The sequence below is a fragment of the Archocentrus centrarchus genome, chromosome 20 (assembly GCF_007364275.1).
Source record: "Archocentrus centrarchus isolate MPI-CPG fArcCen1 chromosome 20, fArcCen1, whole genome shotgun sequence".
Taxonomy (NCBI): Eukaryota; Metazoa; Chordata; class Actinopteri; order Cichliformes; family Cichlidae; genus Archocentrus; species Archocentrus centrarchus.
In genome coordinates this window covers 16,883,032-17,146,025 of record NC_044365.1, presented here as the reverse complement: position 1 = coordinate 17,146,025, position 262,994 = coordinate 16,883,032, and the positions used below count along the sequence as shown (strand labels likewise).

Here is a 262,994-nt window from a genome sequence, read left to right as displayed (position 1 = left end):
AAGGAGAAGAAGGCCATTTTTTCGTCTCTCTCTCTGCCCTCTTTCAATTTGTCATGTCATTTTTTTTCCTCTCCCTCTCTCTGTAACTTTTATAACAGGCAGATTAGCATGCCGCTGTGCTCATGTCCACTAGCTGCTTGGAACTCAGAAAAAAAAATGTCCAGATGAATATACAGCATCACAGGAGGATTTATTAATAGGGGCAGTCTAAGTCCATGTGTAGTTGAGCTCAGGACTAATCCTTTCCCTCAGCTGAATGAGACTGTACAAATTCCCCATGATGGCCCACGTCAACAGCTGCTGGAGTGGGTGGGGAGAATGAGAAGTGAAAGGAATAGGAAAGGAAAGCATCCAAGGCCTCCTCCCACTGTCCACACTCCCTGGAGTCATCTTAACCAAAGCCGAAACCCAGGCTGGCCATGTTTGTTGTGAGCACTAAGCTTGGAGACTTCCACTTTCAGGATAAAGATGATTTCGACCAGCCCTTCTCCAAACCCACACACCAAGGCTGACATAGATTCTTTTTTTGGCAAACTCTCACTGTCTGCCTTTTCTTTCCACTTCCTCTTTCTCACTCTTAGAGGACTTTCATGTTCTGTGTCTCTCCGAGTTAAAACACGGGGAAGACTTCCTCCCAGAGTACATTTGTGCGTTTCAACCACGCTTAATCTCGTGCACTCGGGAATCATGTGCTGTTTTTTTGCCCACACTTTATCAACTTTATCATCAAAATGCCGCAAAGTTACAGTATTGTAACTCACCCCACCCACCCAGACATCAACGCTGATAGAAAAAGGAGACGGCGAGCAGCAGACATGTTTTCGCCGTTCCACTTCTTTCTTCAGACACAGCCAGGGGACTTGGGAGGAGGGATGATGGTAGCTTTCAACCTGCCCTCGCAGCACAATTGGGCTGCCTGCCATGAGCCCCATGATTTATGATGCCGTCAAAATGTACACAGTTTTTTCTGTTGCTTCACCAAGGGTCACCGTGTTGTCTTAGATGCCTCTATCTCCCGGTGTGCTGCGACGCTCTCACTTCCAAAAAGAACAACTAATCTCCAGCAGTCAGTGTCCATTTATCTGCTGTCTCTGAGTATAATGTTAAAATGCTAATGCTGCATTTTCATATTCTTTTTCATTCCCCGATGCTGTGATAGAATTTATTCTCTGTTGTCGTTGCTGTAAAGGAGCTATATCTTCAATGCTATATACCTACACAGTCTTCAGATGTTAGCACCAATTACCAGAGAAACCTGCAGAGCTGCATATATGCATAGCGGAGACTATTAGGCTTTGAATATCACCTTAAATTGTGAACTGCAAAATTTATACCTCTACATATGCATGAAGCTATGCTGCTAAAACCTCTGCAGAGATGGAGAAAGAACTCCCACACACCTTGCAAAATTCTGAAAGTAGCAAAATTATCATCATTTGATGGGAAACTTGTTCCTGCCAATTCTGGAAGAGTGATTGTGACACAACAAATGCTGAGCCATACCTCCTACCCCCTCTGGAGTCAGAGCACCACAAGTTCATCTGCAGCAGCGCTCCAACAGGGAGGAGGATTTCTCCCCGTCAAAGGACATGGCTCAGCTTGGCTGATTAGCTACGCTCACTGAGCGTGCCCGGATGCCAAGGCCCGCCGTTAAAAGTGGTGGAAAGGATTCAGTTGCGGGAGGGGAGGTGGGGGGGTGGGTTAAGGGGGTGTAAGGCTGGTGGGGAGGTGGAGTTACCGATCCAAAAATGCAAAAGCTGAGGTTGCATGCTAATAAACAAGAGTGTCCCAGTGTCATGCAAATATGAACTCCTCTTGGCAATTTCACTGCATGTTTGATACAGTCCCTGTGTGCCATTTTCCCTCACTATTGTTAAGGTGGCCTCAAGTACGGTTTCAAATTCTGCTTTTTAGTTTCCGCAGAGCATGAGTCCTCAAATCCAGGTCCAATGCCATTCAAAATCCTTTTCAATGCTTCACTGGATTTATTTAACAGCATAACTGAATTGCCTCAAAGTGCCAGCCCCCTTTAAGACTGGCACTCCTGGTGTGCTTTAGTTGCAGAGAGACTGTGAAAACTTCTGAGGCGCAGAGTCAAGCATTTTTTATGCTTTTCTATTAGCTTTTCAGTAAACATGACAATTGAGACCAGATGATTTGCCTCAGTGAATTACTCATCTCACAAGAAAAGTCACGTCTTTGCAATAGGAATATATGTATATGGCAGTAAAGAGTTCATGATGTGGGATAAATTAGTCTTTTGGCCCTCTGAGCTGCAGTGAAGCCTTTAAAATATTCCCATTGACTAATTTGCTGATCAGCATTAGGTGTGGCTGCTTTTCCGTCAGCAAAGAATTATGTTGATTATTGCACAATGTCAGAAAATCTGCAGTGAGTTGGAGGGGGTAGTTCCAGAGAAACAGTTATGCTCTGCTTTCCTCCGCATAACACCAATCTCTAACTCAGTGGAGAGTAATCAGAATATTTTGGTGTGGGAATTGAAAAGAGATGGCTAAAGACAGATCATAATCCCCCTGCTCTGTGAGTTTTTTTTCTCTTAGGGAAAAATTGCAACACTAATAATTTCCTGCCGAAGCTGAAAAGGGTATTTTGGAAACTGGAAAAGGTCATCTCATTATTGGGAATTACCAGAGGAAGCTATATCGTCATGTTCAGTATGTACACATAGAGGCCAAACAGAGGAGCAAAGACCTTATCAGGTTTCCAAATTAGTAATATGTGCAAAGAGGAAATAGCACTAAGTCTCTCTCTGTGTTAGCATTCAGACTCACACTTTAATTGGCTTCAGTGTATGGTTAGGTGCCCATGCCAGGGTGCTATTAAAACATGTTAACCACTTTATATGTGGAGGCACTGTACCATGCTATGAGTTAAACAACAACTCCTTGGTCATTATAAAAAGTGGATCATTTGGAAGTTGCTAAACAAAATACCATAATTTGAACTTGGCCTCAGCACTGTACATCTGTTTGATCTTAGCAGGATGTTACACATAGCCAGAAACTGTGTGTAATGTAAGTAGTATGAAAAATATGTTGTGTTGCAAGTATTTTTATTTCCTACTTAGATATTGCAACCAGCTCACCTTACATTTTCTTTCCATGGTTAGCTCTTTGGCTTTCTTGAACAACTCGAGCAATGTAGCTGTTGGCATGTTGAAGGGAGAAAGATGGAAGCCATTGGCCATATTTAGGCTTATTTCTGTAAACGTTTCCCAAATTTTACATTTTTTCCAATACCTTTCGGGCTGGTATTCAAATTTGTTTTGACCAAATGGCAACCGGTGGGCCTAAAAAAACAAAGGAGATGAGGAAGTGCCAAAAACTGCAGTTCCTCATGTGACCACTTGAGGCTGGCCCCAAAATGAGTTAATCCCCATAGACTCCCATGTTAAAATGCCAAACTTCAGTGCTGAATTAAATCTAGTAACCGACTGGTAATATGAATGGTATTCATATTTATTGCTAATTTCCAGCTGTACAGGCATTCCTTTTTGCTTATAAAGATGTTATTAAGGCTGGCCCTTTAATCATGTTGGTGGCGTCGGTGCCTTTTGGTGCATTTTGATCCATTTGTGGGAATAGTAAGTGAAAAGCTGGTATTTTATTTGCATGTCATTTCATGCTCATTAGCAGATAACTGTTTGTGCAGTGCATCCATTCAGTCTATAGATTAGTTCAGTCTACCAATTAGTTTTGCTAAGGTTAGCTTCAAATGTAAATCAATCACTGGTCGCTTGTTGGGTTCACCCTGCTACAGATTCAACAAGGTGTCAGAAATGTTCCTCAGAGCTTTTGGTGCATATTGACATGATAGCATCACAGTGCAGATTTGTTGGCTGCACATCCATGACATGAATCTGCTGTTCCACCACATCCCAAAGGTGTCCTACTGGATTGAGATCTGGTGACTGTGGAGGTCATTTGAGTGCAGTGAACTCATTGGCATGTTCAAGAAATGAAACCAATCCAGTGTTCCATCCATCCATCCATTTTCTTCCACTTATCCGGGGCCGGGTCGCGGGGGCAGAAGCCTAAGCAGAGAAGCCCAGGTTTCCCTCTCCCCAGCCACCTCCTCCAGCTCATCCGGAGGGACCCCAAGGCCTTGGGGTCCCAGGCCAGCCGAGATACATAATCTCTCCAGCGTGTCCTGGGTCTACCATGGGGCCTCTTCCCGGTGGGACATGCCCGGAACACCTCACCCAGGAGGCGGCCAGGAGGCATCCTAATCAGATGCCCGAGCCACCTCAACTGGCTCCTTTCGATGTGGAGGAGCAGCGGCTCTACTCTGAGCCCCTCCTGGATGGCCGCACTCCTCACCTTATCTCTAAGGGAGAGGCCAGCCATCCTTCGAAGGAAACTCATTTCTGCCGCTTGTATTCGCGATCTTATTCTTTCGGTCACTACCCAAAGCTCGTGACCATAGGTGAGGGTAGGAACGTAGATCGACCGGTAAATCGAGAGCTTCGCTTTTACGCTAAGCTCCCTCTTCACCACGACGGACCGGTGCAGCGTCCGCATCACTGCAGAAGCAGCCCCGATCCGCCTGTCGATCTCCCGTTCCCTTCTCCATCACTCGTGAACAAGACCCCGAGATACTTAAACTCCTCCACTTGAGGCAAGAACTCGTTCCTGAGCCGGAGATGGCACTCCACCCTTTTCCGGCTGAGGACCATGGCCTCAGATTTAGAGGTGCTGATTCTCATGCCAGCCGCTTCACACTTGGTTGCGAACCGTTCCACTGCGAGCTGGAGGCCCCCCCCTGATGAAGCCAACAGAACCGCATCCTCTGCAAAAAGCAGAGATGAGACTCTGAGGCTACCAAGGAAGAAGCCTTCCGCCACCTGGCTACGCCTAGAAATTCTGTCCATAAAAATTATGAACAGAATCGGTGACAAAGGGCAGCCCTGACGGAGTCCAACACCCACAGGAAACGAATCCGACTTATTACCGGCTATACGGACCAAGCTCTCACTGTGGTTGTACAAGGACTGAATGGCCCGCAACAATGGCCAGACACCCCATACTCCCGCAGAAACCTCCCAAAGGACACCCGAGGGACACGGTCGAATGCCTTCTCCAAGTCCACAAAGCACATGTAGACTGGTTGGGCAAACTCCCACGCACACTCGAATATCCTTGAGAGGATAAGAGCTGGTCCAGCGTTCCACGACCAGGACGAAAACCGCATTGTTCCTCCTGAATCCGAGGTTCGACTAACGGACGCACCCTCCTTTCCAGCACCCTGGCATAGAGGCTGAGTAGTGTGATCCCCCGAAAGTTGGAGCACACCCTCCGGTCTCCCTTCTTAAAGATGGGGACCACCACCCCGGTCTGCCAATCCAATGGCACTGCCCCAGATCTCCACGCGATGTTGCAGAGGCGTGTCAACCAAGACAGCCCTACAACATCCAGAGCCTTCAGGAACTCAGGGCGAATCTCGTCCACCCCAGGGGCTCTGCCACCAAGGAGTTGTTTAACTACCTCAGTGACCTCACCCCCAGTGATGGTCAAGTCATCCCCCTCATCCCCAGACTCTGCTTCCACTACAGAAGGCGTGTCAGTGGGATTCAGAAGGTCCTCGAAGTATTCCTTCCACCGTCCGACTATAGCCTCAGTTGAAGTCAGCAGCACCCCCCCCACCCCCCCCCCCCCCACCCCCCCCCCCCCCCCCCCCCCCCCCCCCCCCCCCCGCACTATAAACAGTGTGAGTGAAGCACTGCTTTCCCCTCCTGAGTCGCCTGACGGTTTTCCAGAATCGCTTCGATGCCGTCCGAAAGTCTTTTTCCATAGCCTCACCGAACTCCTCCCACACCCGAGTTTTGCTTCGGCCACTACCCGAGCTGCATTCCGCTTGGCCTGTCGATACCTGTCAGCTGCCTCCGGAGTCCCACAGGCTAACCAAGCCCGATAGGATCTTTCTTCAGCTTGATGGCTTCCCTTCACCTCCGGTGACCACCATCTGGTTCGGGGGGTTACCACCACGACAGGCACCAACCACCTTGCAGCCACAGCTCTGAGCAGCAGCCTCAACAATGGAGGTGCGGAACATGGTCCATTCGGACTCAATGTCCTCAGCCTCCCTCGGAATGCTGTCGAAGTTCTGCCGGAGGTGGGAGTTGAAGATCTCCCGGACTGGGGCTTCTGCCAGGCGTTCCCAGCTCACCCTCACAATACGTTTAGGTGTGCCAGGTCTGTCCAGCATCTTCCCCCGCCACCTGATCCAACTCACCACCAGTTGGTGATCAGTTGACAGCTCAGCTCCTCTCTTCACCCGAGTGTCCAGAACATACGGCCGCAGATCTGATGATACGATTACAAAATCGATCATCGACCTGCGACCTAGGGTGTCCTGGTGCCATGTGCACTTATGAACATCCTTGTGTTCGAACACGGTGTTTGTTATGGACAAACTGTGGTTTGCACAGAAGTCCAATAACAAAACACCATTCGGGTTCAGATCGGGCAGGCCGTTCCTCCCAATCACGCCCCTCCAGGTCTCACTGTCATTGCCCACGTGAGCGTTGAAGTCTCCCAGCAAGACTATGGAGTCACCAGATGGAGCACTCTCCAGCACCCCGCCCAGCAACTCCAAAAAGGGTGGGTACCCTGAACTGTCATTCGGCGCATAAGCGCAAACAACAGTCAGGACCCGTTCCCCAGCCCGAAGGCGCAGGGAAACTACCCTCTCGTCCACCGGTGAAAACTCCGACGTACAGGCAGCAAGCCGGGGGGATACAAGAATACCCACCCCAGCTCGCCGCCTCTCACCGAGGGCAACTCCAGACTGGAACAGAGTCCAGCCCTTCTCCAGGAGACTGGTTCCAGAGCCCAGGCCATGCGTTGAGGTGAGCCCAACTATATCTAGCCCCCATAGGATGCGTGAGGCAATCCAGTGTTCTATTGTCCAATTTTGGTGACCCCGTGCAAACTCTGTCCTCAGTTTCCTGTTCTTAGCTGTCAGGAGTGGTCTTCTGCTGCTGGGGCCCATCTGCTTCAAGGTTTGATGTGTGTTTAGAGATGCTGTTCTGCAAATATCAGGTCTAATGAGTGGTTATTTGAGTTAATGTTGCCTTCCTATCAGCTTGAAGCAATCTGGTCATTCTCCTCTGACCTCAACAAGACATTTTCTCCCAAAAGCCATTCTCTATAAACCCTAGAGATGATTGTGTGGGAAAATCAGCAAATTCTGAAATACTCAGACCAGCAAAGAGTCACACAAACATCCAAGCCACATTCACAGGCACCTTTCTTCCACATTTCTGACGCTTGGTTTAAACTTCAGCAGGTCATCTTAACCATGTCTACATGCTTAAATGCATTAGCTAGCTGCCATCTGACTGGCTGATAAGGTACTTGTGCTAACAAGTGGGTGTATATAGAGTTTCTGATTTTGACTGACTACTGAGATCACAGCTGCTGTCTTTCACAACAACTCTGGTGAAAATCTCTTCAACAGCAGTGCACTGAAGTGCTTGTGAAGTGAACTTTTTTCATGTGAAAGAGTTCTCCTTTCAGAAGTTACATAGTCTCGCTTTAAGCAATACTCAGGGAGTCAAAAGCTTTTAAAAACATCTCTTTATCATGTGGATGTTTGCTGACCATGGTTTATCTCGGGAAGCTTTTGAAACCTTTAACACTGACTATTTCCCTGCAACCAAATGTTATCAGCAGAGTGTCATTATTGCTATAGTACACTCTGTCCTCGCCCAGATCAGCTCTATTGCAGAATTCTAAATGAAGGGATACACACTATGTATGAGCTCTTAATTGCACTCTATGGAGAGTTATGCAGAGCTCCTCACAGCAGTTCTCCTCATCCTGCTGCATGTACTAAAGCTAATGCCCCATGTTCCACAGTCATTAGAGGAGCAGAGAGACATTCTTAGTGTGAACAGCCCTCTGACATTTAGCTCAGGCATAATTGCATTGGCTAGAAAAGGTGGGTTGACTTTTTCAAAAACTCTTTTGGTGGTTTCTGAGAGAGAAAAGAATACTTTATGGCTTCATTTTGATCTGCTTTAGTTTATCTTGCCTTAATCGACCATTTAGTGCAGCGTTTGCCTTCTCAGTGCTTGCAAAATTAAAGCATTTCCGTCTTGCCTGTCCGATTAGCCTACCTCACTTTTTTTTCATGCACAGGAGCACTTCCACAGAAAGGCAGCTTGGTCAGCAGTCAAAGGAAATGTGCATCATGAAGGCATGTCAAACTGATATTAAGGTCGAACCCCTAAGCATCAGAGGAAACAATCTGCCGTGCAATGGAAAACTTGTGACCATCAGCTGTTTTAAGTGTGATTTGCTCGAAACAATGCACCGATTTAAGAAATGCCCCTCAAGATAATTTTTGCAACGCACTGTATATGTGCTGTAAACAAGCCTGTGACCAGGATGCTTCCTTGTGTTAAGTGTTGCTTTATCTCAGCTGAAAATGACAGAAGAAATACGGCCGACTTCAGGCAGAGTTCCAGCTTTTGCACGAGGCACAGCATTATTTGCGACATAGTGAATATGCCACGAAGTCCTTCAAGTTGAAAGAGCCAAACATTCTGCTGTTTTTATTTCTTTCTGGAGTTGGGAAACTATGTTGATAAAAACTTATCTTAGCCTCACAGAACAACATGGTATCTGATATTCTTTAAAGAAGACTATGATATCTGTGATATGAGGTGCTCGGGCGCCTGACTCCTCTGTGCTCCCTTGTTCAGTTTCCTGTAGCGTATCGATCTTTTTCTGGGATTGTTTATAGGACTCTGTGTGTCTAAAAGGAGACCTATTGATTTCCTTTTCTAGGGTTCTGCCACAGCAGAGCTCAAAGTCTCACCCTTCAAATAAACATAAACTAAGCATAATAAAATTAGTCAGCTTAATCATACAGAATGAGTCCCCATGTGAATAAAACAAATATATGATAGTAATCTGTAACATGTGTAACATTGTTTTCTTATGAAAGTTATTTCTGGGCTGAACTTTCTTCAGCTGTGGTAGCCATCACCGCTCATGCTAACTAGCTCTCAGGTCTTCTTTTCTTCTTTCAGTCCAGAGAAACCTCCATTATTGCTCTGTTAATACAGATTACATAATGTAAACACACAAACATAAGGCAACAAACTGTACAGGAGACAAGTGATGAGCTGTGTCCATGCTGTAATATCAAAGACTGTTAATTACTGGCCTGTTTTAGCTTCTAAACTTCATGTCTCTTTAAAAGAGATCACAGAGGTTTGGTTGAATCCTTCTTATTTTCAGACCACTTGGATTTTTTGAGTCCTTCTGATTTAAAATGAAGAGTTGATTGAATGAAGAGTAGAGAGTTTAGCTCAGTCATTCAATTAAGTTTATAAGCAATAAAACAAACTGGCATATTAGCAGATATCCAATGATGCAAACTCTTTTTTTATAGTCTTTTAGTCTTTGTAGCAATTCTCAACCTAATGAAGGTAATTCAGTCAATACTGATGAGGTCCATAAAGGTTAAAGACGTTTGCTTAGATGTTTAAGAGGCAACACTGTAAGTTAAAATTAGTTAACCTTCCTAAGAGAAAGCATGCAAACTGATAGCCTTGAAAATAAACCAGTAAAGTGGAATCGGAAATGTATGTTGTATGTGAGAGTTCCTGCAACCTATGATTGCTTAGTTGCGTTTTCTTAAATGAAATTCTCATTTACCTGCTTAAACCATGACCCTCAGAAATTCATAAATAAAAAATGGTTTTTATTCTTCTAAAATGTAGTTGTTATCCATCCACTTGAGTCCAGTAACTGAGGGAGGCTAATTATTCATTCCTAAAGATGAACAAAGTCAACTGTGATTTGGAGCTTCCCCACTTCCTCTTGGACAAATCCTCCCTGGTGTGTTCCTCCATCTTCTCCTGGTGAAAACCCTGAAGTGCTTTACAAGACAAAAAAAAAACACCCACTATCTGCTTTCATGTTGAACTCATATCTGTATATTCAACATCTATCTCTCAATAAAATACCAACACCAACTCCAAAGCAAACTTCCACACAGCTCTGTGTGCTCCTTTAAGATGCAGCAGGGGCGGTTCTAGGGGCGGGGCCACAGGGGCATTGGCCCCATCTGAAATCTGATTGGCCCCCTGAAGTGCCCCTGTCCTGTCACTCATCTGTCCTTTGTCCGAGAGCAAGGATCAAATTATAGGTGGATGCAATTCCATGCCGAAACACCAGTAGCACTAATTAGCCAAATAGGAATGTCCAGCGTGAATAAAGCTTACAGAAGAAAAAGATTTGAACGATTTCGCAGAGAAAGTTTTTTAACTGACAACCGATGCCAGTCTACATTTTGAGGATCTTGTTGGTAATAATAAGTCATAAATCCCTTTTTACTCACAGTTCTCACATAGCGTAAGTCTGATAAACATTAAATTAAGAAGCAAAGTTTGTTAAGAGTAATGTTAACTGAGGCCCTACTTGTGTTTGGACATGAATGTTAGTATTTCACTAATTCATGTAATACTAATTCATGTACTGTAATTTGCATTTGTGTGTTAACATTAACTATAATGTTTGGCAGTAATAGAGAAGAATATGAAAAGAAAGGGTCAGTCTCAGGCGGGAATTCAGCAGTTTTTGAGCAAAAGACTGAGTCTGCCAGCTGAAAATGAGCAGGGTGAGAGGAGGGAGAGAGCAGCAGGACACAGCAGACCAGAGGCTGGTCAAGAGCAGAGCACTTCCAGTCCCTTTTCATCAGGTCAGAAATCATTTAAGGAGAGCAACAACAGTTAATGCTGTAATCTATGAAATGTCTCATATTGTTATTTAGTGAAATGGCACATAAGTTTACTGAATTCTGAAATCCGTACATCTACCACAAATATTTGGCCCCTCTATGAATACTGTGGCCCCTTGATGGCCCCTTACTCAGAAAAATCCTAGATCCGCCACTGAGATGCAGCTATGAAAACTTACCAGTCTGGGGGTCATCACAGCAGAACAGGGAGGTCTTGCAGTACAAGGGTGCGCATTCCTGTCACATCTGGTTTGTAGAACAGAACAATAAACAAACAGAGCACAAAGCTGTGACACATTCAAAACCTGTAGCACACACAAGCTTTCAAGACAATAAAAATACCACTGAGTTTGATTATACAGCTAACAGTTACTGACTGGAGAAGGGAAAATCCATCGGTATATTGTTATCACCAGCAATGGACCACAACTCCTCCATCCCAGGATGGACATGGGCTGTGTGGCTAGCTGCCCTTTCCTCCTCCTGCCCATCACTAATACATCCAACCACAGCAGAATCATCAGTGTGGCATGACCCGAAGTTGTACTGAAAGTCTGAGGTGTAAGAGGTGAATAGGAATGGAGACAGCACCGTCCCCCGTAGAGCTCCTGTACTGCACATCACTAAATCAGACAGCGCAAATCTTAATATCATTAGCAGAAGAAGAACCTGCTTTCAGCTGCTCCTTTGCCAACTTATTAGCCACTGCACCAAATCTGAGTGTCATTAGAAAAAAAAAAAAATTTTATTATTTTTGGAAAAGTAAACAATTATTGAAATTCCCATTTAAAAACTTCAGCAGCGACAGGTACTGCTGTCATATTGGTCCAATGAGTGATCCCACATGCTCTACCATGCCATACATGAGTGTGATGAAGAGGTAGTAAAGCCTCAGATACCACAGACAGAGAAGTATTTAAAAAAATAACATTCACATTACAAACTGCTTAAGGTATTGCTTAAAAATACATCAGATTTAAGCCTTTTCATTATAGTTCAAAACTCTGTAATTCAGATTTCTCTTTATTTATTTATTTTTATTGAGCAATAGCTAGCTAGTTGAGTAATAGCTGGAGCAATGGTCGGCTCATTGCAAAAGCCCCGAGGGACTGTTAAACCAAAGCAAGAACAGAGGCAGCTATTGGACACCGGCTGCAGAGCTCCACGCTGCTGGCGCAGCCTCACTGCCTCAGCTGGACCTGCAGTGGGACTACATTGGCATGCAGTGGCCCAACATGCAGCTGCACTCCGCTGAACTGGGACTCCCGTACAGCCAATGGACTGCAGCAGGGCCTGTTCAGTTAATTAATTTAAGTTTGTGAAAAGCTTGTTTCACAACTCATATATAATCTATGGCTATTAATACAGTATGGCACTGGATTTGTATTCATAACCATCCACAAGCTATGCGTAAGGTAAGACAGCTCCACCCGCTGTATGTCATCCTCGAGCAGTAAATGTCCACCACATATTTATGGCTCTGGTACTAAAATTAGTCCCCGACATACAGTTCTCATCCTGTTTTAACTACAACTGCACTAGTTTAAACTACAATTCCCAGTTGTTGTTTTTCCTTGGGATTTTTTTTAAGGATCTGTGTCTTTGTTAGGGGCTGCTGGACACACTGCAGATTTCATTCTTTTAATTATCTGGGTTGTTTCTTCACTTTTTTTTTACAAATCTGAATCCACTGCTAACCCTTCAACAGCTCAGATGTGTAAATGAATACACAGAAGGCTTAAAATCTAACCAACAACCAAACAACCACAGCCAGCCAAATCACCAACTGTAATGAGTTTACAAAAACAAGATAAGAATTCACGCTGTAAGGAGGAGGGGGGAGCCCGCGCTGGCGTGACGGCCTGGAGGACGGAGGATGGATTGGTTCATTGCTCGCAGATTGGCGGTATAACCATAGCTCACTGTGTCCTCCTTTTTTTCTGTCGTTTTCAGACAGACCCTGGCAAAGCCAGACACAGATTAATGAAGTATGGGTGTCTATAAACACAGAAGCAAAGAGTCCTGACAAATTTTTCTTTTCCTGACCAATTCTAAAGTATCTCTGCTGTCAGGTATAATAGGAGCACAAATTTCTACCGAGGCTGTCCTCCACATTCCTTGTCTCACTCCATGCCCTATAAATGTCATTGTCTTGTAAAATAACATGCAAGGATGAATATGTAGGCTTTCTATTGAAATCTATTTCAATTTCAGCAGCAGCTCATGGAATTTTTTTTTTTTTTTTTACAGCAGTGTGTTGTGTATTTGCTCATTTATAAAAGATACAAGGAGCATGAACACAAAGCGGCCAAGCACATTTCCACATTTTAATATAACAAGTAGATGATTTGTCAGAATTGGTGTTTGCAGCTTTTTACTGTTGTGATATGTTTATGGGGGCAGGCTGTTAAATAATCTGCACAAAATACAGAGGCAACGGTGCAGTCAAGGGCAGCGGTTATTCATCTCAGGCTGATCTCTTGATAGAACATGATGCCAAATGCAGACATCCCTTTGGCTCACTGCATTTTGCGCTATAGGCAAGAGTTTGATGTTTGGTTGAGAGGACAGGACAGCAGCAAAGTGGATGCTTGGAGCGCTTCCAGGGATTAAACTCATGAATCCAGCAGCAGCCAGTGGTCATCGTGACACAAACACTGCATGGGTGGTAACGTGTGCACAGTGTGGAGTCTTTGGTTTGGATATTAAAAAAAGAAAAAATCTGAAACCGCAAAACCATAAATGCCTGCAGACTTTTCTCCCATCTTCACATTTTTATTAGAGATGACATATGCTTTGTGGCGCTTGTCTCGCTAAAGCTTTGTTAAGTGTTCTGAAAATTATGAGACACAAATGATAAATAAAAGAACAGCCTGCGCCTCTCTGGGCTCTCTTCTTGATGCATTTTCACCACTTGAAGCCTCGTTTGCAAAGTCTTATAAAATGTCTTCAATATATCCCCTAATTTTTCCTTTACTCCCGTTATCTCATAACATCATAACTTAATTATCCTGTTATGTCAAGAAATCCTACTTTGTTTACTTGTGACTCTGATTTCATTATCTTATCATCATAAAACTGCTTTCATGACTTCACAACTTAATTATGGGACTGATTATGGTTACAGCGCCTGCCTTTGTTGCACCTTGATAAGAATGAAATCTTCCACAAATATTCAAATTCACCACTTTATTTCACGGGAATGTCTGCACGCTGATTGGACTGCATTTTTTCTTGAAGGTAAACACCAGCTGAAGGGTTGTACAGAGTATCGGTTACGCCATAATGAGATTGTGATTACTTCTGTTTTATTTTTGGTTTGCTTTTATTCCATTCAGTGCACATAGCAGCATTTTACATCTACCTCAAAGCCTTTGGAACACCTTTGGCCAATATAACATTTTCTTTACAGCACCAGCCTTTGCATTGCCATGGGGGTCATTCTTATTGAGGTTTTGCAGACACATGACCACTAACCATGTGACCACTAACCACATGACAACTTAGACTCCTCCTAGATGACTGGTTCAGTCTTGATGAAACATACCCTAAAAAGTACCTATGGTACCAGGATTTACTTCAAATAAAAAGTATTGTTTCTTTTTATGCATATTTCCATACAGAAACTGTATGATTGAAGCTGGTTCATGAGTGTATGCTGTTTTTAATGCACATAAATTGAACAAAATGTTTGTACGCTCATATGCATGTTACATGTACGTTTAAGAAAGCCACACAAAAGCCAACAAATCTCTGCCATTTTGTATCACAAAATTATTTATGCAAGTATGTAGGGCAGGTTTTTTCTAATGGTGATAATGTAGGATGGAGCAAATAAGGCCCCAGTCACACTGGACTTGAGACTGGTTTGCCAACCATCTGGTAACCAGTAGTTGTGAGAGAAACATAAGTTGTGAGTGTCTGTGTAGATTCTCAGTCATCCAGGTCATAGTAGTCTCTGGAGCTTGAAAAAGGCGACTGGACTTCTTTTTTGTTTCTTGAAGACGTTTCACCTCTCATCCGAAAGGCTTCTTCAGTTCTCAACCAAATGGTGGAGAGACCCAGGTATTTAAACCCCTGTGGGCGTAGTCCCATGGAGGTGGTTATGACCCTCTATTGATCATGTGCGTGAACACATGTGCCCAGGTGTGAAGAGGGCGTGGGTCATATTTAATCAGTGGTTTCAGTTGAAACCAATTTAGGACTCCGCTCCATTGTTTCCTGTGGCCTATTGAGGTCACTGGAACAAAGGTGTGAATGGGGGTTGAGACGTCTGGGAAGGGAGCTCAGGACAGCACTGTAAGCGGGGGAAAGTTGGTGACGTAATCCACCTCCTCTGTTCAATGATGGTTGTTCACAGTGGACATAGATGGCTTCTTTCACTCCTCTTTCAAACCATCTGTTTTCCCTGTCCAAAATGTGGACATTGGCATCCTCAAAAGAGTGCCCTTTTTCCTTCAGATGCAGATGTACTGCTGAATCTTGTCCTGTCGAGGTGGCTCTTCTATGTTGTGCCATTCGTTTGTGAAGAGGCTGTTTGGTTTCACCAATGTAGAGGTCCGAGCACTCTTCACTGCACTGAACAGCATACACTACATCGCTGATCTTGTGTTTGGCGGGTTTGTCCTTGGGATGAACCAGTTTTTGTCTTAGGGTGTGACTTGGTTTGAAGTATACTGGGATGTCATGCTTGGAGAAAATTCTTCTGAGTTTCTCTGACAAGCCTGACACATATGGGATGACAATGTTTTTCTTCTTGTCCTTCCTATTCTCTGTAGTTTGTGTTTGGCCTTCATTCCTGTGCATCTTAGCTGATTTGATGAAGGCCCAGTCGGGGTAACCGCATGTTTTGAGGGCTTTCTTAATGTGTGTGTGTTCCTTATGCTTCCCTTCTGCCTTAGAGGGAACACTTTCCGCACGGTGTTGTAGGGTCCTGATCACCCCAAGTTTGTGTTCCAGAGGGTGGTGGGAGTCAAAGAGGAGATACTGGTCTGTGTGTGTGGGCTTCCGGTAAACTTCAATGTTGAGGCTTCCATCTTCCTCGATAAGCACTGCACAGTCCAGGAATGGTAACTTGTTATCTCTGGTGTCCTCCCTGGTAAAACGTATGTATTTATCCACTGAGTTAATGTGACGAGTGAAGGCTTCTACTTCTTGGGTTTTGATTTTGACCCAGGTGTCATCTACATATCTGTACCAGTGGCTAGGTGCCATCCCTTTGAAAGAACCAAGAGCTTTACTTTCCACTTCCTCCCTGTAAAGGTTGGCTACAATGGGAGACACTGGGGAGCCCATGGCACATCCATGCTTCTGTCTGTAGAATCCATCATTGTATTTAAAATATGTTGTGGTAAGGCAGAGATCTAAAAGTGCACAAATCTGATCTGGGGTGAAGCTGGTTCTGTTCAGTAGGGAATCGTCTTCCTGTAGTCGTCTTCTGACGGTCTCCACTGCCTCAGTTGTGGGTATGCAAGTGAAAAGTGAAACCACATCAAAGGACACCATGGTTTCATCTGGATCCAGTACAAGATTCTGGACCTTGTTAGTAAAATCTGTAGAGTTTTCAATGTGGTGGGGTGTGATGCCAACAAGCGGTGATAAGATGGTGGCGAGGTGTTTGGAAATGTTGTAGGTGACCGAGTTTATACTGCTGATAATGGGTCGAAGTGGGACTCCTTCTTTGTGGATCTTTGGGAGTCCATAAATGCATGGAGTGGCTTCTCCAGGGTACAGGCGGTAGTAAGTGGGGCGGTCAATGGCTTTTTCCTTTTCAAGTTGTTGCAGGCAGCAAACAACTTTTTTCTTGTAGTTGCTTGTGGGATCACGTCTCAAGACCTCATAAGTATTGTTGTCACTGAGGAGTGTAGTAATTTTGTTGTGGTAATCCGATGAATTCAGCACAACCGTGCACCTCCCCTTGTCGGCTGGCAGTATGGTGATGTTTTGATCCTTGCTTAGGGCTGTGATGGCCTTCTTCTCCTGAATGGTGAGGTTGGATGGAGGAAGTCTTGCACTGGAGAGAGTGGCTGAAACTTTCATCCTGATCTGTTCTGCTACAGATGCACTCCAGAACAAAATCCACCAGACTCAGCAGAAACTCTCATCACTCTTACCTCACACCATCGCAGAAGAAGTTTTTACATTTGTGGACAAAGCCCAGCTCGCACAACACATCAAAGGCAAGGAAAGACAACTACGTAAATTTCAAACTCTGCAAACCAAGGCATACCATTCATCTGTTAACAAACAGGACGACACGATAAGCAATGGAAACCAAGGAAAGTGGGTGAAGAACCTATCAGACAGGGTCCTCACCAAACCAGAAGAAAATGTGCTAGCCAAAGGACTCAACTTTGCCATAGCCCCACAACAGCTTCCTATAGTAGACCTCATCACAGCAACAGAAACCGCTATAAGAAATAACAAACTTTCTCATCCTGTAGCAGAACAGATCAGGATGAAAGTTTCAGCCACTCTCTCCAGTGCAAGACTTCCTCCATCCAACCTCACCATTCAGGAGAAGAAGGCCATCACAGCCCTAAGCAAGGATCAAAACATCACCATACTGCCAGCCGACAAGGGGAGGTGCACGGTTGTGCTGAATTCATCGGATTACCACAACAAAATTACTACACTCCTCAGTGACAACAATACTTATGAGGTCTTGAGACGTGATCCCACAAGCAACTACAAGAAAAAAGTTGTTTGCTGCCTGCAACAACTTGAAAAGGAAAAAGCCATTGACCGCCCCACTTACTACCGCCTGTACCCTGGAGAAGCCACTCCATGCATTTATGGACTCCCAAAGATCCACAAAGAAGGAGTCCCACTTCGACCCATTATCAGCAGTATAAACTCGGTCACCTACAACATTTCCAAACACCTCGCCACCATCTTATCACCGCTTGTTGGCATCACACCCCACCACATTGAAAACTCTACAGATTTTACTAACAAGGTCCAGAATCTTGTACTGGATCCAGATGAAACCATGGTGTCCTTTGATGTGGTTTCACTTTTCACTTGCATACCCACAACTGAGGCAGTGGAGACCGTCAGAAGACGACTACAGGAAGACGATTCCCTACTGAACAGAACCAGCTTCACCCCAGATCAGATTTGTGCACTTTTAGATCTCTGCCTTACCACAACATATTTTAAATACAATGATGGATTCTACAGACAGAAGCATGGATGTGCCATGGGCTCCCCAGTGTCTCCCATTGTAGCCAACCTTTACATGGAGGAAGTGGAAAGTAAAGCTCTTGGTTCTTTCAAAGGGATGGCACCTAGCCACTGGTACAGATATGTAGATGACACCTGGGTCAAAATCAAAACCCAAGAAGTAGAAGCCTTCACTCGTCACATTAACTCAGTGGATAAATACATACGTTTTACCAGGGAGGACACCAGAGATAACAAGTTACCATTCCTGGACTGTGCAGTGCTTATCGAGGAAGATGGAAGCCTCAACATTGAAGTTTACCGGAAGCCCACACACACAGACCAGTATCTCCTCTTTGACTCCCACCACCCTCTGGAACACAAACTTGGGGTGATCAGGACCCTACAACACCGTGCGGAAAGTGTTCCCTCTAAGGCAGAAGGGAAGCATAAGGAACACACACACATTAAGAAAGCCCTCAAAACATGCGGTTACCCCGACTGGGCCTTCATCAAATCAGCTAAGATGCACAGGAATGAAGGCCAAACACAAACTACAGAGAATAGGAAGGACAAGAAGAAAAACATTGTCATCCCATATGTGTCAGGCTTGTCAGAGAAACTCAGAAGAATTTTCTCCAAGCATGACATCCCAGTATACTTCAAACCAAGTCACACCCTAAGACAAAAACTGGTTCATCCCAAGGACAAACCCGCCAAACACAAGATCAGCGATGTAGTGTATGCTGTTCAGTGCAGTGAAGAGTGCTCGGACCTCTACATTGGTGAAACCAAACAGCCTCTTCACAAACGAATGGCACAACATAGAAGAGCCACCTCGCCAGGACAAGATTCAGCAGTACATCTGCATCTGAAGGAAAAAGGGCACTCTTTTGAGGATGCCAATGTCCACATTTTGGACAGGGAAAACAGATGGTTTGAAAGAGGAGTGAAAGAAGCCATCTATGTCCACTGTGAACAACCATCATTGAACAGAGGAGGTGGATTACGTCACCAACTTTCCCCCGCTTACAGTGCTGTCCTGAGCTCCCTTCCCAGACGTCTCAACCCCCATTCACACCTTTGTTCCAGTGACCTCAATAGGCCACAGGAAACAATGGAGCGGAGTCCTAAATTGGTTTCAACTGAAACCACTGATTAAATATGACCCACGCCCTCTTCACACCTGGGCACATGTGTTCACGCACATGATCAATAGAGGGTCATAACCACCTCCATGGGACTACGCCCACAGGGGTTTAAATACCTGGGTCTCTCCACCATTTGGTTGAGAACTGAAGAAGCCTTTCGGATGAGAGGTGAAACGTCTTCAAGAAACAAAAAAGAAGTCCAGTCGCCTTTTTCAAGCTCCATAAGTTGTGAGTGGTTTCAAGTTGGTGACAGTCACAAGATAAATGACTGCTTAAGTCTCAGTCGTGCAGGTGGACAGACTGGTATCGTTTGGCAAAAAATTTCCTTGTGATTGTTTTGGTTGCTGACAGATTGCTGTAGTTGCAGTTTGAATGGAAGTGCCAGACAAACCTGTCTGCAAACAATTTCTGAGTGGTTTAACTAGCTAACTGCAGGCAACCGTAGCAACCTGCTTGCAACCAAAGCAATCACTGGGAGGTTTTTGGTGGAGCAATTTCTTTGCAACCTTGAAAACTTCCAGGAACCATTGCCAACTAGCTAGGGGGAAACACATTTCCATAGCAACCAGTGGTTTTACCATGTCAAATGTGGTGGACAGCTCTTGAGCAATGTGTGCATGACATCACACGAGAAACCTTAATAGACAGCATAACAGATGAAAGCCTACCAGTCTGAAAATTAAATTCTAAATTCTTTGTAATTGCCACCAGGGGGCAATATGTGTAGTTACAAGAAGACTTCCGGAAACTTTAGGGCCCAGTTTCCTGTACAGGGATTATGTCTAATCCTAGACTAAATACTTTTTCCTATTTTGGTCTTCATTGACTTTTTCCTTTTAGTCTAGGACCATGCTTAATCCATGACTGTGAAACCGGCTGAATAAGTCTACAGGTAAGCGGTGCTCGTGCCCTTTTCTTTTGTGTCATTTTTAACTTATTGTGCTGCTGTACTTAACTTACTACTCTTCTTTATTGCTATTTTGCTATCGACTGTGTTTAATATTTCTGGCTGATGTAACATAGGACCCGCCCCAACTGTTGGTATAAAAATATCTTATTTATCTTTATCTTATCGTACACTGGTCAACCTAAGGAAGTGAAAGCTAGCCAATGGTTCAGGTTAGCCAAGGGGGGCGCCATAAATGTTTACATCCTGTCACGCTCTCCTGAGCACGAGCCACTCCTCACGAGGAGCTGCGCAGTGATAAGATTGACGCGTGCAGGTGGAAAGAAAATAGTTCCTAAAAGAAAGTGCTCACTGCATGATTTGTGGATGTTTTGGAGTAAAGGGTCATGATTTTTTTTAAATGTATGTCTTTTTTTTTTTTTTTTTACGCTTTGGGCACCACAAGGTGAGTGTCATTTACTTCCATTATATTCAAGAGAAGGCAGACATCTCTTCATTGGAAATCTCTAAAATTTGGCAGCCCATGCCAAAACAGTCTAAATCAATAAATAGCGCTACAGGCCAGGGGGGATTGATTTGATAAATGCATTTATTTATTTCTGTAATTTTTTTTTTTGTAGTGAAGTGGCCTTAGAAAAACGCCTTAATGGAAAACTGTACTTCCTGCAAAGTTGTTTTCTCAAGGAAATTGTATTTCTTTTTTTCTTTTGAGAATCTATTGAGCTGCAAGCTCAGTTTAACCAATTTTTCTATTGCAATCACGCTCTTCTGATTGAGCACTTTCCACTTGATGGTGCTCTCAACTGTGATATATTTAGAAATGCTAAAATCATGACTTGGCCGGTGAACAGATAAACCTCTCCAAGTATAAGTCTGACATGATTAGCAGCAGATCAGTGGACCATGCAGATTAAGTTTTCCTCTGCAAGGTAGGGGAGGCTCTCATAATGTTAGTGCCCACGAGCAACACAGTTACTCAAAGAAAGTTTAGTCCCCCCCCCCAACCCAAAAAAAAAGACCACTGAGTTGAACTAAAAAAAAAAAATGAAAATAACCTTTATAAAGGTAGGGTTCATAGCAAGGGTGCTGTATTAGAAGCTACGACTAATAATAAGAATAATAGTAGTCCTGCAGTAGCATTTAATCGTGAGGTATTAGGGGTAGAAAGCAGTTTGTAATCGAAGCAGTAATACCAGGCTGCTATTAACAGAAGTGCCTTCATAGTAAGAGCATGGTGATTGTTGCAGCAGCATTATTCAGTTCATGGAGTTGATTCATAGCCATGGTTTAAGTACATTTACATTTGCAGCTCTGTTGGACGCACAACAGAAAATACATACATATAAATGGATTTATCATAAGCATAGTAGCTGTAGGCTTAATAGGGACATATTAAGACACATGCTAATTTGCCCTGGCATGACACTTGAGTTCACACACTTACTCACATTTAATTAGCTATTGTAATCAGCAGTGATCTATGGTTTTACACGGTTTTAACGGAAGCAGCGCGCCTAACTGGATGCTTTCACAAATATAAAGATTTATTGATTGATTCCCAACCCACAGTAAACCTATGACTTTGCAGCTGTTAATCAGGGGATTATGCAGATGCACAAAAAACATCAGGCTTATTAATAAACTTGAACGCGCTCGCCCCACTGGAGCTCCTAATCTCCCCTTTCTACCATCTTCCTTTTGTCTTTGTCGGAGTGAGGCACTGTTTTTTTTTTTCTTTCTTTCTCTTTCTTTCGCTTTCTTTCTTTCTTTCCACCCCTTCTCCCTTTCTGTTGGGGACTTGTGAATGGCAGCCAATAGGAGGGTTGAGTCCCCTCAGCCTCTCAGCCTCCCTGACATCCACAGCGAGAAGTGATGCAGCGCGACTGAGACGCGCAGTTGAGGTGGAACAACGGGCAACAAAAAAGCTGCAGCGAACGGATACACTTGGCTCCGACGTGCGCCTTCACCACCCCGGGAACATTTCCTCCCCAGAATAAACTTCATTATCAGGTGAGCTTTGCATGTAACTTCTCTCCGCCGTGGAAAATTGTCTCATTTGTGGCTCATTCGCTGCTCGAGCAGTTACTTCTTCTTTCTGCGGCGCGCTGTATTGTCCGAGCCGGGTTTTTTTTTTTCTGGGTCGCTCTCATATTAGAAAATGACCAAAGCGAATTAGTTGTGTCGCCTTTATAAGAGGGCTTCCTCTTCTATGAATTCTCATGAAATCGCAAGTGGGGCAAAAAAAAAAAAAAAAAAAAAAAAAAAAATCCATATTTGCAGTAGACTAATTAGTGGGATAACTTCGGGCTTTGAATTGGAAATGAGTTTGAATCGAAGTTATTTGTATGCGCGTCCACAGCCTGCTCATTCAACTTATAGCGGGGGGTCAATCGGTGGCCAGTGGGTTCTTTAACTTTTCTCTTTTGTGCGCAATTCTCATGTATTTTATCGCTGTAGAAGGGAAGCGTGCCCCTCCTGGTACAGAGTTCCTCCACGACGCTTTTTTTTTTTTTTTATCCCCTGTGATGCGATCATGCAGGCCCGGGCTCTAAACGCATCTTTGCCTTTTATCTGTCGCTTGTGAAACTTCAGGCCCCCCTAACGCTCGTTTGAATCTATCTGTGAAGATTTTTTTTTGTCCGCCCCTCTTCACCGACGATCTCGCTGAAGCCAGTGGCAAATCTACGGGTTGCGAATCGATGCAGGTGGGACAGCATGCTCTGATAAAGGCGGATGACTGTCTATCTGTGGCCGCCTGCAGTCGCACTGTGATGCTCTGCTGCCTTTTTTGTACTGCTGTTAGAGATCAGCTCAAAGGCCTTGCTTTCTTTTCCTCTTTCTGGGGAGGGCACTCCTGGAGTTGACTCAAGTTTTCTAAAACAACATGTCCTCCAGCGTTATTGACAACAAGATGATATCAGTGATGTGGCTGTGAATATTTAATGGCCTCGCTGAATAATGCAGGCAGGCTATAAAGGGATTAACTTGGCTGTTTTACTCAAAACTTGCAGGTATCGACAAGGTGATGGGGTAAAGGTGTGGTGAATCCAGCAGCCCCTGTGCAATCCTGAAAATTGAATTCTGTGCTTGGAAAAGTTTCGCAGTCCTTCCTGTTTGCCTGCAGATTGCTCCATGTTAGTTATTGCTCTGGCTTAAAGTAAGCCCGAGGTAATATGCCTGAAGGCAGCCAAGAAGTTGTTTGGGGGAGTTGTCAAACTACCCGGGGAATATTCTGCAATAAGCACGCCTCTTCACACATGCTTTTAAAATTACAAACAAGAGCTCGCTCTTATCTGAGGCTCTGGAAAAAAAAAAAAAAAAAAAAAAAGGCTTACATTTGAAAAGAGTGGGTTAACTTCATTGCTTGTCTTTTTACTGGAACAACTTCCCACTTGTTTCTATATGGCAAGAAGCAGGTTGGTGAAAGGAGATTGTCTTAACCAGAATAGCTTTTGTGGTCCTGGTTTTTCATTCGCTGGTTTGAAGTTTTGAGATGAAAGGGACAGAGTCGAATCTGTGGCTGATCAAAGTCAAACAGAAAACATGGCAGGTGCTGAATATTTAAAGGCTCTGCAAACAGTCACTGCGTGTGCACGCGTGTGGGGATCATACAGTACACCATGTATGTGTTTATCACGCTGGCTGTGCGGGAGCTTCGCATGAAGACATTTTAAGTGATATTGCTGAACCGGTTTGACAGGCAGGGGGGATAGACATATTCCAGCCATCAGCATTTTCTAAAGCAGAGCTCAGATTACAACAGACAGCCCCTCACATTTCATCTCCCTCTTCTCCCAAATATCTTCTCACTGTGGGGCATGTGCAGCAGCTTAGGGGCTATTCTCCGGTCTCAGTGTGCCGGCCGGCTCCAGCCTGTCCCTGTGAGCGCTGACGTCACCGGATGGTGGGTTTACCCGACGGCCAGACGATGATGACCGGTGACCCGAGCTGATTACATTATTTGTGCTCCAGATGGGCAGCATCATTTTGATGTGTCCTGCTCGTAATATTGAACGGTTCTAGCCCCTCTCTCTGCAGTGGCATCTGGAGCTAATAAAATCACATCCCAGTGGTCTGTGCTAAAGCACCCTCCGATCCCCTATGGTGATCTCTGCGGTCCTCTTTTCCTCTCCTCTGAGCGTGTTTGGATACTTGTGGGCATTTGTTGAGCCTGCGTGCACGGCGAGTGGCTCTAATGTGTGTGCGCCTCACTTATGAATGTTTGAAGTCAGAGGCAGAGAGCACCCCTGGGCATTGTAGTTCAGTAGATGCACCTTGATTGTTTGAGTGCATTAGTCACGGTCTGTATGATGTGATAATAAATCATGACGTTGTTTGTTCGGCGAGTGCTCCGGGATTCCTCCTAAGATTTTCCTGTGCCAAATATTTATCTGGAGTTGCTTCTGTTAGTGCCAGCCAACTGGGTCTCTGTGTTTTTCTTCTCTTTTTCTTTCAAATCTGAAGTTTCCCCCACTAAACATGTGACGCTGTCTTTTATTCCTCCAGGCTTCTTGTGACCATTAGAGCAAATTTTCTGCTGCCACAATGGCGACTTCTTAACTTGCTCCTTTACTAATGAGACAGATTCCCTTCAGAGATGCCTATTTATGGAGCCGTCAGAACCATAATTGCACGGAAACCAAAATGAGGCGAGACGCGTGTTTCTCACCCAACGACTCACAGAGGAGGCAGGAACTTGTGACGTCCGCTTCAAGTTTGATTGCTATCGTCAGGGGCCGCCCTCACCTCGCCTCTGAAGGTCAACCTGAGTCCCAGGGTGAATTTGATATGGCTAAAAAAGACACAAGAATTAGACGGGATACAGTTAAGCCACGGTGAGGCTGCTTCTCGACAGGTTTCAGCTGAAGGGATTTGAGAGCTGGATGGTGGCCAGGAAGGTTGAACATCGCTATAGAGTCTGTATAAATCCCCCCAAAAAGGCCTATCCTCCTCTCTGTGTGCGGAGAAGCTAAATCCACATGGATCTGACAATTTATACCTCACTTAACAATGACTAATTATCACTTCCTGCTTTATGTAGGAGAACACCAATTACACAGAAATATACTCCTAAATCTGTTTTCAAAGTGGTTGGACAGGGATGTGGTGTGTGTGTGTGTGTGTGTGTGTGTGTGTGTGTGTGTGTGTGTGTGTGTGTGTGTGTGTGTGTGTGTGTGTGTGTGTGTGTTGTGTAATGTACATTGCTGGATGAAGCTGATAGTAAAGAGTGCATGAACTGGTGATAAAAGACGAGTGCAGCTTTTTACAGTATGGCACAGTAGGACGGATGTGACTATGAAATCACTTAGATTCATGTCTTTGGGGTGGGAGACGGACTAAATCGCTGCCAATGTTGAATAATGCAGTCTGCCAACAGTTTTTCTTCTTTTTTTTTGTCCCTCTTCCCCCTCAAACTGTGGCTTGGTTCCACAGCTTTTTCTAATTATGAAGTGGCTGAGAGATAGCTTCACAGCTCCGGCACTATGTGGTGGTGGAGCTAACCGAATGGCAATCTAACTGAATTACCAACAAAGCCTCACAGACTTGTGGAGTTTAGTGAACGTATTTGCAAAAGTAACATCCCCACCTTCCTGTTCAGCCACGAAATGTAGACACAGATGCACGGGTGCGGGCTCACACACGTACCGAAGGAGGCGGGCGCGCGCACACGCAGGCACAACTGCGAGCAAACAAACACAGTACAAAGAGCGAAGGTGTACAGTTCTCCGCACGCTTCTCAGCACAATTTAACAAGATATATTAGTCACCCAGGAGGCAGCAGAAAGCCCGGCATCCACAGTGTGCAGCAGACTGCAGTCTGACAGTGGGAGATAGTGATTTACAACAAAGCCCTGTAGACCATGGCACAATTTCAGAGTTGCGGAAATGACACTGGTAAAGCAGGGGCATGAAAGTCTATCCACCAGCCACGTCTCATTTCTTACACCATTTGCCCTGGGATGGGGAGGGTGGAGAACGAAGGGGCAGATGACAAATCCACTATTGTAGCTACCACACAATGAGTCGAGCCCAGGAGTTGAATTCTTTTCTGGATGTCATCGAAAATATGAGCAGAAACCGGACGGAGCCCACCTTCAAGGACACTGAGCATTCCTTCGTTCTTAAATTCGAGGTGAAATCGATTTTTTGACCCAGCGAGCGTACCGTTAAGACTGTGGATTGGATTTGGAATTAAATCTCTATGTCCAATATGTGGGGTGGGGGAGGTGGAAAACAATAATCATCTAATAGTGGAAATCACAGATCTAGATCACTATCAAAATCTAATCAACCCATCTGGGGCTTGAGGCTGATCTTGCTGGCAAATTTCATGGAAATTTGTTCCTGGGGTTTCAGACACCATGCTGACATACAGATTAAGTGTCACTTCCTAGAGAGGTGAAAATGTACCCACAAACCTCAAAATGAAGGCCATTTTGTCAAAATTATAACTTTACAGCATCTTGCTGTCTGTAATTAGTAAAAGTTTTATAATTGTTCCTGAATTAATTCTTGGATTTTGTAATCCAGCTGCTTTGCTTCGTTGTGTTTACCAGTATTTAAGTTAAGCAAAGCCATCGTGGAGGTAACGCCTCGTGTGATGTGTGTGTGCTTCAGCGCTGCCTTTGAGGTACTTGGTTCAGTAGCAAGAGGGTGAGTGAGTGCAGTAGACAAATCGTGTCCACAGGTCCTGCCTTTCCCCTCTAGTTGGATTCCTGTCTGTGCAAAGCCCAGAGGCTTAACTCTGACTGCAGTAAGAGGACTGAGGAACGCTAAACACTGTCTGGGGGAAGGCTGCTGAACATGACAGCCAGTTAATAAGTGTATGGAAGACGAGCTCGGAGGGTTGGAAGGGGTGGGCGGAGAGGGGAAAAATTGTCTGTCTGACTTTTGAGACTTTTGTAAAAGCAAAAGGGAGGAAGGGGGGAGGATTGGTCAGGAGGTGGGTGGTGTGGGGGTAATATTGACTGTTGGATGACGAGAGGGTAATAGGAGATCAGAGAGTCCAGCCACAGGACAAGGAGCATTAGCGCCTGACTGCAGTACAATGAAGACAGAGAAGGCAGTGAAGGGAAAGGGTCGAGTGGTGGATAAAAGAAGGGAGACTTTTAAAGGAGGGAAGTAGAGAGAGGTATGGCGAGAGAAGGCGATAATGATGCTTACTTTACTCCTGCAAGGCAGCCGCAGCGAGAGCTGTCAGCTTCAGGCAACGCTGGCTGGTGGGACGCTGTTGGGATGCCTTGGTATGTTAACCCCCCAGACACCACTGACAGTACGTGATAGATCGCGAGTGTGTAATTACACGTATGTGTCTGTTTGCGAGATGCTGAGGTTGTTTGCGGGCCTTTGTGCGTGAGTGTGCATATTGAGGTGTGTCTTTGTATGACTTTTAGCGTGTCAATTTTTCTTGGCAGCAGTGAAAGCAGAATGATGTGATTTTCCCCTCTAACAGCCTCCAGGAGTAATGATCCAGGTTATTGCAGATGACGTGTAACACCTTAACCCAGCGGGCATTGGCGCAGTAAAAACCTGTCCTTATAGGTTAGGCTTCAGGGAGGCTGTTGTCTTGGTGGCAGCACTGAGCGCACAATTCCTCTGTCTCCCAAACCTGTCACCTTCACACGGGCCCCTCCTTCTGGGGATAATGGTCTCCTGTCTATGTTGTGAATGATATCTGGACTCCATTGTGCGCCTGTTTCCTTCGCTGTGCTATTGTCCTATAGAATGCCTTTGTGAGTTTTTTCCCTTCTTTTTCTTCCCGGAGAGGTACAATGTGCAGACTGTATTCCGAGGTGCTGTAAATGAACCGGCAAACGCATCAGCAAAGGTCCTATTTACTTTCAGTCTCAGGAGTGAAAAAGAGAGGTTTCTGCCATTGTTCTGCTACCTCTCAAAACATTAGGATGGTTCATTGTGAACGAGAGAAATAGAAAGACCTTCGCACAAGCTACCTGTCGAATCAAAGTGTGTGTGCCGCTGTGGGACTGTATATTCCTCAGGGAAGGACACAATATGAGCTTTCAGCTGCAACATGGGGCACACGGCAATAACAGAACACTGCTGTTTCAGGCTAAATAATACCCAGGGCATCTCTCAGACAGAAGGGGAAACCTGTCCCCTTTGAGAAAAGGTCATTGTTTAAGACCCCCAGCAGCTGAACACTGTGCTCTGACATGAATAACTGACAAACTGATGTGTATAGGTCTCACAGGCCCCCAATTACTGTTTGACGCCGCTGTCCGTCAAAGACAAATGGGCCAGGACCTGCCGGAGGACTTTCACGTTGCTGGAGCAGGCAGCCTTAGAGTCCAGCCTTGTGCTGGAAGAGCTTTAAGCGCTCTGCAGTAATTGAGTTTGATCTAATGAAGGCAATGCCAAACGTGGGTTATTGTTTGCCTGAGGACAATGCAAGAGAGTTGAATTCATTGTTGGGAAAGATGCCGGGGGAATTTCTTTGAAATGGAAAAATAGCATTAAACATTCCATTTGTATTAATTATATTGTGCCTCTCATTAACATTGGCACTGTTAGGAGCAGGAGCAGCAGAACTGCCGGTGGTATTGGGCTTAAAGCGGCACTCCAAGCAATAATATTAGAGGCAACCATCCATGCCTCAGGCACCCTGGAGCTGACTGTGATGTCACTGAATGAATGAATATAGCTTTACTCTGAAGCATTGTGTCTGGACCTTTGGTCCTTCGAGACATCAGTCACTCAAGTTACTCACCACTAGATTCAATTAATCATAGCCTTAATTCAATCCGATGGTCGGGCCTCCCAGCTGTAAGCCTTTAAGTGGGTTTTAAGAGAGTTGGAGCCTGCTGGTGTACGGCCCTCCATGCTTGGATTGAAGGGCTGCCTGCCTGCCAGGGATATAGTGACACTCCAGGGGTCAAAGGTTAGACTCACAAAGGCAGGTGGAGTGGTTACTTAGGTCTGGCGTTCACTGGAGTAAATGTGCAAACACAAGTACCTAAGCACACACTGGTGTATTTGAGCTAATGTGCGCAAAAGTGGATGTGTACCTTGAGCTACCGGTTCATCAGCCTTTACACACAAACACGAGGCAGCCGGTGCGCACACGCGTGCACACACACACACACACACACACACGCGTTCACACAGTACAATGTCAGAACTCGACCTACAGTAGCAGAAGCAGACACTTGTGAAATGCAGTGTGGATCTCCTCAGTCTCATAAATAATGGACGTTGGTGAAGCATCTGTCAACTTTTCTGTCAACCCTGTTCCAGATGGGAGTCAGACAGGCCAGGCCTGAGCAGCGTGTTACATACACAGAACAAACCTCCATCCAGGGTGCCTCCTGCACTGGTGCCCTGTTTACATCAGCACGCTGACACCTGCGCTCACCTACACGCCTCAGCCTATCTGCTGATTATTTAGGTCCTGCACCCGGCTTCCTTCACCATTTCTTCCTGGACACACACACAAATTCAATCATGGCGAGAAAAAGAGCAATTGTGCTCTGAAGACCTCCCCTTGGTTCAATAAATAAAAGTTTTTTTAAAAAAAAAAAAAAGCCACTCTGCTCTCTATCTAAATATACACATATCTCCCGAAGGCTCTTCAAGTAAACGCATCAGTAGCACCTCCTCACTTGGTGGCAGAGAAGCAGTAAACACACGCCTCCAATGTCCAACGTGTTTGTTGACTTAAATATGGCAGCGCTCACGTAACGTTAAACACTCGCTGTGAGTTCCTTCCAGACGTAGCCACGGAGCTTTGCACTCGCTAAGTCACACTTTCTTGGCATCTGGCTGGGAGATATCGGGGTGTGTTGTCCACGGGCAAGCAGCCAGGAAGGGGACAAGCGAGCAAGCTCGGGATTTGCGCACTGGAACAAGTTTCAGCAGTGACTTCGGCTCTGCCTCGCTTCCCTTCCCCTTGGCAGCTGGGGTGGTAGGATGAGTGGGTCGGGTGCTGCCGGGTGGCGGTTACTGTACGGTTGCTTTATGGACTAAAGCACTGTCTTCCCGGCCTTGTCGTAATAGAGGATTCAGCTCATAAAGCAGCATCATGATTTGCAATAAGCAGAGTTAGGGGAGAGTAATGAAGGTGTAAATCAACTGAGCTGTGTTTTTTTTTTTTTTTTTTTTCTTCTTCTTCTTCTTCTTCTTTTAATCTGACGTTGGCAGTCTCTCTCTCTCTCTTCATTCTGTTCTGCCCGGTCCCTCCTCTGCTTCTTCCTCCTTTTCTCTCGCTCCCTTTGCAGTAATGGAAAGCCTGGCACTCTGTAATAAAGCAGAGTGAGCAGCAGTATTAGTAAACAGTCGCCGCACTCATTCAGCCAAGTCCAACTCCTTTATTTTGTGTGTGCGAAGTATTTCATAGCCCCGTATGGTGTTAAGGTTGTGGGCGTGGGGGCTTAATGAATGAGGATGGAATGAAGAGTATTTAATTCCACTCTGGGAGAGGGAGGGACTATTAAGGCCTCCTCATAAGAAAGCCTTTGTTTTCATTTTTTTTCACAGAAGTTCTGGACCAAAAAAGCCTTCTTTTTTCAGTTGCATTGGGAATGTAGATGCAAATTTGCCGCATACAAGCTTTGCAAAGAGGAAGAGGACCACACAGCCATCAGCAAGGCGCCAGGGCTTGCCTCGCTCGCTGCCTTTTTCCCCCAAATAAAGACGTCATCAGAATTTTGAAATGGAAGTTGGATTGGAAGCAATCATCAAAAGAGAGGGTCCAGTACTCCCTGAGTTAAAATGCCTGGCTTGGAATCATGTTAAAATTTCCATTCCTCGCTCCAAATCGATCGTATGGGTCCCTGCTCTCCAATATCCATGGTCACCTTTGCTATAAAGTAGGGTATTACTTCTTTAATGCAGTGGAGTTTTATTCTGTGACCAGTGAGGAGAGGAAGGAAAAGAAATGTATCCAGTGACCTCAAACACAAAGAAATGATGGCTAGGGATAATGAAAGAAAGTAGCTTGAGTTTTATATACACTGTATGCGAGTATATACGAGCAATGCTTGAAGTCCACGAGACACCGGGTTGAGTTATTTTCCTCGTCTGCCTGTTTAACTCTGGCTAGCCTCCGCGGACACGTTAATGCAGTATTGATTGTTTATCTGTAATAACACCGTGCTGTTGCTGCTTGGGTGACAACAGACGAGGAAGAGGGGGGGGGGTGCCGCGGGTGGTAAGGTGGTGATAGATAACGCACTATACCCTCTTTTGACTGGTGGCCAGTGATTGTGAATCTGGGGTAAAACGAGGTGGCTGAACATATCCTATCTGGCAATAGTCCAGGTGTGAAATGGGAAATAGAAACTGGGGTGAAAACGTCAGTGCAATGTGGCCGCTGCTCGATAAGGCTGTCTCCTGTCTCTGAATAATTCAATCTCCTGCTCCGACCATTCTGGTAACTTCCCGGTGCCAATGCCGGCCGTCCACCCACTCTCTGCCCCTAGGCCCCGGAGCCCATATGGCCAGCTACAGTGTCTCTCCCTGACCTATGGCCGGGCCTGTTGTTGAGCCAATCCCCCACCCCGCCCGAGGAGCTTGGTAATTACAAATAAGCTGGAAGTCACACCAGCCACGAGAAGAGGTGAGTGTGATTAAACGTGTGTACAGCAAAGTTCGAGGGGCGCTCCTCTGGCATGCCAGCATATTGAAGCATGGGCCTTGGCAGTGCCAGGGAATCAAACGCTAACTCGGATCAATCGGGCTCCTTTGTTCATTAGAATCATCCATTCCCAGGAGCGGTAATAAAAAAAAAACATCTCAGCGCTCGTTTCAGTGATAAGGCCGCTGTCCCTCAGGGGTAACGAGCAAAGGTAAATAAACATGAGTCACAGTTAAGGTCAGAGGAGATCACGGCCGTCTGCTCTTCATCTGAGACGATGCCCGAATCCTTTCTGACGTGATTGGATTGAGAACTGTGCAGAAAGGCCCTTATTTACCAGCTGGATCTGTTCAAAAATGAGAAGGCAGCAAATACCTCCTTTCATTTCTTAAGGAGCATTGCTACCAAAATATGTATTTATATGCACCATTTAAATTCAGAAGCCTTCACAAAGTCTGCGGCTTATTCTTGAGTGGTATTCATACAATTTATACTGTTTTCATTTGTGCTTCGTTTTTCTATCCCAAGGCTAGGCTGATACCCTTGCAGAAGTCTTGCCCGTGACAAATGGCTTTCTTGACACTCGACTGCCTCGCTGGTTTTAGTTGGGTGCGGTTTGAAGGGAGTTTTGTCCAATTTACGAAGAGTCAGAAGCCATGTATGTCTCTAGCTTGTGAACCTGTGTAAAGCCTCAATTGTTAATAATGTAAAAACAGGTGCTCCTAACTCTCGCTGTGTGATTTTTATGGTGGGCTTCTGGGGAAGGTCATTACTCTTAGTCTGGGGTGGGGACACATTTTCTCTGTGCAGCCTTTTATTGGGGTCATATTTTAGGCGGGTGATGTCTTTGTTTTAGCTCCATGTATTATTTAGGGTTTTGTGACAATTGTGTTTGTAGCTGCCTTGCTGCTGACCTGCTGTTACAGTCAATACACGCCTGAATGGAAATGTGCTTCCACGTCACTCCCTTTCGTGTAATTGTCACAACAGGGAGGCTGAGACAAACGTGGGAACACAACTCCTCCGCTGATTTTCAATTCACTGCGCCGAGTTTGACCTTTGTGTAGCCCGATCAATGCAGCTGCTTCATGAGACGCATCGTCATTTAAAAACAATGGTTCTATCTTAATCTAATATCCTGGAAAGGCTGCATTACAAAGAGGAAAACAGCATTATTGATACTGAAATAACAGCTTTTTAATTGCCTGGTTTATTGTGAATATTGCCCCTGCACCTATGCATGTACTCTGCCCTTTTGCTCCAGAGTGTGCAAGGCTAAATGTACAGAAAACCTCATGCTTGCGCTCGACTTCACATGAGACACTCAAACACTTGGGAAGCAAACACTGATTTGCATAGAGACGGAGGCTCCCATAACCACCAGTGTATTACCACAAAGGCCACAGTGGGAAATGCAGGAAGCAAGCAGACCCTCCATTGAGCCTCTTCCCTCCTCCCATACCCACCCCCCCTCAGCCATTGTCAGTCCCTCAGAAGAGGGCCGTGTTAGACCACACGGCTGCTGGTGACAAAGCATGTGCTCTGGTGAACACACAGGAAAGCAAACAACTCAGGATGTGTCATCTGCTAACGTGTCACAGGATGAATGCCATTAAGCTATTATTTCTTAGCTCTTTATGCGCGAGGACATCTCGTGCCCATTTGTTCTGCCATCGAGCAGAGGACGACCACATCTGTTTGCCACCAGGGTACTAGACACTATTAATCTCTTCACGAGGACATTTAGCAAAATCAGGCCTTCATTTATTAGCCCCTAGCACAGGACTGAAAAACTGGCGCGGGGAGATAATGATTTTAAGCTCCCATTTAGTCAATTAAATCTCGGATGTGGAATCAGAAGCCGCTTGCTCAAATGTGAGAGTCTGTTGTTGATGTTGTCATAGTTCAAACCCGTTTTTTTTTCAGGGTTAAAAGTAATTATTTGGCTCTAGAGCTGTCACAAAGTAATACCACCTTAATGCAGTAATTCCCAAGTAGAGTTGCTGTTGGGGGTAAGCAGTGAAGGCAGACTAAATGTAGGTAATGGGCAGTAAGTGAAGCTCACTGAAAGTATAGATAAGAGCTGAACAGCTTTTAGCTGATGATATGGAAACTGTTTGCTAAAGGAAAGCAAAAAATATTTTAGGTAAATACAAAATAAAATTTTGCAGCTAAACATAACTGTAGAAATAGCTTGTAGAAACATAAATAAATGCTTGAAATTCTCAGCTGAAAGTTTGGCTTGCACTTCAAAATGTTTGCTAAAAATGTGAAAAAAAAGCAGGCAATAAAAAAAAGTCAGAGATAACTTCCAGGTCGGAAACCAACGCATAAAAAGATGCTTTTCATTTAATGGCCACCAGGGGGCGATATCTGCAGTTGCAAAAAGACTTCCAGTCGTGTGTGTAGAAGTTGGGGAAATGACCCTCCACCCTGACCTCTGTAAACAGATTCCCGATGAGTTTATGAGCTCCGACACTCATTTTGGGTCATATTGAATTAAATGTTTTGTTTGCTAAAAAAACAATCGTAGCTGAACTGTTAAGGTAGCACGTAAAAGCAGGAAATGAATGGTTGCGATCGTGAGGCAGTAGTTATGAGTAAACGGTCATGACAACTAACTGTAACTAATCAAAGGATAAGATGAATTTAATCACTGTGAGTAAATAGTTGAGAGTAATCCAGTTTAAAATGAACTTGAACCTGAGGGGAGAATGAAAAGGTTCTTGCACCTGACTGCACTCTGTGGGAATCAGTGCCTTAATACACCAAGAGAAGTAAACGAGAGGCTTCTCTTCTGCTGCTCTGTCACTTGCCATAAACACTGTTGCAGGTTCATAGGTGCTCATCTTTGTTTTCGTGACGACAGGGAGAAGGAAAAAGGAGTGAGCTGAAAGACAGAGTGGTGCGTGGAGAGCTGGCAACCCACAATTTAGTCCAGACTGAGGAGACATATAAAATCAAGTGTGTTAGAGGAATGGTTACTTCAGGAGCCCTCTGTGGGTTTTAAACTGGGCCACTCCAGCATTGGTTGTGAGAGCCTCGGTCTGAGTGATGCGGGCTCGGCTGAATGATGGCACAGTGGAAATAACTAGAAAAACAGGCAAAATAGCTCCCATTGACTTGGCCCAGATTGTATGATTTATATGGGTTATTTGGTATGCATTTGGGCAGCGAGGCAAGGTAATGTGTTTGCAGTGAGCTCTGGAGCAGTGCACTGGGATGAATGTTGTGGTCTCTCCCTCTGTCTGTGTGTGTGTGTGTGTGTGTGTGTGTGTGTGTGTGTGTGTGACAGGGATAGTATGAGCTAATTTGTTTGGATTACTGTCGTCCATTCAAAGGCACAACCTCACATCCCTGACACGTATGATCCGGAAATTGGTTAATCACACAGTCTACAATTTGTGGGTTTCACACTCAAAGCCTCACATTTCTTTCTCAGTATTTCCTCAGATATGTTATTAGTCTGCGGATAAACATCTAATAACATCCTTTCCCTCAGAATATATCGGTAGCGGTAATTGTTGGTAACACGTCTTTGCAGAAAACTTAATGTGCTATTTAGAAGCAGATAGGGGACTTGCAGCAAGTTTAACTAAATCTTGCTGCTATTCCAGTGTTGCAGGTTGAATCCTAATTTGGACTAGAGGACTCTGGTGTTTTGCAGACGCTCAGTGAGGAATTTCAGCTCAGCTTTGCATTCCAATTTAACTGGGGATTTTCAGCTGTTTATTCAGCAGCGTTTTATGATGATGATTTTTGCCCTCCTCAATCTGTGGAGATTGTTTTTTATATATTTTCTTTTGTGGTAATATCCTCCATCTGTCTGAAATCTCCTTTTAGTGATCAGTTTCCTTGCCTTAATCTGAGAGGCAGCGGGCACGGCTGTACATCAAATGGGAGTGGGGTGAAGTTATTTTCAAGACAATGTGACAGTGTCTAGACTGAGTTTCTCAACTAAACAAAAGATCGATATGTATTGACAGAGTTGTGAAGACATTGGTTTCTTCTTTTTTTGTCCTTGTTTCCATTTTGCCGCAAAGACAAGGGAACAGAAAAGGGAGCAAAAGTTCATCCAGATGCTCAGTTTTTCATAATTGGCCTCGGGGAAGTTGGTTGTGAACCAGTAACCCACATGGGCAATAAGACAAATGGAGAGTCCCACATTTGGGTCAAGTGTTTCCCTGTTCACGCTTGGGATTTAGCTGTAGATTTCTCCAGCAAGCAGCGCAACATGGATTGTGACACCTACTCTGAGTTGGACTTAACAAACCGAATCTGAGATGAAGCGAAGAAGAGGAAGCAGGGAGGCCAAAGAGAACAACCTGCTGCTGACGCCTCCTCACATTAGCAGCCTTATAAGGGCCTCCTCTGTGGATTGTAACATGACCAGGTTACCTGTGGCACCAGTTCCCAACCCTCCTCCTCCTTCCCGTCTCCCTCGCTCACCCCCCTCGGCTGACATTCTCCTCTCTCACTTTTAATTGCACCCCCGGGGGTTTCTCTGGGTTGCTGTGGAAGTCTTCGGCTCAACGGGCGCGATAGGGTGCTTTGCCGTGTCGCTCATATCCCTCGTTAGGGAAGAAGAAAAAAAAAACAAGAAGAGAAGCAGAAGAAGAGGAGTAATCTAGTCTAGATTATTCTAAAATGCCACCCAGGCCCAGTGTTTGCAACAGCCCATGTTCACAGAAAAGGCCATTAGCTGGCCAGATCCAATATGTATTGATGAATGCATTTGTGCAGCTCACGTTGTCCCTGTCTCTATCCTCATGGTCCTGTGTTCGATAAAACCAATAGATGCATTTAATAACTAATTGCTCTGATTCAAAATGTTATCCCAGGCATTTCTTTGAGCGTAGAATCATGGGGCATTCTAAAATTGGCAGCAGACACATTAATCTTGCTTACCCAGCACCCACCACAAAGCACAAGTCTTATTGCTCTATGGTGACTCCACACAATCTGTGACAGGCAATTTAAAGCAATTTACTTTTTTCATCAAGCATTTTTTTTAATGCAATTAAACGGCACATGATATGAAGTGAAGACGGGGCAGGCGAGGGAGCCAGCGAGTGTGTGTGTGTGTGTGTGTGTGTGTGTGTGTGTGCGCTTGTGTAAGGAGGGAGAAAATAAAGGCAGCCTTGTGCTTGTTGTAAACACTGCCTCTTAACTGGGAGAATATAATTATGGTGTCATGTTCTATTACACACCTTCATTATGACGATGGTGCTCCCTGAGAAAGCGAACAGGGAAAGATGAGACCTGTGGCTCTGTTTCAAAATTCACCTACAGCAACGGGCATTCGAGGAAGATGGCTCGAACAAGAGCACAGTCATTTTCATTCTTTGGTTACACATTTTTGCTCCAGTTCTTCTTTCTTTAACAGAAAATGAGGGTTAATTACAGCTTGTGTTTAGCCTCTAGTTCCACAAATTGAAGAATCGGCTTCAGGAAACCCAAAGTTATGACATGAATATGTATTTGTAAGGACACAAGTTGATAATAGACAGGTTTTATCAGCCTAGAAGGAGGGATGCATCAATATTACTTGGATCAAATATAAGTGAAGTTTTTTTTTTTTTTTTTTCCAATTTTATGCATTGGCTTCATTTTTTGCCTCAGAGCTAGAAAACCTCTTGGTTAAAATTATTTTTTATATGAGCCCAAAGTGATTGGAAAAATTTAAATTGGCAAAGCTTTCCAAATATGTTCTATAATTGTTTATATTTTACAAAATGATGTCCAAATATTCAATTCAATTTCAACCTTCTTCCCATAGCATCATGCTAGATTAGGTGGTCAAGAAAGTCAAATAGCTAACCATAAAAGCAGCAAGCACTGTTTGCGTTCTGCAGTATTTAAGCAAGAATTAAAGCTATCTGTAACAAAAAATCTAAAATTCCCACCCTCTTTTTCATACTGCTTACAATAATATAGGATAGTTTGGCAGTTTTTGGTTACGCATAATGTATTTTCTTACACCACTGACCTTTTTAAAGTAGAGTAAAATGTGTTCCCTGACTGGTTGGCACGCGGTTCCTGACAGTCGCAATGTGAAATTGGTTGCAAAGAGACTGCACCAAAACCCTCCTTGCGATTGCTTTGATAACCAGCGGCCTGCCACTATTGTCCATAGTTGGCACAAAGGACACCAATGTGTCTCCAAACTGAAAGTGTGAAAAATGAGTAAAAGTTGCACTTTTTAAAATGTTTTGGTTGCAGTGATAAGGCACAACATTTACTTTCAAGATGACCATTTTCCATTTTGCATTGCACTTTTTCAAGTTTCATTACCATTCTGCAAGTAGTTGGCAAGTGGTTGCATGGAAGACACCAACTTGTCTGCAAACTGTCTGCAACCACAGCTATCTATGAGCAACCAGAGCAATCTTTAGTAGGTTTTTGATGCTACACCCATTGTTCCAACTGATTCAGCAGCTCTCTGGGTTTTAAACCAGTCATATAACACACATTTTTTCCCCAGCAACCTGTTTTTCCCCACGGGGTCTCCGGCTAGTCTCTAGGCCTGTGTGACTGAGGCCTGAGGTAAAAATACAAAGTGAGCACACCCAAGTTTTAATAATCCATAAGATAATACAGTCTGAATACTGTGATGGATGCTTACAGTAAACAACTTGTGTGGTATTTTTTCTCTTCTTTGTCTTCTCTGCAAAATAATTTTGAGCTAAATTGGGTTCAGACTTCTTTGTAGCAATGCAAATAGAAATTATGCTCAGTACTATAATAAGATCCAAGTTGTAAGAAACCAGAAATCCCCTTAGATTTCCTTCCTTTCTTTCAACGGCAGTCTCGCGGAGTAGAAATGTAAAGAGGCAAGCATTTTTGTCGTAGCCACTGGGCTCCATGTGGCACCGCAGCATTCTTAACCAGCCATGACATTTTTTGACGTAGCAAAAATCAAGCTTTAGCTGACTTACTCCTGGTCGTGGTCCCTTGTCAGGAGAATTATCAGGGCAGGGGGCTGTACAATATGGCTTCTAGGGTATGACAAATGTGGTCAAGGGGCGAGTGCCCCTTAGAGACAGTGGAGCCCTCTATACAGTGAAAGCATTAGCTTTCCACAGTGACATTATGAAGAAATCCATTGAAAAGGCTGGCTTCCCTGTGCTGAGGGACTGGAGGTAGAAAGCTTCATGAGTCCACCCCAGAGACTGACTGGTATTTCCAACCACGCTGAAGCCTACAGCAAATCAATAACTCAAAGTCCCACATGCTCCTCTCCAGCGTCAATTAAGTAAATTCATAAAGTCGAGAGTGCAGGCAGTTGGGGGAGGGAAATGAAAAAGGGAAAAATCTAGAGAGCAAGCAGGGGGGAAAAAATCATCCAGTCATCTTACAAATTTGGATAGGAAACAGAGCGTCTGCCCGTGAGTTGTGGTTTATAGAAAGTGGAGGGTAGTGGTCTGAGAGACTATTTCTCTATGGGCATTATTAAGAAGCCTGACAGTCCATCTCACTTTCACCTGCCTCCATCAGCACACGCACTGTTGACCTGGGAGTGCACCCCCCCCACACACACACACACACCCTCCCACCCCCACCTTCCCGTGCTGAGCCAGGCAGAGGACACATGCAAAGTGACTGGCTTTCAGCGAAAAAGCCCAGCGATAATGCATATCAGCTCAGGCCTATGCAAGCAAAGTAGGCATATGCAGGGGGATGGGGATGAAGGTCTGTGTGTGTGTGTGTGTGTGTGTGTGTGTGTGTGTGGGAGGGGTGCTATAAACTGCAGTGCATGAAGGAAAAGAGAAAGAGGGGACCTAACCCCCAGCTTCAATTTGCCTCATAAGGGGAAAACAGGGCATGCCTTGGCTGCCTTGAGAAGACAGGTAGCGTAATGGATGAGCCAGTCTCCTAGCCTGACTGCTGACGCTGCTCTGACAGGACGTTTCTACCTCTCCTTCACTCCCTCCCTCGCCCCGTTTGCCCCTTAGTGTTGTCACAGTAAGTACACCTGATATCTAACTTTAGGCATGTGTGTCCTGTATGCAGACGTTCAGCATCTCATCTAGGCGGCATAAACAAACACTCGGTCTGACATTTGTTTAACAGATCACAGAATCTGGTTTGCTCTGAAGTCGTGCCACAATGCAGTGCACAGACACACCATCATTCACTCTTATGAATACAAAGAAAAAAGTAAACAGGAGCAGCTCTACTGATATTTTTCTTTTGTCACAAACAACTTAACACTTGTGAAACTGAAGAGTTAGTTTTAAGACCAGTATTACCATTCCTTGGCTGGGAAATTCTACAAAAGCCAATTTAATCCTGAAGGAAACAGTGAAAACACGTCGACAATTGTTTTGATAATCAGTTACCTGATGAAGGCTATAGTATATATCAAGGTACATATGGATATTTCCAGTTTCTCAAATGCCAGAATTTTTGGTATTCTCCAGGCTTTCTAAAGATATTTCAGAGTTTTCATTCATTGGCTGCTTCTTAACTCATTTTCAGTCCAGTCCTTGTAAATGACCATTTACAGTGGATTTTTGTTTAAGTCAATTAGCACTGATCCATGGTGTGCAGCATGTCCTTAAAAAAATCTGAGGATACTGGATAAGTGATAAGTGGCAGGCCTAAAAACCTTATCTGCAGACAAACAGCATCTGAAAGTGATGTTCTTAATAAATAGGAAAACATCCAGCAAAGGCCTGATACCAGACCTTCTGACCCTTCAGTTGATCCAGCTGCTGTTTGCTGAAGCCTCATCAGAAATGGTCTCAGTGGAAGGGTAACAGTCAAGAAGCCATTCCTAAGGAGGAGAAAAGGCTTAAAATTACACAAGAACCGGACTAAAAATCAGTGGCAGTAGGTCTGATTTGTTTCAAATCATTGTCAGTATGTATGTGGGAAGTCAGGACAGAGATATAACAGAGAGTGTCTACAGCCATCTGTAAAACATAGTAGAGGCTCTGCCATGGTTTGGGGCTGCATTTCAGCCAGTGGTGTTGAGGATCTTGTCAAAACTGATGGAATCATGAATGCAGAAAAGTACTGTCAGAATTTGATCCACCGTGCAACACCATCTGGAAAGTGTCTGATTGGCATCAGCTTCATTTTTCAGCACAACAGTGAACCCAAACACACTGCCGATGCAATAAAAGCATACCTGGATAGAAAACACACAATGGAACACTGAGTCATGGACTGGCTTCCCCAGAGCCCGGACCTCAACATTACTGAAGGAGTGTGGGATCATCTTGACAGAAAACAGAACAAGAGGCAGCCAGCATCCAACGAAGAGTCATTCAGGAAGCCTGGAGAATTATTGCCAAAGACTGCTTAAAGAAATTACAAGAAATCTTGCCAAATACATACAATATACCAAATACTGACTTGCAAGCTTGTTAGAACTGTGCAAACTCTGTGTTTGCCTTATGTGTTGCATTTCCTCTGTGGTATCATATAAAATTGTGTGTCGTTTCAATAAATTACTGCCGCTATTTCTCTTTTTCCCATCAAAATGGGACATAACCCTAAATTGCCTTAACGCTAACCCCAGCCTATAATGATGAGGGATGAACAAGACTTTTACACACTACAGTACTACTCTGCAAAAATGTTGCGCACCTACACATATGTGCAGAAATCGTGGTCATATGGTCTTCTGGTTTGAGAAGTTTTACATAAAATATAATACAGTTTGGATGCTGTATAATTAGTTTCCAATCATTTTTAACTATGTATTTCATTAAAAACAAAGACAATATTTAACTAATGAACAACAACAGTAAAATAATTGGGTATAAAATCAGCATCCCATTGGGGGCTCACCACTGTGAAAGACTGTGTGGCGAATCTGGGGAAATTATCATCTATGCTGCATAATATTAAGAGATTTGGAGAATTTCGAAGATCTCTCCATGCAAAAAAACAAGTTCAGAAATAATCACTGAATCGCTGTGATTTTTGGGTGCTGAGGCATTAGCCCATCACTGGTAACCCCCAGTACTAACCCTAACCCTTTGACCCTAACCCTAACTCTAATCCTAGGCAATTAGAAAAGGTGTTTTTTGTTTTTATTAAAGTGTTCTCCCAAGTCTTGACAACCAGGAGACAAAGAAAAATAATCATACCCACAGATCTCACACATTAGAATTTCTGTTTTTTCCCAAAAATAAAAAATAAGCCAGGTACTTAGGCCTCTGAAACTTTAAATGCTGTCATGTAAAGCAAAAAAATAAATAAATAAAGGAAAAAAATTGAAAAAAATCTACATATATGCCTCTCTTATATATATATATATTTTTTTTTTTTTGGTGATTTAAAATGTATGGTTTAAATCAATTTCTAGTCAGCATCCCAGCTGATATTTTACATTTTGCACGGCATCCCAACTTTTGTCAAAACAAGCTTGCAAATAAAGTTTGTGGTGATCTCCAGCTCACCAGGAGACTCCTCTCTTTTCACCGGGTGTGTAAGGAAGGCAAACAAAAGCACGCCGCAGCATTGTTAATAAAAACAGATCGCTGTCGAGAAGCATCTTTACATGACGTTAGAGCCTGTGCCCTGGGTGATCTCTGGGATCGGCTTGTAGGAGTGAAAGTAAACAAGACATTCAAACTGCCTTCGTGAACCTCTGCCAATATAGCAGACAATGCCAAATAAGCTGAAAGCACACAATTGTATCAAACTCTCCATTATGTTTTGAACCAAATCTTTCTTCGCCACAAACAGCTTGACAGACTGGCACAGTGGAGAAATGTGCAGCCACTACAAAGACGCCCAACCAACATCAAAATCCCTGCACAAAAGTTGCTGCAAAGCCGTCCCAGTCGGTGTAGTGAGGCATCTGTTTTGTGTGAATCTCAGGGGTTGTTTGATGTTTTGTTTTTTTTTTTTTCTTTATTTCTATGGTATCAGATTTTAAGCTACTAAACTTAGCTGTGGTATCGAAGCAAAAACTATGGTATTGTAAAGGCACTGCGGGCTCTACTCCTCTCCGCTGACACCTTTCCTCTCACCACTCTTCTCTTGCTCCATTTCCCTCACTCCCTTCAGTCTGTCTGGCTACACTTCTGCATGCAGGTCAGGGTACTTAATTCATGTCCAAAGACATCGTTTTCTCATTCCCTGATACACTCTGCGAAGGAAGCTGACCAAACCTGCCATATACTGGGGCTACACTGCAACCTCCCCTCTCCCCAGCCTCCCCCATCCCTCTGCACCCACCTTCTGAGAGCACGCGATATGGAGGAACGTTGCAGACGCTCCCCAGCGGACCCTCTGATAACCCTTCTGCCAAACCCCAGCTGAGGAACACTGGCGGCCTGGATATCGCCCAGCCGCTGAGGAATAATGAGAACAAAAGCATAATACATGGCCTTCTTTCTCTTTTTACCTTCCGCTCCTCCTCCACCTCCATCCTGTTGCTGTTCCTCTTGTTCTGTTTCGCTCTTACATTTGCCAGTGTTCACTGGCCTTTGGAGGACAGCGAGCAGAAAAAGAGAACGGGTGGGAGAAATGACTGAGCGCAGATATTCTGCAGCCCACATAAGGTCCATCCTCTATGGTTTGCAAACAGTCATTTTGTTCAGTATCTTTACCCTGATCTTAAGGTAATAAACGGGGCTCGACATTGCCCAGGGTCTCCATTGGCATTCTGCTGGGTCTGATAAAGTGTGCCGAAGCAGATTGCTTAAAAAGATAGAACGGGCCGCTCCACATACAGCCGTGTACTCTATTAGATGTTGATTCAGGGGGCTTAATTCTGATAAAGCTCTACACATGCTGTACAAGATGTAAGCCTATACATTGATGTGCAAACGTTCTAATCTTATATTTATCACGTTAGGCGGCGCTCAGGCTGCCCATCAATCAGATGACTGACATTCAGCACACAGTACGCGTGTCCACATTAATGTACATCAAGGCTCGCGCGGAGGAAATGTGAGAGCGTCTGCTCTTCACATTCCTGTTATCATTTTGGTCTCGTGCCGGGCTTTTCCTGTATTTGATGGGAATACAAATTTTTTTAATGATCAAATTGCAGCTTTTTCTGGGTCACCTGTTTTAAAAATATTTTTAAAAAATAGGTAAATAAATCCCATGGTTATGTGTTTAAATTGCTTCAGTTTTGTTATACACAGAATGTAAAAAATGATGAAATTATAATGATATACAGTGTTTCCTAAACAGTGCCCGGGGCCTTTATTTATTTAAGCTGCACGAGGCAGCATTGCTATATTTGAAGCAGGCTTGTATTCGAGGCCAGTGCCTCTGTTTGATTAGAATAAGTGATCATGTTAAGTCAACAAAGCCTTGCCCTGAAATGTTTACATTTGCTCCTAATGAGTTAGTGCCTTTATGAAGCCGTTACAAATGCATTTGATGGGTTTGTGAGATGATTTTCATTGTTATTATAATTATTATTATTAAATTCTTTTCTACTAACACAGCCACTGCACTCATGGTGTCAGCTTCACTAATTTAATATGAAAACAAAGCTCTGCTTTACTGCAACTTTGTGCAGTGAACTTGTGATCTGGTGTGCAGTCGGGTCTGTGACCACTCGCAGTCGGTCGCCATCTTCAAAGCTTTCAGATGGCAATAAAACGGCAACAACAGTCTGTCAGTCTGTGATCGAAAGATTAAAGTTGATATTTTTACTCAAATGTGACCGACCCAGACGTGAACAAGCATGCAGCATGTTTTGCTAACATTTATTTTCTCCTGCAAATGTGGAACTTACTGAACACCTGACTCGTGCAGCTGTTTTAAGTATTAAAAAGCGTTGGAGCATCTCCAAAACAGAAAGACTTGATCTGTTACTTGGAAACTCTTGCAGCCATTTATTTATTTCTGTCTTATATCTGGAATACAGCTTGTATTTGTTCATGTCAGCCATGCCCCTGGCCATTAACCACTGAGAGACTGCGGAGTTTTTATTTTTAGGGAATATGGTAATATACAGAGGAGCTGCAAATCTTCACATTTGAGAAGCTGAAACCTGGTGAAAGTTTGGCACATCACAAAATCGGCAACCAATTAATTTGAGTTCACCTGCGAAAGCAAGTGAAAACTTTGAGCAGCAGCTTTTTCCTGATCAGTTCCATCTGGAGGGAAAGTGAAAGATCACTTACCACGGATTTGGATGGAAGTACCTTTGTGAAATGAAAGCTTTGTATGTATACGATTAATTCCATGTATTCCTTAGATTTAAGATTTTAGGTCTTGTGGCTATGAATTGACTCCACAGATCTTCATCTTAGTAGATTGTTAAGAAGTGCTTTAAGCATGTTGGAAAGAAATGTTGAGGGGGGGGGGGTCTGTTTGTTACTGTGCATCCGGGACTAAGCTGGTCTTAACTACAGGTTATGAAACAAAACGAGAGCTTGTGCAGTAACAAATTGCTGCCTCTCCTCCCAGTATTGACACTCTGCTTTGTCTGTGTAAATGTTGTAGGTGCTGGTTGCCGCCCTATGTGAGCCTGAGGAGCCTTTCCTGCGTTGGTAGATTACAGCATGAGAACTGATCCGATACTCTGACCAAAAGAAAAAAGCCACTGGACACAGACCACTGAGGAGGGGAGAAGACAGAAGGTTGTGGTGGTGTGGCCATGGATAGAAGGAAGGTTTGCATATTTATGGTGCTATGGGCCATGGCCCACCTCAGCTCTCCAGGTCATGGGCTCAGGGCCTTGAGAAGGACTACAGGGGGGCGGAGGGGGGCGGGACTGACAGGACAGGATGCCAACGGAGTGCCGCTGAGACGCTCTAAACGAGGTTGGATGTGGAACCAGTTCTTTTTGTTGGAGGAGTACACCGGGACAGATCTGCAGTACGTCGGAAAGGTAGTACAAGACTCGACTTCCTTTTCTCCTTCTTTATCAGACACAGCAGAGCGTCCGCACTACGGGCAGATGCAGACTGCAGCTGCTCTCTTATCCCGAAACCTGCTGCTGATGAAACACAGCAGCTTCATGTCATGACTAAAGATGAGCCCACATCCGACCATGCACTCACGCACAAGTATTACACACAGGCTAAACAAAACAACATGTGATAATAAAAAAAGCAATGATTAGGTTTTTTTTTTTCTTTTTTTTCCCAGCTTTGTCTGGGAAGCAGCTTTAAGTGCATGCACAGACACCTGAGTATGCCCTGCAGATGAGTTTTCAGAGCTTTTTCAGTGAGTGCATATAAATCAGATACATCAATGGAAATAAAACAAAATGGCCACAATATAATATGCTAATTAAGGCAGGAAATTGAACCTGAAAACTCTTTTGTGCCCACTGAAATGTATCCATTGCATACTGAAAGCATATCAGGCATAAAAACCACTAAGTGACAAAAGTAGGTGCTAAATGCCTGCTCAGATTTACTGTCTCGACTTGCTAATTCAAATTCAGATTGTGCTGGTGTTCAACTATTAAAGTAAGTTCCTGCAGAGTTGCTGTTGGTATTTAACATTTATGAAGTTAGGACGCTTTAAGGAGGAATCTGAAGAAAAGATTTAGAAAAACACCAGAGTGCGCTCCTCTTGGGGTGCTTTGACTTAGATGCCAGAGGTCAGACTAGTGTCAGTTGTAGCTGATTTGCTCACATTTGAAAGATTTAACGTGCGTAATGAATAACAAGGTGCAAAATAAAGCAGGTTTATAGTGAAACCTGTATAAAACTGTCAGAAGTTTGACGTTATATAGTATAATTACTGATATCAACAACAAGCCAGGCAAGTTTTCTTGGTTTTGTGCACATACTGCTCTCAGTTTGGGCTCAGGTGTCTTTTGGTGCAGCATAAACTTGACCCATGTCCTCAAAAATCCATCCATCAGTTTGTTCACAGGGGGATGAAAGGACATAGATGGTAAGAGCAGCCATAACAGCATTATAGTTGAAAAGGACAAGAAAATAGCAGCACATACAGAAACTCAAACATCATCACAAAAACTGCCTGGAGTGTAAAATTGATAAGTGGTCACCAGCGCCAACAGTAATGACTGCTTTAGTATTGAAGACTTTTGAAGCAAAGTAGTGTCTGCTGATTGGGTGAATATATCTTTATATCTTGAGTTCATTTAGGACAGAAAGGTTAAAAAAAATAAATAAAAGCATTGATAAATGTTCTCCTAAACTTGAAATGCTTTCAATGCACAGCATGGTTTACTTCTTAAGCATTTCCAGGCAACGACTTTAAGAGCAATTAAGAGCAAGCTTTTTGTTGTTACACCTGATCTTCCTGCATCTTTTTTTAGGCATGAGCAACAGCTATTAGCCTGCTGTTATCTATGACACTTTTTATATATGCTGCTCAAAAAAAATTAAAGGAACACTCTGAAAACACTTCAGATCTCAGTGGGGAAAACAATCTTGCTGGATATCTATACTGATATGGACTGGGTGATGTGGTAGGAACGAAAGGATGCTAAATCTTTTTGATGGAAATGAAAATTGTCAACTTGCAGAGGGCTCAATTTGAAGACACCTCGAAAATCAAAGTGAAAAAGTCTGAGATGCAACTTGGCACAGAGGGGTTCTGTTGGATTTAGGTCAGGCAAGATTGGAGGCCGTCAATGGTATCAGTTCCTTCTTCCTCCACGAGCTGCCTGCATACTCTCGCCACATGAGACCGGGCATTGTTGTGCACCAGGAGGAACCCAGCTCCCACTGTACCAGCGTGGTCTCTCACAGTGGGTCCAAGGAGTTCATCCTGATACCTGATGGCAGTCAGGATGCCATTGCCTAACCTGCAGATGTCTGTGTCTCCCTCCATGGATATGCCTCCCCAGACCATCACTGACCCATCACTAAAGCGGTCATGTTGAAGACTATTACAGGCAACATAAGATTCTCCACAGCTTCTCCAGACCCTGTCATGTCTGTCACCTATGTTTAGCATGAACCTGCTCTCACCTGTGAAAAGCACAGGGCTCCAGTGTTTGACATTCCAATTCTGGTATTCAATGGCAAATGCCAACTGGGCTCCATGGTGCTGGGTAGTGACCACAGAGCCCACTAAAGGGTACTGGGCCCTCAGACCCCCCTCGTGAAGTCTGTTTCTGATTATTTGGTCAGAGACATTCACACCAGTGGCTGCTGGAGGTCATTTTGTAGCTCCTGCAGTGCTTATCCCGTTCCTCCTGCACAAAGAAACAGATAGCGGTCCTGCTGATGGGTTAAAGACCTTCTATGGCCCTGTGCAGCTTTTTTAAAGTAACTGCTTGTCTCATGGAATCTCCTCCATGCTCTGAGACTGTGCTGGGAGACAGAGCAATCCTTCTCACAATGGCACATATTGATGTGCCATGATGTAGCCTCTGTAGGGTCCAGGTATGGCCTCATGCTACCAACAGTGACACTGACCGTAGCCAAATGCAGAACTAGTGAAAAACAGTCAGAAATATCAGAAAAATGTGACTGTCTTCCACCTGTAAAGCCATTAATGTTTTCAGGGTTGTTGCCCCTCTAGTGCACCTGTTGGTAATTTCATTAACACCAAAGCAGCTGAAACTTATTAACAACCCCCTCTGATACTTACCTGACCACATCAATATCCCAGAAGTTTAACTGACTTGATGCCGAACTCTGATTAAAAAGCGTCCCTTTAATTTTTTTTTTTTTGAGCCGTGTGTATAAAAATGTTAGTTGAAGCAGAAGCCATGGGTTTAATGACATCGATGTATTGTGTGACCTGAATGTTTAAAGCAGATGTCTTTGTGAGTTGACTTAAAAACACAAAGAAAGGGCTTAAAAAGCCACATTTGAATCTTTTACCCATCTCCAGGCTCCCCATGACTTTGACAAACAACTGGATGAGTATGAACAACTGCCAAGGCTAGTGGCCCACCAGTGTCCTTGATCTGCAGCTGGACTTTGGTCAAAATTAAACATATTTAGTTTTTCATTTTTACCATTTTCAGAGTAGACTATTTTTAATTAGATTCAATTGCACAAACACAGGTCGGACTGCTGTATTAAGTAGGCCTACATATGGTAGTAAATATGTTTTTGACAGTTTTTATTATTTTGCCTCTTTAGTTTATTCCACGCAATAAAAACATGATATTAATGTCATGAATGAATGAATACCTTTATTAGTCCCACAATGGGGAAATTACATTAAAATGTAAAAGCTAAAATGCCAGATAAGTAGCAGAGTAGGAGTGTGGTAGTAACATGCTGTAAAAGATTTAAATTTGCATCTATTAGTACAGTAATGTCAATAGAGACTGATCTGTACTTACGCGGTTGTGTCACCTTCATTGTAAGATTTAAGTATGTTTTGCAGATCTTTGCATATTTTGGAGGGCAACAGTTGTTAAAAAAAAAAAATTGGTTTTATTTAATCAGCTGATGGACCAATGAGCTCACACCATTGTAAGGCATCACCCATCTGTCCCTCCGCAGTTGACAACAATTACTACTGTTCCTATATTAAGGGTCAGAAGTGGGGAAAAAATGCACACAGTGATGACCTATGAGGTCTTCACCCATATTGTGCAAGGTCACCTGCATAACAATAATAACCTATGAGCCAAATGATGCCACTGAGTTTTTTTTTTTTTAATTTTTGTCCTTTCTTGTCATTCAGCGAACAAAGAAAACCCCACTTACTAAACACTCTGATCATTTTAAATGACACACATAAAAAATATGTTACTGTTTTTGCAAAAAAAACTTTTTTTTGCCCTTCTCCAAAATATAGAAAAATATTTACTCTCTGAAATCATCATCGGTGACGACTCTAACCCGAACTCTGTGTTTTTGGAGAAAAGAAGAAAAGACTTTTAAAGGAAATGTTTGGATTCCTCTGAGAAACCAAAATAATCTCTAAAAGGTTATTTTACTAGCTCTTCCATGATGGTGTTTGCTGTAAGTAAAATGATGGGATTGGGGCATTCCCCGCACGTTGCCAGTCATCATTTGTTGGACAGACATTGAACAGATGGAAAATCTAAACATATACAACAGTGCAAAGGAAGAAAAACCAATGACGCATGCAGTGCTCTCATTCTCTTCCATGTTCATTGTCTTGATGCTTATTAGCTGTTTACCTTTCTAGAACTTCTTTCAGTTCGCATGAAGACACCATTCACGCAACACAACATGAGCTTTCAGTACTGCTAATTTTGTTCATCTAAAAATGCCTTGTTATTTGCTGTCTTGTCAATATATATTTATGAAGATGGAGATCTGTTATTTATATCTATCTTCCACATCTATCGGTCCAAATTAATTAATTCATTTACATGTTATAGTCACACACAAAAAAAGATTTTGATGATTTTATGATACAGCAATTTGGGAAATTGATTTCCTATAATAGCATTGATAGGCAGAAACTAACTGCCTGTCGTGCCTGTTCTCAGTAGTGTACTAACATTTCTATATAATTGTCCTCTGCAAACTACTCTCAGTGGAAATGATCACTTCTTAATGACATCTTTCACAGCAAATAAAGTCCTGTATATGAATGTATCATTCTGTCCCTGCGAATACGAGAATCAACCCGTCATCTATTAGTCAACATGACGTGATACTCCGATTGGGTAATGCTCACATATCGGACTTCTATCCATCTATCCCCAGGCTTTGTTTCCTGTCGGCTGTCCAATATATTTTGTGCTTACTGTCAGCGCTGTGGCTGCTTGCACAATGTCCATTCCACTCACATCAAACCATCCTAAAGCGGCTGTCTTGCCCTACAGTGAAATATGACTTCCTCCGAAGGTATTATTTGTTCAACAAAATGAAAACACAGTGTCGACCCAGATAACATTGGGAGGGGGTGCACGAGAAGATGGGCCAAATAATGCTTGCTTTACATGCAGCAAAGCGGAAGTCAAGATATCAGTCCCCTCTTCCAACCTACTGTAATTGAGGAGATGGTGAAGCGTTGTGGCAAGGTCAGGATGACTGAGGAGGAAGAAAGGCTGTTTTGTGCGAGGGGTTGAATGGGGCTAGTGCTTTGCATTCCTATCGTGCGTCCACGGAGGATAGAGTCATCCAAACAAATGAGATCCTGCAACATACGTCCTCCCCGAGTGAGGGTTGACTTTCAGTCCCGGCCTAAAAGGATTACAACATTTGCGGGCGAGCAAATACGAGAAAGAACAAAAAAAAAAAAAAAAGAAGTTGAAAAGAAGACAGAAACCCCCCAGAATGAGTGAAGATCAAAAGTAAATACAGAGCTTGATCAAACCACTTTGTCTTTGGAGAGTGGTGATTGATGTCCCACTTGTCCTTTTAGCTTGTAAAGGGACTAATAGCATAAGAAGAATGGATTATCTGAGTGAGGTATACACTTAGAGAGTAGGAGGCCACGACCTAAGAGCCCATATTCCGAAGACACCATTAAAGCATCAACCTTCGAGCGGCGCACTTAATCATGACTCTGAGCACTTGTTGTTTCCCCTCCTAAGTACATGCAGCTGGGTGCTTTTTTCATTGTCAGCTCACTAGCCAGTTGTCACATAGGATTGCAGTATGTAGATCTTATCTGATTGCAATTACTGTTTGGTAATTGCCAGATAAAGTACAAGTGATGAATGAAGCCCTAAAGGGAATGAATAGCTTTTGAGTTGAACACATGGCTCAACATAGAGCACAACCATCTGCATCTGTATCCTCAGGTGGAGGATGTTTTTTTTTTTTCCCCTTTTTGCCATGTAGAGGCTCAGAATGGGTTAAAAAAAAAAAAAAAAAACTACAAGAAACACAAAAGAGAAGGCTTTTGTCGCTCCGAATGACATCGTGGCAGCTGGAGAACACAGCATGGAACAAAACTGCTTTTGTTTGTGATGGGAAAAAAACAACTGGAAATAACACAATGACAGGTTATTATAAACAAGGGAGCAGCGCTTGACACACAGTAAAAGATAGAATGATGAAACTGCACTTGAATTACAACAACCCGTCTGCAGTTATTTGGTAAACTCAATCTCCCTTGGCTTAGTTTTTTAAATTTATTTATTTTTGCTCTTTACAACAGCTTTATCGAGTTGCGAAGTGCTAACAAATGAAATTGCAATCTTTCCTGAGCAAGCATAACAAAAGCAGTTGGAAGAGGAAGAAATTAAGAGGAGCGATCGAGATGTGATGGAAAAGACTCTGGCAGTGTCTTGTTGGGGAGCTGGTTGGCTGCTAGTCTTGCTGTGTTGGCCAATGATTTTCTTTTTCCTGCAGAAAGGGAAGCTTACACTGCCTCTCATTAGCAGGCGAGCTGCATACAGGCCTCAGAGGGCCCGGGCTGTCACTGGGGGAAGAGAATGTTTGTTTATTTCATTATTTCTTACTTTACCAAAGGGCACATATCCACTGAAAATGGTTAATGGCCTGTGGTTGAGGAGTGTTTGTGCTGCACTATCATATCTCATAAAGTATTTACAGCTCCTGATAGGCCCCAGTGGTTCTGGGCCTGGTGGGTAGAGTCTTCAACGCAGTGAACAAACACCCCAGCATGCATGCAAACACACACACGCACCTGCAAATACTAGCCTCCAGTAATGGGCTAGAACTCACAGAAAAGACAAAAAAGGCTGATGAATACAGACATAATATGCTCCACAGCCCTGTGTGACTCAGCGGTTGAGGCAACCTGGGGAAAGGACTCGAGAGTCTTATGGCAGTGGAAAGGTGCAGGGATTCGTGTGTTTTGTTTGTGGAGGAGTGGGGGTTGGTCTCATGCTCCCCCATCACCAGCTGCTCACCTTGGCACAGAGGCAAGGAGTTTGCAATATGGCACAGACCTGGCTGTACTCGAGTCATGGCAGCCCATCCAGGTCTCCAGTGGCGACCTGGAGCATGCATTGGCAGTGTTTATTGATTGGGCGATAAGTTCCCCGTTGTGTTCTGGGAAGTGTGGGCGCGAGGGGGGGGCGACTTCAGTTACGCTCCTCTTTTGTGCGGCAGCAGCGGTGGAAGCGGGTGTGATGAGGTCTTGTGGCGACGAGACCCAGCAAACATCTGTCTGACAACATTGCAGGGGTGAAGTGATGTCTGAGAGAGATACGCCAACATGTCTAGGGCACCTGCAATTATCTCCACGCTATCACCTGCCTACCAGTGTTTAAAAACACCCACTGGTTTTGTCAGATTAATTAATCTTCTATCATCAACATCACAAGTATTTATTTGGCCCGGCATTATTCAGCTGAACAGAAGCAGGCCCACCTGCTCAAGAAATTTTGACACAAAAGAACCATAGCTGTCAACTTATTAAATCATTTAACTGAGCCAAATGATGGTTTAAATGAGGACTCAAAGCCTTTAGAAACTCATTTTTATGTCATTTAATTTTTTATTTATTTTGCCTACACTCTAAAAGAAATCTTAACATTGCAGAATAGTTTGATGCCAAAATGGAGCTTTTTTTCCCTCAAAATAAACCAAAAATCTTTCAGTTTAGAAATATATAGTACAGAGTATTACAACTTGTCCCCCGTGGAAAGAATTTAAACAATGCTGTTTGCTTTAATAGTAGAACTGCCAACTTATTAAAGGCTCCTATGAGGCTGAGAGAGTGGCATCTGCAATCAAAAAAATATCATCTATTGAAGCAGTCCATTTTCCATTTTCATCTTTTTTTTTTTTTTTTTTTAAAACACATGACAAAAGGACCATTTAACATTTAATGTATTGGGTTTGTTTTGAAATTTGCTGACTGAGGCTACCACAGACAACATAATAAATAAGACCCTACAGCATTAGAAAGAAAACCCCAGCAGTCAGATGAGCTTCTATGGGCAAGAGCTTGAAGACGGTGGGGAGGAAGAATTCCCTTTTAATAGGAAGAGACCTCTAGAAGAACCAGGCTCAGGTGCAGACGGCATAAATCACAAGCTACCGGAGAGACAAAGGGTAATGAGATGCATAGAAATGAATGCATCATGGGAAGTCCCCCAGCAGCATGAGCCTATAGCATCATGACTGAGAGATGGTTCGGGGTCACCTGATCCAACCATCACTGTAAGCTTTATGAAAAAGAAAAGCTTGAAGCCTAATCTTAAAAAGCCTGCAGTCTGAGAGTGAAGTGCTGTATTTGTGATAATATGAAACAATGAGCTCTTTAAGATATGATGGGCGCTGATCTTTGGAACTTGGTAAGGATTTTAAATTTTGGGTATAACTAGGAAACAATGAACAGACGCTAATATAGGAGCAATGCAATCTCTTTTTTTTCAGTCTCTGTCTTTGCTTTCTTCGCCTCTCTTTTTCCTGTTTTCTTCTTTTTACTTAACTGGTGAGAATTTCCTACTCAAATTCTTCCACCATTTCACCCACCTGGGGAAGGTTACCAGTAGCTACCGCTTTGTTTTGGTTGCACTGTTGAGCCTTCATCTTCAGGGAGATTTTATACCTGAAGGCGGAGAGAACTGGTTGGTGAAAGCAGGGTTTGCAGGCAGCCAGTCTAAATACAGATGGTGTCAATATTCATTCACTTTAATTTTATAAGCAGGTTGCATTAGGCTTTCTGCTCAGACATGGTTTAATTAAAGAGAAAAACAACACTTGTTAGTAATATTATACAGTGTAGAAATATCTAAATTTCAAGCTTCTGTGTTACTGAGAGTAAAAAAACACTACATGCTGTTTGTGACTGTTTAGTAGCTGCAGCGGTACAGAAAAGTTAATGCAAACTGTTGACAACTGCCTGTAATTAAAATACAACTTGCTGGAAATTATGCACAAAACAAAATATGTCATATGTGAGGAATGTAAGCTAAGTGACATTTCACCTTCAAGTCTCAGCAGCTCTCACTGCATATCTCAAGTTTACACATCAACAGACATTTGATAGGCTATTTTTGTACACAGTCTGAGGCTACCATCTGGCTACATAGGAGGCAGCCAGTTCTCGACAGGCCAGGACACAAGGCCTTAAAGGCTAACTGGCTAATTGCCCTAAGCAGCCTGTTTCCAGTGCCATCTTTCTGGCCTAACTCAAGTGAAGCACAAATGGCGACCAGATCGAGTCAGAGCTAACATTTGCTGCACTTGAAGCTGATTAATTTCACAAACAAAGACGGCTTGCTTATAAGTTCTCGCGCACAGATGTCTGATGAGTGCCACTTCACCTCTCAGCCCACTTCAAACTGCAAGATGAAGCATGTAGGAACAGAAATTTGTTCTTTTTTTATTATTGGGAAAAATTACAAGCTATTACAAATATTATGGTATCACTTAACAAAGTGGGCTAATTGAGTGAAGGGTTTTTGAAATATGTATCAGTAAAGGCTTTATAGTTTGCTTCACAGCTGATTCATAAGGAAATCTTCCTCACATTTTTCTCTGCGATTGAGTCCTCGATCTCCTAGTTTGTTAAAAAGTGAGAACATTTCAACTTGATTATAATGAAAATCAACTCCATCCATCCATTCGCCTATCCATCCATCCATCTTCTTCTACTTATCCAATTCGGGGTCCAGGGGTATGACTGTGATTGTCTCTGTGTTCGCAAATCAAGTCCTTTCAAATATTCTCTGAAATCAGGTGTAATTTTTTTTCTTGATGAGTGTAACAACTCTCCACATTCTTTCATTATTGCTTCGTCTCAAGACACAAAGTAATGACATTTCAGTCTTGTTTGCAAAGTTTAATAACTGCACAATTTTTGTTAATTAATATTCCTGTTAAGTAATTGAGATTACAAAATTAAAGGTACAAGACTTACCAGAATAATCATAACTGTTAGTTTCAGCTGTTAGTTTTTACATTTGTGCTGATTTGCTTGTTTTCAGTTCATATCTGCGTGATGAATAAGCTGCTTAATTTGCTGGTTAGCTTAACATAAAGCTAATATTTCTGAAAGTAACAATGTGTGCTTATCAGCACATCTACAACTCACTAGCCTTTTGTATTTCATTTATTTAAATGAACAATAACTTCATGCTGTGCTAAGCTAATCAGTTGCTAGCTTTAGGCTGTTTCATAAATTGCATACTTCTATGCTTGCATTTGCTAATTTAAGTGCGCAAGTACCATGATAGTGCACTCATAATGGTCTAAAAAGTAAATTGTGGCACCCTAAAAGGCTAAAGGAGGGACCGTCAGACAGTTTTTAGCTAGCAGGAGTCTGGGTTATTTTAGCTGACAAAAACTAAAGTAAAAGTTAAACCATTTTGTGAACTGGAATAAAATTAAAACTAGAATAGAAACAATAAATAAATCACTACAAATAAACTTTGTTGTAAATTACCAAAAATAAATAAAAAAATACAGCACAGCTGTCTGTAGTATTTATTTATTTTGTCAGTTTGCTCAAATTTGTCATCACAACCAACCTGAAGAACCTGTAGTTTGTTTACTGACGCTGCGCTGTTTACTCGACAGATATTTATATTGCTGAATTTCATAATTGTACAGCTCTGATTTAAAAAAAAAACTACAGTCAAGTCAGTGTTATTTGTAATTGCATCAAAGTTAATGTTTAAAGTGCTTCACAGTTATGAAAAAGTTCAACTCAAACTAAAGCTAAACATTTTTACAGACTTAAACAAAATTGAAACAATTGAAACTCACAGTAAACTCATTAAATATAATAATAATTAAAAAAAACCCAGAATAACTCTGGTGGGAGGAATATAGATGTCAGTCAGTTGTGAGTGCTAGCTTCCTAGCTAAAAATAGGTAAATTGTTACCAGGTGCATAGACAGCACAAAACATGGATGTGGCCAGCTTGGAAAAAGTGTGAAATAAACTGGAAACGGGGACTTTCAAAGTAAAAGCTGTGCCTTACTGCTGCAACCAACACATTTGAAAAGGTGTAACCTTTTATTTGAAGGCAAAATGTTTGCAAACAGGTCAGCATCTTCCATGCAATCTACAGGCAACCTGCTAGGAACCAAAGCAATCACAAGGGGATTTTCAGTGCAGCTTGGTCTGTTGAAATTAAAAGGCACTGTTTGCAGAAGGACTTCACCCATGATTTCATGCCAGCTGATAGTTAAAGGATGGCAACCCTGGCACGCAGTGCAAATGCTGAGAGAAATGAGAGACAGTGTTATGTGAGCATGATATTAAACTTGTAACTCTTATAATGGAAGGAAATATACACGTTTCCCTAAATGTCAAACTCTTCCTTTAAGAAAGTAAGGGCTCTGTTGTGGACTTGATAACATGGAGACTTTCTTCTGTTCTTTAAAAGACCAAGAGTCCGAGTGTTAATGGATATAGCATCATGCTCTCTGCCTTTTTTACGATTTGGTGCCATAGGAGGGCAGAGGAGAAAAGGCGAGCTATTGATGTGCCAGGACTTCTTGGTGACCAAACTGAATGCACATGTGGCTTTCTTTTCTCCCCCTGTGACAGTTTAATTGTATTTTCAATATAAATTGATCAAAGGGCCATTGTGAATGCACGTTGGGCTGCCACATTGATTTCCGGGAGAGTCTCTTTTTTTTTTTTTTTTTCTTTTTTACCCCCCCCCCCCCCCCCCCCCCCCCCCCCCCCCCCCCCCCCCCCCCCCCCCCCCCCCCCCCCTCTTAATTTGAGTGGAAGGGCAGCAGTAAATTTTCCTCACCAGCAAGGTGGGCAACTGGGAGGGACGGGGTCGCTGCGGCAAGAGCTGGAGTTCGATACTCCGAGTTTTCTTGTAATAGCCTTCAGTGCAGCAAGGAGGAACTCTTCAAAACCACAAGAGCTCTCTGTTTCCATAGAAATGACAGTCGACACAGCATATGTCACACTGTCTATCTCACATCTCAGCCGAAAGAGAGGACTCAACAGTTATTAACTGAATTGTCGTGCCGGCAGAGATAGGCAGCTTGATAGACAATCATGGAGAAGGACATTGCAGCTATAACAGCGGGGGAAAGATAATAATGTTGAAGTGGATTGTTTTCAGCCAACTGAGTCTCTGTTTGGGAGCACGTACTGTAAAGCAGAACAGAAAACAAATACAATTCTGCAGAATATTCTCCTGGCTTGGTTAGGCAGAGAAAAAACCCCCCAAAAAAACAAAACAGGAAAGTTGTTTTGACCAGAATTCAAAGTGGATGAATGAAACAGTGCACCACTCGAGATCCTAATCCGAGGATAGTCAAAATTTTGCAACACACTTGACTGGCTTGGTTAGACAGACAGAGAAAGGAATGAGAACAGTCTTTTTTTTTTTTTTTTTTTTACACCAGCATTCAAGCAGTCGAACAAAACAGTGTTAAAGATGCTAATCCACAAAGCTGTTCGTCTCACATGTGCCAGCTTTGCTCTGATAAAACTGCATGAATTAGTAAAGCTTCCGAGCACCTGCGATGAAAAGCTTTTTAATATATGATGAGAAGGGAGAGTTTGCAATGTGGTCCCACGTGACCCAGCTGCGACGCACAATATCCCCCCCTCAGTCTGTCCACCGGCTGAGCCAAAAACCTTTATAGACACAACAGAAACTCCCGACTCAAAAGAGGAAGAGGAAAAAAAAAAAAAGCATTCAAGCTGGGAAAATCAAACGTGCCGGCTCACTTGAGTTAATGAGGTGTCAATAACGGACCTCGGAATTACATCCCGGCATCCACTTATGCGGGTAAACATTCAGATGGCGTTTGCCTCAGTTTATACTTGACATGTTTGCCCATGTCTGCAAACATGTGCCCTCCTTTTGCCCTCTACCTCCTCCCCACCACCCCACCCTGCAATTATTACCGTGTCCTTGGTTATTAAAAAAGGGGGAAAGGGAAGTAGGAAGAGAAGCAGTGGGAGGGGAGAAAAGACTGGACAAGCTTTTGATGAGTTCTCAGAGATAAATATGTTGTGTGTGTGTGTGTGTGTGTGTGTGTGTGTGTGTATTTGGTGGTGGTTGGGTTGGGGGGGATTTGGTTGTGGAATTAAAATGTCAGAGCATGCTAAGCTGCTGTTCATGCAGAAAAAAATTAAACAGGAGATAGGGAGGAACGGAGCAAATAATAATAACGAGGAGCTCCACAGACGAGTGGGCTCTCGTGGTCTTCTGGCATGTTGGTCCCGCCGCCGATCCATCAGGGACTGGCAGGCGGCGGCGGGGTGCTCGCTCATGCTGGTAGCTCCACAGACGTGCCCCCTCCCGCCACCCCGCTTTTCGGCGAAAAGTAAAAAATGTAACAGTAGCAGTAAATGCGACATTTTACACGCTCTGGCTGTTTGCTTTCTTCTTGGCAGGACGCGAGCTTCACAGAGGCGAGGTGAATGTGTACCGTCACAACACGATGACAGTTTACTAAAGATGATATGAATCTGTTAAATAACACCAAACACACTTATCAAAAGCTGTCAGCGTTTATTTGCCAGGGCCCAGATTGGTCAGATCACCGATGTGCGCGCTAGTCGATCAGAAATGCTGTGATTCTGCTTTGAAATTTGATTTTGCTGACATGTTTGCTGCAAAGCGTTCATTGCTGGGATGTGTTTTTGCAGCCGTCACTCAAACTGTGCAGCTCGGACTGCAGCAGATGAAGATTTTGTTCATTTCGCCGTTTCTGCTCAGGCTAACAAGCAGATTTTCTTTGTAATCTGGAAAAGGGTAGCTGACACTCGTAAGAGCAAATTAAGCAAATGTGAAAGCTTTCATAAAGCCGAGTTTGAATCTCTGTTGTGCTATAACAATTAGCAGTAGGAAGCAGCAAAATGGAAATTCATTAAAGTGAAAATGCCACAAACTGTTGCTTGAAATGGATGTTTTGTGGTGTAGCAGAGGATCCAAATAATCATATTTTTCTCTTTTTTTTTTCCCCAACCACCCTTCTTTCCACACAGCTTCACTCGGATGGTGACAGGGGAGATGGCAGCGTGAAGTATGTCCTGACAGGGGAAGGAGCCGGGACCCTCTTCAAGATAGATGAAAAGTCAGGAGACATCCATGCCACCAAGAGGCTGGACAGGGAGGAGAAGGCCTACTACATCCTCCATGCCAAAGCTGTCAACCGCTTCACCAATGAGGCGCTTGAAGGCGAGTCCGAGTTCATCATCAAGATCCATGACATCAATGACAACGAGCCGCGCTTCACCAAGGACCCGTACACTGCCAGAGTCCCTGAAATGTCTGACATTGGTACGTTCCAGCCATAAATATTACACTCTTAAAAACTTAATTATTAATCAGGCATCAGACAATTAAATGTTTACACAAATAAAGGTTTGCGCCTGTGTGCTTAAGAGGAGCCGAATTAAAAGGATTATGATTCAAACAGGATAGAGATGTTGTAAAATGCCGGCCTTACTGGATCAATGGGACTTTATCAATCATAATAATGATGCCGACTCAACAAAGAAGGCCCGACTAATTAAATGAGAAAGACTAGGAGCTGTTTTATGACCGGAGAATAAACAAGGTAAAGCGTCTCTACAGCGCCGGTGCAGATAATCTTTTAAATACAGTATTGTATCTTATTAAAACGGCATTTAATTTAATTACCAGCATTGTCAGCTGTGTCATCGCAGTGAATAATTGTGGCTTCTGCACCGCCACTTCCTTAGACAGCACGCAGCACCGTTTGCTGCTTTCATGTAATAGTTTCTTCTTGCTATTCAAGCAACAAATGAAATAATTCGCGGTGCACTTTGGCTTCAGACTAAAAGCACACACCTGTCTCATGAATATAGATAAACAATATAAAAAGTAATCAATACGTGCACGCAGACACGGGGTGAGCTATCTGTTCTGCTGCTGCTGCTGCCGTGCTTCTGGGACTGAGGGACATTGGTCTTGCAGCCCAGACATGTGACAGAGTTGTCACTTGGTTCAGCAACCCCAAGAGAGAGAGGCCGGCATTTATCTAAGGGCAGCACGGGTGCCCATGGCAACAACCGAGGTGTGATGTCACCGCTTGGCAGAGCATGTGTTCACGAGCGACTGCCTTGAGACACTGCCCCTTTAAATGTGACACTTTGAGTTTTATTATAGTCTCACAGCTCTGACATCCTTCGCTCGGACGCTCAAGACTCTGACATGCTCCTCCCTTTGACAAGTGAATGATTGCAGTTGGGGGGTAATTTACTCCCCGTGCACAAGAGCTGTGATTATTCCTGAGTTGTTTGTCAGAAAATTCTTGTCTCAAAAGCATAAAGTTGGCAATGAGATGGCTGATGTGGATCAGTGATATTTTCTAAAAGCCGCAATGTCAGAAAAGCCTCTTTGAGTCTAATTCCCTAGTTAAAGGTATTAGCGATCAAGGTTCGGTGAACTTGCTCAAGAATCCTCCCGAACTGTCACTTACAGCAAATCAGACAGCCGTGGTCTTTCTCTGTCTGCCTTTTGGTCTGCCTGTCTTTTTTTTTTTTTCTTCTACAACATCCTTCATCCATACAAATCACATGGGTTTTAAAGGAGGGAAACTCTCGTCTCACCCCACACAGATCTCCGCTGACATCAAATTAGAGAAGTTTCATGAGGTCGTTATCCCATTGTATTGCACAATTCTATATTTATACCACTTTGCCATTAAATATTTCTACTCAATTAATTTTCTTCTGCATTTAATGAGGCAACACTTGGCCCCGCAAGGCGCCATTTGGGAGGTAGCACTTGGCTAACCGTTTCCCTTTGTTCTACTGAAATAGGGCCTCAGCCTTTCTGGAAGAGAAAATGGATCACAGTCGTTCGCCTGCTATCAGATATTTGGCTTCCCAGACACTCCAGATCTGTGGATACGCTAATAGGCTTCTTGGGGCTTGCAGAGAGCCAGTATAGGTGCTGCTGGCATGCTCCGAGAGATATACTTAGAAAAATACATTAGGAGTTATTGATTACCTGCAAAAATCAATCATGCATAAGGGTATAAGTGGCCGAGGAATAAAGATTGGTTTGGGTAACGCAAAGGGACAGAAATGATCCGTCACATTCTGCACGGGCATGATTAGAAGAGGATCCGACACCTCATCAGAAGGTGCATCAGCTTAACCAATTATCCAGCAGGCAATTTTCAGCAGTATTGAAGAGTTGATCTAAATCATTGTCATGAATCTTCCTACCCACAGGCACCTCTGTAATTCAGGTGACAGCCACAGACGCCGATGACGCCACGTACGGGAACAGCGCCAAGGTGGTGTACAGCATCCTGGAGGGCCAGCCGTACTTCTCCGTGGACCCAGAAACTGGTCAGTGTTCAGTAAAATGCAAAAAAAAAAAAAAAAAAAAAATGCCACCGATATATAGACATTATTACATCCAGTTCACAGCACACCAGTCAGATCATTACAAGTAATTAGACAAACTGAAATCTAAAAGAGGAGGGACATTCTGACAGGATGGCATTAATATTTAAACATATATTTCAATGACCAGCAGGGGGCGACTCCTGTGGCTTCTTAAAGATAAATATGTAACATTTTAGAGAAAAAAATGTTGTAATACCCACTGGAAAACTGCCCACTGCAGCTTCGCTCTGTGACAGCTTATGCTCACAGCTCACACGTCACCCTGCACTTGTGTTTTCAAGACGCTAACAATATGATGGCGGAGATGCTGCGCTTGAGGTTTATCAAATGCACAAAAACTAACTAGTAGGTGGCTCTGTCTGTTTTTAGACTTTCCTGTGCATCCAGACAGTTTTTTTTTCTTTTTTTAGATTTACTTTGGGCCTTTTTGCCTTTATTTTTTGACAGGATAGCAGAGTAGACAGGAAAGCAGGAAGTGGTCCGGGTCAGAGCCAGACTCACGCCCCTGCAGTAGCCCTTTGGCACACGGGTCGCCTGCTCAATCTAGCGAGCTCCACTGGCGCCCTAGCCAGTTATTTTTATCCCAGCTGATGCCAGATAGTTCATAAATCGACTAGCCACACCGCTGTGCTTATTCATTGCATATTGGTCTTTATTTAAGCACACACACTCTAACCACATCATACAATCACAGAGTGGCCAAATTGTACCAAACGCTCCTTCTCCACTGCAACGCGGACTCCCAGTGCTGAGTCATTTCAAGTTTTTAATTAGCTTTATGTCACATAACCTTTTCAAAATGTTACTGCCTTGTCACAGCTGACCCTGAGAGCTGACCATGGTGACCCTGAACCTATAGACTGATGGATCAGTGCTAGGTAGCTAGCTAATATTAGCTAATTAACTCTCACCTTTGCTTTGACAGGGAAGAATTTCTCGTCCTTCACCTCTGAAAATCCAGCCTTTTTATACTTTTACCTAAAAAATGAGATTCAACACTGTCACTGACTCACGAACAGCAGGGACGACTGCAAGGATTTTATTTAATATTTTATTATTTTTATTAGTCTTGTTTGCAGTGTTGAGATTTAGGGTGTTGATCCAGCTGCAACAGTAGGGAGGAACATTGATCTTGATGCCAATTTAATTCAGGTTTAGCATCAATTCACAACAACAGCAGTTGTCTCAAGGTTCTTTATACTGTAAGGGAAAGACCCTGGAGTATTCTGTCAAATGGAAAATGGTGCCAATGATTTTGCCTGACATCCATCGCCACAATATCATCATGAATTTATTTGACCTTGATATCTATGCAGTGAAAGTTTGATATGGATAGAGGTAGCTCTGTGGTGAGATGAGTCCAGTTTAGATATACGGTTTGCTTAAATATTGGTGAAACATATTTTTCTTTAGCATTTTTAGTGCAAATATTTATCACTATTGGCCCAAAAAGAAACAAAAAAACAAACAAAATAGGATGCTGGCTGTAAAAATGCCAGCACTGGGGGTTTAAGACATGCCCATCTTCAGACTGCCTATGAAAGACAAACTTAAACCCAGAGTAATGTCACCTTTTGGTTTGTGAAGCCAAGATTTTAGAATTTAGCTCATCGTTGTGACATGGTGTATTATCCTGCTGGAACAGCCATCAGAAGATGGGCACAGTGTGTTCATAAAGAGATGGAGATGATAGGCAACAATACTCTAGTGTTTAAATGATGGAACCATCCTGCTACAAGGCCGAATGTCACAGCGGAAATCGAGACTTATCAGTCCAGGGAACGTTTTCCAGTCTCCTATTGTGTCCAGTTTCGGTGAGTCTGCGTGAATTTTAGTATCAGTTTTCTGTTCTCAGCTGACAGGAGCAGCGCTCGTTGTGGTCTTCTGCTGCTGTGGCCCGTCTGCTTCAAGGTTCAGCGTGTTGCGCATTCAGTTTATTTCAGTTACTGTTGCCTTCCTGTCCGCTCGACACAATCTGGCCATAGTTCTCTGACCTCCAGCATTTGCACCCAGAGAACTACCGCTCGCTCACTGGATATTTTCTCTTTCAGACCATTGTCTCTAAACCCTGGAGATGGCTGTGTGGGAAAATCCCAGTAGATCTTGAATTAAAGTTTGGCTTTGATCCAAGCTTTCCTTGAGGAGAGAAGAGAGGAGAAAGTGTAACTGGAATAAAATAAAATCAACTTTAAAATTTAGATGAAATAAAACTTCTTCATAGTTAAAAGCAAAAGTGTAGCTGAATATCTCTTCTTTTTAAAAATAAAAATTTAGTAGATTTTGAAGGAGAAATCCGTCACACAAAAGGCAAATTTCTCCTCAGCGAGAGCAGCTTTAGCAGACCGGCGCTGCACAGCAGCCTTGAAGGATGCTGCTTTTTGACTGATGTGCACAGCGCCTCGCTCTTTCTTGAGCAGAAACGCTCTCATCCTGCTGCTTTAACAATGCTACAGCCACTGCACTCTCCACCTACGTGTGTAACCCACGGCTTAGCGTAACAAGTTCACACCTTTTGTTCTGGGGGTGGCCATTGTGGGAAACATAACAAATCGCTAACGAAACAGTAACAGAGGAGGCATGCCGAGGGAAAGCTGCTTTAGCCGGAAAGTGAATAAAAAACAATTTATCAGAGGATAACTCCTGTGATAAATGCAGTGAATTTCCCTTTAACCAAACCAAAACAGCCTTCCCTTCGCAGGCTGATGGGTGGGGAGGGATTTGTAGCAGAGAGAATGGCAAATAACCAACCTCTAAAATCTAGCCGCTTGCTACTTTTAATCATTAATGTGCGCTTTGGAACTCGTCCCGCTCGTGTCCCTTTTTTTTTTTTTTTTTTTTTTTTTTTTGTGCCTAAACAAAAGGAGAATGACAAAAAAAAAAGCCATTTGCAGATTAGCAGGAGGATTAACAGTAATATGGTTTATCCCACATGTGGTATGTAAGCTGACATCCCCTCTTACACAAAGACATGCCTGGACATCACATTATAAGCAGGATTTGTTTCTGCTCTCCTCCTCTTCGTGTGCATTGTAGTCATTAAGCAATGACAAAGGTAGACGAGAGACGCCGAGCGAGCGTGATGCTGTTTCTAAAGATGCTATACATTTGCCTCCTTCCCTGCAGCAGCATTGCCTAGCGATCGTTGATCCCTTGCCTTTGAGATAAATAGCACATTATTTGGGGGGGGGGGGGGGGGGGGGGGGGGTGGGGGGGGGGGGGGGGGGGGGGGGGGGGGGGGGGGTGGGGGGGGGGGGGGGGGGGGGGGGGGGGGGGTAGTAAAGTTATTGTATGGGAGGAACAAAAAGAGCAAGTTGGAGGGCCTTCTGAGCAGCGTAGGCCAGTCTGATCTGAGTGTGAGTGAGGCGCCACGTCAGCTGCTCCGACTTTCTTATTGTTTGATATGCAGTGAATCATCTGCTCAGTGCTGAAGTTTGTCAGAGCAGTTTATTTAGGGTGAAATTTATTTTTTCATCTTTATTCTCCCCTTCCACTATGTCTGTCTGTGTCTACCCCCCCCTCCGCCCGCCCCGCCTCTCCCTTCACCTGCTCCTCTTTTATGATGCTTCAAATTCAAACGTGTAATAGCAGACAGGATTTAAGACCGACTCTGATGGGAGATGGAGCGCACCTTTTGAATATGCTGCCAATTACGGCTTCACTCGCTCTCTGTCCTGACTCCAAACTAGAGATCTAAGGTGTCAGAGCGGAGAAGTAAGCAACTGCAGGGCACTTGAAAGGCTGAACATTAACAGAGTGTTAATTCAGGGGGAAAAAAAAAATAAAAAAAGAGCAGATAAATGACGGCGAATGCATTTGGAGGCAAAAGCTACACTTAGGAAATTAAAGGAATACGCTGTGGTTTTGGTATTTTGGCTCTTTGGTCCACTTACTGGTTAAATCATGAGAACACAGACACTAAAATGTGCTCCTGGGTGGCCGCTGAGCTCCATGCTGCAGAGCAGGAGCGCTGACCTTTGAGCAATAAAATGTTCTTAGTGGTTTAAGTATCTGACCTGTAGATGCATGAATCTAAGCAATGAAATATCATTAATTCAATACAGCCGATACAGGCAGTTATTTTTAGAAATGTTTTATGTGAGAACTGTATTTTTTTTTTTCTTAGATATATATTTATAGATTTACTCATTTCACCTGTGGAAGCATCATTTTTCTGTTGTGTAGCAGATTGATTTGATAAAGGACAGCAAATGCACTCCTTAGAAACGACACTGTTCATGCTATTACTGATTATAGTACATTTACTACATTTAAATCACACTGAGTTATTTAAAAGGCCAAAGGCACCCGGGACAAATGAGTTTTTAAGTCTGTTCATCCTGCTTTTTGGCATAATTTATCTGCAGCCAGGCTGGAGCAAATTAGACAACAGTTGGCTAGGATCAGCCAGGATTGACTGGGTCTTCTTCAAAGTCCTAATAGATGAGGAAGGTCAAAATGTCTGTTTTTTTGTTTTTTACCTCCAGCCTAAGTATTTGTCAGCCTCTGTAAGGGCTCAAAATAAGAAAAACTGGAGTTCCTCAAGTGGCCACTTGAGACGGGCTACAAAATGAGCCATTCTCCATAAACGTTAATATTAAAATGCCCGACTTTACAGTGTTAAAAGCATTTTTATAGCTTCGATTTGGCTTCTATGGGAAATTTACGCCTTCATAACAACTGTACAGGGGTGATTTATTTTATAAGTCACTGGTTGAAACTTCACTGAAGCATAAAGTTTGCATATTTAGAGTTGTGGGTGCTTTGGCTGCAGGTGGATGTTGTCTGCAAGGCATCCACTAATTCAAGTCATAGAACAAGAACTCTAGATGGTGTTTGGGGAGTTCTTCTTCTTCTTTTTCTTTCAGCTTGCTAATCTTTAGGGGTCTCTATAGCAAATCATCTGCCTCCATCTCACCCTATCCCTAGCATCCTCTTTCAATTTACCCCCAAGCATCCCTTTGCATTTCCTCCTTCACTACACATTTATCTGTCACTGCTGGCTCGGCAAAACCAACAATGTAGCTGCCAAAATGCTAACACTGAGGCGTCAAGACGTGGCCGTGTTCTGATTGGTTTGAAGAGCCTCAATTTTTGCCAGAAGTTACCACATCCGGATGAGATGATGGAGTTCCAACCGTGGCAAGCTTGGTTAATTAGGTGCTCCCATAGACTTTATGGGTAGGGTACACAGAGCTAAAATACTAAAGTTTCTTCTTGTCATATTATTTGGCAGGTAAATATGTTAAAATTCAAAAAGGCTCCGACTCCTCAATCAAGATGAGGCGGTCCAGTTCTAAGACTTGACCTGATGTAAAGTCTTAATAAAATGGAAATGGGTGAGATATAAAATAAATAAATAAATAATCTAATAGTAAACTTGTCACAAAGCCTGCTACAAAAATAGGTTTTTGTAAACATGATTATTTTTGCTGTAAAGTGCATTTTAACACATGGATATTGACTCACTTTTGGAGGCAGCCTCAAGTGGCCATTAAAGGAACTGCAGTTTGCAGCACATGAGCGCCTCAAAGATATTCTGTTTATACTAAAAATATTAATCACAAGAGAGGAGCTGCAGTTGTTGATTTTGGGATATTTTACCTTTGTCCAAATAAAGTTATTGATCAGTTTTATCTTGGTTGATTAACCAATATCTTTACTTATTGTTTCTTATTTTATTTTGGTGTTCGTATCACAGTCCATGCATGCTTTTCTCTTTACATTCATACTTATTTTCTTTTCTCACTGAGCCTGTGTGTGTGAGGATACACATTTTCACACAGAAAATTCCCGTCATCAAATAGGAGCAGGTTCAAACTGGTGTTCACTCTGATTTTATGTTCCCACTCAGTCAAAAGTTTGTCGTAAAAGCTGTAAAAGTGAGTAGTGACCGCGGTTGAAAGGTGAACGAGGTTACAGGGTCCTCTTGTGCCGCGCGCGCCTCAGAAAATGCTTTCAGTTATAGACAGTGAAGAGGAAAATGGGCAAATGAGCTGCTGATTATGCAGCGGCTCGTTTTTCTCTAAGCAAATAAACATAAGTGGGTAAACTTTTCAGAGTTTTGAGCATTTTTAAAACTCTGATTTTCATCCAGGTTTTTGTTTTGTTATTGTCTTCCTGATTTTTTATTTTTTTTTAATCAAAGCTGGACTGATTTTAATGTCATAAAATAACAGATAATCAGAGGAAAACAGAAAATAATGAGTTGGATGAAGCTACAGATTGCCTGCTCTGATCAAGTGCGTGCTATTCTCTTCATTTTTTTTTTCTTTCTCTCTTCAGGCCTGATCAAGACAGCCCTGCCTGGCATGGACAGGGAAGTCAAAGAAAACTATCAGGTTGTGATCCAGGCTAAAGACATGGCTGGACAGATGGGCGGGCTCTCGGGAACCACAACGGTCAGCATCACCCTCTCAGACGTGAACGACAACCCACCACGCTTCACCAAGAGTGAGTACAGCCCTTCTGGTGGACACACACACACACACACACACACACACACACACACACACACACACACACACAGACAGAGTGACCAATCCTCAGCTCATGAAAACCAAGTGTCAGTGTGAGCCGATGCCAGGCAGGCAGCCCCCATCTGGTGTCAGTTTCAAAATGAATTTGGATTATTGCAGGGAGCTCTGGGTTTTGTGCGACTAAGGCGGGCCTCTTAAAGGCAGCGAATAATTAAATATAGAGCCATATGACAGAGCGAAGGGTCCTGCAAAGTGCATCAGATCAGCCCTGTAATCCCTATTAAATGAAGAGAGTACATTCACTGGGTTTTTATCTCCCCTGCTCTTCCTCTCTCTTTGTCTATCTCCTGCTATTAAGTCTTTCTTCTGCTGCTTTTTTACTCCATAAAACCACTGTTCTCAATTTAGTGCTCAAACTGTCCTTGGTGCATTTTTCTCCTCTTTTTTGTTACACTCGTGCTCATCAATCATCACTTGCTCCTTTTTACTCCTTACCTACTCTCTTTGGCATACTCTCTGCCATTCTTCCTCTCACTCCCCCGCCTCTTTCTTTCCTCTCGTTGCATCTGGCAAATAAATGGCGAAGGCAGCCAGATCAGATTGACAGATTACCGGTGTCTTCGCACCCCCCACCACACACACACACACACACACTGTACGGTGGGCGATGCATGTTCACAGCCGCGAAACACAAGGCAAAGACGTGGCTGCAGAACACCCACCAGCTCTGGGGGTGGTGGCGGCGGCGGCGGTGGGGTGGCAGATGCTGTCATCTCAAACCCCTCCACCAATGAACAGTGAGAGGAGGGATGGACGGAGGGAGGGAGATGGATACGACAGGGATGTTGAAGGTGACGGGGGTGGGGTGGGGGGGGTGGGTGAGGCGGACAGCAGAAAGACAGCCTGTGATAGAGGCGGGAGGTGGGGGGTCAGGGGTAGATTGAAAGAGGCAGAAAGAGGAAGAGATATTGTAATGGGACACCCAGAGGAGGTAGAGTGTCAGGAAGCGATATCATTGTTGTCTGCCGGAGTGATGCCTCTTCTTTTCCACCCAATGCTAAATACCTGTTAGCCTAGGGAAACCTTCTAGTGGTGCAGCGTGTGTGTGTGTGTGTGTGTGTTTGGAGGCAAGTGTCAGCGTCACTGAGACCTGCCGACTCAGGCGTTGCCAAAACACTGTCAGCATGTTTTATTAGTGTGTCGCTGCTGTTTGTCTCCGCAGGCTGTGTGTATATCACCCTCGCTCCCCTCCCGCAGTCCAGCTATTTATTTAAGCATACGAGATGCAGCTGAGGCCGCCGCGGCCGACAGGCAGCCATCAATTTATCCCCCCTCAAACCGAGAAATCATCTCACAAAATAAGTTGGGGGGGGGGGGGAGAAGAAGAAGGAGCAATTAATTTATGTTGAGCAAATTGGCCCAGAATTTATGCTACATCCTAAACTTGAAGTGGTGAGTCGATACGGCTTGTAGCAACCTGTGTGAAAGGCCAAACGTCTGTTTTGGAGCTGAAATATGTTTCAGAGCGTATGAGATGTCTTTCCACAGCTAATCTACAAATGTAGCAGCACTAAATCCAACACTGCTTCTGACACGCTCTCCCTCCTCGGCCGGCTCTCACACTGCTGCTCTCTGATTGGCTCTGACTCACTTTCTCCCTGACCTGCTCTCTTGTATTCCTGCTCTCTGACTCACCCACTTACGCTCTCTCTTTTTTTGTTTTTTTTTTCCACTAACAAGGCCGTAAAAAAATGGTCACGTTATGACGGTCATCGGCCCTTCAGGGGTGGCGCTTGCTTCTTTTGTGTCCGGTGCAATGCGTGTGTGTGTGTGTGTGTGTGTGTGTGTGTGTTTAAATCGATCCTGAGGTGCGTTTTAGGGGTGTTGTAATTGCTTTTTGATTACACTTGAGGAGATCTTAGAAAAGAGGTTCTAATTTACCACTTGCATGAATTGTATCTTTGTGTGGGGAAAAATTGAAATCTGGCATGAAAAGAAACACCAAGGGCACGGCCTTGGTTTTCTGGTCCTACACACACACACACACACACACACACACACACACACACTCTCTCACTCTCTCTCTCTCTCTCTCTCTCTCTCTCTCTCTAACACATGTGCCTTTTCTATTTCTAGCTTTTTTTTTTCCTGAACAGCTTCAGTGTTGCCCTGATTGACCAGTTCTTCTTTGTCTGCAGCCCTCTATGAGTTCAGGGTACCCGAGTCCATCGAGGTTGGGTCCGTGGTGGGAGTGATCCGAGCCATGGACGCGGACATCGGCCAGAATGCAGAGATGGACTACCGGATTATTGGGAGCGATGGGCCCGGGATGTTTGAGGTCACGGCCAATAGGAGCACACAGGACGGCATCATTTTGCTGAGGAAGGTGAGGCACTCGCTGGGGGGTGGGGTGGGGGGGTCATATTGATTTACTCGCTAAAAAAAATTCTAAACTCTGTCCTCTGACATGGTTATTACATTATGGCTTTTAGAACAGCAAGAATCATAAGCAACAGTTGGTGCTTTATCTTTTCGCCCTGGGTTGCGCCTGTCAGGCCACAATAATGCTGCGATTGGTGGAGAACTATCTGAGCCTCGGGCTTCCTCTGAGGCAGCCCCGCAGGCACAAACCCGGAAAAAATACAGGAAACATTTATGTCTTCCACTTAAAACAAATCCTTTAATATACATGTTTATTTACAGTAAAAGCTTGTAGACACGAGAGATGTGCAGGCACAGGCTGCACAACTTCACTATACAGGACTTCATGTATACACAAGACTACAGAAGCTTCATCTCCGCCAACATGCAGTTGTGACTGCGCATGATGTGCAAAACAGCATGTAAGTGTTCTCCTAAAAGTGCCCTAAAACTAACAGAAGATAAGATATTAGTAGACTTCGACTTATAACCCTTCATGCTTCATCTTTTGTAAGGCATTATATAAATACGACAGGCAATTCAAACAAAAATAAGAAATAAAACAGTAATATACATACTGATTATGACAGAAGTCACCTCATAAAAAGCCTTAAGACGAATGTTCTGGTGAAGTGCAGCTATAGAAATAAAATTTAAATTAAAAGTACAACTGAACAGAATTAGTTTCTCAAAATCTAACACCTTACATGAAAAAATATGACTTTTGTTACACATTTCAGAACCTTGACATTTTTACAATATTATTTAATTTTTTGGAGCTTTTTTTTAAGTAACTTTTTTTTTTTTTTTTTAACAGAGCAATCAAATGAGCTCAGAGTTTTTAATTCCTTTATTTTATGAACTTTATTAGAAAAAAAGATTTCTACATAAAACTGGTTGAAAAGTTTTAAGAATTTCTTAATATTATTTTCTAATTCTAGAATTTACTTTGAAGCCCAGAAAGAAAAAAAGTATTTTCTTTATTTTTTTAAAGAACAAGCACGCTGAATGCCGAGAATATTCAAGTAAATTAAATGTGAGAAATTCATAAAACACTTAGAAAACTGCACCCAGACCCAAATCCCCACCCCTGAATTAGACATGTGGTAAGCAGTGGGATGGACGGTTGGATGGTTGGATGGATGGATGGATGGATGGATGGATGAGCAGTGCTTGCACCGGGAACCTTCTTTCCTTGAAAACTAGCATCTGTGTGCTCGTACAGAAGGTGATTACATCTGAGTTTCCTCTGTCACAGCCGACATGCAGCGATTCGCAGTTTGTTTATAACTTCCTGTCACAGAGAGAGGCATGCTGGTTAGTCGCAGGTGGTTGCAACAACATCTAAGAACCGACTGTTAACTGGTGTTGTACATAAATATGAATAATTACTTTTATTGACTAGTATCTCTGTTACCGGCTCGCGAGGACAGCAGAGGTTAAATATCCAGTCGACTAATTGGAGGTGGCTGCGTTTCCTGTGATAGGCTCACAGGATAAAGCCAGTTAGGTGCTTTTAATATGACGCAGGGAAGAATCAGGCTGATTGCCAGTGAGATAAAATTACAAACAGTAACGCTGGATTGAATGCTGTCTTGAAAAAATAAATGCAGTATACTGAATGCAGCTTTAAAGTGGACCTGTTATAGTTTTCCTTATTTTCTGTTAGATGCTGTTACAGTGGTGGCTGTTCATATTAGATATAGGGGAAGGTCAAGTAATGATCTCATATGAAGCAGACATCCTAAATATGGTGATCTCAGGCATATCGCTCTTGCAGTGTGTGCAGAAGTCCGGCCCACCTGCTGTTCAAACGTTCAGCCAATCAGGAGAAATTCATCCCAAAGGGGGGGGAGCTAAAACAGCTTGTTTCAGGCTGAGGATGAACTGAGGGCATGCACCGAGGCCCCAATGTAAGATAAATATGAATTATTTTGAACTGTGAATCATGCAAAGCTCCTCTAGCAGTGTCCAAGAATAAAGTGATGGAGCTGGAAATGATCATAATAGGTAAGAATCACGTCGTTTCAGGCCTTTCACTGCATGCAGGATTCACTCCCTCAGCGTAACCGAAAGGAGAGACCGCACAATAAGCAGCGCTCGATAAAGAAAAAAAAAGTTTTTATTTCCATGCACAGCCAGAAGACGGACAGCGGAGTTATTAGATTTCAGCTTCCACTTCCCCACACTTCCACTACATATGTTTTGAATGAGATTCATTCTTCCTCTCAGCTGAGACCAAAGCAGAAATATTGATGCTGGGTATGGATTGCAGCATTCAGCTTGTGGCGTGTTTGATGTATTCAACAGTATCTGGCAGTTGCCTTATCAAGCGCCCTCTCTGCAGCCTTCGATCGATCGCTTCCATCATGCCATCATTAAGTGCTGGATGACATAATTGCCCTTTGTAGTGGATGTGGTGTGTGGGCACGGTGTGTGTGTGTGTGTGTGGGGGGGGACTGAGCATGCCCTAATTCTGAACATACTAATTAAATGGGCTTGTCATCCCATCTCTGATTGTAGTGGCCCTTCAAAGTAACATATTCCTCCAGTGGACATGCGGTCCCCCTCTCTGGCTCAGCACCAAACAGTGAAAATCAATGATTCATAATATGTTACTATTCACAGTTTCAGAAAACAGCTCGTTCCATCTGGACTTTTTTTCAAGCTTTCACTGGCTGTTTCCAACAATCGCGGAGCCGCCGTGCTTTTATATGTACAGTAGGCAGCCGGCGAGGGAGCTCACTCTGATCCAGCTGCTCCAGCTCAGCACTGGGCGCACATTCATTAAAATGCACCGCTCCCCAATTATTTCCATCAATGAGGGGATACCTTCACTGGCTACAACTTCAAAAATAAAAAGTTCAGACAGGGAACCTTAAAGGGAAAGCTAACAGTGGAAAAAAATACAACAAAAAACATTAGAACCGTAGAGGAATCAGGCTCCTAATCATCATGCATAGTCTATCAATTATAGGCTGCAACAGCAGTGTACAGTAGATGCAAGAAGATCAGGGATCACACATAAAAGCAACTAAGCTGTGTTCTTTTATGTGTACAAATAGATAAAAATGAAAGTATGACAACAGGAATAAAAAGAGCTAGTGTGAGTATAGGAGAGGAAAAAGCTGCAACCACAAACTGAAGCTTAGCAGCCGTGTTCAGCAGAATGGCCATCATGAAAGGACTTCTCGCCCCTGTTTTAGTTCATTTTAATCTTTTTATAATCGTCCCTATTAACCTTTCAACCTCAACACTCCCTCATAAAGTCTGGAATTAAAGGAGGGGGAAACGGACGTGCTTGAAATTTGACATTAAGCAGAATATTTTTGACAATCTACTGATATATTTTTATTTTTTTTGGCTTCATTTTTTGGCTACATATCTCAGATGGAGTGATACTGATAATATCCCATTTTGAGATTATTTTCAGTAATCACACCAACAGCAGTGTTACTGAAGCTTTGTTGCCTTACATTACCTTATTACCTTCAAATCACCGAGTGGCTGCCAGCTTCCTTGTTGAGACTTTTTGATAAAGGTCCTCCTCCTTGTCCTTTATTTCTCTTCCTCCACGGTTATCAACCCGCCTGCACGCTCAAGGCTCCAGATAAGAGTGGGAGATGCTGTGCCACTAACATTAAGTGAATTCATATTTACATATGAGAGTTAATTTAAAAAATAAATAAATAAATAAAGACCGGAGGTATTGTCACTTTCATAAAAGGTTGTAGTGGGTTTTCAAAATGCTTTTTAGCTGGAGGAGAAATGTTTGAGTTCTAAATATTGAGGCGTTTTTTTTTTTTTGTTGGTATGTGAGGCTGAAAACATCAAGAAAAATGGAGTGCTAAGTAATAGCAGCTAATGATAGCTAGCTTGATTAGTAAACTATGGCTTAATAATTCATTTAATTCAATCAGTTTTATTTATATAGCGCCAAATCAACACACAGTCGCCTCAAGGTAAAGATCCACAATAATTACAGAGAAATCCAACAGTCCAAATGACCCCTAGTGAGCAAACATTTGGTGACAGTGGGAAGGAAAAACTCCCTTTTAACAGGAAGAAACCTCCAGCAGAACCAGGCTCAGGGAGGGGCAGTCATCTGCTGTGATTGGTTGTGGCTGAGGGGAGAGAGACAGGACAAAAGACATTGAAGAAAGAGTCCAAGTCTGAGGTAAACATTGCTATTCAAGTCCAAACACAGCTTCTAAATCCTTAAAGAATATTCAGCGTGTCTTTGAAACTCGTGACACTGCTGGTCTTTAAATGGCACATAGAGCATAATAAGCCTACTGTTGTCAAACAGTGCCGCATTAGTCCAGAAGATCACAGCGATGATATGAAACCAACCAGCCAAACAACCGCAATACAGCTTTTTCAAGGTGGCACTGTCACGCCATCATTAAGCTGACACATTGTCGGCACAGGCGCCTTCAAACTAATGTATTAATACTATATTCTAACCCTAAACGTGACCCTGTACATTGGAAAAGATGATTTTTCTCTGCATTTTATAATAAAGACCACCAAATTCCAACCATTCACTGTCACCGTAATAATCTGGTATTTTGATGTGAAAAACAACACCAAAATGAACAGATGTCACCCAGCAAAGATCTGTGCACCGCTTTGATTGATTGTTTCACAGATCCGCAGTGTGCTGAGCATCAGGAAATCAAACTGAAAAGCGAAGCGCAAACATGTAAGAAGTTGATAAAAAATAAATAAATCCTCGTTCTTTGTTCTTGTTTGTGTTATAAGGCAGACTGTAATCAGATTTCCAGCCTTAAAACATGAATCCTGTCATTAGCCCGGCCGTGTTGTTGTCATGTTTGTTTTCCACTGAAATGCCACATCAGTCACATTATTCAGCAGCACTTAGGCAGACGTCCGTGAGAGCGTGGCTGTGATGTGTGCAGCAGCCCGTGTGTGTCCATCAACAGTCTTGTTAGTGTCCCTGAATGTGACACTAAGACCCTTCACATGCCCTCATTAGATGCTCTGGAAAAGTTTTTTTTTATTCATTAAACTGAGAATCTGACCTAAAATCAAATGCGACATATTGCAGAATGTGCTGATGCACAGATGTAAAGTAAATATTAGCACTATAAGCTGTAATTAGTGGAACTGGAGCGTCTTCTTCAGGCCTCTTCTGTCTCTGTTTGGCAGCCGTTGGACTATGAAAGGAAGCGGCAGTACAGTCTCCGCGTTCAGGTGGAAAACGTCCACATCAACCCTCGCTTCTACTCAAAGGGCCCCTTCAGGGACGAGGCCACCATCAAGATCGTCGTGGACGACGTGGATGAGCCGCCCGTGTTTGAGCGCGCCAGCTACGTAATGGAGGTGAAAGAAGATGCGCCCAAGAACACCGCCGTCGGCTCGGTCAGCGCGTCTGATCCCGACGACAAAAACAGCCTCGTCAGGTAAACGAACCGAGCTGCATCTAAAGTCGTTTTCTTACTTCACAGCTTACTTCTTTGCTAATTTGTTGCTGTTTGATCTTTCTGAATACACTTCAAGGCAGCTATTGATTTCTATTCAAAATCCAATAAAAGGACTGAGCATGATAGTTCATTCAAGCACCACTTAATAGCTACTGCTGAAGGTTTCAGCAGCATCTGAGCACGCCTGCATCAGTTTTGGTTAACATTACAGCCACCGGGGGTTGTTTAAGATTCAGTTTGGGGTTGTATTAGTTTTAAAAATCATTTTGAGTGTTTTATTAAGGACTGTAAATGTAAAATATGTTTTAGAATATACTAACAAACAAAGGGTAAAACAGTATGTCTGTGTAGATTCTCAGTCATCCAGGTCATAGTAGTCTCTGGAGCTTGAAAAAGGCGACTGGACTTCTTTTTGTTTCTTGAAGACGTTTCACCTCTCATCCGAAAGGCTTCTTCAGTTCTCAACCAAATGGTGGAGAGACCCAGGTATTTAAACCCCTGTGGGCGTAGTCCCCTGGAGGTGGTTATGACCCTCTATTGATCATGTGCGTGAACACATGTGCCCAGGTGTGAAGGGGGCGTGGGTCATATTTAATCAGTGGTTTCAGTTGAAACCAATTTAGGACTCCGCTCCATTGTTTCCTGTGGCCTATTGAGGTCACTGGAACAAAGGTGTGAATGGGGGTTGAGACGTCTGGGAAGGGAGCTCAGGACAGCACTGTAAGCAGGGGAAAGTTGGTGACCTAATCCACCTCCTCTGTTCAATGATGGTTGTTCACAGTGGACATAGATGGCTTCTTTCACTCCTCTTTCAAACCATCTGTTTTCCCTGTCCAAAATGTGAACATTGGCATCCTCAAAAGAGTGCCCTTTTTCCTTCAGATGCAGATGTACTGCCGAATCTTGTCCTGTCGAGGTGGCTCTTCTATGTTGTGCCATTCGTTTGCGAAGAGGCTGTTTGGTTTCACCAATGTAGAGGTCCGAGCACTCTTCACTGCACTGAACAGCATACACTACATCGCTGATCTTGTGTTTGGCGGGTTTGTCCTTGGGATGAACCAGTTTTTGTCTTAGGGTGTGACTTGGTTTGAAGTATACTGAGATGTCATGCTTGGAGAAAATTCTTCTGAGTTTCTCTGACAAGCCTGACACATATGGGATGACAATGTTGTTCCTCTTGTCCTTCCTATTCTCTGTAGTTTGTGTTTGGCCTTCATTCCTGTGCATCTTAGCTGATTTGATGAAGGCCCAGTTGGGGTAACCGCATGTTTTGAGGGCTTTCTTAATGTGTGTGTGTTCCTTATGCTTCCCTTCTGCCTTAGAGGGAACACTTTCCGCACGGTGTTGTAGGGTCCTGATCACCCCAAGTTTGTGTTCCAGAGGGTGGTGGGAGTCAAAGAGGAGATACTGGTCTGTGTGTGTGGGCTTCCGGTAAACTTCAATGTTGAGGCTTCCATCTTCCTCGATAAGCACCGCACAGTCCAGGAATGGTAACTTGTTATCTCTGGTGTCCTCCCTGGTAAAACGTATGTATTTATCCACTGAGTTAATGTGACGAGTGAAGGCTTCTACTTCTTGGGTTTTGATTTTGACCCAGGTGTCATCTACATATCTGTACCAGTGGCTAGGTGCAATTAACCCATCTAAATCATTTAATTACATTCCAATCATCACACCTTCCACCCTACCTCCTCTTTACCAAACCTGCAGCCCTTCACCTCCTCAGCTCTTGACTTGCTCAGATTAGTTTGTCGTGGTCCAGTTCTCCATAACTCCATCACCTGCTCTGCTCCACTCAGCTCAGTATCCCGTCCCCAGCCCATTCAGCTCCATGATCATTATTCATCTTTTTATTTACCTCCCATCCCCTAATATATATGTCCTTCACTCTCCTATAGCTAGCTCTGGCTGTGTGCAAACAATACATGTTGCTAACTTTTTACATTGATTTCTGTGGGGGGGTGGGGTGGGGGGTGTTAACATGACTTTTAATTCACTGTACAATCAATAAAACCATTTTAGGAGATGACATGAAACAAGCGATCGTAGTCTTTTATTTTAACGATGTTAAACTAAAAATGATTTGTTTCAAACCTAATTTTAATTTTTAGTTTATTTTAAAATAACTGTAATAAACTTATTGGATAAGTTTATATATAAGTTTAAGTATAAGGTTCCCCTCATTCCCCAACCGGTCGTGGCAGATGACTGCTTCTCCCTGAGCCTCTGCTGAGGTTTCTTCCTGTTTAAAAGGGAGTTTTTCCTCCCGGCCGTTGCAAGGTGCTTGCTCATAGAAGGGTAGGGTCTTTACCTGTTTTCTGTGCACTAAATAAATAAACCTGAAATTATTTGAATTGATGTCATTTCTGTTTGTGGAAACATGAATGAAAGTTGAGGGCATCCAAAAACCTGAAACACAATATGCGCGGGCTCTAAAAGGGATGATTGCAACTGTAAGAAGTAAAATTTGTTGTGTTGTTGAATTTGTCATTAAAGTTAATACTGCTTTTACTTTGCCAAAAAAAAAAAAAAAAGTCATATCCCCTCAGATTGTTTTTTTTGTTTTTTTTAGGTCCCAGTTATCTTTAAGACTGTTTGGAGAATCAATAAACACAATTTATTTAACAAACTTGGATACCGCAGCGATTAGATCGCAGCTTCAATTTGTGGTTCGAATAAACATACATTTACTGTGATATTGACCAGTTCTCCCACTTAACGTTATAAACCATCAGTCACTGCCAAGTCACGCAGTGTAAAATCCCCTATAAAAATCTGACTACAGAGGTCCACACTCTGTCATAACATATTCTGACCTTTTAGCTGTTTGAGGAGTTTCGCACAGCCACAGGATTTATCTGAAAACTCAAGTAGAAGCTACCATGAGTTAAGCATATCTCAATGATTTCTATACGGAGTCAATATTAGGAGCTCCCATTAAGTGAATTATTTATCTTTAATATGAGATGTTGTTTAATGTTGTGAAGGTTTGAAACGCATCTTTGTCCCCTTGTTTTCTTCGCCATTAACATAAACAGCATTAAAAAAAATGAGCAGGAAGATGCTTTGTGATGCTGCTAAATAATAAAAAGTGCCAAAAGTTCGCTTACACAACTTAGCTCATGGAGGTACAAAATTATGCGAGCATTGTATTAAATGGGAATAATGGCAGTGGGGTGTGAGGCTGCGCCTCGACTCCGCTTCAGACTTTTTCATTTTTATGATGCACTAAGGGAGTTGGCTCTCAAGGTTGAAGTTCCACCACTTTATTGCAGGTGTCAAATATGATATCATTCTCTTTTATCGCCCATCATCAAGGAGGTAGCTACCCTGTGGCATTTAAAGCTGTGCAGAGGAGGAGGAGGAGGAGGAAGGAGGGTTGGGAAGCCTGGGGGCTGCCTGGCATGAGGGAGTCACTGAGACGGTTATCTTTATTAGCTCGCTGTGACTTGCAGACGCGTGCACATGAAGGCCAGGATGCATACACAAATTCTTAAATAATCCATAAGCACAGTATTTAGACTCATGCACCACACGGCCTGTTTCATCCTCCAGGCTGGTCAGTCAGTGGCTGCGTTTACATGTACACATTTTTTCTTTCTGATTGAAGATTTCAGGTCAGCTGTTTACACGAGCTGTGATTTACTGCTGCCTGCTGCTTACGTGCTTTTATACAGAACAACCTGCCCTGAACAAATATGAATATGATGAACATGTCATGCATTCCCCTTCCTGAATGGCTCTTTGGCAAGTGTGTCACTGGCTCTGTGAACATGGAGAGCTGTTGTGTTTTCAGTGCTGTAGTGTCCATCCTTGGTGCCCTCAATTCATTAAGAGTTTATATTGCAGCCAAACTCTCTGCAGAAGGAGAGTTCTGCTTGGATGCTGACATTTTTAGAGCAGTGTACGTACATACACTCACAGCCACTTTAACCTCTTTTACTGCTCATTTATACTAATATGTAACCAGCTAATCACACGGCAGCAACTCAGTGCATTCAGGCATGTAGACATGGTCAAGATGACTTACTGAACTTCAAACTGAGCATCAGAATGGGGGGAGAAAGGTGATTTAAGTGACTCTGAACATGGCATGCTTGTTGGTGTCGGGCCATGCTGGTCTTAGTATTTCAGAAACTGCTGATCTTCTGGGATTTTCCTACACAACCATCTCTGGGGTTTACACTGAATGTCCCATAAAAGAGAAAATCGGGTGAGCGGCAGCTCTCTGGGAGACAATGCCTTGTTGATGTCAGACTACTTTGAGCTGATAGGAAGGCAACAGCAATAACCACTCGTGAAAACCAAGGTATGAGAAAGAGTATCTCTGAACACACAACACATCGAACCTTGAAGCAGATGGGCTACAGCAGCAGAAGACCACACTGGGTGGTGAGCATCATTTAAACACCACAGCCTACCTGAGAATTGTGGCTGACCATGTCCATCCCTTTATGACCACAGTGAACCCATCTTTTGGTGGCTGCTTGCAGCAGGATAACAACTCATGTCACAAAACTCAAATAATCTCAAACTGGTTACTTGTACATGAGAATGCGTTCACTTCACTCAAATGGCCTCAAACTCACCAGATCTCAATCCAGTAGAGCACCTTTGGGATGTGGTGGAATGGGAGATTCTCATTATGGACACACAAACTGTGTGATGCCATCATGTCAATATGGACCAAAAATCTCTGAGGAATGTTTCCAGCAGCTTGTTGAATCTGTGCCATGAAGAATTAAGGCAGCTCTCACGGAGAAAAGGGGTCCAACCCAGTTACTAGCAAGGTGTACCTAATAAAGTATGTTAAGACAGACAGCTTATTCTTCAGATGGGCTTAGGAAAAGGTTTATTCCACTCCTCATGTTGGTATTTATGTGGAAGCATTTTTATTCTGTTTTATTACAGCAGGACTGCGATACAGCCAGTGTATGTAGCTGGTGGCAGTCCATGTCACTGTGAGGGGAACTCTTTAGTGATGTTCAGACCTTTAAAAACGTGAACAATATTCAAGGTTATTAGAGAATATTTCAGTTAACCGGGGTTCAGATTTGCTATTGTGGAGCTTTCTAACACTTTTCATTAGCAGTCTATGTTGGCCAGCTTGGATGAGAAGCCCTCAAAGACCAAAGTGGCTATTTGAACATTTAAATGTGAATGTGAACTGTGATGTTCATCTGGGCTGAATATGGTTAGAGAGTGAGCCTTTTTTTAGTCTTTTAGGTGCCGTATAACAGCATTTCAGTCACTGCGTGTCTCAGTGTAGGTAGCACTGCTTTGCATGGGGATGTAGCTGAGTTGATACTTGATACCATGGATAGATGATCTCTCCTTTACTGATTTCCAAAAAAATAGTAGGCCAAAGAGTTCAAGATCAACTCTAGTACGTTTTTCCCCCAAATATATCAATTTAAATGATGCTGAAAGAAAAACTTGACTTTGATTTTACTTTTTGACCTGATAAGCCCTTGTGCTGAAGAACATTCTGAAAATACTGTGTCAACTCAGCCAGTCACTTCTGTAGGGAGGAAAGAGGCAATAATGTATGTCCCATCCCCCCCGATCACTAACATTTCTGTAACCCTCCTCGTCCTTCTGCCTGGCCTTCCATCCAGCCAGCTGTGTGCCTGCTGAGAGCAGCACTTTGGTTGTCCGGTCAGGATGAGGAGCGCCGTTATCTCTGCGCCATTAATCAGTGGAAGGGTTAGGCCCAGGCAGCTGAATTATTGGGAATATTAGAAAAGCAATTAGTAAAGCCCACGGCTGACGCACATCTAACAAGGTTAGAGTTCCTGTTGGGCCTGCGAGGTGGTAGGAGAGTAGGTGGGAGTGTTTAGATAAAGACACCATAATGTTTGATGCGGAGGAAGCGGAAGCAGCGAGGAGGGGCTGAGGAGGCAGGGGTGATACCCGTGGGGGGGGGGGGGGGGGTCGGTGGAGAGAGGAGAAGGATGCGGCGATGCATTGAGAGCCCCGGTTCATAGTCTCCCCTCGGGGGTCTCCTTCCTCTCACGCCGGCCCTCCTGATGCCTGCTACTCCATTAATCACACTGATGCATCACAGAGTAGTCTGGGAGGCAGAGAAAAACAACACAACTGGATAACCTGTTGGCTTTAATGTGTGCATCAACACAGGGCAGACTACTCAAGACTGCTAGTGCCAGAGAAGTCAGTTTATTATTATATGTCAAAGGTTCAGTTCCCCAAATAACCAAAAATATATCATATTATTAAACTCCTGGTAGATGTATCTGGTCCACCAGCTGGGTTTACGTTTATGCTCCCAGGCTCCAGGTCTCTCACTGATTTCTCTGTGAATGCAGCTCAGGTCCACCCAGTGCATGCACCTAACCTATAATGTTTTAGTTCTGGCAAATGTGTGAGGGTGCAGTCCGACAGCTCTGTGACTCCACCTATAAAAAGCAAAAACCACCATGTAAATGTGACCCACACCCCCTTCAAGGTTGCTTCTTTGTCCAACTCTGGACTGTATTGAGTGAGGCTACTATTTTTAGATCACTCCCATCTTTGCGCACATGCATATTTGTGATTTTTTTCTAAGAACCCCAGACAGCAAACATCTACATCAAACTGATCCAACAAAGATGGTTTATCACAGGAGAATGACCAGGAGCTGAATGATGTTACATATATACACTACACTGCACTCTAAGATTTTGTTGGGCTGCCTTTAGCTTTGATGATGATGCTGTTCACTGTGGCATTGTGTCGATAAGCTTATGCAATGTTGCATTTATTTCCATCCAGAGTTGTATTAATTTTTTGGAGATCTACCAGGGAGAGTCTGATGGCTAAAATCTTCTCCAGCACATTCCAAGGATTGTGCTGCTCTTTCAAAATTTGAGTGTGATAATTTCTGGCATTGCCATCTTGGAATATGCCCATGCTATTGGGGAAGGAAAAAATCTATTAATGGAAAAATCTGGTCATTTAATATATTCAGATAGTCAGCTGACCTCAATGGAAAGCTCTCAGCTATACTGTCACCAGCTGGTTACTTTCTTGGATGGATAGTGTATATTTTAAGGCATAAATAGGCGTAAAGTACCTTGTTTTTTAATTAAGTACTATTAAAATATTCAGCAGTCATGTCAATCCCTTGGTTTTATGCCATAAATTTGTTCTCCAGGGTCAGACTAACAATGCTGCAGCATCCTAACTGAAGAATATTCAGCATTAATGATCTAAATGTAGCTTATGCCATGCTACTGTGTGCGCCCACTTTTTTGGCCACACAAACACAGTCTTCACTCACCATTTGCCAGATTTGGCTCCCTACAACTTTATCCTCTTCCACAAAAAAAAGAAAATTAAAGTGAAAGGCTCTCTGTTTTGATACAGTGGAGGAGATCTAGCCTAATTTGCAGATGGTCAAATCTAAGTGGTCTGAAACGGACTTTCAGGAAGTGATTTTAAAAGTAGACGCAGGCCTGGAAGTGATCCAGAGAGCAGCCGAAATTAAATCAGTATGTTTTTTGCTTTTTTGATGGCAGAGTCATGGAACTTCTCGGTTTGCTCAGATAACACAGAAATAAACAGGAAAAAAAAAACCCTTTTTTTAAATTCAAATTGACTCATATTTTTTGGCTTATTTGTGCAGATAAAAAAACAAACAAGTTAATTGTGTTTCTTCCAGCAAAGTTGGCCTTTTCTTCTTCACTGTCTCCACCACACAGAATGTCAATTTGTCCGAGACACACCTGAGACGCTCTGTGGATGTGACTGTACCCTGTGTCTGTCGCCCAGGGAAAACAACACATTTCCACTCAGCATGAGCGCACAAGTTTACACGCCAATCGTTGTCTGTGTGTTTTGTGCAGGTACACTATTGATCGGCGCACAGACATGGACAGAGTGTTCAACATCCATGCAGGCAACGGGTCAGTGTTCATCCTCAGGGAGCTGGACAGAGAGGAAAACGCTTGGCACAACATCTCCGTCATCGCCACGGAGTTCAGTAAGTGCAGCAGCCGGACCAGAAAGAGACATTTCGGTTCACGTACTTCCTCCAATTCTGTCAGCCAAATTGGATTTTTGGGACTGAAGTATTGGCTTGTAGCTGATGTTTGTTTCCCCACCCCACACTTTAAATTCTCCAAAAGTAGCACGGGTGCCCATTTACCTATTTCCCCACGAATATAAAACCAGCAAACTTTTTTGTTTTCTAATCAGCTGTTAGTTCAGTGCTGCTGCAAACTGAAATCTTCCTTCATCTTTGCCAGCTGTTTTTAAAAATTCCTAATAATTTCCACATCCAAAGATCTTATTTTTTACTTTTTTTTCAGTGAAAATTAGAACTTTGTGCGGAGAATTTACCACAAAACAACTATGAAAAAAAAAAAATCAGCAAAAGCTGGAGCATCTGATTTATTGTCGTGCATTTAAGTGTTTTCACCAGCTTTTATTTATTTACATGCATAATACTGTAATGAGCTTGCTTGGAAACTAAAGCAAAGCTGCTCTTGTGAAAATTAATAATTACTCATGTAAATTTCACTGTGTCCACCTTTGTGTTTCCCAGCCAACCCGCGACAGATCAGCCGGGTGCCTGTATACATCAGAGTGCTGGACGTCAACGACAACGCACCAACATTCGCCACCAATTATGAGACGTTTGTGTGCGAGAACGCTAAGGCTAATCAGGTTGGTTATTACTGAACACAAAGCCGTAGTCATGGTTTCATCTTGACTTCCCCGTTTAGGATTATGCACCCGCTCCCAGCCCAGCATGTAATTAGAGGGCCTCTGAGAGAATTTATAAATCTGTCACGTGTTTTAAGCTACTAGATAGCGGGAGTGCTTCTAGGGACCAGATTTTTCACATCTCAGGTTGATAAAGAGAAGTTTTCTTCTTCCTCAAAATAGATTAAAGAGCAGTCGAGAACAGTGAGACACAGTGAAACGAGATGTCTAGAGGTTCTGAAAAGACAGAGCTGCATTGTAGACCTTTTAATGAAAGACTCTCACAGCTGGGTTTGGGTTTGCAGCTCTCCCAGAGTTAAAAAATCCTCAATCTGTGATACCTCAGAGATACATGTGGACAGTGAGTCTTCAGTTTTAGGATCACTAGTAAAGTTCAGATAATGCTGCTTTACTAACTAAATGTGGTTATGTTCCAAGCTGCAGCTTGCAAGACTTCTTTGTAGCCTTCACAGATAATAAGTCCATTCACAATATTAGGCTTTGATAATGTCGATGCTTTTCTTCTGGCCTGTAGTGTTGCTTTATTTATCCCTCTAGATCAGGGGTTCTCAAGGTTTTTAAGACTGAGTGCTAGCATATGACTGAAGGGGGAAAATGCACACACTAAAAAAAAAAAAATAGTTTTTATAATATGTCTGATCAGAGGATGTTGTTTGTATTGCTAAGTGTCATATTTGTGCTTTTTTGTGTGGTTTATAGTTTCTTTTAACCATGAGTGATGTGGCTGTTATATTTATTGCCACAGCCATATATGTTGACACACTTTATATAAAATTTGGCCATAGTGACGTCACTCAGTGGTTTTGGACCTGGCCTTTTGAAGCCTCAGTGTTAACATGTTTTGTTTTTTTTTAATCGGATTGAAAGTTGCAGTTGAAGGCGAATGCTCCCCTTGTGTTGTATTTTTGAATACATAGTACAGCGTGGACTTTTTAACTGATTGATGAAAGGTACAGATGGGCGGTCTTTCCTTATTGCATTGGTGGTGTCCTGTTTTGGAGATATCGGCTGTAAAGATATCTTCCTTTGTTTGATTATAATGGAACCAGATGGTGCTGCTATTCTGGTGCCCAAAAAAAGAAAGAAAGAAAATAATAAAATCTCTAGCAGGAATGTGTCTTTTCAGAAATCATGACCTTGTTACTCCAAAAAAAAAAAAAACAAAATCCTCAAACCATGTTGTCAACAGCATCGTGTTGGAACCATTTCCTTTCTACCAAACTACATCCCGCCAACAAAGAAGTGTGCAGCTAACATTACGGCTCCATCAGTGTTTACATGTGAAAAAGAGTTTTTACAGATCTCTATGCAATTCTGTGAAAAATACTGAACCATGCATACCACACGGGGCAGCACGGTGGTGTGGTGGTTAGCCTCACAGCTAGAAGGTTTGGATTCGAATCCACCTTGACCCGGGCCTTTTTCTGTGTTTGCATGGGTTAACTCTGTGACCTGTACAGGGTGTACTCCGCCTCTCGCCTTGTGACAACTGGGATAGGCTCCAGCCCCCCCACAACCCTGAACAGGATTAGCAGAAGAGGATGGATGGCGTACCACATGGTTCAGTAGCTTGTAGAGGTTCACTGGGGGTTCAATGAGGTTTGCACGCATTCATTTATGCACAGCTCTCTGGACATTGATCCGTTTCTTTTTTAGCCATTCTGATGTAGATTTGCTGGGATCACTGTCCTGTTCCATGCACCAGTTTTGTCCAGACTTTATCTGTTGGACAGATGGCCTCACATTTGACTCTATAATAGTCAATCTTTCGTATATGGAGGTGTTTACAGCTTAATGACTGCAAGGTGCCCAGGTCCTGTGGCTGCAAAACAAGCCCAGATCATCACCTCCTCACTGCTGTGCTTTGACATTTGGAGGCTTTTCTGCTGATATGCTGTGTTTGGTTTTCTCCATTTTGGTCTCGTCTGTCCAAAGGATATTGTTCCAGTTATCACCCCTCATCCCACCCCCCACCCCCAAATGCTCCAGTCCAGCAAACTGCCAAAGCTTTATCAGCGCCTGGCTGCTTTTTACCCTCTTAATTCCTATAGATGCAATAAGGACAAATGTAGGGTTTTTTCCCATGAGGCACTCTTCCTTGTGCATGATAATATCATTTCCAGGTATCATTCACTAGAGAGGTAAGAGAGAAGGCAGGCAAGGCAGACATCAACTCATCAACTAATCCCTCTAAAACTGAACTTACACTTAAATGATCTAGTTGAGTAAATAGTACTACGAACCAGAAGATAAATACGTGGATTTGATTTTGGCACGAACTGTGCCTTAAATACAGCATCACTGTATTAAAAACACACTGTGTTTCAAGTAGAACAAAATGATCATTTATGCAGAATCAGCCTGGTGCCTTCATGTTGCATCGGATACAGATGAGGCTGCTTTAAACTACTTTGTATCCTGCTAGGTGGCTTAATTCAATGTGACACTTTGCTGATGATATCCTTGCACACATTTACCATCAGAAAACCTCTGGAGGTTTATTCCTTGTTTGCTCGCCCTTAACTATTTGTCTTTATGAATTCCCCAAAGAATGAACCATCCCTTTAATCTTAATAAACAGCTTGGTTATTCATCACAGCAGCTGATGTTAACATGCAGCTACCAGACGCTAACGAGCACGTAGTGAAGGTATCTTTAATTAGACGGTTTACAGCTAGAGAGACTACATCACAAAAGCATGTGTGAATTAGATTTGCTGGTTGTTTGATTCTTTGTTTGGAATTTAATTGCTGTGCTCTTGCTGGAAATTATAGCTCAGTTTCCACTTCCTGTTTATAGCTCTGCCAAACCATTAGCTAGCTCAAATACTAGCACCCTCAGAAGCATCAGTTTGTGTGTGGTTAAATTACCCATGGCGAGTCCAGAACACGTAGAGTTGTTGTGTTACTCACCTGTGAGTTTCTCACTCCAGGTGATTCAAACAGTGAGCGCCGCAGATCCCGATGCGCCGCTCGGAGGACACCGGTTCTTCTTTAATCTTGCTCAGGAGGCTGCTGGAAAGGCAAACTTCTCTGTTCGTGACAACAAAGGTAACACACTCTATATACCGACACATCCATTAGGAACGTATACCTGTTGCTAATGTACTGTATGTGTGATTGATTGGTTGATGGTCTACAGTAAATAATTGGATTTTCTCTCATCAGACAACACAGCATCGATCCTCACACGGAGGAACAGCTACAGCAGCCTGCACAAGAGCATCTACCATGTGCCTGTGGTCATCTCTGACGGCGAGTTCCCAATGCAGAGCAGCACCAACACGCTGACCATCAGAGTCTGCACCTGCGACCGCGAGGGCAACATGAAGGCGTGCAACGCAGAGGCGCTCACAGCGAGGGCGGGGCTCAGCACCGGAGCCCTGGTGGCCATTTTGCTTTGCGTCATCATCCTGCTCAGTGAGTACAGGCTGAAGAAGGAGCATGTTTGTTTTTTTTTCTTACATAAATCTTTTCGTGGCTTTTCACTGCAGAGCTTCTCCAGCAAAGCGATCCATAGGAGGTGTTAAAGAGTCGGTTTCCTATTTCACTACTTAATTTGATTCATCACTTCCTGTGGGCGGATAATTCTCCCAGTGACCGCAGCTGTCATCTTAATTAGATTTTAACCACAAAGCAGCAAAGATCTACAGCATCTCGACTAACTTGAACAGGATGCTTTTCTTCATTGCATTAGGATGGTGAGCTAGGAGCGTTTTTATGGAAAACTACAGCCTGGTGAAGCTTTCAGCAGCCATGTAATTATTGCTTCATTACCTTGAATCACCTTTACTTCCCCATGTATCAGTCCCAACTCAGTAAGCACAAAAACCTCAGCTGTAGTATTCATGCCTCTCATGCAGTATGACCGATTTCCTGGAACTTGTGAACTCCAATCACATCAATCAGAACATTAAGAATATCTGTCAGATGTAAAAAGGTTTAAAGAATACACCAAGGCACACCGAAACTGCCTGATGGGATTTAACAATTGCATAAGTAATGAGTTCCATATTATTTTTGACTTAAAGTAAAAAAGACTAGGGGTATCTGCACACTTATGTTACAGTTTTCACATAATGTCTGAGTCAGGAAACATAAGCATGTGGATGCTGTCACTGGACACCAAGTTATCCTTACATCCAGCCTCACTGGCCTGTGATCCAGCAGGAGCTAATGATGTGGTAGCAGCAGACCTCGGTGGCATATTGTTTCAAACAACAGCACATCTGTACTCTCTACGCTCCCTTTGTTTTTTGCCTCTTCCCCTCACCCCAAACAAGTTATGGTACAGTAGATGACTCTGGCCTCACTGAGCCTTCTTTTGTAGCTCGGTGTCTTCCTGAGTTCCTCTTCCCCACCATCGCCAAGTGCTGTTCGTAGGGGGTTGTCTGATTGTTTGGGTTTTCTTTCTAATATTGTACAGTCTTTACCTTTTTAAATATTAAAGTAATTTTAATTTAGTAATTTATTAATTGTAATTTATGCATCAGAAGCCATTCAATAAGCTACATTTTTCCGGAGACAGTTCTGAGAGAGTAGACAGTGAAGTTAAGATAACAAACATTGGAAATTGTAGGACGTCCGGTTGTTCATTATTTTGCTGTTTCTGTGCACAGCTGGGATTTGTAGCCTGTTTTTTTTTGGGTCTTTCTAATCTTGCTAGCCTCATCTTCCCTTTACCATCTACAGTTTGTTATAACCATAGACGTTATAAAAGATGGACACAACATGCAGGTGTGCAAGGCGAAAACTTCATGGCCTTAAATTTGCATTACTTTTAATGGCAACCAGGCAAAGATATCTGTGGTTGCCCCCCCAAAAAATCCCAAAAAGAGTGTATAGTTATGGTGTATGTAACACTTTACAGGAATGCAAGATAAACCAAGGAAAAAATATTAATAAAAATCTAGTATTAGGCTATGTCTCAGTTACAAGTGACTTGTTGAAATTTGACTTTTTCAAGAATAAAACTTTCACCCTAAATTGTTTAAATCTCAAGGATCCAACATAACCCTGTCTCATATCATCCCTTGAATGTCATAATGCTTCTTAATGGTACAGAGGTTGCAATTGTAGTGCATAATGTATTCTGCTATGTTCTTAAAGTGGGTTCCTTTATGTTCTTAAGCAGCAGCGGCCCTGAGGAGTGAGAGATGCATAATGCATCCTTGTGGTAGCAGAGCCTGCTCTACAAAGTCAGACAAAGTCCCTGAACATCAGTGCACACTCACGCAACACCAACAATTCCCCCTGGACAGTCGCTGGCCTTCAGAACAAGGAGAGAGAGCAAAGAAACAACAGCAAAAGTCACCAAACTCTCATATTTGTTCTCTTTGTTTTTGTTCTCCCTGCAGTGATCGTGGTCCTGTTTGCTGCCCTGAGGAGGCAGAGGAAGAAGGAGCCTCTGATCATCTCCAAAGAGGATGTCAGGGACAACGTCGTCAGCTACAATGACGAAGGGGGCGGAGAGGAGGACACTCAGGCCTTTGATATCGGCACACTGCGCAACCCGGAGGCCATCGAGGAGAGCAAACAGAGGAGGGACATCGTCCCCGAGGCCTTCTACCCTCCGATCCGACGGCCTGTGCTGCCCCCAACTCGGGACAATAATGGGGACGTGAGAGACTTCATCAACCAGAGGCTCCAGGACAACGACAGCGACCCGACGGCGCCGCCTTACGATTCCCTGGCCACCTACGCCTATGAGGGCAACGGCTCTGTCGCGGAGTCCCTCAGCTCACTCGAGTCAGCGACCACAGAGAGTGACCAGGACTACAACTACCTGAGCGAGTGGGGACCCCGGTTTAAGAAACTAGCGGACTTGTACGGGGGCGACGACAGCGACAGGGATTCCTAACAAGAACCTGGCACACAGACGGGGAGAGCAAAAAATTCTCAAACACATGTTAAAAAGATCCGGATGGTTCTGGTGCACGTGCGGCGAGTGAAACGTCGAAAGGACAGAGAAAGGAGCACCGTCTGTCCGGGTGCTCTTTCACCGCCTTCGATCACCATTCAGTTGTCCCTCTGGTGACCAGACGTAGGCTTTGTGTGTCCAGTCAGTGTTAGTTGCGTTTTTGCGAGGGCGCAGTAAAAACAAACTTTGTGTCAAGACTTTTTTTTGTTTTCTTTTTTTGTGTGTATATGGGGTGTACATGAGGCCCAAATATATCTATACCAACTCTTTTTGGTTTTTTTGTTTCTTTTTTTCTCCAAAGCTGCCTGTGATGGGACACTTCAACAAGCAGTTTTGCAAACCAACAGATATGCCTATGTATTTTTCAGTGTTTCTGGGACAAAAACATGCTGCATATTGTGAGTTCTATCTTAGCTTGTGTATGTACGGTAATATGATACAATACGCTGTACAGTTGTTTTGTTTTTCCAGGGATTTCTATCTTCCAAACAATCCCCTCTGCCTCACTTTAAACACTTAGCTGCAGTTTTGAGTTTGAGCCACAACAAAATGAAAAATATGGTCCCACACGAGGTGGGGGGGGAGGTACACAGCATCAGATTTTGAGTTAGTTGTGGCAGGTGTTGAAAAGTGGCAGTTGTTCTTTAATGCTTATATAAAGCAGTGGTAAAGGACTGCTACTACAAACACCTAGTTTATCATTTTTACAGTATTTGATTTTCATCACCACACGGCTCAACGCATTTGCTGTGAGGTGGGCTCAAATACCAAATATTTCCTTATTGAGCTGAATGTCGTCAGCCACTTTTTCTCTGCAGGGTGAAATATGAAGTGCACAGGATGGTGTTATTCTCTATGCTGCAGTGAAAATCCGCCAGTCTAACATGTCGGGCTCAGTTAAGAGGAAAATAACTGGTCTTGTATTGGACCTTTCTGCTCACTTCAGAAAGACATAAAGTTGGAAGATGCTGAGAGGATGCCACTGAGCCTGAAACTACAGCGTCAAATTAGATTAGCTTAAACATCTCGTGGACAGTTACCATTAAAATTCATTATGCAATTTTATTTTCTTCCCCTAAATGGCTCATTTTACCTGTTCAAGCGATGAAGCGAGAGGAAAGGTAGCACATGAATCAATTGAAGGAGCAAAAACAGTGGACATATATCGACTGGAATCTGAAGACATGAGTCCGCCCAGATGTGAAGCTTTACATCTTCACGCAAAGCGTCAAAGTCCATGAAATGAATGAAGGGAGTTGCCTTAAATTAAAACAAACAAATCAGCAGACCCCACACTTCATGCTCTTCTCACTTCTCACAGCAATTATTCTAAATCAGTGGTTCCCAACCGTTTTCAGTCTGGTGTCTGTTACAGAGAACTGTGTCAGCAGTTGAAAGATAAGTAATTATATACTGTTAGCTAACAATTTGTGAGGCAGCGGTGCTAACCACCATGCCACTGTGCTGCCCCAACTTTGCTATTACATTTTAATTTTAAAATGAAAACAAACTACGCTCTATTCATAATTTCAACTAACTGCATTTTTGTAATTGTTTATTCTGTTTAGCTAATAACTGTTTATTGCTAACAACTGTCAGCTCTGCTCTTTATTGAGACTTTTAGTAACAATTTAACTGGCATTTATAATTTTAGCTCATTTATAACTATGTTAACTTTGGTAATTGCATTTGATTTGGAAAAAATCAAATGCAGTCAACCACAAAAGCAGCAGGCTAATACTACACACACAAACACTACACAAGCAACAGAATATATTCAAAATTATTAACGTACAATGATAAAAAAAAAATTTAAATTTGAGAATGTATTCCAATTTTCCTGTTTTTAATTTATCCTCTTTTTAGATTTTGCTCCAAAAAAATCTATTTATGGTCGTGATTCACCTCATAGCTGGCTGCCTTGCTTCAAGGCTGCTCACTTGCTCACACATGTATTTTTTATTTTTTTTTTATTTTGAAACATCAATGGAGAAAATGAACGGGAAATTCACTTGCGGAACGGGAGCTCTTAAAAAAGCGGGCGCTCACTGTCGCGCTCTTTTGCAAAAGGTATATTTGTTTGGGAACCACTGATCCAAATGTATCACATGACCTACCTTAAAAGCTAATTTTAGGATTGCTTCCACTCATGTTTGGTTAGGATATTGTGTCCTGAGAAGGGCTCCGTCCTACACTGTAGAATGTATAATAATGTAACATAGCAGTACAGTAACAGAAATGTGCCAAAAAGCAAAGAACACCAGTATTTTCCCTCCCATTATTTCAGGCTGTTCCTCTGCCCTTCATTACATGTACTGTATGTAGTGCTGAACATGAAGCTGGTCCAAATGTTCAGGCTTTACCCAACTGATTTCCTGTGAGACTAACAGCCCTTTCCATAAACATGCTTATCAAGGGGCACCTGACCTTTGAGTGGTGTGGAATTAGGTTCTTAAGCCCAGAGGTGTGTCCTCGGCTCAGAGAGAAGGTCAAGACATTATCCTGCAGCGAAATCGCAAAGGTTTAATTTTTCAAAAGTGGGAGGAAACTTGTGAAAATGATCCCTACATCAAAATTGTGAAATTACGTTAAGACCTGCTAACTACAAACACACAGCTGTGAAACAGAGAAAAATGTCTGAACCAAGAGGGCAGAATGATATCAACAGGAAAGAAAAAAAACAGGCCAACTAAAACAAGCTCTGCCCTCACTTTAGCAAAAGGCCAACCAGTGAAGAGGCTGACATTTATCAGACATTTGAAACAGTAATAACAAAACACAATGGCATAATTGCCGTAGTGCTACTTTTTTCTCTATCATGAGGCAGCTGATTACACAGTGGTTGGAAAATTCTTTCTATCATATCCATGCATTCTCTCGTTCTGTTTATTAGCTTGTTGCTGGAGCTCCTATTGTGTAAGTGGCCGTTTCAGACTGTGGAAATGTTGCCAAGACAAGCATTTAATGGGTTTAAAGACCCTTCACTCTAAGAAAACTGCTTCTCTGCCTCAAGGTGGAATGCGAGGTCTCAACTGGAAGTCAACATGACAGCAGCGCTCACCAAAACCATTTCTTTTTTCTTCCCTTCGATCGTCACAATTTTCTGTCTTTGTACAGGATGTCAGGATGTCGCCATTACTTGTGTTTTCCTGCGGAGAGGATAATTGCCTCCAAGCATCGGCACCAGGCTCAGTTAAGATAGTAGAACATGTTACATGTCCTAAAACATCATGCCACCACATCTGTGTTTTTGTTTGGTTTTTTTAGGGTGGGGGTGTATGGGGTGGATGTGGGGGGAGGGAAGGTTCCTTCAAGCTAAGGCAACTAGATGGTGACACTGATGTCCTCTTTCTCCAGATAAAATAGATCCGTGGTTGTTGATGTGTAGACATGATCGCTCTCGGGGCTCAGCTCAGCTCTGCTACGCTATGTTATGTTGGTGACAATGTGATTGAGCAGTCCTGTCAATGTAGAAACAATCGGAGAGGTCGTGGTACTTGTAAGGGGCCCTGCATCACTGGCCATTCATCAATCTGCTTTGTAAACCGTGATATTTTGTACTGAATATTTATATGACACAATTAAATATCTTTAAAATCAGCCACTCTACTCTCTCTGTGAGGTTTTCTTCCAGAGTATTTCACAGATTCGTATGCCTCAAATTGCAATGTGAGGTATTCCTTTAATCCGAGGCAACCTTGCTTTTATGAAGGAATATAACCAAATTACAACCGGTTGGCTACCAGTGGAGTTGAGTCCCCTACTGCAAAGAGACACGTCACAGACGAGTTATTGGAGCAGATCTACTCAAATTGACTGCAGCGTGTTTGCAATTTGTCAGCGTTTATAAATGATTATTGCACAGTAACTGCGCTCGGACCAAGTCAGACCGTGACTGTTTGCCTCCCACCAGGCGACCTGTGCAAACTGCCTTCCAACTGAAAGTGGTCGCCCCGGAGGTTGAGGCTGCTCAACCTCTAAAATTGCTGGACAGTCACCTATTTTTTCCTAATCCCAAGGATGTAGCTGTCCTGTTTTCCATTACTCTGCTTGCACATGCTCAGTGGAAAGCATGCAGTTACTTCACCTCTGTGTAAATTCTCAAGGGCAAAGCCAAGCAAATATTGGACATCCAGTATTTTTCACAGTTTAGATGACTGTGAATTTCAGCACCTGGGTAGCTTAGTGGTGAAACCGGCAGCCACATACACATGCTGCGCTGCAGTGCGGGCGGCGCAGGTTCGCGTTCCGGCCCGTCAATTTGCCGGCGTGTCTTCCCCTGTATCTTTCCCCATTTCCTGTCTTTCTCCACTGTCAATAAAAGCCACTGTGGCCAAAAATGCAAAAAAAAAGATGACTGAATTTCAGTTTTCATCAACTTTATCTGTAGGTTAAAAATGAGCATCAATAAGAAATTTTAATATAGCTGCTGTAGCTAGCATAGTTTTATGTGTTAAAACAACATTTGCTTGCTTGCTTGCATGGATGGATAGCAAGAAGCTGGATGGTGTAGTGGCAACATTACCCTCTTTGGAACAGGAGGTTGGGTATTCGAATCCCAGCCAAGGTATACATCCAGTAAGGCTAGACACCCCCCCGCCCGCCAACCTGCCTGGATCAACAAGGTCCACCTAGAGATTTATGAGGTACAACACAAGTGCTATGGCAAGGGGGAGCCAGGACGACTGGTCGGGGGGGGGGGTTTATCATCCCCACATTCCCCAATAATAACAGGAAGGTAGAGGCTAGGTAGAGGTATATCTTAAGTCACTAACTAAAAATCAAGGTTCAACAACAGTTCTTAACACTGTTTGTTTCTCCTTCTCAGAAGAGAAACCTCAAAAGAGACAGACAGGGGACCACTTCCATCTCTTTTTTTTTTGTTTCTAGTTATAAAGAAAAATGTAACTTTTATCTGAAATGTGACAGCAGCCACAGGCTGGTAAGCTAGACAGCTACCACCACCCTCACAGGTATGTATTTATTATCTACAATAAATCTCAGTATAAAAGACCCGATTCTACACGTCAGATAGTTATTAATATGACGGCTGTTGCTAAATAGCTGGATCCAGAGGCTACTGAGCTGAGGAAATTGTTAATTAGACAATCTATAATTAAGATCTGTTAGACAGCCAATCGGCTTTAGCGAGAGGTTAAAAAGAGAATGAGAGGAGGGGGAAGAAAAAAAAAAAAAAAAATCACATTTTGACTATTAGAGGATGAGTGGCAGATGTGAGACAGATGGTGACAGTGTAGTGAGGGAGCATAACTGACTCGTCCTTTTTTTTTTTTTTTTAAAGTGGTTTAGGCCTCTTAGCAGAACACAGAGTGGGTGAAAATCACAATTAACGCAAGAAACAAAAACAAAAAAAATCCCCCACATTTTTCTGAACCACAACCTGAAACTTTATTTATAATATATGCGCTGTTGGTTTATTTAACAAGTCATAATCCATCAGAAAAAAAAAAAACAAATACATTTTTTTTTGGCATGTGTCAGTAACACTGTGAGCTCCTGCTGTGATTTTGCTTTAAGACAACAAAAAGCCACCTTTGACAGAGTGATAAACGGCATAAAACATGACCGCATCACGCTTCATTTCTAATTCTCTTTGCCTTTTGTCCAGCTTTTACTTTGAAAATCACATCCACAAAGCAGATTTCACTCTAGATATTTGGGTTAAGAGTTGCTTCAACACAAATAATCCCCACCTAAAACCAACCTATCTTCCTCCACAATCAACTATCTTGCTAACTCTTGCCTGGACAGCCGCAAAACCTGCGGATGAGGGTCCTTAATGTGTGCACCTGGGCCCTGATTGGCTCCCCCAAAGAAGGCACTGTCACTTCCTGTACTCCTCCGAGTCTTCGGTCTCCTTCTCCTGCCGCTCCCGCTCTCGTCTCATCTCCTTCAGCTCCTGCCTGTATTTCCGCTCGATGAAGCGCTTCTGATGAGCCATCTGTGGGAAGTTATCTGGTACAGGGAGAGGCAGAGCGGGAAACAGAGAAGTCGACCAAGGAGAACAGATAAAGAGAGAGAGAGACACACAGAAGAAGAGGTGTGAAGAGACAAGGTCAGTTTCCAACTGGGTGAGGACAGCAATTTAGGACTCAAATTGCACTGACTATGGTTTTCATAGCATGTGTCATGCTGTCACTTGGGTCAAATGAGCGAAAATGTTGCAGGCAGCATTGAGATTAAATTGCCCTCATGTTGTTATTTCATTAATAATGATGAAGTAACAAGAAATTAGACAGGCCTTGTTTGGTCTCAGCACAATGACTATGAGATCTGATAACATAATTACCAGAGAACATTTAGAAAATGAGATCCGTAATAAGATGGCGTAGTGTGACAGCAGGAAAAAAGAAAGAAACAAAAACAGATACAAGCTTAAAGAACGTTAGAATATACGCACTAGACAAAAGAAATAAAGTTTTTTAATTGTGTCCATTCGAAAACTTTCATATTAAACTGCTCGTTTAGAAACCTCCTTTAAAGCTGCTACTACTTGGCGTTCAACCAGCAAACTGCAGCTTTGGCTACATCAGCCATTAGTTTCTAAAGAGAAGTTCTGAGGCCTCGATTTGAGTCTTCTGCTTGCTGCCAACTTGGCTCGAGCCATTTCCAAATGTGGTGAAACACACAGGGAGCCCGGGCTGAGGAAGTGGGAACCAAAACAACTGAACTGCTCAGGACTCGTGTCAATCAGACAGACACACACTCTGAACCGCACTCTCTGAAAGTCTCCACCAAGACTCAAATTGGTTTCTGTTTCAGGATTTCCACATTTAAGTGTCACATGTTTTCATTAAGTGCTGTAAAATGCGGGGGAGGCGCACTCAAGAGAATGTGCTTAAAAGGCTAACGGCAGCAAATGTGGGTTTACAGATATATCTGGCCCAACTGGCAGATACACAAAGGATTATTTTATTTATCTATTGTGCTGTTTGCCAAGACTAAATGTTCACTTTTCTTTTTATTTAAACATTTTTAACCTTTATTTAAGAGGGGAAAAAAATACACAAGATTAAAAATCGAATTTGCAAGAGTTTACACAGCAGTAAGTTTTTAGACAAAGACTTTTGTTTTTGCTCCTTTGCATCTGTAAACCACCACAGTGGATTTTAAATGAAGCAATCAAGCTGTCATTCAAGTGCAGATTTTCAGCTTTAATTTAAGGGCTTGAACAAAAAAACACTGAATGAACTGTTTAGGAATTACAGCTATTGTACGCATCATCCTCCATTCTCAAAGGTTCAGAAGTGATTGGGGATAAATGACAAGCACTTTCCTGGCCAGGTGAGGCCTGATCCCTTATTTCATGATAAATGATGAAGATAAGAGCCCTGCTGTTGGTTCTAAGTGATGACCTTAGTAGCTGCTTAATGGAACTCTAATCTGAGGTCCAAAAAGCTGCCAATACAGAGCATCTTAATGGAAAAAACACAGATGAAAGCCTCCTCTCTCTAAAAAGAACATGGCAGTATGGCTTAGTTTTACAAAGCTGCATCTGAACAAACCACAAGACTTCTGGAACGATGTCCTTTGGACATATGAGACACTAAAGTGGAGGTGTTTGGCTTTAATGCACAGCACCACGTTTGGTGAAAACCAAACACAGCAGGTCAGCACCTCATACCAACCGTCAAACACGGTGGTGGGGGAGTAATGATTTGGACCTGGACACCATAAACCATAAAGTCCTCTGCATACTAAAGAATTATACAGTCAAATATGAGGTCATCTGTCTGACGGCTGAAGGCCAGTGATCCCAGGCACAGCAGCAAGTCTACAACAGAACGGCTGAAATAAGGAAAAGAATCACGGCGGTGAAATACCCCAAAGTCCAGACCTCAACCCAACTGTGGTGGGACCTTAAGAGAGCTGTGCATCAGCAAATGCCCACAAACCTCAATAAACAAAGTTGTAAAGAAGAACAGCTAAAAATTCTTCCACATCAATGTGAGAAATTGATAAATTCATACAGAAAATGATTACTTCAAATCACTGCTGCTAAAGGTAATTTGAGAGGCTTACTCAATCGCGGGCTGTACTTAACTTCTTGGACATATATTTTGACTTAGTTTTTGTTAAATATCCAAGGACACAGTGTAATATGTTGTTGTTCACCTGAGGCTGTGTTTACATCATTTTGGAACCAAGACCAGACTTTTTATAACCTGATACCTAAAATGTGAGAACTGAAAGGGGCTGCACTTTTTTCACATGCCTGTAAGTTGGTAAGAAAGCTGGGAGCACGCCAAGAATTGTGTTGCATGTTAAATGAGAATTTACCACTAACTGAGTCTATATAAGGACAAAGCAGGTCACAGAACCCAGGCAGAAATCAGGCGATGGTGGCTAACTGCTTTACGGTTTGTAGTGAAGGCTGTGCAAGTAATGCAAAGATGGATGTATATAAATATGAAATAAATAGTATTAAATAATAAGCAACAAGTTTTTCTTACTTCAAAGGATCTTAAAACCACCTTAGACTTATTTATTTTCACCCAGTGCTGAAAATGAGTTGTAAAAGAGTCAAAATTGATTAAAATTCCTACATATCTGCAATCTCAGAGCCTTGGACTGTTACAATAGATGAAAAGTTGTGGGATAAACAACTGAAACATCAATTCGTTTTGATGAAGAACGTTTCTTTGTGTTTGTTGGAATTTGACAACAGATGAAACTCTAGCAGCAAAAATAAGAATCGAATAAAGATGAAAATGAAGTAATTCAAAGGTAGGAAGGCCAATGTTGAGCAACTGAAGCAAAGACCCCCTGAAAGTGTTGCATCAAAAAGGTCAACTGTTAATGAACAGAAGGAAAACATTCCTGTTTTAAGCTACTTATTTGAGATTTGCAGTTTTCAGATAGTCAAGTAGCTTTTTCAAAGGTGACAGAAAAAAAGCAAAAAATGCCAGTTAAAATTCCACAAAATGGCAGCTGACAGTTTGTTTTGTCTGCTCAAGAGAGGTAATTAACTTCTTCTCAGAGGACGAACAAAAACTCACACTGGACAAATTGGAATGAGATCATACCGGCATGCTTAGTGGAGACAATTTTACTTATTGTTAATACATTTTTCCTCGAATTATGATGATTCCAGCACATAATAGAGCTCTGACTCTAAAAAAATTTAAAACCCCAGATTTGGTGAATCAGTTTCCACTTGAAAGTAGTAACTTCCTTCAGTTTTCATGCCGAGCGGCACCGTTTGTAATTTTTATATTCACTGCTCAGGTAATTTTCCATTAAGTGTTTACATTACTGTGCCTGCCCACTGCAAACTTCAATTTAAAACAGCATGCATGACAGCTGCCCGGTGGTTTGTGTCTACTCGCTGAGACGTACATTTGACTGTGCAGTTTTTCCAGTCACTGATCATGACCATGCAAACTCAGGCAAATTAGGCTTTCAATACCTTTTCCCTCAAACGTTTTAAACAGAGCATGTGAGGGAAACAGAGAGGAGCAGAAGTAAGGTCCTCTTTGTGTTTTGTACTGTTCTGTGCACTTTAGAAGTATCAGGTCAATACATTTTTCATTATATTGGCTTCATAGATGGATGGCAAATTAAAGGGAAAAGTATCATCAAAATTGCTTCACTGCAGCACTGATTTTCCAAATCTCTGGAATGCTGCTGCAGGGATGGACAGACTGTTGTCATCCCCAAAGCTTTAAATAATGCTGTTTCTTCAAAGCCTCTGGCGTAACTCATTTACGCACAGTGGTGTAGCTTGATGTACTGGGTAATGGCATTAGTGAGATGGGTCTGTCACTCCCAACCTATCATTTTTTCAGGGTGCAGGGTTATTGAAGGAGCATATCGTAACCCAAACCATAATCTTTTCCTAATGACATCCTCCCTCCAACCTCCCTTTGTAGGTCTCTAAAAAGGAACCATCACCACTCGAAGCCAAAGCAGGAAGACACTGGTGGAATCTGTCAAATCAGCATTATATTATGCCCGAGGATGAAAACAATGAAGGTTCCAAATCATCCATTGGTGTTAAACTGGTCTGAGACCTATAACTATGAAGGTCACAGCATTTGATTCACATCATCTTCATAATCCTCAAACCGTGCAGTGAACCCTTCATCCCAAGGAGCAACCTCCAGTGTTGAAACTGAAGCTAACATGTAGCCAACAGTAACAAAAACTGCAATTTCTCAAAGTGCCAGTTGAGGCTGCCTAGTAAAGCGAGTCAGTCCATTAGAGAGTATAAAAGATTAACATAACCACTGACCTCACACTATGACTTTGGACTCTTGGAAGCTTCAAGTAAGGTTTTTGGCAGCTGCCATGCTGGTGCTTAGGAGCCAGAAGTTACTTTTTATGGATGAACATGCTAGCTAGCATTAGCTAATAACTCTTTCATCCAAATATAGTGACTTCTGTCTCAAAAACCCCCAACGTGCTGCTTCAAAATTCAGAATCCAAAATCAAAAGGTGACATCATGGTAGCTGTGTCCATCTTTTATGCTGTTTGTGCTCATACCCCATAAATGGAAGCACCCTGGAAGAAAAGACCACTCCCAACAGGACAGACATGCTTCATCATGTACTGAAGGAGCTCACTTAGGATGACTTGGTATTGAGTTGCATCGACCTACCTGCTAGAGGTGGACCTGAACCATGACCACCCACAACAACTAGATCCTCTCAGTGTAGGAGTCAAGGGTTACGGTTTTTACTTTCATGTAAGGCCATGCTTTTTTCCCCCTCCATTTTTCCAGCTAGGATTGAAAGAATTTCTACAGTTCAAGGTCCAGCTATATAAAAGTTTTAATAAACTTGTTTTTGATACAGTGTTCAGTTTAAGCATACCTAGGTCTGCAAGGTCATCCAGGCTAGATCATGCTACCTGTCAGGACAAGTGATGCTGCACATAAAAACACATTTGAACTGACAGAAAAGAAGAAGGTCAGAGTTTCATTTTAAGGCCAAACTAAATTGCGTGTTTGATAAGTAACAGCCTCTCTAATGTAAAACCTGAACACAAGATAGAAGCATTAGATTACTAACACAATGAACAGAACAAGAGTTTGAAGATTGAAGTATGCTTAGTGAAACCCCATTAAATAAATGCAGACTCATTCACCTTTCCATTTCTAGGGAACAACTTGTATAATATCATTTCTAAATGCTTTCTACAGACTTTTGAGAACTCATGAATAAGATCTGGTATTTACACTGACACATTTAAGTCATGATAAACTTGAGCTGAAGGTTAACGTAGAAGGTTCAGGTTCCTTTATTCATCAGCCATTTGTACATCTGCATGTTAGAAATAAAGAGTTAATGTAGAAAAACTTTTATCTATTATAAATATGAAAAAAGAAGATGTGTATATAGAAGCTATTGATGGTGATAAGCAGCTTTCTGGTAAAACTCTTATAGTTCTTTAGATGTATCTTGACTCCTGTCCAGTCTTGTTGTGCATCAGATCAAATGCGAAGTTTCATCTCATGGGTTTATGGACCATTTTTAAAGCCGCTATTATTAGTCCCTAGCAGCCAATGGAAGAACTACTTCCTTCCAAAGTGTGATCAATAGTTGGAAGCCATTCACAGGAACATATTTCCAGAACTTATAAGTCCTACAGTTTGGGTTTCTTTACTTCAAGTCCTCTATTCTTTTTGCAGAGTTGAAACATACACCTCCAGCTTCCTTCAAATATAACAATAAGCTTGTCCACCATGTGGTCTCAGGAAAATCCACAATCGACAGGAGAATCTCAGCTGATGCGCTACTGTGACACTGAAGGTGAATATACTGAACTCAGCAGATGCATATTCACATCAATTTGTGTCCTTGCATAGAAAACTTTGCTCTGCTTCAGGTCTAAACAAACCATTAAGCTTTCAGCTGTCCAAATTCTCAATGCTGGGTCTCCAATAGCAAGGAGAGCTCTCTATAAAATAACAGTCTCTGAGCCTGTTAGTCCAGCACAGACGTAAACAATCTTCATAGCTTCAAGCAGCAATTTACCACTTTTACACAGTTCCTACAGCTTAAGAAAAGTCAAATTTAAGACGTTTTAAAATAACTACAGTATGAAATTTCAAGACCAGCTTTAGAATAACCAAAACTGAAGCAAAAAAACAAACAAAAAAAAACCACATCAATTTCTTGATGTTTTACTTAGTTTAGGACACAGTTTGAGGCCCTTGTCTGACATTAAAATGACCTGTCCTTAATGGTCCTTAATCTTGCTGATAAGGGTTACTCTGGCAGAACTGCATGCAAACAAAATGCCTTATATACTTTAACATACTGGTTTCTGCCAGCGATGCAAACTCTGGATTTAATAGCTAATTTTCTTTGAATTTGCATGCTTGCTAGCAGGGAGTACATCTGCTCTGAACATCTCGGCCACAAAGCGAGTGTTTTGATTCTGCGGTTGGAATTTGCATAATCAAGGTGCAAGAGGGATTCAAAAACATAATGTCTTTGAAGGCTTTCTAAGGATCTACAGGACTCTTGTTTTACCTCACACTGTTAGTTCAAACCCACTGTGCTTCAGTACAGAGCTAAACAACAGAAAATGTGGCAGTGTCTTAAATACTTAGCTGAGCTGTATCATGACCAGATAGTGTACATTATCCCCCAATAAATGGGAAAATTTAATTATTTCTATTGTCCAGACTGTGAACTCACAGCTGATAATATGGTGCCTTAGGGTTTTAGACAACTGCTCAACTATCTGGTGTGGATTTGTGTTTTCTGGAAACAGCTGCTGTCCTACTGCTGCGGACCCATGACCACGGCCGGAAAGATAAGCCAGCCACAGGAGCACAAGTGAAAATGTTTCTCACATGTCGCAGCAATGCATTAACCATCTGGGTTATGTTTAACCTCTGCTCCTGTGCTGATAATCAGTGATTTGAAAACCATGAAAAGGTTTTATTTTAAAGAATGACCTTTCTATTATCTAGAAACAGCATTATAAATGCAGATGTTTAAAAGCGTTTCCAGCCTCCAACATGCGAGGCTTAGGTTGCGTTTCATTTTAATTTAAATTCTTGGAAGGGTTGTTTAGGTATATGAAATATTTTAAAGATGTCTGTTCTTAAGTGGTTTTCCTCCTACCTGAGCAATAGAACCTTTTCCATGTTTGCAAATAATAATGTCCAAAGTCATTCCCTTTCTGCATGGCGTTCCTCAAGGTTCAGTCCTAGGTCCCATTTTGTTCCTGTTATACATCAGCCCCCTTGGTAAGATTATCAGTAGCTTTAATAAGGTGTCTTACCATTTGTATGCTGATGATATCCAACTGTACTGTTCCTTCAATGATTCAGAACTACGCATGCTTGATGACTTACGTAATTGTGTCTCTTGTATTAAGAACTGGCTAGCTATCAACTGCCTTCAGTTAAATTCTTGTAAGACTGAAACCCTGATCATTGCGCCGGAACAAAAAGTCTTTTTGATCAAACAACACCTTGGTTCTCTGGGCTCCTCCGCCCAGCCCAGCCTCAGAAACCTTGGTGTTCTGTTTGACCAGTCAATGTCTCTGGACAGACATTCAAGACATCTGGTAAACAGTTGCTTCTATCATTTGAGGAATATTTCTAAGCTGAGGTCAATTTTATCCAAATCTGACCTAGAGATGATTATTCACGCTTTTATTTCCTCTCGTTTAGATTACTGTAACTCTCTTTTTACCTGTTTTAATAAATCTGCTGTAACTCGTCTGCAGCTGGTCCAGAATGCTGCAGCGAGGCTTTTGACAGGAACCAACAGAAGGGCACACACCACACCTGTTTTATCCTCTCTACATTGGCTACCCGTAAAATTTAGAATTGATTTTAAAATTTTAGTCTTGACTTTCAGAGCTTTTAATGGACAGGCCCCCCAATACATCACCGAATTGTTGACTGCTTTTTCTTCAGGCCGCAACCTTCGGTCCTCAAGCCAGAACCTACTGAGGGTCCCTAAGACCCGGTTTAAAACCCGGGGTGACCGGTCCTTTCAGGTAGTAGCCCCTAGGCTGTGGAATGCCCTGCCGCTGTCTCTCCGTATGGCCGAATCTGTTGATTCTTTTAAAAAGCAGCTTAAGACACTTTTATTCAGACAAGCTTTTAGTTAAATGTTTTACTTTTTATCAGCTATTGTTATTTATTTTACTTGCACATTGTAAAGCACTTTGTGATTTTATCTGTGAAGGGTGCTATATAAATAAAGTTTTACTTACTTACTTACTTTACTTTGACCTCTAGAAAGCTGTGAGGTATTTTTCTTTTTTCCATCAGTTTATGAAAAAAGCATAATTGGCCTTAGCCTGGGCTTAAAAACAGCAAATTCTACAACTGATTGCCAGGAGAAATTGGCCATGAGTAAAGGCCACGTAGTGCTTTTGTTGTCGTCTACTAGTTCTTGTAATCAAAATTCAAGAACCTACTATGGCAAATGAACCACTGCCAAAAAACTGCAATTTCCATATAATATGTGTCCGACGTGTGAATGGAAAAGGATAATGTATTCTTCCCCTTGCAACACTATAATTTGTCATTATGGCAACAGAGGGGAAAAGCGCGTGATAACGGCAATATCCTATTAAAAAAAGAGAAGGATCAAATGAAAGAATCCTGAAGAGAGAACACACTGAGCAAAAAAAAAAAAAAAAAAAAAAAAAAAAAAAAAAAGACAAAAAAGAAACACACACATGCATGGACACACTGAAACACAGTCTATTTCAATATGCTTTCGGTGAGTAAGCAACACTTGGTGAGCCTCGGAGAGAAAACTACATATTGCAGTTAAAATATGGAAATCAGCAGCATTTTTCCCAAGGAGATGACTTGAGAATAACCCACTCGAGAGGAAAAAAAAAAATTTGGCCATTTACATTGTTTAACATGCAGCACAAGAGCAATCGTCAAAGAATATGGTTGCTAAGGATACACAAACCTTTTCATTTCGGCCTGAGTTTGGGCATCACAAAGGCATATTGTGAATTCTCAGCCGTCCGGTGTTCTGCAGAAAAGCACCTTTGAGAAACAGTGCACTCTGCATGCTAATTAGCTTTGGTTAAAGCGTTAACACACTTAGCTCGGCGCAGGTTTTTTGTTAATTGACAACACAGTAATTTCTCTCAAGGATGGAGGTTTGCAGTCTTGATATTCTGGTGCAGAACTGGCAGTCGGGGGGCCTGCGCAACAACGCGCTCTGTTGTGCCCACCAGCAGCAGTGCTGAGATGAGCAGCTGGACGTGGAATCTGTGATGAGAGATCGGCTCCTGTTTTTTGTCCTTTTACTATTCAGCCAAAGTTTACAATAGACAAAGCTGACTATCTGTCTATCACCTGTACCATTATTGGATGTAATTTTAGCAGGTATTTGGGTACCTCAGAATACCACCCCTACTTTTTGCAGATGATGCAGTTCTGTTGGCTTCATCGACCTTCAGCAGTTTGTCGCAGAGTCTGAAACGGCCAAGATGAGAGTCAGCTATGCAAGCTTTGGTTCTTTCTGTGCTTTCTCTGGTTTTGGAGCAAGAGAGGATTCCTCATGCGATTGTGGGATCTTTTAAAGAGTGATATATATATAAGGTTCCAAATGAGTTTCCTCTTGAGTTACCGTGCTCAACCTGCTAAAGGTGGCATCTGATGCCACCTGGGCGCCTCCATTGGAGGATTTCCAGACACGCCCAGTCATAAGACAACCCTGGGGTAGCCCCAGAACCTGATGGAGCAATTATATATCTTGTCTAGTCCGGGAATATCCTGGGATCTCAGGAAGAGCTGGAAAGTGTTGCTGGGGAGAAGGACATCTGGAGTACCCTGCCATGGTTGGACAGATGCATGTCTGAGGCGACTGTTTGTTGTGATTTGGCGCTATATAAATAAATTGAATTGAATTGAATTGAATGTTTGCAGCAGCACTGATGTACCAAGGATTTCTAAAGGAAATCTTACATAAAAAAGTCAAACGAAAACCTTTGAAAATTTAGTTTAGGTCTCAGTCTCATCAGGAATGTGTTTACATCGGTGTTGAGGGCAGTATAGACTTCCACAGAACTGAACATCTTTTCACAAACAGAGGAGTCACCCCCTGCTGGCTATCAGAAAGAACGCAGGTTCAAGGCACTTCTGAACCATCTTCACTTTTTAATATAAAAGCAGTGCTGAAATGAATGGCTGGAGGTGGACTCTATGAGGAGAGATCAGCTCCCCGTTTAAGAGCTCAAGAACGCACAATGTCCTTTCACTTAGGCATTCACTATTCAGCCAAAGCTCAGACACAATGAACTGAGTCCATCACCTATAGCTCACACGCACCACATCAGTCAACAAGCCAATACGGTGATGATGAAGGGATTTTCCTGCCGTGCCAAAGGCCAAACAAAAGATTCAAGCTAGTGAATGGAGATCTTGCATACTGTACTGTACTTTGCCTCTTTTCATCCAGTGCTTTTATCCAGAGATTAAGGGTTTTAGAGAAAGCTGAAGAAAGACTGTAGCTCCCTTCCAGCTACTAGGCAGATCGAGGCTCCTTCTCTTATTTAACAGACACTGTATTGTTTGAGAAACAAGCAGCTGTGAGGAAGCTGGAAAAAAAGGGCAAAGGGAGGGGGCTGAGTCACAGAGAGATGGGAAGCTTTAAACAGGCACAGTACTATCTGTAATGATGAATGATAAATGCTTAAGCCGTTTCCATGTATATTTGATGTCGCCTTAGACCTAACGGTGCACGGTGCACAGAGCCCAAGGGTCTCAGAAACACTGCACTACCGACTCCTTCTTTCTTTCCTTCCTTACGTCGATTTCGTTCACCTACCTGGCTGCTCTCAGCTCGATTTGTTTGCACTCATGTTTCTCCCAGTCTGGGCCTTGGTTAACCCCTTAACTGGCAGCAAAAAAATCACCTGACAAAAACTACATAACGCCTTCTGGTCATTATTGGCTCTGAACAACCCATTTCATAGCCTATTAATCGGCTGCGTCTGGTCCGCGGGCCGAATGAAGTGCATTTATATGGCAGGCTAGACCCGCCCATTTTGACTGACACCTCATTCGGCCAATCATGTTAAGAAATGGGTTTCCCAGAGCCAATAATACTCAGAGGGCGTCACGTAGCTTTGTCAGGTGATTTGGTGCAGCCAGTTACATGATTGGCCGAATGACGTGTCAATAAAAATGGGAGGGTCTAGCCTGCCATATAAAAGGGACTACAAACGGCCCGTCACCGGGCCCTTGCCAGTTAAGGGGCTACCATTTAATTCTGCCTTGACAGACACAGGCAGGAGACTGTCAAAACGTGGGCCATCAAATAATGAAATGTGAATCAGCTGAGCCACCAGCGGATCAGCTGCAGACAGTACACACACCAAATATTGGGGCCCGGTCTCTTTAATGAGCTCTGAGCTGTCTGACTGAACACAGCCATGTCTCTCACCTCTCTGACACCGCTGGAGCCGCGGATTCTGTCAGGCAGGGAAAGCTCTGCAGCAGAAACAAAAAGTTCAATCCTGCTCAAAGTGCTGCTGATACTCGAGGAGGCTTTAAATAAAACATGGAAATGAATCCTGACACGTTGCGTTGAGTTGTTTTCGATCTGCGAGTAACACAAGGTAGGGCTGTTGTACACGAGGAGTAATGGTGTAAGCCAGTACTGCACTGAGGGCCAATAAGACAATCAATGACGAATTACATGACACCGGGGCTAATGTCCTTGATTAGTCTTGCTATGTGAACAAATGAAGCGAGGCTCTTGACAATCACATGAGAGACAATGAGGCTCCAATAGGAATTGATGCGTCAGGCGGTTCTGCAGCAGATGAGCTCAAGTCTCATTATACAAGCCTGTGGTTAGGAGATGCACAAATCCTTCAAAGTGTATTTGAACCCTGCTGACCGACCTTGAATATTTATCTTAACAAAAAGCTGTTCGACAATGGAATTAATGAATTTTCAATATGATTTCCAGTACCAAAGCGATTAATTTAGGCCTGAACACTGAGTTAGGAATAATAAAGAATGATCAGCAGACTATATTTCATTTAAAACAAATGACCTTTAAATAATGAGGCTTATCTGTGAAAGATGGAACAGACTGGACCAAAAACAGTTTTTACAGACAGCTGCAACTGCAAGCGTCGTCACAGTTATTAGTCTTTTGAATTAGTTAGATCAACAGCCGGTCTTGGAACTATTATCTACAGTACTGTGCACAAGTCTCGAGCCACCCCTCATTTCTTTATATTTTGCCTCCGAGGAGTCAGACTCCCTTGTAATTTGTTGAAGTGGTCTTGAGCAATAGTTCTCCAAGCTTTCTGAAGGTCAAAGTTTTCAGTCTAGTCCTTGTACCTGACCATTTGTTTGTTAAGCCCTTGAACATTGACCTATGAATCATTCAAGCATTAAAAAAGCTCCTAATTCAAGGGATGAAACAGTGCTGTGTCCACACATAACAGCCTCCTTAGCAAAGAACCAATTTGAAATTGTATCTTTAGGCACTTTGTTACTAGCAGCCTGTCACAAAACACATCACTTAAGTTGAATCTATGAAAAATACCAAAGATAACACAGTTTGACAGGCATAAAATTGTATTTTTGTACCAACAAGGTGATCCCCAAAGAGCTATTAGCCGAAATCTCAGCATGGTGTGCAGGGTGTCCTTAAAAAAAAAAAAAATTTGGAACCTTGACAAGTGGAGGACAAAAGAAGAAGTGGCAGGCATAAAAACCTATCTACAACAGATGAACAATATCTGAAAGTCATGTCCTTCAGAAATAAGAAAAATTTCAGAATGGCTGTCAAAAAGTCATTCCTAAGGAAGGAGAAGGGAAAACAGACTGAGGTGGGCCAAATTACACAAGAACTGGGCTGAAAATCAGTGGCAGTAGGTCTTATGGAGTGATTAATCCAAACTGGAAAATTTTGGTTGAGCTAATCAACAGTCTACACAGAGAAGGTCAGGACAGAGAAGTGGTCTCAAACTCCTGGCCCCTGGGCCACTTCCAGCCCGTGCCCTCCCTGCTTCCGGTCTGTGAATTGATGTCAAAAGTATAATACAATTTGGCCCTTTAAATTATTTTTTATTTCATTTTTTTTCCCACCAATTAAGACAAGCATTCCCTGTGTAATATAAATAAAATGATAAAAACCAATTTTTTAAAAAAACATTTATTTTTTAAAAGAAAAATAAGGGCCGATAACACAAAGAAGCAGCACAAGAAAAAGGCGTATTAGCAGCAGCAGAAGAAGAAACAGCAGAAAATGTTTCTTTCCACACATAAAATAAAAGCAGATGACAACACAGACAATTTCAACAATTTTTTTTTAGTTTGCTGGAAATCGATCTGCCTTATATGTAAGAAGAAACGTGCTGTTCTGAAGGAATTTAATCTCAAGTGTCAGTATGCAACTAAACACAGAGCATCATGAGAAGAACGAGGGAGATGAGCTGAGCAGCTACAAAGAGGACCGCTATCCCAGCAACAACTTTTCCACAAAGCCAGTGAGGACAGTGATGCTGCAGCTGGAGCAGGTTACGTGGTCAGTGAATCACCACTTAATCGTCAAAGCGGGAAAGCCATTCGCTGAAGGACTGCATGTTGAGAGTTGCTGATATCCTGTCCCAAAAAGAAGAGTTTATTCGATAACGTTGCTCTGTCAACAAACACTGTGACCGAGCAGATTGCCGACAGAGCAACGTTGTCGAATAAACTCTTAAAAACACACACAACTCAACAATCAAGTGGCCCTCCAATGAGATGACAGTGCCAACAGTGGTGCCCAGGTCATTTGAGTTTGAGACCCCTGGTCTACAGCAATCTGTAAAACACAATGGAGGCTCTGTCGTGGTTTTGGGCTACATTTTAGCCAGTGGTGTTGGAGACCTTGTCAAAACTGATGGAATTATGAATACACAAAAGGACCATCAGATTTTGATCCACTGTGCAATACCATCCAGAAAGGATCTGATTAGCAATGGCTTCATTTTTCAGCACGGCTATGATGCCAAGCACACTGCCAATGCTGTAAAATCATACCTAGATAGAAAAATGCACAATGGAACACTATCAATCAATGACTGGCCTCTCCACAGCCCGGACCTCAATATTTCTGAAGCAGTGTGGGATCATCTTGACAGAGAATGGAACAAAAGGCAGCCAACATCCAAAGAAGAGCTTTGAATGTCCTTCAGGAAGCCTGGAGAACTACTTAAAGAAATGACAAGAAAGCTGCTTCAGAGAGTTCAGGTTGTCTCCAAGAATAAAAGTGGTCCATACCAAATAATGACTTTCCAGCTCATTAGAATTCTAGAAACTTTTTGCCTTATATAGTATTTCCATGCACGCTTGCATATGTTTCAATAACCCGCTGCACCTATTTTGCATTTTCCTAACAAAATATAAAGAAACGAGGGGTGGCTCGAGACCTCTGCACGGGATTGTAAGTACTCTTAAAAACGGCTCAGAATCACACAGACAGGTCGGGTGTGAGTAGAGAGTACATCAAGCTGACGGCTGACTTGTAAATTAGTGGGTTTAAATGAAGTGACAGCGCAAAGTCAAACAAAGCTCTTGAACTAGAAGCTTTTTTTTTGCGCCAAAGGAAGGAAGACTCGAAGAGAGGACTTTAAATTACCTGACCTTTTAAAAGGCATTGCTAATCTAGTCACATGAAACAGCAATTTATGAGGGGGGAAATGTTCATTTACTAGGAATGAGCATCTATCAATCATGGTGACAGAGGTGTACACTCGGGAGAGGAAACGGGTGGAATTAAGGTAGGGAGGAAGACACAGGAGAGAGAGTGTGTGCTCTGAACTACGCCCCCTGATAAGGAGGGAGGGAGGCGAGGGAAAGAGGGAGCCAGAAACAGAGGGAGAGAGGGAGACCGAGGCAGCGGCTTTAAATAATAACATACTAATGCTAATGTTTCATAAAAAGCGAAAGCCTGGGTGCGCAAACAGTATCAATCACAAGTGGCTGGAGGCCTCATTTAGAAGCCAAATGAAATCAAAGTTTGACCTTCGTGCCCTCTGCAAATTCTACAGGCCTGTTCCAACAAAGCCATTTGTGTTCACCTCCAGCTAATTAGTTGAGTAAAGAACAAATTGTACATTTGATTAATGCGGTCACACAGATAGCAAGTGAACCTGGTCCAAAAAATTACAACCAAACTCTTTATACTCTCACAGTAATGGAGGTTATTATGCCCACGTACATATGCAGAGTATAGGAAAGCAAATTGGAGGTGATGGAAGTGGCTCGTGGATGTGTTTCTGAGAGCTCTGTAATTGTATTTTTTACTTAGCAGTGAATGTGACGTTACCTATTTTCCTTAAGTGGTGTTTGATGAAAAGACAATGACAAGATGGAAAACAGCCAAGGAGCGAAGCAGCACGTAGGGGGACGCGTCAGCTGCACTCCTTCAAATCTGAAGAGGAGCGCTGAGCATAAGAGAGTGGAGCAGAGTGCAGCCTCGCTCTCGTGGTCTCCAAAAAGGGCTTGAAAACAAAATTTAAAAAAAAAAAAAAACAAACTTTGCATGGCTCTCGAAACAAACTTCCCGCGGTCCCCCGGGGATGATCGACATGGTCGAGGATGCTTAGCTTCCCCCGTCCTTGTTTTATTGCTTCTCCATCTCTGGCGAGGCCCCATGCCTGTGCTCTGGGCTAGCACTTCAAACAGCCTAATGTCCTATATGTTGCAGCCAACCGGCTGGTCAGGCCACAGCTCTCTGCCAGCCATCTTGCTTACTGTACAGCCAAAGCTAATATTCAACACTGAGGCAAAGCATGTGAAAGGCTTAAAGTGTGAAAATGTGTGTGTGGCAAGGAGAGGAGAGGAGAGGAGAGGAGAGGAGAGGAGGAGAGGCCTTTGTTGCTGAACAACTCACATTTTTCCAGCGCATCCATCGCAGCTCCCATTTCTGCCTGTTGGATGCTAGATTAGAAATATTTTTTTTAAAAGAAAAGGAGACAGAGGGAGAAAAAGGTTTTTAGCATATTTAAAATGTCCTTTTTTGAATTCCTGTCAAAAAAAGAAGAAAAAAAAACAGCCAATATTGAGAGGATTATCAAAAGTGCATTATATTTGTTTTGAAAGCGCCCTTTTCACTAACAATCTCAGGTAACACAGTGCACACATTTCAAAAAGGTAAGCCTATTGGCGGCTCTGCGCTGGGCACTGTTTACTCCTGCAATTCACCGTCCCCTCCGTATATATTATGTGGTGTGTGATCATAGCCCAGCAGCGGAGGTGGCTGGGAGCTTAAGTCATGTAAATACAAAAACAGTAAGCTGCCAAAGATTCTGTGGAAGGGACAAACTTATCGCCAGCTTAGAGCAAGAGAGAGCGCTTTCAAGTAGGGGGTCGTGGAGGGGATTTTCACATGTGGAGGTTTTTTTTTTTTTTTTTTTTTTTGGAGGGGGGGGGGGGAGATGTTTGATGGATTTAGGTTTCATTTCTCGCAGGCTCAGCTGCAGCTTTATCGTCAACCCCTCCAACCCCGAAAAGGCCTTCGCACAGAGATTCACTTTCTTTACTTTACAAAAGCATGAATATGTGAGCGCACACAAAAGGTGTGCGATCCAACACGGGAAAAAAAATACATAAATAAATAAATAATACACACTTCTGTCCTAATGTGAGCACAATAGCTCAGGTAGACCTAAACACAGCCTCAGCTGCAGCGTCGCCTCGTCAAATACTCCTCGGCACAAAGAGATGTTTCCATAACAGAATTTACGTCGGATCAATAATGAATCGATTCATTTTCATTCTGCATAATGTCTCCCCCAATAAAATAGGCCAACTACAGCTTAATTGCTATAATAAACACCATCAATAAAGTGCAGCCATTATTCTCGAGCCCATTAGCAGTGCACTGAGAAGGAGAACGCCTGGTCTTGTTTGTGTCTTATTACATTGTACCGTCTCACTCACCTTGGGCCTTTGCCACAGCCGATTCGCTCCCCTTTGAAATACACGGCGACGGTGTAAATGCGGGCGTGCGACGGCCCCACCGTCTGCAGGGTCCTGCAAATTTAACAGAGGAAGGAGGGCAGAGTTTAGAAAGGATAAGAAAAAGAGAGGCGTACAGGCAGTCAGGGGCATTGTCCTTCAGAGAAATAAAAAATAAAAGTTTTCAATTGGAACAAATATAATTCAACTAAAGAGCCCTCTTTGAGAAGGCGCAGAATCCGTCTGAGGGACATAAACAATTTTTAAAGCCTCCCAAACTCCCCACTCTCATCTTCTGATGCCTGGATCTGTGCTTGGTAAAAAATAAATAAATAAATGACACGCAGAGAGAAGAACTGAAATAAAAGAGTGACAACAGTCTTTGAGAGACCTGCAAGTCTTTGGTGCTCGAAGGGTAAACAATGAAAAAGCTAAAGAGGGAGCAATGACGAGAGACTATCACTCAAGTAATTTACAGATGCACCTCATTCAAAAAAAAAAAAAAGACAAAGAAAAAAAGAAGCAGCAGCCAGATGTTGACTTTGTTTTATTTCTGCAGGGACATGTGTACAAGACAGTTGTTTGAAATGTTAACATTAGCATAAACATCTCAGACCCAAGCTGTGAGTCACCTAAATTATTCACAGACAATTTACTTATTTCAGGAGAGCAAATCCATTTTTAATGCAATGTGGTCACTTATGACACTTTATCAATAATTCAGCCCCCTTTCTCACTTACAAATGAAGAAGCACATAGCATGTGCTGAGCTAATAAGACTCCTGCGTGCGCTGTTTTAGCCAAATCTCAACGGGGAGAGCGTGTCACTTGGAATTATCGCGGTGCTAAAATAACACAAAAGGAGACGGAATAAAAGGGGAAATCCGCGGGGCTGTCGGGAAGTCGGCAGCTCTGCTGTGCCGCGCTCGCGTTAAAAGCAGCTACTTGCAGACTCGAGCCACTTTCTGTACAATGAGGAATGGGTGTATATGCGTGCTCCCTGGTGTGTCTAGATGTACAGGAAAGTGATAGAGCGCAGGGCCGAGGTGTCGATCTGTCATCAGCCAGGCACATTCACCGGGGAACCTTTAGCAGGGGGCTTGGTACATTAACTCCTTTCCCTTTTTTTTTTTTTTCCTGTGTCCTTCCCTGCCTCCCTTGGTCATTTAGTCTCTTCCTTTCTAACTCACACTCTAGTCTCACTCCGTGTTTCTCTACCCTTGACACTTGTAAACAAATCCCACAGACTTCTAAGACAGCAAGACAGATTCAACCCCGAACAACTGCTCTATGAAACACTATAAAAGTTGTATGAATCTGGCTTATCGACCAACAGGGGTCAGGTCATCTCATGAGGAGGTCAAGGGAGTGCTCAATATTACTGGCTGCTACTGTGTATACATCAAACGAGAACAAAGAAAGAAATAATTACGCTGAGGGACGGAGGAAAAGCCTTCATTCATCAGTGGCTGGGTTTTATGTAAGCTTGTGTCTCCTGTACATGTGGGGCTGTGTGAATTGTTGAAATTCAGGTCACCCAGGAGCTCTATTTGTTTCTCCTTCACGTTCTTGTGGGCAGTGGAGTTGGGGAGGGAAGTGTTGATTGCGGTGTCAGAACTGTGCTGTGTCAAAAATCGCCATGAGCCGGGCAGATAGACAGAATAATAAACATGGGGTGGGGGGGTGGGGGGGGGGAGATGTTCAAATAAATACAAGGGAAGAGAGACAGGGAGGAAAGGAGGACAGATTAGATGCAGAATTGTGGAGCTCATTGTACGCCGAACCGCTCCATCTCCAGCCACCCATGGGCCTCAAGTTGACCCCCCCTATTTTTTCTTTTGCTCTGAGAAAACTGTGTTTGCCAGTTTCCAGTGGTGACAAACACACTGCATCATGGCAGCTCTCAAAAGCATTCTGTCAAATGACACTTGCTCCTTGACTTTTGTCAAATAAGAGGTCTCTTTGGGCATGTTATTTTTTTTTTCATCACAACAACAAAAGACCTTTACACAGTTGTTCAAAAATGTTCAGGGCTCGATGACAAGTAGGCCTGTAAATTATGTTTGTGCCATTTCATTTCTCTGATTGTTGGTTGCAGCCCACATGATGCTTGAACCGTGCAGAGTTTGGCTCACACAAAAGAGACTGATCAGTGTATGGTGCACCCATGTGTATACACACTTAGATTAGGTGGCACACAAATCTCAAAAAACAGAATTTCTTATAACTAACAGGATGGCACATGCAACTTGAAACATTTTAAGCATAAAACACATACTAAGTGAGGAGCACCACCTTAAAAATGTCTTTAGACTGCTTAAAAAATATAATGTCTAAATTATTGAAATATGTTGCTACAAAGCTAAAAAGCTTCAACATTACATAAAGACATAAAAAAACTAGAAACAGTTAACAATAAATTGTGAAATGGCTTTTAATTAGACCAGAGTTAAAGATATAGACACTTGCACTCGTGTGCAAATGTGTGTACCCACACTGGTAGGTACAACAACGCAACGCCCCAAACAGGACTTGTATAAATTGAAGGAAATAAAGAAAATTAAAAATTACAGAGAAAGTTTACCCCTGTTGCAGTGCATTCTGATAGTTGTGCAGAAATCACCAGTTAGAGGTAAACCATTTCTGTGTGCCAATTTTAATTTGGCAGGCTACCCAGCCTGTCCACTCAGTATTCTGTGAGCACTAACGTTTATTAGCAGCCAAGCTAAACTAAATAACATTGTCTAATAAAGCAATTTCAAAATTAAGAACTACCTTCTGAGCCAAATGGGAATTTAGCTGAATTAGCAGATACTGTGCTAAGTTAGGTCGCTGTCTTTTCTTAGTCTCTTGATCTTTAATGTTAGCTTGCCCGCTAACTGAGCTGAATGCTAGCAACCTAGCTTAGCCAGATGTTGAGTGGATGAAATGCTAGCTACTTTCTTATTCAGGAGGAGTCGCCACAGCAGGTAACTCCGCATATTTGATTTGGCAGATTTATACCTGATGCCTTTCCAGATCACAAGGGATTGTCTCCTCCCAGAATCAAACCGAGGGATGTTTCAAATGTGTAAACCTTTTTGACTGGCCAGTTAAGCCAATTCAAATCCCAGGGCTTATCTAGGTAGGAAATCAGCATCCATCCATCACAGGGGGGCTGGAGCCTATTTGTTCATTATTTTAAGAGCTAAAGTTACAAAGTAGCCAATGTGAAATTCATGGCCCAAACTAAGTTTTAGATATCTGTTTAACTTTAGCTTGGTTTCTCATTATAGTTTTCACTATCAAAATACTGTCAAAGCCAGGACAGTTTTTTTTTTTCTTGTTTTTGTGACTTATAACAAGCTAGGTCATCAGGAAAATATTTACTGATGTCACATAGCTTTCTATACCACCAGAAGTCTTTTTGCAGCTACAAGGGTCGCCCCCTGCTGGCCATTAGTAAGACTGGAGGTTTAGGGAACTTCAGCATTGGCTTTACTTTCAGGATTGCGAAGCTATGTCCATTTTTTCTACAGTCTTTATGTTTTCCATGACATTAAGAGCCTTTAAAATTAATGGCTAGGGGCGCCCGGGTGGCTTAGTGGTGGAGCCGGTGACCACATACATATGCCGCGCTGCGGCACGGGTTTGAGTCCCGGCCTGTTGCCAATTTGCCTGCGTCTTCCACTGTATCTTCCCCCATTTCCTGTCTCCCTCCACTGCCGATAAAAGCCGCTGTGGCCAAAAATGTGAAGAAAAAAAATTAATGGCTAAAGAGGTTTTTGTTTGTTTGGTTTTTAAACTAAAGCAGTTATTATATGGTTTATGTCAATTAAGAGTGTGGCTGTCAGGTATGAAACTTGCCTTACTTTTTTCTAGTTTGCATTTTTATATAAAGTTAGCACTAAAGACAATTACCAACCTCCAATCACACACTGGTACATCTAGATAATGTTGAAGGAAATATATGCAAGCCTCGGTAATATGGGATCTTACTTGTAGAGTGGGATATCGGGCTCCTTGCCTTCGGTTCTCAGGGTCAAACAGCACTGCTGCAGCTGAGACTTGGGGTCATTCCAGTCCTGGTTCAGGATGAACTCCTGCAACACACAAACCAAAGCGAACACATGTGACCAAACTAGCTCTCTTCACCCATTTATTTCAAAGAATCAGAAACACAGGAAAAAAAAAAAAAAAAAAAAATCATCTGCAGTTACAACTATTCTCCTTCAGTCGCTCATGCTTTTATTTCATTCCTGCCATCTCTAGGCTTTTACCCCCTTTTGGACTTATTTGCGCTCTCTCTGACTGGCTCTCCATCTATGTCTTGGCGGTGAGCACAAATCACAGGCTACTTAAGACAAAAGCCAATCCCAGGCCAGAAATAAAGAGCGTCTGGGAGTCTCCCAGGTGTGCAGCTCTGATACATTTCTCTTATCCAAGGGGGACTTCTAAAAGCCCTTCCATTAACAGGGAAGCAGCCTTGTCATAAAAAGGCAGACTTTGAATCCAGAACTGTCTGCTCCTATTAATTTTCTACAAAGAGTGCTTCTGTTGCTCATGCTACCCTACTCTCTCGCTTTACAGCCCCCTCCCAGCCCTCCATCTCTACTGTTCTTGCTTCCGTGCTTTGCTTCCCCTTTTTCCTCCTTCCCGGTTTCCCTCTCTCTGGGGGGCATCCACACTCCTTTAGCTGAAGGCTGAGAAATTTGGCTGTAGCTTATAGCCTACCTCTTGTACATTTCAAATTCGGTGATGCATTTATACTCATTCAAACACCTTAACATGCATAATGGAAACGGGGGAAAAAAAAAAAAAACAGTAACATAAGGAAAGGAGCATTTATGTTCCTGGTTTTGCTTCTTTATTTCCATCTAAATTGGATGAAGCAGCACAGTTTGCAACACTGTGGTTTCCAGAGGGCTATGTAAGGAGACGTGCTGGATGTTTCACAACTTTTCTCTTGGAAGTGGAAATGAGGTGCTCTCTTGCAGCGACCATGACGCAAAGCTCAGCTCCTCTAGAGCTAGGGATTCTCCCTGGAGAGGCACACCAAGACAGCAATTAGCATGGCATATCAGACCGCTACAGCAGCTTCACACAGAGAGGTCCACGCTGTGTGGGAAACTTGTATACGAGCACGTGTATGTGTATGGATGCCCGTTTAGGTTTGTGCCTTTTCACTGCAGCAGCTGTAACAAGGGGAAAACAGAAAGCTTAGGGCTCTTCTATCTAAACTTAGACTTGGGCACTTAAGGATATAATGCCTGTCCTTCCTAACGCGCAAGTTGCCATTGAAGTTAGTGGCTGAAGCACTTATTCAGCTCCTGCAACACTCCAGAAGTGGATGCCGTCAGCAACTTCAAGCACTTCTCGGATCAATAGAAAAACACAGATGAGTAACATTAACAAGCCAATGCATGCATCCCATGTGATTCCCATTAAAGATGACTAAAATAGGCACCCAAGCCGCCATTGTGAGAGGCATTCAAAAGCCAAGCACCACTTCAGGCCTCACGTCGATGCTAGTGCCATTAGGGCCCTGCCATTAGCTCTCCCTCCTCATCATCTCCCTGGTTCTTTCTCTATTAGGTGCTTGGCTCAGCAGCTCATTGATCAGGTGCGAGCGGTGAATGGCTATCAATAGGGACTCACCTTCAGTCGAGGGAAAAAGCAGACGTTCATAAAGGTGTGCACGTACTCTAGGTCTTTATCAATGTAGAGAGCTGCGATGAAAGCTGCGAAAAAAAAAAAAAGAAAGCACTTCTTTTTAAACAAGAAAAAAAGGGGGTTGCTTTGTTTAACAATCAGCTCTATTCCTGCTTCTGTAGTAAATAAAACATTAACAAAGACCAGAAGAGAGACCTTAGCAGCGGCCTCCCTCAGTGAGGGACGTGATGTTAATGTTAACAATTGGAAAAGATGGCTCTGTAGCCGCCTGTCCTTCTCTATCACACAGGAAATTGGAACTGCAAGGGCCACACAGAGTTCACAGAAACATGTCATATATAAGATAAAATTGTATGTCAAGCTGAATAAATAACTGGCAGCCTAAGTGCACTGAAAAAAGATATGAAATGTAAGCAGAAGGTGCTGGGTGTCATCTTCATCTCATGCCTGTCCCTTTGTTTTCCCCTTCCATTAGATGCCACTGCATTCACTCATCCCTGTGACTAAGACAGTGGGACATGAGAGAGAAATAATAGGTAATATATTTCAGGAGGCCGGTGAGGGCCTGCTGTGGCTGCAGGGCACAACTGTTCATATACAGAAGAGCTGCACTCATCTCCAGCGCTGCCCCTCGTCCTCTTCCCGTGTCATCAACTCTGCTCCGCTGCAAACTTTGAGGGATGATTTGAAAGGCAAATGATATGAAGCTCTGTGTTGTTTTGTGATTCATGCATTAAGGTCTGTCTATTGAATGCTAGCCTGAAAAACATTAGTGATTTTTAGGGTCCCCCCCCCCTCACTTAATCTACCAAACAGCAACGGTTCATTTCTGATTCCCTTTGTACCACATTTCCTGTCCCTGCCTGCTCCCCCTGTTGGCCTAATGTGGACCGTGAAGGGTCTCTTCCAATTCACAGGAGGTCTACTTCCATTCTCACTCTGCATGCAAATTCCTCTGCTCACAAATTCCTGTTCAGTCTTGCTATAGTTACCTTACACTTCATTTTCACTGTGGGCTTGAAATCAAGGAAATGTTGTTTCTAGCCTGATTTATTTGATTTCACGTATACCTATGTGCATGAGGATTGAGAAACAATCATATTTGATAAGTAGGCTATAAAATAAAACTCATGGTCTGACAACAGAAACTGTTTAAGGGCCCAAATCATCAGCTTATAACTGTTCTATTTAAGCTTTCAGCTAACTAAGGTTGTGTGATTGATCAACTCAAAACAAAGTGAATCGGCCTCACTACAGTTTCATTTCGCATCTTCACTTATAACAGACGCTTGCGACACAGGCGTTCATATTTCTGACTGTTGGCTTGATTTTTAAATGAGAGCTTAATGCGACTGCACTTGCAGAGGCCTTTGTTTAGTTCATCTTCTTAACCCCCCCACAGGGTGTTTCTGTGGGTGGAAAATTCTGCTGTGTGCGCGAAGATCACGATGCAGGAAGACAAGAATGAACTATTTTAAACATATAACAAAAACAGACTGGCTGAATTAGTGGAACTACAGGGAAAAAAGTCAAGAGCTGTGGAAATGCTGTGACTTTATCCTGGTTCATCTGCTTGGGCTGGCATCTTATGTTAACTAATTGCAGTAAAGCCGAATCATTTACTGCTGTACGGTACGTCAACATGTAAGCATCTCCTCGTGCTGAAAGTGAGAGTCACCTGCATGCTGTTGAGTTTTTTTTGGTTTGGGCCACACACTGTACATTATGGAGGGTGACCTCCAACAACCGGGGTGACTGAGAACCTACAGAGACGTTATGGAGTGCAGACAGCGCTACTCTAATGGGTGCATGTTAACCTCCTCTGCCTCCCACACTGGGAGTGCCATCGGTCATCGGTGAACACGCAGAGGGGGCAACAGGATCATCGGACCATCCCAGGGGTCATCGACGCCTGCTCCGCTCTTGCTGCTAGCTGTCCATGTACGCATGTGGAGGTCTCGAAAACACACCGTACCACCAAATATAAGTTGCAAAAGATTGAATAACAACGCTATTTTAACAGCAGTGGCCCTGACCGACCTGACATTTAAAAACAATCCTTTTACGGTTAATGATATGCGCTCGTGAAAAATGAATCTGTCAGTGTGATCCAGTGGACAGAAAATATTGAACACAACAGACAATCCTCAAGTACATTTTTCCCATACAGTTATGGCATATTTCCGATAAGTTAGCACCGGCTGATTTATTTGTCTAGATGTTTTTTGGCCGTTATGACAGAGCGTGGCCTAGAAACAAACCACAGATTTCTAACTCACATGTCTGAAAAGGCTTCCCACCCACAAACTCAGAGATGAGTTTGACAGAACAGAAGTGCCGCACTGGTGGACTGAAGTCACCTCACTGCGGGTGCCCCCCCTGTTTACACCTTAAATAGATGGTCAAATTAACATAGGTCCTCATCACTAAATTGGACAAATATGAAGAAAATCATGAAAAACAGGTGGCCCAACACTAATTATACTGTGCTCGTAGTTATAATTTATACATACTAAAATAGATTTGAATGACAGTGGCAGGTGCAGCCTACTCACTGCCACTGCCATGGGGCACATTATTTTTCACTTCTTTGTTATTTCTATTTTTCTATTTAGCTAATGATTAAAAACAAACTCACTCTGTGCAAACAGGAGTGAGACAAAAGCACAAACTCACCACTTCTAGAGCATGTGTTTTGGCTGTATTTACAGCTTTTTAAGCCATAGTTATGAGACACACTATCAGATGTGGTGTCAGAACTCTCACTCCTGGTCACTTCAGCACAGACTCAACTAGCAAATCTTTGGAGCTAACTGCTCACTGCCATTGACAATAACCAGAAAGCCTAAAAAAAACAAAAAACAAACAGACAGTGCTTTTGATCGTCCCCTAAACATTACAGACAGCACAAAAATAACCATAATAGCCATGTTTGGAAAACTCATTGTCCATAATATCATGTGAGTACTGTGGCTTGTTGTGGATATGTCTGAAAGAAGTTGTGATCCACATCTAAGAGGCAGAAAGCTGCCACTTTAAGAGACTGAAGAATACAATGAAATGTCTGAAAAGACCTTTATATTGGTGGAGACACGCCGCTTCAGACATCTTACAGTTGCTGCGGCCTCTGCAAGCCACTTTGCATCCCACCTCCACTCCAGCAGCAGCTGCCCAGCAACACTTTGTTCTCCCCCAGGGCCTCCCAAGACCTTTGCAGGCCAGATGAGATATATAATCTTTCCAGCGGGTTTTGGGTCTACCTTCTTCTTCCAGTTGGGTGCACCCAGAAACCCTCCCAAGGGGCGTCAAGCCACCACAGCTGGCTCCTTTCAACACAAAGGCGGAGCGGCTCTACTGCGACCTCCGTGTGGAAGTCCAAGCCCCCCCTCCAAAAAAAAAGAGGAAACTACCTTAGGGTGCTGTATTCATGACCTTCCTCTTTTAGTCATTCCCCAGATCTGACAACAGGTGAGGTTAGGAATGGACAGATAACTCAAGTGCTTTGCCTTTCAACTTAGCTCTCCTTCTCCTTCTACTCCACTCCACCTTCCCATCACTCGTGAGTAAGATCCCAGGATACTTTGTGCCAAAGATGACGACATAGCTCTAACTTTGATTATACAAGGACCAGATGGTCCATAATGTACTGCCACAGTGTACCCCACAGGTAACCCCGGGGGTCGTAAGCCTTCTCCAAGTCCACACGTGGTCAAACTCCCATGGCTGCTCCAGACTACAGTCCTGATGAGCAATCCTGCATATGCCATGTCTGAAAAGGGCTTTATCATACTGTAATTAGAATTCTTTGGAAGTCTTGTACTGGTAAATAATAAAACTCTATTAAGCTGGTAGAATACCACAAGCTAATTAATAGCTTATTAATTATGAGAGATCCTAGCAGCTGTAGCTGGTAGATTAAAAAAGAAGAAAATAAAAACTACAGCAGCACACAGGGAGCATTTTCCAGCCTCTTAGGCAGAGAAGTGACTTTGTTTGACATCCACCACAGAGGGAACAAAGAAATCAATAATGTTACACCATGCTGCCATCTTAAACTGCACATTCTGGAGAGACATACAAGAAAAGGAGTAGGGGTCTATAAAAGTCTATAAAGATAGTCTTTCTAGTCATTTTAAATTTGTGGAGATGAATCAAAGAGGAGCGAACATACACTCCAGCAAGTCGGCCAGAGTCTTGGTCCGCAGTGCGACTGGGCGTTTGGTTTTGTCGTTGGTGATGGCATACTCCTGCATTCCCAGCTCCTCTGCCACTTTGGCCTGTGTGCGGTTGTTTACCAGGGAGCTGCGGAGGAGCTGCAGATGAGGAAAAAAAAACCCAGAAGGATCGCATTTTAATGTCCGCCTGTCAGAACAGTGAAAACACCAGCCAAAGATCCACACTGCAGAAATACACAGAAAAATCAAAATGGAAGAGAAACATGAAATAATTCATCAAAGACAGACATGGTTATGCTGAATAAATGTTTCAGGGTGATTGCACGTTAGTCTGTTAAATATTGCATTGTGACTCGGAGCTGAGCGCCTTTACAACATGTTAGACTGGTTGAAGTACATTTAAGTCCCTAAAAGGAAAAACAAAAACACTTTAAATATAGCTACGAGATGTGGAAAAGAGCAAATGGAATGCAATATGACTGAATGTGTCTTGCTGTGATATGCCCTCCTTAACAGTACACACGCAATCACAATTGGAGCCACAGAAACGCACACTAGTTGAATGAGCACTTTTTCTTCCTCCCGATTTGAAATCCATTTCAGATGTGCCCCCATCTTGACTCTTGGGCATTGCTGGAGCTTTCATTCTCTAAACCAAAGCTTGCTGGATGCTTTTATAAAAATTACGTCATGAAATATCCATAAAAAAATATCTAACTGCAGAGGTTCTTGTTCGGTTTTTAGACCACCTGAATCCCTGCAGCCTCCAGCAGTCGGTCCTGTGAAGAGAAGTGCTGATGCTCGAGTAAAAAGACGGAGCTGCGATGCTGTTTGACGCCGTCAGAAAATGGACTTGCATGTTCAAAGTGTGATCATTTGCTTTGTACCTGTGGTACAAGCCGTGCAGGTTCGCGCACACGCGACTTTATTTTTCAGACACTTGACAGCTTCTGCAAAAAATGTGCCAACAAAGATGTGTTGCTGAAAACCACTGAACAGTTCCGTCTCATGACAATACCCATCACGAGGAGTACAGTAAACATACAGGCACAGTGTGAAGGGGATGAGTGGTGGAGAGTTACTTTGTGGAAACAAACAAAAAAAAAAAAAAAAGAAAGAGGAAGAGTCACAGATTGATGCGAAGAGAAGGAGGTGGGGGAAGAAAAATCACCCCTCAAATGATGCAGAAGGCAGGAGACGGTGGAATAAAGACCAAACACGGGTATAAAGATGAAGATGTGAATGGTGCGTGCCTGCAGGTGGAAAAAGCCTAAGGGGAGTGTTTTAAGTGATTTGATCTTACTGTTAAATGTCCTTCATGGTGGTCAGGAAAGTGGATGAAGAGATATTCTGTGGCTACCAGCTGCATGATAGAGTCTCCCAGGAACTCCATCCTCTGATTGTGGCCCCTGGATAAGAAAAATAAAGAAACAGGGAGTGAGGTAAACAGAGGAAAGAGATGGAAAGGAAAAACGCAAGGTTACAGAAGGATAAAGCGGGAAATGAAACAGTACATGGATGGGAGGAGGGAGGGGAAGGGGGGGGGGGGGGGGGGTGGGAACAGGGAACGTTTCACATGAGGTCATTCAGCTACACATCAATGGGGCATGAAAGGCATCATGCTCTCTCGACAAATCTACCAAGCTTTTAGTCTTTCAACAGAAACGGTGAAGTCGGCTGATGTACATTTCATGGGTGGCCTCTGGGAACAGCTGCACTGACAGGCTGTGTGACAATTCGGAAGCAGTCTGAAGTAGCAGGCCTTTATGGAGAAATCCTTCAGCTTTGATTGCAATTCAAATTTAAAGGCAAGAAGAAAGAAAAATGCTTTTAAAAAAAATCTCTGGTGCACCTGCAGGAGTGCCTGGTAAAATCCTAAGCCCACAAAGGCAGCAACTGTGCGCACAGCTTTAGAGAACATCTTTTAACCCTCCAACAATTCCTAGAAAAAGCTCACAGCACAACTGTGATACTGTACATCAGCTTCCTGCCTTTCTCCCCATCAGTGAAAGGCAGGGCGCACACTCTAACTCCCTGCACAGTGCTAGACAGGGCAGGATGAGGGGGGGAGGGGGGGACACAACTGCTGTTGCTGCTGTAATGGTCATTAATTAAACAGAATTATAGATTAGCATTGCAGATGTGGGCTGGTGCCATGCCAGGCAGGCAGGCAGGAAGCGCCGGGTAGGGTGGGCGTGAGCGAGCGCCGTGCGAGCAGGGAGGTATATTCAGCAGCAGCGGAGCACATATCCATCTACAGCTAAGAGCTCCTTGCAGGAGGGGAAGTCCGAAGACGAGAAGGGAAGATGCAGAGGAAGAAAATGAGGAGGAGGTTGACATCAAAGAGAAAAAAGGCCAAAGTTTATTGTCCAATTTTTAGCGCCTCTGCCTTTTATGAGCCGCAGCCAAAGAGATCCGAGGTTAAAACTGAGTGAAACTGCAGTTACAGCATATTAAGCAGAGATGCATCTGTCTAGATTTTTGATTACGCTTCTGTTTTTGTTTCCTTTGACCAATTGTTTATCTCAGGGCGGCTGTGATTCAGGAGGCAGAGCTGGCCGTCTGCCAACCAGAAGGTCGGTGGCTCAATCCTCAGCTCCTCCAGTACATATATCAAAGTGTTCCTGGGCAAGATGGTGGGTCTGAGTGTGTGCAAGACAGTTAGAAAGCACTCAAAGGCATAGAATAAAGTGATGTGTGTGAATGGGTGAATTTGGCTTTGAGTGCCCAGGAAGAGTAAAAGTGCACTATATAAGTAACAGGGCATTTACCATGAAAAATATACACTACAACTGCTGAACTAGACCAACAATTCATAAACTCAATGATTCACCATGTAAAAGAGTTTATTCATAACAGTATTATCACATTTCCCCTTTTGAAATACTCATCATTAACTTGTGAGTCTGCGATATGTGCGGAATCTTCTGCGATGACTCGTCATGAGTTCGCGGTGCAGAATCGCGTGAATGTCAAACAAAATAGCGAGCGTGCTCGTGGCTGCACCGCAGACTTCACGCACTTCCTCTGAGCCCGCTGAAAGCTGCTGTTTGGCCTCAGAGCTGTAGCTGGATTCGTACGTCCCAACACAAGCGATGACCCTCAGTGTTTGACACACACAAGCTGATGTTTGAGGCCTTTGGTCAAATGCAAGTGTAAGTACGTTACTTTCACGAATCAAATTAATACTGGCTGCCATGTTGGAAGCACTCTTGAGGTAAGCGGGGAGATGAAACTGATTATCGGCCCCGGGCTCTGGATTAGTCTCCCATCCCTCATAAAAACCTGTCCAAGAACTGACAATCAGTTTTAAAACTGAGTGCTTTTAGTCAAAGCTTAGTTCACTTTTTTCTTACTGCTCCTTTATTTAAACTGTTATTGCTATGTATATATTTATTTGTATGTATTTTTGACTTTATGATGGTAGAAAAAGGCAGAAGATGAGGGAGAACTTAAACTACAATACCAGCCAAAGCCCTGGTGTCACGGTGCTGTCCTCAGATTGATCGGTTTTCCCCAACACTTTTTAATATAATTTCACTTGTCGCTCAAATTCCTTTAAATGTATAAATGTTTAATACAAGAAAGAAGGAACTGATTTTAATTGCTATGAACCCGAAGATCACAGAAGAGTTAATGCAGGGAGAACTTGGAACAGCTCCTTTTTTTTGTTTCGCTGTGTCTTTGAGGCCCAGGACAGAGCTTCATTAGGAGTGAAGGGACACTGCCTGATGCAGACTCCACATTAAAAATAATCACAGAGCTTCTTAATGAACAGGCTCTGCCACAGCTCATGAGAGCGTGAAGAGCTGAGGTGGGAAAGGAGGGGGTTAGAAGAAGGGAACAAAGGCCAGAGATCACTCAGTTTTCATCCTGTACCTCAGTAAAGGCCCAAAATCTATCATATATACCGTTTGATAGCTGGGTAAAGCAGGGGGATGCCAGGAAGAATATGCTGGGTAGGAAAAGATTGAAAAGGTGTAGCCTGAGCTAATTTCACCTCCAATAGGAGGCAGAGTGGGAAGCCAAAGAGGGGAGTGACAGTGAGAGATGAAACGAAAAAAGGCAAGAGATGGAGGGAAAAAGAAGAGATAGAGTAGGTCAAAGAGGAATTCGTCGCTGTGTGAAGCGGCACAAAGAGCCATCCCTTATTCACTTCAACAGCAGAGGCACAATGCTCCAGTAAGGTGGGGGAAATTGAAGTAAAGTGTGGAGCGGAGGTCTTTATTCGCCTTTGACTTTGATCTAAAATACCTTTAACAGGCCCTCTGAAGAGGCGTCGACAGGCTGCCCGCTCCAAAAGGGGCAAGCACACCATTTTTTAAACCCATTTTTCTGCTTCTTAGGGAAATAATGTTCTTGTTTCATATGTGCGTGCTTGTGTAAACTTCAAATGTGTAATTGGCAACTACTTCTGACAAAGTGGGGGGACAAGTGGTGTGGTCACTTTGGACCCCAACATGCAGAGTCGGAGTCATTTTAGGCAAACCAGAAAAGGGTATGGGATGAAAATCATTTGCACCACATGAAAAGATCGGTTTTAATTTAAAATGGAACTCTGACAGAAATCTCAGGGTCCCTTCGAGCGAAATTGGACTGAAAAAAGAAATGAATCAAGGAAAAGTGTTGTTCAAAATTTGAAAATAGAATTAGAGTGATATAAAAGCTTAATTTACAAACTATTTAATAAACTATGGGGTGAAAGGTGGGAAAGTTTGCATTATTTGAGCTCTCTATGGTTAGGCAATTTTTTAAAAGTAGACCGTGCAAGTGGAATTTCATTTGATTAAAGTCGTCATTGCTAAATATTATTTTCAAACTAAAATAAATTGAAAATCACATTTGCATTTTTTAAAAAATGTCTAAAGCCGAGAGGTTAAAACCACATCAACATACAATGAGATGTGCAGCTTTAATGCAGTGGGTTGAATGAAAAAATTGTAGAAATTACAGACAATTTTAGACACAGTCACTTATTTTTAAAGGCAACAAAGTAACTGGACACTTTGCTGACAAGCAGTTTTGTGGCCACGTGAGGCCTGTTCAGTGTTTTTCTATGAAAATTTAAGCAGGTGGTGTTGATTCCAGGTGGTGAATTTGCATTTGGTAGGTTTTCACCATGAGGTCCAAAGAGAGTGTACGTGAAAGAGGATCAGTGAGACGGCCAAAACAACAGGCGTGGTCAAATCAACAATCTGACCAGCTTAGCAACTCCACAAGGCTCAAAAGACCACACAAGACAATGAAAGTGGATGAGGACAGAATTATTTCCGTGGTTACTCCTTCACAAGTTCTTACAAAATCAAGAACACCGTTTACAATCTAAAGACGCCTTCATGAATGAATCAGAGGGTTTAGAACAAGGTGCAAACCACCGGTTGCACTCAAGAACAGGAAGTCCAGATTAAACTTTGCCAGAAGACAGCTAAAATAGCCTGCACAGTTAAAAAAAAAAACTAAAATCAAGATAAACGCGTACCAGAAGTTAATCTTGGTAGGAAGAGAAAAGTGTGAAGGAGAGAAACAACTCATGATCTGAAGCATAACACATTATCTGTCACATATGGTGGAGGCAATGTTTTAGCATGTATGGCTGCAGGTGGAACATGCCGGTGGTTATTGATGATGTGACTGCTGATAGAAGCAGGATGAATTCTGGAGTGTGCAGGGCTGTAATCTCTGCTCAGATTCAGACTGGACGACACAACACAGCCTGACAAAAACTAAAGGCAGAGAGAACCGCAAACAAGCCACTGAAACCACTGAAGTCAGATTGTAAATTAGCTTGTGCTGTAACTCAGACTATGATTACACACCGTAGATTAACACACTATAACTGGATTATGTAAACACGTGTACTCCTCTTAAAAATTGTTAGATAACCTGCAATGATTAAAGGTTTGAGAATAAAGCCCATTGGTGCTTTATACTTTACTGTGCTTTTCACAGCGGTCTGCACCACAAATATTTCATTCACTAATTTCCTTTAACATTCAATGTGAACATAAATCTGCTGTATAATATATAAATGCACATAATGTTTCAAATATCTTCTTTCAAAGCTGGATGGTGAAATGTACTTTCATTGAACAAACCCTGAACACAAAGAGAGAAACGGACACCCGTTTCATCCTTTTTCACTAACGGTGAGATTCTTGCAACACTCGGCTCTTCCGTTGTGAGAGGAGACAGGAAGCTCATCGCCTGGGGGGGGCTGCAGCTCCCCATTACTACTGTCTGACTGTAGCCTCCGGTCTCTGCCGCGTCAAGACACCATCAGCTCCCGCCCCTGCCTCTTGTACTATCTTCTTCTAGGTCAGCTTGTCCTAGGTCAGTCCCGTCTCCTCATCTGAGGCCTACCTTTTTGTGTGACCCTCCTTTCCGTTTTCTGACCTTGTTCTTCGCTCTATCGCGACAGCCTGACCCACTTTGGTATAACCTTTGGTCCTTATGGGCAGCCATTGCTCAGTTCCAGCTTTCAAGTCAGTCGGCTCTATTTAGGTCAACATGCCTTTGGCAACTAATGAGCTACTGAACATAAATTACCCGGAAAATATATTAATTTGTTCGTTTTTGCTCCAGGAAAAGCAACAATAAAATTATAGGAAATAAAAAAATACATTAATTTAAACTTCCAGCCCTGCAGTGTTAAACCGTGACATCACCAGGTTGGAAAACTATCACTGGCATCAACCTTGACTTGGAAAGTCCTTAAAGTGAAGCTCAGTAGGAGACGAACCTCTGGACCTCTAATCAACTTTACTGACCCTGAGTGGGGAGAGATTTGACATTTAAGTGATGGATTAGAACATGCAGAGCAATGTGTGTGTGAATGTAACACACGCACACACACACACACACACACACACACACACACACACACACACACACACACACACACACACACACACACACACACACACACACACACACAAACAGCAATGTCCTAGTCTAAATCTAAGCAAGCAATTACAGAGAGCAGCCTGCCAATAAGATATCAGAGGTGTGCTGCCAAGGCTAATTTGCTTTAGCTGTCAAACTCACTATTGTGTTGTTTTGTGGAGCTCAGAAGTGAGTTAAGCTTTAGTTGCAAATAACCCTCTCATAGTCGGAATCAGAAACACCTCAAATTGGAGTGAACGGTCTTATTAGCGGAAACATTTTGGTACGAAAATTGCAATCTTTTCAGCCTTTCATTTGACGAGTAAACGAGCAGAGGTTACACTGTAGCTACACAATAACAACGTGTTTGTTTCGGGCAGACCCGGCCGCTCTCTTCCTGATCAATTTTAAGTCGTCCTTATAGAAGTTTGTAACTTTACTGACTATTGAACAAATGTCAAAACAGGGGAGGGGAAAAAAACATTTCCAGTGTTCCAAATGTGAGAGTTAAATCACAGCAGCACTGCGGTGAAACACTGCAATTAATGAGGGAAAAAAAAACAGAGCAAACTCATACCTGAGTTACTATAAGTTGTATGTATGGGCTTTAATGCTCATCTCCACCTATATATTTTATTCTTGGGCACCACTGCATTCACTGATTAAAATAATCCTAATTTACCTTATAGTGGACCTTAGTGCAGCCCTGCAGTTAATCCTCTGACTGAATCAAGCCATTTTAATTTCTGTCCCTTCAGGGCAACTTTCTTCTGATTGGCTGAAGGTTTGAACTGCAGGTGGGTGGGACTGCGTGCCTGAGACATGGGGTACGGTCGAATAGTCCAGAAATGACCTCCTATCTCCTTTCCCTTATGTCAAAGGAAAATGTCATACGGTTAAGGAAAGGTGATGAGAGAAACTTGGTTATCAGAGAATCCGACTGCTCTTACACTAATCCCCTTAACAACGTGTCCAGAAGACAGACTACAAAGTAATATGCTCTCATTCTTTCTGGCTGGAGAGATGATCCAGTCTAACTTGTTTCCTCCTCCTTGTTTAGGATTTTTATGACTGAAGTAAAATTCCCTCCATCCATAACTTATCCAAGTGAATTCACCCAGCTTTAAACTGCCACGCAGATATTTCTGGCTCACTTCCAAAGCAAAATTGACGATTTGATGGCAAAGCCAAATCAGAAGTGTGCCTTAAGCCTGCATTCTTTGAACCTGATCTCCACCTGCAACAGATTCTGTTAACTGGTTCACAGTGGAGAGCACAGAGGAGGAGGAGGACTACTGATGCCAGCTGCAGTCCTCGAGTTGGAGCGCATCCAACCGTGGGACGAGATCCTCTCTAAGGAAGCAGCTGAATGATTTAGAAGACCGCTACAATAACAACCTGGCAAACGACCCAGCCAATAAGATGCTGGTTCTCAAACTGTGGGGCGGGCCACATTGGTGGAGCACTACCAGTGGGCCATGGATGACCAGTCGAGAGTTTGTCAATCTCCATGAGCAGTCTACATATGGCAGACACTGGTACGAGCTAAGGCTGCTCAAAAAAAACTATAATCATGATTATTTTGGTCAATATTGTAATCTTGGAACTGGAAAGCAACAGTTTGAGCTCTTAAAGGAGAGGCGGAAATGCACCACTGTCCAGGAACTTTGTAGCGATTTTGCAGTAAAAATAAATAGATAATATGTTTTTCTCAGATTATTTTGTTTTTAATATTGGAAGCCACAATTATGATTAAAATCTAATTGCTCAGCCCAAGAATGAGCATAAAGTGCCCCTTGGTTTCTCAGATTCACTCATTTGTATTTTGGTTTCAAAAATGGTTGAGTAAAGGCTTAAGATGACCTTCTAAAATGAGACTTTTGTATACCAATGGGGGATCTGTTATATAGAGCCTATGACTTGAAATGACTATATTAAGAACCCTCTCTATGACATAAAGATCCAAGAGTAGGAAAAAATAAAAACTGTTGGAAACTGAACAATAAGAGTATCCTGAAGCCTGAGTATTTTCACAGGGATTTCCTGCATAAACGGTGGCATCAGTTCTTGAAATCTGGGCCACATGTAAAATGAGCATCCGCGACTGTAACAGTATACGACAGAAAATAAGGAAAAGAAAAACCGATCCACTTTAAATGAGAATCCAAGAGTTCACAGGGTGGACAGTGAAATAAGAGATGAATCAAACCCCCCCTTTTCCCATGTGACAGCAGGGTTGTGGCCTCGCAGGTACCACAGACTACAAATACAAGGACTTCACAGTCCCTTAGGCCTCTCTCTCTCTCGGCTGTGGAACCCCCTGGATTAGGGCTTTGTGCCAACAATAAAATAGGCCATCTTTCACTAAGGAACTTTGAACATGACATTCAAGACATCATTTCTTATAGAGGCAGCTTTAGTGATGGCAAGAACATGTATAAGCTGCAGGGGGTAAACATAATGATGATGTGGGAGGAGGCAGCTGCCGCATTCATAACAGATACAACAATTTTAAATGCTCACCATATAAAACTCCCAGCATTTCAGATTATAGTATACATTATAATGCATCATGCCTCATCACCTCTGAAGGGAGCGGCAGATAAAGTCTGGCTATTTCTACAGCATCCCTGCAAATTACATCTGGCCAGTGAGCGCTACACTTTGCATTTTAATTGGCTGTAACTCTATTATCCACAAACAAGCAGTGAAGGCACTTACAGGGTGAGGTGGTTAAAGCCCACGGTCCTTAAGGTGAAGGCTCTGGCCAGCAGGCGAACATGTGTGAACAAAACGCCGATAGACTCCTCAAATCTGGTCAGTTTTTGGAGGACTGGAGACGTCTCAATCAGCTGCCTGTCTGTCTGTGGCTCCTGTACCTGGACAAGGACGAAGACAGCATGAAGGAGGTTCGGTGAAGAGATCTAGGCCTTCAACAGGTCTGGTCATTATAGACAGAAAGAAAACAGAATGTCAACGCTCACTGATTATCTGTAGTTTCTGCTTAGGATGACTGAGGCAACAATAAACAATACATCTATTTATCAGTGAATGCCAGCACTTGGTCTGCTTTGACCCTTCCCAGGCTACGTAAGTCTGCAGGATCGCTGTTCAATATTTGTAGTTGAACACACTCCAAGTCATCTTTTATAGATTTGAGACTAGCCAGAGTCAACATTTAGTGAGTAGCAATTTTTCAGTGTTTACTTTTTTGGCAAGTCCTTAGTCCAGGTGAAGAGAGGGCTTAGTGTTACAGCACACAGTGATTATGTTAAATTATAGACTGCTTCCAATGTGCTAACAGTTTAGGAAAGACCCTCCTTTGCTTCTGCATAACAGTATGTTCAAACACAAAGCCACAGCTCATGTTTTGTTTTGGTTTTCCCAGTGTTTTGTTTGGAGAGGAAGAACCTGACTCCCCTGCACAGAGTCCTGACCTAAACTCTGTCCAGCACATCTGGAATAAACTACAATGAAAGGTCCAACATCAGTGCTGCAACCTCACTAATGTTCAACCACTAATGTTCTTGTGGGTGGGCCCATTGCGTTAATCTCCCATTATATTTTTATTCCTGAACCAACGGCAACTACTAGAGTAGCTTTGCATGATTCACAATTCAGAATCATCTTTATTCATCTTAAACTGGGCCTTCGTTCAGCCCCTCAATTCATCTATGCCCGAAACAAGCTGTTTTGGCCCCCTCTTTATTTTGTGATTAAATTTTATACATAGCTACAAATAGTTTCCTTATATTTGAAGCACCTAATTGCTTTAGCTGTTAAATGTACTTTTTTATCTTTGCATATACAGCTTTATATGTCAGAGTCCTGAACGTGTATTCAGCAACACCGAGCACGACCACTTCAGGGATCCTTGACTAACAAACCAAAGAGAAACTTGCTCGGTGAAGTCATCCTGCATAAGAGTGTCAGATAAATTCCGTAAATGAGATGAACCTCTGCAGTATGTGCTGCTTCAGGGCCTGTTTAGAGTGTGTGTTTTTCCTCTGCCTCAAAACAAACTCAGATGATCTGCAGCAGATGGAATCTCTTAGTCATTAAGTTTTAAGTCAAACAGCTCCTTTTTTTCCCCCCACACTCTCTAAATCTGATGATTCCCGCAGTCAATTAATATCTCTGGTGATTCAGTCGTACTGTAAATGCGCTGGCTTGTTATTTCAGACTCCTTGTGACTGTGATCAGACTTGAAAGAATAGTTTTCAGTTGTGTAAATCGCTGTAGATTATACGTTTAGCATTAGCTCCAGGGCTTGGCGAGTTCAGAGGTAGATGGGTTCAGCAAATACATGCGGTTCTCTTTAGCTACAGTGTTTCCTTTTGTCTGTGCTCATTAGAAAAAGAAATAATATGTTAAGAAAATATGTGCATTCATGTTTGTTAAATCAAGAGATATCCTTATGGGTGCATTAATTAGGCTGCTAGAGTCATCTAATTGGTCTCTGCGTGGTGCAACTGTTAGCTTGACCAAGGCATCTTTTCCACAGAAAATAGAAACATTGAGACACGTAATTTCATGTGGACATTCAAAGGGAACACAAGCACATTCAATTGACCTTGTTAGCTCGCTCTATTTTGCTGTAAAATATGAAGTACCCTGAAAATAAGAATAAAGATTACACGCAAGGCTCTTCGAGGAGAGATAGCCACTTTCTTCATTTTCCAGCACTTTCTTTTGTCTGCATTTTTGTGATAGAATGACAAGTAAACAGATCGCTCAAAGTCTCCCATGTCGAACTTTTGCACAGAGCAGAGATGTATTTTTAAACTCAGTATTTTAATTGGAGTGCTGCCGGTAATGTCATGGTTCCATCTTCCAGTGTGTCCTAAGAAACATTTCACTCCTGCCTTTTTTGCTCCTTCTGTTAATTAACGAAAGGCGTGTAAATGTCATGCATCGCAACTAACGACATCTGACGAGTTCGGCACTTGGAGGCGCAAGCTTATCCTTCAGGGGAAATGGCCGGCAGCAAGGCTTCAAACGAAGTGAAGAGGAGAAAAAAAAAAGAAAGAATCAACAGCAGTTTTGAAAAAAAGAGGAAAAAAAAACATGTTTGAAATGGCTTCAAAGCATCACTTTTAGCTCAGTCCAGACAGAAAGCAGAATCAGAGCCCAGGTCTTCTGAGGCCAAATAAAAATCCAGACTCTCATGTATCTCCTCAATAAACTAAAGGAGAAATTTGGTAATCCAGACTCAGTGTAAATGATGTCCTGGTAAATTATTCTGAACAGCTGGGGGTGACGATGTGCTATTGCATATCAAGCAAAAACAAAAGACCACAGACCAATCCGCAGAATTCTGTAGGGTACGTTGTTGCGAAGCTAATGCATGCATCTATGCCAGAGATTTATGTACACACAATTACACACGCCACAGCGAGCTGTCATCACATCCCCTCAAACCTCATTAAGGTAGCTCCACTCATCTCTGCCCTGTCATCCTCCTCTTGATCAGGAGGGGACGAGGGGACACACTTTGTAACCTTTCAGCAGCAGTTTAGGGCAGAACAGCCTAATTTAGAAACAGAGCGCACAAACATGTCTGTGTAGATACTCAGTCATTCAAGTCATGGTGAAGTGAAGTGCTTAAGTCAAAAGAAGCCGGACTTCTTTTAGTTTCTTGAAGACATTTCACCTCTCATCCAGGAGGTTTCTTCAGTTCTAAAAGCTGATGGAGAGTCCAAGTTAATTTAACCTCTAGTGGGGTTGTCACCTTGGAGGTGCTCCTAATATGCCCAGACATGTTCTAAGGTGGTGGCCAAAACACCAACCATCAGCCACCTATGACACAGACCTGAGAGCCCTTCCCAGGCAATTTAACCGCCAATCACACTTCAACCCGTGTGACCCAACAACTCACACCAATCCTGACAGGTCCAGGTGTGCCAGGACCACCTCAAACATTAGCTTTTAGAAGACGCTCAAATGTTCATGAAATATCTTTATGAACCTATAAATCTCCCTAAACCGTGTGTGCAAACAAATGGCCAAGGCCAAGCTGTCCTCAAAAGTTTAAACTCATCTTAAGATTGAAATTGAAACCTAATATTACTATAATAATTATTGTCTTCCTTGTGGTTACATGGAAGTTACATGTAAAAAAAAAATTAATTAAATGAATAGGTTTGGACTTTACCTTACCTTTTTTATGAAACATACTCCCATTCGCTGCTAAATTACCATTACAAACCGTTGATTCAGCCTAAGGAGATGGCAGCATTGGTATATTCTTATTTATAAAGCCATACTGGGTAGACTCTATCTGAGCAAGCTCTTATCACTTATAAACAGCTGCTCTTCAGCATTTTTTCTGATCTCGGTGGAGTAGCATTGTCTTATTTTGGAATAATCTTCAGAGCCCACTAAAGTTTGAAGACCTTATAAAACATTTTGTAATTTCTGTTATGTTTCTTGCTAGTTCTGATTTGCTTTATTTTTGTCCCATGTCCGATCATGTTATGTTATATTTGATTTTATAATTTTCGTAACTTTCCAAAGGTGTACTTTTTTGGCCAGATCTCCCTTAAAATTAGATTTTCATCTCAAGGCACTTCCTGACCAAAAAGAAAAAAGTACATAAAAGTTCCAGAAATTGTATTAAACTTTAATTTCTTGGCAATACCTCACCTACGCATTTTTCCCCCCCTGTAATTGCTGTGAATTTCTCATCGCAGGCTGTCAGATCAAGTGGTGCTTGCCATCAACCTGCTTCCTCCTTCTTCTTATGGTCTTCATTTAAATATTCTTCAGTTAAGCTGATATCTTATTTTCTTCTTCTTCTTTTTTTTTTCTTAACCTAAGCCATAGTCTACATCTCAGGGTAAACAACATTCCCCACCACAGTTATTTTAGCCAGATGCTTGAGCACGGTGGCTCAGTGGTTAGGACAGTGTTCTCACAACAAAAGGTTCCTGTGTTCAATTCTTGGTTAGAGACTTTCTGTTTAGAGTTTGCATGTTCTCCAGTTCCTTCCAATACTAACAAAAAAATCAAGCCTGGCTAATGCTCCTGATGTCAGCACAGGTCACTCTTGCAAAAGAGATTCTTAATCTCAAGATGTACCTTTTCTTCAGCTTCCTCTTTTGACACTATTCTTTCAGTTTCTTCTGATGCAATTTCTACTTTCTTGTTTAGTTAGTGGTGTTAGTGGTGCAGGCTTCTCTCTCAGAACGTCACCAGTTTCTACATGATCCATTTTGAGGTCTAGAGACCAGTCAGAAACCCCCTGGCAATTTCAGGTTGCTGGGGAAAAAAAGTATATTCCGCAACTGGTTGGTGAGTGGTCGGTTGAAGCTGCTGGCTGTCACTAGGTGAAATCAGTCGCAAAGAGGTTGCTGCACCAAAAAACTCCTTGCAATTGCTTTGGTTGCTAGCAGACTGCCACGGTCACCTGTAGTTTGCATGGAAGATGCAGACTTGTCTGCGAATACTTGCTCGCTACAAGCCGAGTAGTTGCAAAACCTGAAAGTACAAGTTGTGCCTTACTGCTCTTTCATGCAAGCTATGGGTGACAGCAGGAATCTACTAGTAACCAAATCAATGGCAAGGTTTTTGGTGCAGCGCCATATCTCTCTTCTCATCTAGCAACTGCCAGCAACCACTCCCCAACTGGTAGGGGTAGACACATTTTTCTCTAGTGACTGGTGGTTGCCAGGGGGTTTCTGACTGGTCTCTAGGCCTGCGTGACTGGAGCTTTACATGCATATGGTGGTATAAAGAAAATTTAATGGTAATTTTCCATGTGCGCTCATTTTTTTGCAAAGGCTGATAACTTTTCTATGCACATATTTGTGAATGAGGGTTAATGTTCCCACTCCAAGCTTCATAAATTAAAGATTATACAACTAAATAAACAATTAAGAGATAAATAAAGATTAGACTGCATCAGATCACATAACCCAAAGGGTCAGGGTGCTATAAAGATGCTGACACAATTTAGTAGGTGTTGTCCCACTAGCACCCAGGACCACCCAGAGGAAAACTCTGCAATGCACAGTGTGTGGTAATGAGGCTGTATGACTACTCATGCAGCACACTCTGGAGGTACCAACTGAACCACAGAGCCATAGCAGGACTGACCCCGGAGCTCCACCCTGTCCACTGTACCCACAACCGCCGCCTGTGCAGCTCACTAGGAAAACAGGCTGCTGGGTGCACAGTGGGTTTAGTCTGAGCACTGAACAAGCTCAACAAAAACATTCAGACTCTCTGTGGATCTTGGGGATAACAAATACAGGGGTGACAAGGCTAAAATATAAAAAAAAACAAAAAAAACAAACAAACATATGTTGTAGGTAAACAGAAAAGCACAATGTTATTTTTTGGGGCAAAAGCGGGATGTGTAAAAATGTACATACGCAAGAGAATAAAGCGCTTAAAGATGACTCTCGGCATACGCACAAAGAAACACTTTCTCCTCGTAAACACATCAGAGAGAAGGATGCCTGACGGTCCCTGGAGGCCCCATGTGATTCGGGACTGTAATCCTGTTATGGCATCTTTGATCTCTTCTTCCAAATCCTAATTTCAAACAAACACTGTTGACATGTTCAGTGTTTCTGGGCAGATCATGCAAAGAAAAAAGCAGCAGAACAGAGAGAGACTGAAGAGATGGATGATGGAGAAAGGACGGGGGGGATGATGTGGCAAAGAGAAAAGCCGAGAAGGGAGCAATGGCAAAGAGGAAGAGAGACTGAGTAAGTGAAAAAGCGGATTAGGGTCTCGACCAAAATGGAGAGCATCGAGACAACGGAACAGAACAATAGAAACTAGTGGAAGGCTACTGGGAGCCTTGTGACAGCCATAAAGAGCTCAGTCAGCCTCAGGCAAAATACCTAACAGCTTGCCCACCTCTGTTAGCAACACACACAAGAAGAAGAAAAATAACACGTACACGTTGACTGGAAAACTTCAAAGATTCGAGAATGCTTTTGTGTCTTGGGGGTGAGGTGAGTTTTAATGAGAGGTACCAGACAAAATAAACATCAATAATAAAACATATCTCTCCTAACCTGCAGGGGGTGTGGTGGGTAGTTGAGCCAGACCTCCCGCAGATCCTGTGAAGACAGAAACAGAGAGGGGAACAGAGATGAAGAGTCAGGGGGGAAGAAATTAGTGCATTTCCCCTTGGCATGAGGGTCATCACGTTAATGAATATAATTCATTAACACTACAAATAAACATAGTAAATCATTAAAAGTAGCAAAAAAGAAAAAAAAAAAGAAATGAATATTCAAAAATATCCCATTCTTTATAGATAAAGGGTTATTTCTGAATCAGATTGATGGGATTTTAGCATTACAAAAGCTCCCCAGGCACAAAATACAACCTCTAACACTAGAATCTTCACTGTGAATAGGGTCCCAGCCTTCAAACTATTCTCCTGCAACTACTTCTCTTGTTAAATTTTACCTTGCACTTTCTGTGATGTAGCACTTGAACTTGAATATTTTAAGCCTATGTGTGTATGTGTATGTACTGAATGGTTTTAGCTTATTAAAAGCAGCAGACACATGCAAGCCAGCTGATTTTTGAATAGATATGCAGAAAATAATCCAGAGTGTGTGTTCAGTTCAGTTCATTTCAATTCAATTTTATTTATATAGCACCAAATCACAACAAACAGTCACCTCAAGGTGCTTTATATTGTAGGTAAAGACCCTACAATAATTACAAAAAACCCAACAGTCAAAACGACCCCCTATGAGCAGCACTTGGTGACAGTGGGAAGGAAAAACTCCCTTTTAACAGGAAGAAACCTCCAGCAGAATCAGGCTCAGGGAGGGGCAGTCATCTGCTGTGATTGGTTGGGGCTGAGGGGAGAGAGACAGTAAAAGACACTGTGGAAGAGAGCCAGAGATTAATAAAAACTAGTGATTAAATGCAGAGTGGGGTATGAACTACAATGGCATGTTTCAGAATCACTTACATTACTGGACCACAATCGTTGTATTAATTGTGTATGTCACTTTAATGATGCAACTGAAGAAGAGTTTAATTACTTTTAACTACACTGCTGTGTAGTTTTATCTCTTAATAACACAGCATGGCAGATTATTAGTGCTTTATTTTAAATTTAATGGAGTGCAACCTAAAGACACCCGCATCCAAAATATAGTGGAGTTGAAATAGGAAGTAGTGCCACACAGAAATACCGAAATAAAGTACATTATAATTCGACTTCAGTAAGGTGAGTGAGTAAATGTACCCAGATACATTCCTACCGAGCCTGCCAACGCTCTCATTCAGTGGGTATTATAAGATTAACAACACTAGGGTGCCAGCGGGGCCCAATCATGTTTCAAGTGGGCAGGTGCCACCCCAGGTGCCCTGCGTTGCATCGTGCCAGATGCCCCTGATTTCCATCAAGCAGCTTACGTCTCACCTTTGTGCAAATATGGAATTAACAAGATAATGTGTACAAATGACAAGTTTCTGAAAATATACTGTGCACCCTTCTCTTTTAGCCGTGACAGCTCAGTCTTTACTGATATCAAAGACTGCAGTTTAGTTTCTCAACAATAAAATTAAATGTAACACTCGATGATGAAGCTTTGACATTAATGATTCTAAGCAGGGCGGGGGCTGTAGTAGTGCACCGCACATGGCTCTATGTAGGGAATTCCTTGTCCAAGTGCTTTCAGGTGCCATCAATGAGGGATGGTGAAAGAAAATAGTTCAAAATAGTTCTGCATATCCAATTTACGTAGTCAGGTAAGGTGGTGTTGGTAAAGAGGTGGGTCGTGATGTGGATTTGAGCGTAAGGTGAGGGGTGTTTGAGGGCGGAGTATTGGTGGGATTTAGTTTTCAGAGGAGCGTTGTCTCTGGAGACACACACTAGCAGTGCTGGACTTTTGCCTGCCCTGCCTGCGGTGAGAAATATGTGCAAGATCAACATGTTTCCTCTGTGCTCTAAGGTAACGACACAAGATCGAATAGTAGAAAGACCAAGGCTGAAATATACACGCTACACACATTCACAGAGAGAGAGAGAATAAGTTGTGGCTCTCAAGTTGTTGCCAAGGACAACAGCAGCCAGAGGCAGTTTTGGGCCTAGAGTCTAATGTTGGGTGAGTCATAGTGGTGATAGAGATGTGGAGAGGGCCTCTAAAGTACAGTATCACTCAGGTGTTTAAAAGGTTCAAGGAGATAAACCTTTAAAATGCGGCGCTAGCCCACGGGGGGTGTGTGTGTGTGTGGTCAGCAGCATCGAATGGGCGCCTCATCTTCTCAACCCACCCAGCTGGCAACCCATCGCCTTGAGCAGCCAATGAAAAATTCATGAAAAGTGGTCAATACGTTTCAGTAAATGCTTCCTTTTGGTTGCTTGTCTCTTAACCTAGGAGTGGGGTGGAGAAGCACTAAGTACATAGCGGGTATCAAGTCAACATTGAGCTCGCTTGCGAATACACGGGTCATCGGTTGTTAAGAGTGTCAATAATGCTGGCTAATGGATTGATTGGTTTCACAGTTATTTTGCAGCTGCACAACTTGCTTTAAAATCCACAAAAGTGATTCACCGAGACCGATGCATGCAAAGAGGCATAGGGAATATGAGAATGAAAAGGACAAGAAGGGAGAACATGACACTTGGGAAACAAAAAAAACAAAAAAAAAAACAATAAAGAGAGAAGTGAAGTGCACATGAGTTGCTCCGGCTTGAGATCGAGGCTTATGATTAAAATCCATCCACAAGGCGCTCGCGATCCACCCACATGCTGTATATAGACCCGGACAGCTAATGTTTCAATTACAGCCATTCCAAAGACAAGTCAGACAATGATTAAGCCAGCATTGAGTGGGGATTTAAGAATAACAACAGCCCCCCCCCCCCCCCCCCCCCCCCCCCCCCCCCCACACACACACACACACACACACACACTCTCTCTTCCAGTGTATGGAAGGTATAATTACTGGAAGCACAAATCATCATGTATAGCAGCTGAATCACAACCATTTGGAGGATATAACTGCTGCTACAAATGGTGGGACATGCAAACATGTTTATTCTAATGTCAGTGACCTGCACTTAGTGACGTGAAAAAAAAGCAAAATAAAGGGTAACACGGTGAAACTGCCTCTGATCTCCATTTTGATGGCCTTTAATCAGCCTTGACCCAGTTATCCTAAACTGTGGTAACCCACGGGATACTACTAAATTATAATTTAGGAATTTCCTGGACCTGGGTTCTAATGTAAAGAAAATGCCCCCAAAATGGGACAAAATGTGGTTTAAAGAGTTCAAGAAAGTAGGGTTGAAACCAATAAACAAAACTGTCAATCAAACGGGATAAACATTAATGAAAAGTAGAAAATTACTAGGTTTGCATATGGCTATCAGTCTAAATAGTAAGCTAAAACTATGGCTAATTTAATTATGAATTATTAGCTAAATAAACTGAGTAAACCTTTTTTTAAAAAATAATAGGACAGAAAATTATTAACTTAAATGAAAATTGCTAGCTAATAATGTGGAAATACAAATGCATTTATAAAGTATTGGCCTAATGCACTGCCTGGCCATATCCCCCTGATATATCCTTTATGTGAATTTCCGTTCGGTGTGAATTTCTGTGTAGATAGCAACACATTTGCAACAGAGAGCAACAAACTACAACATATAATTGCCAGTTTTACCCCATTCAATCTCAGTTTTGATGCATCAAAAATACTTTGAAGACAGCAACTGGTTGTGAGTGGTTGCAGACCTGGTTCCTGTTTTTGAACCAACCAATTCAAGGTATTGAAACTTTAAGCACACAGTCACAATAACTTTGGTTGTGCCATGCTCTCCAACCACTTTTTTTCCCCTAGTGTGACTGTAGCATATCTGATAAATGGTAAACTGAATTTAATTGCTATAGAGTAAATGGCAAGCTCAAAGTAGTTCAGATGCAGTCTAAAATGAGTTCAACTGAACACCATGAGTGGTGGTCTGATGAAGGGGCTTTTGAAACCATCTCTCGGGGCTTTGGGGGTATGTCAAATGAAATTGGGAACCAATGCTTTAACCCACAGGGGAGTCAAGGCACAACCTCATTCTTACACATACTCCAGCCTCTCAAGCCAACCGTGAACGCTCAACACCACATCCCCTCTACCCACATACACACACACACCCACAACTCCTGGGATTGTTGGCCATCCATGATTGGGACATAATGGTGCTCTTCTTTGACAGGGTCCAATGCTCGCTGACAAATTGGTCTCTAGCTACGGGCTGCCAATCAATCCATCAAAAGTAGTAGTGCAGCAGAGAGATCAATAAGAGATAGCGCTGCTGATCAATACTGACATAAAAGCAGCCCGAAGTCCAGAACAAAGGCTTCTGTCAGCGAGTGGTCAAGGTGATCTTCTAAATATGTGAAAAATAACATCGATTCTTTGGTGAAGTGTACCACACAATTTATATTTGAGGTTAAGAGCACACCTTTTACAGTTTCTGTGAGTGTAGGCAGAATAGTGTATATGAATGGAAAATGGCCAGTGAATGAATGAATGCATTCATTCTCCAAGCTATTAGCAAAGCAAGGACACAGCATAGAGGAGCATGCACATTCTCATTCAAACACTGGCAATATTATGCTTAACTGGACAAAGGGTTCAAATTGCACAAAGAATGGAGAGAACACTGGAGTGTCAAACAGGTAAAGAGCACCTGAGTGGAAAGATAAATGAAGTGCACACTTCTGGTTCATATACCCTTTGTGTTCTTTCTTTTAAAAAGAAAAAAAAATAGCTTGAATTTACAGATATAAGGGAACGGTTACTGTAAGTCAGTGAGGTGGCCTTAACTTGGAGGAAGTTGGTCAGCCAGCCTATCACCTGTGTGACCATGTAAGCCTAGCACACTCTACTGGTACACAAAGAGACCAAATAAAAACCAACAAAATCTCGAAATGAGTCACATTTAAAAATGCAATAATAAACCTGATTTATGTTTTGCAAAAACACTCGGTTTGGAATGCATGCCAACAAAGTGGGGGGAAAGGCTTGAAAAATTCAAACTGTTTTCCATCACTGCCTGAGTGTGTTGAAATCGAGCTGCTCTAAAACCCTTTTTGGCACTGCACCCAGAAACGAGAAAGGTAGGAAGGCTGCGGCAATGCCACATCACCGCAAGTTATTAATCTCTGCGCCACCGTGGCTGTCTTTGTTGTCACAGCAACCTTTTCTCAAATTTGGCCTTTAAGTGTGTGCGTGCGTGTGTGATTGTGTGGTGGTGTTAATAAAATCCAACAGATTAGCCAATGGGCAACTTGTGAGATCGTTTTTGACAAATTTTCCTGAAAAATGATTGGCTGAAGCAGCCAATTAAGTATTATTAGATTAAGGCATGGCTGACAGCTCAAATTATTGTTTTAAAATATAGGCAAGTAAATAAAACTGTTAGCTGAAAATAATGTCTAGACAATTAAAATTAATTAAAAAATTAACAAGGCTGGACCTCCTTTTGCCTTCAGAACTGCCATCATTCAGATTCAACAAGGTGCTGAAAACATGCCTCAGAGATTTTAGTCCATATTGGCATGATAGCATCACACAGTCGCTATAGATTTGTCAGCTGCTTCTCTGTGATGAGAATCTCACCTTCTAACACGTCCCAAAGGTGCTCGGTTGGATTGAGATGTGGTGACTGCGGAGGCCATTTGAGGACACTGAACTCTGTCATGTTCAAGAAACCAGTTTGAGACAATCTGAACTTTATGACATGGTGCGCTATCCTGCTGGAAGCAGCCATCTGAATATGGGTACACTGTGGTGATAAAGGAATGGGTATGGTCAGCGATAATAGGCAGGCTGTGACATTTAAGCAATGCACAGTTGGTACTAAGGGGTCAATGTGGGCCAAGAAAATATCCCCCGTACCATTATACCACCACCGCCAAACTGAACCGCTGATACAAGGCAAGATGGATCCATACTTACATGCAGTAGTCCAGATCCAGTCTAAAAGGAGTTCAAATGAACACTTTGAACATGATCTGAAAATAAGTCACGTTTTTTAAAAAAAACAAACAGTAATACACCTGATTTCATGTTTCTTTGCTATTTTTCCACTGCTAATATTAAAGAGTGAGAAAGAGTTGAAATATTCAAACTGTTTTCCATCACTGCCTGAGTGTGCTGAAGTCGAGCTGCTCTAAAACGTTTCTCGGCACTGCATCCAGAAATGAGAACAGAAAGAAGGTGGTGGCAATGCCATATCACCAAAAGTTATTATCTCTGTGCCACGGTGGCCGTCTTTGTTGTCACAGCAACCTTTTCTTAAATTTGGCCTTTGAGTGTGTGTGTGTGTGTGTGTATGCTTGTGTGGTGGTGTTAATAAAAGCCAACAGATTAGCCGATGGGCAACTAGTGAGATCATTATGGTGATTGCTCCTCAAAAGAGGTACTTCCCTCAGGACAGCAGAGTGGCATCAACATCTTTTCCCAGCAATATTGCACTGCTGTTGAGTCCAGGTTGGGAACAATCGAGCAGCTCCCCCTGAAGAAGACGCTTCCTGCCTCTCTGCTGATGCTTTAATAACCTCCACAGTAATGTCATTAGCAAATTAGCATCTATTGTTTCCTCCGGGCTTCTATGTGCAATGAAGCTAGATTCCATCGTCGGCAAGAGCCCCGTTGTTTAGGAACCAGAGCCAGCAAAGGTGACGTGTTGAGAGAAAAACAAGGAGACGGAAATAACTGTTGCGCTCCAGCCATGAATGCCATACCAATTAGGGAATAACAGAGAGGGGGAAAAAAAAAACGGAGGACACTGTTTGTCTGACTAGGTCTTGAGGTGGAAATTACATGCATGCTTTGTTTTAGGTAGTCAGCTCTGAATTTTACCTCCGGAATTGTGGAGCTTTTGTTTTGACTTGTCATAAGAGTGCGGGGAAACATCTGTGGGGGTAATGACATCCTGGGGTATTAGCGGGGGGGGGAGAAAGGAAAGGAAAGAGAGAAAATAAGAGGGAGCGAAAGAGAGTCACCAGGCAGCATCCTTTTGTTACACAGGGAGTCCATGTGACTGATCACCCATGTGTGAATGGAATACAACACCAGCAAAAAGGGTGCGATAGAGAAAAATGTCGTTTTTCTGGTTTGTACCGCATCTCTTACTTTAGTAATATAACATGCGAAGGCCCATTTTGACGTGTTAAGCTAGAATTACAGAAAGATTCGAGTGGTTCTGCAGACCTGCTGCCTGTCCATCTCTGTGGTCTGCCCCTCCAACTCCCCGCCCCCATCATACCACCCGGCTGGTGTTTGGCTTTCTGGTCTGTGTCCATCTGTCTCCTCTCAGCTTTGTATAACAGAGCTGCCATCAGGAGGATTCATTCGGGAATGGGGGGGGCAAGCCATACTATTTCGATCCTCAGTCTGCATGTCTCAAAACTTTCAAACCAAAGCTGAACTTCACTCAACTTCTACTGGGAATTTCAGTCACGTGCAACCTACCCAGTGTGTTTGCATTACTGCTGTTCATGGATGTGAATTGTCGTGTTTTTTTTTTTTTGTTTGTTTGTTTTTTTTCTTTCTGGTGACAGTCGGCATGAACTTTCAAGTACTGTGCTTCCACATGAAGCATGTTTCGTGTCTGCAGCATGTATTTTGGACCGACAAAGCGAGGACATATCACCATGGAAACCAAAAAAACAGAGCTTTAAAAGAAGTGGTGGCAACAGTTGTAATTTAACCGAAAGGATGACGATGCGGCTATTTGGTGAACTGCCAGGACAGAGAAATGGGTTTCATCTCACAGAGATTACGTTATCGATTGCATTTAATTGCATTCATATTATTGGCTGTAATATCATGTAAAGATTTCAACTTGGATTTCACAAAATATCTTCACATCTAACATTAAACCCTCATGGGGAATATGTTTGTGACCTGAAACCTGGTACTTTTAGCAGCTGGCACAGCATGAATTACAGGGTTTTCTTTCACCTGGTGAATCTGCATGTGCGTCCTCTCAGGTTTTTGATTGAACAAATATATCTTCTATTGGTAATTGGCAGAGTCCATCACTGGTTGTATTTTTGAGGCTAATTTTTCCCCTATTTCGTTTACAAAGAACAGGATTTTACTCATTTGTGGGCATACACATGGACAAGTAGTCCATCAGATGATACATTTTCATGTACGGGTTGAAGGATACATGGATAGTTGCTGCACTGCAATATTACAGACGAGTCCAGAGCCATTGCATAAAATCGGCATGTATGTGGACATCTACATGGATCTGAGCAGGGTTTTCCAGATCCCCTGCTAGATCCCCAAGCGGTACTAGGCCAGATAAGGCATATAATCTCTCCAGCGAGGTCAGAGTCTACCCTGAGGTCCCATCCATGATGATCATCTAGGCTGGCTTCGTTCAACGTAAAGAAGCAGCAACCCTACTCCAGATGTCTGAGTTCCTTGCCCCAAATTTCAGAGCCAACAAGCGATTCACTAATCCCATGCTAGGCAAGCTAGCTGTTAGTGGCTTTGCTTAGCTTGCTGATATTGCCAACAACCATCTAAAATAAGGTCACACAACTTTACAGATGTATAGTAATGATTAAAAAAAAAAGCTGAGTATAAAGATGGATGTGGTCCAAGAACTCATTGGCGTAACAGCTGGTAAAATCACACTGAAAGATAATCCATAAATTAAATTGTCCCTGGTCATCATTCAGGGTAATAGTGTCTCTGTTCTTTCAGTTTTGTCTCATGTGCAGAGGTGTCCAGATGCCATTAAAAGTTTATCTTTAAAGTTTATCTGAAAATGACAGATGTTTTTTCCCCATTGAACGTTGAAGGTCATGCACAAAGGGTAAGGAAATCATCTTTGTGCACTTCAAACAAGAAGAAAGTGACTACGACTTTATTATTCTTGTACTGACCACTTTCATTCCCTTTTTGCTCGTCTCCAGCAGAGTCAACAGAACAAAGAATATAAACAGAACAAAGAATATAGATCACACATCCCAATTTGGCCACCCTTATACTCTCCTGTTAGAGTTTAGAATGGATTTTAAGATCTTGCTCATTAGTGAAGTGTTGAATGGTTTAGCTCCTGTAGTCCTTTCTGCCTCTCTGAGCTTAAAATGTCCTTATTCCTCCATTAATCTTAGAATCTCTGATACAGTTCTTGTAGTTTTTATCTTTATTAATGAGATCAAATGCAGAATATAGATAGACCACAATTTAAACTGTAACTATTCTGCACCTCATGTCATAATCACTGTCCACTTGGGTTGTTTTTTATCATAAAATTGATCATTTCACAAGCACAGTCAACTTTTCTTCTCAGCTATTGTCTCCCTAAATGATACAACAAATACCATACACAGTGTATTAGGCCTCAGTCACAAAACCTACTTGTGATTGCTTTGGTTGCTAGCAGATTTGACAACTTGTCTGCAACCACATGCCAACTACTGCCTAAGCAGGAGTGAAACTTGGAAAAAGTGCAACGCATCACCTTCAAAGTCAAAATAGCAACTTACTAATGTAACCAATACGTTTAAAAATGTACAAGGCAGACAGTTTCTGATTTGTGCTGCCCTTATCTGTTTCACTACCACTCTGCAAGCAATTGGCAAGTTTTTGAAGACATGTTGTCATTTTCCATGCAAACTGCAGGGGACCGCAGCAATCTGTTGGGGCCAAAGCGCTCATAAGAGGTTTTAGGTTCAGCTTTATATACTTTTATCAGCTGATTTCACCCAGTGGCTGCCAGAAACTTCCAGCAACCACTCGCCAACCGGTTGGGTAATACACATTTTTCTGATTCAGGTGTGTTGGATCAGGGGCACATCTAAAACCTGCAGGACACCGGCACTCGAGGCCTGGAGTTTGCCACTCATGGTGTAAATGTATCTCTTTGTGTTTTTAAAATTAGCCTTTATGTCTAATATACCATATCTTCAGCCCACTCTAACAAATATTGGATTGCTCTTCACACTAAGGTGAAGAGCAATGCAAAATCTGTTCGGTAGCCTCAGAAATATGCTTTTTTTTTACATGGGAGTGTCTCATTCTTACAAATAAAAACCTCTACATCAAGACAGCTGAAAAGCTTGATAAATCCTGTTGATTTTCATGGCCACAGGACCACAGCGAAACAGAACCAAGGACATTTTCAGCTTTACTTGTAGAAACAAATACTCAATAGATGGCCTTACAATGGAAGAGGGTAACTGTAAAATATGGCCAACTGTGAGGATTTAAAAAAAAAAAAAAAAAATCCAAGGCCAGGTGTTCAATCAATTAAAGTGAAAACAAAAATTTGGAGTAAAAAGGTAAAGTTGGGCAGGGAATGCTGAATAATTGATCTTGAACCCTAAAGACAATTATGATATGTATTTACCTGATGATAATCTCCTCTGGTTACTTTTGTGGTGGACTACTGGACATGTTTGATAGACTTCTTTCTGCCATGCAGTGTGTGGGAGTCACCGGCTGATTCTCAGCAAATAACCTTAATAGCCAATTAGAAGTAAGCCTGCTGCTACATACTAGACATGCCGCAAGTTATTTGATTGATTCATAACATTTCTAGCTAAGATGAATGCAATATTGTGATTCATTCATTAATTATTCATGCCTGCTGATCTCACACACACACACACACACACACACACACACACACACACACACACACACACACACACACACACACACACACACATAAACAATAGCAGGTGTCCTGCGGTGGAGATCCGCAATATTCAACATCCTTAAGTTAATGGTTCAATGTATATGAACTTTGCTGCTATGGATTAATCCAGATCTCAGTTTTTCTGAGTTATATTGTTTCATCTTTGTGCGTATCAGCGTGCACACAAAAAGAAGCTAGTCAAAATACTGCAGGATAAAGCAAGATTTTGTGAGATCTCAGGTTCTGGTGCTGGCAAGGCCTCAATAATGTGCAGTGTGTGGTATGTTGCCAAAACATGCTGTGTGTGGGTTTGAGAGAATAAAAGAGACGTCTTACACAGATCGAAATAGGAAAATCTAATCTGCAGCTCAGCTCTGTGACTGAAAGAGAGACGTGCATACCCTCGCAAACACGCTTCCTGTGCAGAAAACTACAGTGTGGCAAAGGGCAGACACCAAATCAGAGTTGGTTACCTCAGAGTTGAAAAGCAGCCTCCCAAAGAGGTGCCGGGCCTCTTCCAAGCCTCCTTCCAAATACACAGCCCCTGAAATGAAACACAGGAAACAAGAAACTCACTTTATTTAGTGTGTGTGCAAACAATGTGGGTGTGCTGCAAATTGTGAATCATGCTTTGTACAAAATGTGAAATGTTAAAGCAGCTACCCAACGCAGATTTAATGTTACTGTGAAAAAGCATGTCATTCCACCAGTGCATTATGAGTGTAAAAAATTTCTAGCAAATCTGAGGCAATATCAGCGTTCTCTGCTAATGGAAAACTTAAAATTAATTGAACTCGGCAATGAGTTATAATTGCTTTATTAAAAGTAGGAGTGCATTTTTATTGCTTTTTGACAGTGAAATGACCTCGGGGTTCCAGTGCAGATCCACCTCCCCCTTGTCAGAAAGCAGGAGGAAAGGAGGAGGAGGAGGTAGGCAGAGGTGGTTGCATCACCACTCTGAGATGTAACTGGCTAAGGTCACACAAACCTTGAATTTTGTCATGCTGTACCTTTCTCACATGCTCAGGCATGAATATGGACAGCATATAAAAAATGGACTTGATGGTTTATGGTCTTCTGTTTTTAGGGCTCAAGTTGAGAATTCTGGATCTTGTTTTTGTAAAACAATACGTGAAAAGCAAGAAATCTGCAAAATGGTCAAATATGCCTCAAAGTATGTTCTGCTTTATTGTCAGTTTTACTCTACGCGTGACCATAAATGACAAAATAAACACCATGTTGTATTAAATAAGACTTCAGACTAGTGACTGAGACCATGAACTCATTAAGGTCTCAGTCACAGAGGCCTAGAGACTTGTCAACAACCCTCTTGCAGCCACTGGTGGCTAGTGACAAATGTACATTCCCCAAGTCGTTGGCAAGTGGTTGCTGGAAGTTGGTAGGTGAAACTGGTTGCAAAGAGGTATACAGTGTTGCACCTGAAACCTCCTGTGATTGCTTTGGCCCCAACAGAGAGTTTTGCTTGCCTGTAATTTGCATGGAATATGTTGACTTGTCTGCAAACACTCACCAAGTACTCGCCGAGCTGCAGTGAAACTGAAAAGTGCGTCACAAGCCAGAAACAGGGACGGCCTTCAAAAGAAAGCCTTTTGAAACACGTTGGTTGCAGAAGTAATTGCATTGCATTAACATTCAGCAAATAGTTGGCAAGTGTTTGCAGACAAGTTGGTATCTTCCATGTAAACTACAGGCAACTGTGGCAACCTGCTAGCAATCAAAGCAATCAAAACAAGGTTTTCTACCTAGCAACAGCCTGCAGCCTCCACCGACCACTCACCAGAAATGATGATTTAATCAACATTCACAAACCTTGTTTGAGCAGTTTCATGTAAGATGATTTTTATTTTCCCCCAACCAAAATACATTTGCAAGACCAAATCCAAACAGTGCAGAAGGAAATATGCATCGATTCATGGCTGGAGGCCCACAGATGTGACAGGATGTAAACATTAATGGCGTCCCCCTCAGCTGAGCTGCAATGTAACGGCACTAAACCCCAAATTGCATCCATGCATAATGTGCTCATATATAAGAGTAGAGGTGCTTTGAGTGCTCAGAAAGAGTACATATTGTATACAAATACCAGCCCATTTGCCATTTACTTCCGTAAACTTCAGAAAGTAATGTGAAACTGCTCTTTGTTTGTGGGGTTTTTTTTGGGGGGAATGGCTGAGCCATTATTCCTGAAAAGAGACATTCCTGCTGAGTTTTTCAAATTTATTTTAGGTGGTTTAAGCACTACAAGGTGGGTGCCATTTAGTTTCATTATATTCAATATAAGGCAGACAGACGATATCTTCAAAACTGGGCAACTCACACCAAAAAAATGAAAGAATGAATAGCACTGTGTGCCAAAAGAGAAATATGTTAATGTGATTTCAGAGCGAACACTCCCTCTAAGGTAATGCTGCGTACTTCTGCGGCTGTGAATAGGCCCGAGACACATACAGACATCCTCGAACCCTCCCATGGACAATGTGGACAAAAGTATAATATTTTCTTTGTTACTCGCCTACAATCTTGGACATGAGTGTTGGTGCAGATGTCCACTGAATCAAATCTGAATTGTGAGGGGGTGGGGGATGGGAATTGGGTGGGGTGGGGTGGGGGGTTAAAAAAAAACATTTTGTACATGTGCATTCACCGACACACCAAAGGAACAGGACAAAGGAAGAAATCTGGTTGAAGATTGGTCCCAAAATGAGGAGATCTGCTGTCACAGCAAGCAAAGAACAAGTATTCCAAATTTCTCCCTCTATGGGAATGATATGCAGTTTCTTCATCTTATTCTGTTGCAGCAGTCAGCTCCTTTTCACAAGTCAACTCCCCTTTGTTGTTTTGCTCCTCTACAGTTTCTACTAAAATCAGTGGAACTATCATGGTGCCTTTAAGCTGCATACAACTTCAAACCATCACACTTAGGGTGGCTCATTCAATTTAGAAAGCAATAACCACCTGGCAAATTGGGTATACAATCGTGCAGCGGTTTTTATTATGTGCATAAATGAGCCAGTGGAAATGGGGCGCGGTGCGGTCGCAAGACTAAATGCGCAAACTGCTTTCATGGACGACATCAAAAACATATGAGGGATTCATCATCTGGGGAGGGAAACTGCTTTCAGATGGCTAACAGGCCATTTACACACATACACACACAAACAGTGAAGATGCAGCCTACATAACCAAACCATAAAGAAATACAAACAAACCACCTAGCACAGAGACAAACACAAATGCACTCCCACTCTATGTGCTTTTCATGCCCTTTACTTCTAAACAGAATGGGAAATTACTACCAGCCATTGCCCAAATGTTTGTAAAATTTGATTAAGCCTGCCAACTTTGTCTCACCCAGCAGCCACTTTGGCAAGTAAAACACTCAATCATTTAGACACTCTTTACTAATACAAAAATCTAGTTGAGTGCTAAAGTAATGAAAAGAGCTTGTGAATTCTGGAAGGCAGCAGCCACTGTGGCTATTAGGCAAAAAGTCATTTCTTGCCATGCTTATGACCATCTAAAATCCGAAACACAATAAGCCTATAAATCAATATCTATAAATCTATGTTCCTTTTAAAGTCAGCACAGCAAACCACTAAACCCCTTGCAGATGTGTATCACTGGGAAAGCCCTCTGTAATCTTGGCATGACGGAGGCGAGCGTCTCACTGAGGCCGACCGCAGGAGGCTCTAGAGACAGGAGCGGTTCTTCTACAGGATGTTTTCAACTAAGCAGCAGCACTGAGACTTGTGGTTTTACCATAATGCGGACCTCAGTTCTAGATGCTCCTACAAAGCAGATGTTACCTCTGGAGAGCAGCTGTGGGAGGGTAAGAACGCCCTCCCAAGTCCAACTTCTGAACGTCTTTCAACTATCACTCCTAACACATTCATGTCTGTGAACACTGAGGCTAGGGAAGAGTGGGTGTGGCCGGGAGGCAGCTTTCTTCATGTTCTGATGACACTGCAGATTTGTAAAGTTCCCCAAATGGAGGCTTTAAAGTTGTTGAAATTCAAAGTTTTTTTGCTTCTTATTAGGTTTTCAAAACTTTTTCCAAGTGGAAGGAGAATGTAGGGGTAAGTGGTGAGAAACCAGGAGAGCCTCGAGAGATTTAAAAAGGTATTAAAAATCTCAAAGCAACACCTTTGGTGTCAATCAAAGGGCCCTGTGGATGAAGAAACCAAGATATGCAGTTAAGTCTAGCAAGAACACACTTGACAAGGAGGCTGTCCGTGCAAAAAGTGTGCCCCAAAGCAATCCAATCAAACGAACAACTTGCCGCAATCATTAAACGCAGCTCTGTGCTTCTCGGTCCACCCCATCAGCCTGCAAAGTTGCAGCTGACGCCCTGAATACACACAGCCCACAAAAACGCCCACAACTAAATGCTAGCATCTCTCCACAGCTCATCTTGCAGTAACATCATGCCCTGGCCAAATCACTCTGCAGCCTCAGAGCTCCGGTACATTCAACACTCTAAGTTGTCAACCCTGAATGGGAAGTCAGCATAAAATTCACAAGGGCTACAACTGTAAAACACCTCACAATATCCATGAAAATCACAGCGAGCGTGCATAAATGCCATTATGATTCACTAAGTTTCACAATACCTAATAACAGACCGAAGACCAAAGTTCAGCAGCATTTTCCATGAATCTGAATAGAGTATGAAAGTCTGATTTCCTCCAAATCCCTTGTTAAACGTATTGAGTTTAAGCCTGCAATTTTAGATAACCACCCTGAGAAATGACTCACTACTTAAAAACCTCAAAGTTCAGTGCATTAAATCTGCTTTCTTTCCCCCCCAAGACAGATCACCTATTTGCTATTTTGATAAATTACTTCATAATTTATTCATTGCACTTTATAGCCTGTGTCTTGATTTGTTAGACAGGTTTAATTAATGTGGGTATTGCCTAAACATGACCCAAAACTGGAACTCCCTGTACTGAATTTTATGATGCAATCTGCACTACCCTACCCACACTGTAAAAAAGGCAATAACAAACAAACAATAAGATAAATAATAAATAAATAAATCTTGATTCTTTTACTGAACAAATTAAATACTTAAATGTCGCTTTTAAAGTGAAAATTTAGTTTAGTTTTTTTTTTTTTTATTTAAGTAATGTGCTCTCACTTCAAAAACCTTGTGAAAAATTATTAAAAGAAAAAGAGACAAAACATACAAAAACATTCCAAATACATTCATCCATCTATTCATCTTCTATAAGATGAAGCAAGCTCTTCCAGGACAACACTGACGTGTTCACAAGCAAGCCAAAATACTTTGTCCAGCATGTCGTGGATCTGCCCCAGGGTCTCCTGCTGGTGGGACATGCCTGAAACACCTCACCTTGGAGGAGTCCAGGAAGACTGCCATCTAAACTTGCTCCTTTGCAGAAAACTGGCATATTTACTCAGAGCTCCTCCTGAATGCCCGAGCTCTCTATCCTATCTCTGAGCGAGAGCCCCAGACAGCTTTCGGAGGAAGCTCATTTCTGCTGCTTGAATCTGTGATCTCATTCTTTCAGTTACTAGCCACAGTTTGTGGCCATAGGTGAGGGCAGGACAGGAGTCTGACCAGTAAATCAACAGCTTCACCTTCACACTGCTCAGCTCTCTTTTTAAACACAACAGTCCACTACAACGTCTACAGCACCAATCCCCCTGGCAATCTCCCACTCCACTCTTTCCCCACCCGTGAACCTTGATACGGGATACTTGAACTCCTCCACTTGGACCTGTAACTCCTCCCCGGCCCAGAGAAGGCAATCAAATCTTTTCTGGGTGAGAACCATGACCTCACCCTGTGTGAATTCTCATCCCAGCAGCTTCGCACTCAGCTGTAAATTGCCTCAGTGCGAGCTGGAGGTCACCTCTCAATGCAGCAATAATGACTACATCATCAGTGAAAAGCACAGGCATGATTCTAGGACCACCAAACAGGAAACCTTCCACCCCTTGGCTCTGCCAAGAAATTCTGTCCATAAAAGAACAGAATTTGTGACAAAGGATGAAGTCCAGTGCCCATTGGGAACAAGTCTGACTTACTGCTGGTAATGTTAGCTAAGCTCTTACAGTGCATGTGAAGAGAACAAATAACTTGTAAGGTCATCCTCCCCCAGGACCACAAAACACATGCAGACTGACTGGGCAAAGTCCTACATATCCTCAAGGATCCTTGAGAGAGTAAAACTACCCCAGTGTTCAAGAACCAGGATGAAGGTGCCTCCTGAACTCGAGATACTCTTCTTTGCGGTACAGAGTATAATCCCCCTGAAACTGAAGGAAAAAAAGGGGAAACAACACCCTATTTTCCCAATCCAGAGGCACCATCCCCATCCTCCATGCATTATTGCAAAGGAATGCCAACCAGGACAGTCCCACGACATGCAGAGCCATGATGAACCTCAGCTTTGTGTCTGCAAAATTAAACACTCCTATATCTAATCTTGTGTCACAAACACCTGAATGCATCGACTGATACCTTAAAAAAATATTTGCCCATTTTTTAAAAGGACCAAAACTCAGTTTGTCTTCATAAAAACTGAATTTTTCTGCCCTTTATTTCATGTATCAGGCTTTAAAGGGCTAACCAAGCTTTAATCCAGTGCTGTGCAGAAGATATCAGTCATGGCCAGAGAAGGCCAGCGTCTAATGAATCTCCACATTGTCACAAGTCTAATTCAGACAGCCGTGCCGACTGTATAGCGTTATGTTTAGGAATGAAATTCCAATGTCTGTGGGCTTTCAGTGACCAATAAAAACCCAGAGTCAGGGGCATATGAAACACCAGCGGCTGACAGACACATTAATAACCTAGAATGAATTATTCAAAAACGCTCAGGCTCTAATCCATCAAATAATATATTAAGCTCCCTCTCAGCTCAATGGGGGATGAAGCAGCAGACGGACAGGGAGAGCAACACATTAAAGGCAAAAATAATAAAATAAATAAACAAAACCAAAACATAAAAATAGAATTTTTCACCGCAGCGGTGACAAAAGCAGTCGGAGTGCATTATAACATCAGTCTCAAAAATGAGGCTCAGAGCGAGGGGTGAGATGGAGAAACAAAAGAGGGCACGCATGAAACCAACTCCACCACTGCTACCATCACAGCAATTAACAAAAGGAGCAGTTCTCACTCAATGAATACACCGGGCACATTGTGTATGAATCTGATATTCAGCAAGTGAGAGATAATCCTTTCTCTGCATTCTTTTAATAGGAAGAGCTTAGAGAGGGGCCTCACAAAGGTTCACCATCTGTATCCCCCATGGCTGCTGGCAGCGTATAATCCACAGATCAACTGTACAAGGAAATTAGGGCCATAAAACAGAGTGGGGCCTCTTTTCTTCTTCTCTCAATTCTTTTCAAACAGTTTGGTAGGAAGGAAGCGACGAGGCTTATCAGCGAAGAGGACCTGAGAGGAAAACGGGAGGGCAACAGGCGTGCAGAGTTTCTATGAATAAGCAGTGGGAGAAAGTGGTTTCTAAAGACGAAGAGGTAAAGTGGGCAAGAGTAAAAGTACAGAAGGAGAGGGTGAGAGCGAGCGATTGGGGGGAGGCGGTGGTACAGAATAGGAGGTGCGCAGGCCAAAAGAGCCCAAATGAGAATGGCCCACTCCGGCAGAAGTTAATGACGAGGGATCAGAAAAGCAAGATTTCCATTCAACACTTTGAATTATTCAGGGTTGCAGGGCACCTATTTGCATTGCAGATGCCTTTGCTTTCCATTCCTCTACTGCTCTCCCTCCATTCGTCCTCTCTCCAGCTCTCTCCCTTCCTTTCTCTCTCTGTCTCGAGCAAGAGAATGGCCCTGCCTCAGGGTTAGGAGATAGACACATTCTCAGCTCCACGGAGAGAAAGCTTTGCCCATGCAAAGCAGGAGATTATCTGGCATTTCCCACACAGCCCAGGTTCAGTGGTCACTGTGGCAGAGAAACAAATAAAACAAAGGTCAGAAAACATGCATAGTAAGCCATTAAAGCTATCTGCCAGGGCCTTGGAAATATTATGAGCATGTCATATTCCATCATGGCTTTCAAAAGGAGAGCGCATGGAAAGAGGCCCATTTGAATTCGACACATGAGTATGCCGAAGGGAGAAAAAAAAAAAGATGTTAAAAAGAGGGAAGGAAAAAAGAAAATCAAAAAAAAATTACGGTAACTTCAGACAACAAGGCAGCGACACATCTGCAAGTGCATGTCTGTTGATGTGGCGCCTGCTGCTTTTGCAAAAGTGGTGGTTTGACGTCTCTGTCAGAGGGAGCGGTGTGCGTGAGGATGAAATGATAGCGCTCGCGTGCGCCTCGTACCATCCTACGGCACGTGCGAGCAATCCCAGTTTGTCTTGTGAAGAGAAAGAAGTGCTCTGTTCGAGAGAGAGAGAGAGAGAGAGAGAGGGAGAGAGGGAGAGAGAGAGAGAGAGAGGGAGAGGGAGAGAGGGAGAGAGAGAGAGTGTGCTGTGGGGCTGCAGGGTGAGGATGAGAAAGGAGGAGGAGGAGGAGACGAGATGACAGAGTGACAGCATGACTCATCATCTTCGTGGCACATCTTTCACCTAATAACACCCAAACTCTAGATCACAGAGGGGGGGGAACAGAGAAAGATGGAGGAACGCAAAGGGATATAAAGAGTAAGTCAGAGACAAGGGAGGGTGGAGACAGATCGACGGCTCGACAACAAGGTCTTAAAGGAGGCGTTTGAGTTAAAAAAAAAAAAAAAACTGAAATGAAGATGACAAAAGGCTCGGTGAAAGTAGAGGAGCAACATCAGACAGCATTCTCGATGCAAGCGACTTTGAATGCCTTGGATTTTTGTGTACGTGTGCATGTTGCGCCCCTCGGCGTGCGTGTCTGCGGTGAGCGGGAAGAGGAGAGAGGGGTGGGCGATATTTTTTGAGTTAGCAATCCAAAACCCATCACCACAGGGTGCTCTCTGACAGCAAGTTTTCTCACAGGTTCCTTTATAACAGGAACCCTGTTTATTCATCACTTTTCTAAAGATGAAATCTGAGATAAAAGGTGGTGGGGGGGGGCAGAGACGAGAGGCATCCAGTGCCGCGGCCCTGCTGCCTTGCTCGGATGTGTGCAGCAATGAGGCGGCGACAGCCACGGGACAGAATAGATTATAACTTTGTCTCTGCCGATAATGAACCCGCTACAAGTATGAGGCCGCAGGGCCAACAGGGGGCCACGATGCCAGTCAGCACTTTCCCCTGCCGCTCTGCTGTTTTCATTGAGAGGGAGGGAGGCGAAGAAGATCTCTTTAAAGTCACCCACTTTCTGTATCTATCATCAGGGGAGCGCAGAGATGGCTGAACTGGTTCAATCAAGATGGTGATAAGATGGGGAAAGCTGCCGACTCTGCAGCTCTCCAGGAGTGAGGCTTAGCTTAGCGCTGCCCATGGGGTTGGATGAAGAGAGGGAGACGGTCCCCACCAAGAGATTTTTGCGTGTAATGTGTGTGGTTTCCAGCACAGGGTCTTAATCACTGCACAAACCCTATAACTGAGCTGCTGGAGAGATGAATAGCGAGCTTGTGTGTGTTTTTGGTGCGGGCGAAGGAGAGCAGCTCTCTGGGGATTGCATGTCCAGTCAGAGGTCAAACCGCATCTCCTGAGATCAATAAAAGCTGTGTAATGTTCCAAGAGCCTAATGGGAGATCCGCTGCTGCTATTTACACGGCTTAACACGCACCAAAAAAAAATGAAATGCATTATGAAAAGGTTCAGTTTCATTCAAAGCATGTGAATTAAACACATTTATGCATTAAAGCGTTTTCAGTATGTGCTGATGCAAAGTCCACTAAAACTCGACTATTAAACCCCCCTACAAATATGTGTGCTGTGTTTACACAAGCGAAGAGAAAGTATTTGTTTTCAGTATATGTAAATCTACCCTTTTAGGAATAGATTTACATATTTAGTTCGCTCAAAATGCATTCCTCTGTTTTGTTCTCCTGCCCGATCATCATCCCGGCTTCTCAGGGGAATCTCACCCATCAGAGCCTCAAAGCAGTTGGCCATGGCGTGCCGCAAGTCCGATTCCCGGCACAGATCCGGTCCGTGAGCGTAGAGCATGAAGCGATCCAGCTCCAGTTTCTGCAAATGAACAAATGCATTCACATGAGTTTGTTGCCACCAACACCTCGCTAATACCCACTAAAAATGATGACTTTTTTTTTTTTTTTTGGATTCCACACTTTCATAGGCTTTTATATAAGAGTCCAAAAAACTCAGGGGAAATGAAAAAGATTGCCTGCCCTTGCTGGAAAAGGTTCTACTTCATGGCACTGACAGATGTGCTCATGTGCTGTCCAGCTGTGGCATGAAGCACTAAGCCGGCACAGGAGGAGAATGTTCACACATGTGCATACACGCACACACGCTCACGGGCACGCTAGATAATCCCAAGATAAAACGTGAAATAACACTGTGGTGACCTTCATTCAGTCTGCAAAGTAGTTCTTTTACTAGGAGCTACTTTCTTTAAAACAGCATGCATCAGTACAGCAAACCTAGCAAAGAGAAATGGACTTTGAGCAGCAGCTCAAAATGTCATACTTTACTTTAAACATATCATTGTGCTTTATAGAGCTATCTGGATAACGTGTCCATGTCCTGATTGTTTAATAGGATATTGATGCATGCGAGGTGCAGCATGCAGCAAAGTGGCCAGTGAGAAAGTGCCAAAAGCTGCAGTTCCCCTAATGGCCACTGGAGGCTTTAAAAGCGAGCCAATCCTCATAGATTGAAACCAATTCAAGTTCTGGTTTTAACCACAATAAGCGCCACATTTGCATTTCATTATAAGAGCAATGTAATGCTTTTTATTATTGGAGTGTTGTATTATAATAGTTATGAAGTTTAGCACTCACTAAGAGACCTGATGTTTGTGGATCTGAACATTTCCATGATAACAACGACCTCAACCAATCAGAGTTTCACTTTAGGATCGTGGGTAGAATGGTTCACTTCTGTGACAATGCAAACAACATGCATTTTTCCTAAAACATCAGATAATTACACAGACTTGCACATGCCTTTATTTCACAATGTCATACCTTGCAGTTAGTCTGCTTTGGATGGTTACAATATTATGACTCAATCAAAATCATTATGGAGAATATGAATGGGATTTTAACAACCAGAACTTCGCTGCAGGCACAGTAGCAATTCTTGGGAATCGTGTATGGTCGGATGGATGCTTCACCGTGGCATTAGCTCGTGGGTCTTTTGGCTGAATGAGCTAAAAACAGCATTTATCAGTCAGGCTCTACATGCCAACACTAATTAATGTGGAAGAGCCCAACACTAGGTCAACAATAGTCCATGGCTGCACCTTGATAACCAAGCTTGCTAGCATTAGCTGTTAACTTCAGCACTGGGGAAAAAAAAAAAAAATGCACGATGGCCACTAAAGTGCTAAACTTGATCCTTCAGACTAGAACTGCAGTAACCGGTGGACTAAATGCAGTAATAAGATTAAAGTGCTCCAAGCTTACATCACTGATGCAGGCCTTTAAATACTAAATGTCTACACAGTAAAACTAAGTTTTTTGGTGTGATAAAACTGTGTGGCAATACAGCACGTCGCAAATAATAATCTGCATAGGTTGCATATAATGTGACTGGGCGCTGTGATGTGAGAGACTGTGGGTCAGGCAAACTTTCTGCAACTGTTTCTCTGAGCCAAGTCGAAAGTAGCCCAACTTGACTTTACTGGCAGTGCACTACAGACAACAAAAAACAGTCAGGGTGCTATTTAATTATGGCTGATAACTGTTGGTGGTATCCCACCCCCGGTGATTGCACACACAAATTAAATCACAATTCATAAATACTCCAACTCAGAGGGAACCCGTTCTGACTTTTAAGCCTTCCAAGTGAAGTGGCGGATTGTGCCGTTGCTCACTCAAGATATTTTTTGAAAGATAATTGCGAGTGTTCTTGAGCAGACGGCTTTAGAGGAGCCTGGTAAACAACTTGGCAACGTTGAACACTGTATCACACTCACTTTACCGCGAGCGGCAAATTGAAACAAGCCAAACTGCTACACAGCACTAATGCAGATTCGGGCGGCTGCATCTTTGTATTCAGCAGGGAGCAACATGAAAGATTGAAGTTTTTAATTGCTTTCTCCACATCACGGGACGATTATTGTTGTGTTCTTTACAAACATGCCAGTGAGTACAGCTTGGCTCTACAACGCTGCCAGCAAGAGAGAGAAGGAGGGAAGCAAGGGGGCCTAGCGATAACAGGAACTGGAGAGTGTTTCAGGAAGACCTCTGGGGGCCCATAGGGACCCCAGCCGCACTCGTCTAGTCCTCCAAAACAAGAACCTTTTAACTCCAATTACAAACCTGAGGGGGCAAAAACGGGGTAGTAATGGCAGCAAGACAAAATTACTCTTTTCCCCTGTGCCTGCTTAGAAAGGAGCAAAGTCATAACAGCAAGACAGAAAACAATAAGACTGTCTCCAGCATGCTCTCCTGTCAAATCTGACACCTTACACCATTTTGACCCGCGGAGGAAGGACTTGTAATGAGTTGGAGGAGGTCGAGGGGAGGTTTACCTTGGCTAGCATGGCCAAGTGCTGGTTCTGCACGATGGCTGTTCTGTAGGTGGCCAGGCCGCCCTCCTCTAAACTGGGAAAAAGGTAGTACAGGTGAACACTGCGAAAAGAGAAAATCAAACACAGAACAGTTCGAGTCAGTTCAGTCTCCGACATCACGATTTTTAGTGCACACTTAAAAATTTCTCATCTGAAAAATGATAAATATGATCTACTGAAAGTTACTGCTCAGACCAACAAACATGTGCAATGAAGAAAAGTCAGCCTACAACTGTCCAAATCAGCGATGACAAACAGACAGTCCACCTGCCAGCACCAGCCCACCAAAAGATCTAATTCAGTCCAATGGATGGCTTTGCAGAGGAGGGCGTCATTTTGGACTGCAGTTTGTGTTGCAGGTTGTTATAAATACCAGAAACCAGCGTCACCGTGCTGTATTTTTCTTTCAAGGATGCACTGTCCAATGGTCCAAGTACCAGCGTTTGTTGAAGTTGCCTCTGTTCTTCAGCACAATTGCTTTTTATGACATAGTCATGAAAAAGCAATCTATTTCCATTTTTTTGTGTGTGTGTCAGTGAGCACGAATTCATGAGTAATACATTTCAATAGGAAGTATTTGTCACTTCTGCAGTATGTATTTTATTTTAGCTGATCATGGCAATGAAACAAACAAAGCTTTAAAAGACCTGACAACAACCTAACCTGCAGGTTTTTAATGCCTAAACCTCACAAACTAACTGAACGTAACCGAGCAACATATTTTGAATTAATAACATGTTTAAAAATGATTCAAATGACATATAAAAATAAAAAAAAAAAAACTGTGTATGACTCAAACTGGAGTGAGCAGCGAAATGACACTCCACTCTCAATATGCACCCCTTTTTTTTTTTTTTTTTGCCTTTTAAAAGTTGAAAATATTCATTTCGTGCACACGGACACGAACGAGCACATGTGAGGATGGACGCAAAAACAATGCTGGATGTAAGAAAATGTCTTAATCAATAGATTAAAAGGATGCGACTGCTTCACAAACTGCCGTGAGACTGTACTGTTTGTCTGTTGGCATAACAAGATAACGCTTACATCTTGTAGTGCCTGATGTTTCTTGTTGTGTCGTATTAATTTTGCATTAGTGACGTGTTTAAAGACTTTAAAAGGTGAAATAAATAATTAAATGATGCTGATGACTGCTGCATCCCTAAATCCCTTTCAAATGCTACTTCCTCTCTCCTGGCTCTGCACAAACCCAATTCGGAAAAGGTCGGGACGCTGAGTGAAAATCTGCTTCGTTGTGTTTTTAATCTGTATTTTGTTGCATCACCCATAACCTCACGCAGGTGAGTTCATTTGATTTTGGTTTTATGCTACGTCTTTGTTGCTGTTTTGTGTTTAACTTTCTTTTTGATTTGATTTGACCATTTTATTGATTAGTATCTGCCTATTAGCAAATCAGATCATACTTACAGCTTGCAGTAACTTGTTACTTGTTTCAGTAAGTCTGCATTAGCAAGGTGTTTAAAGATGGTTTGATGGGGGAAATAAAAGTCTTTAAAAAGGTGGAATAACCAATGACATAATGCAAACTAAATACAATAACCTATATTTTCTACTGGCCAAACTGATACTGAGCCACAATTTTAATGAACGCTCCCTGTCTAATTCATTTTAAATGTTATTTCTTCTGGATTTTCTTTAATTTGGTTCATTTTTATACCCCTTTTTCTTCCCAAGCCAGAGGTCTGAATCATCACCAGTTTTGCATATTTGTTCCTGACAAAGAAACGTGCAAGGCCCCAAAAATGAATTGGTTAAGTTGAGAAGCCATTTTTGACTGATGAAAGCAAACTGCCTATTTTCCCCCTTAAAATGCTCATCAGGGGCACCTGGGTGGATTAGTGGTGAAGCCGGTGACCACGTACACACGCCGTGTTGCGCTGCGGGCGGCGCGGGTTCGCGTCCCGGCCTGTCGCCAATTTGCCCGCGTGTCTTCCCCTGTATGTTTCCCCCATTTCCTGTCTCTCTCATCAGCTGTTTTGAAAATGAAGGATTTGACAAATGTGACATTGTCAGGATGTACTTATACTTGTTCAGACTAAAACAGTGGATTTTTAAAAAAAAAAACTTGTCATACAGGACTTGAAATCAAATTGTGCTGCACGTGGCCTCTGAGCTAAAATGAGTTTGACAGCCCTGGTCGGTCTGAAAAGTTTAATGCGCTTTCACGCTGCCTCATCCTGCCTTTTCCAAACTCTTCAAGACCAACTAATTAATTTTCCCAAGATATCCAGCCTTTCCAGGTCTGTGCTGGAACCCAGAAATGGCGGCGGACGCTTCAGTAGTTCCACAGCTGGGTTCCGCGTGAGCAGGTTCCATTTTCATTATGGTCCGGCGTCTCCCTAACTGCGGCGTGTCATTTGATTTCATTTGAATTAAAACAGGCCATTTAATTCAGTCATTTCTAATCAATGCAAAGCCAGGAAAGCAGGTGGCGTTCTGTTTTTCCAAATTCACGAGAGGTCCATTTGTCAGGGTATTGTGATCTTAGTGTGGAAACAAAACACTTGGAATTAATAAAACCCACTTAGTGTAATGGAAAATAATGAGACCAGAGACTCTTAGTTTGCTAGGCGAAGTGTCAGTCACACAAACTGAAGGACTGGACTCCGCAGCAATCTTCAGGTAGGAAAACATACTATATCTATATCTCTGTTTATTAATTGCCTCCACCAACTGTGGCTCTTTCCAGACGTGGACTCTGAAGCTCATCTACAGTCTGTTCCTAATGTGCTCTTTCTTACATGTTCTGCAGTACTTTCTGGCCCAAAAATAAAGAAACTGAATCAATGCGTCCACCCGTGCCTTGGTTTTCTTAACACAGTTCCAAACATGACTTTCCAAGCATTCATCTTTAATAATTCTTACTAATTTAAAACACCTGGACTTAAATAGCTCCTTATGATGAAATATTTACTCACAAATATTGCACGTGGGCTTATTTTCTTTACATCATCTGCTTACCCTTGTAAAAAATATATATATATATATATATATATATTCTCGCGGCTCCCCTCTGCCCAACACTGACTCCCAGCACTGGAGCTATTCAAATGTGCAAAATATTCTGTTGGCTGGACAGCAGAGACACAGATAGCCTCCAAGGGCAGTGCACGCTGGAGGTGCACGAGGCAGTTGGCCGAATCTGCTGTACCCATTTAACTGGACAAGAGGCTGATAAATAATTCAGAGGGCCAGAGCGTAGGCCAAGCATGTCTCGTCAGACACTAACAATCAAAGAAGGAAGGCAGAGGAGGGGGGGGCGGGGGAGTAGCAAAACATGCCCGGAGATACCGAGAGAAACGGAGGCTAACCACCTTCTTTGTAACACAGTTCCTGGTGCATAAGGAGCTCCAGCAGTATCCTTTGTAACTCAGTGTCAGCTCCTATTAAGGTTTAATCCTGTTCCTGGATGTTATGGAAGTGCTAGCATCGAGGGTTACAAATTAAATTCTGGTAGCAGAAGTTATGCTGCTGGGCAAATGGAAATCTGATAAAAATCTATTCTTCCTTTCTATGTGCATGTATGCGTGTGAAGGCTACACCTCGCGGAGAGAGAAAAGCCCTCTTCTTGTATGTTACAGCATTTACGCTCAGAGACGGAGGAGGAGGAGAAGGAAGTGATGTAACAGTGAGAAAGGACATTTTGTTGCATCGGTATTTGGACAACTTTGCCTCTGTGCACCACCGCAGCGGAGTTTAAAATCAAGCCAACAAAATGTGACTGAAGTCCAAATTTTCAGCTTTAATTCAAGGGGTTTAACAAAAGCGCAAATTAACAAGATTTATATTATTTTTATCCTAATAATATAAATATAATTTCAGTTTCTTTGGCAAAAGAAACTCTTGATTTGCTTCTGCAGTACACTTTGGGTCATTATCCATTTACACTGTGAAGTGCTGTCCAATCAATTTTGCAGCATTTGGCTCAATCTAAGCAGAGGGTGTCGCCCTGAAATCATCATCAGATGCCGTAACGCTTCAGAGAATGTGGTATGCTTCGGATCACGAGCTGTTCCTCTGCTCCTCCACACTTTTCTCGTCATTCCGGTACAAGTTCATCCTGGTTTCTGTCAAAAGAACCTTTTTCAGCCTAATGACAGCCCTCCCTCACTTGCACTGACATCTCTTTGTACCTCATATTAAGAGCTCCAATAAAAACCTACCAGATGCAAGTTCAACACCTGGAATCAACCCCAGACCTTAATCTGCTTATTTTGTCAAGAAATAACAAGGGAACATGCCTCAGTTGCGTCAAACTACTTCTGAGCCTCTGATTCAAAGGATTCATTAGCTGCCATTTTTATACATAGTTCCCTGGTTTCAAAGCTTAAAGTCTGCACTTCAATCACATCTTGATCGTTTGATTTTAAACACTGTCGTGGTGTTGAAAGTCAAAATTACAAAAGAAAATGTGTCACTGTCCAAAAACTTGTGATCTAACTGTAGCTATTACTAATCGCTGCCCTTTTCTTACATGTTGTAGTATTTCCGCTCAGAGGTGGAGGAGGAGGAGGAGGAGGAAGTGGCAGAACAGCGAGGAGGTAGGTGGGCAGCTACCTTGAGATTAGTAGCAGCTATATATAATGAGCAGTCTGCACTGTGCTTAGGTAAGTACTGGACAGCAGCGTCCGCACTTGCCTGGCAGTCAATAACACAGTCAGCATTCCAGACAGCAATTCCAGACAGCTAATTGCAAGTTGTCATGGAGAATTTCAGGCTGTTAAAATAGGTTGAGGGCAGCGTGAGGGGTAAGGTGGAGGAGGTGGGAGGGGTGGGGTTTACATCCCAGTTCCAATTACCAGTAAATCACTGTCTTCAATGGGTTGAAAGTATGGAGAAGAGCGTGGCTGTGACAGACGAGGATAGATGTAGACAACGAGAAAGAGGGAGAAATGGAGTGAGAAGGTGAAAAAGGAAAAAGGAGACAAAGGCCGATAGTGTTCTCGTCTGCTTCAATTAGCGCGGGCGTCTATCAAAGACTCGCGTGCGCTTTCTCACCTGGTGAGGAATTCGACAACAGCATCACCGAGGAACTCCAGTCTCTCGTTGTGATTGATCCTACGGATGGGGAGGAGATGAAGGAAGGACAGGTGGAGATGTTAGGATATTTGAAGAGGTAGCCGGAGAGATAGACTTCTCGCACAGGCATACGCACTCTCTCTCTCTCTCTCTCTCTCTCTCTCTCACACACGCGCACGCACGCACACACACGCACGCACGCATGCACACACACACACACACACACACACACACACACACACACACACACACACACACACACACACACACACACACACACTCCTGCTCACCTTCTAAATCCCTTGCTTTCACAGTTAAAGTTAATTTTCTTGTCAGCAGGCCTGCCAGGTATATTAATCACAAGAATCGTCCCTTTGATTGCTCCTGTGGTCAGTGATAGTATGAACAGATATGTGCCCGCGGGCAGCCTACCTGGAAGGGGAGGGGTCATCCTGTCCCAGACGAGACATGATGTTAATCAATGTGTTAATTCCTAGAAAAGAATTAAAAAGTCCCCGGGTTGTAGGGTTAGAGATGCCTGATAGCAATGAGTGGTCATTTTACAGTGAGAAACATTTGGGAAGCACACCTTTTTTCCTCATGTACATGTGGTGGACCTTTCTGTCTCCATATTTAGGTTGGCGGATGCCGCAGTTGGACAGAGAGTTGCGGGCGTGGTCGGGATTCATGCCAAAGTTAAGGTGATGACTGGGGTGGGTTAAGGCCAGCTAAAGGAGAGGAAAGATCAGCAAAGATTAAAAAGGGTGTATATTTTAACACTTTTTATACCACGGGAATGTTTCTTAAGTCGCTTTCACACTTGAATTCTGGAAAAAGTTGGACAATCTGGTCGGGATGTTGATTGAAGTCCTATTACGTAGAACATGGCAGGAGGTACTCTCCTTCAGATGTGTTCCCACAAATGAAAATATCTTCAGTCTGTCTCAAATTGGACACTTACGGAAATTATGTAGTTCCTTGTGCAGTTTGTGAATTCCTACAGGGCAGTGTTGTCTGAAATTGAACACTGAATTGTTTATGTTCCATAAATAAAGACTGCAAATTTTGACTGGGATTGTCATGCTAGAATTTTGCAATATTTGCAACTTATTGAGGCCCTGACAGCACATATTACAATGTTCTCTTAAGATAAAAAAATAATTCTTTAACACACATACAACACCAAATAATACCGCTAAAGAGGTAACGTCACTGATTGAAATGATCTGCCATGGTTAGCTAGGTAGTTCGTATTGACATCACCATCCACAGTGACGATGTCTCGTTCTACCACTGGCTAAAAAGTGTGGTGGGTCCCTCCCTTTCAGAGCCAAAATGGTGACTACTGAGGGTGAAAAATATGCAGTGTTACACTTGTAGGGCACTACATGTTGCTGTACCTGACCATCCTCTGATGACAGACAGACATCAACAAGCCTGTCATTTTTTTTTTTGTTGTTATCGCATGGACTTGTCTGCGGAGGTGCCACCCTACAACGCAGGCGCCTTTTAGATGGACTTCAATAAGGAGTTAAAGAATAACATGACTGACTGCTCGTCTGAGGTGTCTCCAGCTGTCTGTGTCACCAACAAGAGTAAAATCGCTGTTTTATACTTTCCTCATCTGTGAGCCTTCTAGGGTCCAAGTGACATCAATTTCATCATCAGTGAGCAAGTGTGAGGCTCTGCCAGTTTTTTGTGACTGGCAGACTCGTCCACAGAGACTTTACACTACAATGCACGAACTATGCACGTGCCCAAAAGGTGGATTTCAAAGAAGAATAACAGGAATGACTGCTGACCTTGGTGTCTACAGCCGTCTGTGTCAAAATAGCAAATCTAAGTTTGGTAGTACGCAATTTGAAATATATTTGCTTGATGTAAGCAGTAGTTCTGAGTGTACAGCGCAGACATCCAGGACACACGATGCACATTCACTGGCTGTGATATGTCACCAGTCTATTACCTGAGCAATCCTCACATGCACGCTATCAGACATCACAGACTTTGCACGAGGGAGCTGCTTATTAAAGGCCATTTAATGTCTGAACTTTTGAGTTCTCAAATGCATCTCTGTGGGGTCTAGAACAGTTTAGGCTGCAGTGCATGTGTAAAAACAGCTTTCTTTGCAACCAGGAAGGTTACCTATGCATAAGATAGAGTCTGTCTGTATTCCTGCCAACTGGGGCAGTAATTTCTGAAGGGCCAAACGCTACAGTAGAAAGGTTTGCAGCACTGACCCATGCTGGCTGTATGAACAAAAGCCTTTGTGTGACTACAACTTCTATGCAGTAGGCATTCAAGTATGTAGAGTTTCAATCAATCAGATAATAGTGAATCAAGTTTTTTTTTCCCCTATCAAAATTATACCCTGGCCAGCAGACACCAGGAGGTCATCAAGCCCAAAATCAAAATCAAATTTCCAAATAAACAGCTCTAAATGGGAAGACCTTGCTCAACACGGAATCGAATGGAAAAACAGTTTAAATGAGGGAGCCACACTCCATGAAGAGGATCTCAGACAGGCTGCCAGAGGCAAGCAGAAGCAAAGAAAGGAGAGAGTCCCCTCTTCGAGCACCTCACATCAATGCCCACACTGCGAGAAAGTTTGTGGTTCCAGAATTGGCCTCTTCAGCCAATTAAAGACCTAAAATAAGAACTACCCAAGAGGAGCACCATACTCGACTTGTGAGCGAGTGCCGATTACAGTATTCATCTGCATCCAGTGGCAAACATCCACTTCTTGCTAATAGTATCAATGAAGTCGGAGGGAATTGCTTTTTAATTAAATATTTTCACAGATAATTTACCAAATATTGCTAAAAAAAAATAAAATAGAAGGACTGAACAAATGAAGCAAATACACTCTTAAGGAGTTTAAAAACTGCAACCCAAAAAAACTCCATGCTTGGGCCACTGCTTTTATTCAATATTGTGATTATAATGGTTGGTTGCAACATGTCAGAATCATTCACTTAATCCTCGTCCTCCCCTGTAGGCTATTATCCTGTCCTTTAACAAAATAGAGGAAACCATGAGCTCCAAACAACTCCATCTGAAAGCATCTTTGATTCAGCATCCCAGATGGCAAAATGGTGAATAAAGTTAAGGCTGTTTGCCAATTCTGGATACAGAAAATGCATCACAGTAACATTTCCAAGACAAGTCTGAGGTCACCTTTTGGCTTGTCACCAAAGCAAGACAGAAAAACACCAATTCTGCAAAGTAATTGGATCAGAATTCTTGGGCGGCTTTCAAATGAATCTGAGCAAATAGCACGTTTCTTCTCACTTCATTCTAACTTGAAGAAAGTTCAAATCGGTAAAACGAAAAAACAAAACAAAACACAAACACCCAGTATATCAAAAGTTTTTCATGTCGCTTCTTTACATCTTTGAACCCTAAAATAAAAGCCACTAATTTCATTAGCCGTCTTTATTTCCCTCATCCATCCATCCTTTTCCACTTATTCTTTCCAGGGTCAGGGGGGGTGGGGCGGGGTGGGTTGGAGGGAGCCTGAGAGGAAGGGCACACCCTCTACAGGTCACCAGCTTGTCACAGGGCTAACAGAAAGAGAGACAACCATTCACACTCACATTCACGCCAATGGGCAATTTAGAATCACCAATTAACCTAACCTCACCTCACTAAGTCCATGTCTTTGGACTGTGGGAGTTAACCGGAGTACCTGGAGAAAATGCAAACTCCACACAGAAAGTCCCGGGCCAAGGTGGATCCAAACCCAGACCTTCCAGTTGTGAGGCAATAGTGCTAACCACTGCGCCATGCTGCCCTAATTTCCCTCATTTCTCTCAAAATTTTCAGATCTAGTCAAATGCAGTAAAGTGCCAAAGAGGCTTTTACTTCCTGATGTGCTCTTCTGGGCTTAAATGTTTGGGCTGTTTAGGTCCAGGGCCTTATCTCAGTAAAGGTGTTTGCACTGATAGTGCATTTGTTGGCGGTTTGCAGAAGTGAATCTATATGTTGACATCTGTACTGCCAATTGGGAGCAGTATAAAAAGAATGGGGGAAAAATAAAGTTGACTTCCAGGTCACTATGGAAGTGCTAGCAGCTGCAGTTCCTCTGGGGGCCACTTGAAGCCTGTTCCAAAAGTGAGTCAATCCCAACTTACTCGCATGTAAAATGTCCAATTTTACATGATTAAAAAGCACGTTTGCAAAACAGTTTTAATCTTTATGAATTGTTTCCCCTTACATAACAGCTGTGCAGGTGTGTGAAGTACTTTTTAACTCATCTGTTTGGATTTTGGTAGGGCTTAAAGGGTAGGGCTATGACCACTTTGACTGCCATAAGCTGACTTGGGCTTGCTGTCTGATAGGCCTAAGGCCTCTCCTATATTAAGTTACTGAACTGTACCATCTTTATGCTGTTGGTGCCTTTTGGAGCACTATATATGATAAGCGGCTCATGTAAAAAGTTCTCTGAAGTTCTTAAATCTCTAATGTTAAGGCCTAAAAATATTTTTATACACAGTCTGCGGGCCTTTTGTGCTTCTTCCTCTTTATGTACTCTGCTTCGGTCATTCCTACTCCAGCCAATTTATCAGTCATTTAGCAGTCAACTTACGCACAGGACACTGGCAACACACTGTCGGTTTGTTCATGCCTCTGCTTTGGTTCAATTAGCCTCTTATAATCCTTTTTTTTGTATAGCCAGAGATCTATTCAGACAGACACTGAAGTCATAGATTAGATCTTTTGCCAATCCACTAGTAAGAAGGCAATGAAGAGAGATAGTTCTAGACCAGGGGTGTTCAAACTTGCGGCCGGTGGGCCGCTTCCGGCCCCGCCCACTTCCGGTCCGCGAATTGATGTCAAAAATAACATACAGTTTGGCCCTTTAAGTTACTTTTTTGACATTTCGCCTTCCCCTTCAATTAAGAGGGTTAAGCAAAATGCCAAAAAAGTAACTTATAGGGCCAAATTGTATGTTATTTTTGACATCAATTCGCGGACTGAAAGTGGGCGGGGCCAGAAGCGGCCCACTGGCCACAAGTTTGACACCCCTGTTCTAGACAATATCTTGGGTTTCCAAAAAATAATTTCAATTATATACAAGTTGAAATAAAAAATTCTAAGAAAGCTACTTTTGGTTGCCCCCTTATTCACAAGGGGCTGCCACAGCAGGTAGTTTCACATGTTTGATTTGGCAGATTTTTCCACTCTTCCTCACCCAAGGGATTTGTCTCCTCCCAGAAATGAACAAGGAATTTTTTACTCAATTAAATTGTTGATCTAATGCTCTTTAGTACCTCTTACAGGAAAGTCAATTATGCTTATCGTGTGTTTACATTCTGCTAAATGACTGTCCAGTTAAGACAGGATACTCTCCCTAAATGGCAACAGTTTCTGAATGATAACTATAACTCACAATAAAAGGTTAGTTAAATCATAAATCAAATGTAAATGTGTATAAAAGAAGCAGCTGGTTGTGGTGGCCAACTATTGCCTCTATCAGATGGCTGCAAATACATAAAATCCAAATAGTGCAGAGCATAATGTGGCTTGGAGTGCTGTCAAATCCCTAATAATTACAGAAAAGTATTTTACTGCAATCAGGAGCCCTCAATATATCAAAAATACAAAGGTATCTTTTGTCTGGACCCCATCTATTAAAAACATAACAAAAATTGAGGAAGATGTTTCAACATTTCTGAGCTAAAGCTCCACAGGACTCCATTTATTCTGTACTATCTCTTCAGTATTTATAAATTCTTTGCAGACAACTCCTCAGTACCATAGATGTGCTTTTACAAAGGGCAAGTGGAGTGCACAGTGAGCAACAAAAGCCAAACTGACAGCATTTAGACTTCAACAACATGGACAAACCCTCCTAAGGCCTGGTGAAAAATCTCCACAGACTCTGATTTCCATTTAACAACCTGGACTGAGACTGACTAATTGACTAATTACAAACAGTAACACCAGAAAAGCAATGTAATAATGCTGGACGAAGGAAAAAAAGAGATGGAGCTCTACTTAGGTGAGCCGCTAAGAGGGGAAAAGAGCATCCCTCCTCTTTCGCACAGAGAAAGTTGTTTGCATGAAAATTAACGACTTAACTTTCAAACCTGTAAAGAGAGCCAGAAGTGGGAATTTAAAGTAAAGCAACCCTGAAGGAAACGCATTAGTCGACATTCAGCTTTGTTTGAAAAGAGGACAAAAACCACTGTGCCTAGAAAGACTGCCGCAGCTGAACATCTCAAACTCGCTGAGGGAAGAAAAAGGAAAAAGATAGGGCTCAGTAGGATATGTCAAGCCTTTATCAATCTTACATTAGGAGAATGTTAATCTCAGCCCAAAAAAAAAGAAAAAAAGAGACTCCAACTACTCTCCCCCCTGGGCTTGCTTTTCAAAATGCTTGTCTCCTTTCAGCCAACTTCAAATCAATTTCAAGCTCCAATGAGATATATATGTAAAACGTTAACAGAGAGGTTTCAATATTTATAGTTGCTCAAGAGGCCTTCAGCTTTGTAGCCTTGAACACAGAAATGACAAATTCAACAGCAACTGTTTTTTTTTTTCCCTCTGTGGTTAAGAGTAACAGCATTTTGAGGGAGGTGGGGAAAAAAAGCCGCTTATTTGACATGACACAAACAGAAATCTAGCAATTCTCAGCACCACGTTGACACTTTGATAAAAATAAAAATATAAGTAAAAAAATAACCCACCGCGTCTTACATCCAATCTCAACTCCCCCATTGTGCGATGTCAAGCACAAGTCAATGACTGCCTACTACACAGCCTGAACTATGTTGCTGGGCCTTGTAAAGAAAAACTATAAAACAAAATACATGAGTTATTCTGTAAATACTGCAGATCCCTCACCGCTAAGAACAACAACCAACAGCAGTGACTCTGCGGACAGGATTGACGTCTGCAACTGTTCCTGTCAAGATAATGACTGCGTTAAGTATTGGAGTGATTCGGATTTAGTGATCGCTGCCTCGGCTGCTGCTCAACCGCCTTTGGCTAAACGGAAATAAACATCATCGCTCAGCAGAGAGCAGAGGACTTGACTGGAAAGGGTGTCGCTCGTGCACCAGCGTGCGGGGAAAAACCGATGGGCAATCTGCCTGCTTGGCAAACATAACAATGTAATTACCCTGTACTGCTTTAATTAAAACCGTGCATGGCTAAAGCAGGATTCAGAGGTTAAAAAAATATAATACCGAGTTTAAATTTGTAGGGTTGAGGTCATAAAACACAGCATTGGCTTCACATTGATGGGTCTTCATGACACAAGTCAACGCTTCAGCAAAGACATTGTGTCCATCAGAAATACTTATCTACATAATCCAATTTGTGACATTCTAAAATTTGACAGCCATAACGAGCCAACAGCTTTGGTTGTATGCTTTGGATATTATGAAGAACAAAAGAAGAGAATACTGGAGATCGGTTCTGAATGATGACCGTTTAGCTGCATGATGACAGCTTGGATTTCAGTTCTTTGAGAATATAACTGCTCTCGTTATCATGTTCTCCACATAATGAAATGCTTAGTGAATCCCTTTTCATTTGCTAGGGAAATACTGGTGAGCCCAGGTTAACTCTTGTGCAAAAATAATCTTTTAGGAGATGCAGATGAATACTGAAATAGACACATATTTGTTATGGAAATATCAAGAAGTAAGAGGACGGCACAGGTTTCACAGAGTTTTCCCTCCCTCTACACGCATTCACATCAAACCAGCTTCCATCCACAGTTGCAGAGATCAGCGTTAGCTGAAAAAAGTCACACTTAAGTCACAATTAATCCATGTCTGAGGTCACCTGGGAGACCACTCCGGAGTCTTGGTGCAATGACGGGAATAACAGAACCCCCTTTTTGTATGGTTGTGGTGGAATGGCCGAGAGTAACTGAGATGCAGACCTTAAGGAGGACACAGATGCAGCATATCTATCACCTGTGCAGGCGCAAAAGCATTTAAGACTTTAAACAGAAACAGTGCCACTTTATACTGGATTCTGTGATGCACAGGGAGTGAGAGCTGTGATCTCTCTTTTTTGTGCCAGTCAACACTCTGACTGCAATATTTTGGACTAATTGTAAATCAGTATAAAGTGTATTACAGTAGTCCAGTCTAGAGGTGACAAAGGCACATGGAAGTTTTTTTTTTTTTTTTTTTTAAAGAGATTTAGAATACCAAAGATTATACCATGATCTTTAACTTGTCTTTTGATAAAAGGGGTTAGAGAGCCCTGGTATAACTTTGTCTTGCTGTCATTTCACTGCATGAAAGCATTTTTTATATCCAAGATACACTCGCTGAGCCTTCTTAAAGAGTAGTGATTTCCAAGATTCTGGATGAAATTGGCTGTCCTTAAAGCAAAGATCAAAAGACTCCACCAGGCCTGACCCTTTTCAGGCCTCCAAAAAAATGGAGGGGCCATGTTCAAATAATCCATCACAATATTTACCTGTTGGCAGTTACCAACAAGTAAATGATAATAATTTGTTTAAGTGACTAGTACTTCTGGTGCTGATTAGGAAGAGCAGCAATGTTGAAACGCCTAGTCGAATCACAAGTCTCTACAAACAATAAGTTCTGCTGCTCGACCACTTTCATAGAAAGTGAAACTGGTCTCTTCTGTGAACTTTGATATTGCTGCTTATTGTTTAAAGTGACAGAAATACAAGCAGCCCAATAAGTTATAGTCCTGTCCAATGCCACCCCTTTCCTTCACTGGTGGGCCGTTGATTCAGTCCACTCATCTCACCAACCACCACTTTTGACAATCTGCTGTTTATTTAAATGGTACTGTGATTCTAGGCAGGCACTATGATTGTTGATATCATCACCGTTAGAAGCGCTAGGTGAGACTTCATTACTTTGTTTCTGTTGCTTGTTTCTGCTGCACCCTGCTGATTAATTTTTATGTTCTGTATGGAAGTACTTGGTGGACCTTAGTTTTTTGTTTGTTTTTTTGAGGCATTGTAATTCCGATGGAGGGACCTGGGTCAGGTTTAGTTTCCAAATTTTCATCACGTCTCACATACTTGAGTTTGATTTTGTAAGGACCAGGGGATGCTGCTCAGACTGCATTGCTGTTTGGGTAGGGAGGGTAGTTATTTTTGTTATTTATTTTTGCAAGGCATCACATAGAGGATGTTTGTTGGAAAACCTTTGGTTTTATTGATTTCTTTGATTTGGCAGTCCCACAGACCTTGTGCCTCCTTGAGTGCCTCCATTTGGTGTTGTATTTAAGTCTGTTTGTAAAGCAATTAATAACTTTGATTTAATTAATTCCAATGTGGTTGTTGAGGTTACCCCCCCATTTGTACCCTGTTGAGTGAGAACTCCAACGCTGGCTTCTTCCTCGCCTCCATACAGCTGGCCAATCACAGAATGGAGTGGGCGTGAATATCGGTTGGATTGTCAGAAAGGTACAGAAATGGTTTGATACAGCCCTCCTCCAATTTAACCCTGGGTACATGTGGGAGGAGGTGATTTCCAGAGTGAGCCATCCAACTAGCAGCTCTGATGAACCACAGCGGGACACACCACATGGAGACTACACAAACTGTAAGAGATCTGCTTGGGCTGCTTGTCTCTTATTTTCTCAGGCATCTTTATGAGAGGAGAGTGGACAATTTTAAGCAAGTTTAACAGTTACAGTTCTCTCAATCTCTTCATTAACATATAATGCAAACTCTGTCCACTGCAAACCACCCTTGTGCTGCAATCGCTGCTCTCCATCATAGTGAATGGATGAATGTAAACATTCAGAGCACAGCAGCAGCCTCTGTAGTCTCCAAGGTGAACTATCCCATATACAATATATCTGTCTCATCTTGTGGTAGTTGTATAAACCTGTCAAATCTGACAATAAACTATAACTATAAAACTATAAATATAAAATTGATTTAGGTCAAGTGGCTGAAAATGAAGCAAATGCAAGTGGCAAAAACTGCAGTTCCTCTAATGCCCACTTGAGGCGGGCTCAAAGTGAGTCGTGTCCCAATGTACCCAAATTTACAGCAGAAATAAACACATTTACAGCCTGTTACAAAAAAAGCTTGTTTCCTCCTTCACAACTACTCAGCGTGGGATGTATTTTTTACCTCGTCAACCTGGATAATTGAGTTAGGGGTATGGTCACTTTGACTGACAGGTGTCCTGACGGACGGAGCTGTAAGATGTCTCCTAGGCCTCATCTACTACTCTGAGTCATCAAACTGGAACTCTTCACTGTGTGTGTGCTGTTGATTCCTTTTGGACCATTTTTAAGGTTATCTGACTAATATTATGGTTTCTGTGAGGTACAGACCATCCCAGAAGGTCAGTTTTGGTGAGTGAAATTCTAGTATTTTACTAGCCTGTTGCTTAGAAATGGTACTTTCAGCTGCTCCCTCATTTCCCAGAGGTCACCACAGGAGATGAATCCACATGTTTGATTTGGCACAAATTATTGATGCAACCCTCCCATTTATCTGGGCTTGGGACAGGCACTAGGAGTACATTTTTGGAGTAGCTGTGACTCAAATGGTAGAGCAGGTTGTCTACCAATCAGAAGGTTTGGTCAATCCCCCAGCTTTGCCGAGCCACATGGCAAAGTATTCTTGAGCAAAATACTGAACCCTGAAGCCTGTTCACTTTATGAATACAGCTTGCTAACCAAAATTGCTAGCATTAGGTGATAACTCAGCACGCCACCTTTTTATCTTTATAAGGCACCTTCTCCAATCTCATTGTATATCCTGTATAATGACAATAAAGGCATTCTAATCTATTCTATTCTGGCTCAAAAAAGAAAAACAATGACAAGGGCCAAAATGCTAATGCTGAAGCTTCAAAATACAGTACAAAACCAGTGGGTGACATCACAGTGGCCAGTCCCCGCAGACTCTCGAGTTAAAATGTTCAACGTTACAGCATTAATAAGATGGTTTCGTTAACCTTCTGTTAAGTCGTTAAGTCAGTGGCATGTCCCCTTTGTTTAATAGAGAAGACTTTAGTGGCATTTGTGATTTCTAATGGACTATCTGACTAAAAATTCAGCTTGCTGTGTGGTACAGGCCACGCAAGGAGTTTTCTTGAGTAATTAAAAAGAAGGGAACTGGACTTCTTCAGGTTTGTGAAGAACCTAATGATATGAAGTGATATGTAGCATTTCAAACCTGAGAACTCCCACCATCATGAGACCCCAATAGCTTAAACGATGGAGGGGCAATGTCTCACAGAGATTTTAGACTGGGTCCCAGTGACAGTAATGACCCACACCATTTTTTACACCTTGGCTTATGTGAAGACTCACATGATTAATTGTGGGTCAAAAACCCTTAGGACCACCTCCAAAGGGACAGCCCCCAGTAGGGATTTTATATTACCTCTCATTCCAATATTAAAACTATAATATAAAAACCACCAAAAGGCTAACATTGGGGCTTCAGAATTTGGAAATATTTTCCATAAAGTTTATGGTTCAGAGTCACATTAGATTCTAGCTACTGTTAACCTTAACCTCCACATGTGTAGTTTACAAAGCCACACAAAGCCTTACAATTAAAAAAAAATACTGTATAATTCTAATATCAACCATACAGTATATAAGACTAGTAATATTTTATTTTGTAACATAAAAACTTCACCCAGAAATACAGGAAAAACATTCAAAGCGTGTGAAACGATATTCAGACTGGCCTCACTTGAAGCAGATGGACACCTCAATCACATGAGTGGAAATGCGTCGCATGAATAACAAAACAAAATACCCTAGTACACAGAGTCACAGTCGTATTCACTGGGGCACATAAACAAAAGCATGCAATATCAGAGCTGGGGCCGTGGACTTGTACAGTTAAATTATTGAGATGCTCTGTGAAGCCTTTCATTCTGTCAGCATGGGTCAAACGTGAGGAACGGGGATGCAGCAACAGGGGGTAGGGTAGGATTATGAGGCTCTACTGGATGTGGAGATGCGGGAGCATGTGGCGACCGTGAACACATGTCTCTCCAACCCCGCCCCTCCTAAGTTTTAAATGTTAAATGTTTAACGGGGAGGCTCTCAGAAGAGGAGCTTCAAAAGGCCCTGGCTCCACTGCAGTTGGGCGGGGGGAAGTGCAGAGTGCAGAGGCTCCTGCTCTCAGGCTGGGTTTTTGTCAGTTACCTCATGCCGGGATCACATTGCCATTCTCTACTGAATAAGCAGGTATGTTGCTGCACAGAGAATCAAAGATGTTTCATGGCTTCGCTGACTGAGTTTACTACGGTGAACACACATCAACAACATTTACTCTCCTTACAATTTTGATTTACAGTTAAGTTCATTAAACATTACAGAGAATGAGCTGAAATCAAGCACTGATTCCACCCAGCTCTTCTCAGATGATAAGCTGCTTTCATCTCTTATGAAAAAAGAGAAATAAATTATCACTCCTTCAACAGGAGAACAGCTCATTACTTTATATAGCAAGAACAAGAATCACCATTCAGAAACACACATTGAACTGCTCCAACCCCAGACAGACTACTGAAGTCTCACTGGTCAGTGGAGAAATACTCACCACAGCCTTCAGTGACATTTGTTTGGTGCAAAACAAAATCACCCGTTTGGGATTATTTTTGTTTCATGCCAGAAACCAAGCTGAAGGATCGAAATGACGCAGTCAGATGAAGGATACCCTGCAGCCTCTACATGAACAAAAAGGTGACGATGAACAGCTGCTTTTAAATTATCACCTCCAACGTGTGGTAACCTTCGAACCGCCCGGGGGGGCTTTTTAGACATCATGCAACTCTTGCGAAATTAAAACCCATAATCTCATATTTCATCACTTTTCCTAAAATGAACTTATTCATCATACCATGAAATTTGGAGTGTGTGGAATAAAAAAAAGAAATTATGACCACTTACACGTAGAGAGACTGAGGACATCGTTTTGACCCTGTAGAAATTTATGTAAAACAACAAGTGCAGTATGGCAGGCTGCATAGCAACACTAATTGTGTATATAGATTTTGATATGAAGGCTGCTATAACATGAGCCGCAGCTAGATAGATGTGACTGACAGATAAATATATAAGAGATTGTAGTTAGATAAAAGATGAATAATTACTGCGGTGCTGAACATGCTGCTGATGGGATGTGTGATGGACCGTGTGGAGAACTGGGCAGGTTGCTGGTTGTGCAGAGCAGCGAGGTAACTGTAGCTGAACTGAGCAGAGAGTCTGGAGTGTGGAGAACTAATCTGAGCAAATAAAGAGTCAAATCCAGAGCAGAGCGGCCGAATCGGACGGATTTCAGGCCAGAGGAGCAGAGCAGAGTGGAGGGTGGATGAAAGAGAAGCTGTGGTCCGGTGGAGCGCAGGCAGACGTGGATGGTGTGATAAACTTTCACTGTTGTGATTTTACATCAACTAATTATTAAAATGTGTTTATTTTGTTGTAGCCAACATCCCCACCAGGAGATGACAATTTGGCCAATCGCTGACATTTTCATCCAGTCGCTCAACCCCATTGGCTAACTCGTGGGATATATTATAGATAAACTGGTGATTTTTATATGGAGTCTCATGCCAGTTTGACTTATAAATTCACATCATTGTGACACGAACTATATTACTTTTGTGTACCAGTGTACATGAGTACTACTTTAAACTGCACAGTATTCTAGCATTTGTGCTGTGATTTATAAAAAAAAACAACACTTTTATAACTACATATTAAACAAAACTAATGACAAATTATATTCAAAGCACACAAATCTTTTATCAAAGTACAATTCATTGGTAATGCAATCAAAGTGTGGTAGCTGATTCTCTCATGTTAAATGAGCAGACTGTCACAGGAAAACATTTATCTCATTAAATGTGATCATCCCATCCGAGTGGAGGCAAATGAGAAGTGACGGCGGATCTGAAACCCACTCTGACTCGGAGCGGGGCTGTTTGAGCAGGCACCGCTGCACTCCTGCAGCCGCTCTGTCTGAATCTATCTGGGCAGAGTGTGTGTGAGTGCTGTGGAACATTAGGCACTGTTATGTATGTGCTGCAGATGAAGAAAGTGTTGTAAGCCCAGTGATGATGGCTCCCTACTTGGGTCATTTCAGTCCCAGTAGTGGTGAACTGCTGACAGCCTTGGCTTTGTCCACACACAGATCCACAGCAATGGTATTACCTCCTCAACAGTAAGAATTGCAATGCAGACAGGCAACGCGCACCGCAGAAGCCTGTAGTGTGCCATGCTTGTGAGCTGTTATGTATAAATTATTGTTTTTCTTTCTATGTGTGTGTGTCTTCATTGGAAGATGAAGGAGGTGAAGGAGAAAGAGGGAGGGACAGATCCATTAACATCTCCCCTGAGAGAATACGTATTGAAGCTCAAATGTACATCTTCACGACGAAAGAGGCCACAGCTTGTCAGCCACCGGCTGGCCTCGCAAGCCAGTGTTTCCTTTTTAGCACCTGTAGTGACAGGTTGTCATTATGCAAATGACAAAAAGGCCAATCATTGATCGATCTGTGCAAAAACCACACACAAATGCTCTCAGACCACTGAGCAGCCTGGCACACAGACACACAGAGCCTTGAGCGAATCTTAATGCATCCTTCCCCTTTTTAACTATGTATAGGCTACAACACATTGATTTCTAATGTATCAGGTTATGACAGCTCTTCAATATTGCTGGAGGCAGCCGTGAAGCTCACTCCGAGAGCACACAGCTTGAGGCTGTGGACCTGACAGGGGAGAGCTGGCATTACGGAGGAGGCTGTTGTTGTCCTGACTACTGTCACTGCAACTCACAGCAGACCTGGGCTGCTCACTGCAGAGATATGACTCAGGCCAGTGTGTGTGTTACCTTAGCTGACTCCTGAGCCCCCATTTCCACCTGAACTATCCCTGCAGAGGTGGATTGGGCACAGTAATGAGGGGAAACGCTGCCTCCCTGGATCTCTGTGCATAACAAGCTCTCACACAGAATGTTTACTTTTTTATCGGCCTATCTAACCTGTAGGCTGTGCACCGCCTGAAAGAACTGCATGGATTCACCTAACGTTATCTATCTTGTTAGTTATCATCTATGCCAGCCTTTAAGTAAGCTTGGGACAGGCCTTCAGAGTCACATCAAACCGTCATGATAGTGCCTTACCTGAAGGAGGCAGCGCTCCTTGAAGACATATCCGATGAGCTTATCCAGGTGCATGAGACACTGGTGGTAGCGGATATGATGGGTGAGAACGGGGAGCATCATGGCGTGCTGTGGAGGACAGAGAGAATTGACAAGCAGGGTAAGAAAGGAAGACAGGAGAGGAAGAAAAAAAATAGAACATTTCAAGTAACAGGAAGAGGCAGAGAACAAGGATCATGCCGTATATGAAAGAAGGGTGAAGAGATTGCGAGAAAGAATGGGAGAGGGTTGATGGAGGGAACAGGGAGGGAGAAATCAATCAGCCAGTCATTATTTATTAAGTGGTGCTCTGCAACAGAGAGATGAAATAATCAAAAACCCAATTGCTGCAGAGCGAGAGGGAATGACAGAGAGGGGGGAAATTCACATTTGGACAGGACAGTCAAAATCGAAGCCCATTCTGACATGTTGACACACTTACATTGGAACAAACACTGACAGCCCCTGCTGACCCTCACATATGAAAAGAAAAAGTTTTGGTGCAACAAAGTGAAAGAAAAGTCAAGGGCAGGGCGGGGTTGGTGGATGAGCTGTGAGTGAGGGGAATGTGACAAGAAAAGTGAGAGTTAAAGCAGAACAGTTGGTGGTGAGCTCGAGCTCGACAGTCTGCAGAGCCAATCTACGGAATCGTTAGCGGGGGCTTATCAAGTCTTCCCTTCGGAGTGACTGAGAAAGTGTAACAAAGGCTGGTGTACACACATTAACCCCGTGCCACCACATGAGAGAGGAAGGAGCCATGCATGTTTTAATTAGTGCTACTGGGGAGGGTGAGCCCGAGGCCCGGCGGCTACAAGCAGTGCTGCCACGTAGCCCTGGGGCCATCACAGGGGCCGTGGTGACACAGTCCCCAGGCCTTGTTAAGCAGCCAATTAAACAAAGCCGGGCCCGGTCATGTCTACTGCTCCTGACCTGTTCTTATGACTGCCTGAGTGACTGAGTATGTCTCTGTGTGTACAAAGGCAGGGTGGGGGCTTGTTAGGGAGTTGATACACCACTAATTAAAAGGTGAGAAATTCCTAATTTACTGTCATGGGTGACATTTGGGTATTTTGGACACCATCCAAGCAGGCCAGCAGCCTGAATTTACTTTTTCCTTCGTTTAAGTATTACAAGCACGACTCCACAGAAGGATGTAACTCTGGGAAGCTAGTCAGGTTTATTAACTGCCACCCAAGCATATTTGGCACCTCATTTTATTTAGTTTTTCTTTTCTTTTCTTTTTTTTTAAAAAAAGGGTGCTCTATATAGATTTATACCACCCATTATCGGTTTACTAAAGGACAACCCCATGTTAACCATGCTCTTTCTTATCCTGTGTTTCTACTCCAGTGTCTATGACTGCAGCTCTTGCTTTGGTGATCTGCTGTGAGCTAGAAAGCCAATCCAACCAGAACCTGCAGCAGGTGGAGAACGGAGAAAGAACTGAGCATACAAGGCTGCAGCTATGAAGGACTACCATTAGAAGCTGCAGTCCAAGACGGTGGAGCTGGACACAGCTGGAGCCTGGCCGTGGTTTCATAGTGCAAGTACACCCTGGACAAGTAACCAGTCCATGATGGGGCTAACACAGGCAGACAGGCGTATATTCCATACAGCCAACATAAAAATCACCAATTAACCCATCGTGCAATTTTTTTGGGCTGTGTGAGGAAGTCAGAGCACCTGGAGAGAACCCACTCAAGGGCTCCAGCCGACCGGTGAATTCAAACCCAGAACTTTTATTCTTTACACACACACACACACACACACACACACACACACACACACACACACACACACACACACACACACACACACTCTGATAGATGTGTCAGGAGTAATTTGGGTTCAGTGTCTTGCCCAAGAATGCTTCAACGTGTAGACTGGAGGAGCCATGGATCGAACCACCGGTTTTCTGATTAGCAGATGACCCGCCTCTCCTGAACCACAGCCAACAAACACTAAATTAATAATTAAATAACTATTTTGGTAAATTAACAGCGACTTGGCCAGTGAGCCAGAAAGTAGGGAAATGTGAGATTTGAAAGACCATGGCGAGCTGGTAAGCACTTTAAAAAGAAATTACAGACAGACAGGATACTGTTTCAAATTTGAATATACAGACAGGCAAAAGAGTTCCTAACCCATTTCATTTTGCACTGTTGAACTTGATACCGTCTGCCTGATGGTAATAACTCATACTGAGAGTACACAATGTGGGATGGTTCACGAAGGATTCTGTCTACCTGCTTTAGTACACACTGGTCAAACACTGTTTGAAGTCTATAATGATTTTTCTGACCAATAATTTTCATTGCAGTGTATTAACTTTGATTTCAATTGATATAGGAAGGTTACCGAACCATCTGGTTCTCCCACACCTGATTACACTCTCTAATAAAGCCTGACAATGCATAACCATACTTTTTTCCTCATCTCCGTACAGATGGAGTCTATGGAAGAAATACAGTTTCTGTAGTAGTCGAGAAATGAGTAAGGGGTAGTCACTAATAACTCGACACAACTGGGCTGTCTGATGGACTGGTTTGTATATACTGCTTTTCTAGAATTGCTAGAAAGACTGCAATCTGCATTTAAATATACATTCATACAATGTTTAATTTAGAATCACCAACTGACCTAAACAGCATGTCTTGGACTGTGGGAGGAAACCAATGCAGAGTCCACACAGAAAGGCCCCAGCCAGTTTTTATTATTCTTGCCTAACCCCACTTGGAAAAGTGGAAGAAAATGAATGGGTGGATGGATGGATACAATATACTGAGAAATGTAAACTACTGTAGAAATTCACCTTTGCAGGCAGCTTTATTACTTACCACTAACACACTTTATATAGTTCTCCATGCTTGGCCTTAGTTATATAATTTATATGTAGGTGGATTAATATATATATATATATATATATACATATACACACAGTAATTGCTGCAGAAAACAAAGATCCACCCACACTTATTTTCTCTGCTGTAGAAAAAGAAAAGCAGACTTTCCTGTGAAATGCTTTTGACCATCTGACGGCCTGAACATAAATGTGATCAGGGAGCCAAAAAGAAAACAAAAGAGAGAAAAAAGCCAGTGAATAAAAAAAAGATAAACATAAAATAAAATTGTGATGAATAAGTAATTCCGATCTCTGACCCCAATGTGTAGCCTGGTCCTTGACAGAGCCTTTCAAGTGAAACAACCTTGGTGTAGCCGAGCGATGTTTGTAACAAGGGGGCTGATTTTGCTCTGGAAAAAAAAAGTCTGCTTTTAAAATCGAGAAACTACGGGTCAGTTTTGCAGCCATCTATTGTCTCTGTCACATGTTGCGGAGAGTGTACTGTTGCAGTTCGGACTGAAATTATTCATGAAGCAATTAGTCGTAGCAGTACAGCTTGAAGCAAATATAATTGGACAGCAATTATGGATCGGATTCTTCTTTGCTAGACCTTGCTGTAAGAGAGGTCTGGCTTGCAGGGCTAGAAAATTCTGTCATTCCTCTCCAAATGTGAGCAGCACCATCAGCTGCAGGATATCTTCAATGCAGTACATTGATAGTGGGTGTGCCGAGAGAAAAATAAGGACTATACTGATGCCAATTATCTTCTGAGTAAGAAGTAAAGAAATAAAAATAAAATCCTGGCACAGACGATATATAAAAGTGTAGTAAAACAGAGCTCGCTATATCATTACACTGACAAAACCATGAGTACATGAAGCTCTGCGTTTCAGCGGGCACAGCGAGCTGCTTACACATTCAGGGTTATGGTTCAACTCTCATTAGTCCTGCCCGCTCTAAATCGCATGCACACATGGAGCTGCAAGTTGAACATGCTTCCCCACTTCCTGGAAAATGAGCTAACATTAAGAAAAAAAAAATAAGAATTCATCCTGATTTACCATTTTGCTGTTAAAAGTGCATGAAATGCTGAGTGACAGTCAACTGGCATATAAAATAAGCTGTCCAGTCGGAGTCGCTACTTAATGAAAGGTATGGCCGCAGCTGCGCCTCTGTGGGAGTACACTTTGCCTACACAGATTTTGACACTTGAATAAAGTGACGCAATGTGTGGAAAGAAGAGAAGCCGAGTATCTGGCTGTGGCTGTGCAGTGGACGTGTCCGTCTGAGTGGAGCCACTGCAGTGTACATGTATGTGCATGTGTTCAGTGTTATTTATATAGAGCCAATTCACATCAACGGCTGCTTTAAGGTGTTTTATATTGCAAGATAAAGAGCAAGCACTCGGAGACAGTGAGAAGGAAGAACTCCCTTTTAACAAGAAGAAACCTCCAACACAAACACAGGGGGGCGGGGGGGCAACACAAACAGTTGGGGGATGGGGAGAAAGCGAAAAGAAAAAAAGGAGAGCGTTTGACTTTGCAGTCCTAAATTATTGGATTTACATTGTTAACAGATAAAATATAGACAAGACAGCTTTCAATTTGTAGCTAAACTCAAAAGTTTGCGCTCCTGGAAAAAAAAAAAAAAAAAAAAAAGCTACTTACCGAGAAAAACTGTACACACAAAGTTAAAACAATGCAAAGTGGCAACAGTACAGAAGTGACAAAAACCGCAGTTCCTCAAATGGCCACTTGAGACTGCCTCCAAAAAAAAAAAAAAAGAAATGGTTTAGGCCTTTTTAGCTAATTTCACCCCTTACAAAACAACCCTCATACAGGGTTGTTTTTGTAATAATTGACTTGATTTGGATATTATTCAGGCTTAACGTTATGCAATATTAGGCGGCTGGCCTCTTTGACTGACAGGTTCATGTCAACCCAAGAGGCTGTAGCCATCTGCTACACATCACCTCTGCTGTTTCTGATAATGTTAATGCAATTTGACAGATAATATGATTCAGTGCCTGTCTAACTGTACTAACAAACCATCCAAGAAGGGTATGCTCCAGTTTTGATGAGTAAAATAACTTCTAAGTTTAAGTATGGTCACTTATGGCTTTGGCCATGAAGCTAGATTTGAGTCTTTAAAGTTGGCCTTCTCTGCTATTAAATCTGTCTAGATTCAGTGGTGCAATAAAGCATTGCTGTCAATTTAATATGAACATAGCAGGCAGAATTTAGCTGCCCTGCCTTTCCATGTCAGTCAGCAACAAGTGTTAGTTAATGATCGTGGCATGCAGAGTTATATAAAGCTATAGAAATACCAGTCCACTTATAAAACTGACTTTTCCTTTCTTGAACAAAAATGCTCGAGGCTCTGTGGTCCCAGTTAGAATTTGAAGAAAGTGGGTTGTATTTTATTTTTTTTATTAGTGAATAATTCATAATAAAATCATCCTTATTTGCTTTCTTATTATATGTCTCCAAAGAAAATTAGCATTATACTGCAAAAAGAAGCTTTGTATCAGCATTACTGTCATTTAAGGGCTTCTACTAGATGATTGCTACTTTTTCTCCGGATTGTATTGAATTATTTTTGGAATCTTTTCATTTTGCACCTGGGTATTATGTTACATTATTATGTAACTGTGAAACAATGTGTACATTCATGTGTTTGATCCATGAGGTTGTCTTGTGTGTGCATGCATACAGTTGCCTGGCGTTACCTGACAGACATCGGAGCGGATGCCAGTCTTCCAGAAGCCCTGACTGCTGAGCTCCACTGTCACCTCTCGGCGCATCGTGTTCTTCTGACGGATCTTCTGAAGAGCTTCCTGCCAAACAACCAGCCAGTCAATTATTGATCCACTGGAGCACAGCCTACAGGGACAGCTCCCATCCTCAAAACCCCACCCCACCCCACGCACGCTCCCACCCTTCTTTGACTCCTGCTTTCTCAACAGATAGGCTACCACATGCAATAAACTGAAACCTCCATGGCAGGATACACAGAGTACAGCAGCAGACAGCAGCAAGTGGAGAAGTGACAGCTTTGCTGGTTCTAGCTAATTGAGGCACTGCCATAGGTCAGCATGGCTGTGGGGAGTGGTGGTTGTGGCGCTCCTGGGTGTAAGAAAGCTGATGATGAGGCTTCAGTCGCAGCAACCAAGAGCTGAGGCACCTGCCTGCCCATTAGGCCCACCACACCAGAGCCTAGAGGTACCTCCATCAGCAGCACCAGGAATCATTACAGAGACACAAACCGACACACACACGTCAGCTCTACAGCAGATTCAGCAGAGGAAAAAGGGGAGTTTGAGTCTGAGATAAGAAGGTCCTACAAATAACAACCAAGATGGAAGATGTATTGACAGACAGCACCTCCTAAATGTGTGCGCATGCATGTGTTTCATTCAGCTGAGACGCTATCGACTCTGTCTGAGTTAGCCGTGATCTGCCTAAAATGGAACGCCAGGAATTTTCGACTCGCAGAGGAAATAAGAACAACAAAGGCATGAATAAATAATGCCATCCTACTTTGAACTGTGCATCAAAGTGAACACAGTTGCCCACGCGCACCGTGTGCATGTGCAACCACACACATACATACACACACGCACGCACGCACACGCACACACACACACACACACACACACACACACACACACTTTCCATGGACAGCCAACCACTGTATATGGAAAGCAGTAATCATAGAGAAGTACAAATGATATGTAAATACTATTTTTGCAGAGCTCTACCAGGTCAGGGAATGAACGAGAAGCACAAAAAAGTAAATAATTAACCAGTGTGGGAAGGGGGTGAGACTTAACTTTCTGCTGGTCAAAGAGACAAGTCATGGCACATTTGACTTTTATCATCATACTCTTCTGCTGCGAGGAGTGTTTGTGTTTTGGAGCAGACTGAGGTCAAACACCAAAGACACTGTCTGAAATTCAATGAACGTGGAAGGAAACTGCACATCTGTGGCATGTGTGCTCCGTTTACTTGTGCTTTTGCCGGTTCATTTACGGGCCTGTAGCTTATAACTGTTTACAGTTCAAAGCTGGAAGATTAAATCCATTGTAGTTTTAGGTCATCCGGCATATGATTTGTCAGAGCTGATGCCCTGATTTCCATAAAAAATATCAGTGTTTCTTCACTGAACTTTGCTGTCCTACCTTCTTCAGCCTAAGTCTAGGCCACTGCAGTCAAAAGGAGATTATTGAGGTTATTTACATCTGCAGTAATTAAGAACTGGCCATATGGCTATGTTCTTGGACCTCCACCCTTCTGTATGTGCATGGATGCAGGGATGTGGGTAGCGCGAAGGGGAGACAACATATACAACACTGATTAAATCAAAAATAGCACGATCAGCAGATGCCGGGGTTAAGGTGGGCTGCAAAGTGGCTTGCAGAGGCCTCAGAACGGTACCAGCTGAGCCATCAGCTGATTCAAGCTAGCAATGAGTACACTCAGCTGACGGCAGGCTCAATTTTGTGATCACCAATCATCATTTGATGATTGGTGCCTGTTCTTCTGAGCATAATCTCTGTTTCTACAGAGGTCCAATGTACTTATCTTAAGATACATAATCCAAATAATCCAAACAAGATATAATCTAAAGGGTGATTTACTGTCTGAAACTGTTTCGAGCAGTTTGAAGCTTGAGCTTTTGGCTCACGGGGATTACTTGCACTGACCTCTTTGTTGGAAAATTTTGTCATGTTTAATTTAAGCATCCACCAATGTAGCAATATACACAGGACAGACAATAAGGGGGAAAAGAACATAAAAGGTCCACTTAAAGAATCAAAACAAGAAAGTTCTTCTGAAAACTGGGCAGTGATCCTAAAGAGCACATCCCTGTCAGTGCTGGAATATACTGAGGAAAACGTGCACTACGTTCTTGTGTGGCTGAAGCTCAGACTCGAAACCAATGGAAAATCTGTGGAATGAGTTTAAGATAGCTTTGCAAAGATGCTGCAAAAGAAGAATCAGAGCAAATCCCCAAATCCACACACGCCGAGCTGATAGAGAAGACTCGAAGCTGAATCCACTGTCAAAGCACTGACTCGGGGCTGAATACTTATTCAAATTAGAGATATGAGATAATAAAGTAGCACAGCTCTGTATTTCATTTTCTTTCATTTCTAATACAGAGACAAATAACATCTTAAAAATGCATTTCACCTTTTCGTTCTGTGTATTTTGGGTAGAATTTTAACCAAAAAACTTTATTTGTAATGAAATAAAATAAAATAATAGTGTTGTGTGTGTATGTTTTGAGGACCAGTCAACTGTCTGGCTAAGAGGATGCCACAAAGTCCATCTGGGCAACACAGTCAGTCTGCATGTCCCTCAATGCCACAACATCACCCACCCACCCACCTACACACACACACACACACACACACACACACACACACACACACACACACACACACACACAGACCCATCTCTCTGTGCACTCACCATGAGATGTAGAGATGGGTGCAAATGTGTGCACCTGGATATGAAGGCCAGTTTTTGCCATGGTGCCACACCTCTGCAGACTGTGTAGACTGTGAGTGCAGAGGCACACAACGCTGCTGTGAACACCTCTGACAAGGTGCTTCTTAATGCCTATCAGATGAGCAGACATTTAGTCTGTCACTGAAAGACCATTTACAGAGGAAGCTTCAGTGTTCCCTTGGGCATTAAGTAAACAGCAGTGCCACACTGCCACTGCAGTGAGGAGACACTGACATGGCTAATGCTGCTGGAGGAGCCTGATGGATCCAGTGTTTGGGTTCACTAATTGCACCGGTGCAGGTTGACAGTGGGATTGTCAGGGCCTGTTAGCAGGGGAGCTTTGCCGAGCTACCTGGGAAACAAGCTAATTGAGCTCCGAGTTTTTGCTCATTATTGGTTCAGAGTGTATCAAACAGTCCAAAGGAGGTGGCTGGATCTGCAGCACACAAAGAATTAGAGAGAGGCAAAGCTGTGTGTGCTGTAGAGAGGTTACAGGAAGGATGCAGTGCAGCAAGGTGCTTGTTCTCGGCTTGTTTGGGCCACACACACACACAGCACTGCCACCCCGTGAATCCCCGTGGCTACACGGTTATTACTTCACTAAACCTAAACCTTTTCCACTCCCGCTCCCTGGTGGAGGTTTGACCTTCACAGTCAACTCAGGAGCGCAGTTACAGGCATTTTATTTTGAGCTGTAAAATCATCTAAATTATGCATTAAAAGGGTAGCTTCACATTTTTCATATCTGTCATAAAACAATATTCAGGTGCACAGATAATACCCCGACTCGTGAGATTCAGACTGCTGCAAACTTGAATTTTAGCTCAGAACACAGGAAGTGCATTAGGAGGGGATATTTTAATGGTCAGTATGGAGAGGAGAGCTGTTAGAGCCCAGGTGATGTGGACCTGACTAAATTAAATAAATGCGAGTCTTCAAACTAAAGTAAAGACAAAAGGAGTGAACGCAATGGGGATAAATGGAGGAAAGGGTGGGAAGAGTGAGGAAAGAAGTAATAGGCCAAAAAAATGCATTTATACCGTTTTCAAAATAAAATTACAAGAGATGTGATGCACGAGGAACCTGTTTTGTCTTTTCTGCAGGACTTTTTCTGTTTTTGTGCCAAGAAAAACAAAGAGATCGTTTAATGTTTTCAGCTCTTCAGCGCACCATCTTTCAACGGTGCAAAATTTCGGTGCAAAATACCAGAAACGCTGGCTGAAACAATAAAAATGACTAAACTTCCTTATGGCGGCTGGACAATCAGACTGTTAACTCATTGGTAAAGTTATACTTTAAGTAAAACCAACCACTCCATGATTTCCACACATAAAATGGCATAATTTGAAAGACTGCAGGTACTAATGTGTATAAAAATACCTCTGTTGTGGAAAAAAAATAACAAAAGAATCAAATACTGCAGCCTTTGTAAGTTTTGGACGTCTCACTTTTGTTCAGTGAAATAGCATCCTTGTTGCCGTTAGGCAATAACTCCAAGTACCGGCAGGGAGTTTCCGATAAGCAGCGTATGAATCAGCGTGCACAGCAGGAATAATAGCAATGGTAATAGTTTTGTTTTTGTAATTAATATCTGTGAATCTCTTACTTCTGCAGAAAGTGTTAGAGCTCCGGTGTTGCAGCAGAACCTTTCATATCTGCAGGATATGTGCTTTCACTGAAAGCACATTGTGCTGATAAATTATGAGTGTGAGAAAGGAAACAAAGAAATACATATCAAAGGGTGTTTTGTTTTCTTTCACCCACCTCTCTCTGTGTCATCTTCTGCTTGTCGATCTGTCTGACCTTGGGGCTGTTGGCCAGCAGGTGGCGTAGTTTCACGTAGCTCTTCCACAGCTTCTGATACCTGCCGACAATGAATAAGGAGGTGTCACGCTGACAAGGAGTCCATCTCTCTCTCTCTCTCTATCAATATTTCATTTGCAGCTTGCCTCATATTAAACATAATTTAACAGCAGCCTGCAGCCATTGTTGCATCAGCTGCTTGTGTGTGAGAGGCAGTGGACACAGAAGAGTCTGTGTTTCAGATGTCCACTGTTTGAACTGTGGGCAGAAGCTCTCACACACACACACACACACACTCACGATTTTTAGTTCACCTCGTAAAAAAGACAGAAAAAAAAGAACAGATGTGACACTGTCTCGAGTTATCTCGCAACCTTCTCATTCTCATTTTCTATAAAACTCTATTGTCTTTGCTCTCATTTGCATGTGAAAAAAAGGCAGGGAGTTATCGGCAAGGTGACATGTAGCCATGATACTAACCACCCCACCCCACCCTCTTTCTCTCTTTTCAATCAGACCCCCTGATTGATGCACCAAAGGCCGAGTGTGACCGTTCTGCTCCCATTCAGGAGACTTTCTCCTCATTTACCCAGAGTTATTCAATTATGATTGGTGGGATGGAGGGGCTTGGGGATAGGATGGTGCACTGACAGGGAGAGAGGCATAAAGTGACAGAAGGAGGGAGGGAGAGAGAGAAGGAAGGAAGGAAGGATGGAGGATAAAGAGGGAGGTGGGGGGGTGTACTGTGGAACAGAAGAATTATAGAGCTTTAATAGCGGGGACTTCATTAGAGACTGAGACGAGGGAATGAGACGGCTTTACCGCCCCGATTATCAGCTCACCAGCACCTCCGCACAGAAGCAGCCCCGTTCGGACGGGAGACGGAGAGGAAGAAAGGGAGAGCGAGACAGAGAGAGAGGAGCCCATCCAGCCTGGGAGGCCCCCTCGTCCCCAATCCGCTCCAATGACCTTTCCACAGATCTGCTGTGTGCTCTCAGGGTAGCGCTGCCGCTGCTCTAGCCATTCTCTGCACATGCTTTCATTAGCATATGCTGCCTCTTTCTTTCTCTTCAAGTCGCCCCCCCCCAAAACCCCCAATCTCCTGTTTCCCATCTCCAGCCCTTTTCAGACGTGGATCACTGCTGGCTTCATCTACAGCAATGGAGCATTGGCATTCAAACATGGTGCTCTGACTTTAAAATTCCACAATGGCTGAAAGAACAGTGTGGAAAAATTTGGTGAGTACGGTGCAAAAGGTAGCCCAAAGCAGCAGTGAGAACTTCATCGGTCAGTTAAAGTGGCTTTGATGTTTACATCCCTCCTTCATATACCCCCAACAGTGATGGAGAGCTATGATACTTGTAATAGCAGCCCACTACCACCGTCTCTCTGTCTGGGGGCTGCTCCCACCTCTTTTACAAAGCCTCAGAGAGGGAAGTATGTTTCTTCTGGCTTGCGAATAGTGAAAAATGCTTGTTTTAATGTTAGAGCTGATCTGACACAAGAGTGAGGATGTATTGATCCGATTTTAGTCGAATCCTGACTAAAAAACCTGAATCGGTGCCAACGGGCTGATCTATTTAATTCTGTTTCTTCTTCACCACAGCAGCAGCAGCTAGCCGGAGAGCTATTGTAGGAGGAAGCTAACAGCAAAGCAGCAGCAGTTTGGAGGTATTTCACAACTGCTTCTGTTTACATGTTTGCAAAAAATATTTTTTTTAAACAGTTTTCAATGAGGTTGGCATGACTGAAAAGCTCAGACGAGACAATGCTTTGTTCAATCAGAGAGATGTTACCAAAGGTAGAAACTAGCAGGACATTGGTTCAGCGCGCACCCTTGTTGGGAAGCTCTTATTGCATAGATGAATTAATATTATTTCCCTTCACACGTTTCCTGTCAGCTTCACACATGGACATGTGTGTGAGGATGTGCAGGAAGAGGAGAAACTAGCATGGCTGTAGATGACAGCTGGATGCAGCAGCCTCATGACTCTCACTTTGAACAGACATGATTTTTTTATTTTTCACTGTGTTTATGTTAGGCCTGCTGTAATTTATTATCTTTCTAATAAAAATCGATTCCTTGGGACTTGGTATTGGTGTTTATTGTGAAATTATGGAACTGGTATTCATACATCCATGGATGTAATTAGTCTTACGGTGAGGATTGCAGCTCATTGATTTAACACTGGTATTGGATCTGTCCTCAGTATCAACCAACACCAATGTATCCGTGTTGTATCAGATCTGGAAAATATCTGATTGGTGCATTCCCACACGAGCGGCGAGCGCTGTCTTAATCTGGTACCTGCCCGTCCATCATTCCACACGCTGAATGTGATCAGGTTGAATCTGGTAAGATCACTCTTTCAACTTTTATGGAAAACTGACTTATTTTTGTTGTAAATTATAATATAATATTAATATTATAACCCAGTGGAGCCGTTATCAGACGTTTAATCACTTAAGAACATGTGACGAGTGACTGCTTGCTAAAATGTAAAGAATAGTTTTATATACTGGTGTTTTTTTTAAAAAAAAAGACATTTATTGGAAAGGAATTGTATACTTTCCTTTAGTTCTTTAAATCTGTGTTGCTTTAACCTTTATGTTACTCTCTTTGCTGTTTCATCAGACTCTGAGAGCCGTCTGACAAAGGTGAGAAATGTCCAATATTATGGAAACCCCCTCGGATGCAGTAAAAAGAACCCGACAGCAACAAAATCAGCTTAATTTTGCTTTTCCCCATGAAATAGAAACACACTGTTTTATTTCCATTAAATGTGCTTCCAAATTCTCTCTAATATAACTGCTACACGGGCTACACGGGCTTGGATGAGAAAAGCGATGCATGGAAACACTGTGTCAGTAGAGTGTCAATGTCAAGAGAAAATGGCCCAATCACAGCTCAGTATGTAAATTATGCGCTCAGCTTCAGGCTCATGAGTGACAAGAGACTCTGCCACTCTGAAGCCGTGTATCACTGAGGCATGAACGTGACGGTGTGCAGTTCAAACTCGAGCCAGGTTGGGAGTGTTGTAGCTACTCAGTGAGACCGACATGCAAACCTGACAGCACATTTAAGGGCATTTCTGAAAGAGGGGTTTGTCTCCTCTGTATTTTCATTCTTCTGCATAGCCCTCACATCCTTTTCACACTTTCTCCTCCCATCGTGTTTCATGAGTTGTCTGCAGCCACATTTCCTGCTCTTCTATACGTCTCCTGACCTCTCTCTCGTGCCATCACTCATGCCTCATTGGCTGAGCTGGGGGGAGCTCGAGTGGCAGCCCCCGGCGCACGTGTCCGGCGGGCAGTGCGGAGGGAAGACGACAACACAGCATCTTCAGTCTCCTGAGTTAATATATGCTGCTGCTGTGTCCAAGACTCCCTCTCCGTGGCAATGCCGCAGCCACAATCAACACCGACTCCTGCCCTCGCTACACGCATCATTAGCAGTGGTAGGGAATCCTTTCCACTGGTCTCTTACTACTCATTTCTGCATCGGCTAATGATGTCCCAATCCATCCATAAATTTGTCGTTGTCTGCTGCTTTGAGAAGTTTGACATGGCAGCAGGGTGCACAGGGATGAAAGAGCTCAGTGGACAGACGGCTAAAACGTGGCAGCAGGGGAGAGGGGACATTAGTCAGAGGGAAGAAGCAAACTAGTTCTGCCTAAATGGATTCCCTAATGATCATCCTCTTGTTTGCATCTTCATCACGACCATTTTCCTCCTGCACCTCCCCCTGACTGTTACGCTTTAAACCAGACATTTGAGTTAAAAAGAAAGCCACAGGTTTAAATTTAGCACCAGAGTGCAGGAGTTGTGTGCCGACTTTTGATTAGTGATGTTGTCGCATCTCTTTGAACACCTCAGAGACCGCCGCTCACATGATCTAATACGCTGCTTTTGTTAATTATGCAGAGGCACAGTACAGTATTCCCTACTGCAAGCCCTCCGGTGCGTGTATGTTGCATTACTATTCACGAGACATAAACCGCGCCAGCTCCCGCCGCGGAGGCACCCAGCGGAAACCTGGGACCCGTGACGACGCATGTAAAAATGTCACGCCACTCGTTTCCTCTTCCTCCTATTCCCCTTCAGCTAGCTCCCCTCCTCTTCGACATACGCCACTCTCGTCTTTCTTGACGTGCAACACCAGAGGTTCTTCCCTCGGCAGCGAATGAGGAGCAGTGGGAATGAGGGGGTTGGTGCACAGCAGGCGGTGTGTGTGTATTTATGTGTCTGTGCATGTTTGCGATCTTACTGAGGGTCTCCAGCGTAGCTTAGTTGAGCAGGCCGGATCCCAAAATGAACGATGATGGGGAAAGTGATGACATCTGGGTTGAACTGCTCCCTGTCCAGTTGGTCGATGCGCACCGAGCTCGGTTTCTGGGGGAAAAACAAAGAAGTCAGCACAGCGAGGAGAAACATATTTACATAGCTACAGGCCAGCCATCAATCAGTCACCTGCTGCCAGCATGTGAAATAAAAAATAATCCACCCAACAAGGGTCATCTGTCACAGGAGCATAATGAGATGAGGCCCAGATTGTGCTCGTAGCATGAGCGCAACAATGATAAAGCGATGCCGGGGATGGCAAGCTAACTTCTGACGCGCTTATCAGGGAGGAGATTGACAGGCAACATGTCCTCACCCGACTCCCAAATCACAGTTAGCCTGTCAGGCACGGGGTGAGATCAGAGGAAGGGGCTGCAGCATAAGGCGTGCTGATCTGCACGGCAGATGGCTAGAGGTCTGCGCTCACCTTGACATTAGCCGCGTTCGCCCGTCACTGTCTGCATACAAACTTTGATTGGGAGTGAGAGGTCGACAGGCAACTTTGATTGTGCCTTTAAAGCAACATAATCAGGTTTGATTGGCTTCATGATTGCCCTGTTTACAATCCTGACAAATACAGTGCAAATGCTAATTCATAGATCCCAGGCCATTTAGTAGCCTCAGCTCCTCCACCTATGCTTTAATGCGCCGTAACAAATTGAAGGGTGATGGCGTTTGGGGGGCCCTCGCGTGACTGGCATCGGATGCTTTCATTCGGAGCAGTGTGTGACCTTGATGTAACGCAGCAGGTGAAGGTTTCGCAGAACGAGAGCACGTATGGACCAAGCTCTGAAAGGACATTTTATTGATTATGGAGCACCGTACGGTTTATACTTAAATACCTGCAAGAAAACACTTGATTCCCTAAGAATGAAGGTTCTGTTTGCAATCAATTACGTGACTGACTGAAATGAGATTGCTGCTGAATTGGTTTAATTAATCTATTGATAAAAACGCCTGGTTCCAGTGTATTTTTCCAACTTAATTGCTGCAGTTTAAACTGTGTGTATAATGAGGCACTTTATTGCCATCTGCCATTTGCAGTGCTTGTTTTCTACTACATTTAGTAAACTTTCTCAATTCTACTTTATTTTAATTGATTGAGCCATTTTGCTGTATTTATCTGTGTTTTTAAACTTATTGAGCTCCTTTTATTTTATTTGTCTGTTAGTATATTTTGGGATCATTCCTATAATAATGAATATGGTCTCACAGCTCACTGGCTGTTGTACTCAAATATGGGTATTTTAAAAAAAAAAAAAAAAAAGAAAAAAAATCACACTGGGGAAAAGGAGAGAAAACTATCACAAATGTTGAACATAACATCAACAGGAACGTGCTCTTTCATAAAAACCTGTGGTGTCGACAGGCCTCTGCATTTGCTGTCAGGTTTAAAGCATTCATCGCACCTGACACTCCTGAGGGTCCACATTCACAGAGCCACAGTACCCGATATTTACCCTAAAACATCTGAAGGACTTAGCACGAGTAGTTTTCCAGATAATAAAATTTAAAATGGCTCCTAAAAAGATGCTGCTGTCATCCCATGAAAGACTTTTTTGAGAAAAACTAATGACAACAGGGGCCTGATGTTTGGCACAATTCCTACTGAGTAGAGGATTGTTCCCCTGGAATTGTTTCAGACAAATCTGAGATGGTGATGCTGAGGCTTTTCCTGAACTGTTACTATATGGACCTTTGATACTGGATGTGTTCTCTGTTTTGGCTGCTGTTGGAAAACATCAGGATTTCTCCTTGGTCCCGCCTGGCAGGCCTAAAGTGACCCTCGCCAGGCCAAACCACAGGAGACTGGAAAAAAAAAAAAAAAGAAATCAACAATCATTAACTCAACCACAAAAACAGCTGAAAAGAAAAAAAAAAAGATAAAAAAAGGACTGAAGAGTATTATGAGTTAATGTGTTTTGCCTGCTCAGCTGACATCCACTTATGTTAACTAAATCACAGTATGTTAAGTCATCCATGGCTGCATCTCAACAAGGTTAAACGTGACTTGATGCACTCCTGCTGGTAGAGCCTATATTATTTTATCTTTAACCTGAACGTGGGAAATAAACACCCTGGGGTCATTTCACTCCTGCTACACGCCGCGTGTGTGCACAGCTGCTAGCGCTACACTGATTAAACTTACACTCCCGACCAGTCGCAGCCGCCGGGCGTTACAACTTTCCCGTTGGAAAACCTGCCCCGGACTCGAGGAACTTGTGATTGGTACGTTTAAAATATTAATTTTCTGGCATGTTTTACAGACAACACACGGGAATGGCAGTAATTTAATTAAAGCTTAAGGCACTGGTTTTGGAGCTAGTAAATATTTTAAAACTATGTGCTCAGAAAGAATGAAATGACCAGAAACAGACATCTAAACAATAACCAACATTGGAAAAAGTATCCCGGGAGCGACGATTATCCGTCGGTGACCCTTGATCCTGATAACTCTGTTTTGTCCAAACAGGGTAAAGCTCCATGCATGAACTTTTTAATAGACTTTGTTTGACTGGCAGTCTAATCTTTAAGTTGCGTGCAGCAATGGAAGACCATTATACACCCACTCTGCGGAAAGCCTGACAGCAACAATTCAGTCCTGCCAGGAACAGCAGTTGACTCAATAACTCACCCACACCAAAGGTTACACAATCATATTCACTGCTCATATGCAACCTCTTTTCGAGCAATGACATCTTCACCTTTACCCAGACACAATTTCTGTCCCTCATTCAAAATACGGGCCACACGAGAAGGTTAACCAACTTTACTGTGAAATAAAAACCTTCCTGCCGGAATAGCGTCGATGACAACAAACGCCCTGGGCATAGAAGGTGAGGCTGCTCGTGTCACAGGCTAACAGGAGCAGCCTTATTCCTGCGGCGTCTAGGTTAGGGGGTTTGGGGGGACAAATGTCCTTGAAACGTCAGACAAAGCCACCTCGGTGTCGTAACAGAGAAACCAAGGGCCTCACCATGCCCGGGTTGGTGACGATCATGCCCTTGCACTCCTCGGCGTACTTCTGCCAAGCCAGCTCCTCCCACTGCAGCATATCTGCAATCTCCTCCTCGGGGACCAGGGGCTTGCTGCTGCGCAGCAGGTACAGCAGCACCTGATGCATTGACAGCACCTCCTTCCCGCCATCTAAGAAATTTCATAAACATAAAAAAAAAAAAGAATGCATGAATAAAGCCACGTATACAGTGAAGCAGAAGGCAGAGTTCATCAGATATTTATAGTTAATAGAAAAAAAAAAATGTAAAAACCTTACTCTTTATAGGTGCAGTTGTAAGAGGTTAAATATTTATCCGAGCAGCCATATGTTGTTGAATAAAAATCAAGAATGCCACTGGAGAAAATTCTTTGTTTTACACAGCCATCTAACCCACCTCACCTCTGCCAACTCTCAGTGTCTCAGTGAAAATATACTGTGAAAATGTCTCTGTGCATTACAATGGCACTGCTCAGGAAGCGCACAGGTGAGCAGGGGCGCTGATGCAAGGTCGGACAGCGCGTGATACGTGAAGCCACATAATGACACGCTTATAACAACAGTCTGCCCTGAATTACAAGATCAGAAATAACCTGAGAGGTGTGCACACACACACACGCACGCACGCACACACACACAAACACACACACACACACACAAATGCATGTGCAGAGAAACACAGCTGAGCACAAGCGTGCAATCAAGCAGGTCAAATAGAGTCAGTTTAATAGAGATTCATGCAAAATTGATTGACCTCCATTACAGATGGACACAAACAGAAAAATCCACTGTCCTCTCAGTCCTGGATGCATTAGGACTAATGCACGCGCTCTGACTGTAACTTCCAAACACACTATCATGGTGCTCTCACTGTAACTCCCCTGTTTGCACTCTGCCTCTTTCTCCTCACAGATCACATCAGAAACACTGGATTGGGTCTTCTGGCGCATTTGTAAAAGAGACAGATAAGTGTTTGTAGCCGACTAAATTGGGAGAGCTGGGAGAGAAATTGTTTTTTGATGGAGAGAAAGTAGGTGGGCATGGCTGTCATAACAAACACCGCAGTAATATCATAGAGCACCAGCACCATCATGTGTATCAAAGATGAATACCAGGCAGCTGCACAAAGGCTCAGGCACCAAGTCCATCTACCATTTTACCAAGAGCGAACCACAACTGTCACCATGATTGTAAATGCTTTGAGCAGATATTACAGGAGGCGTGCGGCTCCTTTTTTTATTTCAAGCAATGTGAGACATCTTTAGAATTATGGACCACCAGAGAGAGACAAATGGCAAAAAAGAAGGTTCTGTGTCGAGTCCTACCAGGCAGAAATCTGACAAAACGGGGCATGAAATGGAAGCGCGGGCATTCAGAGGCTTCTGCATCAGACTCAGGATCTGGAAGAAAGAGGAGGGTTTTTTTTTTAAGACATATTTTAATGATACAATCTGACATGCTTTTCACTCGTTATTAAGGGTCTAACTTCATGGAATTTAAATGAAAACCCCAATTACTCTGGATAATATTGCAATAAGAACTCAAACTTTGCCATATATGTGCGTCCAAATATGAAATATGATGTTAAATATTTTAAATTTTCTACATATGAGTAATGACTGCAGAGGTTAAACTCATATATGATTACGTGCTGGTCCCAAGATGCTCTCTGCCCCATTTCATCTCCTCATTATGGCTCTAACAGGTGCAGTGCACACATGTGACTCTCACACAGTTTTATCAAAAATGCACCACAGCTATGATGATGTGAAAGTGATATGATTTTAACACATGTCAACATAAATCAGCTTCTTTCTTGTTTTTTGCAACCTTAAGCAGCCAAAATCAACCACAGGTAAAAACAGGATTCAGTCAACTGCAATCTGTCTCCTGACAGCTAGCTGTGAGATTTTCTGCACCGTACCTTTAACTTACCTGTCAAAGATTAAGGTTTAAAATCTGAGACCACACTGATTTACGCCTGTGAGCTCGAGTAAGGTTGTTACTGTGAACTAAATGTAGCCTAAAAACTAAAACCAGTCAGCATAAAACATTTTAGTTATTTTAGTTCTGAGACTGTCCATATTAGATCTGATTTATCGAGTTCTTCACTTTCTTGTGTTTTCTTTTTAACTTCTTTGATGTGCTCATTCAGCTTTTCAGAGCTGTTTGATTCTGTGATATAATATTAACTGTATTTAAGTTGTTTTTCAAGATTTGGCTGCTGTAACAAAGTAAATTCCCATCTTTTTGATAAAGTTTTATGTTTGTGGGTGTGTGTGTGTGTGATGCACTTATACACTTTATGAATGCAGCTTGCTAACCAAGCTTGCAAGCACTAAGTGATCATTTAGCACTCCAAACACTCATATAAATATGGCCACTTATGGCTCCACACAAAACAAAACAAGACAAAGTGAAGCTTCAAAATAAAAGAACTGCAAACTAGGTGGTAACATTGTGACAGCTGTGTCAATCCCTTATACACAAAAGTCACAAAATATTTCCATAAAAACGGAGGAAAAAATAAAGGATGACATTGAATTAGGGTCCCATTTTGCCATTCCTGAAACATCCAAGCTGCAATTTGATATAATTTCCTCTTATTTTGTGACCTACACATACTAGTATTCTGGATTGTGGTAGAATCAGCTGCAATTTACAAGTGACAGTCACTGGTGAAGCTGTGAGTTTCTGTGATCTGTGTGTAATCATGGGCCCTTGCTCTGGAAATCATACCTGTCAGATTCCAGTCATAAAGCTCCAGAATATCCCGGAACAAGTAGGAGGCAAACAGCTCGAGGCCTCGGACGCAGTAGTTCTGGACATGAGAGGCAGAAAAGGTTTGATAGCAGTGACATGTAAGTATACAGTAGCAGCGCGCAGCCACAAAAAGTACCATAATGTAGATATGATTGATAAGTAAATCCAGTTCTGAGACTTTATCGCATAAGCCACCTTATTGATACAATCACCCTCAGCAGGTCAAAAGGAAGCTCTTTTTCCTCTTCTAAAAGGATTAGCACCTTCACTCATCCAAGCACTGAGGTGTGAGAGTTACACGCGGCTCAGTGGCGCTCAGACTTAGCCGTTTGAGATAAAAACAAAAGGGGTGAGAAAGGGGAGAAAAAGAGCCAGCAGATAAAGTGGGGTTTTACTGACCTCCGGTGCCATCTCCTCTATGAAGTGAATGGTGTAATCTATGTTGAAGCGGATCACACGGCACAATGGAATCTGTGATGATGAAAGGAGCAGAGGACGAGAAGAAGAAAGGACAGACTGACTCATTACCGTGGCGTTAGGCAGAGGTCACAGCTTTGCAAGGAAACTCATTAAAACCTTGTTTTTTTTCCCCTTCCTCTGGAGCTGGCTCACATCTGCTGGAATATATGAAAACCACATGGAAAAAAAAAACAACAAAAAAAAACAAATCAAGTAATGTGCAAAACAGACATGTACACGCACTCCCTCCATTCTCAAACAGGCGTGGGCACCTGACTCTTGAAAGTTAAGTAACTGAAATCATGCTAAATAGATAAGCCCGCTCTTCTGTGCTTAATCTCCCTAGTTACACGGTCTTTGTTGTCAGAACGCAGGGGTCCATTTTAAGAGATTAACCTGGGAGCTACATTCATTCTTGCCCATCCCAGCAGCCAACTAGCAGGGGGCTAATATCACCAGACTCTGCAGCTCCTAATCCCCACACTGCCATGAAGAGTTTACCCCAGCTTTTAACAAGGGCCATGTAAATTATCCAGTTCAAATCATGCCTAATCCTCAGGGTTCTTTCCAAGCTAGATATTGACCAAGTCTTCTATAATTCAAACATGCAGGAAAACACACACACACACACACACACACAGGGAGAGGGGAAGGAAAATACTCCAGAAACAGCATTTGGTGATCCCCTCAGTGGCTTTCTGGCTCCTTTAAAAGTTCCTCTTTGGGCACACAGAGTAAGAGAGGCTCCTTTCAAATCATAGCCACTCTGGTGTTTGACAGTCACTGATGGGCCTTCAAAAGTGAGTGAGAGGACTCTGTGACAAGGTCAGCGCTGGGAGAGGGGAGCACTTTGTCCACGCAACAAAGAAGTCGACCCAAAGCCAAGAGTCAATTTGATGTTATTTTTGACGAGAGTGGAGCTAAAAGGAGGAGGGATGGTCCACTCAAACCCTGAAAATAAGAAAAGAAAAAAAAAAAAAAAAAGATGTGTTGCCTCAACCGACATGTAGAAGGTTGAGAGTATCCCATCACAGCCAATCTAGAGCTGACTGAGCTGCAGAGCTGATCGTGGGTCTGGGTTATTTAAAAAGCACGCTTCCATGCAGGCAGGCTCACACATAAGAAAAAAGAACTGGAAAACCCAAAACTAATAATATAAATCAAAACTAATACCTGATTTCAATTTGGCTTATGTACCCTTGAAGGAAGCAAGTTTCTACTATTTTTAAACCTCTTCCTGGAAGCTCAAAATGACCACCTCCACTTAAATGTATTAAAACGGTGAACTTTCAACTTGCACTTCATTTTGTGCAAAAACACAAAATCCTACAGGGACCAAAATCTGGTTAGGAGGGTGGGAAATGAGCGTGGCCAAAAAAATAAAAAAAACCTTGTCTTTAATGTTTCATGTACCGCTGCACGATGGCACCAGCCACAGCTCAGGCGCCTTTGTGCCAAACACTCTTCCTCAGATGCCTCAGGATGGAGTTGACAGTCTGACCCTGGGGGGTGAATTCATGTTGAAAATGGCTTGCATGCACCTGACCAGATCCGTTGCCTTTGGGTTTGGACATGTCAGGCTTATCTGCAGAAAACTGCTGTATGGTCTCTGGATTGCAGCTGGAGGACAAGCTCTTCGGTTTGGCACGAGAAGACGTGAAATCGCAGAACACATGCGGGAGTGGTCAGAACGCGAATTCCACAAAGTGATCTTAAAATAGCAGCCGCATCAGAAGCAGCCTAGAGATGTGCAAGGAGACGTTTTTGAAGGGAACAATCGACCACATTCAAATCAGCTGGGTTTTTTTTGACAGCATGGGCAGAGTCGCAGATGGGACTGGACCTCATATATAGAAGTAACAGATGTTGTGCATTTTTCTTTTATTATGTTCGACCTCATGTAGCTGCAAGATAACTGATGTGCGAGAGTTATGTAAATGTGAATAGCCCTCATAGCCCTTACGTTTATAAGTACAAGCTTATCAGTGATTTTCCAAAAGGCCCTAAAATATCACCATGCTGTACCACTAAAAGAAACAGAAATCAGTTAAATGTTTAGTTTTGTGTATCCTGGTTCTACAAGAGGAGCTTTTGAGTCATTAATGAAGTCTCACGTAGTACAACAGTTACTACCCTTAACACACTATTTCAAGTATTTGTGCAGAAAAAAAAAAAAAGACTCCCTCGAGCTGAAATGTCAATGAAGTTGTAAGCAACATTTTTGTATTTCACCTCTGTGAGGCTTAACACGACACCTACAAACAAAACAGAGAAAGCTCAGTGTGACACTCGCCTCCGAAAAGCTCAATGCAAAAGGAACTGCCAACTCCGAGCAAGTAAATAAATAAAAACATAAAATATAAAACACAAGAGCATAACTGAGAAAAATGACTATACAGTGACACCCACTGTTACTGTCAAAAACCTGAGAGTACTGTGGTGGAAAATTCATGGCTTACTGCCCGTGCTGCTAACAATTCAAAGCAGGCTTACGTTAGTGAGAGGAGTGTGGGAGAAGAGAGAGAAGCCTTCAAACAGGTACTCGTGGTCATCGTACTCGATCACTGTCGGCCGGTCGGTCTGGAACAGAAAAGAAGAAGAACAGTCACACACATGCCCGCCCACGCACACACACACACACACACACACACACACACACACACACACACACACACACACACACAAAAATGGTACAATGTGCTGCAGTTTAGGTACAATTCTGTGAATATAAGCAAAGTGCTTACTACCATGACTCTGTAAAATATGTATTAAATGTTTATATACAGTATACTGTTATGCGTATGGAGATTTCCATTCAGGGTCTTGAAAAAACAGATAAAGTCATACCAGGAAGTTGGTGGGAGGGGACACAGTGATCCTGTAGTGGAACAGTTTGCCAGCATTGTTGTTCATTGGACGGCATCGCTTCACAGGCTGGAAAAGACAAAGTCGATACCTGACATACAGCTCTTACACTTTATGGGCACTTTGTTCTTCCTTGGGAGTTTCCACTGTAATTTCAGAGGTAGAAATCATGACTCAAATGAAATGAAACTCCCATTTTGCCGACAGGATTTTAGAGCAAGAACCAGGCAGCAACCTCAGAGGCTTACTCTAAGAGAGAGCCAAATCCCATAGCCACCCCAGAGCCAAAAATAGCCAACTTTACAGCAGAAATAAACATGTTTAGCACCTAGTACAAGAGAATCTCTCTGTATCACAAGTGTATTCTTTCCTTTATGACATTTGCACAGGTGATACCTGTTTTTCTAACTTACCAATTTCATTTTAATTTGGGCTTGAAGTTATGTACCATTAAACACAGAATAAAAGATGGATGTAGATACCCACCTGTTTCTGAAGGCCCATTTTAAAGCCTTTTCCACCACCACAATCTTGGTTGCAAAAAACCAGCAAGGAGCCTTTTTTGCTTGCTCAAATTTGCATCCTGTTTGACATTACACTTTATGGATGCACTTTTATAACCAAGCTACCTAGCACTAGCTTTAGCACATAACTTACCACCTCTACCCTGTTCTTATCTCTTCTACATTCTTACCTCTCTTTTTTTATTTTTCTGCAGCCATAGCTAATGCTCACGCCTCTGTTGCCCATTTCAGTTCTGGCATTCCTCAAGGCTCTATGCTTGACCCACTATTGTTTTCATAATACAAGCTTATTCGCAGCCACATGATTCACAGCCATAATATTACCTACAGCTATGCAGTTGACACACAGCTCTTCTGCTATCCAACAATCCCAGAAGCTTTGATCTAAGGTTCACCTGGCTAAATGACATCAAATGTTGGCTCTCTGAAAACTTCTAAAATTCACCCAAGATCAATCAGCTGTATTAGTTATAGCTCCAAAAGATTCTACTAACTTGGCCTATGCATCGTGAGCTTGATTCATTGACCAAAAATGCCAAGCTGTCTTCTCTTTGGGTGCATTTTGTTTCAGTATTCAAGAAAAACAGTGTTGTTCAGTGATGCTTCGTTGAACTTAAAAACTTTTCCAGAATTAGATGATTTGTTGTCTGCAACTGCTGATTTACACAAGGTCATGCGTAATTTAATTTTTTCACCACCTGGCTATTGCAATGCTCTCCACACTGGCATCAGTCAGAGCTCACTTCATCAACTCCAGCTGATTCAGAAAATCAAACGCCCAGATTGTATATCAATACATCAGAATAGCAACTTCTTTCTCGTGTTCTCTTCTTAAATTATTTTTCTTTAATTGAAAATCTTACATGGGTGTTTAATAGGAGGTAAGTGTCGCCTGTACTTTCATTATTTGGCTTGTTTTCTTTCTTTTTTTTAATGTTTGTAATTATTTCTATTAACATATTTTAAATTTCTCTCTGTAAAGCACTTTGTAACTTTGTTAAGGAAAGTGCAATATAAATTACATTTATTATTATTATTACAAAACTGACGAAGATGGTGATGGACAAAACTTGATGGTTAATGTCATGACGGCTACTCCCACCTTTTCTTTTCAGTCTGTGGTTAAAACTATCAAATATTTTTATATCAGTTAACCTGCCCTTCACTTTTTTTTTTACTTTAATCAAGCAGTCCAAAAAATATTCAAGTTATAATGATGTGGGCTGAAAAAGGCATCAAAATGTCATAATTATGAAGCTTTAACTACAACATATTTGTCAGTTTTTCTTCAGAAATTACTTAAGCATATACAGATGGGTTTTTATAATGGACTCTTTATGGGATTTCACTCATTAGTTGGTTGAGTTGATTAAAAAAAACCCTCATTGCTGTTCCCTTCCACAGATGAATGCTGTCACGCAGCGGCATCTTGTTAAGTGCAGAAGTAAGTGAAGAGCAAAGCATGTTTGCAGAGGTTATTATGAAGACAAACTGCTGGTATGAGTGATGAGTAAAAGCTTAATTGGCATCCTATAATGAGTATAATTATAAAACCAATACACATTATAAACGTATTAAAACAAATAATTGACTAACAACTTCCAGGTCAACAAAGACAGCAACAAGAAATTAGTGCACTAATTAACTCAAGACAGATTTCCAAAATGGAAAATACTAAAAAAAAATAAAAATACATGCCTCCACAAGTGAGTATGGAGTAGAAATTTACAAGCCTTTATCTGGAGGATGATGTACATTAACAACTATTCAACAGATCCTTCATAGGTTATGAAGTCATTAAGGATTCACTGTGATTATCCTGTACTAGACATAAAAGTCTCCTTTTTTTTTTTGGTGATAAAATGCATTTTAACAGTTACATGAATATACAGCTGGTGGGAGTCATAGTTCCAAAACAGAGAAAAGTAAAAAAGGTGAATCATAAAAAAATAAAGAAAAAACATATCTCAGCACGTGGAAAAATACCTGATGAATCACTTGGACACAACTCCCAAGTCAAATTTCCTCAAATGCAATATTTTTTTGTTCTCTAAAATACTACAGTCTCACTTATCGTGCCTTTAACACAATAGAAGATGGCCTCTGTATAGAGAATGCACTTAGCCTGACTAAAATAATGCCCTTGCCCCCATGTGGCACAACTTCAAGGTTATGAAAGGGTGATTTATTCATGGCGTGTCATACCTCCTCCCCCGGGTAGATGCTGTGGCGGATCCCTGTACGTCTGGCCTTGGCACTGCACTTACACAAGGGACCATCATTCATCTGGACAGAAAGAAAATACGTAAATCAGACAGAACTGCTTCACTTGCCATGTATAACACAGGGGCTGCTCAACATTTTACATCTCTAAACTGCAGACTCCTGACCTTTATTTCTTCGCTGGAGTTTGAAGTTTTGACTTTTAAACTTCACTCTGTGACAGTGGTTCCTGCAATACATACCAAATCCTCACAACAGAACTGCTGCTCTGCAGCTTCATTACCTTTCCATCAGCTGGAAATTACAGCACTAGCTTTAGCACACAGCAAAAAGAGTGTCGCTGGCATAAGGACGAGACACTATCTCTAACATAAATCTATGGGAGAAACCCAACGTGCTGTCCTGTCGCTGCCACCAAAGAGCCAATCAAGGCCCAAACCAGGAAACTTGTGAGCCAATCATGTTCCACTGACACAAGAGTCACAACAGTTTGAGCTGCATGGTGGCCGGCATGTTTACTCATCACTAATTTCAATAAAACAATCAATAAAGTATCTATGAATCTATCATGAACCCAGTCTACAGGTACTCTAGTAAAGATGGAGGTAGGTGTGTTCATAATGTGAATTAGCATCCATCCATCAATGGATTTGTTCAGTGCTCTAGTGCCTGAACTGAGCCACTAATGAAGCCATAGTGTTGTGTTAGGTTGTGTGCAGATAGTAGAAATCTAACCTGCAGGTGGAAAAGCAGTTCTTGTTAGATTTGACTGGTGAGTCTATATATGTGTTTTTTTTTTCTTTATGTTCCATTGAAATAAAAGTTATGGCTCTTTTCCCATTTATTTAGACAGCAGCTTCAAAATAAACGCCCAGAGGCCATGCTGGCTGCTGAGTGGGAAGACTTCTTTCTAGAAGGTGGTTGTATGTGCTGTGAGTGGTTTCACATATTTACAAGAAAGATTTTAAAAGCCAACAGAGATAAATCGGAGCATTCGAAAGCATTACGTTTGAGTTATTACTGTATCAAAATAAAGGCTACAGTAGATATACAAGGCCACAAAAATCAACATTTACTCTCCCTTTTCTTTTCTTCCTTGCAAAGGCAGTAAGACCTGTAAAAAACCTCAAATGTCTTTTACAGTCTTTTATCTAATTGAAGTCCTTTTTGCAGTTAAGTAATGGCACATGTGTGCAGATTATCATCAGTTCCAGCAGCACAGCAGGTACAGTTTCTTTCTTCTTACCTGGTTTATCCAAAGTCAGAAATGATTTTACCGATGTACATCTAATAGAGAAGAATACTGGGTAAGATGCTATGATCATGTGGGTGCCCTATAGCTTTAGCACTTCAAATTCACTTGGGTATTCACATTCCTTTTTGGCAAGCTTTCTTCTTCTACTCTTTTACTTCAGAGCCATGCTGTTGCAGTATACATGGAGTGTGGTTTTCTTGCTGAAATAATCAACTCCTCATTGGCTGGCAGTTTACATACAGCTCCAAAACCTGTATATGGTCTCACTGATCACTTTAGTTCACATACATGTAATACTGCTGTTACACAAAGACCTAATGAGCCAATAAGATGGCAGCAACTCAATGCACTTAGGCACATAGACATAGTGAAGATGCCCTGCTGAAGTTCAGACCAGGCATCAGAATGGGGAAGAAAGGAGATTTACAAGACTTTGACCATGGCATGGTCACTGGGTCCATACAGGCTGGTCTGTGCATTTCAAAAACTGTTCATATACTCAGATTTTCCCACACAACCATCTCTACGGTTCACAGAGAATGATCCAAAAAAAAAAAAAACAGAAAATATCCCGTGAGCGGCAGTTCTCTGCATGAAAATGCCTTGTTGATGCCAGAGGTCAGCGGAGAATGGCTTGACTGCTTTGAATTGATAGGAAGGCAACAGTAACTCAAATAACCACTCGTTACAACCAAGATATGCAGAAGAGCGCAACATATCAAACCTTGAAGCAGACGGGCTACGGCAGCAGAAGACCACACCAAGTGCCACTCCTCTCAGCAAAGATCAGAAAACTGAGGCTACAATTCACAGTTCCAAATTTGGCATAAACAACATGAAATCATGTTGAACTGCTGCCTTGTAGCAGCAGTTCAGGGTGGCGGTGGCATAATAGTGTGGGAGATATTTTCTTGGTACATTTTGGGCTCCTCAGTACCAACTGAGCATTGTTTAAACACCTCAGCCTACCTGAGTATTGTTGCTGACTATGGCCATCCCTTTATGACCACGGTCTACCCATCTAATGATGGCTGCTTCCAGCAGGACAACGCACCATGTCACAAAGCGCAAATCATCTCACATGACTGAATAAACTGCGCTCAAATGGCCTCCACAGTGTGCAGCCAAGAAATCTGCAGCGACTGTGTGATGCTATCATGTAAATATGGACCAAAACCTCTGAGGGGTGTTTTTCCAGCCCTTTGCTGAATTTATGCCACAAAGAATTAACACAGTTCTGAAAGCAAACGGCAGTCCAACCGGCTAATAAACGCTTCAAACTTATGGCATGTTCCATATGCATTTTCTTTACGTATGCACATTTTTATATTATATACAACTGTGCTCACTGACAGTGGACATTCTAACCCCTATGCACTAATTATAGAGAAGCTTTTTTATTTTATAATTTGCAAAACACATGAAGAAATCCCCAAATTCTTTGCTGCATTTTTGGAATAAAGTGTTAAACTACGTTTCAATGCAGTTTATCAAAATTGGAAACCCTTACACATCTTTGTATTTTTACCTTGTGAGTCTGCCTGTGTGTGTGTGTGTGTGTGTGTGTGTGTGTGTGTGTGTGTGTGTGTGTGTGTGTGTGTGTGTGTGTGTGTGTGTGTGTGTGTGTGTGTGTGTGTGTCAGACTGGAAAATGTGTTCCTGGAGACACCTAGTGTTGTGGCAGCACAAAAACAGTTGGCAGCTGTTTAATATGTTTGTATGCCTGTGCACACATTTTGACAGCTAGTAGAAACACACAACACGTGTGTAATGGAGATCAATAAAGGCCAGGATCAAAAACAGGTGGGGTCTGACCCACGAGTACAGCAGTGATGGCTCATAAGTAAGATATGATATGCTTTTATATTAATAAAAATCAGCTAAATAGAAGGAAAAAAAACAACATATTTACTGATTCATATATTCAAAAATAGGAAAAAATTTACCCTTAATTTAAAACTTAACAAAATGACTAAAATATGGGAATGTGAGGATAAAATTAGAGTACTGTTATTTCCTAAAAATATTATATATTATTTATGTTATCTGGTAAATTTATTAGTTACTTTTAGTCCTTCTAGTCATTTTTGTAATACCTTCATTTTGAAGCATCATCTAAATCTTGAATCTCAAAGGTCAAGTGAGACATGAATAAATGTATGTGTAGATAAAAAATAAATAATTACTAAGGTACTAAGTTATTCTTCTACCACCTTTTTTTTGCCTCAGATTTTAATTTTTTGAGTGCCTTTCTGATAACGCCTCCGGCCTAACGCAGAATGAGGTATCAGCGGTTTTCCTGCTTTTGTTCTCCGTGCAGGGGCAGCATGAAGTCAGTTCCCACAGCACAGCAGGAGTCGACACATCAAGTCACATCAGATGCATTCTAAGTGCTGGAAATAATCTGTTTGGTTTTGGTGAGAGTGCTTTCTGGGTAGAGGGTGCAGGAGGTGGGACACATGGGACAGTTAGCAGCAGCCGTTATCACAAATCACAAGGACTCTGATCTAAGGAGCTGGCAGGTTAAAGACCATTTAATGTCTAATCTGGCTGCAGGGGACATCTGCATTCTAACTTCTCTGCAAGGTAATGCCTAGAAAAGATCAGGGCTGCAATGCATGTGTAAAAACAGCCTCAGATGTTAAAAATCAAAGTAAATATTACGCATTATTTACTTTAACTTTTAAAACGATTGCTTAAAATATGAAAGCTGTTGCCAGGAGACCAAATGTTTGTGCTAACGAGTTCAGCCTGTCTCCTGCTTCTCTGTATTATGATGCAAAGGATGTGCAGCTGCCTTGTCTTCTAACATCCAGAGAATGTCTTCCAGTATTCCAGGAATGCTTTCCGATTGAGCTTTTCTGCAAGTTTTAATACTTTGTCAGACATACATTATAGACCTACGGTATATGTAGAAGATGGAACAATCTGCTCTAGTCTGAGTGGTAAAGTATCCTCGGGCAAGATCCTGAACCCCAAGTTGCTCCTTATGCGTTCAGAGTGGGAATGTTAGATAGAAAGCACTTACACAGAAAAAGTGCTTGTATGAAAGTGTGCATGAATGGGTGAATGAAGCATGTTGTTCAAGCAGAGTAGAAAAGCACTATATAAGACTCCATTTACCATCCCTGGCATCCCTTTGTTAAGAAACACTAACCTCCCCAGGGTCATTGTACCACAGCTCCTCGTGCAGCCGGTCGGGATGAGCTTTCTTCCTTTTGATCTCAGCGATGACATCAAAAACCTCTGAGTCAGAGCTGCTGGAGCAGGTGCTTCCTTCACCGTCTGACTCACAGTCTGAGTCACTGCTGCTGTCATCTGCAACCAGAGTGCAAGAAGGTCTTTAATCATGTGAACGTTACGCGCCTAACGATTAAAACTAATTCGGCGAGCTGGAGCTGGTCGAGTGGTTAAGCTCCTCTGCTCGGCTGTGCCTTTGCAAAGTATTACACATACAAGGAAGAGTCAAAGTAATCCGTCAAAATGCTTTAAAACTGTGCGCACTCAGGCTCTGCCAACTCTTGGAGAGGAATAATCACCCTCACTGTGCAGATGACACAGCAAAGTTTAAGATCTGTTACCTAATTTGCACTCATTTAATCTTTCTTTATGCAAACAAATATAGTTTATCATGACTAACCGCTCACTCCGGTGGATTCGTTGTCTAAACACTGTTGTTCATTACTATTTCCAATTTTCATGCCAGTTGCAGACTTTAACGTATCCGCGAGATTAAAAGAGGGGTGCAGTTGCCAAAGTTGACATCTGGCACTCGTGTTTTCTCTCCTCCTCTCTCACTTGTCATTCTCGCTCATCGAAAACAAACCTCAAACCAAAATGAGGATTATAATTACCATTCTGCCGAATGGTTTGTGGCCCTCAGCTAAGCAGAGTCTTTAATTCTTATCAGCGCTTTAACTTGAGTGCTTGATTGTGAAGTCGGTGCCCACAGCAGCATATTTAGCAAATTAGATCTCCCAGAGTGAGATTTATATTATTGCAGTGTTGAAAGAGACAATCGAGCTGACAGCCCTGCAGATAACATCAGGAACATAACTTAATCTCTGCCTCGCCCCAACGCACGGCTGAGAAGATAGCAAGCTTTTTTTTTTTTTTTTAACCATATCAATAAAAAAGGTTGTCAACAGATGTTTTAGCTGATGGCTTTTATTGGGTAGCACAATAAGCACAGGTTGTATTTAAAGTGGATTATATATACTTTCACACTGACCGATGTTTATATTAAAAATGGCCAGTTATAAATGATGAGGTCAGCGTATGTACAACTGTGAGCCAAAAACTCTGTCTTAGACTGCTAAACACTCTGAGAGGGGATATATCCCTAATATGGTCATCTGAGGCAAAGAAGCCCCACCCACCTGCAGTTTAAAACTTACATTCACAAGGGGCAGCCAATCAGAAGATAGGATTAATGGAAGGGGGGGGTAGAAAAAATGTCTCATTTCAGACTGAGGGGCTGCTCCAAGGCTCCATATAAGATAAAGGAGGATTATTTTAAACTGTGAATCATGCAAAGCTACTGCGAAGAATAAAAATGGTGTACGGGTCCCCTTTAAGGAATTAAGCTGTGCGGCTGAAGCTAAAATAACAGCACGACTAACCTGGGTCCTCGTCCAGTTTGGTCTTGGGCGGCTCCCATTTGGGTCGAGCCTCCTTGGCTCGCTCCTGTCTCTTTCCCAGCTCTTCTTCAAAACGCTCGTACAGGTCACGCAGTTTACTGGTTCCCACCACCGTAGAGTCTCCCTGAAATACAACAAGCTGAGTTTTTCAACTGCTAAAGTTTAAATGGAAAAGTTGTAGACAGAGAAAGGATTCCAGGATCTTTTAGTCGAGCTACCTTTTGAATATTTAATAGATATTTCGGTCAGGACCACTTTAGTCAAAAGAAGATTATTAGTTCCTTCTGCAGTCATTTATTATTATTATTTATAGAGCAATATGGCTCTGGGACTTCCCATCCCTATGAAGTAATGCCTATAATGGGGCACTGCTAACTAACCTTCAAGTGGCCTACTCTATCATTTTTCATGCAAAAAGGACTAGAGTTAAGCTCAAAGTTTCTTCAGCGGTAAATCTTGCTACTCTCAGTCTGTGAGACATTTCCCAACATTACAAAGCAGTGATGGCGGCCTCAGGATCATCTCTCTGCTGTTTGCAGATGATGTGGCTGGGATGAGAATTCCCACCTCCAGATTTGAGGCCATGTTCTCAACTCTGAGTTGGGGAGAAACTGCTGTCCTAAGTTGCTGTACCAGTCTGTTGTATTGGGGAGAGAACTACATTCCTGCCCTTACCTACGGTCAAGAACTGTCGGTAGAAACCAAAAGAACAAGATCATGAACACAAGCGGTGGAAATGAGCTCCCTCTGTAAGGTGCCTGGTCTTCCCTTAGAGATAAGGGTGAGGGGCTTGAAGGAAAACTGCTCCTCCTCCTCAATCTGACTAGAATGCCCCCTTGGCACCTCCTGTTAGACCCAAGACACACTGGAGTGATTACACCTCTTGGTTGGCTTAGAAAGGTCTCAATGTCCCCCAGAAAAGCAAGAGGGCGTGGTTAGGAAGAGGAAGGTCTGGACATCTCTGCTTAGTCTGCTCCCCCAGTGACCCAGACCCTCAGAAGCAGCAGAAAATGGATGAATGTGCAAATTTATTAATGTACGCATGTATGAAAAGTTGTAGAAGAACAATTAAAACTCATGGAAGGACACATCTATTATTAAAAATATAACAATGTCACATAGAAATAAGGCTACTCTGTCAGTTGAAGGTTAAACTGTATACCCTATACAAGATTTGGCGACAGGATGCACAGAACGGCATCAACTGATGAAGGCTGGCATTGAGATTAGCTGATCTGGAGGGATTGCGGCTAAGCTTGATTTTGTGGCCTGCCTGAACTAAAGCTATGTTTACTTTTTTGTGCTTTGTGTGTTTTATGCTTTCATTGGAGACGGTTGTGAGCAAAGAGGAAACGAGGACTGAGCCAGAGGGGATGACATGCAACAAAGAACCCCAGCTGGACTCTAATCAGGAGGATTCTGGGATTACACGGTCAGAGTTTCAAACCCACAGACCCCAAGGAATCACAGCGACTTTTTTCAAACTTAGGCACAAATATATTTGAGTTTCTTTAATGTACTCACATGAACAGTCGATTATTGAAGGCAAAATGAGCTTTTAGGTGGTGTTACGCAGATTTTAAACAAATCTGCAAAACTTAATTATGCCATTAAAATGATCTTAAATTAACAACAGAAAAGTATTGCTAATTATTACAAAGATTGCACTACTGTGATGTTTAATCTAACTCCCAGTGCAGTTCTACACACATCTGCCACAGACACAGTAACTGACACCCAAAAGTAACTTTCTCTCCGTCATAACAGACACAGGGGAGCCGAATCTGTTTGTGAAGGAGGCTTACAAGTAAAGTTGAGTTCCCTCTTGACATTTGCCATCACTTCAGTTTTTTTAAGGACAGGTCAAGTATCTGCCAGAATGTGTAATGTTTGCAGAGAGAAAGGAGCGAGGACACCGAGCATTCCCAGACTACCGATAAAGGTCAGAGCTGTAAGGAGAAAAAGTAGTTGGCAGTATCCACAAGAGCTGAAGACTTCAGAAAAACAGTTGAGAGGGATTTCCTAAAACAAAAAAATAAATAAATAAAACGCAGGCTTAACTGAAAAAGATACTGCGCTACAAAGACACCAGTTTGGAAACATCACAAGTAAATATCTGGTATTTGTTCTTGATGAATTTATGAACCATGAAATTGGAATTGAGACTCTGGTAGATTCAACTGGGACAGGACTGAGGGGATCATGCATAATTAATTTACTTACAACTGACAATGCAGGGAAGGAGATGTACATGTTTTTTGAGGTGTTCATAAATGTGCTCCTATGTTGGCTGTTCCAAGATCAGCTGGAATGTAATTCAGGGTCAGAAAGTCAAAAATGTGAAATGGGCTCTAGAGCTCAGAGGCATAGGCCCTGGCGGTCCGATCCCCTCCAGCTTCCAAAACTGGTTACATGGAATGTCACCTCTCTGATAGGGAAGGAGTCTGACCTCGTGCATGAGTTTGAGCGATAACGATTAGATATAGTTGGACTTGCCTCAATCCACAGCTTGAGCTAAGGAACCAGTCCTCTGGAGAGGGGCTGGACTCCACTGTGGATTTGCCCCAAGTGAGAGGCAGTGGGCAGGGGTATCCCCCCAATACGGTGCCTGTATGCTGGGGTTTTCCCCCCACCCCAAATGACAGTTCATACTATCTGGCTTTGGGTGGGGTGCTGGAAAATGCCCCAACTGGGGACTTCTTTCTTCTTTTGGGGGACTTCCAACACTCATATGGGCAACAGTATGAACTGGAGGGGAGTGACTGATCTGAACATGAGGTGGGGGCCAGAGGGACGGCAGTCTGGGCTTCTCTGCTTAGAACGCTGCCCTATGATCCAAGCAACAGAAAATGGATAGATGGATGGAAGTTGTAGCAATGGTGACAGATTAAAATAGTTGTTTAATAATTTTGGTGTTATTAAGCTTGCTGCTTTTTTTTTTTTTTAAAGCTTGGAAAAGACACTGGGTTGGATCATTTCTCTAATACTTATAATTTATGGCGTCCTTTTGGCTCTGGTTCCTTGTTATTGGTGTCTTGTAAGACTAGGCTGGGTTGGGCTGGGTGCATCTTTCAAAGGCTACCCTTTAAAACCACTACAGGAAAAAATTTGTATAATGGCAGAAGTTTCTCTTTAAGAATGTATTATATCCAATGAACCAAAGCCAAATATACTTTTAGGGCTATGGACTCTTTGTAAAACAGTTTCAATCAAGAACTTAGCAAAGGTTATTAATATGAAGGTGTCAGTGGTACCACTTGATCCATGGGGTCGTTGGAATAGTAGCTCTCAGCATGGGTGCACCGGATCCAGGCAGGTTTCAGCAGGTCTTCCTCTTCTTTCTCGTCATCGCCCTTCTCCTTCACTTTTTCTCGCTCTCTGTCCCGCTCCCTCTCCCTCTCCCGCTCTTTGTCTCGGTCTCTGTCACTGAAGGCCTCGTCAGAGTCTCTGCTCCTTATGGAGGAGTAGCTGCGCTCTCTGCTCAGCCCCGAGGAGCTCTCTGACCTCCTGTCCTTCTCCTCTTCCCAGCGACCGCGTTTCCTGTCTCTGCTTGTTGACCGGCTACATATAAAAAAAGAAAAGTCAACACGAGACAGGAAGTAAAACTGAGTTGAGGTCTCATGTTTACACTGTTCATTTTATCAAGGAAAATAGATTAATCCTAATACACTAGAAAACAGCAAGAAAGTAACAGAGTTAATCTGCAGAAGCAAAATAAATTATTCAAACTGCTCAACCTGAGCTGTCTCTCTGATATACTCATGTCATTTCCTGTCCATCCTGGAAACGCCCAATGAAACTCTTAATATCTTATTAATACCTCCAGCTCGGCCTCCTGCCTTCCTGTTAGTGCCACTGTCTCCAAACCATCCATCATAGCAGGTCTCACGACCACCTTGTAAACCTTCCCTTTCACTCTTGCTGATATCCTTCAGTCACAAATCACCCCTGACACTCATCTCCACCCGCTCCACACTGCTCGCACTCTCTTCTTCACTTCTCTCACACGGGCCATTGCTTTGGCTGGTTCACCCCAGGTACTTAAACTCAACCACCTTCACTGCCTCTGCTTCTTGCATTTTCACTGTTCCACCTGAGAAAAAAAAAAAAACAAACCAACTCTTTCTTCTAAAGATTTCATACAATGATGTGTACGTCTCCCTTATCAGAAGGGCTCAAACTGGCTTTAACCTCCTGATACCCGAGCTCCTGTTTGCGATGCATTTTCAATTTCTCCTAGAGATCTGTGATTAGATGGACCTGAAATGTATATATACTAAGCTTCCTCTTTGAACAGGAAGTTGTATTTTGTTACATGGTTGTTACATACTTTTGTGAGAAAAAAAGATGTCCTCAGATGTGGACACTGGGATTATTTTATAGCATAACACAACAAAAACAACATGTCTTAAAGTATAAAATACTATTGAGCACAATGATGTATAAGGTGCAGCAAAGTCAAAATGTAATGTCCCCATATGTGGATGCAGGGTCTCAGGAGGTTAACTACAACTGAAAGGGAAGTGGGAGGCTCTGGTGCAGAACTGAACAATAGGACAAGTAGATCAGAGTCTACTAGTTTGAGAAACAGATGGCTCAACTGACTGCTTCATGAACTGGTATCCACAATAACTAAATTACCCAGATTATAAAGGAAGTATTAAACATTAAAAATGATTTTTTTTTTTTTGGCAATTTTCCAATTTGTCCTAACTGGCATTTTGAGACCATAATGGAAATCACAAAGACTGATGCTTGATATACTTGACCAAACTAAAGCTTAGTTTAAGGTCACTGCACTGGTTGTTGTGCACCCCAAATGTGACATCGTCACAGCCACATAGCAATTTATACTGGTGCTGAGATGCACCTGACTCACTCTAATGTTCTTATAATTGACAGGTGTCACCATCAGGAAAACTCTGCATCAGAACTAGACAAGTCTAAATATGAAGCAAAGCAATTGTTGAGAATTTTTACAAAGATTGTTTCTCTAGAAAGTCTCATTTCTTCAATCTGCTGCAGCATCTCCTTCTTTATAATCTAAAAATCTCTGAGCTCCTGCTGTGCTCATGCATCATTGAAATGGTGGGAAAGGCTGACACCACCAAACCTAAAATTTATGAGCAGTATTTTATTTGTCTGTTATGGATTAAAGAGTAAGCCAAATAAAGCAACACATGTACCTCCGAGGCCTCTTTCTGTGCCTGTCGGGCGATTGGGATCTCCGACTGTCTCTGTGCCGATATCTCTCTCTGTGAACAGACAGAGTCATTAAAAGAAAATCATTTCACTGATTGATTCCATGTGGCAGCGTGTCGTCTGTCTACCTGCTGCGATCCCTGCTCCTGTGTCTGGGGGGAGTCCGGCCTCTGTCATACTCAGACCTGTACCGTCCACCCTCTTGCCTGCTGCGCCTGTCTGGACTCCTCCCGCGGTCCTTCCTCTCTCCAGGAAACTCCATTTTGTGCCTGTCGCCGTGGCTTCCATAACCATAGCACTTCTGCCTGTGGTCATCGTGGCGATAACCTCTTTCTGGGGACCTCCTGCTGTCCATGGGCTTCTCATACTTGTACTGCCCCCCATGCCTAATGCTGTGGTCTGCTTGAAACTGGGTGGTGCTTTGGGTGTAGCTGGGACTGAAGGTAGGAGGAGGGAATGGAGGGTGAGGAGGATGGGGATAGTTCATGGAGTACGGAGTGTGGTAGCTCATAGCTTGAGAAGCCATGGGAGGAGGCATTGGTGGGTGTGGTAGTGGCGGTGGGGGCACAGGCGGCATCATGTAAGGGTGGTAGGCATTTTGAGCAGACACCTGCGCCCCTGGAGTGGGACCACCGGCAGAGCTGGGTAAGGGAGGAGGTGGAAAGTTAGGTGGTGGTTCAGGGAAGCCTTGTCGGGCAGGGGGCTTGGAGAAAGGCGGGCGCACCGGGCACTGGGTAAGAGAACTGGGAGTCTGGGATTGAACCGGGGGTGGGTACTGCATGAAGTCGGAATGTGGAGGCATGTAGCCGCTGTTTCCATGATAGCCTGAACTGGGGGCAGTCTGCGAATCATAATGGTAGGAGGGAACTGGCGGCTGGGGCGGGGGAGGCCTTACGTTGGTGGGTCTGTAGTTCTGGCTGGTACCATGCTGGCCTGGGGGCATCCCTCCCCTGGGACCCCCACGATCCTGATGAAAAGACATGACTGTGGACATAAGAGAACAATGAGGTTGCAGCTGACATCCACATGTGAATGCAACACTGCCGAAAATAAAACCAACCAATATGAAAGTTTTAGTTTCAACAGCTCTGAGATACTCCACCTGGGGCAGCAAATGTCCAGAGGCAAAATGTATGAAACATAAAATTGTGCCACTGCCAAAACTTTGGGTCACAACTGTTAATTTATTTACTTCATAAACTGATATCTTAATCTATAAGGAAATAGCATAACTTATTAGTAAACTTATATTTTATGTTATAAACTAATATCATAAAAAAAAACATTTGTACTTAAAACCTTAAAATTAGTTTAGTGGAGGACACCCTGCGCCCATCTTTAGACTCCTCCCTGCTGCAGGTCTCTGCTAGAAAGAAAGAGGATGGCTGATGTCAGCCTGCAGCAAAGTTTATAGAAAACTTTAAACCAAATTTAAAGATGGATGGAAATGTAAAAAAAAATAAAATAAAAGCAGTTACTCTGCATGTAGCCAGCTTTTATTGTAGCTTCCTCTTAATGTAATTGTGCTGTCACAGTGTGAAACAAATCAGGGGTGGATGGGAGCAGCTAAAAAGAAATTCTTTACATTTAAACTCAAACAGTCAGTTTGATGCAAGTCTTTCACCACTTAATCGGTTTGCTTAACAGGTCAAAGAACACTGGCCTAAAAAAACAAGATAATATAACTGACTTAATTTTTTTTTTTTTTTTTGTGGTTATTTTCATTATATCTTGGTCCTGTTGTAATTTATTATTTCATTAATAAATACCATTTCAGTACATTTATAATCTTGGAAGTTTCATCACATTTTATTCCAGAGAGTTAGAAAAGCTGGTTAAGACTGGTTTGCAGCTTATTTCTCACTGAAGGATTAATTTAACACTAGCACCGGATCAGTAATCAGAAAAACTTGGAAAATGTTGGATCGGTGCATCAGATACCTCAGATACACTGCCACACAATGTTTTCGTAAATAGGAACTTTTGCACGGTTTGCACGTTCACAGTTTCGCTCAAGATGATCAAGTGCAAGTCGTACATTTGTGATTAGCAAGTTTATTCCCACCTGTCATGCTGTTGAGGAATTTTACTCACAAATGCATATGATAGAAATGTGATTATGATGTGACAACCCTAACTTGAGCCTGCAATGATACATTTGTTTGTTTTATAGTTATTGCGTCCTTTAACCGTTCTGGATTTGCTAATTGTAATATTTTTATATTGATATGGAACTCTGAGCGTGAAATAATGATTAAGAAACTTCAAGCAGCATTTGTGTAATATTACAAAAGAAAAGCTAGAGGTGGTAAAGGTTTTACAGCTGAGCACCGAGAAACGAGCTGCTGGCAGTTATGAGGTTCACGTAACCAATACAAGCATAAAACGCAGGAAATAACTAATAGCAGCCGTGTTTAGGTAAAAGTTAAAAGAAAAAGCCCATACTCTGCTTTAATAACAATTCTTTTGAGCGCACAGCAGCAGCTTCGTTGGATGTTAGCGAGCTAGCAGCCAACAGCATCATTTAAGAAAGATTTTAAGAAATTACCTTCAAATCGAGGAGGGCTATCAACATACGTGCGTCATTCCGTCTTTCCTATTGGTTAAAAAAAATCACGAAATCTCAAAGGTCGATACTATATTGCTATTATCTTTCATATATATTTATAATTTGCAGCTATGTAATACACTTAGCTCTCTGGTCACGCTTTCGAAGCGCCAGTGTTTCAGGTCGGGATGGTTACGGAGACGGACACAGATGGACCAATCACATTCAGGGATTCGGAGTCGGTCATTGGAAGAAGTTCAGGGGTTCGATGTGTTTCCAGCCGCGTTGTTTTAGCGCACAAATATATATATAAACAAATAAATAAACTTCTTTCTTGCGTATTACAGTCACGCGGAGAGATTCCGAGATTTAAACTTACAATACTAGTGGTTTAAATTATGGCAATTTATGCTTTAAACACAAAATGAGGCGACTTTTTTTGTTTTTTTAATATGTGTGTAATATAAACGTTGGATGGCCTGCTGTTTAAAACAAGTTTAACACTGTTTTAGTCTTCTGCTGCATTTTGTGTTAATTACCTTGTGGTAATTTTTACCTTTGGTGCCAGCTGACAGAAACAAATAAAATGTTGAGACTTTTTTCCCTCCTCTTTGTTGTGGTTAGTTTTTTCCTTTGTGAATGTATTTCTCTCTAGTTTTTCCACTTCTTTTTTCATTCCCTCACGTCCATTGTCGTCCATGGTCGTTTACAGTTGACATTGATGGTTTCAAACTGTCCCATCTTCCTGGTCCAAAATGTGAACACTGGCATCCTCGAAGAGTATCCATCATCTTTTAGGTGCAGAAATACAGCTGGAGGGTAGCATAACATTGAAGTGGATCTTCTATGTTATGCCATGCCTTTGTGGAGTGGCTGTTTAGTTTCTCCAATGTAGAAGTCTGACTGCTCCTAGCTGCACTGCACAGCCTACACTGTGTTACTTAGCTTGTGTTTGGGAGTTTTGTCCTTGGGACCAGTTTTTGTCTTAGAGTGTAGCTGGGATTTCATGCTTGGAGAAAATTCTCCTGCATTTCTCTGACAAACCTGCTACATGAGATACAATGTTAGACGAGAAGAAGAGTGAAAGAGGCCATCTATTTCCACTGTGAATGACCATCATTGAACAGAGGTGGTGGATTATGACAGCAGCTGTCAGCTTCCTACAATACAGCCTAGAGATCCCTTCCAGGTGCCTCAAACCCCATGCACACTCCAACTGACCAATTGAGGCCACCTGAAGTCACAATAGGTCACCAACCACCTCCAAAGGGGACAACACCAACTAGGGTTTAAATAAAGTCCAGTCACCTTGAGAACACCAGGAATGACACTTTGCCCATCGACAGTGGGCAGCAGATGGCAGCCATCAGGAGTCAAAAGGCATCCAGTTCACCCAATTACGCTGCATATGCATATGGTCAATGTGACTGCTATGACCATGGCCACAACCATTTTTAGTTGATTGGTAACATTACAGATCCATGTATTCTTTGATCTTTTATTGATTACAAATGATATTTATACATTATATTATAAATTTATGTAAATAATGTATTGTGGTCAAAATGACCAGCTGTGGGAGTTCTAGATAGAAACACTCATAACTATCTTGTGTATTGTAATTTTTTTTTTAAATTACAATGTTAGAATAAAATACACACATATTTAGGAAAAGTCAGGGTCCTACAGATAGATGGGGTTAATAGCAAAAACGATATTACACTGCAAAATTTGAAAATGGTCAAAATGACCACCTTGGGAGTTCTAGTGTTAATTGGTGGTTCTAAATTGATCACAGATGTGAGGTAGCAAAAGAGCCTGATGTGTATGGAATAAAAAGCTATGGTTGAAATGTGACTTACTCTCTAAAGTTCTTTGAGTGGTCAGTAGGATTAGTAAAGTTCGATATAAATGCAAGTAAATTATATTAGATATTCTTACTGGGCTCACACTCAGTTATGTGCAAAATATACAATGATGCAAAGCAACCAGGATAGAAATATTTAACACGGCTGCAGTTACCATTAAACTCTCTCATGGACATAAGGCATTTGTTCAGAATTATGTTACGTCAGTGTTTTGATAAATATACTGAAAAAAAATTAGAGATGATTATCAGAGGCTCTCTGACGAAGAGGAGGGCCGTGCTCCACTGTGTGACTCTCTCTGCAGCAAGTTTCACATTTTTCTATTATGTTTATTAGAAATTGTTAATTCTAGAAATCAAATTCAGAAAGACTTGATCTTAAGATCTTATTCAAGTTTTTGAAACCTGTTTATGGACAGATGATTTTCCGCTTTAAAAGAGCACAGAAGTATAATGCTCTTCAGCTTTGTCCATGCTTCCATTTGGTTGTTGTAATTTCATTTGCAACAGTAATAATAATAATAATAAGTGTAATAATTTTACATTTCACAAATGGAAGTTTCAGTATTATTGGTCCTCTGTCTTTGCTGCTGTGCATCTGAGCCTTAGAAATCCTTTTAGGCTAAGTGCTTGTAGCTGAATATGGGGACTGATGCAACAATTAAGCATCATCTCGAATAAGACCGTCTCTGTCCACGAGGCTCCATATTTATCATTTTCCATCTAAGAGCGATCTCATGTCTCCTTTCCCTTGACTTATGGACTCTGGTCTCTCTCTCTCCTGTCAGTCTTGCCTATTTTCTTTTGTTTATTTTGAGCATACCATCTTCTGCTGATGACTAAATTATGATTCGATTTAAGGATGTGCAGTGCTTTCATCTGTGTAGTGTGCTGTTTAATACTGCTCCCCCTAACCCCTCTCGAACCACCACCCTGACCCCCCAAACACGCACAACACAATAGACGTCTACCTCGCTTACAAACACAGGACATATTTTATATGTAAATATTCTGTAAGCAGCACACTGCGCTGGTCTAATTTTAGTGTGAGGATTATCAGGTGGTCCATAAGAAAGTGCAACAAGTGTTTGTTCCAGTGGGAAGAAAAAAAAATGCAAGCTCAGTCTCAAGAAAGATTCAAGTAGTAAGGTAGCACAAGATCAAAGCAGCAAATGTGCAAACGGTGCAGTCCCGCGTTTTAGAATAAACTCATCTGCACTGTGAGCAAATCATTAGGAAACAATAAAAATGGCATATTGAAAATAATTCTATAAAACATGAGCAAATGAACCTTTTAGCTTAAAGTTTTCCTTTAAACACCTTTAAAGTTCTTAAAAGCTTGATGTTGCTTGTTGTGAAACTGAAAAATACCCACTTGTGTTTTTCTTCATTTCTTCCTGTGCATTTTGCTTTTTACTTTATATTTTGTGCCAACCACAAATTTTCAGAAACCAGCTGAATGATTATTTCTGTGTTAAAGTTTTAAAAAAATCTGTAAAAACCAATTTTACTCTTTTTTTTTAAATGGAGAGGGGCATCTGCCAGTTGGAAGGTCATAGGATTGATCCCTGGCTACTCCGCTCTGCATACTGAAATACACTATATTGCCAAAAGTATTCACTCACTCATCCACATCATTGAATTCAGGTGTTCCAATCACTTCCATGGCCACAGGTGTATAAACCAAACACCCGGGAATGCAGACTGCTTCTACAAACATTAGTGAGAGAATGGGTCGCTCTCAGGAGCTCAGTGAATTCCAGTGTGGTACCGTGATAGGATGCTACTTGTGCAGCAAGTCCAATCATGAAATTTCCTCACTACTAAATATTCCCAAGTCAGTGCAATTATAACAAAGCGGAAGTGACTGGAAACAACAGCAAATCAGCAGCAAAATGTGCTTCTGGAAGAATGGTAAAAGATTCCCACAAACACTCCTAAACCTCGTGGAAAGCCTTCCCAGAAGAGTTGAAGCTGTTACAGCTTCAAAGGGTGGGCCAACATCATATTAACCCCTGTGGATTAAGAATGGGATGTAACTCAAGTTCATATGTGTGTGAAGGCAAACAAGTGAATACTTTTGGCAATATAGCGTATTACTGGGCAAAATACTGAACCATACTGAACTTACTGAACTTGTTTCAGCTCTGTTTCCCTCCTGCATTTATTTCACTTCATTTTGATGCACTTCAGCTCCAAGTTTGGCTGTTTCCCTATTTTTAAAACACCAGTTTCACCAAATCAGCTTCAATTTAGGTACTGTCTTGACAATCTCAGCTTTTTACTATTCAATTTTTTTTCTTTTCCAACTCTGTTTACCAAGGTTTTAGGTATTTTAGACATTTGTAGGCATTCAATTCAATTCAGTTTTATTTATATAGCGCCAAATCACAACAAACGGTCACCTCAAGGCGCTTTGTATGGTGGGTAAAGACCCTACAATAATACAGAGAAAAACAAAATGACGGCCTATGAGTAAGCATTTGGTGACAGTGGGAAGGAAAAACTCCCTTTTAATAGGAAGAAACGGCCGGCAGAAACAGTCTCAGGGCGTTGCAGCTCAAATCTTCCTTCCGCATACTCTGGCCTACAGAGACTACACACTTCATGCTGATGCTTTCCAGCTCCAAGTTTGGCTGTTTCCCTTTTTTTTTTTCTTACCGTATTTTACTGTAAAACATGAATTCTTATACAGTATATATGAAAACATTTACACAGATACTTTGTTTTTGTTTTTTTTTATTAATTTTTATTTCACTTCAATGTCCTAGAAATTATAATTATCTACAACCAAACATGAGACTCAGCAAATATGTTTTAAATACATGATTCATCTTGTATTTAAAACATATTTGCTGAGTCTCATATTTGAAGTCAGTGAACTTATCAGTGTTTGGTTTAAAAAAAAAAAACCCCAACAATCAAAAGATCCCCTCTGAGCAAGCCCTTGGCGACAGTGGCGAGGAAAAACTCCCTTGAAAAAGGAAGAAACCTCGGGCAGAACCAGGCTCAGGATGGGGCAGCCACCTGCTGCGACTGGTTGGGGAGAGGCACAATGGAAAAGTGGAATGGCATGTTATCCTACCACTGATAAGTTCACACTGTTGGTGAATGCTGTGGCCAATTCGGTGAAGCGGCCAGCGTCGCTTCTTCTTTTTCTTTTTTCTCCTAGCAGGTGTTGAAAAGAGGGGAGAAGTGAAAATGAAGGAGATGGGGAAAAGGTGGAGGAAGAGCAGGCTATTTTTCTGCAGGTTGAGCTGGAGAAACCGCAGAACCTCTCCACTAAAGCCAGAAACAATTGTCTGTTTGGCTAATCACGCACAGTAACATGTTAGTTCCATCACCCCCACCCTGTCCCAAAACTACTACCAAACGGCTGGCTAAGTTCTGCTGGAAAAGAGAATCAATGGTCTCTTTTTCAGTGGTCAGAAAAGAGACCCCTTCATGCTTCTCACAGGTGGAAGGATGAAGTGGTCTAAAACACATTGGACCAACCACCAAACCACCATGGAGCCCCAAAGCATCACAAACTGCAGAAAATGCACACCTGACTTCAGATACCTTGGACTCCTTCCTCCAGACTCATGGACTTTGATTTTCAGTTTTTTTGACGTGCACCAGCATGTGTAAACCGATACAGGTAGATGCGTTTTGTAACTTGTATGAGGAGTTTCTGTTGTGATTAGAGTAAATCCAGGCTAGAGCTCTCTTCTTCTCACAGGTTTTAATACCTTCATACATGTTTCTTTAATGAGTTCCGTGTTGCTTCATCTTTTTCTGCTTGTACACGTTGTAAGGATTTGTATTTCTTTGCATTTTTTTAATGTCTACCCCTATTTTTGATTTCTTTGGCAGTTAAATGTGTACTCTCATAATACCCTCTTTATTACAGCTTCTATTTTGTGAGATAAGCAGGACCATCTTTATGCTCATGTACTTGTGCCATAACACCCCTAGAGGGCAGCAGAGTGTTTTGTTTTGTTTTTTGTTTTTTTCCTGAAATTTCTTTACAATAACTTGGGGAAACATTACCATGGAAACCCACTTCCTTTCCCGAATGAATGACTGAGACTGTGGTCTATGATACCGCATTTCTTTCTTGAGGGCAATCTGCTGTACGCTTAAAGAACCTGAGGAACACTCTGCCCTCAGTCAGTTGATCTTCTGGTATTATTCTGAGAGGAGCCTCTTAAACTGCTGCTCTGTATTGATCTCGTTGTGTCTCTGGAGCCGTTAGGCTGAATACAAGGGTCACAGCCTGCTTGTTAACCTCCGTGTGCGGCAGCACTGATGTGCCCTCTGCTGTGATTTTATGGACAGCACGATGTTGCTATGTGAATTCATGTGAAAGAACAAGGTGAAGGTGTACAAGCCCACACAGTCTGCTCAGCGGAAACACCCACATTCTGCTCTGACCACTAATTACCCAGCTTGGGAGATCCAATGTAAAAATCCCAGATTGCTGGCTGGACTAATAGGTAAGTATTTTCTTTCATTTTGGCTTATCCAAACTATGAAATGCCACAAAAATATAACAATTAATCATGAAATTGTACATAAAAAGATGGACGCAGCCACTGAGGTCACCCAAGAGCTTTGGACAGTGCAAGATTCGCTTTTTGGCGGCCACCACATTTTTAAAATTGTATTTAACGCCAGAAGTAGATGAAAGGGTGGAGTGCTAATATATCAGCTAATACTAGATTGCTTAGTTAGAAAGCTGCATTCTTAAAGTGTATGTGCAGGCAGGGTGGAGTGGGTGGAGATGAGTATCAAGGTGATTTGTGACAGAAGGAGAGCAGCAAGAGTGGATGATATTGAGACTGCTATGATGTGTGGTCTGGAGACAGAAGCACTGACAGAAAGACAGGAGGCTGAGCTGATGGTGGCAGAGTTGATTTTAAGATTTACATTGGGAGTTACCGGGATGGACAAGATTAGGAATGAGGACATCAGAGAGACAATTCAGGTCTGGAGATAAAGTTAGAGAAGCAAGGCTGAGATGGTTTGGACATGTGCAGACTCAGAGGAGGGAAAGTGGACATATTGGAGAAAGGACGCTGAAGATGGAGCTGCCAGGCAGGTGGAAAGGAGGAAGACATGGAGGCATGTCTTGAAAGAGGACATGCAGAGGGTTAGTCAGGGTGAGGAGCACAGGGGAGCAGCTGAAAGAAGAAGACGAGGAGTCTGAAATGGCTAATTAGTGCTAAGTAACAGACTAATAAAATACTGGAATTTTTATCGACAAAACTGAAGCACAAACTTCTGTGATGGTCTGTACCACACAGGCAAGTCATAATATTAGTCAGATAATCCCTTCAAATGGTCCAAATGTCATTTTCACATTATATATAAAATGTAGACTACTACATAATGTATTATATGAAGAAGAAAAAAAACCCAGCTAAAACTCATTGTAAATTCGTACAGTTAAGTGGACTGTCATGTAACCTCCCTCGTATGTGGCACAGATGAAAAGGACAGAGACATTAGAGGAGTACGTTTTCACCACCCTTCTTGGTTTACTCTGAGGTGCCTGTTGGTTAGCAGAACTCCATTCAGATTCACTTCAGGCTGCCTCAGGCAGCATTAATATTCTCTGCCTTTCCCCGGCTTCATTCTCCTTTCTTTAAAATACAAAGGTAGATTTTCTCAATCCCCAGCAAGCTGCAACACCATCATCCTCTGCCTGACATGTTTCATACATATTTTTCATTCATAAAACTGCAGAAAAAGTGGATTTCACATTTGCTGCTAGACTGTGTGATGCCGTCTCCTCTTTTGTTTTTAATAATTTACACAATGTGCCCACACAGTGATATTTTTCAAGGTGCTGAAGACCTGTTTAATAAATCTCATACTGTTCACTGCCACTGATACAGAGATCCAAAGTGTCACATAAAATAGGAGTTAGGGATCACGCTTCTGTGGTTATGGGTTTTTCTGAATGCAAACACAAGCCAAGCACATTTGAGGCCATTGTTGTCAGCCAGAAAAGGGTGGCATTTCAATACCTGGGGGTCTTGTTCACAAGTGACAGGAGAGCAGAGCAAACAGAGCCTGAAAGCAAAGTTATAGATTTACTGCTCCTTCTACACTATACTGCCAAAAGTATTCACTCACCCATCCAAATCATTGAATTCATGTGTTCCCATCACTTCCATGGCCATGGGTGTATAAATCAAGCACCTAGGTGAAATTTCCTCACTACTAAGTATTCCACAGTCAGCTGTTAGTGGGATTATAACGAAGTGGGAAACATAGCAACTCAGCCATGAAGGACAGACGGATGGATGGACGGATGGATGGGATCACAATCTTCTTTTAATAAGACTTGAAACTAGCAATGCAGACCATAAACTCAGGAAAATGCCTTAGATTAAGTGACCCAAGGGATCATTTTCTCTCTTCTTTTTGTGGCCATATAGTTGCTCCCTGCTGGACATTAAAAAGGCTTCTCTTTAAGATGCAGCAGGTATATCTTTTCTGGTATCTCTCACTATTTGTGTGTTTTCTGTGTCACTTTCTAAATTAATCTGGGCTTCTGTGCTCTCCCAAAGAAGGGGAAGTTTGCATTTCATTTATTTAACTGCTACAAAATCAGCACAAAATGGACCAACAGTGCCAGGTTATTTTGGCAAAACCAACGCTGGTGCTACAAATAAGGCAGAGAGGAGAATAGTCTGAAAAGTTTAAATCCATGTAAATATATTTATTCATAGGCAGTGTTAGCCATGGATGCCCTGGATGTTTTGTGAATACTGGGGGGAGAAGCCCAGAATAAATGTGAATAAGGACCCTTTGTCAAAAAGAAAGAATAAAGACGACAACAGTGCAGACAAAGCTGAGAAGGAGTTTTCACCTGTTGCTGTAACAGCAGACAAGTCAAAACGTGAGCGTGTCACTCAGGGCCATCAACTAATTTTCTAAATTCCAACATTCCAATACGTATTGGATTGTGAGTGAAAAAAAGCAGCAGTACTAGCCCCTGTCTGTCTCCAGAGGCACAGAAGGCCAAACTTTTCAGCAGAAATGTTGTTGTGGAGGATGATTAATGGAGCGCGATGCGCCTGCAATGCTGAATACCTTTGGGAAAATCAGAACAGCTGTGTGGTGTAGATGCACCTCTTGCTGGTGCAAAGAAAAGGAAAGCAGTGCGTGATTGAGTTCACTGTAATTAGAGCGCATATGTTGATGCATAATTGAAACATCTGAGGTTAAACAGTGTCAAGTCTTTGCAGGCAAATGCAAAGACTGGGTGCAGTGGTTATCAGTGTCTCCTAAAATACATGGATACAATGTTTGTGGCTGAAACAATACATGAAAAATTTGAGATTTTGTTAAAATGTAGTTGGCGCTTGCTGATTGCCTCCTTTGATGAGTGGCGCAGGAGAGAGGAGAGGAAATGAGTATGCTGGATGAGACTTCAAAAGAGCTGCTGGAAAAGTGAAGAAGAGGACTGGACATCCTTTCAGGAGCTCTTAGAACATAATAGAAACAGGCTTTGAGACCAGGGTTGGTAATTTTTTTTAATTAAAGAAAGGACAACATGCAGTCTAGCATGAGTGATTCATCAACATGCAGCCTCTTATTTCTTCTAAGGGGTTTAACTCCTGCTACAGAAAATAAAAATGATCAGAGTCAAATTATAGCTCATTTGATTTCAGCCCACAGAACTGCTTCATACAGCACAGAGACATTCATATTAACTTGAACATGTAATTATATTGTGGAGTAATAATCAAAGAATAGGAAGGAGACCAAAAACATCACCTTGGATCCTGCGCCTTAGAAAAGCAATCCTTGATTTCTCTGCAAATTGATAGCAGGGTAGCCACACAGACTCATTAGTGATGAGGCAGAGAGGTGAAATTAAATTAATTCTAATATTTTATTATTTTTCAATTTTCTAATATTTTGCAAAATGACAGGGTTGGAGCTGCTAAGGAAAAATGAAAACAAGCAGATGAAAAAGCCAAAAAAAGTACTTCTTTATTAGGGTTATAATTCTGAAAAAGTCTTGGTGCATACTCCAACCGGGGAAGGACCAGGGTCAGTGAACCCCCGGAAACCTCCAGTCTGTTGGGAAAATGGATAATATTTACCTTCAAAGGGAAAGTTGTGCCTTAGCCCTGCAACACTTTTCAAAGGGTGCAACAGTTACTTTTAAGGTGGATGTTCTCTGTTGCTGGTTTGCAGTGCACTCTTCAGTTTCACAACTGCTTAGCAGGTACCTCTGAAGTCTTTGCAGATGAGTCAGCAACTTCCATAAAAACCACTGGAGAAGTCAGCAACGTGCTGATGGCCAAAGACATTGTAAGGCGGCTTTTGTCCCAGTACCGTATACCTGGTTGCAACTAATGTCATATAGCAACAGTAAACAGCCTTCTGCAACAACTTTCCAACTGGCTGTGGAAAGTATATTTATCCTCTATCAACCAGCGCTTAACAGGGTGCTTAACCACTGAGCAGCCTCTAGGCCTGCGTGATTGGTGAACCTCCAGCAACCACTCGCAGTTGTTTGGGGATTACTCATTTTTTCCTAGCTACCAATGCAGTCCTCACTGCAGACAAAACAATGTCCTCTATATTGCAGATATAGTGCCTTCACTACCATGCATAATGGGTGTGCTAGACTTTCTGCATCCTTGAGTCTGTTAGGGTTCACTCGGATCCTGCCCCCATCAGCAACGGAGTGTGAGCACCGCTTAATGCAGGATTTATGCTTCTGTGTTAAATCTATGCTGTAGGTACATCATAACTAAACCCTGTGCATCTCACTAGAAATGTAACTACCCATTGCATTAATGTTCAGTGCCGTCACTTCCTCATACACTTTCTGGCTACATCATTTTTTTTTAATCAACTGGAATTGATCAACTCAAAGAAAGCCCAGCTAGTGTGGAAACAGTATGGTAAAGAAGGCAAAACAGCAGCAGGGAAAACAAATGTTTATGTCCACCCTGCTGTGGACTAAAATCCTGGGCTTCAATGTTGAGGCACTACTCACCACCATTAAGAATTGGGCATCAATACACCAATATCAACAAGGGGTTGTCCATTATCAAACCGAGTTACACTAACATACACTCGATATGCTCTAAATAATTAGCTTTTATATACTAAATCCCCATGATAGCTGGGAGAGACTTGATTGCATGCGTGAGCTTGAATCTGAATGGACTGTTCCAGAGCAGGTCATGTGTGCAGCACAGTGATCTAACCAGGTTAAAAAAGGAGAGCCACTGCCGTTTGGCGTGAGCTCCAGGTGAATAAAACTCGCCTTTTGTACGCCTTCTCAGCCAGTTTTGTGTTTTGAATCTGGCTGCTGTCTCTGAACTTAGGCTCGGAACACCCACAAGATTACGCTAAACAAAAGTACCGAATAAAAGGTGAATCAATGCAATAAAGCATAGACTGACAACCTTGGTTTTTAAGTATTAAAACACCATCTCTGCAGAGGGAGATAGTGTTTTGCCTTTATCTTTAAAATAAAAAATAAAAAAAAGATTTCAGCAGAAGAGGCTGAAGGAAAAATAATGCTGTTAGGGTGATACATTGGAGAGTAATGTGTCCATGAGAAGCCCGAAGCATTCAAATGAATGAATCATTAGGAGGTTTTAATGGATAAGTTCAAATATTAAGAACACACCTGATTAAAGACAATTCATCTACATAACCTTTGGGTTTGAGTGTACTTAAAGATGGTATAAAAAAATGAATATAGTGTGGAGTTTTACATGAATTCTATTTACAGCAGCTGCTGAAACCATCCATCCTCTTCATAAAGATATGTGAATCAAAGTGCTGTATGGGCTTAGTCACATGCCCGTGCAGGTTAAACACTTTTGAATCTACTGTAATCATGAAATAAACTCATACAGATGCTGAAGTCATGTATAGTTTAATACTGTTCTGATCAAGTTACTTCCAAAGCCTTTTGTTGAGTCAAGGTTGAACATGAAAGAATGAAAGTAAGAATTTTTACAAAGTGTTATCCTGTGATTATGAAGTGTTGATCCATCGAGTTTGACATAACCGCAGTCACTGGAATGAGTAAAGACAAGGCCGAGTCCTTGCTGCGCCACGATGAGCACAAAAAGTAACTCGGCTTTTCATGTTTGCCACTGAAATCCTTCGTTCAAGCTGTGGTGATCGTGTTCACCTGTTGTCATACGCAGAGAAACACTCTCTCACAGACTTGCAGAGATAAATGTGCAGTGCAAAACTAAGATGCTTAATGTGTTTTTCCAGGCTGTGCATTTTTCTGTTTCCATATAAAAGCATATAAATATATATATGCAATACAATCAAGAAAGCATATTATAAATGCATACATAAATCATGCCAGTTGCCATAGGGTGAGAGGCAGGGCTAACACTGAGACAGACAACCCCACTCACATTGACACCTATAGGCAATTTAGAATCACCAGTTAACCTAACCCCACTAACTGTATGTCTGTGGACTGTGGGAGGAAGCCAGCTGACCCAGAGAGAATGAAGGGGCACGGGGAGAACATGCAAACTCCACACAGAAACAAACAGGGGAGACCTGACATGCTAATTAATGGCAGGGATGTGACTCCTTCCCCTCATCACTAGCCCTGTGTGTTATTTAAGACTGTCATCATATCTCTATGTGATTAAAGGAACTCATTAAAGGAAACTGAATAGGGCTATTAGTGAGATGTGTGTTTTATCTCTTTTTGGCCAATCAATTACAGGTGTGAAGGTGTCTATCCATGAGACTAGAAAAGATGTACAAAAACAACCATGTAATTTATAAGTTTAAATGTGGTATTGAGGTTTAATTTTTCAAATATCATGATTATCTCAAATCCTCTGAGGCAGTTTCTTCACATTATGTTAATACAGTATACATCAGCATGCATACAGCAGACATCTTTAATGACTTTAAAAAACAAAAATTGGGTACTCAATTTATTTTCTCTGATTTTGTCTAATCCACACAGGGTCAATAGTATAGAAAACATACTCAAATATACACATACACTCACTGAAATCTTTTAATAAGTAATGTTGAAGGTTCTACAATGTCATAACTTGGCAAGGCCTATTAACGTCTCATTAGTGATAATGATTGACTACAATCTGCATTTCATTGCACTGTACTTGTGACACATGCACTGACAAACTGAATCTAATCTAAAACTGGTAGTTTCTGCCAGTTTTAAAAAGGGGTTGACAGCACTCACTGGACTGACCAACACTCAGAACAATAAGAAAGTTCAAGGAACTTAGTGAAGATCTAAGAACAACTGTACATTTACACAGGTTGGGAAGATCCTGTCACATACCGCTGTTGCAGGCAGATGACCTGAATTTCAATTTAGGCTTTATTAGCAGGTGTAGAAAAGCAAGGCAGGGCTGGTCAGGAGCCAGCAGCACAAACTACAAATTAACTAAACTTGAACAAAAGCATCAACAGATCAGGAACTAAAGGCACACAGCAGGGAGACTAATGACAACAGCACAACAAAGAACAGAGGAAAACTCAGGGCTTAAATACAAAAGGGATAATGAGGGGAGTGGAGACAGCTGGGAACACAGGTGAACAAAATGATGATAATGGGACATGGGAAGCAAAATAGAACACAACACAAAGGGAACAGAAGACCGTCAAAATAAAACAGGAAGCAAGATGAGGTAACAAAGACACAGACTTGACACAACACACTGGGAAACACTGGGGAACAAGCAATCAAAACATAATAAATAACCAGAAAATATTTCATAACATAAATAAGAGTCAAAGCTCAAAACAAAAATGCTGGGTCAACAGACCCAGGATCATGACAGATCTCTTGGAGCCATTTCTAAACAACTGCAGATTCCAAGATCATCAGTTTAAACAGCTGTACATGAGTACAAGTTATTCAGATGTGTCACCAATTTCCCAAGGTCTGAAAGAACTTCCAAACTCAAGAGGAGAGGGAATTGGTTAGGATGTTCAGCAACAACCAAGGAACCACGAAGGCTCAAGGCTGCCTTTACCTGGAACCTGCTGGAACACCAGTGCCACTGTCCATAGTAAAGCAAGTTTTAAGTCACCATAGATTGTGGAAATTTGCTGCTGCCCACACAGACAAGCCAAATGCCTTCTGGAGAGAAGTTTTAGGACGTGGTCAGCAACAACACTCAGGTAGACTGTGGTGTTTAAATGATGCTCAGTTGGTACCGAGGGGCCCAAAGAAGGTGTCCACCACACCACTACACCCCCACCAGCTGCCTGAACTGTTTATAAAAGACAGAATGGATCCACGTTTTCTGAAGGTCACAGCAGAAATCAAGACTGATCAGACCACGCAACATTTTTCCAATCTTGTATCGCCTAATTTTGGTGAACCTGACAGGAGTGGCACCCGGTGTGGTCTTCTGCTGCTGTAGCTCATCTGCCTCAAGGTTTGACATGATGTGCATTCAGAGATGCTTTTCTACCTACTTTGGTTGTAATAAGTGGTTGTTTGAGTTATTGCTGCCTTCCCATCAGCTCAAAGCAGTCAGCGACACATCTTCACCCAGAGAACTGCAGCTCATTGGATATATTTTTTTTTCAGACCATCATCTGTAAAGTCAACAGGAGATGTTTTGGTGCTGCCAATGACCAGTCTGAGTCTGCAAATGGCTAATAAATGCATTATAGATTCATAGATTCACTAATTCGAAAAAATTATTTTTGAAATGCTCCAGTTCACAATTTTCATATGTACAAAAACTTTTACTGCTTAAATTATAAGTAGGAGTCATAACAGTGTAGGCCTGAAAACATAGGAGTATTGGCATTTTACACAAAGCTAGATAACACTGATGTATTAACTTACCTAAAATAATGCAATCAGGTTCCTCTTAATGAGATTCAGCTTCATTATTGGTACTTGCCCTCTGGTTTCATAATTGAGGAAATTTGCAAAAGAAAAGGGCAGATGTTATTACTTGATTTTTTTTTTAGTCAAAAGATTACAGAACCAACAAGGTTTACAAGCAGCATGACTCACATTCTTCACTTACTTTAATTCCACCTGAGAGAGTGGAGTCTGAGCTGCCTGTTTTGCTTTGTACTGCTCTCACACCTTTAGGGCAACAAATGAACATGTGCTTAAAAGAGGCTTGAGCAGTGTGCTGCAAAGCAGTGAATTATCCAGGCCTGAAACTGAGCTTCTGACAATGATTGCTGCTCTGCCAAAGTGTGGGGTAAATATACATGCTGAGCACAACCAATGATTTTTCAGCGTCCAGATTGTTGAGGATTTTGGAACAAAATAAGACAGACCTAATTTTCTGCTGAATTGCACAGAGCATCGATTTGTTGTTCAAATAGTAATACACTTTCTTATTTAATTCTATTGAGAGGAATTTCACTATTCAATATAATATGATAGCCAATGATATGATATTGTGGAGAGGGAAATAAGTGTGTATATTACAGGCTAAGTGTGAAGCTGTGGATCCAAACTGGTGCAACGCACTGCTTGCCTGGGCAAAAACATATTTAAAACAGTAGCCATCAATGTTTCTTCAGGTCACTGAAGTTTGTGAGCATTCATTTATGCACAGCTCTCCATTTGTTCTTGTAGCCGCACATTCTCCTTTCCAAAAAGGAGGGGCTTGGGGTCCCAGGTTCTCCAGCCATTGTCATCAACTACTGAGTTGGTAATCAGGCGCCCCTATGGCTCCAAGCTTATTCTGAGTTTCCCCAATGCTAATCTCTGCATGTCTTTGTCCCTCAGCTTTCCCTGCATGGCTGAAGAGTGGCAACGTTTCCAAACTCACCAGTCATTTCTGTTCTGGTCCGCTCTCCTTGGAAGAACTTGGCTGAATACTCGCCCTCCGGACCTACCTGCCTGCTCACCTCCTTCGAGTCTTATTCACCTCTGAAATCTGGCCGATGTCTCCCCCTGAAGCACTCCTCCAGTCTCTCTCAAGTAAGGGAACACAGGGACTCTCAGAATCAATCAGTGACTCAACTGAGCCTTCACTCAGCCGCAGTAATTCCTTCCTCTATCTCCCATCTCCTCTTCTTCAGGACCCTTCCCTGTCAAACCCTGTTGAGTCTCCTTGTTGCAAATAGACTAGTAGACTTTCCTGTTGTCAATAAATTCTGTGAACTGTGAGCTGCTGTCTCCCGGGTCTTGCTTCAGTATCCACTTAAAGATGTTGCTATTTAAAGCTATGACACGGATTTGTGCTGTCAGTACCTTTATGGAACATTTACTATCCAATTTCCTGACAAAAAACAGTGTGGTTGGATATAAGGTAAAGAAACACCAAGGAGTTTGTGTTCCGATGTGCAAAATTCTAGTATCTTATTCATATTTTACCTCACAGTACGAGATATGTGTCATGGGGTCTTTGACCAAATTCCTGTGTTCTTGTAACTATATTTTGGATTAAATGCTGAAGTTTATTGTTTCTTCATTATTTCTTAGTTATTTTGGCCCTTGAGTAGTTGCCTTCTACGTCTTGTTGTCTGTTTTCTTACTTACTGTTTTATTTTGTTGGGTTTCTGTCTCGTGTGTTGTGTTCAGTTTTGTTTTCCCTTGTTTTGTTAGATTTTGTTTACCCCTGTCTTGTTTTCCCCAGCTGTGTCCTCTCTCCCTGATTAACTCGTGTTTTCCTCAGTTCTTTGTCACATCCTCTCTCATGCAGTGTGTTCTGTGCTTCCTACGTGGGAATTCCTGGCTCCTGCTCTGCATTATTTTTTATTCTATATATGTTTTTGGAAAGTCTTCAGTATTAAAGTTACCTTGTTTAGTTCAGATTCCTGTCTCACGAGCCCTGCATTTGGGTCTGCAACCTGCCTGCCACACAGCAACATACGACACGATGTCTATAATGTACCCATAAAGTTGATGTATGTTTTTCAGTAGCCAGACTTGCTACATTAGCTTATAACTTAAAGCACTTTCTGGTCTAAATTTGATCATTTTTGGCTCCAAACAAATAAAGGCAACAATAACATCATAGCTGCCAAATTACCTAACTCAAGGCTTCAAAGTAGGATTTCACAAACCACTGGGTGCTGTCATGGTGGCTATACAGTCATCTGTCATATGCAGTCTGTACTCAGCATGGCTCAGCTGTTCTATCTCTGAGACATGAACTTGTAAAAAATGTCACTCTTTGCTTTTCAAAAGATTTATATTATATCTGTATTATATCTGCATAGTAAGCCATGTCACTTTAACATTTAGTACCCAGTGAATACCTGCCACTACTCGCTTACTACAAACTCAAATTTAGCTTTAATGCTTACTATCAACACACTAATGCAAATCCTGTAAGTCACTTCCATTTCTTCTTTTGGCTGCTCCCTTTAGGGGTCACCACAGCAGAACATCTGCCTCCATTTGACCCTCTTTCTCAATCTTCAGTCACACCAGCCCTCTGCATGCTCTCCTTCCTTATATCAATGAATCTGCTTTGTGGTCTTCCTCTTTATCTCCTACTGGGCAGCTCCATATTCAACATCATTTGTCCAGTATATCCACTGTCTCTCCTCTGCACATGTCCAGACCATCTCAGCCTTGCCTCGTAAACTTTGTCTCCAAACTGCTCAACCTGAGCTGTCCCTCTGATGTACTCATTTCTGACCCTGTCCTGGCTACTAATGCCCATCCCAGGAATTATGGCACAGACACAAATCACAACCCCAAATTCACATTGTGTGAAATCCTATACCAAACCAAAGATTTAAATGTTTGCAGTATTATGACATCATAGTAGTGCCATTATGGTTTTCTTTCATGTGAAAAACATTACTCATCTCTGCAAGGTGTTAGCTCAGCTGTGTCTGAGCTGTGACTAAAAGGCTTTTTTCTTTTTTTTTTAATGACAGCATTTGCTTCTTTTTAGCATTTGAACACACAATACCTGAGACACAAAAGAAAAGAAAAGACAGAAGAGGAAGGTTGCAGAGAAACATTCCTCGTTTCCAGATCTGGACCCTATACTGTGCACAAGTCCTATTCCTTTGGAAATGCATTAATGTCAGTAACTGATCTCACTTACTGTAGACAGCCTAAAAATGTGTTTGTGTGCCCCACTAGTGGAGAATAAAGAATACATTTTAACTTTTTTTTCACTGGTACTGAAAATTGTGCACTGTTGGGTATGAACCTCTTTGGTCTTGTGAAATGGGACGTGCCTGAAAGAGCCTGACAGCCACTGCTCTCAGGAAATACTGATAATAAGAGCTTATATACTGTTCATCCAAGCAACCAGCACTGCACTTACTCAGGTCCCCAGTAGTACACCTGAAAGTTTCAAATGAAATAAAAGGTTATCTTGATAGGAAAGTGATGAGAACCACACAGAGAAGTGTTAAATCATTTCTAAGATATCATTACTCTGTAGCCCCAGCCTCAACATTTTTGGTAAGTCCAATAACTCTACTATTATTCCAAAATAAGTTATTAATGTCCTAACTCAGCATTTGAGGGCTGAAGTTTTCTGGGCACAACTGAAATTTCTACCTGTAGTAGAACTGAAGCAGGTAAGATTTGACCCTTTGTCTGCTTCTCAAATACAGCTTGCTATCTGAAAAGTCTTTTCTGGGTCTATCATATTGAAGCACTAACTGTTCCAAAGACAGTAAATGTTTCCCATCAGACAGATCTAGATGTAGACATCCAGCCTGTAGCAATTGCTGTGATAGGGTTACCACTATGACAGGGTATATCTCCTTCTGCCTGAGTAAGAAAGCCTGCATTAATTCACCAAATATTTCTCTGTTGCTGTCTAACCAGGAGCACATGTATCAGGAAGGTTTAACTTAGGCCCCAGTCACACTGGCCTCGAGACCAGTTGGCGACCACCCATCAACCACCAGGTGCTAAAGAATGTGTATTCCCTAACTGGTTGCTGAGTGGTTGCGTGAGGTTGCTGGCTGTTGTTATGTGAAACTCATAAGGTAGTAAATGATGTACTGAAAACTTCTTTGTGATTTCTTTATTTGTTAGCAGAGTGTGACACAAACTGCTCATCATCAGAGTCAAAGTGCCTCTGTGCTGCAGCCCACAAGTTTAAAAAGTGCAACTTTTGTTTTAAAAGCAAACGGTCTCCATTTCTGGTTTGTGTTTTATTACAACTCGATGGTTAATGAGTGTTTCCAGCCAAGCCAGCATCTTCCACACAAACTATGGGTGACTGTTGCAATGTGCACCACCCTCTTTAGTACTTTAGTAACCTAGCGACAGCCAGCAACCTCCAGCAGTGGCTCACCAACTGGTTGGGGAATGCACATTTTTCCCCTGTGTAGCAAGTTAATTTAGATGAACGTTCTCAAAACTCCACAGTGAAAGTCAGTTCATGTTTATATATATATATATGTTTTTTTTAAGTAAATATATTTCTTTGTATCAAGCCGTTAATGTTGTCTTGGCTTTTTACTGTGGTTCCTTATTGTGGTTCCTTATCGCCACCTGTTGCTTGGGGACATTAAATGGCGTGACACACCCCAGCTACATGTGTCACAGCTGCCCTGTCTCTCGCTCAGAGGAGACAAGCAGCTTGTGATGGTAAGATGTGTTCCTCCACTCACTGCTGGTAAACTAAGCTAGCAGCTGAAAAGACTGTGTTAATAGACTTTGAAAATATGTAATTACTGCAATAAGCATTATAAAGATGATGTTAATAGGGTTGTATCTATTTCCAGCCTGTGAAATAATAGATTTTAAATCATCTGTGTTTCTTTCATCCACGTCTTACAGAGAGTGTAGCCTGGCTGTGTACACCAAACTAATGCCCCTCGTTCCCCATTTTAAAGGTGCGTTTTGATTATCTGTTTAATTCATTTTATTTTTGTAACATATTTGGTCACTCAGTAATTTTGTGTTGTCAATTCTCTTTGAATGTATATATTTTTATTTGACTACCCATGTTTTGTTTTTTTATGTACACTGTTGGCTGCTGCGTTTCTCGCTCAGAGGAGACAAGCAGCTTGTGATGAGAGTGTAGCCTGGCTGTGTACACCAAACTAATGCCCCTCGTTCCCCATTTTAAAGGGGGATTCAAATAAAAGCTGTGGTGACCAGAGCAAGTGTCCTCGTCTCATTAGCGACCGATTCAGAGCTGCTACACCTGGTTGCCAGGGGGTGTGCAACTGGTCTCTAGGCCTGTATAACTGAGGCCTTAGATAACTGAGAATGAGAAGGGACAGTGCTCTTGCTGATGTAATGCATCTGTACAGGCTTCCTATCCTGCTCTTGACAGAGACGGTCGCATTCTATCTCTCTCTCCCTGCCCTCCCTATCTCTCCTGCACTGTCCGAATAAGAATAAGATTGAGAGCAACATGGATCTGGCGAACTGGGCCCTAAACACCACTGATCGAATTTTTTTCCACTATGAGATCGGGGAAAGGGGAGCCTGCGTGTCCGAGTGGAACAGATCCGGTTGGATACGTCATCGATTCTTGGAGCTCGTGGAGACCTGTGTGCTTCTCAGCCCTCGAGGTCGAAGACGTGGAAGACGTCTACAAATTCGGCTATTTGGTAGCGGTATCTTTTCTGTTTGGGCTCGGAGGATACCTGATTTACCGGGAAATCAAGAAAATCTGGGCAGCAGTTCGACATCTGCAGAGGCTGCCGACCCAGGTGGATGGGCTGTCCAGGGCCGTACAAACTCAGACTCAAAGCCTGTTGGACCTGAGCTGTAAAGCGGGCGAGTAGCCCAGCTGAGAACGTGCTCGCAGGCGAGAGGGGTTCGATCTGGAGATAAGGTTCGGTTCTGCACGGTGAGGACGGTAACTAACGAATTTGGAATATTGGATTACTGAATGGGTTCCCCAGTGAGACTGAAGGCTGTTGGAAAAAAAACAAGCAGCCTGTTCCAAAAACAACATCTGCATTATCAGGAATTCGGCTCCCTAGCCTGCCTTGGGCTGGCAATCATATCTCTCCAGGGCTATGTGTGACGGTCGCTCTCCCCCTCAGCCCTCTTTGTGATTTGTGAAGCTGGATCTGGCGTACCTTGGCCGCTGATGAACTTCCATCACTATCAGCGAACTGTTTTGGCTAGGAGCTGGCATCTGGCTCCACAATGCCCTGACCCTTTCGTCTCCGTCTGCATCCCCTCCTGCCCCCTCCCTTCCCCGACTATATTGCTATCCTGGCTTTAAATGTGCAAATATGCTTTGCTAAGGTGGTTTTTTTGGACCCTGGTATGGTGCTCATGTCGAGCACCGTACCAGATGACTCTTTTTTTAACCTAACTACCCCATGATGTGTGTTGTTTCCTTTTCTGGGACTGATAAAGGTAGCGCCGGCAACAGCTGCACGACCTCAGACACCTGTCCCCCCTGTTTGCTTCTGTTGTTTGTATTTCTCTTGGATGGGTGTTCTGGAACGCAAATTTCATTATATGTTTTCATTATATGTTTACATATGACAATAAAGTCTTCTTGATTCTTGTACTTACACCAAAGCTTTAATGGCCTGGGACTGTTGTCCATGGGCAGTTCACTAAATATCTGTATTATTAAATTTACTACAATGTTCAGGTTAAAGGTCATGAATAATAATAATAATGCATTAGTCTTACATAGTGTTTTTCTAAACACTCAAAGATGCTTTACAATTTCATGCACTATGCACTATTCATGCACTATTCATTCACACCTCAATCATACTTGGTGGTGGTCAGCTACTAATGTAGCCACAGCTGCCCTGGGGAAGTTTTATTTCCAAGAGGTTACAAAGAATTCCACATACACTCCCCACCAAAAGTGTTGGAACAGTGAGGCCAATCCCTTCATTTTTGCTTTAGACAGAAAACATTTGGATTTGACATTAAAAGATGAATTTGAGACAAAGGATCAGCTTTTATTTCCAGGTATTTGAATCTGAATCTGATACACAGTTCAGAAAATAGCACCTTTTGTCTGAACACACATTTTTTTTGTGTGCAAAAGTATTTGTTGCACACATGTGTCCTGTTACATTGATTATTGAAATAATAATAAATACTGTTGAATCTCTATGCTCCGTTTCAGATTTGGGTTTTGCCTGTGCAGACTGTGCATTTATAGTGACCAACATGAAACATGAAAACCAAAGAGCTGTCTGTGGGTAAAAAACAAGCAATTGTGAAGCTGAGAGATGATGGAAAATCTATCTACTGCTTGCAGAACAAAAGTACTGAGGCTTCACCAGAAGATGCAAACCACTAATTAGCAAGAAGAACAGGAAGGCCAGGTTGGAATTTGCCATGAAGTTCAGAGACAAGCCTCAGAAATCCTGGGACAAAGTTTCATGGACTGATGAGACGAAGATGAACCTTTACCAAGGTGATGGAAAGGCTAAAGGATCTGCTCATCATCCCAAACATACGAGCTCATCTGTGAAATGCAGTGTCATGACTTGGGCTTGCATGGCTCATTAGTCTTCTTTGTCGATGTCACACATGGTGGTAACAGTACGATGAACTCAGAAACATTTTGTATGTCAGTTTAAAGAAAGATGCAAACAAACTGATTGGGAGATCCTTTATTATGCAGCAAGATAATGACCCAAAACACACAGGAGTTCATCAGGGGCAGGAAGTGGAAGGCTTAAGACTGGTCTAACCACTCTCCAGACTTAAACCCTGTGGAGCATTTTACCTGCTAAAGAGGAGACTGAAGGGACTAACCTCCCAAAACAACCAACAACTGAATGAGGCTGCAGTCAAACCTGGAAAAGCATCTCAAAAGAAGAATGCAAAACTATGTCAGTGGGTCACAGGCTTGATGAACTAAATGTTAAGTCTTATTCACTTTAATCAGGTTTAAGTTTATCTGTTCCAATACTTTTGCTCACAAGAAAAATGGGCAGGTTTAGACAAAAAGTGCTATTTCAGATCCAGAAGGAAATAAAAGCTAAGATGTTGATCTTTTGTCTCATTTTGTTTTTTTCATGTCAAACCCAAATGTTTTCCTTCTACAGCAAAAATAAAGGTACTACATCATCAGAAATTAGATTCACTAAAGGAGATCAGGAGTAGCTGCTCCACCATAAAAGCATCAGGCCTCCATCTCACAATGAAAACTGCACCCATTTAAGAACAGAAAACATATTTAAGGGAGAAAGAAATGCCTGAGCTCAAGAAAAATTAACGTGCAACTTTGGGGCACTTATACTTGTTCCTACTGCTCCCCAGAACAGTATAGCATCCAGTAAGTAGATGCCTCCACCTGCAGTCATCAGATTCAGTGTGCAGGAGAATGTACCAAAGCATATTCATATTAAAATCTATACAAGAAACAAAAAAGCTTGCTAATAGTTACAATCTGGCTTTAAATGGTAACCATATTTTTTATAACAGCTTACAAAACTGCCCAAGGGTTTTCTGGGGGAAGTCTCATAGGGTCATCCACTACTTCCTTTGCACTGATGTCATGCAAAATTGTGCTGCTTTTAAAGTTTCATGTCTACCTTAACATCTAGTCCGCCAATATATTATGACCCAGACTTTTTAAGTGGGGTGCTTTTAGTCACACTGCAGCGCTTTGCTTTTTAACTCAATTTCAGATTTTAATGGCTCCACAACACCTAAGTAAGGCTATAAAGTCGGATCCAATGGCTCATCTAACAAGTTATATCTGCCCTGTTTACAATGTGAAACAGGGCATCAGGATCATCTTATAAGGCGATGAGGTACCAATAATGGGCACAGGGATTTAATTAATAATAGTTACACCTACATGAATAATTATGTCTAGAAAACAATTCTGGAAAAAAGTAATTGTTATTCCTTCTGGAGATTATGTAGCTTTTTATGTTCAAAGTCAGTGTTCTGTATAATATAAAATATAAACTGATTATCCGGCTGTGACGGAAACTAACAAAAGTTTCTTCCTTGACGGAAAAAACTGATAATGCCATTTTCTGCAGAAACATGTTCCTCATTAGTTTACATTTATGATTTCAGCCACTGTGGAGGACAGAGACTGTGTATACATAGAAACACATAATTATTAAAGGCAACCTGCAGAGAATGGAGCATATTTTTCATTTGGCAAAATTTGATACATTTCATTGCAGTGCTGGGAAGAGGAAATAAATTTCATCGGAAAATAGGGATCAGGGAGTTTATTTTGATGTACTCAGCTTAAGTACTGAGGCGTACGTTGTTGGGGTGATTATGTGTGATTAGAAGTATTCAGAAAAATTTAGCCAGCGTTAATGTATGAGTTTTTTTTCCTGTCCATTTGGCTTGGCATAAAAAATATGGAGGAATCAATTATCATATTGGGGCCACTGAGGCAGCATGTACAAAGGTGCAGATGAGGCAGCTGTGGTTTGTTACTGAATCAACCAGTTCATAGGTCAAAGGTTCCTAAAACAAGATACTGAACCCCCCAAATTTACCCTTGATGTGTCATTGGGGTATGTGACGGTGAACGCCTGCAATTACACAATAAAGATGCTATTTGAACCACCAGGGGAATGTGACCTGTAATGGAAAGTGCTTTGAGTAGGCTGGAACATTGGCAATAAGACTCTATACCAAGAAATGTGAATCCATTAGTGAAGAACATAATTAAACTAATCTGGAAGCATGTAGATATGACCAAAAGGAGTCATGCAAGGATCTATGACAACACATTTAGGAAGGTGCAGTTAAAATGACGACAAAGTACCCACAACTTGGCCTGAAGTCCAAAGAGATATAAACAAATTATGAAGTAACCATATTGAAATATTTTCTTTGTTAATGTTAAAAGATCTACATTGTTAAACGAAAGGATGCTGAAACAAACAACAACCCCCTGTACTAAAATCCGTTTTATTCCTTCTCAACCTCCCCTGCGCATCACATGACATCCTTCTGTGTTTCTGTCATAATTACTACAGCCAGTTTAGTGTAACCACAGATGATACCAGCCTGTTATCAGTTGTTATTACTCTCATAATTCTTCCTCAAATGGGAAACCTGCATCTGCTAACGGGCCAAAAGAGATCAAATGATGCAACAATCATTCATAAGTAGAAAGCAAGTCCACTTACCTTTAACTTAAACTTTTCCACCATTTTGGATGTGTGACCCCAGTCACACAGGCCTCAAGACCAGTCCCCGCATGACCGGTGAGGGAAAAAAACAGGCATTTTTGTTCAAAGTCAGTGTTCTGTATAATATAAAATATAAACCTGAATTATCCAGCTATGATGTATCCATCCCAAATCACAGATCTTGATTCATTTTGATGGTAAGAAAGGGCAATGAAAATTTCAGGCTTTTATCTTTAATAGTTTTATTTTTATTTTTCAGGTTCAAACATTGCCTCGGATTTCAATGTGTGAAAATCTGGTCTGAAAGTGGGTGGACGGCCCACTTATGTGTCCAAAATTTGGACCATAAATTTTTTTTAAGCAACTCAGAGGTGGTGGAGTAGAAAATGTTTTAAAAATTTGAGAAGCCGTGGTATACTGTGACATTATTCAGCATGAACACTTTGGTGGTGGGTCAGTGATGGTCTGGAGATTTATATCCATGAAGGCATGCACAGACTTATACAGGCTAGCACAGGCTGGGGAAAGAAAGGTCTGGGCATCTCTGCTTAGACTGCTGCCTCCACGACCTGGACCCAGATATGTGACACAAAATGAAAGAATGTATGGAAGAATCCAAAAAGTTGTTGTTAAAACTGTATTTTCAAGAAGTCTAAAAAAAATGAATGGAGAGTACATGAAGGATTATGGCTGCAAGAGTTGATAAGTACCTATTAGATGTACTATTGGAGCAGTAACAACAAAGGTTATTTAATGGGCTGAGAACATTTGAACCAAAATGCCATTTGTGAACATATGTAAAACAGGATCACGATTGATCACTTAAGAGATTACATTAATTGAAGATGCACATTATGTTCAGGTACTCATTTCCTTTCTATTTCATGTGAGAGTTGATGAGTACTTGTCTATATTAATTTTAAAAATGAGTGCATTTCCCAGCTGAATGTAGTGTAGCTGAGAAAGCAGATGAACAGATGATATGCTCTTTTAGGGAACAAATTGTGCCACACAGAAAAACCAGCATAATTACATATGCGTCACTCACCATTTGAAGAATTCTCATTTGACTTGGACTGAATATCTACTCTGTATCAGGAATTTCATATTTGCCTGATTTGCTCATCCATAAATTGGCAGTTGTTGACCCTCTCCATCTGAGCAGCTGATATTTTTGACCAAGTTTGATTAAAATGTTAAAACTCAGAGTTTTTCCCAGAGTTTGCATTTGTCTGACATTTGTTTGCTGACATTTTTCCCTTACTGTAACAGAGCACTGAGTGTTAAACCAATCACATGAAAGCACAGAGCAGGCAGGAAAGCAATTTCAAAGAGCAAGTATGCAGTCTTGGTTGCCTGGGAGAAAAGCTATGAAGGTATCAAGCTGGCACCTCCATAATTGTGCCTGATCACTGGGCAACTGACAGAAATCACACTTATGTCTGAACATGTGAGCATGACTGGAGTGTAACAGTCTGTGGCCATACTGTCTCATACTTATCCTATAAAATTAATAACAGATGAAAGGCTGTGAATCATGGCGTCTAGGTGTCTCAACTGCTGCTTTTGTCCAACAAAAAGATCTGTGTGGATTAAGCAGGCTTCAACCGTTCTTAAATATAAAACACGCTAAAAACACATTTCACATTACATTTTCAGTGTGCCCATGAAGAAGCTCGACAGTGAGCTGAGTCAAGAGCACAGAAGATCATTGGGGTGTGGCTGCCAGCCCTGGAGGACACTTCCAGCTCATGCTGCCTCGGGAATACCACCAACATCTACAAGGACCGTACAAACCCCCATGCTACAGTATATTTGAACCTCTCTGATCGAGCCAAGGCTACAGAGCCTTTTGTGTACGGACCTTGAGGCTTCGAGACTGTTCATGGCTCTTGCTCAGTTCATCAAGTGCTCCTGGTAGAAATGTTGGGACTCACATTTCCAACTCCCTCATTGCAAACTTACAATATGACTTTAATATCACATAACCTGAGCCATTTTATGAACAACTTACACATATGCATATTGCACATAATTTTCCTTTTATATAGTATATTATTTTATTTTATCATATATTTTCATAGGAAGGGAATATTTAGTTTATTATTTGATTATATTGTGACACTGCACATTGAATCTTGTTATACTGTATACAGTGACAATGCAGGAATTCGGTTCAATTAGCAACATAGTATACTGAATAACACTGAATAATATTAATTAGTATTTTTCCAGATAGCACAAGAATTTGTGTAATTTTTGTAATGAGCAGATTTCAGCTGAGATTTGTGCAACATGAATCGATGTAAACAAGGGCAGATACTGTACTACATAATGTCTTTCTATTTATATAATCTATAACAATAAGTCAGATATACTTACAAGGTATAAGGTATTCTCATCATATTATGCACATGTGTGTACTGGGGTGGCTGTGGCTCAGCAGGTAGAGCAGGTCTCCTACTAATCGCAGGGTTGGTGGTTCGATTCCAGGCTGCTTGCCAAAATATCCTTGGGCAAGATACTGAACTCCACGTTGCTGTGCGACACAAACCTTGGAGTATGAATGTGTGTCAGTGTTAGACAGTGAGCACTTAGCTTGGAGATGGATGCCTTTTTCTTCTCTCCCTGCCCTGCTTTGCTGCTTTGCTGCTTTGCTGCGCTTTAGAGCCTCTCTTCACACATCTTCCGAACTGGAAATTAAAATTATGGATCTGCTCAGCTGGTCTCTATTGATCAAATTTTCACCATGAGGAGATTGGGAAAAGGAGAACCCTCTTTCCTCTTGTCCGACTGACATACCCGGCTGGTTACATTATGGATTCCTGGGGAGTGTGGAAGATAACGTGACTGGCTGTTTATTGAGGACGTGGAGGACACATATATATTTGGCTACCAGTATACCAGGATTTCTCCTGATTGGACTTAGGGATACCTGGCTTATCATGAAATTCGGGAAGTCTGGGCAGCCATTCGGGCTTTGGTAAGGCTGCCTGTGAGGGGATGCAGAGCAGTACAAACTCAAACTCAGACTCAGTATCTGCTGGAGCTAAATTTGGAATGGATTAAATCTTGGAAAAGTTGTCTGTCTCTGCGCAGCAAGGAAGGAACCAAGAAAATTTGAATGATTGGATTTTTTGCCATTGAGAGTTCCCAGCAAGACTGTAAGGCTGTCAGCAAATTAATCAGTGACGGCCTGTACCAAAACAATTGTAGTATCTGAAATTTGGGTCCCTGACTGGCCTTGGATAGCCGGGTATCTCATTTTGCTCCTCGATGTTATGTAAAGAGATGTTCTATGCCCCCGCACTATCCCGTTTTCTGACTTGTATGAACTGGTATCCGTAGACCCCAGCCTAGTGCTCCCATGCAGTATATGTGCTCATACTACGCTATGCAGAGGTTTTTCAAACCTCATATTGTGCCCTGTTGCGCGGGGCAAAGTATGAGATGCTTTTTTCCTCCTCACTTACCCCATTGTGTTCGCTATGTTTCCATCTTTTTTAAATGTCAGCGCCTTTGATGGCTGCAAGGCCACAGACACTTATGTCCCCTGTTTGTTTGATTTGTTTGTCTTTTGGATGGGTGTTCTGGAATGCCATTTTGTTACATGTCTGACATATAATGACAATAAAATTGATTCTGATTCTAATTACATATGGAAGTGCTTGTATGAATGGGGTGTGAATGAATAAATGTAAATGTGCTGTATAAGCACTTTGAGTGATAGAGCAGAAAAGCACTATATAAGAACTAGTCCATTTACCATTTACAGGAATGTTACCCTGTACTGCACTCATAATATATAATCTGCAGACATGCATTATATATAACAACACTATAATCATAAGGCAACCACGGTCAAAACATAATGCAACTATGTTGCTTATATTTGAGCTATATTGCGTAGCAGTAGGTATGGCTTTAATATTGTTCAGTGATGAGTCATAGCCTATACTATTTATGGTCATGAGTCATCCCTGACCAGCATGATTGATGATGCTCAGCCTATAAGATATTGTCACAGGCTCATCAATCACAGGCTAATCAATAAGGCTGCAGCCTAGAACTGATGTTACTATAAACAGACTGGATCTTTACCTGGAAATTTGGAATTCCCCAGTTTCTCAGATCCAGCTACTGCCAGCTGTTCAGTGACTAAGGTCAGCTGATCGATATGGGGGAATTTCCACTTTCTCCATTTCAGTCAAATATGGTAAAGTAGTAATAGTACATCTCACAGCACAATATGATCACATGATTAGGCTAAGCCAATCAGGCACGAGAAAGAGGCTGCATATATTAGCACTGGCAGCCTGAAATCCTCCATGTTGTTTATGCTCCACTTCAGATAACTACAGCCAAGGTGTACAACGGTGCTATACATCCAGGAATGTGAATATCATGTTGCATATCTTTGAAGAGTAAAGAACACATATGCCAAATCTCATGGCCCAAGTCCTTGTGGTTTTGGAGTGTATAGACCAGAAATGTAAAACATCACAGAGAGACAGACGGTATGATGACAAAATGCTCCTGCTTTATACTGCACAGGAAGAAAAAAAGAGTCACATTAAAAACAGTAATTTTTTTTTTTTTTCTATTTCCTTACGCTTATTCTAAATGATACATGACACTGAAACAAATGCATTTCAGAAGGAGGTGTGTTTGGTCCGCACCAAACAGGTTGTCAAGACTTGTTACCATGACAACAAAGAAAACAGGTCTCCGAAAAGGCGCCAACTGTTGCATTGTTGTATTAAAACCCAAACTGTGCTCTTTTTGTCTCACACTAACCCATTAGGTTTCATGTAGTTTCTGGCATCTAATTCTCACCCAATGACAGATAGAAATGCAACTGTATAGTAAAAGAACGCGATCCCAAAGAAAGTGTTAAAATGATCTGTTCTGTGCGGGACTTCAACTGCGTTTTGTATTTCAAGGGCAAAATGATACCAGCACCAAGCCCTCATGTCACTAAACATGGACGTCTGCACTTCACATCCAAGGACACAAATCAATAGATATAAGTTCAAGTTGATTAAAAAAAAATCTATTTGTGTAAATTTGTTCATGTCTGCAAAATCCCAAATTTTATCTATTGATTTGTGCTACTGGATGCCAATACCCCCCCCCCCCCCCCCCCCCCCCCCCCTTTTCCATGCTTATGGACTGCCACGAGACTGTGTTGGTATTCCAGGCAAACCGAGAGCCATCATGGAAAATGTCTCATCAGTACTTTCAGCTGGAGACACACTGAAATGCTGCAGCAACACAATTAACACAATAAAATAACAAAAACAAAGCAAGAAAAAAAAATTCTCAGAAATCTACTGTTAACAAAGAGAGCTATGCTTGCAGTCAAGCCTCTGGTATTCCTCGTTAAGACACAATTTTTGACTTGCACACAATAAGAAAAATGAAAGTTATTTAATTTCAAGTACTGTTTTCATATCTGCTGCATCCTCAGATAGTCCACACAACCATCTGCACCAACAGAAATGTTTCCACTAATCTATATGTACGGTATATCACTCAAACTGTCATTTGCAACATGTATATATATGTTTATTCAATGTTTTCTTATTTGAAGTGCAGCTCTGCACCGCACGGGCCATATGAAAAACATTCAGCTCCCTTGAGTCAACCTCTGCTGACAGAATAAAAATGAATGTTACCATAAGATTATGAGACCTCCATAACCAGCTGCTCATCTGTGCCTCAAGCTTGAGGCATTAGCTTTGATTAACATAGCACGCTTGAACTGAATTACACTGTGTGCAATGTTGGCACCAGCTTTTCACACAGAAGAAAAATGGAGTAATTACATCTCTTTGGTTCTGTTGAATTTTTAACTCTTTTTGTTTTAAACTGTTTGGAGTCTTGACATTAGCGTGAAGTGACTGACAGGGTAGTAAGTAAAACAGCAGGTTACCATCCGCTTATGCATTTTTCTAATTTTTTACAATTATTATTAGTATTATTATTTATTAATCCTGTGAGTGGTAATAAAGTGAAGCTTTGACTTGATGGCTATATTTGTCCCTACTTTAACTGTTCCGTGTGTTTGTGTGCCAAATCTAATAATGTCATATTTTTGGGAGATTGCCAAGTCTCACCAATTTGTTTGGTGGCAGGAACACAAATCAGTGAATTAAATGAAATGACTATTTCACAAATCGCAGTGAGACTGTGTTGGATTTAACCACTCGACAGTCTCTGAAAGGCTAAATAGCAACAACAGCATCACACGCCTTTTGTTTTTAAATGGCTTCAGCAATTCTGAAGTCAAGGCCCGAATAATCCTGTGTCCTCGCATAAATTATGGAATTGAGCACCCAAATTTATGAATAATTGCTAAAATGAAGTGAACAGTCAAGAGCATCGAGGTCATTAAACTCAAGGAGCAAGTGAGTGCGATTAACTACAGCAGCTGAAGAACACAAAAGGTGACACTCCTGTCAGCAAAAGGAAACTGAGGCTACAGTTCACACAGGGCCTCACCACAATTGGAGAAAAGAAGACTGGAAAAACATTCTGATGAGTCTCAATACCTGTTGTAACATTTGGATGGCAGGGCTTTTTGGATGTGGTGGAGATTCCCATCATGGATGCGCAGCTGACAAATCTGCAGACACTGTGTGATGCTATCATGTCAACATGGACCAAAATCTCTGAGCAATGTTTGCAGAACCTTGTTGAATCTGTGTCATGAAGAATTAAGGCAAGGGGGCTCCAACCCAGTACTAGCAAGATGCACCTAATGAAGTGACCATATGATTGTTCTTTTGGAACCCACTAACTATTTAAAATTTCAACATGGGGAACAATTTGAAGATGGCTGTTGCATCTTGGTGTGTTAAATGTCCAAACCTTGTTGTACGCATCATAGTGCAGAGCACAGTGCAGCTGCAGTTGTGCAGTTGCTGCTTTGATGGCTGCAGTAACTTGAAAGCATGAGTCATTGAATGTAACCAATTTTGAGTTTCTGTATGTAGCTAAAATAAGGTAGAAAAATATTATCATATTATCATCATATGATCATATTATGATGCTACTTGTGGAATTAACAGCATTGCAAATGTCCACTGTTTTAATGGATATGTTGTGGTTGATGAGACACTCTTGCTTTCTCAGAGTCAGGAACACAGAAATCAAACTAATCAAACTACAATTGATCCAGTGTGTAAAACTCTGGTAAAATAATTACTTCCTGAACTGAAAATTACAGCCATTTTGAAAGATCCATGTGGTGTAATGGGATTTTTTTTTTTTCAATGACTGGCTCCAGAGCCACAAACAAATGTTATTGCTTATATCCACTTTGGATTTCTGCTGCACTCTTTGTTGTGCATTAGTTGTATCTTTTGTCTTTTCTCTCTCCCCTCAGCCCCAACCTATCGCAGCAGATGACTGCCCCTCCCTGAGCCTGGTTCTTCTTGTTAAAAGGGAGTTTTTCCATCATGTTGCCAAGTTCTTGCTTATAGGGGGTCATTCTGACTGATGGGCTTTCTCTGTAATTATTGTAGGGTCCTTACCTTACAGTATAAAGCGCCTTGAGGTGACTATTCGTTGTGATTTGCACTATATAAATAAAATTGGATTGAACTGAATAGTCAGAGAGACAAGAAAACACAAAGAGCCTGGATCTAAAGTGTGAGTCCATGTCCAGCCAAGTTGTGCTCTAGTGTCGTGAATGTTGTAATCATCAGGTTTCATGAACAAATGTATCAAGATATTTGACCTACACCTCTCCAGAAAGTCTCTTTTCAATGCCTCCCACTCAGTGAAGTCAGAGGAGCTTCAGCCCACCTCCATATAACATCCTGCTGAAGGACATCTTATAAGAGATGAGACATCTGAGAAATGGCTTCAGCCACAACCAAACTCCATAGAACGTAACGTCTTTTGCTCAGTCATACCTGATGTAACCACCATGAAATAAAAAAAAGGTGCACAGAGGTTGCAGCATCTGTCATTTTCACAGTAAAACAGGATAATGTTTCTTTTCTAAAATTGTGAGTTAAAGAGGGAGATGCACCAGTAAGGATAAAAGGCGAACTATAAATGGATATTCTTCTTTATTACAAGTTTCAGGTTAACAGCTTTGTTTTCCTGACATTTGCAAGAAGAAAGGTTAAGAACACCCATTAGCTCTACTGTATCTCCCCAGCTATCATTATTGCCCATTTATGATCTTTAAATTCCATAGCACATTTGGGTCTTTCTACAAAGTGGATTTATTTTCAGCTTTACTTGTTAAAATACAGCAGATTTCTGACTTATGCTAGTCTGTATTGTTTTGTGCATATTAAATTAAGGAGATCAATTAGCTGCCTGATTACTCCTTTGATGTTGGTGGTTACTTATTGACTAAAAGTCAGAATATTGTAGTTTCTACTGCTTGGCCACAATCCAGAGTACCAAACCCTTATGTTAAAACAATATTCAATTATTTAAGACTCTGGCAGCTTTACTCTAATTTGATTGCAGGTGTAGAAAACATGAATGGATTTGTTGGACTTGCTTTTATCTGTTTGTATCAGCAGATGTTTTATCTCTATCAGCACAGTGTGCATTGGTTTCTATAACTGCCTTCAAAGCAGTGAAAACATGCCTATTATTAGCTACACGCTAAACACCTGAGACCGCACAAATTACATCCCTCATTTCTAATGATGTTGCATTACCAGGCTGCACCCTGTGCTGCTTCAGGAATAAAGTTTAAACAGTGTTATGTATGTTGCATGACAGAATAGTTACAACAGCGTCAAACAGCTACTCTGTTCACGAATAACAATACAATAAAACAACTATGGAATAACTATTTTTCAATTAGCAACAATGGCAGGTGAGTTTCTGAAAAGCGATCAAGCTGTGTGCACATGTTTTTCATGCAAATTAATGTGGGAATCACACCAAGTTGTGCATTGTGTTTGTGTCTGTGGAGTTAAGAAGGAGGACTTTCCACTGAGCTGTGTGGTGAGGTTACTGAAGCTCGAAGAAATACTTTTTACTTAAAGGTCTGTGACTGACTGCTGGAGCAAAGCTGAAATGAGCTCTGCTCCAGGCCTGATAAAGCACTCAATGACTCTGCAGTCTGAGTGACAGTGCCTCTCTAACTTTAGAGAAGTAAAACTGTTCATACATTAGTAACGGCTTCTGAAAATTTGTATTCTGAGAATAGAAATTTCTTAATTGTGGAATAAATATCCTACATTTATTATTGAAATCTGGGGTATTAAAATAATATATAAATTCCTTTTGTGGTCTAAATAATAGGTCATAAAAGCAAATACAGTTTGCTGAATCTACCTCCACACAAGCACAGAAATATAATCTTGACAGCTTGGCATCAGTTGATGATCCTCAGGGCAAAGTTGTGAATCTGTGTGTTTCAACCCAAACTATAACCTTTTCCTAAAACTACCAAAATCATTTTAATGACAAAACAAGCAGCAAGTAAAAGTGAAACCAAACAGTGAGTGAAAATGAAGCTGCAAATTGCAAAAAAAAAAAAAAAAAAAAACCCTGCATGTGAGACAAACCTAGTTGGCAGGCTTGTGATTTACACCATCACCACTACACCTCCTACCTGCCATGCAGACTTCACGGGCACAACTGGTGTATGACAGCACAGATACTAGAGGATCTCTGGTAGCTGAGAGATGCCAATAACTTAAGTGGCAGTAATGGGTGCTCTGAGAATGAGACCGGTTTAAGAAAAGCCCAACAAACTCCCAGAAAACACGTCAGCACTGAATGATTGTTGACTGACCACCTTTTCTCAGTGTCTGGCTTTGGATGGAAAAGGTTCCTTTAATCTTTCATTAATCTCTACTTTTATTGAACAGATCAAAAGAATAGTAATGAACATGCCACCAGGCCTTCTCAAACTCCTGACCTCTCATTATGAGGAGCACTTATTATTCTACTATTCTACTGTTGGCTTGCCAAGCAGCAACACCACAAGGTTAATAATGGTGAAATCAGCAGGTACTTTCTACAGCCCAGGTATTAAAGTTCACCATGCAGAACACATTTACATAAAAAAAAATTAATACTTTAAATGTGTTGTTTATATTTACAAATACAGGCTCTGGTAATTATCTCTGTACGTGGAGAGGACAATGTGTAGCTGTCATAACAGCTGAGGAAGCGTACTCTAGATCCAGACCAGGCACTCCAGCGAACAATGAAAGGGGTTTTATTAAACAAAATAGTTAACAGAAAAAACTTGGTACCGCCAGCTCTGAGGATCAGGAGTTCTGCAGACAGAGGGAGGAGAGGGAGGTTAGCGGAAGCCAAGTCCAGGAGCAGGATGGGGTGGAAAATGTGAGAAGGTGAGTCTTTCTAGATCAGTGGTATGTCCAGATCCAGAGGGGCACGTCCAAGAGAAGGTGGCCAGGATGGTGAGTGGTGGGATGGAGAGTGGGCAGGCAGGTGTTTCCTCACTGAGTCTTTTGGGTGGCAGGTAGGTCCTTCCGAGGGCGTGAATCCACTCCAGCTCCTGTTGCTGTGGTTGGCTTGTGGAGGGGGTGGTCTGGCAACTGAGGCTGGGTCGCTGATGAACTACGAGATCGACGTGGAACTGAGGACCAGCGTCCGGAGAACGGAGAGAGACGGAGAACAGAGTAAATACCAACAGATGACAGAACGAATAACTGAGGAAGCCAAGTCACCCCACAAGGGTGATGGCAATCTGATGATGACCTGCTGCCCCTCCAGCCTTTAAATACTGCTACTGGAATGAGGAGATGAGGAACTGGTGTGAGGCATGACCAGAGCCAAAACTCCACCCCCAGGTGGAACCTGTTACAGAAACTGGAAAAGATAAACAAAGCAAAGAATGTCCAGGCCATGACAGCGGCAGTGTCTTCATGCAGAAACAACCAGAAAAAGTTGCTAGCCTCTCAGTGTGACAAGCTCAAGCCATTGTTAATGGGACATAGGCATGCCCATCAAAATCCTGACCCCATACAGATTCCATGGTTCATAGTCAAGCAAAATTAATCCTGCTTCCAGACACAGTGGAGTTAAGCCACAAGGTGGCAATAATTTAAGGTAAGGTAAAGTTTATTTATAAAGCGCCTTTCACAGAAAAAAAAAAAAGTCACAAAGCCCTGTACAAAACAATCAATTACAAAACAAATTACACCTTTGAATCAAACAACAGATTAAAAGAGAATAAAATGAGTGTAATTAACGAAAAGCTTTTAAAGGATGGATTCAAACAGTTGAGATGCTTTTTGATATGAAAAGAACGAGGCGGCTTTTACTTTTGTGTGTTTTGTGTCTATTTTTAGATTTTGCTGTGCAAGCACTGTCTGCCTTGTTTGCCCTGATGGAATACCACTCCATAAAAATATTCAGGGACCCCCCTTCATGTCCTGTGGATGGGAATACAGTCATCCTGGAATCAACAAATCCACGTGAATCAAGATAGAAATGTTTAATCATAAAATAAAAGGAGATTATTCAGACAAAGAATTTCCAACAATGCTCCCCTCTGAGCCAGCAAAAGGCAACCAAAGGCCCTCATTATCTGAGTCAAGTTTTTTCTTTTTGGATAAATAAATATACCTGCCTGAAACTCAGCAAATCTTTAACGATATTTGGTCTGTCCTATTAGCTAGGATGGGTACAGCTTCCTGTTGTTGCTAAAAACATCTGAAATGACAAACAGGACCGTGCAGGTAGAACAAATTCATGTAGGCAAGGAAATTCTGAAATACCAAAAAATACAAATTGCTGATAGAATCCTCGGACTATTAATATGCTGTATGACTAAAAAGAAAAATTGAATGGAAAAACCTTTAAAACTAAACATCCTTCCATTCGTCTTTCCATTTCCAAGGACCACATAGTGCAACATTGTTTCTAAAGGCTCTTCAAAGATTATTTTTCTTTAATCAGAACTGGTGAATTAAAGCTGCAATTTACTCTGAGACAGCAATAAATTATAACAAATCTGAGCTGAAGGTTAAAACGCATTGCAGAACTTTTTTCTTTTAAATTAAACTGGGTATACACCAATTTACACAAGTAAAACACAACATCCCATTTTCCACTGTATTCCTGTTTCACCCACACTTACGCCATTTTCATGATGTAACTCAGGAAAGTTCAATTCATTAAATTATCCCATAGGGCAATTTTAACAACAATGCTGCTAAGTGCATCAGGAATTAAAAACAGTTCAGGCTGTTTATCCTGTTGTTTTCTGCCAAACACCATCAAAAACAATTTACCCTTTTCACCCATCGGACAAAAATCAACTCACTTTAATTAGCTAATGTGTGTGTTGCTAAATCACTATAAATGGTCCATTTAGATAAGTGGTTAATTGTTCAGTACAATCAAAATGCCCATAATGTGTCGAGTGAAAACCATCCCAGTAAACATGGTTGAGACAGCCACTTGAAACATGGTCGCAGTTTGATAGTAGAGCAGGAAATGGTCATCATAGGATGCCCATTATTGCTGCCCATCAGGAAATTAGGAGCAGCAGGCAGCCACCCTGTGGTGTCCAAGGACCCACTCCAACTCAGCAGCAGGAGAAGTGACCTAGCATGTTATTGATGGGAGCTGGAAACATGCCCCTTCTGGGTGGGAAAGGAGTTGCTGCCCCAAGTGGAAGAATTTGAATATCTCGGGGTTGTGTTCACAAGCGGAGGGAAGAAGGGATCGTGAGACTGCCAGATGGATTTGTGGTCTGCAGGCCTGCTGTGGTAAAAAGAGTGGAATCTGAAGCTATCAATGAACTGGTCAGTCTATGTTCCTGCCCTCTTCTGTGGCAACAAGCTCTGGGTAGTTACCAAAAGAATTAAACTGTGGATACAAACAGTGGAAATGAGCTTTCTCCCAAGAGTGTGTGGGCTCTTCCTTGGAGAGCCACTACTCCTCCACACTGAAACAAGCCAAATGAGGTGGTTTGGTCACCTGAATAGGTAAGGTCTTACAGACCTATTCTACCATGAGGAGACCCCAGGGCAGACCAAGGACAAAGTGGAGTAATTATGTCTCTTTGCTGGCTTGGGAACACCTCTGTATCCCCTAGGAAAGAGCTGAAGGAGGTGGATGGAGAGAGGGAGGTCTGGGGATCTCTGCTCCATGACCTGGACCTAGATAAGTGGCAGAAAATCAACAGAAGCCATGTTTTTCAGATTTAATTGGATATCTCAAGATGCTAGGTTCTACTCTATTATGGGCCCACAGAAATGCCTCAGCCAGATGATGGATTCAAACCCAGGACTGTCTTGCTGTGAGGCAACAGTGCTAACCCAGCAGCAGCCCTGTTGGTGTCTAGTCATTAAATTCTGTTTTTATTAATATAATAATAGAATTCAAAGCTTGGCTTAGTTTACAAGTACATATACACGTCCTGTTTTATGATAATAAATTGAAGAATTTTAAAAAGCATAATGTTTAATAAGGTATAAAAACCTATATTTATTACTGATGGTCATTAGGGAAAGATAAAGTGAAGTGAAAAGATAAAGATAAAGTGAAAAGGCACTGATTTCATTCCTGTTGATCTCTAATCTTGAACATAACCTGCTTCAGAACAAGTTAGGTGAGTAATTCCACAGTAGTTAAAATGGTGGTACACACTTAAAAAAACTGAGAGTAAGTAACTGAATATGAACAAACTCTAACACAATAAACATCAAAAAAAAAAAAAGAAAAGAAAAGGAAAAAAAAAAAAGCACCACAGCTAAATCTCAGCACACAGGAATATAATCAAAATCAAAACCGGAATCATGACCTTGAAGAACCTCTGTCAATAATCTCAGAGACAATCTAAAAATTGGAACAATAATGAAACTAAGCAAGTATCCAGAAACACCAACAAAATTCAGACCCTGTGGATCAAACCCTAGGACCACAATAACAAGTAGAAAACCAAGTATTTTCTTCGTGTTTTCATTGATTTTCTTGAATCTTCTGATTCTGAAAATAGATTTATTTCTCTCACCAGCCACTGCCGCATTTTAGTTTGAGCTCTAAATGTGTTTTGTTTAATTAGTTCCTTGTAAATGTATCATGTAAAGTTATCCTGCTTATCCCTGTAAAAGCATCAGAAAATAGACAGATGTGGTCTGACAAGTTATTTTAACTCAGTGCCTGCTTACCAACTTGTTTTCCCTTAATTATCATCAGCTATCTGAGGTGTCTCAACCGTCAAACAGTGATCAAAGTCCTGCACTTCAGTCAGGTTACAGTAAAAGAGCAGCTCCGTCCGCTAATGCACACTGAGGTGTGGCTGAAAGCCCCAGAAAGAGTCTGTTAAATGATTTCTGGACCCATTTCTGAGGTCAACAGATAACAGTCACACTGCATAAAAAAAAACTCTGTTACATTTAAAAGCAGACTGCACTCAAAGCTAATTAGCACTCTGAAAGAACTATCACTTATTTCATAAATATGTGAATGACACTCAGGTGATTTATGACCACGGGGGCAAGTAGCACTTGAAATGTATAAAAGCTTTTGCCCTCACCAGCAGGTGACAGAAACACTAGATGTGCTGAATTGTGCTTTTTTCCCCGGCTAACTGTCCAAGCAGAATTCAACATTAAATGGGGGTCCTATAATCAGCAAGCCATCAACTTAGCACTCACACAAACACTTTACTAAATTAGAATAATGAGTACCAGGTCTCTGGATTTTTTAAAGTAAAGAATAAAAACCACTATACTTTTAAGCAAGGCGGTTTGTCAGAGAAAGGGTGAGCTCTCCCACTGTGTCCAAATGTAAATGTCTAATTAGTGCTGCTAAAAGGCTGTGCTACTTTTATTATCATACAGCTCGCTCCATCAGTGAGCTGGGAGGATTTTATTTTAGTGGAGATTTTCACTTTTATTTAGAAAGGCAAAGAATAAAAGATGTTTTTTAGACCGAAACTTCATCAGGAGGAAGTTTTTATTGCCATTGTGGTAGAGAAATTGTCCTTCTTGCACGTGCTCATTATTATCAACATTAGGAACACGCTGTCCCAAAGTGCTCCTGAAAAATTACTCTGTGAATTCACTACTTCTAAGCTGATGTTGTAATTTCAGAATATACTTATATCCATGTGAGCAACTACTGACAGGTACAAGAAAATTGTGTTTTCCCCATGTTAGCTTTGCTTTGATAACTTCCCAGTTAAATCCAATGGAAAAATTTTAAAATCATTCCCACCAATCAAAGGTCCTGAATGATCCTTATATATGTTTAAATACACTGCTCAAAAAAAAATAAAGGGAACACTCAAATAACACATCCTAGATCTGAATGAATGAAATATTCTCATTGAATACTTTGTTCTGTACAAAGTTGAATGTGCTGACAACAAAATCACACAAAAATCA

General features: G+C 42.2%; 2 protein-coding genes across 4 annotated transcripts; one reads left to right on the top strand and one right to left on the bottom strand.

The window, feature by feature from the left end:
• Positions 1 to 19,922: 19,922 nt before the first annotated feature.
• On the top strand, positions 19,923 to 94,274 carry LOC115799204 (cadherin-6). Of its 2 annotated transcripts, none has more exons than XM_030756226.1 (12): positions 19,923 to 19,980; positions 45,020 to 45,407; positions 59,285 to 59,579; positions 61,505 to 61,624; positions 67,967 to 68,134; positions 70,359 to 70,546; positions 75,754 to 76,007; positions 83,873 to 84,009; positions 84,574 to 84,695; positions 87,688 to 87,805; positions 87,923 to 88,174; positions 90,112 to 94,274. In XM_030756226.1, exons 2-12 carry the CDS (start codon positions 45,174 to 45,176, stop codon positions 90,612 to 90,614), a joined length of 2,391 nt encoding a protein of 796 aa, XP_030612086.1. In that variant the 5' UTR covers positions 19,923 to 19,980; positions 45,020 to 45,173; the 3' UTR covers positions 90,615 to 94,274. The 2 variants fall into 2 exon arrangements, with proteins under 2 accessions (XP_030612086.1, XP_030612085.1); XM_030756225.1 differs by lacking the exon at positions 19,923 to 19,980 and adding an exon at positions 21,885 to 22,005.
• Positions 94,275 to 96,074: 1,800 nt separating this feature from the next.
• On the bottom strand, positions 96,075 to 222,915 carry drosha (drosha ribonuclease III). Of its 2 annotated transcripts, XM_030757289.1 has the most exons (33): positions 222,762 to 222,915; positions 220,342 to 221,197; positions 220,198 to 220,266; positions 218,266 to 218,572; positions 214,994 to 215,135; positions 213,529 to 213,689; positions 209,100 to 209,180; positions 206,353 to 206,439; positions 205,999 to 206,085; positions 203,446 to 203,517; positions 203,023 to 203,104; positions 201,609 to 201,683; positions 200,266 to 200,435; positions 197,215 to 197,339; positions 192,909 to 193,008; positions 188,357 to 188,464; positions 182,769 to 182,876; positions 168,240 to 168,378; positions 168,083 to 168,143; positions 167,941 to 167,991; positions 167,630 to 167,689; positions 162,572 to 162,671; positions 159,996 to 160,098; positions 150,442 to 150,512; positions 139,344 to 139,388; positions 133,036 to 133,193; positions 124,736 to 124,841; positions 123,429 to 123,570; positions 119,243 to 119,325; positions 117,584 to 117,687; positions 113,588 to 113,680; positions 112,539 to 112,585; positions 96,075 to 96,650 (listed from the first exon to the last, which is right to left on the bottom strand). In XM_030757289.1, the coding sequence occupies exons 2-33, from the start codon at positions 221,193 to 221,195 to the stop codon at positions 96,520 to 96,522; spliced, it is 4,122 nt and encodes a 1,373-aa protein (XP_030613149.1). In that variant the 5' UTR covers positions 221,196 to 221,197; positions 222,762 to 222,915; the 3' UTR covers positions 96,075 to 96,519. The 2 variants fall into 2 exon arrangements, with proteins under 2 accessions (XP_030613149.1, XP_030613150.1); XM_030757290.1 differs by lacking the exon at positions 167,941 to 167,991.
• Between the last annotated feature and the right edge of the window lie 40,079 nt (positions 222,916 to 262,994).

Excerpts from the sequence above, each read along its gene's own strand:
- LOC115799204 (XM_030756226.1), top strand. The coding sequence starts at position 45,174 with ATGGATAGAAGGAAGGTTTGCATATTTATGGTGCTATGGGCCATGGCC. Across the intron at positions 68,135-70,358 it reads CCCACCACGCTTCACCAAGA|CCCTCTATGAGTTCAGGGTA; the intron begins GTGAGTACAGCC and ends CTTTGTCTGCAG. Across the intron at positions 87,806-87,922 it reads CTCTGTTCGTGACAACAAAG|ACAACACAGCATCGATCCTC; the intron begins GTAACACACTCT and ends TTCTCTCATCAG.
- drosha (XM_030757289.1), bottom strand. The coding sequence starts at position 221,195 with ATGTCTTTTCATCAGGATCGTGGGGGTCCCAGGGGAGGGATGCCCCCA. Across the intron at positions 197,340-200,265 it reads TCGTCACCAACCCGGGCATG|AAACCGAGCTCGGTGCGCAT; the intron begins GTGAGGCCCTTG and ends TTTTTCCCCCAG. Across the intron at positions 168,379-182,768 it reads AGGAGCGCTGCCTCCTTCAG|CTGGCCTTAACCCACCCCAG; the intron begins GTAAGGCACTAT and ends CCTCTCCTTTAG.